General features: G+C 37.5%; 4 protein-coding genes and 1 pseudogene across 7 annotated transcripts; 3 read left to right on the plus strand and 2 right to left on the minus strand.

The window, feature by feature from the left end:
- Positions 1 to 29,315: 29,315 nt before the first annotated feature.
- Positions 29,316 to 29,933, minus strand: LOC115521848 (annotated as a pseudogene).
- Positions 29,934 to 40,812: 10,879 nt separating this feature from the next.
- On the minus strand, positions 40,813 to 183,807 carry ODF2L (outer dense fiber of sperm tails 2 like). Of its 4 annotated transcripts, XM_030327319.1 has the most exons (23): positions 183,743 to 183,807; positions 179,646 to 179,776; positions 132,112 to 132,212; positions 131,243 to 131,446; positions 125,458 to 125,589; positions 122,072 to 122,374; positions 121,248 to 121,308; positions 71,922 to 72,084; positions 69,736 to 69,868; positions 67,220 to 67,279; positions 67,026 to 67,097; positions 66,173 to 66,289; positions 62,408 to 62,593; positions 59,810 to 59,919; positions 58,499 to 58,634; positions 53,293 to 53,403; positions 51,138 to 51,242; positions 48,703 to 48,861; positions 47,206 to 47,291; positions 46,961 to 47,123; positions 44,059 to 44,184; positions 42,919 to 42,937; positions 41,454 to 41,573 (listed from the first exon to the last, which is right to left on the minus strand). In XM_030327319.1, the coding sequence occupies exons 8-23, from the start codon at positions 72,032 to 72,034 to the stop codon at positions 41,530 to 41,532; spliced, it is 1,740 nt and encodes a 579-aa protein (XP_030183179.1). In that variant the 5' UTR covers positions 72,035 to 72,084; positions 121,248 to 121,308; positions 122,072 to 122,374; positions 125,458 to 125,589; positions 131,243 to 131,446; positions 132,112 to 132,212; positions 179,646 to 179,776; positions 183,743 to 183,807; the 3' UTR covers positions 41,454 to 41,529. The 4 variants fall into 4 exon arrangements, with proteins under 4 accessions (XP_030183175.1, XP_030183177.1, XP_032450223.1 ...); XM_030327315.1 differs by lacking the exons at positions 42,919 to 42,937; positions 125,458 to 125,589; positions 131,243 to 131,446 and having other exon boundaries at positions 40,813 to 41,573; XM_030327317.1 differs by lacking the exons at positions 42,919 to 42,937; positions 121,248 to 121,308; positions 122,072 to 122,374; ... (3 more) ...; positions 179,646 to 179,776; positions 183,743 to 183,807 and adding an exon at positions 77,686 to 77,884 and having other exon boundaries at positions 40,813 to 41,573.
- On the plus strand, positions 105,894 to 143,031 carry CLCA2 (chloride channel accessory 2). Its single transcript, XM_030327313.1, has 14 exons — positions 105,894 to 106,079; positions 106,955 to 107,092; positions 110,044 to 110,194; positions 113,446 to 113,554; positions 114,633 to 114,792; positions 116,924 to 117,151; positions 120,130 to 120,360; positions 121,156 to 121,333; positions 122,247 to 122,353; positions 124,350 to 124,574; positions 127,328 to 127,598; positions 130,908 to 131,078; positions 134,649 to 134,882; positions 142,586 to 143,031. The coding sequence occupies exons 1-14, from the start codon at positions 105,894 to 105,896 to the stop codon at positions 143,029 to 143,031; spliced, it is 2,835 nt and encodes a 944-aa protein (XP_030183173.1).
- CLCA1 (chloride channel accessory 1) lies at positions 165,916 to 197,081 on the plus strand. The gene is made up of 14 exons (XM_030327324.1): positions 165,916 to 166,077; positions 170,834 to 170,974; positions 171,140 to 171,287; positions 173,850 to 173,955; positions 179,524 to 179,701; positions 182,791 to 183,009; positions 183,582 to 183,809; positions 186,425 to 186,599; positions 188,448 to 188,554; positions 190,578 to 190,793; positions 191,633 to 191,894; positions 192,925 to 193,095; positions 195,582 to 195,821; positions 196,686 to 197,081. Exons 1-14 carry the CDS (start codon positions 165,916 to 165,918, stop codon positions 197,072 to 197,074), a joined length of 2,742 nt encoding a protein of 913 aa, XP_030183184.1. The 3' UTR covers positions 197,075 to 197,081.
- A 39,093-nt stretch (positions 197,082 to 236,174) lies between these two features.
- Positions 236,175 to 259,390, plus strand: CLCA4 (chloride channel accessory 4; the record flags this gene model as incomplete). Its single annotated transcript, XM_030323651.1, has 14 exons — positions 236,175 to 236,330; positions 240,326 to 240,466; positions 240,607 to 240,754; positions 243,618 to 243,726; positions 245,270 to 245,447; positions 245,780 to 245,998; positions 248,045 to 248,272; positions 250,358 to 250,535; positions 251,851 to 251,957; positions 254,398 to 254,613; positions 255,207 to 255,474; positions 257,295 to 257,465; positions 258,410 to 258,643; positions 258,999 to 259,390. Coding segments are annotated over exons 1-14 (2,745 nt in total), but the record flags the coding sequence as incomplete, so codon positions are not given.
- Positions 259,391 to 288,358: the final 28,968 nt, after the last annotated feature.

Genomic DNA, 288,358 nt, shown 5'->3' on the forward strand with positions numbered 1-288,358 from the left:
AGTACTTCATTGTGACTCAGCATGGTATGCCACCTTCATATGTTTTCGCAGAACTTAAAATTGTCTCTTTGGTATTTAGAACATTTTTCATCTTAGTTTTGCCAGAAGTCTTTCTACATTCTCACCTTCCTTATGAAACAGAAAAGTACTGGCTTCCATTACCTTAATGAATGCTCACCATTATTTAATGCTTCAGAGAGTCAGATTCTAACTAGTTTTCAAAGTTCTTTTCTCTTTCTATTGTATTGGCAGCCACTTTTCACTAGGACTCCATCAAATATGTGTGCACCGCCTCCTCTTTCCAAATGTATTTTTCATAATTTTTCAAGCTTCATTGAAGTGGTGTCTTAAGTAAAACCAAGAGGCTCTGAATGAAGGTTTCTAAGTTCACCCAGAAAGTAAAGAACTTAAGTATCTGAGCAAGCCACACTGCTTCAGCCTTGTCAAAGCCACTCCAGTATGCTTTTCAAAAATGTTCTGGGTATGTATCTATGCACCAGAGACTTGAGGATTACCGAAATCTGACCTCTAAGAGAGTGGCTTCACTATGTTTTTAGATTCAATCTTTTAAAAACAGTTGTATTGAGGTATAATTGACATATAATAAACGACATATATTTAAAGTGCACACTTGCAAGATTCGATGATATACACACCCATGAAACCATTATCACAACAAAGGTGAGGAGTATGTCCATCACCCCCAAAATTCCTTAGTCCCCTGTGTGTGATCCTAAAACTCAGAACCCCAGGAAACCACTGATCTCCTTTATGCCCTTACAGAGTGGTTTGCATTTTCTAGAATTTTAAATGAATGTAATCATGTAATACGTATTCTTTTGGGGGGAAGGGCTATTTCTCCCCATTTTGCATAACTGAGATTCATCCATGCTGTAGCATATATCAATAATTCATTCCTTTTTATTGCCGAGTAGTAGTATACTACATAGCTATACTATAGTTTGTTTATCTATTCATCTGTTCATAAACTTTTGGGTTGTTTGGGTTGTTTTTAAGCTATTACTAATAAAGTTGCTGTGAACTTTTATGTACATACAAGTGTTTGTATAGAGTTAGGGCTAAATTGTGTTCCCCTAAAATTCATATGTTGAAGTCCTAACCCCCATTACCTCAGACTATAGCATCATATTTGGAGACATGAGTTTTTTTTTTTTTGTTTTTTTTGTTTTTTTTTTTCAACGTTTATTTATTTTTGGGACAGAGAAAGACAGAGCATGAATGGGGGAGGGGCAGAGAGAGAGGGAGACACAGAATCGGAAACAGGCTCCAGGCTCTGAGCCATCAGGCCAGAGCCTGACGCGGGGCTCGAACTCACGGACCGCGAGATCGTGACCTGGCTGAAGTCGGACGCTTAACCGACTGCGCCACCCAGGCGCCCCAGAGACATGAGCTTTTATAGAAATGGTTAAGTTAAAAATGGGCCATTAGGGCAGGCCCTAATCCAATGTGGCTCATGTCCCTGTAAGAAAAGGACATTAGGATACAGAGAGACACCAGGGAGGGACATGCACAGAGAAAAGACCATGTGAGGACACAAGAAGGTGGCCAGAGAGGCCTCAGAGAAAACCAAGCATGCTGGTACCTTAATTTTGGATTTCTAGCCTCCAAAATTGTGAGAAAATAGATTTGTTGTTTAAACTACCTAGTCTGTGGTATTTTGTTATGGCAGCCCCAGCAAATTAATACATACAGACATATACTCCCATTTCTCTTGAGTAAATACCTAGGAGTGAAATGATGGGTCATATGGTAAGTATAAGTTTAGTTAGTTTTAAGTGAAAAGTAAAAGTATTTTTAATAAACTGAGAAACTGTTTTTCAAGGTACTTATACCATATTACATGCTCACCAGCAGGACATGGGAATCCCAGTTCCTTCATATTGGTAAGGTCAGTCTTGTTAATATTCGTGATTCTAATAACATGTATTGCTAGCTCATTGTGGTTTAAATTGCATGTTCCTAATGACTAATGATGTGTATCTTTTCATGGACTTATTTTTCATTCATATTATCTTCTTTGGTGAAGTGTCTGACCAACTCTTTTGCCCATTTTTAGTTAGGTCATCTGCTTTCTTATTATTGAGGTTTGAAAGTTCATTATCTATGTCAGCTACAAATTTATCCAAATATATCAGATCTATGATACACCAGATATGATTTGCAAGTATTTTTTCTGTGATTTGCATTTTCTTTCTTTCTTTTAGGAACATAAGTTTTTAAATTTGACAGAGTCCAGTATGTCATTTTTTTTTTCTTTTATAAATCTTGCTCTCTGTGACATATCTTAAGAAATCTTTGTTTAATTCAAGGCAGCAAAGATTTTCTCTCCTGTTTCTTTCTAGAAGTTCTATGGTGCTGGGTTTTTCACGTAGATCTATGACCCATTTTGAGTGATTTTTTTGTAAATGGTGTAAAGTATAGGTGAATTTCTTTTTCCCCCCCTCACCACTTGTTTAAAAGACTATCGTAAACCAGTTGTCCATAAATTTGTGGGTCTACTTCTGGATTCTATTTTGTTCCAGTGATCTATTTCTCTATCTTTACATGAGTGCCATGCTGTCTTGATTACAGTAACATTTTATTAACCTTGAAATCAAGTAATGTTAGTTCTTCAATTCCAATTTTTTCAAAGTTGTCGTGACTACTTTATGTCCTTGGCATTTCAATATGAATTTTAGAGGTTTATCAGTATCAACAAAAGACCTGCTGGGATTATGACTGAGATTGTATTAAATCTTTAGAGTCAGTTTCAACTAATTGATTTGTTTTCCTAGTATGGTTCGTATTTTCCTGCTTCTTTGCATGACTTGTAATTTTTAATGACTAGCAGATATTGTGAATTTTATCTTGTTGGGTGCTGATATTTTTGTGCTCCTGTAAATATTCTAGAGCTGTGTCCTGGGATGCAGTTAAGTCACTTGGGAACAGTTTTATCCTTTCACACATTATTGGACTGGCCCAAAGCAACATTTAGTCTAGAGTTACTTATATTCTACCCACTAAGGCAAGATCCTTCTGTGCACCAAACCCAATGTCCTGTCAATCATGGGATTTTCCAGTCTGGCTGGTAGGAGGGGATACTATTCTCTTCACTGTGTGAGCATTGGGCACTGCTGCTTCTAACATATTTAGGCATTTCTTCAGGTAGTGTCCTCACAGGTAAGTGCTAATCAGTACTCAGCTGATTAAGGAGAACCCTTTGCAGATCTCTGTCCTCTTCTCTCTGTGCAGCTCTTTCCTTTCCAGTACTTTCCTGTGAACTCTAGCCATCTTAGTTTCCTGGATCTCAGCTTCACCTCTTCACCTCACAGAGTCCACTGCTAGCTCGTGTTCCTCCTCCCAGCACTATGGCATGGAAACTCTCCAAGGTGGTAAGCAGGGGGTAATCATAGAGCTCATCTTGTTTCCTGTCTTTCAGAGATCACTATCTTTTGTTGCCTAATGTCCAGTATTTTGAAAACTACTCTTCCCTATATTTTGTCCTTTTTTTTTTTTTTTTTTTGTTTTTGTTTTTGTTTTACTGGCAGGGAGAACAATATGGTTCCTGTTACTCCATCTTGGTCAGAAGTCAAAGTTCCTCACAATCTTTTTTCTTTCTTTCTTTTTTTTTACCATTGTTTTGTAAACTCAAGATAATACAGGTAATGCAATTTTTAGACAATTATGTCATTGATTAAAACTTTTTAATAAAAAGTTAGCTATTCTAATTCACTTATTTTTCTTTTGTTGTGTCATTCAGGAACTACGAACTCTGATTTGTTATGGCCGCCAGACTGTGTTGGCTCATAAATAATAGCCTATTTGCCAGACCTTCATCAATAACTAAAAACGAGTGAAAAGAAAAAGTTTTAAATTAAGAAGCTGTTTCAAATTTTGGTTAGAGTGCTAATATATTCTCCAAGAAGCATAAGGCTTACTGTGTGCCAGACACTGTGCTAAGTGTTTTACATACCTTATCTCACTTCATTCTCTCTCAAACCCTATGAAGTAGATAATATTTTTAATATACAATACTTAGAGGAGGAAACTGGGGCCTAGAAAAGATATATTTGTCTAAAATTAACAGCTAGTAAATAACATAAATGGAATTCTAGGCTAGAGAGTCTAATTCCAAAGCCACCTTCATAATCACAATCAATGTAGTTCTGGCATACATAAAAATGGAAGAGCAGAACAGAGGAGAGCTCAAAAACAAAACAACCACATCTATGGGATTTTACTGTATGATAAAGATGACACAAATTAATTTAATAATTATTGCTGGACACCTGGCTCTGCATTAAGAAAAAAATTACTATAGGGGCGCCTGGGTGGCTCAGTCGGTTAAGCGGCCAACTTCGGCTCAGGTCATGATCTCGCGGTTCGTGAGTTCGAGCCCCGCGTCGGGCTCTGTGCTGACAGCTCAGAGCCTGGAGCCTGTTTCAGATTCTGTGTCTCCCTCTCTCTGACCCTCCCCTGTTCATGCTCTGTCTCTCCCTGTCTCAAAAATAAATAAAACGTTACAAAAAATTAATAAAAAAAAAGAAAAAAATTACTATATCTCACACAAGAAAAAAATGCAATTCACAATTTTTTTTAATTAAGGTAAAAAATAGAAATAGTACTAATGAGGATATAGAGCTTAGGAGTCATAGGTTCCTACGTCAGTCAGAGTGAGCTAAGTGTGCTGCAGTAATACAGACAACTTCAGTGCCTTAGTGCCTTGACACAACAAAGGTTAATTTCTCCATCATTTACATGTTCAACACAGATTAATGGGCACTCTGCTCATCATGGTCACTCAGGGACCCACGCTCCATTTGAACATATGTTTCCATAATCACCACAGCAGGGAGAAGCAGAGGTTTCCAGATGGAAATAATTAGTCTGACCTTGAAGAAGCCACATGACCTATGGCAGCAACCCATTGGCTAAAATGAGCCACATCAAATGTTAATGTCAAAGGGGTTGAGAATAGTGCAATTCAATCAGATACCTGGAAGGAAAAGAAATGAAATATTCTGAACAGCCTTAATAACTGTTCCCTTGTCTTATTCCTCAATTTCATGAGAATGCTGCTACATTTTAGTAGTAGGCATGATTTTTGTTTTTGTAGTTGCTGTTGATTTGTGAAAAATTATTTTTGTTATATCTTAATTTTATCATATTTATGTGATATATTTATGATTTTTTATATGTATATTTTATCATATCTTTAAAAATTCTTTTTAGCAATTTTTCTTTATTATAAGTTTGTCATGAGTTTTTATCAGGAAGCAATGAGAAATTTTATCTTTTCATATCTATAGAAATAAGCACTAAGTTTTTTTCTCCTTCATCCAATTATTATAGTTTACTGTATTTTTCTAACTTTTTTTAAACGTTTATTTATTTTTGAGACAGAGAGAGACAGAGCATGAACAGGGAGGGGCAGAGAGAGAGGGAGGCACAGAATCTGAAACAGACTCCAGGCTCTGAGCTGTCAGCACAGAGCCCGACGCGGGGCTCGAACTCACGAACCGTGAGATCATGACCTGAGCCGAAGTCGGACGCTTAACCGACCAAGCCACCCAGGCGCCCCTAGTTTACTGTATTAATGAATTTCCTACTCTGAATCATTTTTGAGCTGCAGAGGGAAAACCTTACTAAATCACAGTTTATTATTATAAACTAATATTTTGCAAAATTGCTTCTGATTTGATATATTTCAATAGTTTATTTTGAATGTTTTCATTATCATATCTGAAACTGGGTTACACAGTTTGATGTTTTTGATTACCTATATAATTCACCAGTAAAAACTAACTCTGGTGTCTCTAAGAAAGTATATTTTAAAATATTTTAAATTTCTTCTATGGTTGTTGGTTTGTTCATATTTTTTACCTTTTCTTATGTTGATTTTGGTTAGCTTAAACAATTCATTCTATCTAGATTTTTTTTACAGACAAAGTTGTAGATGGTAATTTTAATTACATTTTTAATCTCTATCTATGGTTATATATCCTTCTTGTTCATAATATTTACATTTGTATCTGTTATGGTTTTTTTCTTCATCAGAACATGCCATTTATCTGTTTTACCAACTTTTATAAAATTGGCTCTTGATGTTACTTATTAATTTTTACTTTACTACTGTCTTATTCATTAATTTCTGCTTTTTATTCTCCTATTGTAACTTTGTTCAATTTTTTGGATCTTTTCTAGCTTCTTCACACAAACGCTTAGTATGTTTCATTTCAATTATGATCATTCTATGTTCTGTGTCTACTGTCTCCTTAACTGTCACAACTTCTATCCAACAGCTAAAAGGTTTCTCTCTGGAGTGAGAGTGTGTGTGTGTGTGTGTGTGTGTGTGTGTGTGTGTGTGTGAGTGTGCGTGTGTGTATTTTAAAACCAATAATTTGACAGACATTTGTACAAAAGAAACAACATAAGCTTCATGAGGGTAGGACTATTCACTTCACAAAGCCAAGTGCTGTGCTGTAAAGTATTTGGTGAATAAATACATGTACCTGTTCCTGCCAAACATTTCTCTGGTTCTTGTCTCTGTACCTGGAATGCCCTTTCTCATTTTTGCTAGGTAAATGTGTGTTAATTCTTCAAGATTGGTCTGGGTCAATTTGCCAAAAAATCAACTGCAGAAAGCCCAACTTTCCACCAGGCCAAATTGTGAAATTTTCTTATTCCTTTGAACTCTTTATAAAGCTTACAACAATTCACATTCAATGGGACAGTTTTAACAGCTTTTAAACATTTATGTAAACTTTCAGTTGACCAGTTTTCATTTTGTTTTCATAACAGCATTTTAAGGAATGTTTAATTTGTCTCTACAAAGATTCCTGCTGCTGCAGTTGGAAAAAGCTGGGACAGAGAAAAGGGATTTCTACTGGGGACAGATGAAAAGAAGGGTCAGCACACATTGTTTCTCAATGAGAAGCAAGATGTCAGCACAAGAAAAAGGAAAAATTCATGGAGTATACATTCATAAAGAATATATTCTCAATTGTAATTTTATAAATACATTCTTCTTATAAATTAGAAGATGCATCCAGTTTCCTCCTCTGTTCCCCACACATTTTACCCCATTTGGCCTCACGTGTGTAACCTCCTTCCTTCTGGTAGGGCTGTGCTGTGTGCTGACTGCTTCCTGTCTCTTCCCAAGTAGTCATTCCATCCCTGTTCCTTCTAGTGTGAGCAGCAAGGAGCTAGGGCAGAGACAAACTCAACATTCCTTCAAATGCTGCTATGGAGACAAAATGAAAACTAGCCCATCAAAACTAAATTAGTGAAAAGAAACAAGTAAATTCATAGAAGCGATTATTTGGTGAACTGGACTCATTTCCTCCAGAACCTCACTCACATCACGCCTTCTCTACAAAGCCTTCTCTGACTCTCCTTGGCTGAATTGGTGGGTCCCAATACACCCTGTTCACACTTCCAGCACATCACTTTGAAGTGATTTGAAGATAGAAGCATTCTGTCTTAGTTATCTGATTTCTTAAGTAGCTCAATCTCTATACAGTTTATCCATTCATCATCTACTTAAATAAAAAAGTTTCCTCGCTGAACAGATATTTATGGAGGTGGGCACAAAATGGGTGAAGGGGTCAAAAGCCACAAACTTGCAGTCATAAAAAAAGTAATGGGGATATAATGTACAGCAGTGGCTGTAGTTAATAATACTGTATTTCATATCTGAAAGTTGCTAAGATGGCAAATCTCAAAAGTTCTCACCACAAGAAAAAAAAATTTTTTTGGAATGGTGTATAGTGATAGATGGTAACTAGACTTTTTGTGTTTTGTGGGGATGGATCATTTTTGTTATATATACGAATATCGAATCATTATATTGTACACTTGTAACTAATATGTTATCTGTCAATTATACCTCAATTAAACTTTTTTTTTAACCAAACAAAACACAGACATTTACCATGAGCTGACTATGTGCTAGAGATTATAATAGATACTAAAGACTAAGGTCCAGGTTCCAGTCCAGAGATCATGGTCTGGAGAAGGCAGACCAAATTTCAGATATCCTTATATTCACCCTTCTGCTTTGCATTGTGGTTGGCAGAGTCTGTGCTCAGTAGAAGTGCTAAGCAGATTATAGGCATGTTGCCACTAAAATAACCAGAACTACAAGTTCCAAGTACACTCACAAGTGTTACAGCTAACATTTAAAATAGAAGCAGAAAACATTTCAAGTCCAAGAAAGTTTATGAGGTGGTTCTGAAAGCTACATTTTCCAATTCACCAAAATATTCAACAACGGCAAAAGAAAAAGACAAAGAAAATTGTATAATGAGATACACAGTATTCAGAATGTCCCATGAAGCAAGAAAAGATGGGATAGCCCTGTATTTAAAGTTTGGATACTGGGGCACCTGGGTGGCTCAGATGGTTAAGCATCCAACTTCAGCTCAGGTTATGATCTAACAGTTCATGAGTTTGAGCCCCGTGTTCGTGAGTTTGAGCCCCGTGTTGGGCTCTGTGCTAACAGCTCAGAGCCTGAAGCCTGCTTCAAATTCTTTGTCCCCCTCTCTTTCTGCCCCTCCCCCACTCATATTCTCTCTCTCTCTCTCTCTCTCTCTCTCTTTCTCTCTCTCTCTCTCTCTCTCAAAAACAAATAATAAACATTAAAAAGATAGTTAAAAAAATAAAGTTTGGATTCTGAAACAATCCATTTCATTTAAGCTTCAACAATAATAATCCAGTAACTATGTTTAAAGTCATTTAAAATGTCTTAAATGATCTGTTAGGTGTAAACTCATTAAAAAATATATTAATTCAGCCCTAATCTGATTCAAAACGTAAGCCATCAGTCCCAAGATGTTAAAAATCAAACAGTGTTGAAACATTCCCAGAATCAATGTCTTATAGCTTCCACATGGCTGATCAAAAACATGCAGAAACACATAATAACTTAGGAAGTTCAATAACATATAAAAAAAATGACCACAATAAAATTTAATTCAAGTCTAACCCTCAGGATCTTTGAAAACTATCTAAATTAGTCTGGATACTTAAAAACAGAAATTATCTTGTCAGATATTCCCCCAAACAACTGTCTTAAAATAAACTTCATCAGAAATCTAGGTTTATTGGTAGTCAGAAAGGTCGTTGGAATCTCCATCCTTAGATATTCTGTTCAGGAGTAGTAGGTAGTAAATAGGTTTGAGTCTCAGCACATTTTCAAATGGAGTGCATGTTAGGCTGACTAATGTCACCCCCCCCCCCCCAAATACATAAGTCCTAATCCCTTGGAACCTATGAATGTCACTTTATAGGGTCAAAAAGGACTTTACACATATAATTAAATTAAGGGTTTGAGATAGGAAGATTACCCTGGATTACCTGGGTAGATAACATTTATTGCGGTTATAAATTATAGTTGTATCATAGTTACACTTTGTCAATGTAACTATTTAATTTGGAGGCACAATAGATTAGGATAAATCCTGTAGTCAAACTGATATGAAAGACAAAATTATCAGGATAATTAAAGTCAACATTCTCTGTTCCACCTTTCCTGAATGAACCAGAATTCCCTTATTTCCTATTTAGGCCCAAGGGCCAGACCGTGCCTGTAGGCTATCACAACCAGATACTCACACAATTGCCTCATTGATTCCCATTAAGTAACTCATATGCTCTGAGTTATAACTAGATCTAATTCAGGACCTGTCAGGCTGTCAGGCCAGATTTCCATGATGCAGCCGCTGAACAAAACATCTAAGGCCAGAGATTCCAACAACCTCTTTGATCCTATAAATTTAAAGAATCTTTGGAGTAAGCCCTCTGCCCCATACCACTTCTTGGAGAGCCAGATAAGTTCTGGGAGGTGTAGTTTTGCTTCCTGAATTGCTCTGATGATCTGATCATCCAACAATTTCCAAGGCATCCTCACCATCATTTAATCCATAGCTACACAATTGAGACTATTAATTAAATCTCAGGTAAAAGCTTTAACTTTACATCTTTGTAATTAAGAGATATTTTTATAGACACACACATGCCAAAATCCTTTTTAATTAAAACCTTTTGGTAGAAATACTCTTACTTTCCATTTTGGAGATGGTGAGAAGTATATGAAAAGTCTGATTCTGCTCAGGGCATTCCTGTTTTAAATCAAACTAATTTTTCCATAGAATTTTCAGTGATTTTTCCCCACTCTTAATACACTTCAGCCAGGCATGTTCCCTTTGAAATTAATTCCAGTTTGTGAAATTCAAAAGATGAAGACTAGTAGGAATTTAATTTCATATTGGTGGTTTCTGTGGCTGGGTAAACATTATTAATGTTTTCATAATGGCATAATAAGTGATTTAATTCACTAAGCACAATAGACATATGGTACCATATTTGTATTAGCTCTGCCCAGTACATGAAATCACTGAGTATAATTCATATACCTATTTTTTCCAACTAACCCACTGTATTTGAATATGAATTTGTCACCATTAGTGAAGATCTCCAGTTAATATGAACTATGGCGGGAGAAAATACACCGTTAGATACACAGGTTAATAACCTGAACATATAAAAAATGGATGATTAACAATTTAATTCTGCAAATATTGGGATCTTACTATGTGACAGGTTCCTGTATCCTGAACTGGGGATAAAAGAGTGTTGAGCCAGATCCAGCCCTGCTCCATGGAGTCTAGTGTACAAACGGGGTACAACTCTTGCCAGAGTCACGATGTAGGTAATCGTGGCAGAGAAAGCAGGCTGTCTTTCTCACTATCCATTCCAACCTCCTTGCTGTAAATGAAAATGCGTGGGCCTTTTACAAAAGGCAGGAAAAAAATTTTCCTTCCTTCTGTAGTCTTTCCCACAACTTGTCAGGGTGGATTTTTTTTTCCTTCTTTGTCATTTAATGTCACACTCCCAGAATGGCGGGGGCACTCAGGTTATGAGTGCAGACACTCCTCTCCCGCGCGCAGGGGCCCTGCCCACAATTCTGCACACTGGCTGCTGGGTTTCCTTTCTCTGCTGCAGGACCGAAACCTCCCGGAGTCCAGTCAGGCATCTCTCTTTCCCAAGGCCTGCCACCCCAGTCCAGAGGATGGGCCACCTGTCAGTGCTGTCACTTCCACGGCCAGACGTCCTAAGCACCAGGACAGAGGCAGGTAAGAGACTCGCCCCCCACCGTGTCACCTAAAGCTTGGTGCTGTCATCAGCTTGACAGGAGGACTTCCTAGAACTTCGCGGCCCGCTCTTCCCACAGATGCCCCAGGGCGCATGCGCCTGACCAGAACCAATCTCCGTCTTCTGCGTTCTCACTCCCACGCCCGGGAGGCCAACGTAGCTGGACCATGGAGGCTTGCGGTGCCAGGGGATGAGGTACAGACTGGCCAAGAACTTGTCACAGGGAGGTGGCAGGAGGAAGGAGCTGAGAGGTTCCAAGCTCCCAGTGCCAAATCCACTGTCCTAAACAAAAACACAAATTTGAAGATACAGTAGGAATTTCAAGATGGCAACCTCAGAGTGTTGAAGTCCCAAGAATGGTATCTTTCTCAGCATGGGATCTTGAACAACTGCATAAGTTGCATGCTCATGAAGCAGCTCCTGAGTGGAGAGAAAGGGTGGGAGGCTTTCATCTCATGCCTTTGGTTAGTAGCAAAGGTTTCTCGTCATCAGTTTCCTGAAAAAATGTCAGGAAAAGACTGTGAGGTTCTTAGCCATGCAGAAGCTGTGTGATTTTTGGAAACTAGTAGGAGCTGTTCCTAGAAGCTCAGTATAGAGTCTGTTCTTAGAGCTTTTCCCATAATTCTGTAAAGCATCTAATAGCTGGCAACAATTCCCATAGCCCAACCAGAAGGGTTCAGTTGCAAACAACAGAAAGCACAACGGATACAGTATTATAATTCTGTCTGGAGAGGCATGAAATAGAAACATTCCAGGAATAAATTGACTGTGGTGGGGGCATGTTTAGACACAGAAGAAAGCATTTTATGTTGCAAATGTCATTCAGTGCTAGAAGAAGAACCAGTTATACTAAAGGAGAAACATCACAAAAATGAAACGGCTGTGTCATTCTTCACTGCTCTTTATAGCATGAGTTGGAGAGGTTGTCGAGGCAGAGCAGTGATTAAGTTTGAAAGTGGCAAATAGACACAAATTGTGTCCTTGCTTAGCAAAAAGTAGGAATTGTCCTCATGATGCATGAGCTTTAGATTTAAGTAGATTTACTTGCTGTGTTACCTTGGGTGGTAAATTAATTCTCCAAGTCTCAGGTTCTTCATACTATCCTTCCAGGGTAGTTAGAGATGATTTATAAAAAGAACCTAGAACAATATCTAATACAGAGTAGATACTCAATAATTACTGTTATTATAATAAAATAAAATTTTGTGTGCAGGAACAGGCTTAGGAACATGTGGATTGCTACCATGTTGTTGTCACCCCTATATCTGGGTACATCACTCAAAGCAACACCATGCCAATTCTCTACTGGATTCCTTGGCATCCATCTCCTATCCTCCCATCTATCCATATACTGATCCAGTTAACTCACTTATCCACCCATCTATCCTTTCTCCCTTCTAAAACTGGAACTGTCATAAAAGTTGGAATTCAGTATTCAGAAGCCTCAAGACTGCCTCGTAGCCATCTCTCACAGCAAGCCCTGAATTAGAGGAGGGATTTACTCCAAAATAAAATGAATTTAAAATGCATATACAACTTTATCCTCAAAAAGTCACATCACCTTTATAACAATCACAGGAATACTAAAAATTTCCATATGTTTTGTAGGAGGTGGGTCTTCATGTCAGCTCCATCCTCCATATTAAATATTGATGAGAAATCTTTCCATATTTTTGTATGTACCATTTCCTCAGCTTAGAATTTCTCTCCCTAGTTGATGTGATAAATTTAAGGCCCGTTTCATATTTCTGCTCCTCTTGAATCTTGCAGCTCTCCCAGCAATGATCACCCCCTCCTCACTACCAACGTTGTATCTCGCGCACACCTTTACAAAGCACTTCTATAGTAAATTACAAGAATTTGTTTATATTTGAGATCTTCGTTTATATTTTAAAAATCTAACACCTAGCTCAGTTGCACACCTAGGGGTGCTTGATATATGCTGAATCAATTAAGAGCCTTAACAGCAAGCCCAAGCCCTTCACTCCTGACTCCATCCCATGCCGGCTCAGTTTAGGTTTCCCTCTTCAGTTATGCCCAGCAGCTCCACCCATTCTTCCCTCCTCTTGCCAGAGCTGTGAACCCAGCTCATTGTGTGGGGCAGCAGCATCTCCCCAGATCTCATCCACCCATTTCCATGCCCCTGTTCTGTCCTGTACCCTCTCAGACACATCCTGGAATTTAAAGGTATGAGCACAGGAAGACAAGGAGGCAAAAACAAAACAAAACAAACCACAAAAGGGTTTCAGGAAGAATAGCATGATCGACAATGACAAATGTAGCACAAGGTAAGAGAGAGGTTGAAGTGCCAAATGTATTGAGCCTTACCACGCTCCACTTTCAAGCAAGTTGTAAAGAGTAGACAAACCAACAAGGCAGATGAATCTTTTGTCCTTTTGGACCTTGCATCCTACCATGCTAACACAATAAGCGAACAAATAATGTAATCATAGCTCGGAAGTGTGACAAAGGGGAAGAAGAGGGAGATAACATGAAGATGTTACCTATAATAGTAAACAGTTACTTATAATTAATCTTAAATTACTGCTGCATATCAAGTCTTGTTCTAAATACTACATGTGTATAATATCATTTAATCCTTACAGCAATCCTAGGAGATAGGTGCAGTTATTTCCTCAATTATAGATGAGAAACTGAACCACGGAGGGGTTAAATGGTGTTTCCAAGGTCACAGCCCATGCGTGTTCTGGGGAAAGCCTCTCTGAGAATGGATATCTGAGCCAAGACCTGAGGGATGCTAATGACCCAGCCAGGGAGAGAATCCCAGGCTACGGGGAGAACAAGTGCAAAAGCCTGGAAGTGGGCAAGGGTTTGGGGGACTCGAAGATTGGAGAGGAGGCTGGTGGGGATGGATGATCAGGAGTGTGGGGCAAGTGCAGGAGATGAGGCTGACAGGGAGCAGGAGCTGATCAGTTGGCTGGCACGTTGCATGAGGAGGTGGCTGGTGAATCTGGAGTGACTTGAACAGCTGCAAAATGGAGCTATGGGGGCAGAAGTTAGGCTTAGTGGGTTGAGGAGAGAATGGGAGGTACAGAAGTAGAGACAAACATTCAGAACTGCTTAAAGAAGCCCTGCCTTAGAAAGGGGAGAATGGGTGGTAAAGAGAACCAAGATGTGGGGTTGAGAAACCTTAAATATGTGTAAGTGCTGTAGAAAATGAGAAGTTTAAAACATAGAAGAAAGGAGAGATGATTTTCTGAGCCAGTTCTGAATGTGCACTGAGGGGCTGTGATTTAGGGCACAGTGGAGGATTTAGGGTCAGACAGGGGAGGGTCAGCAATTCCAGTGTGACTGGAGTGATGGAAGGAAGGAGGAGCTGGATGCATATAAACTTATAACGGAAATGGAAAAAAGCTGGAGAGCTAGCATCTCCTTCTTCTATTCTGTCTACTTCACAGCTGTGTCCCACTCATCTGATTGAATACTCATGTCCAAACTTTGCTAGAATTAAGGCTGACTCTTACTCCTCTTGGACCCTGTCCTGGTCTTGTGTGTGCACTCCCAAGTCAGGCTCTTTCTGTAGATTACTGCTCCTGGCTCCTTCCCTGCTGACCAAAATGTGTTCAGTACAACAAAGTGCCTTGTGTCTATTTTCCTGAGACCTTGGAATACCTAAAGTCTTAGAATGGCAGTAATATACACTCAAAAATTAAAAATAACACATGAGAATTTATCTCTTCATCAATGAACTTTGTGACAAATGGCTTACTATGTATGTAAACCTCACACCATGAGATGACACCAAAGAAATTCCATAGCTCCATTATCAAGGAAAACATTTCTGTATTGGGTGGAGTGAAATCCTATGAACAATCCTTTCAGGCAGCATTGATATGGTCAACCTAGACCGAATGGGATTATAGATTCTGACAGAAAATTCCACTGGTGCAAGACATCAGTGCAATGTGTTCTATAAAGCTCTTCTGATGAAATGACATGTTCATTCCAAAACACCTCCCACAGCTTATTCATCTTTTTTGAGAAAACTGTAATGGTTGTGTCTCTCCATTACTAATAAAGAGAATAAGGACAATCCATATAGAAAAGGATGGGTTACTGGCACTACTCAAAATGAGTTTTCCATGACAATTTACTCAGTTTTGAGAAGTAAATTCTTTCTTCCTATGAAAAGGCTGTAATTGTTGACATAACAATTGTTAAAGAAAATTTTCTCAAACTTTCAGGTGTGAGATCAGTAACATCCGAGCATCTAACATATTAAATGGTGATTACAGTTGATAACATTGTATTATATAACTGAAATGTGCTAAGAGAATAGAACTTAAATATTCTCATGCACACAAAAAAGATAAATATGTGAGGTGACAGATGTGTTACCTAGACAGGAGGACTCCTTTCACAATGTATTCGTATATCAAATCATGCAGTACACTTTAAATACCTTAAAATTCTATTTGCTAATTGTAGCTCAATAAAACAAACAAACAAAAAATAGTAGAATGATTTATATGCATCTTTCCTTCTCCCCCATCCCACCCTCAATTTTTTTCCCCTCAAAAAGTAAGCTCTGTTGGGCAGGAAAGAGTATGCACTCTGAATTATTATTTTTTTTTAAAGAGTGTATGTACAGAAAAATTTTAGAGTTAAGTACATTGTACTATACTGTCTAAACATCATATAGGTCAATCATAGTATTTTTCTATCTAAAAACTCACTATTTTAAACTAAATATCCTAGATTTAATCTAAATATTCTGTTTAAATTATTCTTCAGTCACAAGAAATAAGAGACTTTACCATATTAGTAGTCTGAAGTGTGAACAAACAGACTATCTGAGGATTGAGTGGAACACTCACGAAGGAAGAATATGAAAAGTTAAAAAAAAAAAAAAAAAAGGCAGTCAGGAGCTCCAACAAAATGGCACATTTTTCTAACAATGCCATTGTGAGTTTGATCAATGTTTCTCATGATAAGACGTGTAAAGCCCTAAGTTACCTGCCAGTTTTATGTTATCAGACATCAAATTGATTCTGTTTCCAGATTTTTGCGTTACAATTGAATCTAAGAAAAGAAAGCTGGTAACTACTAACTGTTAGGTTTTGTAATGTTTTACTATTAAAGAGAAAGAAATAGGAGTTGTATTTAGTTGTATTGGGTATTGTTAAAACATAAACTGAAGTATATTAAATATTTTAAGAACTTATTTGAGCAAATATTGTTTCTAATTGGGTAGCACCAAACAGGAAGTGAATTGGAGTGTTCCACTGACAGGAGCTACCTGCGAGACTTTTATAGTGAAGAGGTAGAAGAAAGCAAGGAAACTGCCTGACTGGCTATAGGTGAAGCATTTGCTTTATTAGGAAAAGCTTAATTGGTTGGTTGTGATTGGTTGTCTTCAGGTTTTGACTTCTTAACCTGGGAGGCATTTAAAGGCTTTCATTTTACTTTGCGTACACTAGGCTGCTAAGGTATTAGAACCACCTCTAATTGCCGCCTTGTTTAATTAATGTAACATTATATATTTTTAGTTACAACTTACCAGTTAATTTGAGATAAGAATGAAAACTAGGGTATGGAGACATCACCATACATGGCTGATTTAAAAAACCAAAAAAGAAACATCTGACTTAGGGATCCTGTGTAGATTCCCTACTGGATTTAATTCAACTGACTGAACATTACCTTGCTTTCATAAACTTTTGGTTGCCTATGGTTTTTCAAATAAAATGACCAAAAAATGCGTTATTACATCCATGTTTTGGCAATTATTAGTTAGGGCACTAACTTTAGCTGTAAGCACAACAACTGAAAGTGGCTTGACTGATTAAGAGAGCTAACTCTTTTAGGTAATAAAGTGTCTTATGTGAGGCTGTCAAGGACTGCAGCTCCAGATCATTGACAAACCAGGGTCAGTCCTATCTTTCTGCTCCCCCATGCCTGGCATGTGGCTTTTCTCCACATGGTCATGAGATGGCTGCTATACTGCCTCATGCCTCATCTCCCATCAGGGTCAGGGGACCTTAATTTATCCCTTTAAAAGAGCAGTTTCAAAGTTTCATACAATGACTTACATACTACCAGCTAGAATTCGGTCACATGGTCACCTCCAGTGGGTAGTCTCTTAGAAAGTTGAGTATCCTAGCTTTCAAGCCATTATGCAGAAAAAGGCAAGAATGAAAGATTGCTAATGGCTTTTAAGCCACCCTGTCTGCCTCTGTGGTCAAGGGGGATGAGGAAGTTTGTAGAAAATACGAATAGGGCATCCAAATAATTTTCTAAATCACAGAGAACATTTCCTTAAAAAATACTGACGTTTATAAGTATTATTGGTGGGTACTACAAGGCTGATCTTATTGATTTGGGGAGTCAATGTAAAAATCATTTACTTACCAGTGAGATGGTTTCTCAATGTGCTATGCTCCTGTCATGATTTGACCTTGGGCTGACCTCAAATTTTCCAAATGCTTCTGTTTAAACTCTGGCCACTTCTAGACACTCAAGCTTCAGAATAACATAGATCTCAGCCCCATTATTCCTTTTCCAAGCTGTATCAGGAAAAAAAAAAAAAAAAAAAACGGGCACTGCAGGTTTGTATAATTCTCTTAAGTATCAGCTAGTTAGGAAAGCAAGGTGTTAAATGGTCCCACTTACATAATGAGTCTATGTATTAGAATCAGCTAGGATCCTTTAAGAAATTCTGATAAACTGATTTTTAAGAGCTCTGTAGATAATTCTTACATGCAACTAATGCTGAAACTACTGCATTAGAAGAAGGAAAAAGCTAGAAATAGCATGGAAAACCTTGATCAAGTTATTAAGCCTCTTTAAGCTCAGTTTTCTCATCTATTAAATGAGTTAAACCATATAAACAGTTTCATGCATAACACATAGTAAACACTTAATAAATATTAGTTATTGTTTTGATGATGCTAACATATATTTTTTAATATGAAATTTATTGTCAAATTCGTTTCCATACAACACCCGGTGCTCATCCCAACAGGTGCCCTCCTCATTGCCCATCACCCACCTTCTCCTCCCTCCCACCCAATATATTTTTGAAAAAAAAAAACATTCTGTGAGCAAATGGAGTTTTTCCAAGGCAAACAATAAACTATAAGAGCAGAGATCTTGAAGATAGCAAAATTGGGTGTTTAAATCCCAGCTTGGCCACTTACTAGTTAATTTGACATTGAGCAGGTAAACCATGTGATCTGTCTCAGTTTTTTCATCTACTAAATATGAATAACAGCTATTTCTCAGGTTTTGAAGATTAGAAGATATCATGTCTGCTAAAGTGTAATTTTCAAAAAAGTAAAATCACAACTCTTACACAAATATAAAACAGACACGTACCAAAGATTTTACTCAACTCTTCAATTACTGAGGGAACAGATATGACGGCAAGACCTGTTCAATGAGAATTTTACTTACAAAGATCTACAATCTACCAGTCAAAATTCATTTGCATTGATGTGAACAGAATTATTTGCATTGCTATTTGTTTTCACAATCTGACAGCTACCCCTGGAAAAGACAGCAGGAATCTTGCCCATTTCCAAGTCCTAACATGCAGTTGAAGCACACAGCAGAGTGTACCCACCATGTATTAAGTACTGATTAAATGGTGGTTCCAGTTCTTGTTATTGTTGGGCAATATGATCATTTACCTAAAGAAAGCAAAGCAAATCAACTAAATGTATTAAGACAGATTAGTCATTACTATGACACTAAGTATTCATGCTTTACATTCCTCTCACTACTATAAACATACCAATGTTTTTATGTAAAGAAAAGTCATGGTCATATTCAAAAGTAGGGCAATAGATAATCGGTAGCACTAAGCAGGAGCTGAGGCCTCAGGCAGCCCAGAGTTGGACTTCTGTGGAATGACAGAGTCAGGTGTCCTTACTAAAGCTGGAAGCCAGGACAGTGTTACTCTTCGCCAGCTTAATGACTGGATCTCTCTGATATCTCCAATCACCAAGGGACAGAAGCCAGAACCACCGACTAAGATCATGCCTTGGGCTAGAGGTGTAGAGGCAACCAAAAAACTGATAGACTGGGAGGCTTGGAGAAGAGGAAGATGTAAACTCCCACATAAAATAAGTCATAAAACTAAAATTTCAAAGAAAATGAGGAAAATTAACACTAAGAAAGGCAGCAAATAAACTTAATCAGAGTGTTAATAATAGAGAATATAATACGGCCATTAATTGTGGAATATTTAACAACATGGAAAAGCACGTTAAAGGAAGGAAAACATGTCAAGGGGAAGTCAATGTTTGTTTGCTTTTTTTAATGTTTATGTATTCTGCAAGAGAGAGAGAGAAGGGGAGGGGCAGAGAGAGAGAGAAGGGGAGGGGCAGAGAGAGAGAATCCCACGCAGGCTCCTTGCTGTCAGCTCAGAGCCCGATGTGGGTCTCAATCATGGGTCCCTAGTCTCACAAATCATGAGATCATGACCTGAGCCAAAATCGATTCAGATGCTTAACCAACTGAGCCACTCAGGTGCCCGGGAGGTCAACATTTTTAAGACCAGTCTGCTCCTTGGCCACTAGCCCTCAGCTCCGTGTCTATCCTGTTTTTCTTCCATTGCAGGGAACTGGAAGTCTGCATACTCCAGTCTCTTCCATACTCTCTTTCCAGCTGTATCTCAGAGAGAATCGCCGATGGGAGACACTGGCAGAGACTGGGAATGAGGAGGACTTCCTGTTGGAGGTAGCTCCGACAAACACTGCAGGGCACCAGGCAACCTTGAGCCCCTTGACAGGCAACATGGTTTGGACAGCAGGATTCCTGGACTCGTGTAACATCAGTAGGATTCTTTTTTAATTTATTTTAATTGTCGTTTTCTTTCCAGTCAAGCCAAGAACCTTAGAAGAGGTTCTATATTAAGAACATAGCCAAGGAAGTGTAGGATTGTCAATGTGGTTGTTTTAAAGTTAGCCTCTCAGGCATTGTGATTGAAACATAACCCTGATGACTTCCACAGTGTAATAGAATGCTTCACAAAAGGTTGCTGAATTGTGGGATGTAATAAAGTCTGCCTAGCTTCATTTCCAGTGCTGCAGAACTCCCTGCTTCCTGTAAGTCAGCTGCAGTTAGGTTCCAGCAGCGTCAGGAGCACAGTGGCTCCTGAGGTCTAGGCAACAACATCTGCCTTTCTGCTGCTCCTGTCTTGGGCATGGTAGCAGCATCCAGCCTCCAGCCAATCTTTAGGTGAACACGCCTTCCCTTTTTTGGTCCTTCATTTCCTTGGACATACTCGTAACTATTTTTCTGTAGTATGTTCACTCTGGGTGGACACTGACTGATAGAGCTGGCTTCACCAGCGGAAAGCAGGTAACATTCAGCTTTTTTATATATGCTGAAAACTCTGAGGAACAATGATACTTAAGGAACTGTGAATGCCGGTAGGAACTGACTTGTTATGCTAAATAAAGTAAATAACTTACACACTGCAAATGTAGATACGTATCTATAGAAGGAAGGCCAGTTTTCTTTGGTTACTAGAACTGCAGGTGATTTTTATGTGGTGAGAGGACTACAAATGCTGGAACCAGCTTCATTGGGCTCAAATCCCAGGTCTTCTACCTCCTACGTGTGTGGCCTTGGGCAGGATTTTTAACCTCTCTGCCTCAATTTCTCCAAATGCCAAGTGGTTGAAATAATCTCTCAAAAAGTCACTTGAAGAAAAAAAGCCAGTTGGGGCGCCTGGGTGGCTTAGTCGGTTGGGCGTCCGACTTCGGCTCAGGTCATGATCTCACGATCCGTGAGTTCAAGCCCTGCGTCGGGCTCTGTGCTGACAGCTCAGAGCCTGGAGCCTGCTTCAGATTCTGTGTCTCCCTCTCTCTCTGACCCTCCCCCGTTCATGCTCTGTCTCTCTCTATCTCAAAAATAAATAAACATTAAAAAAAAATTAAAGAAAAAAGCCAGTAAATGAAGTTAAAGAACACAGGAAAGAGCCTGGTGTATAGTATTATATAAGTGGTTTTCCCAGAAATCAATTTTGAAAATGATTTAAATTTTCTCATTCTACTAAAGGATATATATTATAATCGACCAGAAAATAGGTCATACAAAAAGAAAGATGTGACATTCCATAAAAAGAAAGTATAAGTCATTTTAGAGATACTGTTAAATTTTTAATTTAATTTTTACAGTGTCACAGGGCTTTAGAAGCCATGTCCTATTAGAAGCCTATCCTAAACCAACGCTCGGAGATTGTGGGAGGGGACTACATGAGGGTGTGAAGGAGATGGGAGTTGTTGTGGACCACCTTGGAGACTGGCTAGCACAATCTGGAATGGGAAGGTCACTGTCATGCTTATTGCCAAACTAATTTTTTCACTGAGCCAGTTAGTAATGCATGCAACTAAGAGTAACAGGAACCCCAGCAAAAAAGTGATTTAAACAAGAAGAGGTTTATTTCATGCCACAAGAAGTCCCAGAGTAGGGAGTCCATACCTAGTATGGTGGTCAAGGATGCCATTGACCTGGGTCAACAACCAGGCTCCTCCTGGCATTGAGCTGTAGCACTCTTAGTGATGACAACAGCTCTAGCAGATTCCCTGGCAGAAAGACACCATGTGGCACCAGTGACCTTCCCTTTACACCTCATTGGTCAGAATCTCAGCATGCAACTTTTAGCTGCAAAGCAAAATGGGGAATTGGGTTTTTAGATAGTCCAGTCTCTAGTGTAGACGAAGGCAAGGAAAAACAAGGAAAACTGTGTTGATTGAGCCCACATTTCCTAAGTTCAGATTTTGAACAGTGCATTTACCTAAGGTAGATCATGAGGCAGTAAATATTGGAGCTACATTATAACATAAAAAAGTATAGGGCTTTACACGAAAGAGGTTCTTATGAACTGTTTCTTGAGTTAATATATTATATAGTATTAGGTATTTAGCATCTCTTATAAGCATTAACCTTGTACAAGCATTTCCTAGAATGACTTTGTATCGTATTTGCATTCATTGAACAAAACAGATTTTCCATTACTAGGAAGCAAAAAGAGTAAAACAATACAATAATTTTATGTAGTTTACTTTCTCTTAATTTCAGGGTTTGCATTACAGGTTTTAATCTGTGCATGAAATGCCAAACCCAGCTCCACTCAGCTCAGTGTTTCTCCTGCCACCCACTGTGCCTCAAACCTTTTCCCCTACCCTATAGATCTGTCCTCACATGTAAGCTCTTTTTCTATCACTGTTCTTTGTTCAGAATTTTCTTCTTTAAATAACATAAAAATAAAAAGCGATAGGGCACATGATTAAACACATTCCCTTTAGAAAAAAAAAAAATCGATGTTCTAAGAAACTTTGTAAAGGAAACAACCCAAAAAACGAACTGCATTCTGAAAACACCATGAAATGCCAACATAGCATTTTTGTACTTCAAAAAAATGTCTTCAACTTTTATGCCAAACTTGACTTGAAAATTGAAGCTGTTAAAAATACACACTTAATTTAGTAGCTTTTAATTCACAGGGCTTTTTCATGGGTGGGGTTGCAAAGTGGTAAGTTGAATTTTGCCACAGAGGAATATACTGCCTCTGTACAAGTCAGACTTTTTACTAAGAATAGACTTGTGGGATGCAGGATAATTAAAAAGTGCTTGGCATAATTGAAGTTCTGGTGAGGAAATGATTAAAGTCATGGCCTTGCATGTTGGGTGTATACAAACTACTTTAAAACTTGGATACTGGAATGTATGGCCTTAAAAGGATTGCATTAAGATGAAAAACATAAAATGCCACTGATAAACCATACTTTCATTTTTAAATAGAACTGAAATCACTAAAATTATATATTGATTTTTACATGAATAGTGAAACTTGCTACACCTATTATAATATAGAAAAAAATGTCTTTTTTTTTAAAGGGTAGTATGCTTTTACTTAAAATAGACAATGGAAAATAAATTACAGAAAAATGTTTACTTGGCCGTTTCAGCATTAACTAACATTTTCAATGTTATTCAGTATCTCTAGCTTTGTGGGTCACTAAAATTTAAAAGTATTTAAAATTAAATCCTGTTATTTATGAAAGAACCAGATACTGTTTCTTTCTTGGACTAAATTACTTAAAGAATCAGGCTTTTTTTTTTTTTTTTTTTTAATGGTTGAGCATTACGAATAGGCAACTATTAGCAGTGGCTACTTTGGGGAGTGGAATCCAGAGTAAGAAGCAGCTGAAGTAATACTTTTTAACATCATATTCCTTAGTACCATTGGAATCTGCTTTTAAATAAACACTATTACCACCATAATTAAGTTATTAATGATAAAATTAAGTTGAAAACCTTGTTGAATCAAAATCACTTAAGAAACTGAAAAATAAGGCATGAAAAAAGAATTGCCTTGACTGAAACTTAAAAAATACCTTCACATATGATATGAACTAGTTTCAAAATAGACTGGACCTAGATCGGGAATTATCATCTTAAGATCATACAGGAAAACTGGGGCGCCTGGGTGGCGCAGTCGGTTGAGCGTCCGACTTCAGCCAGGTCACGATCTCGCGGTCCGTGAGTTCGAGCCCCGCGTCAGGCTCTGGGCTGACAGCTCAGAGCCTGGAGCCTGTTTCGGATTCTGTGTCTCCCTCTCTCTCTGCCCCTCCCCCGTTCATGCTCTGTCTCTCTCTGTCCCAAAAATAAATAAACGTTGAAAAAAAAAAAATTTAAAAAAAAAAAAAAAGATCATACAGGAAAACTAAAATGATAACATTTTGTTTTGTGTTATAGTATTTTTTAAAATCTATCCTAAAAATCAAGAAACCTCATATTCCTTATTAAATATCAGTTGACCCGTTAACGAAAAGAAAGACCATCTTTTTCATAGTAATTTTGAGGTCTCAAAACATGCTTTAATTACCAGTTTCAGGGTTCCCAGGTTAGGTGTGAACCCCATGAAATAAGTTAAAAATAAAAAAATATAAATTTAAATGATTATTTTACATATGGCCACAACATTAGTTTTTATTTTAAAGTAATATTTATAGTGCACTATTATAAGACCAACAAGGGTTTTATTATCAGACTAAATTATCCTATACTAAATTATTAAGGACTGGGAAGGGGAGAGGACAGAAAAAGTAGCAAACTCCTATCTCCATGAAAAGGCATTGAAACAAAAACAGTGAAAGAGGCACAAATTATCAGGCAAATATGAAGAAAAGGTGTGTAAAGGTAGCAATACTTACACTATCCAATTATAATTCAAGACAAAAAGGCATAGAAAATGAAGCCTATTTAAGTAGTATAATTTATAATACATCAGCTTTGTGACTACCCACAAAAGATTAAAAAGTGAATGGCCTAAGACCATCACTCCCTTTAAAAGGAGTAGATAATAATATGCAAATAATAGCATCAAATTTTGTAGAATAAAAATAATACATGTAGGAGGACAGATGATCAGAAACACACATGCAGTGGGGAGACTTTAACGTACATCAGCAATAATATATGACAGATAAAACAGACAAAATAAGGAAAATTTACAAAATTTAGAAAAGTCATAATGAATAAATGCAGAATAACAGAATTAGAAAATCACCATTTTAAGATTCCCTAGTGAAAATAATGGATCTTGGCAATGATTATCAATGGCTTCCTAAAAGCATTTGGTAAAAGTTGACATAATTCTTTTTAATGAATGAAGCAGTCTGATATCACTTGAATCCACAGATCCATTTTAATGGTAATAATGGTAGGAAAACCAGACATTACCTTACTCTTAATGTGATGCAATTGAAAGAGTATACAGTATCCACCTATGACGTATTCTTGCCAAAAAGTTTAAAACTGAATTCAGTCAAGATTTTAGACCTAACTACTGGTTTACAGAAAATACAGAAGATGCAGAAACATATTAAATAATGCCATCAGGATGTAATCAGCCAAATAGACTATAAGAAACTCTGTGGGGCAAATGATCCAATTTATTCTGTAAATACATGTCATGAAAGGGGAACTATTAGATATTCAAGAGACATGTCTACCAAATGCAGTGTGTGAATTCTGTTTGGATCCTGATATGAATAAGTCATTTGTAAAAAGACATTTTAAACACAAATTATACTCAATAAAAGTACAGTGTTAGCCATTAACATTGTTAATTACAATCTTATACTGCCTATTTAAAAATGTTTTTTTTTTCAACGTTTATTTATTTTTGGGACAGAGAGAGACAGAGCATGAACGGGGGAGGGGCAGAGAGAGAGGGAGACACAGAATCGGAAACAGGCTCCAGGCTCTGAGCCATCAGCCCAGAGCCTGACGCGGGGCTCGAACTCACGGATCGCGAGATCGTGACCTGGCTGAAGTCGGACGCTTAACCGACTGCACCACCCAGGCGCCCCTATACTGCCTATTTAAAAAGGCAAGAGTATCGACTGGAATACTAACAGAATTAATTAGTAATATAACTAGAAGATAAAAATGATACTTTTCATATATACTATTAATCACTAATAAGAAGGTAACAATTCTTGATCTATACAAAAAAATCCAAAATTCTTAGAAATAATTTTACAATGAAATATGTGTAAGCAGTTGGAAAACTGTAAAACTTATACTGATAGATACAAATGCCTAAATTAATTGAGAAATGGGGTTATTTATACCTTCTCCCATTGCCTTAATAATCATTAAACATTAAATGTGCTTTAACTCATCCTACAGTATACCTTGGTTCCTTATACTCTTATTAATCTACTAATTAATAATGTATGCCAGTTAACTTTATTATTTGTTTATTTTAGTAAAAATATCTCTTTTTACTTAGGAATCCCCAAATCATGAACAGAAGTATATATAGTTACAGAATGATCTCATTATTAGCAGTTAAACAGAGAATCGTAATTGGATCCTTTGCCTTTAACAATTTGGGGTTTGCTAATTCATTTGTAAACTTTGTAGGACTGGGAAGTTACTGTAGCCCATAAAGTTTCATTATTTTTCTGCTATGTACCATTTATAAGGCTTCTACCACCAGCAGCAACCTGATAACTCTAAACCAGTTTAGGGAATATTGCTATCCTCACCATTCCAGTATTCTTAGTATGTACAGTAATTACATCGTCCATATAATGTAATTGTGGCAGGAATTAATGCCATCACCATAGGCCATTGTTCTCTCTACATATTTACCATACCATAAAAGGACATCACATTGAACCAATCAAACTTTAATGTGGGAATACATTCTAATAAGGCATCATTCCTCAGCTAAGCATCACAGTGAATTCTCAACATATTCCTGGTTCAACTATTTATAAATTAAATAAAACATTTGTTTGTGAAGTAGACCTAAGTTTACATTTTTATAAACCAAAAGATTTTCTAAGAACTGCAGAGGATCTTTATTTATCAACTGTAAAATACTAAGCTATCCAAAGACTTAGAATTTAAAGAGTTAACAAAATAACAAATAAACAAAAACTCAACCATACATGTCATTTTGTTTCAGTCATTTTCCCATTGCAAATAATAACTTTATCTCAGCTATTACACAACCAACTATACTGTACTCCTTACAATGGAAATTCTGTGTTCTTCTGGATGAGGAAAATCTGTAATACAGAGAAAGAACAGAAGAGAAACAGGTGGCAAACAGGCGAATAAGTTGTTAATTTATGTTTCCAATTAAGGGCTATAAGTAGTCTAGATGAGCCATGGAATAGAGACACAGAATGAGGAAGGGTACAGGGATTCTGGCACACCTACATATCATCCCAGATCCAAAAGGCATCTAGAGTTAGTACTAGTTCTCTGACAAGGGGTGTGAGAAAGTATTCACAGAGTCTTTCATAAGAGAAAGACCAGAAAAGATGAATGAATTTATTAAGGCAAAGGGTCTCAACCAGTGCCACACATAGGTTGCAAACTTGTAAAGTGGAGTGATCTGGTCAAGACCTATACTGGCAAGAGCTCTGGGCCAGAAATTTCTAGCTATTAACATCCTCCTCTATTTACTATAGTTTGACGTTTAAAAAATATTATTTTCCATATGTGTCATGGTTTGGAAAAGGTTAGGAAGCTCTGTTGTGTGGGAAGAAAATAGATCTTAATCATCTTTGTATGTTCAGTATTTGGTAGCTATGTTTTGTGAGGGGGCAGTTACCAATGCTGGACACGGCTAGAAACTGGGAGTTCAGCCTTGGCCCCTGGGAGAAGACTGCTTCTGGGGGTCATAGAAAGCAGCAGAGCTTTAGTGGTTTGTGGAAAATGGGGGGCAAAGGGGTCGAGACTGAAGGGTGGCAAATAGACAGCATGTTTCCTCATCAAGCAATTTCTTGAATTCTGAAGACTGTGTGGGGTAACTGGCTAAAATCTTAACCTGGAAACCTGTGAACAGAGCAGAATTACCTGCAGTCATCAGTGCTTAAGAGGAAAAGACCCTCACAGTCTCAGTTCAAATTCCAAAACAGATATGCCACTGGAAAAGGGATGACCAGAGGTGATTACCTGATTGGATTAAAGTAACCAGCCCATCCTCACTTAATCTGCTTAAAGAAAAAAGGTAGACCCTCTCTGGCAAAAAAATTAGTCATCTTTAATGTCTACAGCTCTTTAATAGAAAGAAATTTGGAATAAAACATATTTTATATAGAAGAAAAATCAAAGGAGAGAAAAAGGATAAAACAAGTAGTCCTAAGAGGGAAGTATATAGCAACACAGGCCTACCTTAAGAGGCAAGAAAAATCTCAAATAAACAACCTAACCTTACAACTAAAGAAACTATAAAAAAAAACAACAAATGAAGACTAAAGCCAACACAAGGAAGGATATAGTAAAGATTAGAGCAGAAATAAATGATAAAGAAACTAAAAATAAATCCAAACAATAGACCAGATCAATGAACCAGAAGCTGGCTCTTTAAAAAAAAATAATAAAGTTGATAAACCTCTACCTAAACTCATAAAAACAGAAAGAAAGAAAGAAAGAAAGAAAAAAAAAAAGAAAGAAAGAAAAAAAGAAAGAAAGAAAAAAAGAAAGAAAAAAAGAAAAAGACTCAAATAAAATCCGAAATAAAAGAGAACAGAGAACTGAAACCATAGAAACACAAACAACCAAAACCAAAGAGATAAAATTGTAAGAGAATATGATGAAAAACTATACGTGAACAAATTAGACAACCTGGAAGAAATGGATAAATTCCTAGAAACATATAAACTACCAAAAGTGAAACAGGAAGAAATAGAAAACTCGAACAGACCAATAACCAGCAAAGGAATTGAATAATCAAAAAACTCCCAACAGACAAAAGTCCAGGGCCAGATGGCTTCACAGGTGAATCCTACCAAACATTTAAAGAGTTAATACCTATTCTTTCTTTCTTTCTTTCTTTCTTTATTTATTTATTTATTTATTTATTTATTTTTATTGAGAGAGAGAGAGAGAGCATGCGAGCATGTTGGGGGCGGGGAGGCAGAGAGAGAGAGAGAGAGAGAGAGGGAGAGAGAGAATCCCAAGCAGGCTCCACACTGTCAGTACAGAGCCTGATGTGGGGCTTGATCTCACTAACCATGAGATCATGACATAAGCCAAAGTCAAGGGTCGGATGCTTAACCGACTGAGCCCCCCAGGTGTCCCACCCCATACCAAACTATTCCAAAAACTAGAAGAGGAAGGAGAACTTTCAAACTCATTCTGTGAGGCCAGCATTACCCTGATATGAAAACCAGATAAAAACTCCACTAAAAAAGAGAACTATAGACCAATATCCCTGATAAACATAGATGCAAAAATTCTCAATAAAATACTACCTAACCAAATGCAACAATATATTTTAAAAAATCATTCACCGCAATCAAGTGGGATTTATTCCTGTGTTGCAAATGTGGTTCAATATTCACAAATCAATCAACGTGATATATCACATCAATAAAACAAAGAATAAGAACCATATGATTATCTCAATTGATAATCATTTTCTGTTATGCAGAAAAAGCACTTGACAAAGTACAACATCCAATCATGATAAAAACCCTTAACAAAGTAGGTTTAGAAGGAACTACCTCAGCATAATAAAGGTCACTTTGAAAAACCCACAGCTAATATCATACTCAATGGGGAAAAACTGAGACCTGTTCTTTTATGGTCAGGAACAAGACAGGGATGTCCACTCTCACCACTATTTTTTTGTTTTGTTTTGTTTTCTGTTTTTACTTTTATTTGCACGTATTTTATGCAGAATTTACTCCCGGGCCATCAGTTTTTGTTTCTTCAGTTTCTTCTGGGATATCTTTTTCTTCTGTGCAACCTCCTCTTCTGGTTTAGGAACAATCTGCTCTTTTTCAGTAAAGATCATCTCAATGTGACAGGGAGAACTCATGTATGGGTTAATCTGAACTTGAGCCCTGTAGGTTCTATGCCGCATTTTTGGGGCTTTGTTCACCTGGATGTGCTCAATGACCGGGAATCTACATCTAAACCCTTAAGTTCAGCATTACTCTCTGCATTTTTAAACATGTGCAGTAAATATTCAGCACTTCTTTTTGGGCCACAGACCCTGTGTCCTGCCCCACTGTTTGGCCTGGGCACACCTACCAATTCCACCATTGTAGCATCAGAATGGCACACATTGCTTCTGCGAAGTGACATTTTCAGATACTTGGTGGCTTTTTGGATATGCATACCCTTGATGGCCTGAGCAGTTTCCCATGTGTTCTTAAAGTGAACACAAAAATTTGAACCTCTTGATTTGCATGATTTTGTCGGGTTTTCTGGGTCAAGTGAATAGTGAACCATTTTCAGAGATCACCTCAGGCTGCTGAGGGAAAGAGCTCTCACTACTATTTTTTAACATAGTACTGGAAGTCCTAGCTGCAGCATATCAGAAAACAAAAAGAAATAAAAGGCATCCAAAATGGCAAGGAAAAAATGAGACTTTCACTGTTTTTAGATGACATCACACTCTATACAGAAAATCTGAAAGACTCCATCAAAAAATTGTTTGAACTGATGCATGAATTCAGTAAGTCACAGGATATAAAATCAATGTACAGAAATCTGTTTGCATTTCTACACACCAATAATGAAGCAGCAGAAAGAGAAATTAAGGACTCAATCCCATTTACAATTGTATCAAAAACAATAATATACCTAGGAATAAAACTAACCAGAGGTGAAAGATCTGTATTCTGAAAACTATGATACACTGATGAAAAAAATTAAAAATGACATGAAGAAATGGAGAGACATTCTATGGTCATGGAATGGAAGAACAAACATTGTTAATGTCAAAACTACCCAAAGCAACATACACGTTTTGTTAATTTTTTGTTTTAATTTATTTATTTTGGAGAGAGAGAGAAAGACAGAGTATGAGTCAGGGAGGGGAAGACAGAGAGGGAGACACAGAATCTGAAGCAGGCTCCAGGCTCTGAGCTGTCAGCACAGAGCCCAATGCAGGGCTCAAACTCACAAACTGTGAGATCATGACCTGAGCCAAAGTCAGACGCCCAACCGACTGAACCATCCAGGCACCCCAAGCAACATACACATTTAATGCAACCCCTATCAAAATACCAACAATTTTTTTCACATAGCTATAGCAAATAATCCTCAAATTTGTATGGCACCACAAAAGACACTGAATAGCCAAAGCAATCTTGAAAAAGAAAAGCAAAGCTGAAAGCATCACAATTCCAGACTTCAAGTTATATCACAAAGAAATCTGTAGTGATCAAAACAGTATGGTACTGGCACAAAAATAGACCTATAGGTCAATGGAACAGAATAGAAAACCCAGAAAGGAGCCCACAAGTACATGGTCAATTAATCTTCAACAAAGCAGGAAAAAATGTCCAATTGGAAAAAGATAGTCTCTTCAACAAATAGTACTGGGAAAATTGGACAGCTACGTGAAAAGGAATGAAACTGGACCACTTTCTTACAGAATCCACAAAAATAAACTCAAAATGGATTAAGGACATAAATCTGAGACCTGAAGCCATGAAACTCCTAGAAGTCAGCACAGGCAATAATTTCTCTGACATCAGCTATAACAACATCTCTCTAGATATGTCTTTTGAATCAAGACAAACAAAAGCAAAAATAAACTATTGGGACTACACCAAAATTAAAAGCTTCTGCACAGCAAAGGAAACAGTCAATAAAACTAAAAGATAACCTACTAAATGGGAGAAGATACTTGCAAATGACCTACCCAATAAAGGCTAAGCCCCCAAAATATATAAGTAAGTTCTACAACTCAACACCAAGAAAACCCAAATAATCCAATTAAGAAAGGGCAGAAGACATTAACAGACATTTCTTCAATGAAGAAATATAGATGACCAACAGACACATGAAAGGATGCTCAACATCACTTATCATCAGGGAAATACAAATCAAAACTACAATGAGATATCACCTCACACCTGTCAGAATGGCTAAAATCAACAACACAAGAAACAACAGGTGTTGGCGAAAATGTAGAGAAAGGGGAACCCTCTTGCACCATTGGTGGGAATGCAAACTGGTGCAGCCACTCTGGAAAACAGTATGGAGGTTTCTCAAAAAATTAAAAATAGAATTACTATACGATACAGTAATTCCACTACTGGATTTACCAAAAGAATAGGAAAACACTAGTTCAAAGGGAAACACGCACCCCTATGTTTACAGTAGCATTATTTACAATGGCCAAAATATGGAAGCAGCCCAAGTGTCCATCAGTTGATGAATGGATAAAGAAGATGTGATGTACACATACAATGGAATATTATTCAGCCATAAAAAAGAATGAAATCTGGCCATTTGCAATGACATGGATAGAACTAGAGAGTATAGTGCTAGATGCAGTCAGAGGAAGAATTATATTATACCATATAATTTCACTCATAAATCAAATTTAAGAAACAAAACAAATGAGCAAAGGGGAAAAAAAAAACAGAGAGGGAGGCAAACCAAGAAACAGATTCTTAACTATAGAGAACAAATTCAAGGAAGTGGGTGGGGAATGGTGAAATAGGTGATGGGGATTAAGGAATGCATTTGTTGAGATGAACACTGGGTGTTGTATGGAAGTGTTCAATAACTATTATTGTACAACTGAAACTGTTATTACACTGTATGTTAACTAACTAGAATCTAAATAAAACCTTGAAAAAAGGAGAGAGAAAATGTCATAGAAATATTAGGGAAAAAATGGATCGAATAGAAAAAGAAAAAAGACCATTAAATCTAATTATGTTAAAAATTAAATATAAATAGGCTAAAATATATAAATGAGGATTGTCAAACTGAAAAGGCTGCAAGCAAACAAACAGAATATATTTTGTGGTATACAAAATAAAATATAAAGCTATAGAAAGGTTGGGAATAATAGGATGGAAAAAGATATACAGTTGACCCTTGAATAACATGCAGGTTAGGGGCACTGACCCCCTGCACAGTCCAAAATTCATGTATAATTTTTGACTCCCCCAAATCTTAACTATAGCCTACTGTTGACTGAAAGCCTTACCAATAATGTAAATAGTCAACACATATTTTGTATGTCATATGTATTATGTATAATATAATGTATTTGTACAATAAAATAGACAAAAGAAAATATTAAGAAAATCATAAGGAAGAGAAAATACATTTACAGTACTTTATTTATTGAAAAAAAAATACCTGTGGACCCATGCAGTTCAAGCTTATGTTGTTCAAGGGTCAATTGTCTATGCAAACGCTAACCAATGAAAGCTGGCATACCTATACTAATATCAGACAACATACTTTAAGGCAAGAAGCATTATTAGAGATAAAGACATTTAATAATGATAAAAGGAGTCAACTCATAGGAAAACATCCCAATTCTAAATCTGTATGCAACAAACATAGGTCAAAATAGATACAGGAAACACTGACAGAATTAAAATGAGGAATAGAAAAATATACAATAATGATGGGAGATTTTTATATACCTTTACTCTTCACAAACTTAATATTATTCAGGGAGATAGAGAAAATTGCCTGCCTGCTTTAGGACACTGCCCCCATAACTAAAACTGACAAGAATGTTTTTAAGGAAAAAAAAAAAATAACAGACCAAGCTCTCACATGAACAGAGGTAAAAATCATGAACAAAATATTAGCAAATTAGTTTAATCCAGCAATATACAAAAAAGATAATATAGGAAGAACAAATGGGTTTTTTTTCAGAAGTGCAAAGATGGTTTAATATTTGAAATCAATTAATCTAATTAACACTATTAACCAAAAAGAAGAAATCATATAGTTATTTTGAAAAATATATTAAAATAGCAATTCATAAAATCCAATATTCATTCACATAATTAAAACCCTTAGCAAACTACGAATAGAAAGGCATTTCTTAATCTGATAATCTATCTACAATAACCCACAGAAAACAGCATACTTAATGAATTAGTGAAAGCTATTCCCTAAGATTTCAAAGAAGAAAATAGTATCTGCTGTCATTATCTCTATTTAAAATTGTATAGGAAGTCCTATCCAGTGTACTAAGGAAGAAAGATAAGAGAAAGGCATATGATTAGAAAGGAGAAATATGAGTCTTTATTTGTAAATGATACGATTGTATACAAAAAAAATCCAAAAGAACATATAAACTATTAGAATTAAATTTCATCAATATGAATGAATGAATATAAGGTAAGCATATAAAAATGAACTGTTGCTATGTCACAACATATATATAAAAATAAAATTTAAAAAATAATACTATGGATAGGAAGATCAAAAAATCAAATACCTAGGCCTAAAAAAATATGGGCAAGGCATTTAATTGAAACTATAAAACATTACTGAGAGATTTTTCTAAAAATTCGAAGGGAAAGGATATACAATATTCTCAAATAGTAAAGATGGGGGTGCTGGGTGACTCACTTGGTTAAGGATCCAATTCTTGATTTCAGCTCAGGTCAGGATCTCACGTTTCAGGAGATCAATGCCCCACCTTGGGGTCCATGCTGAGCATGGAGCCTGCTTGGGATTATCTCTCCCTCACTCTCTGCCCCTCCCCGCCTCTCTCTCCCTCTCTCTCAAAATAAATAAACAAACACTACAAAAACTCAGAATGAAGAAAGTAAAAAAATAACTCACTTAGTCAAAAATATTTTATATGTCTATCTCCAACAAAGATTTGAATCCAGAATTCATTGTATACTAACTACAACCTAACTTGACTTTTTTTTAAAAGAATGGGTGACATCTACTCATTTTTTTTAAGTTTATTATTTATTTTGAGAGAGAGACAGAGAGAGAGAGAGAGAGAGAGAGAGAGAGAATGCATGCGTGAGTGTGGGAGGGTCAGAGAGAGAGGGAGAGAAGGAAACCCTGGTTTCACACTGTTAGGGCAGAGCCCCATGCAAGGCTCGATGCCACAAACCATGAGATCACGACCTGAGCCAAAATCAAGAGTTGGATGCTTAACTGACTGAGCCACCCAGATGCCTCCTAACTTGACTTTTAACAAGATAAAAAAAATTTAAAATCGGGCTACCTGGCTGGCTCAGTTGGAAAAGCATGTGACTCTTAATCTCAGAGATGTGAGTTCAAGCCCCACTTGGGTGTAGAGATTATTTAAACTAAAAAAAAAAAATTAATGCAAATGAGTATCAAATAAATAGACATGTAGGAAAATAAACAGCTTCAGGTATTACTTGAACTGGCATCAACTAAATATTAGAAACAAAAGTATAGCACTTCTAAAATTATGAATATTAATATTTACAATTTCAAAACTCCTTGTAATTTTCAGAGCATATTCACATTCCCACTTTACAGTTTTAACTAAAATTGAAAGATGGCTTGACAACATTGCTGTTCATTTGAATGTCGAATGACAATATTTAAGTGTTCTTACTAGGTGCCAGGCATTGGCTAAGCAAGAGAGTGGCATAACAGAAATAGTTCCCTCCAGCATCTAATTATTACCTTAGAATAAATGCCTAAGTTGCAAGTTACTGTAGCAAATGGCATAAACAATTGTGTTTCAAGAACTGGGAAATTTTTCATGGCATTTGATACTATAATTCATATCTAGGCATTTATCCTAAAGTAAGAATTAGATGCATGATGAAATTCACTGCAGAAGAGTTTGTAACAAAGAAAACATGCAGACAACATAACTATCCAACAGTGGAGCAATAATTAATATATTATGGTATCTCCAGAGATAAATGGAACAGTAAGTCCCACGAGTACCATGTGAGAATTCTCATTTTACCCCATCTTTTCAAAACTAGGAATAACCTCTTTAAAATTAATGTAGGGAAAGATGAGATTTGTTTTCATTTACATTTCTTTATGACTAAATCTGAACATCCTGTAAACATATTTGTTGGCCATTGGTATTTCTTATGACTTGTCTGTTTTTATCCTTTGGCCATTTTATCTGATGGACATTTGCATTTTATTAATTTGTAAGACCCGTTTATATGTTGAGCAGGAAAAAGAAAAGTATAGAAATCTTTGTGTCTACTATATTCTCAAGGGTTAGGCTTGAGGTTAGGTTTAATAGGAGTCAACTCATTTAAAATTAAAATTCTTATCTCTTATTTTAACTTGATGAACACTATCAGAAAGGCTAAAATAGAATTCTCAATAAGCCAAGTTCAAAATACTAAAACTCAAGTTAGGCTCTTGGCACGGAAATGAAAATGTATGAAGTTTTAAAGAATTAACTGTGCTCATCTGTAGAAATAAAACAAAATATTTTAAATATAAAAAAGTTTTAGATAGTATTCAGGTGACATTCAAGAAGTTTTAGTTACCATTAATTACACAAATGAAATTATCATTCTAATATGCCTTACCATATTAGATTCAGATGCCCTTTCTATTCTGTTCTTTTAAAAAAATAGATTTTTTTAAGTGATAAAGCTTTAAGTGACTTTAAGCTTAAGTGATAAAGCTTAAAGTGACTTTAAGCTTGCAAAAAGTGGTCACAGTTTGTAATTAAATATTTATTTAAAATAACATATGACAGCAAGAGGCACCTGGGTGGCTCAGTCAGTTGAGCGTCTCACTCTTGGTTTCAGCTCAGGTCATATCCCAGAGTCATGGGATTAACCCCGCTCCAGGCTCCACGTTAAACTTGGGAGTCTGCGTAAGACTCTCTCTCTCTCCCTCTGCCCCTCTCCCTGGCTTGCACACGCTGTCTCTCTAAAATAAAAATAAAACAAAATAAAGTATGACAGCTAATCACAGTTTTAATTTTTCTGGTTTAAAGCTTAGCGCGTTGTCAATATTAACTCTATCTAATAACAAACGATATGGAGCGCTTATAACAGTCCTTCTTCCCTCTAACCCCACCCCAAGCCATGCCAGAGAAAGAAGCAAGATACTTAATTTTTTAATATGCCTGACCTGAACTTTCCAATTTTAAGAAAATCTTAAATTTTAAGGAAAATATTTTTTATTTATTTTTAATATTTTCTTCTCTTGTGGAAGTGTTATTGAAAAGCACCACAACAGTTGTAATGTTAAATAAATCAAAAACAGTAAGTTATATCTAGCACTTAAGCAACTATCCAAATTCAGTAGTATCAGAAGAAAAGAAGACAACATATGGGATTTTTATTAATTTTTATTAAAATAAAAAAAACATTCCTCTTCAAACTACCTGAAGCAACCTATTCCACCTCCCTGACTTACTCCCAACTCCCTCCCATTGGCCACTGTAGCCTATGGGACACATTATAAACAAGGTCTGCATCCTGAGTCTCTTCAGACTCCACCTGCACATGAAAGGAAACCTGCCGCCTCACCCAGGAAACTGCTTCCCCTGCAGACTGCAAGAGAGAATGCTATTCATTCTTCTGGACTCTGTAATTTCCATACCCCTCCTCCTACCTTGAAGTTCAGAAGTAATGGCAGTATCACCATCCCTCCACCTACCTATCCATCCAACAAATATGTACTTAGTGTACAAATATGTACTTAGATTTAACAACCTTTAAAATCCAGTGAGACAAATGCAAAATGGCCAAACAAATAAAAAAATGCCAATTATGAAAGAAAAGAGTAGGAAGCTATATGAGAAAATGAAGGGGATCTAGTCAGGCCAAAGTAGGAGAAAGAGTATTTCAAAAGAAAAAAAAGGAGTGAAGTTGGTCTTCAGGGAAACCAAGTGCAACTGGGCATAGAGGGTGAGGAGGAGAGTGCTGGAGAGGGTGAGGAAGTGGGTAGAGCCTTGAGGCCATGGACATGAGGGCCAGAACATGCAAGACCTTAAGGGTCAGGTTGAGGACTTTGGATTTTATTCTAAATGCAACCAAAACCACCAGGAGAGTCTTAAAACATCCACTCCTTATCACAGTGACCTACTCATCTGCCCACATTTAACCGGGATGCTTGCTCTTCAGCTCTACCCCAATCCCTTCCGCGTTCTAGATGGCTTCAACGTCTATGCCTTCTCAGTTACACAGCATCCTGTGCTCCGGTGACCTCCACTCCACCTCAAGCAAACTTCTCCCTTTTTCCTTGTCCCAAACTATTCCACCTATGAAAATCCAATTCCAGTATTTCATTCTCAGACCAGTCCTACTCTTCAACCTCCTACCAGTCCTACTCTTCCACTCCCTAGCATGCCTGTCCTTCAACCTTCAAAATTTTTTATTTGATTAGCCAAAATTGAAAGTAGTTCAATCTCATTGGAATAGTGAAAACTTATTACTATTTCCTCCATCCCTACCAAGGCATGTAGGCTTCTCTACACCTTCCTCCATGCTCATACCAACATATATGAACTCATTCACAAATAGAGATACTTGATTATGGAAAGTGAATCATACCAAATACATAATTCTGTCAGTCTTAAGGTTAAACATTTTATAAAAATAAAAACTATGAACAAATCTCAAGCCAGCAGATACAGATCGAATTCATTCTTCAAGTTGCCTTACATTAGGTGCACACACCGCCGGTGGTTCCCCTCCAAAGGGAACTTTCGCTTGTTGTCTGGTGCAACTTGCTAAGCCCTGAACACCTTGAAGTGGGCTCTTCTGTGGAGCAAAGTGCTTCCAATGTTGGTAGTTGAGGAGAACTGATGCTCGTGACTGAAAACATCTGGGAGAAGAATGGTTTTTCACAGCCCTTCAGCAGAGAGTAGCAGGTCTCAGGCCATAAGAACTGAAGCCATCCACCTTTCACCACCTGGTTTGCCACTGCCCAAGAAATGCGCATGGTGGCCTGCTGGCAGGTATTGAGGGAACCACCACCATGAGTAGGCGAGGAAAATTAAAACTCACTTATGGGGTTTGGAAAGAAAGATGGCCAGCAGGACAGAAACTTGAGATTCCTTCTGTAATAGAACCAATGGAAGAAACAGATGGGAATTTTAATGAAAATATAATGGAATTACAGCACAAAAAACAAAAAAACAAAACCCAGTACTTTCAGGAACTAAAAAACATGATTTATTAATTAGAAATTCAATATCCAACAGAAAGAGAATGACTGCCCTTGAGAACCACATTAGTGGTCAGAAAAGTCAGGTGGAAATACCTCACAAGAAACCCTGTGACAGACCCCAAGGGAAAAGGCAAGTCGTGCAGAGATCAGATCCAGGAGACAAAACAAGGAGGAGGAAAGGAACATGTGGAGAGGTAATAATCACATAAATAATGGAAAACAACTTTTAGCATTCAAGAAAGTCTTGAGTCCCTGAATATCAAGGATAAAGAGGAAACCCTGCTAGGCTGTCAGCACTGTGGGACAAGGACTTTGTGGGATGGTGGAAAGCTGGAAGTAGAGGTGCTGCTTAGGGACACCAGAGCACTGACTCCAGGCCTCCCTAATGCTGGGTTTGGTTCACACACGAGTAGAGCCCAACGTCTATACTTAATGCATCACATGGAAACATTAAGCACAAAGACTACTAATGTTGTTCTTCTAGGGTCTGGCAAGCTTCCTGTTGTCTTTTGTCACTAGCATCTTAGGACCAGCCTCAGAGACTCCACTGTAGTCATTTCCTTCCACAGTCTATCTGAAACATTGCAAGTGCTATTTTTTTTTTTTTTTTTTTTACTTATTTTTGAGAGAGTGAGAGAGAGAGCGTGCAAGAGCATTAGCGGGGAGGGACAGAAGGGGGAGAAAGAAGATCCCAAGCAGCCTCCGCACTGTCAGCACAGAGCCTGATGCAGGGCTCAAATTCACAAACTCTGAGATCATTACCTGAGTTGAAATCAAGAGTTGGACGTTTACTTGACTGAGCCACCCAGGTGCCCCTGGAGGTACTAATTTTTAAATGTTATATACCCAAACTACTTTGGTAAAAATTAGAAGTATAATAAAAAGAAAATATTCATAGATAAGGTAAATGCATGATTGTTAAAAGAAACCCTTACTTTTATTTATGACACGTATATGAAGGTAGTATGGTCATAGTTAAGAGCAGAAGAGACTCTGGATGCCTGTCACTTACTAGCTCTGTGATCTTGGGCAAGAAACCTTTTTGTGTTTTGGTTTCCTGAAAAATAAATGGAGTCAATAGCACCTACGTGTTAAATGTAAAGATTCAATGAGCTAGTACATGCTCGGCACCGGGAGCTTTGTCTGGCACATAGCAAACACTCGGTGAATAATAGCCGTGCTGCTGCTGCCACCATTGCTTGCGACAGGAAAACAGCACCGTACGTAGAACCTTAACTTCAGAATCAGAAGAGTTGAGCTCAGCTGCCAACTTTAAAAGTTAAGAGTTTTATACCACAGCCACGGTACTTAATCCTTCTATACTTACATTTTTTTCAAATGTAAAACAGGAATATGAATACCTTTCTCTTTCAACATCCATCTGTCTATCCACAAACATCACCTGAGCATTTACTATACACCAGCTATTGTCTAGTGGCTGGAATAAAAATCTGAGTAAGAGCTCACAGTCTAGTGAGCTCGTAGTCTAGTGAACCATACTCAGGAACCTTAGTTTCCTTTCATGTGAGCATTTCTTAAAGCTCCCTTTGCTTTAGGAGGTGAAGAAAGGACCACAAAGGGTAAGTATGCGTTTTAGCAAAAGTACTATGATTTAAAAAAAAAAAAAAAAGGCAACTTTAATGTTGTTAGCAATTGTTGGGCAAAAAATGTGGCCAGGTCCTGAAATTACTGTGTTGTGGTATTTTAAGAAAAATACTATCGAGCAGTCGGGTCATTGGCAAGTAACTCCTGTAGACCATACGGCAGTCTTAGGACTGAGGGAGACCGGAGAAAAGCAGAATTGCATTTCTGGTCAGAGAAGAGGATAAAACATCTCGGGGAGACTCCTCTGTCCAGAGGCTGGACCATGTAGTAGACAATTTGCCTCTCTGAATGATCTTTTGAGACATGAGTGTCCTTTGAATAAACAGCTCTCAAGCCATTGTCTGAGAGGAGCTACTATTACTGGATTCCTTGTTGACTACATCGGTTCCCTTTGAGAGCATCCTGCCTTGGCATATAGAGTGGGGGATTAAAGTGGGAACAAGCTCTTGGTATCTCTTCTATGTCATCACAATAATAAAGACCTTATCCTAAAGCTTCCTGGCATTAAGAGTGCTTATTTTGATCATCCCAAGGGAGCTGTCTATAGGAAGGGGTGGGACAAGTTGTTCCCCTGTAATCTTTTAGTAAACTCAGGGGGCTTTAGAATGTTTACACTGATAACGCCAGACAATCACTAATAAAAAATTAAACACAAAAGAGACTGAATTCACAGGAGAGCCCAAATGCCCATTCTTTATAAAGAAACAGTGCGGGACAACATGTTTTCATCTGTCACCATCAGTTGGCATTTAGTAGCTATAATTTAAAATTCTATATTAAAAGCCTCACAGAAATTAGAATCGCATCATACTTGAAACAGTATTAAGTACATTGAGACATTTGGAATCTTTAGAAAGTGTGTAATTATACCATTATTAAAAATTAATATCCAGAATATTTTCCTTGATTATATATATATAGCGCCACAATGTAAAACAAATTATATGGGTTATTCAAAATCATGTATTTGGCTCATAATCGGCCTAGCTTTATTACAAATTCACTTAAATGGTGGCTATAAACAAGATTCTGGTTTCTTTTGTGTACGTGAAAACCATTCTAAAAACCAGTATCATTTAAATAAGTATTAAATTAAACTAGAGCTAAGTGGAAATTATCTGGCAAAAAGGAATACTGACATCTATATCTTAAAGTTGCAATTGGATAATAAATTATATTTTAAAAATGTACATAAAAACTCTACTACTCCCACCCGTAAATTAAAGTTTATTTATTACCCAATCATGTTTTAGACTTAAAGTAAAATCCTATCGCTTATAGAAAATAAATCCAACAATTTATCCAAACATTGTTACATAAGAAGTTTTAAGAAACTGTAAATAATTCTTAATACTCTCATTTTGATTCTCCGACTTTTCAAGACTATGTTGTATTTCTTTCAAACATACTTCCTGGTGTTGTGCTTTCTAAATAAAAGAAGAAACAAACATAATCAATTATGGCATTCATATCAAAGGATCAATTAATAATGACATTCATATCAAAGGAGAGTCACAATGTAAAATTTATATATACAGTAATTAAATACACAATTTTAATTTTGAAGAGAGAATTCTAACATCTGATATGTTCATTATTTACTTATCTTAGAGCTCACTTTTCTTTAAAATTCAGCATGACTAAAGTACATACATGGTTGATCTTTACTGTGATACTATTTTATTGAAACTATCATAATTAATTTTCACTACCTTTAACATGACCTATCTTAATACTAGTTTTTGCCATTTTCTCTGCCTAAAAATTTCTATTTTATACCATAAGACTTCTGCTGCCTTAAAAATTCCAGTTTTTATAATATGAACATTTTTAGACATCTTTAAAAATAAAAAGAATTCTAAATATTATAGGTGTTCTTTATTTGAGGAAAAAATTCAAAGCCCAATATATTTTTTTTTAATTTTTTTTTTTAACGTTTATTTATTTTTGGGACAGAGAGAGACAGAGCATGAACGGGGGAGGGGCAGAGAGAGAGGGAGACACAGAATCGGAAGCAGGCTCCAGGCTCCGAGCCATCAGCCCAGAGCCTGACGCGGGGCTCGAACTCACGGACCGTGAGATCGTGACCTGAGCTGAAGTCGGATGCTTAACCGACTGAGCCACCCAGGCGCCCCAAAGCCCAATATATTTTTAAAAATATTCAGCTGCACACAAATTCCCAAATCGATCTGTTCACTGAAAATACTTCAGATAGATAAGTTGCAGATACCATCTAGCTTCCAACTAAAATGTACACACCTTCAAAAGAGAAAGAAATCTTTGCATTCCTTCCTATCAGGTATTCAATGATACCTGATACCTTCTGAAACTGAGTAATGCCCCTTGGGAGAGGGAAGTGGCATGGGATGAAACAATGTGTGAGGCTGGGCTACACAAAATCGTAGAATGATTATAGTGAATCTTTGCAGAACATCAGTTTTACTCAACAGTTTGGAGGGAAAAATATTAATATGAACACACTTATATTGTAGGGTAGAATGTGAAATGTTTGTGGATTATAGGATAATGCATTAGACTCCAGAGACATTCAGGCTTCAGGAAGGATGGCCTGGGTTAAGGGGGTGGGGCCATGCCTGGGTCTGCATATCCACTCTGCCCCAGATGAAGCACTTGGGCAGGAAATCTGAAGAAGCCTGCTACCCTGGGCGGGGTGCTGTGGAAGACACCAGGATATAATCAACTATGGGACAGGCTCTCAGGGTGCTTCCAATTCAACTGGAGCTAAGATCTGTATATAAAATAAATACTGACCTGCCCACGGAACTGTCCCCTGAAAGGACAAAATACATAGACTCATTTTTCAGTAATGTCTAAACCAATGTTTAGAATTCTAGATTTTTACTCCTGTAAAAATTATCAGATTTAACAGAACCTCAGATCTTAAACTTCTTTCTTTTGGAAGCTTTAACCAAGTACTGGGAAACTGTAGAGAAACCCAACTTATCTTACTATTTTTTTTAGAACTTTAATCACACATATTTTATAGTATCAAAAATTCTGATGGTGGGAAAAACATTAAAAAATCAATCTATAAATAAAAGAGATTTAGAATAAAGGGAAGGCCCATGCTACATTAAAACTGAGAAACGTTTGTTCTGATTAAATTGCCATGGCACTTTTGATGGTGATAAAATGAAACTAAAATTGCATGCCAAAAATCATTCAACTTTTGAATCTTTCACGTTTTCAACTTTTAGACACTTGGGAATACAAAAATAGTTTTCGTGGTGTCTCCGGCTCCCAGAAAAGATAAAGTATCATCATTTTCTATGTAACCAAGTAGATAGTTTTCAAGTAATTTAGTCACGACTAGTGCTAGCTCTCATAGTGCCTTATGCCAATTGACTACTTTCATGAATATTTAGGAAAAGACATTAGAAGATTAATTAAACACGGCCAATTTGGTATTCTCATTTCATGGCTGAGTGGCTCAAAGCACCCGTCTCATATGCAGATATAACAATACTGAATATTTACTTAACACAAACTCATCACCTTCTAAAATATAATATTCATTACTCAAGACAGATATCAAAATCTAACTCATAATAGTTTAAATTGTGTATCTTAAAAAAATGAAAAATTCATACCAGAAATTCCTAAGTAGATTATATCTGTAACTTTCATTAAACAGTCGTCATGCAAAAGTAATATGCAGGAAAGGGCCTGATGAGACTTGGGGAAATGTAATAGACGCTACCAAGGATGCAGTATAATAATTCTTTGGCATAATCATGACATCTTAAATTTTTATGATTTATATAATTTGTTATTTTTAATATTACCAGTAAAGCAATCCCCTCACTTCATACTTTAACTAAACTATACAGTAAGAATGTTAAATGCTAATTTACTTTTTATGAAAATATATTAAGCCCTACAAATACTTACACTGTTCATTTTGCAAACAAGTTGACTTTGTTCTTCATTTTTCTTTCTAAGCTCAGTTTCCAGATCTAATATTTTAATCTGTAAAGCCCTCTCTCTAGATGACATTTTCTCTATTTCTTCAGAAACCTATAATTTTCATTAAGAGAGTAAAATAACTAAATATGCTTTCTTTAAAGTATGACTTAAAGACTTGACATAGTTATACTCTACCTCTTTTTTCTCAACAGATATTAACTGTATATTAGCTTAATTAGAAAATGTCTAAAGATGTTCTATCTTGAAAAAATACATGTAGCATAAGTATGCTTATTTCCCTTTGCAGTTAAAAATATCTGCAAAATTAGCTTGAGATGGAAGAAGTATACACATTTGCACTCCTCTGTGACTTGAGTAGGTGTTTTTCCCAATACTGTATTTTTTTAACCTACTGAGGCCAACTTGCCAGTTGCCATCCTACTGTATGGATATTCACCGTGGGGTCTAGAGTGCTGACAGAGCATAGAAGGTTCTCATCCAGTGCTACTCACAGATTGGATGGATGAGATTGGGACAGAGCAGGAGATGTATACACGTCACTCACACACAAGAAACTTTTTTCATTCATTCACTTACAAAGTGGTCTGAATTTGAGTTTTCTATTTCTACGATGGTTTATTTTAGCAGAAAGTCTAGCTGAGCTATGTTCATCCAATGATTCAGACATGTGGGAGCCTTTCTGCAAGAATTCTGGGTTGGAGCCAGAAGAGTAAGAGTGGAGGCAGGGCTAGTTCGGGAGTAAGGAGCTAGTGGGAAGGACTGTCCTCTAACTATATTCCTACTGTAAATTTAGTTCTAAGTTATTGTAAAGTAATTTACAAAAATTTCTTTTGCACAAATTCCAAAGGCAATTGTGAGTGAGGGATGCTCGCAGGATGTAAAGCTGTAGGAGAAAGAGCCCTTGACAATGTCCTCAGTGTGGACAATGGTGACAGGGCAGTGCTGGCACCCTCACCTGGCAGGAACTAGAGACAGCCCCATGTTCCAGTGCAGCAGGAGAGAAAGGAGAACGTAGACACATCTCTGGGGAACTCTCAACACTTCTGAGAAGGAATCTAAGAACACCTACCATTTCTGAAGTCTACCTAGGCTGAACCTAGGATAAAGGCATTTATTTTCCTCTCAAAGGTTGATGGGGCTGAGAAATCTGGATTACATTCCTACCATTGGCAATACATTTTGCTACCTGGTTTTCATTCAATGTTGTGCCTTTCAAAGTCAATTTAAATTGGTTTCCCACAATTAAAAAAAATCTAGATAGATAGATAGATGACACTTGCAATATATGAGCCACACTTCAAGGACATCAGATTTTATCTAACTTATGTGGAATTGCCATTCACAAGTTCGTCAAAGACATGGATGGAAAAGAGTTTAGAGGGAAAGATTCAGAATTTGGTAGTGGACATGTTAAGTTTGAGATGTTAAGTAGAGATGTCAAATAAGTAGCAGAAAATCTGAGTCTAGATTTCAGGGGAGAGAGAAACCTGGGGAAGAGACACACATTTGAGAGTCATCATGGTAAAGAGGATCTCTTTTTAGCACCATTTAATCTGATGAGGAAACACATCATCCCCATTTTACTAATTAGGAAACTAAAAGTTTAGAGAAGTGACTCACTCTGGGTCAGGGTGTAATGTCACCCCGAATTCAAACCCAGTCAGAGCCAGAATTCAAACCTAGTGCCTGTTGGAATCCAAAGACCACTTTATGCCCTTTCAAGATTACATTTTCAAATCATTTGATAAATGTATTTTTTCCTTAAGACCGTCCTGAATCATTTCCCAACGCCCCCAGTTAAACTAACGACATCCTCTGGTGTACCTTGCACCCTCCCTCTGTTGTAGCACCTACATGCTGGATGACGTTTGTCTGCTTGCCTATTATCTCCCTATTAGACTATGAGTGTCCTGAGAGCTGGGGCGAGGTCTGTTGGAGATGGTAAAAAAGACATGACCTCCAGGTAACCCATGAGCTGGACCTAGGCAATTGGAGGTTCCCCACCTTCTCCCCTGTCCTTGGGGTATGTGTTTTGCTTTCCTTCCCTGCTCCCAGTAGCTGCTCCAGGTAAATAGCCTTGAGAATGAAATGTGACGTTGAGATTTTCTTGTCTGGGTACATGACTGAACCTAGTTAAAGGGCTTCTTTATAAACTTAAGAGTCTGTCAGGTGGCTGTGGAAATCTACTCATCTTGTGGCTGTCCAAGACAACTCTCAGGTTCCCTTGCTTATTAAACCTGCCATTTTCCAACCAGGAATGGTGCATCTCTTTCTACGGTCTCTCTCTGCCTTCCACATGTGGGTTTCTGATTACACCAGGGAAACTGCCGATGAGCTTGGGAACTAACAAGGTCTTATTCATCTTTGCATCTCGAATACTAGCAGAGTGCCCAACACACAGTAAGATATTTATTAAATGCAAACCAAATGGATTTAACTGGAATTCAATTTTTCTTTAATTCTTGTATGTATTTATGCAATAATATTAGGCAAAAAGAAAAGGGAGTGGAGCTTTACACCTCACCAGATCCTAACCAAAATGTTCGATAATTTGCACAACTGCTTTTTATTCAAAAAAACAAAACAAAAACAAAAAGGAGGGGGGAATTCTTCCCATGTTTTCCATCTCTGCCCTCTACCCTGCCACATCATCATTCACCTAGTGAAGTAATTCTGTACCAGTAATACAGCTGTTTAGCTCCAAAAGGGAAAAGTAGGTAAAAAACAAAAATGTAATTGCTCTCTTCACCCTGTCATCAGGATAAAAACAATAACTGTAGGTTTGGTAAGATGAGATATTGTCTGTTTAAAAAGACGACTCTTCGGTAAACTAATTAAAAAGTTTCTAAATAAAGGCCATCTGTACCTTTTGTCTTCCTTCTTCTAAAGCAGCTTCCAGCTGTCTGGCCAATGCTGTATGTTCTGCAGATTTCTCTTCAAACTTAAGATTGCTGTGCTTAAGACATTCTTCTTGGTTTGCCAGTTTCTTTTCAAGCTCTTTATTTTCTGCATCCATCTGTTCTAATTTTCTTTTTGCAGAAAACATATATTTTAAAATTATAGTGTATAGAGAAAAATGTAACACCAATTTTAAGTCAATTTAATACTTACTGTTTAAGGTTTTCACACTTCAACTGAATAAGATAATTTTCCTCTTCCAAAGAAAGCTTTTTTAGAAGATTATGATTTCCATCAACCTAAAAGAAGGGGGGGAAAAAGTTTTCTTGGTTATTTTCTTTATAAGCAACTCCAAAGAAATCTATGTACTTTAGTGTTAGAATAATCATTAAAGAAACAAGAAGGCCTAAATATTATTACTCCTACACAGAGAGACTCAAGTTCTTAAATTCCTGATTAAGTTTTTTTTTTTAAAAAAAAACTATGCTGTCTCATAAGAAATCATCTACTAGAAGGTTTTTTCTGAAAGATGGCAATTAAAACATTCTGAACAATGCTTTGTTGAAAAAGGATGTTTATTTTATTAAGTAAATTTGAAGACTAAAAATCATTAATCTCCTATTGTTGCATATTTAGAGTTACTCTTACAGTTTCCTGCTTCATCTCAAGATAGTGAATGATAATTGAACATCTATGAAGTTAACTATGAGTGAAAACTGTATTTGTGAGAAGCAAAATAAAATGAACAAATCAACCGAAGACAACTTGTTCATGCCAAGACCAAATACTCTTCCCATTGCTTCAAAAGCTATACTTATTTTAAGAAGCCTTGAAAATAATTTTTTTCTCATAATTTAATTTATAATTTGGGTTATCTATGTAGATTTGGCATTCTCCTACAAAAATCTCTTCTCGGGAATTTAAATTTAGCAAAGTTTTATTTGCATGTTTTTTTTAAAAACAGGATGCATTTCAAAATTAAAATCCCGGTTACATTTGGAAGATAGGGAGTTGTTTTTGCAAATAAACAAAAAGACTTGCTACCTCCTTGCATATACTTCTTTGAAAGAGTAATTAATTAAAAAAATATTTGTAAGAGCTTACTCTGTGCTAGGTATTGAATTAGAAGATGGTATGTGGATTCTGTCTCTCCCTCTCTCTCTTCCCCTGCCCTGCTCATGAGCATAATGTCTCTCAAAATAAATTAATTAAAAAAAAAAAAAAAAAAAAAAGGAGATGGCTATGTGGTGACTAACAGGGCATTGATGATCCCTGTTCTGATGGGAGTAAAAAAAATAATAATAATTGAGAATAATCCAAATGAATTTGATGCACAATTCTAATGAAAATAAATTCTAATTTTTGTATAGTAAATTATGATAATTTGGCTTATCATGATATCAAAAAGATATATGTAAACATAGTATTGCTCCTCTCATGCTATTACTGTGTTCTCAAATGTCTAAATACAGATTTATACAAATAAAATGAGCTATTTTAGTTACCAATTTTCCACGATAAAATACTATAAGAATAGGTTGCAAAATATTACAGCATCTGCAATAAACTGATAAATTGACTTAAATGGGAGTTAAAAAAAACAAAAAAGCAAAACAAATCAACCCCTGACATGAGTGCCCTCAACTGGTGAAATCACTCCAGAGTATTCCTTTAACGTATCTAGAAGACAGCAAAATGACAGCCGGACACCTGGCCCTGAAGCTCCCTAACGGTGTGCACCTTGTCCGCACATCTCTCCCTGTAGTGCTGCACACTCTCCTGACACTCGTGAAGCCTCCGTTCCGCCGCCGTCACCGAATCGCGGATGTGCTCTAACTCCTTCAGATGAGACTCCGTCTGGCCTCTCATCTGAGTTGGAGCATTAGGGAAATAAGTGCAAGGTCACACATTCAGCATTAATGTCTTCACTACCTTACATACTACATATGCTCGTAATACAATGAGTATTCTAGGTATAATGGTTTTAAACAAAATGATTCAACCAAATAAATACGAATAAACATGAACTTGGACTCTGCCAACTAAGAACCTATAACTCAAAAGTGGGCTGCAATTTAGTTTGCAAAAAGTCTGCTGAGTAACTAATATAACACTGTATGTTAATTATACTGGGATTAAAATTTAAAAAGTAGTTGAAAATAAGTTTGTTGAGTAAATGCATATAATATTAGCCTGCAGGGAGAATGTTTAACGTATTGAGGAAAGCAAACTTCCTGAATCCTGTAATTTATACTCAGGCATAGTTATTACTAGTAAAGCTAGTGTGGTAGTTTTCTACTACCCAGCCATCAGTCTAAAGTAATCGTCACTCTCTGTCATTCAGTCTTGTAACTCAGATCTTTTAGTCAGAACAGCCTTGCTGCACTCATCTTTGTTCAGGTTGGTGGGGTTTACTATATATTATTTCTAGTTAGCTAATGTCATCAGTACTCAGTAGACTGTAACTTCATCCTTAGTGTTACTATGAGCAAGTCTCCCTAATTTTATCTACATTCATCCCTTTGGCTAGTGCGGTACCTCACTGTGGCATTTTTGTGGAAATGTGACAAGAAGCAAACCTAAGAAATGCTTACACGGCTAATTAAGAAAAAATAACAAGACATATGGCATTTAGGATGTTTATAGGAAGGAAAAAACAAGAGCCAGACTCTGTCCCTGAGACAGGGAACACCTAGAGCTACCGTGCATCACCTGGCACTCTTGATCACAAAAGGTCAAGCAAGAACAAAGTGTATCTCTGGGTCCCCAAACATCTAAGAGCCCATGAGAAAACCATGAGAGTCAACAGTGGAAAAGGAAAAATCTCATCTTAAAAAATGACTTTTCTAGGGGCACCTGGGTGGCTCAGTCAGTTAGTGTCTGACTCTTGATTTCGGCTCAGGTCATGATCTCACATTTCATGGGTTCAAGCCCCATGTCAGGCTCTGTGCCAACAGTGCACATCCTGCTTGGGATTCTTGCTGTCTCTCTCTCTCTGCCCCTCCCCTCCTTGTGTTCCCTCTCTCTCTCAAAAGTAAATAAACTTAAAAAAAAAAAAAATGAATGGAAATTTCTTAAAAAAAAAAAAAAAAGACTTCTGGTTTAATACCAGTTAGAAGACATTGTGACCTCGTGGTATCTGAAAATTACAGGCTTCTGCCCTTTTGAACAGGTTTTTTTAATAGGCTTTTTATTTACAGTGCTGCTTAGCAAAAGAGACCTTTGCAGTGGTATGTCTCATGAGAAAAAGAGACCAGAACACATGAAATGCTAGACATGCTGCTAAAAATAGGTGAAAAGTAATTCTAAGAAAGTAGTCAGTTGCATGTTAGGTGGGCTATCTTTATCTCTGTTTAACCAGCAGAATGCCCACTCTGGCTGACCTCTTCTTCACACTCATGCCTCACTCAGACATCTCGATCCCAAATGTGGGGGCAACCCAGATATAGTCACCTTATTATACTCAGTTGGAAGTGACTGGTCACATCCCATGATCTCTCCAGCTAGGAGTCAGTGTCCTAGGACTTCCACTGCTTCCTTACCAAAACAACATGACAAGACCCAAAGAGGGATGAGGTTTCATTTAAAAAGTTAAAAATATTCGCAAAAACATCCTAACTTGCCAACACTGGCCTTCCCCTCATTCTGTTGCAATGGGGTGACAACGGGAAATGATGCTGTTTTTTTAATATTATTTTTCCTCCAAATATTCTCTGCATTTACCAGAGAATATTTACTTTGCTTTTTAGACACAAAAGATTTAGTACCAGAAACAAAAAGGTGGGATTAAAAACAAGAGATATTCAAGTTTGCATATTTATGGTTGAGGAAGCTCAGGGATTAAGTGATAACCATTTTTTTTTGAGCTATGTTAAGTCTGCTCTTATATCAGAAAAATTAAACATTTATGCTGTTTTCAAAATATTAAGGAAAAAGTAAAAAAATAAAAAAAAACTCATACAAACATTTCAAGCCTGGAAGAAACATTATCTCTTTAGAAAACAAACTCCTACAGAGATTTAAGACAGATAATTCCTAGGTCTAAACTAGAGAAAACAACCACAATGAAAGAATAGGTATAGTACTCATAAAGTACAAAACGTATAAATAAAATATTATTTTATTGCTTAAAACATCAAACTCACCTTCTCTAACTTTTTATTTTTGTTTTTTGTTATTAGGTTATTTTCATGTAGCAAATTTTCACATCTGCTTTTCACCATTTCAGCTGCTTCTTGCAACTTTTGTATCTGAAAATAGAGTAACATATTTTATTATTAAGACCACAATGTAAGGGCACCTGGGTGGCTCAGTCTGACTCTTTGTTTTCGGATCAGGTCATGATCTCAAGGTTCGTGAGTTTGAGCCCTGCATCAGGCTTTATGTTCATTGCATGGAGCCTACTTTGGATCTTCTGTCTCCCTCTTTCTGGCCCTCCCCTGATCATGATCTGTCTCTCAAAAATAAATAAATGTTAAAAAAAAAAAAAAAAAAAGACTATAATGTAAAATAAAAAGCAAATCATTATTTCCCTATCAATACCCTCAGTATCTTTATCTAATGTTATTCCTGCTTTAATATAAGAATAGATTAGTGCTCTATTCCAAACTACAATCCTTTTATGACTTATCTGTCTTTTCCCATCAATACTTCTAGTCTCTCCCCTTAAGACTGAATATTAGAGAGAGCTATACTTGCAGGTCAATGAACTTTAAGGAGAACTAAAAAAAAATAATAAAAAAAAAATCTGAAGACTAAGGAGTAATTGAAATATGCTGACATGTATGTCCACATGCATATTTATTTGGGAAGAGTCAGATTTATTACAACAAAATAAAATGCGTTTTTGTTTTTTTTTTTTAAAAGAACATTTGATCCAAACTATACCAATTATTTTACCAATTCCATACCAATTATTTTACACTCCAAAATTTAAAAATGCTCAAAAAAAAAAAAAAAAAAAAAGAAAATCTAAGCACTTCATACAAAGCCCAGAGCCTAGAACATGCACAGTATTCTTGCTGAGGGATTAAAGCCAAACACACAGCTGGAGGATACAGATGTCATTCTCCATAATGAGTCCCGCAGTCCACTATGGCCTCCATCTTACCTCTGGTCTGGTAAGCTCCACATGACTGCAATATATATTCTTTAAGTTTATTTTTATTTATTTTGAGAGAGAGAGAGTGCAGGGGAGGGGTAGACAGAGAGGGAGAGGGAGAGAATCCTAAGGAGGCTCCATGCTATCACCGTGCAGCTCAACGCAGGACTTGAACTCATGAACTCTGAGATCATGATTTGAGCTGAAACCAAGAGTCAGAAACTCAACCAACTGAATCACCCAGGAGCCCCATGACTACAATATTCTAACTGGATGTCTCAACTTCATTTTCCCATCTAAACCATCCAGATGTACTTCCTTCCTACCTATCTACACAATGCCCTGCTTAAGCTTTTACCTTTAGTTCATTATTCTTTAATTAAAATGCTCTCTCATCCAGTAAAATCAAGCTCTTTATTGACTAGTCTGTTACCATTGTTCAAGGACCTGCATAAGTCCCATCTTCTCATACATATTTTCTTGAATACTACATTTCCAAAACATAAGGTTTTCTATAAATTGCCACTGAACACATGCTGTATTCCATATATATCTTCATATGTTCTTTTCCAGGTCTTTCATGTGACTAAATCAGAATTTTACATTTTTTATTGGGAAAGAGGGAGTGTTGAGCTTTAATGACCCTAGAAGGGAATCATTATTCTACATCAATACCATGACATATATAAGATGACAAATAAATATAACTAAGTTTAACAAGATTGTACCTAAGGTTTACATTACACCTATGTAATTAATTTTAGATTGACTTTTAATTTTTTTTAATGTTTATTTATTTTTGAGAGAGACAGAGCACGAGCATGGGAGGGGCAGAGAGAGAGAGGGAGACACAGAATCCAAAGCAGGCTCCAGGCTTTGAGCTGTCAGCACAGAGCCTGACACAGGGCTCGAACTCACAAACTATGAGATCATGACCTGAGCCAAAGCCGGGTGCTTAACCGACTGAGCAACCCAGGTGCCCCTAGATCTACTTTTAGGAATACCCAGTATATACACAGTCAATGTATGAATCAGGAATCAGCAGAATCATCTACTTATAAAAATATACGAGGCGTTAAGAAATAGATGGGACATATATTCTATCACAAAATAATAGCTCCACCTTAATTTAGATCATTAAAAATGCAGTGTTTTAAACTGTCTACAAAATTTAACATTAAAATGAATGCAATAGTCACCTGAGTTTTATATACTTCAATAAGGGCTTTCTGTTGTTTTTCTACTTCTTGCAATTCTAAGAGTTCATTTTCAACAGAAACAACCTCATCCTTCAAAGCAGCAAGGGTAGTCTAGCAAAGAATATATAAATAGATTTTATAAATCATTAGAATTCACTTATACTCTGGTGCTACAGGGTTATAAAAACATAACTCATTTATCAACAAAGTTAATAACATAATTATCTTTATTGCATAAAATTACCATTTAAATTTAAGAAGTTTAAAAAGTTAGTAATAATGAATAACTATAATAAGACTTATGTAAGACATATATTTTTAAAACTTTTAAAATTTCCTGACAAAGAAAGACTTGGAAAATAGAAAGACCATGTTCTTTGATGGGAAGACTCAATACTAGTGACATACCAGTTTTTTCAAAACAATAACACTTTAAGTGCAATTTCAACCAAAAATACAACAGTTGGGAGGAGGGGGAATATAACAAAATTAATTTTAAAATTCATATGGAAAAATAAATGGGAAAGACTAATACAATTCTGAAAGAAATACTAAGGTAGAGAATCTCAGTACTTACTAGATATTAGGATGTATAAAGAACTAAAATTTTTTAAGTTTACTGTGTGTGTATGTGTATGTAAATATATACATATATATATAATATATATATATTTAATTTTAGAATTTAAAAGTCAATGGAAAAGACAAAGAAAAATACACCAAAATTATATTTAGTATATGATAAAGGTTGAATTTTTAAGTCAATGAGAAAAATGTGGATCACTAAATAATGGTAATAAGACAACTGTTTAATTATTAGAAAGAAAATAGATTAACTATTTAACTCCACCCAATATTATTTTTTGTATTTATTTTTACAAAATATATTTATATACTTACTTAAAATAAAGCTTTAAAATTTTTCACAGAAGATACAGCTAAAATTTTGATTTTAGGATAGCAAAACCCCTACTAAGCATAGAATCAAAAAAAGATATCAAGCATTCTAAGGGTTTGGGATTTTACCTTCCAAGTTTACAAGTTAGCCTGGAACAGTTTCATGGATGCTAGCAAAGGATGTGAGACTCCTGGATCAGAGACACAAAACTTCATTGCAGCAATAGCAGTAGCCAGATGCCAGATTTGCGGTAGCTTCCTAAGCCCCAGCTCCCACAGGGCAACACTGTGAGGGCCAGATGACACTCACACCTTTCAGGGGAGGCACTACAGAGGCGCAACCCTGAGTTTAGGGAACCCAGATCTCTCATAACAGGCAGTAAGCATGTCTGCCCTTTGGTAAGGAAAACATTGCTATCTCCAAGGATGTCCATTATACAAACATCCTTGAAAAGATAGTCTGGATCTCAAGCAGTCAGTCCTTTTTACTTGTAAGATATGCAGAAATGTGACAGACTCAACAGAAGCCATAAAAGAAAAAAAATATGTATACATACATATGTGTAAATGCATCTCCCCGAACTTCATTGCCCCCTCGAAAAATTTAAGAGGCAAACAAAATGTAAAAGAGAATAACAAATTATGACAAAAGATTAATACCTGAGTTCTTACATGTTAATTAGAAAAAAGGCCTAAAGGGGGCGCCTGGGTGGCGCAGTCGGTTAAGCGTCTGACTTCAGCCAGGTCACGATCTCGCGGTCCGTGAGTTCGAGCCCCGCGTCGGGCTCTGGGCTGATGGCTCAGAGCCTGGAGCCTGTTTCCGACTCTGTGTCTCCCTCTCTCTCTGCCCCTCCCCCGTTCATTCTCTGTCTCTCTCTGTCCCAAAAATAAATAAACGTTGAAAAAAAAAAAATTAAAAAAAAAAAAAAAAAAAAGAAAAAAGGCCTAAAGGATAATGAGTAGGTAATTCATAAAGGCAGAAATGTAAATGACCAATAAATACATGAAAAAACATATTTACTGGTCATTAAAACATACTCTGGGCACTGGATATTCTTCTATTAATGAAGAAAAGAAACAAAAAATCCCTTCCTTCATGGGGCTCGCATACCCCATGTATAGAAAGACAAAAACAAGGGGTAGATGAACGCAAAACCAGAACATGAAGTAAAACACACCCTACATGAACTGTGGATGGGCCAGGGAGGTCTCCAGAAGGGACTTTTGAGCAAACACTGGAAGTGTGGGTCTTTGAGGGGAGGGAATTCCCACAGAGCAAAGCAACGGTGGGAGAAGCCCTGGCCAGTCAGGGAAAAACTGTAAGAAGGTCAATGTGGCAGGAAGGGAGAAACCAAAGGGGATAGTGGAAAGATGAGGCCCGAGAAGTAATGGATAGCCAGGTGGAATAATGCTTTGTAGGTATTTATTAACCAGGTATCACTGGAGGGTTTGGGTGCAGCAGTGACATGGTGCGACTTACATTTTTATGGGAACGACTCTACTGCTGCACTGTAATCTGAGTGCAGGTACAAGGGTGGAAATAAAGAGGCGTTGGGAAGTCACTGTAACTGTGAGACATGCTGGTGGCTTAAACCAGGACAGTAGCAGTGGTGCTGGGGAGAGATGGTCAAATCCTAGATCTATCTGTAGTAGATCTGCTGACAGACCGGAAGCAGATGGGAGAGAAAGGAGTCAAGGATGACACCAGGTAAAAGAAGGGTGATTGCTGTTACCTGAGATGAGGACAACTGTAGGATGAGCTATTTGGGGGAATACAGAAGCTCTATTTTGGTTGTTGTTGTTGTTGTTGTTGATTTTCCAGAGGGGTGGGGGGGATGGGCAGAGAGAGAGGGAAACAGAGGATCTGAAGCAGGTCCTGCACTGAAAGCAGACAGCCCGATGCAGGGCTCAAACTCACGAACTGTGAGATCATGACCTGAGTGGAAGTCTGACACGTAAGGGCTGAGCCACCCAGGTGCCCCTACAGGAAGTCTATTTTAAACATGCTAACTTTGAGACACCTATTAAATACCCAAGTGGAAATTTCAAGTAGGCAGTAGAATACTTGTCTGGAATTCGGGGGCAAGGTCTAGGCTAGAGATATAAATTTGAGAGACCCCAGGATATACCTGGTACTTAAAGCCCCAGCACTAGATGAGATCATCTATCAAATTTGGAGAGATCTGTTTTAAAATTGTCTAGTACTGGAAAAAATATAGGGACCCAATTATGATGGGTAATTTGGAAATATATAACACCAACACTAAAAATGAGCCTTCCTTTTGACCATATAATTACAATTCTATCCTAAATGTATCCTAAGAAAACAGATATGCAAAAAGACTCAAGGAAACTGTCCACATTTTTATTTATAGCAGCAAAACACTGGAAGTGGTCCAAAATCCCCAAAACTATATGCTAAAATAGTAACTTTAGTTTCAGTTATGAGATCACAAGAGATTTTTAAATGTTTCCCTTTATGCGTTTCTGTTTTTCCAACTCTTTATAATGAACAAATAGAACTCATAACCATCCAAATAAACTCTTGCAATTTCAAGAGAAGAGGTCACTGGGTCTTGAAAGCAATATCAGCTCAATTTTTTTTTTCATTTGAAACATTAAAATCTAAAATTATTCTGGTCACTAAAAGTAACAAAATACAACATCTAGGCAATTTTGCATTGCAAATAACATATGCCAAACACATCTAAACTTCTTTCCTTAAACAAAACCCAGAGAATAATCAATTAAAAATACATGTTTGCAAATTATTCATAGGATGTAAGATGTAAATTTTAACCCAATGATTTTTATACCAGGTAAATTTAAAATTAATTCCATTTACCACGTGATTAAAAATTAGATTCATAATGGATGAAATATTGATTATGCTAATCCTTTCTCTCTGAAGGCTATCAAGGAAATTAAGGAAATAAACATAATAAATAAAATTGTTTCCTCTTCCAAGAAAAAACATTTTAAACATTCATTCAATAAATATTGAGACCTCAGTGTATGTCACACCTTCCCTGGGCATTCTGGGCACACAAAGATGGGAGTTGATAAAGAGATTCATCCTAATTGAAAAGACTGTGGGGGAAGTAGCATTTGAGCTGAACTAAGGCAGTTCTGAGATATCACCAGGAAAAATAATTGCAAACTGGAAATACAGTAAAACTATAGGAATAGATAGAGGAAAACATGAATAAAATGCAGAAAATAATGAGTATTCATATTTGGCTAGAGCCCAGGATAACCAGAAGACTATATTCCCCAGTCTCCCTTGCACCTAGTTGGGGCCACGTACCTGAATAAGTAGAAGTTAGAGTGGTATGGAACTTACAGGAATTCTCCCTGAGAGGAAGTGAAACAGGAAATGAAAAAAAAAGGGGGGGGAAATAATTCATCTTTTTCCCCTTGCATCCTTCTGCTCGAAACTTGGCTATAATGACTGGCGCTTCAGCAGTCATTTTGGATCATAAGGGTCATAACCTAGGAATGGCAATGGGGGAGAGCTAAAAAGAGGCTAGGTTCTCTGATGCCATATCAACTTTGAGCTGCCAACTCTGGCCTTCTTTTACATAAAGAGATTCTTTTCTGTGTTCTATTTACTATCCTCCAAAAATTGTATTACAAAACTGAAAAGGATGCCGTCATCTTTAATCAAGTCTCATCTGGTTACATGTATCTCTAATTGAGAACTCAAACATTTTTTTCTCAGAAAGTATAAAAAAACTTCTCCATTTTTCTCTGGTACACATACAAACCAATCACCCCTTGGATTTGATTAAGTTGGAAAATTCTTTCTAGTTATGAAGCAGCCAAGAACATACTTTCTGGTTTCAAACAAACCAGGCCTGAGGTTACATCCTATTGTAACCATGACACCTAGAAAAAAATCTTACACATTAAAGTTAATGTAATTTTGGATGATTCAACAGATAAAATTGGAGAACAAATAGTTTTTTAAAAAGTTGAAACAGTTGTTCAACCTCACAAGTCTTATTTAATATTGCTGAAACAACTTTAACACATATCTGTGTATACAACTATAAACACAAATCTATACACAAGTACGTGTCTACATGTGTATGTACAGATATATAGAATATATATATCTATGATATATATCTATGATATGAATATATAGTTTTATAAGTTGCATATTATAATGATACTCTAATACCCTGACAAACATAAAGGACAAAATGACACAACAGCACTATCCTAAGCATGCTCTTATTTCCAGCTACTTCTACTATGTTGTCATTAGACAATATATACACATACACACAGGAACACATATTACCTTTAATTTTGTATTCTCAAGATTCAGAGTTTCATTTTCATATTCAACTGAGTGAAGTTTTCTAAGAATTTCTTCACATGAATTTTTACCAACGTCTTCTACTTTCTTCAGGTCTTCCAAAAGATTAGTAATTTGCCTTTGTGAGATAAATGATATATTTCATAAAAGTCACAGAAACTTTCATTTAAATAATGCTAAGTGTGCTTATAAAATTATTTTGGTAGGGTGCACTGTTTCAAAAGTTAATACAAGCCATGGACCAAGGTAAACAGGAAGCAGTTATCTATCAGGTTACTACCTGAGTAACACTGATTAGCAATTATTACCCATCGATGAAGCCAATGAGAAATTACACAACGTTCTCTTCACTATTCAATAAAATGTCTAAACTGTCATCCAAAGGTAGTCTGTCTGTCTCTCATTCACACACATGCACATACATATACACAATCTCAGGGACAAAGTTAAATAAAAGGCTCAAGTGAGGCAATACTTCACCTTTAGAAGCAAATGATACATGCTAGTTTACAATGATAAAACTGAAGAGAACATACAGAAGATAAAACATTTAAAAACAGATATTCAGGGTTCATTATTGTTAATCAGTAATAAATTTGCATAAAAGATATGCATTTTGAATCACTGATTTTTCTTTGTTACATAATTCAGGCACTTAAAGGAACAATAACTTTTAGGACTTTGAAACCATTTATGTTTTTATTGTAAACTCCATTATATATTTTTATACATTCTTGCTCAGTAGAGAAATATTACTTCCATTTTAAGACAAAGCAGTGTTAACATTTACTGCAAATAATAGATGACACATACTCAAATACTAAATATTAACCTACAAAGTTCAAAATGTGAACACCAATGCACTTTTTTTTAATGTTTATTTTATTTATTTTTGAGAGACAGAGAGAGAGCGTGCACAAGCGGAAAAGGGGCAGAGAGAGAAGGAGACAGAGAATCCTAAGCAGGCTCTGCACTATCAGTACAGAGCCAGATGTGGAGCTCAAACTCCCAAACCATGAGATCATGACCTGAGCCGAAATCAAGTGTCAGACGCTTAACCGACTGAGCCACCCAGGCCCCCTAGCCAATGCACTTTTTAATGGGTAATCATTTTATTGCATTTTTGTAACAGAATAAGAAAATTTTACAGAATTATAAATAGCAAGAATATCAAATCATACGGACAACCTTTACCACATGTAACCCAGAAGAACCAAAATGCAAACCACTTAAAAGAGGAAAGAACTAAAAACACTTATTAAACACTAAAGAGTTTCTAAATTTTTTTCTTACTTTTTCATTGTTTCAATCTGAACTTCCAATTCAGTTTTTTCTATTACAATTTTCTCATAATGACTTTTCCAGGCATTGGAAGCTGAAATTGTTTCGGACAGCTTGGCTTCCTAAAAAATACATCAAGTACTCATCTTGTAATTAAATAACACTTTGGTTTTGTGCACAGCCCTAAACACAAATACAACATAAACAAGGAAATGCTCATCTTATAAAGGATGGAACTCTTGATACAGAAAATTTTAGAGTACAACTCCGAACATAGGAAGCTTTTAAAGTAAACGTTGATAGCATCTTTAATTAGTATTGCTTTATATGCGCACAGTGGTAGTTCTAACACATTTTAAGGATGTTAATATAACTATTTTCAAACAATGTTTCATAATTAATGAGGATAATTTCTTTCCTATTTCCTGAACTTTCATTTTACATTCTATGTATAGAAGATGTTGACAACCACATAAGCATCAGAGGAGAAAGAAGTCCTCAATGGTAAATACAGAAACTCTCTGCAATTTCACAATTCCACAGCATTTAGTAATGCTTATTATGGATAAATAAATGCCTTATTTCTCATTGCTATGATGATGTCAAGCTGTTTTGTAGAGGTCACTCCCATTGGCCTTCAGATACTGTTACTGTTAGCAAAGAGATGAAAATTATAGTGATGGCTTTATCCATTTTGAATGTGAGCTCCCAGACGTAGATTTTTGTCTGTTTCATTCATTGCTAGGGCCTTGAATAGTGCCTGCCATAAAGAAGACTCTCAATAAATAGCTGTCAAATGGATCTACCCTTTACAAACCCACCTAGTGAGCTACAGTCTTTGTGCCCCCTGCCCACATTCTATAGAACAACAAACTCACTAGGAAGACAACAGCGCCAATAATTATTAATCAGAAGATCCAGAAGAAGCAATGATAGCCACTGATATTTATTGGGGGCTTTTTTCCTTACTTCCATCATTCAACTACTTTTTTGGCTTACACTTTTTTTATAGTAATATCGTTGATACACTGAATAAAGCCTAGTATTCTGCTTTCATATTTTATGTAAAAAGAATTTTAGGTTGCACTATGAAGTTTAAGTTGGACTGTGTGTGTGTGTGTGTGTGTGTGTGTGTGTGTGTGAAGTGTAAGTTGGATAATATACTATAACATAAAGATTCTTAGAAATTGTACCCGTAAAAATAAATGCTATGAAGAAAATTTAAGACATGATACGATAGTTGGGGGACTACTTTAAACAGAGTGGTCAAGGAAGGCCCCTCTGAAGAGATGCCAATCACAAAGATAACTGAATGATTAAAAAAAGAACCAGCTATTGTGAACCCGAGAAGAACATTACAGCCAGAGATAACAGCAAACAACAAATCTCTATGCATTAGAGGAACAGAAAGTAGGCCAATATGGCAAAAAATGCAGGACCGCCAGGCAGTGTGCTTTGACATGTATTTTCTCACTTATTCCTCCCTACGGTGATATGAGATAATAATATTGCCCATCTCCTATTTTATAGTTAAGGAAACTGAAGGTTAGAGAGGTTGGGTGCCTTACCCAAAGTCACAAGGTTCACAAGTGGAAGAGCCCTCCTATACCGTGATCTGGAGCAGGAGCGACATGATGCTATTTAAATAGGAAAACCCCGAGGATGTGAAGGGCTTGATTGGCTTTCACCACTCAATAACACTTCAGGTATTCAACTAAGTCTTATAACTTTCTGGATTTTGAACTTATTCCTCAATTCTTTTTGTCTAGATAAATTCTACTGAATGTAGATCATCTTTAAATGTTAGCACCTGAGCTTATAAAATATTAAGCTGCTTTGTTTACACAGAGTTTATACAAGTCTGCTTTCAATTCTAAAAGATCCTAATGCTATAAGCCTTAACATAAGTTCTTACGAGGTCCAATACCAGTGAGACATTAAAAAGAGTAAATATTTTATTAACTGCTAATTGAAGAAATATAATAATTCATCAAAAACAACAAAGTACTAAGTCCAATTTTCAACTTTGCACTACACCCAAAGATAACTTTCACATGGTGTGTTTACGTCAGCAAATGGTTTTAAGTGCATTACAGAGTTCAAATGAAGTGAACTGCTGAATAAAGTCATATGGTTTAATAACATAAATCAGCATTTCCCAAACTGGTGTTCCTTAGAACCCATTCCAAGAGTTGTTTTGTGGGTAAAACAAGAGTTCTGTGGTTAATAAGTGGTGAGAAACTATGAGTTCAATACTCCTCATTATTGTTTTACTTTACTGAAGGCGTACTCAGGGCCTTTAATATGCTAATGTATACTGTCTGCTTCCAAGGGGGAATATGTATGAAGCATTACCCTTAGTTTGCATTAGATGCTTTGGGACACATTTAATATATCCTTTAATAAAGTTCCCAAGGAAAGACTGATAAATTTCAATATGCAAATGTGACATTTTATATAATCTTTCAAAATAAAGACTAAAGCAACAGAGTAAAGTTTTTCTAGTGTCAGTAGCATTAAGAGAAGAATAAGATTTATATTAAGCATTATGACATTAACTACATAAACTAAGTACATAAGACAGTAAACAAAGAATGTATATATACTTACCCGATCTCCAATTTGGGAAGTAAGGTTTTCCATGTCTCCAGTAAAGTGTTTAAGCCTTTGTTTGTAAATTTTAGATGCCTTTTTTAGAGCTATAGTTTTTTGCCTACTTGATTCTTTCATTGCTACAACTTCATGCTTATTCTTTCTCAGTTCTAAGTTCCATTCAGTTATCTTGGTTTCTAAGCTCTAAAAAAATATATATTAGTAATATTTAAATTATTTTGGAACTCGATCTTTATGTAACGTTATAAACATATATAATCTTCCATGGATTTTATCAAAAGGATTAATCATAGGATTAATAACAAGCATAACAGTAAAGAAAGGTAGTTTTACCATTGTTTATTTGTAACCAGTTGTAGAATGATAATTTAAAATATATAAGCCTACAGAAAACTAATCCTATTCTTATTAAAGGTACTAATATTGGTGATTATGGCACAAGCATTTTCTTAAAACTTTCGTAATTAACTAGAACTTTCAAAAATTTCACATCTAGAATATTATACATAGTACTAGTTATGAAAATCAAAAAATACATAATTGAGCTGGAGACAATTCAACCAAGATACACAAAGCTTAAAGGAATCAGTAGCTCCCTACACACATTAGGACTCTTTAGTTGCAATGATAAAGGCTTAAAGGACATATGATCAAAATCTACAGATCACAAAAGATACAGATGAGATAAACACAGGCTTACTTAGCAAATTTTAATTTACTAGAATTAGGGGGAATGCCTTGACACTTCAAAGAATTACATTAAGGGCAATAAAAGTGTTCCTTTATCTAGTAACTTTGTGGGAATTATTAATCCAAGACTAAAGAGGCTTAGAAAGGTAAATAACTATCAGATCCATAAGAATTAGTAAGAGTAAAAAGACATCTGAGGGGCTGAGGGATGTGTTTCTGTCCACTGACTTTAATGGTGTTAATTGGCATCACAGTTTCCTTACATATCTCTTGGTGGCATAACTAGAGACAGAATATTAGGATGGATGGATGATGGATACGATTTAGTATAACTCTCATGCTTTTATTTCAAATTATCTTAAGACTTTGTATTTAAAGTATTTGAATACTAAATATCTAAGAATTTAGAGGCTTAAGATTTTAATGTTTTTACATTTTTTCAAAGTTGTATAATACTGAAAAAATAGTTAAATTATTACAGAATTTAGGTTTCAGTGTAACATGTTTTGGACAATCATTTTAATGAAAAAAAATCAAAGGAGTCACAGTAAAAGACTGGGTTTTCTATTCAACTCCATGATCAATAAAAACTATGCTTCTTAACTTCCACTAAAATTGAGATTAAGAAGTACAACTTGGGGTGCCTGTGTGGCTCAGTCAGTTAAGCATCTGACTTCGGCTCAGGTCATGATCTCACGGTTTGTGGGTTTGAGCCTCACGTCGGGCTCTGTGCTGCCAGCTCGGAGCCTGGAGCCTGCTTCAGATTCTGTGTGTGTGTGTCTCTCTCTCTGCCCCTCTCCCCCGGCTCACAGTCTGTCTCTCTTTCTCAAAAATAAATTAAAAATTAAAACAAAATAATAATAAATAAATAAATACATCTTAAATAAGATTTAAAGACTTGTTTTCTTTGAAAAGTGAACTAGGTAGATTATGAAAAGTAGCAAAACACTCTTAAATAGTCTTTAGAAATGTATTTAAACTAAAAACAAAAAAAATCCCATAAAATGTTTTCATAAGTAGTTGGAGGAAAACAAGAATAAAAGCAGTCCAAGTCTACTGAAGACTCCACAGGAAATACAGCTGTCTTCCTCTAAGAAACCACAGGGTGTCACCATCACACCACAAATAATTGCTATACTTTCAGCAGTAAACCATTTTCAACACCAAAGGTGAAATAAATTTTTTTTTTTGGAATAAGGTTCTAGCCAGGACATTCTCACTAGACTTATCCTATCTCACATTTGATCACTATTAGGGAGTATACCAAACTACCAAATTGTTTTTATAGTTTCAAAATAAATAACTCCTCACAGTGTTTTGACAAATGAACAGAAACATAAAGTCAACTACTTGTCTTTCCCTATTTCCAAAGTACTATACATGCTGCACATTATAAAGATAATTATTCTGTGTCTTCTAAATTGTGAAAATATTCTATATCTAACTGTTATATAAAGATCCAGAAAGAACTGGGTTCAAAGTATATTTGGGATAGTTCTCACAGAACTAAAATACAATTAAAAAATTTTTAAAGACCTATATAACAACCTGACTCAACTGAGTCAAAACTAAAATACTAAATAACTGAAATTTATGTTACCAAAGTGAGTTCATTATCTTTGAATTTGAAAAAGAACCTTGTGAAACCTAATGGAAGAATTCAACTCTGATCCCCCAATTAATGCCTTAAATTCCAAAACTGTGTTAGAGGAAATGTAGAAAAATCAGTAACCTAATGCAACCTCTTTTAATTATTTCTAAACAGTGGTATTTTTGTAAAGGAATTTAAATTCAAAGTATTGAGAGAATGTCACAGCAAAATCTTAAGATTTTAGTCTTATATTCGCTCTCTAAATTATCATATAAAAATTGCTAAAATTAACTTTAAAAAATCATTTAATATTCCATTTTTAAATTGAAGAAACATATTTTCGAAAACTTCCCCAACTGCTCTTTGAGGACCGAATTAAAACTTGTGAGAAAAAGTGTGATAGATGCTTATCTGAGGTGTCAGACCACATGCATGCTATTGTAAATACCATAACAGAGGAAGGCAATATCAACTGCCGCTCATCTGGGATGCCCTAGAACACCACGCAAAGGACAAAGGGGATCCATGTGGGAAAGTGCTCAAAAGAACATGTAGGAGGACAAAGGACAAAATTCGCATTCCGCATAAGCCTGCTTAATGTCCCTTTACTGGGCAAAAGCTTTTCCTCCTTGAAGAAAAAAAACCCAAAACATCCCAAGTGAAGTCTTGAAAAATGCCACAAGTTGCAAACACCTGCAAAAGCAAACAAATTTAACACAGATGTGCTCACATTCAATAGGGGCTATCTTTGCACACTTTCCTGAAAACGAGAACACTGTGTCTTTTCCTTCAGCAAAAAATAATGACAATAGATTCAGTTAGCTTGTGTCGTATCACAGAACCTCAAATTCTTCTTTCAAAATGCCTGTGAGGTTTCCAAAAGAATATTTAAACCAGAAACTGAGTTTAAACCAAAAAGTTCCCCTTGATTACACTGCTAAAAAAAAAACTGCATAACAAGAATGCTACTCAGTTTTCTAAATACCAAAGCTGGGTCAACTGATTTTAAAGTTGTTACCATTAATGACAAAAACAAAAATAATAAACGTTTACTGACTGCCTACTAATGTGAGAGTATATATTTATGTGTGGATGTAGAAAATAGATAGAATTCTATATACCAAAACATTAACAATGGTTTTGGTATTTTTAAGTTATTTTAATTTTCTCCTTTGTATGTTACAAATTTTCCACAATAAACATAAATTAACTATATAATGGGAAAGATTTTTAAAGATATTCAAGCTCTAGAAATCCTTCCTAGACTGGTACTAAAGAGAGAGAGCATTTTTATATTGGGATTTGGAATCAAATCTTTGGATGAGCCATAAATCTTACGATTTGCCTCAAATATGTATTTCCCATGGCAACACTTAGATTGAATTTTTCCAAAACCACCAAATTCCAGAACTAAGGAAAGGCTTTATAGTTGTTCATTAATTTTATCACTTAAACTATAAAAGTGAATGAATATTTATAACCTTTATATATTCTTTTAATTTATCATTCTCTGCTTCCTTTTTACGAATTTGGAGCTGTAGTCGTTCATGTACTACTTTTACTGATTGTGAAAAACGGTTTGCTTTCAAAGCATTTGCCTATAACAGAGAAAACAAACAAACAAAAATGTGTTACTTCTCAAAAATCTTTAACTTTATCCATACTTAGACATGATCTAAAAAGTTAATAAAAAGCAAAGTACCACTGTAAATTAACCCTGATCTCCCCAATTATAAATATATTTTATATAAACTATGGGGCTATTTAATCCTCCCCCCTTTTATTTAATGGTTCCTGATAATCTCCTTTTGAAAAGTCCTATCTATCCTAAGTAAATTATATCTAAAATGCTTCTACAGGGGCACCTGGGTGGCTCGGTTGGTTAAGCGTCCGACTCTTGATTTCGGCTCAGGTCATGATCTTATAGTTGTGAGATCAAGCCCCATATTGAGATCAAGCTTCACGTTGAGAGTTGAGAGTGGAGCTTCCTTTAGATTCTCTCTCTCTCAAAATAAACATTTAAAACTAAATAAATAAAATGCTCCTACAAACACCAAAATTCCTCAGTTTATACTAAAATTGAAATACAATACAAATTTATGCATAGTTCCTAATATATAGTGATTTATGCCAATTAATCTGACCTAAGTATCATAAAAATCTTTAAAAAAGAAACTGAAAAAAAAAGATATTTCATAAAAATTTGTAAAATATCCAAATAATCTAAAAACATTTCTGGGTCTATTTTTGAGGATATGGGCGCCAGAATGGAAAGAGGGTAAAGAGGGAGTCAATATTAAGAAAAATGATGAATTAAGCTCAGAATTTGCTTACCTGTTCATTCTGAAACAAACAAGAAAGTTCTTGAATATAGGTCTCCTTTTCAAGTAGCTTCTTCTTAAGATTCTTCAGCAAATATAATGTAAGAGTTAGAAATATCACAATTTGGATAATGTTGACTAATTTTATAAATACAAGCAGCACATACATAAAAAATGTGAGTAGACACAAAGTGTAAAAAGACTTACAGTATTTTCATTTTCATTATCAGTTAGCTTCTCTAACATGCTGGATAAACTGTCCCCTACCTATAAAAAAAAAAAAGATATTATAAATCAGTGCTCACAAACATATTTCTCTACATATAAAAGTACAAAGAAGAATAAGCATCACTAAAGAAATTAATATGGGCAACTTTTATGCACAGTTTAGATTTTTTAAAAGGTCATCAGATGGATTTTTGCCTGAGTGTTCCAAATCATTTTGTGTCCACAATTTATGAAATTAATTATATACCTAATTTCTAAATAACACCTCAGACAGTAGAAGCCAATGACATAAAAACCACAAAAATCTGGGGTGCCTGGGTGGTTCAGTCAGTTAAGTCTCCAACTTCAGCTCAGGTTATGATCTCACTGTGGGTTCAAGCCCCGTGTCAGGCTCTGTGTTGACAGCTCAGAGCCTGGAGCCTGCTTCGGATTCTGTGTCTCCCTCTCTCTCTCTGCCCCTCCCCTGCTCACACTCTGTCTCTCTCTCTCAAAGAAATAAACATTTTTTAAAAATCTTATACACAAAGACACTCATGGTGCTGTTTACAAATAGGTTAAAAAATATCAGCAAACTTAATTCTATCAAGAATTTTTTTTAAAGAATTACAGCACATCAGTAAAAGAATTCTAAGTAGCCATTTTAAATGAGAACATAGGAAAATGTTTATTTATTTTAAGGGTCATATTCCTGCTTGAGAAGGTGAAAAAGCTATGAATTTCTTTCACCCAAAGGCATTTATGCCATGTACAAATAATGCAAAATTGTACACATACTTTCAGAGGGCTCATGGACTGCATAGAGCCCACTCTTGGACTCTGTAAAGGTACACAGTGGATTGCCTGGCATACAAATATTTTCATTTCTGTTGGGTATATACCACTTGTAAGTGAATGTTCACAGCAGTTTTATGCATCACAGCCAAAAAGCAGAAGCAACCCAAACGTCCATTAATTGAGAAACAGACAAACAAAAATGGTATAGCCATACAATGAAATATTATTCAGCAATAAAAAGGAAGCGCTGACATGTGCTACAACATGGGTGAACCTTGAAAACTATTATTAAATGAAAGGCAGTTATGACCAACCACATATTATAGGATTCTATTTATGTGAAATGTCCAGAATCAGTAAATTCATAAAAACAGAAAGTAGCTATTAGGGTAAGGAGGGGCTGGTGGGGGTGGGAGATAGACGTGGTGATGAAAACGCTCTCACAGTGTGGTGACTGCTACACAATTCTGTGAATATACTACAAATCACTGAATTGTACACTTTAAAAGGGTGAACTGTATGGTATGTGAATTATCTCTCAGCAAACTGTTACCTTCAAAAAATAAAAGAATATATAAACACAGTGGTACAAAGTAGCTTAAATTCTAAGAAAATTTTACTGTAATCAGCTGAAATGAAATATAACAAGTGAAAAATTTTGAGATAGAAGATACAAGATATTTTCTGTAAAAACATGCTGCTTTCATGTAGAACAATTTGTGAAATACTAAGAGTCAGGGTTAGTTTGATGATTGCCATTTCAAACAAAAATGCAGGAATTCTTTCCATTTCAAATATACCAAATTTGAAGTTTCAAATCCTAAAACAAGTATTTAGGATATAGGCCAATGAAAAGTATGCTCATAATTTAATTTCTACAGTTTCAGAAATAGTAAACCCATCAAGTGAGAAACAAATCTATTAAATTAGTGCTTAGGGTCCTTACTTGTTGGTATTCTGTCTTTCTAAGAAGATGTTCTAAAGCTTGTTTTACATGTTTAAAAGTGTCTAATTCTTTTGTTAATTTTTCCTTCTGTTTAGCAATCTTCAAATTGAATGCAAAAAGATTAGCCTGACAAAATATAAGAACCGCATACACATTTTAAGATACAGTATTAAGACACTCTAAAATACAATGTTGCTATTATCAAATAATAGTTTTTTCTAGTAACAAAATCATTTTTGCACATAGTAAATTTTGCCAAGTTTATTAATAGTAAATAGGATTGTATATCATACATTAAAGTAATGAAATCAAAATAGGGCTTAAGCCCTAAAGTATTTCAGGCATTTATTTTAATAAAACTAATAGAATACAGTCTATTTTTTGTCTCTAATTCAAAATTTAGTACACTGAAATTAGAGAATACAGGTTTCTATTCCCTATAACACTATAGAAAACAGATCTGTTCATCTCTCAGAATATTTTAGTTTACATTCACTCTTGGAAAAGTTGACTCTCTAGTTCAAATTCAGGTAAGTCAAGCACCAAGGTATAAATTTTCTAGCTTAGCTTCTTATCAAAGGCGTGCCTGAATTATCTTTGAAGGAAAGAATTGCAGTTAATGACATAGGAATAAAGAAGAATGATAAACCTGCAATTTTTTATATCAAATACCAGCATATGAGCATAACTACATTAATAAGGGACCACAGGTAATGCATTCTGAGTATTATGCTAGCTTTCCATTTTATAAGATGTTCACAAGTCAAGTACTCACATTTTCAAAACTAATCTCTTCAACGGTATCCTTAAATAATGGCAAAAATAATTCTACAGAACAGGTTGCCAATTCAGGTTCCTTAAATGTTGCTTCCAGTTCAGTCTTTTCATTTAGGATGTCCTGCTTTCCACTAGATGTGTACAAATAAAATTTAAGTTAAATCTGTCACATATTTATGCAAATATAGCACAGCTTGACTAAATATTACAGTTCTACAAACTGCTCTCCAAAATGTAACAGTAAATTGTCACTGAAAACGTATGGAATTTTTCCTATACTCCCCTATTTTGCTATACCTAATATACACAGACAGTTTTTAAAACACTGAGATATGTGAAACACAAAACCACCAACAGCAATGTTTCACTGTGCTACCTGATAATTATTGAACATCTCTTTTCTAGTTTATAAATGACTTGCAAGAATGTGTATGCCTTTTTTACTTCCCTTCCTTCTCCCTACTCTAAACCCAAAAGATTTGCCTTACTCTCAAACTGTTTCTTTTAATTTACTGTTCAAAAAAAAAAAAAAAAAAAAAAAATCCAAAGAATAAATAAGCTAACCAAATGAAACACAAAATAACTGAGCTCTCCAGATCTCAAAAATTCCTTCACACTTGACTTTATAATGAACACCATTCAAAACAAAACTGTTAACATTTGCCTTCTTGATTGCATAGGCATTACTGTGCATCACTGTAAGAAACGTTTCTTTGGTCACATTTTACAGCCTGAAATCAGGATGCTTCTTGTAATCTTTGTTAGTCGAGAGGCAGTCCTGAGCAGTCTTTCCTGCACATGCCCAGAACTTACAGAATAGATGGCCAGTGACGGGATGCCATGCCACAGATGGGATGCACACTTTTTAACCCCTAAGAATGCAGGGGCATAGAGGGATTGAAGGAGCTGGTGAAGCAAGAATGCTTAGCAACATTCCAGAAGCAAGACTCCAATACAGGCTTGTTAGATAGCATAATTAAGAGCCCAACACCAATAAATTTTATTTCAGTTAAAGATGCTCCTAAGAAATGCCATATGACCAATACTCTCAATAGCAAGGAAAACTCTGAGTCAAAAAGTGACTCAGAAGAGTTGGATTTTGAGTATAAAAAAAAATTTAAGAATACCATACATTTCATTTTTATATAAGCACAGAGTTACTTGAAGTAAAAAAAAAAAAAATCTAAGTTTGAAGGAGTTTTTTCAAAATCTATAAATAAAATTCCATGTGATAAGAAAACATTGTGTCTTTCTTTAATAGGCAGCTTTTTTCTTTCTTTACAAAATATAACATAATGGCTCATCAACAACTGACGGCATCTTAGAGGCTACGTCAGAAAGCAGATTGCGTTCTTAAGCACTGGGCCTAAGAGGTTAGTTATAAATGACAATTGTCCATTATTAAAACCCATGGGCAGAAGAAAGTCAAGAATGGTTATATATGACCAAATATCATCGTCATTTAAAACAAGCTAAACTAGAGGTTGGATTATACTAGCAATAGTCACAATAATGGTGTTTTAAGACTGTCATTTTGGTGAGCAATGAATCATACAAATAACAAGTATATTCCCTGCTCTAAAGAAGATAGCAAAATATGACAGGTATTTGTTATATGGCAATGTTCCAAATGACAGTGAATTGATACTCATCAACTACATTTCCAATGTCCCACAGTATTTATACTTTCATTTACCTTAGCTATAATAATTCTCAATAGGTAAGGTTTTCATTTTCATTTGCTTTCATCAAGATTCCAAAAAACCAGCCAAATTCTGCCAAATGAGTACATTTGTGATGAGGTTAAATAAATACCTGAATTGCTAGATTTGAAGAAGATACTCTTGGAAGAACGCTGTATTTGATTCAAATAATTTACCCTACAGACAAAACATGAAACCCTGAAATCAGAAAATTAGATATCCCCTGCTAGCATGGAGAATACCAGCTGAGGGGCACCTGGGTGGCTCAGTCAGTTAAGTGTCCGACTTTGGCTCAGGTCATTATCTCGCGGTCCGTGAGTTCGAGCCCCACGTTGGGCTCTGTGCTGACGGCTCAGGGCCTGGAGCCTGTTCCGATGATTCTGTGTCTCCCTCTCTCTCTCTGCCCCTCCCCTGCTTGTGCTCTGTCTCTCTCAAAAATAAACAAACCTTAAAAAAATTTAAAAGAAAAAAAAAAGAATACCAGCTGAGATGACTTTCACTGGCAGGCTGCAATAAACGTTCATTCTCTGGGGTACTTTTAAAATGAGAACATAGTTTTTCTGAATGACTTCCATCAATTGCAGATTTCTCCATCAATTTGGTAAATGGATTTATAAGTGGTATCCACAACAACTTCTTATAAGCTGAAAGTTATGAAATATTTTAGTCATTAAACTTCTCATTTCAGTAGACTCTTTTTTCTGTCATTACCCTGTAAAATAAAAATCCTAAACAAGTATAAAGAGTAATATTTCACAGACAAAATAGAAATTATAACTGCTACTTATTGTGATACTAATTCAAAAAGTATCAAAATTGCATTGCACAACCATTCAACAATTGCCAGTCCCCACACACATTTTCCAAAAGGCCTGTTATTTTCTACATAACAAGAATGTAGAAATTTTTATTAATCTATTTCTTGAGTATTATAATATTTTAATTCAGTCAAACTAGAAAACAAATATAAAAACTACGGTTAACTCTGGTCCTCAGTTGCATTGTATCTACCCAATAGGAAATGTAGGTCATTTATGCCTAGAATAGCAGAAATGTAATATACTTTTAAAGTATTTGGCAATAATAGCCGCAAGGAAGATTAAGTTATTCTTTTCAAAGTAGATCTTTCAAAATTAAATTTATTCCTATCTCCCAGCTCAATCTAGGATATTCTTTAGTGATAATAGATGACAATACTTCTAAGTTTTACTAAACAACTGTTTTCACTCAAACTTAGAGATGTCATTTTTAAAAAATTTTTAAGTTTATTTATTTATTTTGAGAGAGAGAGAGAACAAGTGGAGGAGGGGCAGGGAGAAAGAGAGGGAGAGACAGAATCCCAAGTAGGCTCTGTGCTGTCAGTGCAGAGCCCAATATGGGGCTCAATCTCATAAACCCTCAGATCATAACCTGAGCCAAAATCAAGAGTTGGACCCTTAACCAACTGAGCCACCCAAGCACCCCAGATGTCATGTTTTTAAATATGAATACTCATGAATATCTTCAGAACTGTTCCATTTTAAGTAATGTTAGTGCTTTAGCAATCATTAAAGCTGTGTTTTCATAACTCCATTATATGATCATGTGTCTCCCTGACTTCATCTGTCTCCCTGATCATGTGACTCCCTGACTTAAATCAAATGTTATATTTAAGATTTTCTGCATGTTTTCAGAAATATGTTACCTCTTTGTAATTTATTTTTATAAATCTGCATTATACAATACATATGTTCAAGAAATTTCAATACTTTGGGTAGATGTGAAGAAATTATAGATTGAAAATTACTCATAATATTTCCAAATTACAGACACTTCTAAAGTGTTTGTAAAAATGTATCTACTTTTGTCTGAAGTTTCTATTTATCACCGAGACAAATATTTAGGATATAGGCCAATGAAAAGCATGCTCCTATTTTTGAAATACCAGCAACTCATGTACGAGTAGAACTGCTAACTAACCTCCCGATAGTCCCAGATGATCTACTTAAATGCTGCAAACATGAAACATCTGTTAGTAGGCATAATGATATTGTGAGCTATCTGAAGTCTAGAAGAATTTAAAAATATACAGATACACAAAATCAAATGAAAAGCCAAACCTAACAGTGAAGAAGACTATGATCTGGATAAGGCACTGCAATCAGTAAGTAGTACTATCATGTACTGAGTTGTTTGGTTCCAATAGCTACCCCACTCACAGAGGAACTGGTCTTTACTTTCAGCCATTCGCTTGTTTAGAATTTGTCTCTCTGCACATTGGCATCTCAAGAAAGAATACCTTATTTATATTTGAATCCTCAGCACCTACAAACCTTATAACAGCAAAGCAATAATTGAAGGAGAGAAGACTCAAGGTTTAGAGCAGTTAATGTGATGAATCAAGACAGTTGCTTTTTAGTTATTCACCTCACTGATCCATCTTTTTAGGGATCATTAAAAGAAAAATGTTTCCTATATTTGGAATAAAAGTTCAAAAATTAATGTAAGAGGATTAGGGGTCTTCAATTTGTAGACATATTTTAAAAGATTCAGTTTGGCGTCAGTATTTTAAATGTAAGTTCTCACTTGGCTTTGTGGGTTATTGGTAGCTACTTATACAATTTTTCTAAAGTTTTATCATAAGATGAAATCATACATTTTTCTGCTTCACCTATTAAAAAAAAGTAAACATGTCTTACCTTAAAGAATAAACAAAGTTAACGCATTGTAAAAAAAGAGATTTTAGAATGACTTTTAGCCCAACATTCAAAAAAAAAAAATGTTACCTTCATTACTGATTCTTCAAAACATAAAGAACTGTGTAAGTCTCAGACATTTCCATAGAAATGATCAACAATGATATTCTTACAACGTAGAAGTATTTTCTAGGATAAAAATTGTTCAAAGGTTCCAAGGCATTCCGCTATTTTTGTGTTGTGACAGTATTATAATAACCAAAACCATATGAGTGCCGAAAAACAATGTAATAATTTTCTTTAGCATAGAAAGTCCCACCTTTATAAAAAGTGCTATCATTTTAGTGGACCAAACGTATTCTTGTATGGAAAAGCAGATGTTTCACAAGAAAATGCTTTCAATTACGTGGAATGTACTGCCAAATGACAAATACATTATACTTCTGTACAACTTGGTGGTGAGACAAAGACATACTCTGCACACATATTTAATAATCAAAGCCCCAAAGATTACCAATTTAAATATATTTTAATGTTTAAAGAATTGAATTTCCTATACAAGGATGACTTTACCAGCCCCCTCTCAAAAGGGCATGTACTTAAAGCTTTTTCCAGGCGTGGTCATGGTTTATGCTGACCCAGCTACACTCACTAAACTATGTTCCATTTTGGCCAACAACCAGCATTTGAGGAATGGCTGTTCAGGGACTGTAATGCTGGCCACGGTCAGAGAAAAGAAAGATCCCAGTTCATGACCTTCCTTAGCATCTAGATTGCTCTAAGTAAGCAAACCAGCTGCAGACAAATACGTATTTAAAACTATCTCTCTGGAGAAAAGCATAAGAATCTCACAGATTTGAATTTGTTTTGCCAAACATTAATTCTTGGAAAACCAGCTCCCATTGGCCTCAAACAAAAGCACACAGCTCCTATTGAAAAATTCACTGAAATAGTCAGCAAAGAACACAAAGTAGATATAGGAATGCTGCTCGTTTCTCTCACTATATCTACACACTAGTCAAAGTTCACTAGAGAAGAAATTGTAGAGTCCCGCAGAACAAATGTGAGTGTGACAAAAAGGAAGAGAAAAGGCATTCTAGGTAGAAGGTGAAGTACAAGCAAGAGGAAGGAATCATGAGGGGACATGATTTGTAAGCACAAGTGACAAAGGATGAGACTGGACACACTGACAGTGGTCACTGTATGCCAAGCTCAAGAGCTTGAATTTTTTCCTAAGCGTTAAGACAGACCATGAAATCATTTTAAGCAGGGTAATAACAGACCAGAAGTACCTCTTTAAAAGGTAAATCCAGTGGTATTTTGGAGAATGGACTAGGTATATGGAGGGGGAGAAACGTAGAAGCAATGAAACTGGTTACTAGGGTCTCAGAGAGATGAAATTCCAACATTCATTTCCTAGAAAAAATTTTGAAGAAATCAAAAGTTGTTTCCACTGGTGATAAGAACATGAAAAACAATGAAGGAATTAGAATAGCAAGAGATCAGCACAGACCAAATATAACACCTCATTTACCCACAACCATCTGAATGGATTGTTCCACATATCCGTTCCAGAAAATGACAGCTTATCCCTTTAAATACCACAATTAACCTACTATTTAAAGAAAATCTTCTGGAAGTATTACTTCTTTTTCAAACAGAGTACAAGTAGCCTAAATGCAAGTTAACCACTCCTTAATGACTCAGAGGCGGCATATTAAAATGAAAGAATACTGGGCCAGACTCACCCGTTCTTAGTCTTGGGAGACACCCAACATGGACACCTCTTAGCCACAGTGAGCATTAGTTTTCTCTTCTACAAAATGAGAATAACCTTTGCCAGCCAAAGCTGTGGGGAAGTTTGAACAGATGAAGTAACACTTACAGGTGGGGGTTTTGTTTGTTTGAATGTTTTTTTTAAATGTAGGGTCCCTTTGGCTCACTATTGTGGCTGCTTTTCCCACCAGGTCTTCTTTTTAAATTTTTTTCATCTTGGGGAGCCTGGGTGGCTCAGTCGGTTAAGCGACCGACTTCAGCTCAGGTCATGAACTCACAGTTCCGTGGGTTCGAGCCCCACATCGGGCTCTGTTCTGACAGCTCAGAGCCTGGAGCCTGTTTCAGATTCTGTGTCTCCCTCTCTCTTTCTGCCCCTACCCTGTTCATGCTCTATCTCTGTCTCAAAAATAAAAAATAAACAGTAAAAAAAAAAATTTTTTTTTAAATAAATTTTTTTCATCTTAAAAAAAATCATCCTGAGTCAATCACCATTCCTTAAATCACTTGTAGGCCTGAGTTATCTGTATAAAACCAACTTTTCAAAACAGAATCATTACAACTCTTCAAGGTAGTCATAATTTGAGTACTACTAAACCAGATCCCAAGGGGGAACAATGGACTTGTAAAAGAACTGAGCCCAGGGGGTAGATGTTATATCAACCTCATTGTTGTGCTCAGTTCCTTGGGTCTCATTCATTTGTACAATATAAACAAAGCCATTTTCTCATACCTTTGGGGTTTTGGTGATACAAAAAGTATATTATTTATACACATAAACTGTGAAAGTAGAAGAAAAAGAGAAGCAGAAAATGGTCCCTAGCTGTTAAAGAATTACAAACATGAACATGACATGCTTATTGTAAGCGTAAGGAAATCAAACTAATTTTAAGACAGGTTTTCTGCGATTTGTTCCTTTAACTAAGTGGTGTTTAAAAGGACTCCAAGAACCTCACTCATTCCAAAACACCTGAAGCCTTACTATGAGTGATAGGGAAACTTTGTCTCCGAAATAGACTTTATCCCAAATACCAGCCCCACTGTGGCTATGGTTTTCTCAATCAACAGCAAGAACTCCTTACTGACTATACTCAAAACCTGGCATTGGTTTAATCTCCTTTATTACAACCACTCCAAAGTGATTATTATTACCCTCATTTTCCAGATAAGGAAACTGAACCTAGGAACGTTAAGTGGTCGGTCCCCAAGGCCACACATTTTAAGGGGTTTCCTAAGGAGTCTGGAAACCTAGAAGGAACCTGGAGGACTTCATTTCCGAGACTTCCTGGAGTATTCTTCACTTAGGTGCCCCAGGGCCTACTACAGTCTGGTATATTATATAGTGGTCGCTTAAAAGCCAGCCAAAAGAGTAAGAGAGCCGGCCGGGTATGGGCTTAGTTCTGGATAAAACCATAGACTAAAACTTGCCCCTCTGTCCCAAGGATCACACCCTCCCTAGGAGTACGAGCCTCGCTGCCTTTTTCCCAGCCCAGGCAGTCAAGCCTTGGGCAAGTGGCAGGTATGGGCAGAAAGGAGCTAAAGTCTAGCGAGAGACTTTCACTTCCGGGACCCACCACAGCCCCGGCCACCAGAACCCCGAAGGGTGCCCGCGGTAACCACAAAGAAGTGGTCCAAGCCCAAGCTTCCCCCTCCCCAAAGCGTGCCTACGCCCCCACCCCTGCGTCAGCACGCCCCCGTGACGTCAGCCCGCCGCCGTTCCGCCATGGAAGGAAGGGGTCCGAAGGAGCTGGCAAGATGAAGCTCAGGGAACGTTAGTGGAAATCACGGCCAGCGTACCTGTGCTCTCCAGCCCTGGGTCGGCTAGGAGAGAGCGGGACGCATGGGGAAGTGCAGTAGGTGAAAGCTAGAAAAGAAGCCAAAGGACGCGAGGTGGCAAGCAGGCGAATTCCTAGAACCGCTTGCGTGGAAGAGTGCCCATCCAGGAGCAACTGGACGAAAACGGAGCTAGTAACCATCAAGCAGCTTCTCTGGCAACGGCTGCCCCGCCCCTTCCGCCGAGCCGCAGCCGGCGCAGCCAATTGGCTGGGCTCGGGAAAGCAAGCGCCGGCGTCTGTTGCTATTGGTGGGAGTGAGGGAGGGGGCTGGGGAGAGGCGCTTTGTCATTCAGTTGCTGCCCTGGGTCAGATTTTCCCGCTCGCCGTCCAAACCTTTTGTTTTACGAAAAGGCAGCACTTGTGTGTAGTTACCAAAAATCTTAACCGAGTTCAACCTAGAAAGGGAAATAAGGCCGACTGGTTCCGAATTTTTCTGACACTCGGCCTGGAAGTGCTCTGCTTTTGCTTTTTTTTTTTAATTTTTTTTTTAACGTTTATTTATTTTTGAGACAGAGAGAGAGAGAGAGAGAGAGAGAGAGAGAGAGCATGAACGGGGGAAGGTCAGAGAGAGAGGGAGACACAGAATCTGAAACAGGCTCCAGGCCCTGAGCTGTCAGCACAGAGCCCGACGCGGGGCTCGAACTCACGGACCGCGAGATCGTGACCTGGCTGAAGTCGGACGCTCAACCGACTGCGCCACCCAGGCGCCCCTGCTTTTGCTTTTTAAAGAGATTTGAAGAAGCCAAAGCTACCGCGACTATAAGAAACTTAGTTTTATTTTTTTTTAATTTTTTTTCAACGTTTTTTATTTATTTTTGGGACAGAGAGAGAAAGAGCATGAACGGGGGAGGGGCAGAGAGAGAGGGAGACACAGAATCGGAAACAGGCTCCAGGCTCCAAGCCATCAGCCCAGAGCCTGACGCGGGGCTCGAACTCACGTAGCGCGAGATCATGACCTGGCTGAAGTCGGACGCTTAACCGACTGCGCCACCCAGGCGCCCCTATAAGAAACTTAGTTTTAAATTAAATATATGGTACTGCCGTTTAGTTGAGATCCTTCCCCAGGGCTCTTTTATTCTCCTGTTAAATGTGGGAGCCGGACCGTGATCTCCAAGGCGCCTTTCAGATCTCCGATCTCTGACCTACAGCCAACTGGTATGATTTATAAACTCCTGAAGAAGCAAGGCGAGATTTAAATTGAAAAGTAAAAACTCTCCACCTCAACTTAATGCTCATGTTAAGAATTACAAGAATTACACACCATCATATGAAGTACACAAATAGAGCAACTATCAACTGAGCAATTTAACCATGACAAGGCATACCGCGTTATTGGTTTTACTGAAGAATCTTTTCCATTGATGATTCCAGCAAAGCTTTTTTTCCCCCAGTGCTGAACGTCCAGCAAAAAGTTAATGATAGTTAAAAGTTCATAACTGTTCCATATGTGCAAATGCTAAAAAGCACTGAGGACTGGATCCATCTCTTACTGATGGGTCATGATCTCTGTCAAGTCATCTACTCTAGTCTGGGCCAGTTTCCCATTCTTTAAAAAAAGGAGGTAGTTGGACATGTGGAATTGGGGCAAGGAACATAATTTTGAGGGTCTTTCCAGCACTTACCTAGGATTCTAGCTAACCTTACTAGCTTGTCATAATAAGAAAAATAATTGTACACAGAAGATAGACTTCTTTTATTAAAAATACTTATTTTAATTAAATTGCATTGGTATTAGACGTGACCACCTTTATTAGCCATTCAAAGGGAGAAACATTCACAATAATCTCGAGATGATTACATTAGACTCAAATTGACTATTTTAACCAAACTGTCCAGGTAAATATGGTATCCTTCATCCTCTAAATCTAATCTGTTCTAATCTAAGTTTGAAATCTGTTGGATAGTGAATTTTGGGGTAGAAAGAGCCCTTATTTTATATAATTTAAATGGAAAAAAAAATTCATTCCAGCGCAACCTAAACTGCCAATCAATTTCCCCAAATATCATTAAATACCGACTACCTATGAAATAATCCATCAAGGATTTCTTCATAATTTAAAGTAGAGGCCAGCATACTTTCTCTGTCAAAGGCCACATAGTAAATATTTTAGGTTTTGTGAATTATACAGTCTCTGTCATACTTTACTCTGCCAATGATGCATAAAAGATGTCATTGGGGATATATAAATACATGGTTTCTCTGTGTTGCAGTAAAACTTTATTTACAAAAATAGATACCAGGATAGATTTGGCCCAAAGGACATTGTGTTCAGACCTCTAATATAAAGCATTTAAAACATCAAGTATGTCATAAACATTAAACTCATTAGTGTGTGCAGGATGCAACAATGCAATATTGGAGAAGTAATTTTGTTTTCCTTCCTCTTGGGAAGAAATATATAACGTAAAAATAGCAAACAGTGAAATATTAAAGACACTTGATAAATACAAATAAAACTTAGCAAAATAAAAAAGCCATTTAAAAACAGTTTGGTTGTGTAATAAATTATTTTCATAGGGTTTATCCTCAACTCTGAATCGCATTCTTTCCAACATGTTTTGGTTTTCTTTTGCTATTTTAATGAACTTAGTGGTTTAAAATAACAACCATGTGGCAACAGCTGGTGTCTCTCATCCAGTTGCAACCAGACTGCTGCTGAGGCTGGAATATCCAAGATTATTTATGTTTGGTGACTTGGTGGGTTCAATTGGGAGGCTAAGGCCTCTTGTACTGTATCCCTGTGGCTCTGCATGTGGCCAACTTGAGCTTTTATTCATGGCAGGTGCATCCCAAGAGTGAGTGTCCTAGGCAACAAAGGAAGAAGCTGCAGATCTAAGGCCACACAAGTTACACAGAACCACTTCTGCTGCAGTTTTCTGTCTAAAATCTATCAGAGAACCAGCCAAAATACAAGGGAAAGAGTAAAAGATTCTGCCTCTTTTAGGACAGTGTCAAAGTCACATCAATGGAAAGAATTTACTACACACGGCATCTAAGGTATGTGCTATTTCCTGATCATCAAGTTCTATCAGCACAGTATCCTAAATGTAGTAGACTAAAGTGATATCCATAAGTTGATGAAATGATCATGGTCCCTGCACACTAAAATAGGACAGAGAACTAGAGAACTAACATAGCCCTTATGTAAGGCAATAAATTCTCTGACATTCTCTCACTTCCATATAAAATCAAACAACTTTCTCTGTTCTGTGCATATTAGGATGAGTAAAAGACATTTGCCAGAGTGATACCTGTATGCTAGGTATTAGAAATTGTGTTTATTCCGGGCACCTAGGTGGCTCGGTCAGTTAAGCATCCAATTTGGCTTAGGTGATGATCTATGGTTCATGAGTTCAAGGCCCGGGTCAAGCTCTGTGCTGACAGCTCAGAGCCTGGAGCCTGCTTCAGATTCTGTGTCTCACTTTCTCTCTCTGCCCCTCCCCTGCTCTCTCTCTCTCTCTCTCTCTCTTAAAAATAAATATTGGGGCACCTGGGTGGCTCAGTCAGTTAAGCATCCAACTTCAGTTCAGGTCATGATCTTACAGTTTGTGGGTTCGAGCCCCACGACCAGCTCTGTGCTGACAGCTCCAAACCTGGAGCCTGCTTCGGACTCTGTGTCTCCCTCTCTCTCTGCTTCTCTCTCTCTCTCTCTCTCTCTCTCTCTCTCTCTCTCAAAAATAAACATTAGAAAAATAATTTAAAAAAATAAAAAATAAACATTAAAAAAATTAAAAAATAAAAAAGAAGTTGTGGTTAGTCACCTGATAAAAAGACTGCATATAGATCCACATTTTAGATGACCCATTCATCTTCTACCCAGACTGAACAGAAGGTTAAATGGGAATGTGGTGAGAATCACCACTCAAGCATCTTTAAAGTCTTTGATGGTGGCAATAATCACTAGAATTCCCCTAGAAATATGGTATGGATTTTGGTTTACTTTCTTGGTAGAAAAGGGCCATTCAAGGGCCTACTAATTGGCCTTCTGATTATAATAGCCATGAATGAAGAAGCAATGCCAAGATGTTGTAAATATGAAGTTCAGGTCTCTTTTCATCAGATCTAGCAATTTTTCATTTCAAGTATAGGGACACCATAATCAATCACCCACTGCTAAAGATCCCTCCTAGTCTAACAACTATGGTTACTGTTCTGGCCCTGCTTCCTATAATGGTAACCATAGCTATCTCATCCCTGATGGTTAAGTGCTGTCACTTGGCGTCTGCCACTTTGAGAGCCTATTATTTCCCTTAGGGAATTAGGGATCCTATTTAATTGCAGCATCTCCTAACTTCATCCCTGGGCTCAGAGGACAGCAATATTTTCTCTCCCTCACAATATTTTCTCAATGCATTAGTGAAGAGAAGGTCCTCCAGGCCTTTTTAGGACACAATTGGCGATAGGTGACTGGGTCACACATGATAAATCCATTCCAATCATTCTGTCTCCTTAAGTCTTCTAACTCAATCTTCTAAAATATATCATGAGATTTCTAGCACCTCAACTGGATTTAATGCAGGCCACCATTGGACCCACGTTTCAACCAACCAAGCAAACCTTTAACCACTCCCAGATGCTTAGGCAAGCATGATGAATCCATGGTCTTTGGTAAGTATATCCACACTGATAATTTCGATCTCTTCAAAAATTAAATTCCTTCATCACTAGTCTAACACTCTCGAGATTCATTATCATATTCCATAGGTTTCTGCCAATCTAAATAAGCAAAATCTTGCACATTTTTTTTTCTATGAAAGACTTCTCCCAGGTCAGACTTTTTACTCGTGCCCTGGAATATATTGAGATCTAACTCTGTAGATCTATAGATCTAATAATACTGGCATCTAGTAGGTAGAGGTCAGGGATGCTGCTAAACATTCTACAATGCACAGAACAGCCCCTACAACAAAAACTTATTCAGTCCAAATGTTAACAGTGCTAACATTAATCAATCCTGCCCCCACATAGAGGCCACTAGCAACTTATGGCTACTGAACATTTAAAATGTGAGTAGTCTTGAGACATGTTATAAGTGTAAAACATGATTTTGCATATGAAAAAAGAATAAAATATCTTCATTTTTATAATAATCATTTGTTGAAATGATAATATTTTGGGTATGTTGAGTTAAATAAGATATATTATTAAAATTTAAATTTTGTTCTTTTTTACAGCTTTTAAGTTTGCTACTAAAAAATTAAAAATTATGTATATGGCTCACATTGTATTTCTACTGGATGGTACTGGTCTAGAGATATAAAGAAGTGATAGCAGTGAATTATGGGGAGAATCAGGTACTCTTCACAAGGTTATTTCCTCAGATGAAGTAATTTCTGAATTTTCAAAGAAGACAAGACCAGCTTTATAAGATAGAGAAGGAAGACTTCTTCAGACAGCAAAGAGTTCTTTAAGGTCTATCAAGATGATAGAATTATCTAAGTACACTCTAACAGGTTATTACAATTCTCAAGATCCAACTTCTCAATCAATGTCTTAATTTTTTACCTAAAAGACCTAGTGAGTCTGTTTATTCAACTTACCTTGGAGTTCAGTCTTTGACAGCATTAATAATTGATTCGGATGTGTCATCCTAGCAACCCATAGAGATATATTTCTAAGGAAATCATAGAAGCTCTCTGGACCTCTGAGCTTGTAACATTTTTAAGCATCTTAGTGCATTATAAACAGCAAAACCACCCCTCAATCTTTGTATTCTTCATTTCTGCCATTCCCATGAAAGACTTCCATCAGTAACTACTTAATTCCTGAAGCCTACAGGCCACTTTTAAATTCATGTATAATTTAAATTCAATAAAGTGTGCAGATATTAAGTGTTCAGAATATGAGTTTTGACAATTATACACACCCATGAAGCCACTACCTAAAACAAAATCTAGAACATTTACATGAACCCAGTAAGTTTATTTGCATTTCTTTCCAGTCCATTAACCAAAACTACCTTCACCCCCATCACACATGCATACTCTAAAACAACCACTTTCTAACTTCTGCCATTAGATGTTAATTTGCTCATTCTTGATTTTCATATACATGCAATCATACAATACATATTCCTTTGCATCTGCCTCCTTTCGCTCAATACATATGTTTTTTTAGATTCATTTATGTTGTTGCCTATTTTGGTAGTTTGTTCCTTTTTATTACGAAGTAGTAGTGTTCAGTTATCTGAATATATCACAATTTGTTTATCAACTCTGTTGACAGATATTTAGTTATTTGCAGTTTGGGATTATCATGAATAAGGCTGCTATGGATATTCTTATGAAAGGTAGTTTATGAATATACACTTTCATTTTCTTATCTAGGAGTAGAATTGCTGGGTCATGGGATATATACACATGTAACTTTACAAAAAAATGCTATATCTATCTCAAAAATCATTGTACCAGCAGTGTATGAGGGGTTCAAATGCTTTAATCCTTGCCAACATTTATTATAGCCACTTTTTTTGGTTAATTTTAGCTGTTCTAGTAGGTGTGAAGTGGCATTCATTATACATTATTTGCATTTCCCTGAAACTAATGATGTTGAGCACCATTTTAATAGTTATGAACCATATGTATATGTTTTATGAAGTGTTATTTTCCCCAATTTTTTATTGGGTTGTCCTTTTATTATTGATTTGTAGGTGTTCTTTATGTTTTCTGAAAAAAATCTTTCGTGAAATATATATAATGAATATTTTCTCCCACTTTGTACCCTGACTATTCATTTTCTTAATGATACCTTTAAGTGAGCAAAAATTTTAAATTTTGATACAATCTAATATATCAACACTTTTCCTTTTATATTTTTGTGCTTTACAACTCTATATTTGTGAATATATTATATTTTTTCTAGACCTTTTATGATTCTAAGCTTTTATATTTAAATGTATGATCCATTCTGCATCACTTTTTTATAAGGAATGAAGCAGGTGTCAAGGTTTACTTGATTTTATACAGATATCCAGTTGTTCTACCATGATTTATTTGAAAGGCTTTCTCTTCCACATTGAATTAACTTCTTGCTTTTCCTGAAAATGATTAGACCATTCATGTGTGGGTCTACTTCTGGACCTTCCATCCTATCCATCCAGTAATGGATAATCAAAACATATGCCAACATCATATTCTCTTGACTACTGTAGTTTTATTTAAGTTTTACAATTAGGTTGATTTCATTTACCGTAAGGTAGGTTGTCCACAGGGTAAGTTAAACAAGGACTGAGCAAAGTCTTGGGGAACAAAAGGCATCACTTTTACTAAAGAGAAAGTGGGTGTCTTAGTTCAGGCAGCTATGACAAAAGAACTACTAACTGGGTGGCTTAAACAACAGAAGGCTATTGCTCATGGTTGTGGAGTCAGAGAAGTCCAAGATCAAGATGCCAGCCAATTCAATTCCTGGTGACCTCCTCCTGGTTTTCAAATGGATACCTTTTTGCTGTATGTTCACATATGAGAGAGGGAGGGAGAAAGCGAGAGAGAGAAAGAGAAAAAGAGTGCTCTCACGTCTCTTCTTGTAAGGGCACTACTCCCAAGAGAAAAGCTCCACCTTCATGACCTTAATTACCTCTCAGAGGCCCCACCTTCAAATATCATCACAATGGGGATACAAATTTGGGGAGAATATAAACATTTAGTCTATAGGAGTGGGCAACATATTACCTGTTGTTGAAAGAGGCCCTTACCAGAAGCCACTGAGACAGGCAACTACTCCAGTTCTGCACTAACTAAGCCATTGTAGTTTGGGCTGGACATAAATGTGGGGTGAGGTTGATATGAGTTGTTATAATAACAGTGGCTACAGCAAGGGCTTTGAAAACAAACCAACCTATATTAATGTTTTCCAGCTACAAGTCTTGGGCAAGTTACTCTACTTCTCTAAGCTGTGTTTTTCTTAAAAAAAAAAAAAAAAAAAAAAAAAAAGAATTGTTCTCCCTGATAGGATTGTTGTGATGATTAAGGTCATATTTGTAGAGCACATAGCCCTGTCTCATTAAATCATAGGTGTCCTATAGGTGGTAGATATTAGTAAACAATGGTTGTTTTAAGGTGTAAAGCACATGATATAAAATCAAGAATTCTATCTCTCTTTTTTTAAGACATTTTTTAAAAAGAAGTTTTAGGTTCATAGCTAAATTGAAAGGAACACTCAAAGATATGATATATATATTCCCTGTCCACACACATACATAACCTCCTCCATTATCAACATCTCTCACCAGATGGAAAATTTTTTACAATTGATGAAGCTAAATTGACACATCATTATCACCCAGAGTATATAGTTTACATTAGGATTCATTCTTGGTGTTGTATATTCTATGAGTTTGGACAAATGCATAATGACATTATAATGCATAACTACAGTATCATAAGAGTATTCTCACTGCCCTAAAAATTTCCTGTGCTCTGCCTTTTCATCTCTCCCTTCCTGCAAATCCTTAGCAACCACTGATCTTACTGTCTCCATAGTTTTGCCTTTTCCAGCATGTCCTATAATTGGAATCATACAGTATGTGTCCTTTTCATATAGGTTTCTTATAGTTTGTAATATGCATTTAAATTTTCTCCATGCTTTTCATGGTTTGACATCTCATTCCATTGCCTGGATGCACCATAGTTTATTTTTCCATTTACCTACTGAAGAACATCCCAGTTGCTTCCAAGTTTTGGCAATTATGAATAAAGCTGCTATAAACATCCACATAGAGGTTTTAATGTAAACATATGTTTTCAATTCCTTTAGGTAAATACCAAGGAGTGAGACTGCTAGATCTGATTATCTCTTTTCATCCAGATATTTTCCACAGAGTTTGAGGCCTCAGACATGAGTCTTTTTAAAAAAACTGTAGTAGCATAAGTGAATCTACTTTTCCTTCTCAACTATAAATGATTCCAGTAATTACCATAATTTGCAAAAATCCAGGATGTTTGACCAGTTAAATAAGGACTTTCAAATTCAGCCCAAGTTGTAGCATATGTTCAATATTTACTATCACTATAACTATTTCATGTATGGAACATTTAATATATCATATAGACAATTTTTAAATCAAAATAACTTGTTTTAATATCATACAGAAAATAACATTGCTTATCCTTATATTGTAAGCTCAGTATTCTATCCTACAGACATTATCATTTCTTTGGCTGACCAAGGGAAAATGATGCATGAGTGTGAAATTTCCTTCTTAAAATATATTATTATTTGGCTCTGATTAGGTTTTAAAAGCTTTAAGAATAAATCTAAGCAATTTAGGTCTCATGGCATAAAGATGTTATGTGGTCATAGAGAGTAGAGACACTATTTTATTATTCTTGTATTGTTTGAAAATCTATGAATATAACTAAAAGTTTATTTAAGAATTAGTTAACTATTTAAAGAACACACATAATTGCATAGCAAAGGAGAGCATCAATAACAGAAAAATGCAGCCTAGTGAATGAGAAAAGATATTTGTAAACGATATAGCCAATAAGGGGTTAGTATTCAAAATATTCAAAAAATTCAAATAATGTACAACTTGACACCAAAAACCAAACAATCTGATTTAAAAATGGGCAAAATAACGGACTAGACATATTTTTAAAGAAGACATACAGATGGCCAATAGACACATGAAGAAATGTTCAACACTACTAATCACCAGGGAAATGCAAATCAAAACCATGATGAGGTATCACCTCACACTAGTCAGAATGTCTGATATCAAAAGATGAGAAATAACAAGTGTTGGAAAGGATGTGGAAAAAAGAGAGCCCTCATACACTTTTGGTGGAAATGTAAATTGGTGCAACCACTGTGTAAAACATTACGGAAGTTTCTCAAAAAATTAAAAATGGAAACACCATATGATCCAGTAATTCTACTACTGGGCATTTACCCAGAGAAAATGAAAACACTAATTCAAAAAGAAACATGCATCCCTATATTTATTGTAGCATTCTTTGCAATTGCCAAGATATGGAAGCAGCCCAAATGTTCATCCATAGATGAAGGTACAAAGAAGGACACACACACACACACACACACACACACACACACACAACGGAATATCACACAGCCATAAAAATAATGAAATCTTGCCATTGGTGACAATATGGATGGACTTAGAGAGTATTATCTTAATGAAATAAGTCAGATAGAGAAAGACAAATACCATATGATTTCACTTATGTGCAAAATCTAAAAAAACAAAACAAATAAACAAAGGCAAAACAGAATAAACTTGTGGTTGCCTGAGAGGTAGTGGGTGGGGGGATCAGTGAAATAGGTAAAGGGGATAAAATGGTTCAAATTTTCAGTTATAAAATAAATAAGCCACAGGGATTAAAAGTACAGCATAGGGAATATAGTCAATAATATTATAATAATGTATGGTGACAGTTACAACACTTAGGAACGTTGAGTAACTTATAGAACTGTCAAATAAATATGTTGTACACCTGAAACTGACATAATATTGTATGTGAGTTATACTTCAACAATAAAACAGGAAAACAAAAACAAAAAAATAAACAACACTCTGAAAATGATGAACTCCTAGGTGTCAAATATGAAGAAAAACATTCATAAGGAAATAAAATGTGGTCCTTTGGAAACAGAAGATTAATAATGCAGGGATACAATATGAAATTGGCATAGTTAGTACATTTGGTCTAGTATACATTTTAAGAAAAACTTAAGAAAGCTGAAGGATTGGTCCTGTTGTTTGCTTTTTTAAAAATAGTTTTCTTTTAGGCCCGTTTACTTTGGATGGGCTTTTGTCAGTAGGTCTTCTTCCCCTAGTTTATTGAAGTTCAGCATGATCCTTTTGTATGGAAGAGAAAATTGCTTGGTCAAAATTCTACCTAGAAGATGAAAATAATATTAATTTTTTATCAAAATATCATATAGTCCACATATTAAACCACTTATGTACATGTTTCCAAACACTGATTGGCACTTTTTAGAAATATCAATGCTATTGTTTTAAGTGCCTTTATCAGTTGTAACAGTTTGGGTTGGAAGTAACAGAATACCTGACTAATGTTGGCTTAAAGAACCGGAGCGTTTGTTACCTCACACAATAAGATGTCTGTAGTTAGGCACTATCCAGATTGGCACAGCTGTCACCAGTGTCATCAGAGACACAGGCTCTTTCTAAAACCTTTCAGCTCTACTACCCTTTACTTTTTGGTTGCCCTCTTCACCTTCCACCTAAGGGCCACAGAGGCTCCCTCAGCTAAGTGCCTTCTTTGGAAAGAAAGGTGGGATTTTCCTAGACATTTTTCATTTATTTCAGGGAAGAAAATATTATCTATAAACGATCTCACCATCACCATCTCCTTCTCCTCCACCTCCCTCCTGCTAGCAGACTAATCCTTAGATTACTGGCTTGAGTCAGGTCACAGAGTTGTGCCCCAATATGAGGGAGGCTTGGAAAAATGAGCCTCAGACATTTTTGACCTCCATCTTGGAAGACAGCTTCTGCCAGCAAGAAAGTGAAGGAGGCAAGCTATTGTCCAGGCAACTAATTGTGCCCATGAAGGTGCCACACACACCAGAGAAAGGCCATAAATTAATATAGTTTAATAGTTTATGATTTAAATAAAAAAATTTAAAAATTTTTTTTTCAACGTTTATTTATTTTTGGGACAGAGAGAGACAGAGCATGAACGGGGGAGGGTCAGAGAGAGAGGGAGACACAGAATCGGAAACAGGCTCCAGGCTCTGAGCCATCAGCCCAGAGCCTGACACAGGGCTCGAACTCACGGACCGCGCGAGATCATGACCTGGCTGAAGTCGGACGCTTAACCGACTGCGCCACCCAGGCGCCCCTAATATTTATTTTCTTAAGTTTATCTGTTTTGATTTTTTTTAAATTTTTTTTCAACGTTTTTTATTTATTTTGGGACAGAGAGAGACAGAGCATGAACGGGGAGGGGCAGAGAGAAAGGGAGACACAGAATCGGAAACAGGCTCCAGGCTCTGAGCCATCAGCCCAGAGCCCGACGCGGGGCTCGAACTCCCGGACCGCGAGATCGTGACCTGGCTGAAGTCGGACGCTTAACCGACTGCGCCACCCAGGCGCCCCTAATATTTATTTTCTTAAGTTTATCTGTTTTGAGAGAGAGAGAGGGAGAGCAAGAGATAGAGTAGAGAAGGGGCAGAGAGAGAGAGGGAGAGAGAGAGAGAGAGAGAGAGAGAGAGAGAGAGAATCCTAAGCAGGCTCTGCACTATCAGCACAGAGCCCCATGCAGGGCTCGATCCCATGAACCATAAGATCATGACCTAAGCCAAAATCAAGAGTAGAGGCTTAACCAAGTGAGCCAACCAGGTGCCCCTGTATTAATATTTATTAAACTTTTATTGTGACCTAAATACAGTTTTAATCACTACATGTACTCTTTTTTTTTAATGTTTATTTATTTTTGAGAGAGAGAGAAACAGAGCACGAGTGGGGGAGGGGCAAGAGAGAGGGAGACACAATATCTGAAGCAGGCTCCAGACTCTCAGCTGTCAGCACAGAGCCTGACATGGGGCTCAAACTCGTGAACTGCAAGATCATAACCTGAGCTGAAATCGGACACTTAACTGACTGAGCCACTCAGGCGCCCCATTCCATGTACTATTTAAATTTTACAACAATTTTACAAATGTGGAAAGTGAGGCATGGCGATATTGAATAACTTACCTAAGGCCACACAGTCAGTAAAAGGCAGAGCTGGAATTTCAATCCAGTTAGTCTAATGTCAAAGCCAAACTCTTAACCATTTAATTGCTGTTTCCACATGATCATTGCAAACAGGATTAAAGGTGAATGCCAATAAAAATTTATGTAATTGAGAACAGAAGTGGCAGACATTTTTAACATATTCTTAGACTCTGGAATTTTACTATTTTACTATTTTGCTTTATCCCCTGCTTAGTAAGTAATTTACAAAGTATGACTCATTGTTATTATCTATATTATAACTCATCCAAGTGGAGATAAAACATGTATATGATATAATGACATTTAGGATAAATTATGACACTAAAAAATTCATTCCTTTATTCTTCGTTGAAAAATACAAAATGCTTCCCAAAAAGTTTCTTTTAAAAATCTGTCATTTGCTCACAACCACTGCTTTTAAAATACCCTCGGGGAGAGGGAGGTAAGACGGCAGAGCAGCCTGGAGACCCTGAGCTTGTCTTGTCCGTGAAACACAGTCAGCAACAAGCCATTTTGCACACCTAGAAAACTGATCTAAGGATAAACACAATAATCTGCATAATTTGAGCCACATAGCTCGGCAGTTACGTGCTGTGGAGAGATGAACTGGGGGAGAGAAAAGCCACAGAGGGTAGGGAGCTGTTTTTGTGGATGGAGGACAGAGGAAGGGGAAGAATGCAACACATCGGGAGAGTGCAAGAAAAACACTCCCCTAAAAGTAGCTGGAGTGAAAACACGCAGGGGACTGAACAAGAAATCTGTTCCCCAAAACCACTGACGGGAAGAAAGGAGAGGGTTTCAATACTACCAGGATTCAATAAACAGTGGAGTGCAGAATCTGAAGCTCTGGAGCTCAGTGCCTGGTGGTGCTCTGGTGAGGAATTAGGATGAATCCCCAGAGCAGGCAGCAGGGTCCGTGTGACACACGGAGAGAAGTGGTTCCCCTGCTTAGAGAGCGTTTGTTAGAGGCCACACGACCTCACCACAGGCAAAGGTCACAGTGGACCTGGAGAGCAGCCACGTTTGCCGGTATTGGGACAAAGACAGCAGAGTGCAGTGAAACCTGGCACTGGCTATGTTGTGATTTGCCATAATCTCTGACCCTCTGCCACTGTGTGATTGCACAAGCGTTTTCTGGGGCAAGCCAGCACCTAGACATTGCTCAGCGAGACCCTCCCCCAGAGACTGAAGGCTGGACCAAGCCACAGGGGTCCCTGAAATGCAGGATTTTGAAACATAACCCCATCTGAAATAAAACTCTGGAGGGAGGTGCTGCCTGGTAGGTGGGACGGCTTACACATGAACAGGGCAGAGGCCAGGGGTGGACAGAGGGCTGAAACAAAGGAGAGGTGCTTGATTGTGGGTCGGTGAGAGCAGAAGCTCCTGTGCCAGAGACTAGGGACCTAAGTGAAGCCATTTCCACCTCTCCCATGCATGTGCATATGTGCCACCTTGATTCACCCCACTAAGCTAAGCAGCGCCCCATAGTGGAGAACGGAGCCATTACACCAAGCCCTACTCAACTGTGCCCTCCAAGCACATTCCACAAGACCAGCACAAGTCCCTCCACCTGCTTAGTGTATGGACTATAGAGGGCTCCATAGTCTCAGTTCTAGGGGAAATGATGTAACTTCATTTGGTTTTTATTTGGTTTGCTGGTTCATTTATTAGTCTGGGGTTTTTTTGGTTTGTTTTTTGGCTTCTGCTTTTGTCTAAGTTGGTTTTTTTTTCCTTTCTTGGATACAGAAAGAAAATTTTTTGTTTTTTTATTTTAATTTTATTTTTATTAATTTTTTACTTTATTTTTAATTTTTTTATTTTTTATTCTATTTAATTTTCTTTATTTCATTTTATTCTATTTTATTATATAATTTTTAAAATTTTTTAACATTTTCTTACCTTTTTTCTTTTCTTTCCCTTTTTTTCTCTATCCTATCAAGCTTCTTGCAACAAGCAGACCAAAACACACCTAGAATCTAGCTTCCTTTATTTGAGTTTTTGTTTTGTTTTTAATTTTTTTCCTCCTAAATGACAAACTGAAACAATTCACCCCAAAAGAAAGAACAGGAAGAAAAGACAGCCAGGGGCTTAATCAATACAGATACAAGCAAGATGTCTGAACTAGAATGTAGAGCCATAATATTAAGAATACTAGCTGGGGTTGAAAAAAGCACAAAATCCTCTTCTGTGGAGATAAAAGTAAAAATCTAGCCAGGACAAAATTAAAAATGCTATAACCAAGATGCAGTTTCAAGTGGATGCCATGACAGCGAGGATGGATAAAGCAGAGCAGACAATTGGCAATATAGAAGATAAAATTATGAAGAACAATAAAGCAGGAAAAAAGAGGGAAACAAGGCAAAAGAGTGCGATACAAGACTTAGAGAACTCAGTGACTTATTAAAAAGGAATAACATCCAAGTCATAGGAGTCCCAGAATATGAAGAAAGAGAAAAAGGTCAGAAGGTTTATGTGAGCAAATTATAGCAGAAAACTTTCCTAATCTGGGAAGGACACAGACATCAAAATCCAAGAAGCAGAGAGAGTTCCCATTAGATTCAACAAAACCAACCATCACCAAGGCATATCACAGTCAAATTCACAAAATACACAGACAAGGAAAGAATTATGAAAGCAACCAGGGGAAAAAAAGGTCCTTAACCTATAAGGATTACATTCGCAGCAGACCTATCCACAGAAACTTTGCAGGCCAGAAAGGAATGGCAGTATATATTCAACGTGCTGAATCAGAAAAATATGCAGCAAGTATTCTTCATCCAGCAAGGCTGTCATTCAAAATAGAAAAAGAGGGCCACCTGCGTGGTTCAGTTGATTAAGCGTCCAACTTAAGCTGAGGTCATGATCTTGTGGTTTGTGAGTTTGCGCCTCATATTGGGCTCTGCCCTGACAGTTCAGAGCTTGGAGGCTGCTTCGTATTCTGTATTTCTGTCTCTTTCTGCTCCTCCCCCACTCATATTGTCTCTCTCTCTCTTTCTCTCTCTCTCTCTCTCAAATAAAAAAAAATTTAAAAATTTAAAAAAATAGAAGGAGAGATAGAGTTTCCCAGACAAACAAAAACTAAAGGAGTTCATGACCACTAAAGCAGCCCTACAAGAAATTCTAAGGGGGACTCTTTGAGTGGAGAAAAGATGAAATAAAACAAAAAAGACCAAAAGCAACAAAGACTAGAAAGGACAAGAGAATATCACCAGAAAAAACTCTACAGGCAACACAGTGGCACTAAATTCATATCTTTCAGTACTGACTCTAAATGTCAATGGACTAAACAGTGCAGTATCAGAATAGATTAGAAAACAAGACCCATCTATATGCTGCTTACAAGAGACCATTTTAGACTAAAGACACCTGCAGATTGAAAGTAAAAGGATGGAGGGGCATGTGGGTGGCTCAGTCAGTTGAGCATCCGACTTCAGCTCAGGTCATGATCTCGCGGTTTGTGAGTTCGAGCCCCGCGTCGGGCTCTGTGCTGACAGCTCAGAGCCTGGAGCCTGCTTCAGATTCTGTGTCTCCCTCTCTCTCTGCCCATCCCCTGCTTGTGCTCTGACTCTCAAAAATAAATAAATAAATGTTAAAAAAACTTAAAAATAAAAAATAAAAAGAAAGTAATGGAATGGAGAACAATCTATCATGCTAATAGTCATCAAAAGAAAGCTGGAGTAGCTGTACTTATATCAGACAAACTATATTTTAAAATAAAGAATGTAACAAGAGATGAAGAGCATTATATCATAATTAAGTGTCTATCCACCAAGAAGCTCTAACAATTATAAATATTTATGCCCCAAACGTGAGAGTATACAATTATATAAATAAGTTCATCACAAACATACAGAAACTCATTGATGATAACACCATAAGAGTAGTGGACTTCAACACTCCACTTACAGAAATGGACAGATCATCTAAGCAGAAAATCAACAAGGAAATAATGGCTTTGAATGACACACTGGACTAGATGGACTAAACAGATATATTCAGAACATTTCATCCTAAAGCACAATACACATTCTTCACAAGTGCACATGGAATATTCTCCAGAATAGATCACATGCTGGGACACAAATCAGCCCTCAACAAGTACAAAAAGATTGAGATCATGCTTTGCATATCTTCACACCACAATGCTATGAAACTCAAAATCAACCACAAGAAAAAATTTGGAAACACCATGAATACTTGGAGATTAAAGAACACCCTATTAAAGAATGAATGGGTTAACCAAGAGATTAAAGAGGAAATTAAAAAGAACATGGAAACCAATGAAAATGAAAACATGACAACCCAAAACCTCTGGGATGAAGCAAAGGCAATCATAAGAGGGAAGTAAATAGCAATCCAGGCTTTCCTAAAGAAGGAAGAAAGGTCTCAAATATACAACCTGATCTTACCCTAAAAGAGCTGGGGAAAATAAAACCTAAAACTAAAACTAAAACTAAAGCCAAAAACTAGCAGAAGAAGGTAAATAATAAGATTAGGACAGAAATCAATGATATCGAAATCGAACAGTAGAACAGATCAATGAAACCAGGAGCTGACTCTTTGAAGAATTAACAAAATTGATAAACCCCTAGCCAGATTGATCAAAAAGAAAAGGACCCAAATAAATAAAATCAAGAATGAAAGAGGAGAGATCACAACCAATACCGCAGAAATACAAAAAATAATAAGAGAATATTATGAGCAATTATATGCCAACAAATTGTGCAATCTGGAATAAATGGTCAAATTCCAAGAAACACATAAGCTACTAAAACTGAAACAGGAAGAAATATGAAATTTGAACAGACCCATAGCCAGTGAAGAAATTGAATCAGTAATCAAAAATCTCCCAACAGGAGTCCAGGGCCAGATGGCTCTCCAGGGGGAATTCTACCAAACATTTAAAGAAGAGTTAACACCTATTCTTTTGAAGATGATCCAAAAAATAGAAGTAGAAGGAAAACTTCCAAACTCATTTTGCAAGGTTAGCATTATCTTGATTCCAAAACCAGGGAAAGACCCTACTAAAAAGAACAACTATAGGGGCGCCTGGGTGGCGCAGTCGGTTAAGCGTCCGACTTCAGCCAGGTCACGATCTTGCGGTCCGTGAGTTCGAGCCCCGCGTCGGGCTCTGGGCTGACGGCTCAGAGCCTGGAGCCTGTTTCCGATTCTGTGTCTCCCTCTCTCTCTGCCCCTCCCCCGTTCATGCTCTGTCTCTCTCTGTCCCAAAAATAAATAAACGTTGAAAAAAAAAATTTTTTAAAAAGAACAACTACAGACCAATTTCACTGATGAACATGGATGCAAAAATTCTCGACAAGATACTAGCAAACCGGACCCAACAATATATTAAAAGAATTGTTCACCATGATCAAGTAGGATTTATTCCTGGGATGCAGGGCTGGTTCAATATCTGCAAATCAATCAATGTGATACATCACATTACTAAAAGAAAGGATAAGAACCACGTGATCCTCTCAGTAGATGCAGAGAAAGCACTTGACAAAACACAGCATCTTTTCTTGTTAAAAATCCTCAAGAAAGTAGGGATCATAAAAGCCATCTTTCATAAAAGATATGATAGAGAAAAGATATGAAAGATCCACCGGTAATATCATCCTCAATGGAAAAAATTGAGAGCTTTCCCCCTAAGGTCAGGAACATGACAAGTATGTCCACTCTCACCACTGTTTTTCAACATAGTGTTGGAAGTCCTAGCCTCAGCAATCAGACAACACAAAGAAATAAAAGGCATCCAAATCAGCCAGGAGGAAGTCAAACTTTCACTCTTCACAGATGACATGATACTCTATGTGGAAAACCCAAAAGGCTCCACCAAAAAAAGTGCTAGAATTGATCCATGAATTCAGCAAAGTCACAGGATATAAAATCAATATACAGAAATCAGTTGCATTTCTATACACCAGTACTGAAGCAGGAGAAAGAGAAATCAAGGAACTGATCCCATTTACAATTGCACCAAAACCCACAAAATACCTAGGAATAAACCTAACTAAAGAGATGAAAAATCTATATACTTGTAAACTATCGGAAGCTTATGAAAGAAACTGAAGAAGACACAAAGAAATGGAAAAATATTCCATGCTCATGGATTGGAAGGATAAATATTGTTAAAATGTCAACACTACCCAAAACAATCTACATATTCAATGCAATCCCTACCAAAATAACACCAGCAGTATTCACAGAGCTAGAACAAATAATCCTAAAATGTGTATGGAATCAGAAAAGACCCTGAATAGTTAAAGCAATCCTGAAAAAGAAAACCAAAGCAGAAGGCATCACAATTCTGGACTTCAAGCTGTATTACAAAGCTGTAATCATCAAGACAGTATGGTACTGGCACACAAACAGACACAGAGATCAGTGGAATGGCATAGAGAATCCAGAAATGGACCCACAAACATATGGCCAACCAATCTTTGACAAAGAAGGAAAGATTATCTAATGGAATAAAGACACTCTCTTCAGTAAATGATGTTGGGAAAACTGGATAGCCACATGCAGAAGAATGAACTTAAACCACTTTCTTACACCGTACATGAAAATAAACTCAAAATGGATGAAAGACCTAAATGTAAGACAGGAAGCCATCAAAATCCTAGAAGAGAAAACAGGCAACAACTTCTTTGACTGTGGCCACAGAAACTTCTTTCTTGACATGTCTCCAGAGGCCAGGGAAACAAAAACAAAAATGAACTATTGGGACCTCATCAAGATAAAAATCTTCTGCACTGCAGAGGAAACTGTCAGCAAAACTAAAAGGCAACCGACGGAATGGGAAAAGATATTTGCAAATGACACATTAGATAAAGGGTTAGCATCCAAAATCTATACAGAATTTATCAAACTTAAGACCCATGAGACAAATCATCCAGTGAAGAAATGGGCAAAAGACACGAACAGACATTTTTCCAAAGAAGACATCCAGATGGCTAACAGACACATGACAAAATGCTCAAAATCACTCATCATCAGGGAAATGCAAATCAAAACCACACTGAGATATCAATCACCTCACACCTGTCAGAATGGCTAAAATTAACAACTCAGGCAACAACAGATGTTGGCGAAGACATGGAGAAAGAGGAACCCTTTTGCACCGCTGGTGGGAGTATAAACTGGTGCAGACACTCTTGAAAACAGTACAGAGTCTCCTCAAAAAATTAAAAACAGAACTACCCTATGACCCAGCAATTGCACTACTAGGTATTTGCCCAAGGGATACAGGTGTGCTGTTTCAAAAGGGCACATGCACCCCAATGTTTATAGCAGCACTATCAACAATAGCCAAAGTATGGAAAGAGCCCAATTTCCATCAACTGATGAATGGATAAAGAAGATGTACATGTATACACACATATACATACAATGGAATATTACTCAGCAATCAAGAAGAATGAAACCTTGCCATTTGCAACAATGTGGATGAAACTAGAGTGTATTATGCTAAGTGAAATAAGACAAATATATGATTTCACTCAGATGTGGAATTTAATATACAAAACAGATGAATATAAGGGAAGGGAACCAAAATAATAAAAAAACAGAGAGGGAGACAAACCATAAGAGACTCTTAAATACAGAGAACACCCTTACTGGAAGGGTATTGGGCTAAATGGGCAAGTGGCATTAAGGAGGACACTTATTAGGATGAGCACTGGGTGTTATATGTAAGTGATGAATCACTAAATTCTTTTCCTGAAATCGTTATTACACTATATTGTAACTAACTTGGATTTAAATTTAAAATAAAACAAAATACTCTTAATATTTTTATATTGTGAACATCTGATCTTAGCTAAAAGATCATCCATTGTACATTTTTAGTTTGTAAGATGACTCTATTTCTAGTAGCCAATTATATTAAATTTATGTTTAATTATATTAAGGAACTGATAGATTTTTCCTTTTTCCTAGTTACGTGCCTCTAAAGAGACCCTACTCAAAAAAATTCCTATTACTTTCTAACGGAGAAAAAAAAATAAAAACAGCTGTGTAGTGAAAGACATACACTGTACTAACCATGTTTTTAAGTTTCTCCCTATTTTTTTTTGTAGGAGAATAGAAAAAGGCAGAAGAGAAAATACTCATATGGGAGACACAAAAAGAATTGATGAGTAGTAACCGAAAAGAAAGGAAATCCAAGATGATCTCAGTTGAAGCAGAGCATTTATTGGAATTTTCAAGCAAGCCACAGTCAAATGTGGAGGTTATTCAAGAAAACTGGGATCAAAGTAAGGGGCTAGGTACTGCAGATAGGGGAAGAACTCGGAGACCATAGCTATGCCCAAGCTAGTCAAATGGAAAATAGCAACTTTAGGGAATAGAAGTGACATATCACAAGAAAAAGAATGTTAGCAGAATAAATACTTTAACATCTAATTTAGAGGAGAAGAAATAGAAATGAGTTGAAGTGGCTTTTGAAGCCATTCAGGAAGATCAGTGACTAAGCCAGAAGAGTCTTTAAAAACCTTCCTTGGCCAGAATCCCTCCTGGGGAGCGCACTTTATAACCTTCTGAGGTTGAAAGGGATCCCTTCTAGCCCTCCCAGGCTGCCTGGTTTCTAAGTGGTGCTAAGGACTCTGAGGGGCAGGGCATTGGCTCTGCATGAGACCAGGCAGGGGTTTTGTGGGTGGTGGTTAGTTAGCTTTTGTTGTTGAAAGTAAGGAAAAGAGAGAAAGGAGGAGAGATTAGATCCCTCGGGATAGAAAGAGATGGAGGCGAATGGGGGGCCAAGGGCACTCCACATTTGTGGAAAATTACTTAAGGAATGCCGATGCCCTCAGTGATTGGGAAGTGTTTTATTTTATTTTTCTGTGACATAAATACCTCTCTAGGTCCACCTATAAACTAATAAAGTCTCAATTTTTCACAACCTATGTACATGTTTCTTTGGAAAACTCAAAACATTATATTTGGAACAAAATAGCAAAGCACAGGGACAGCTCCTGTGGCTCCAGGAAACAGGAATTTTAAGAAGTTGTGGAAATCTAGGGGGGGGACCTGTCTTCCTCAGGTATTGAATTGACATAGATAAAAACCAATTACCCATAAGTCTCTGAGGAACAGGGGACCCCAGCTGACAACAGCAGATAATTAAATTAATAATAACTGTATCTACCACTTACCAAACACCTATGGACAAAGCATCAAGAACCACAGCTTTATGTTATAAACTTGGACTATATTTTTTATTTAATTCGACTACAGATAACCTCACATCATTTTCATGTCATTTCTCCTCATTTTATCTCTTCTGTTGTCAGTCAGCATTATGTGAGGCATTTCTGGGCAAAGTATTCTTTGATTCCTCTCTTAGTAATCCTACAAACTGAACGACTTTTATTTCACCTTAACAGCAAAAAGTATTCCCTGTAGAGAAGAAAGGAAACTCCTAGAAAGCTGAAGGAAGGCTAAAGAACGACAAGCAAGACCATTGTCTGAGGTCCGTCCACTCCATTGCCTCACATGTGGTCAGCGATAAACCCCTCACTGGCCCCTGCTACCACCCTTGGCCTCCTCACAGAACGGAAGTCTGGAAGGCAGATTGTGTCACTGGTCCACATCCATCACTGATGGCCCATTTCACAGGTAAACTCCAGTCTTTCCCATGAGCTGCCAGCCTACGTGGTATGTGCACTGGACCCGGCCTCCGTGTCACAGCCCCTCCAAGCTCAGGGCCCCGTTCATGGCCTCTTGTGCCTGGCTCCACTCCAGGCAGCTTCCGGCCTCAGGGGCTTCCCACTCGCCCTTCTCTTTGCCTGTGCCACTTCTCGCTCAGATATTTGCCTGTTTCCTTCCTCACTCCCGATAATCTTATCTGTGAGGCCTCCTGCTCCACCTGATGCGAAACAGCAGGTTTCAACTTCTACCCTCTCATTTTTTCCTCCCCTTACCTGATTCCTTATTTTCCATAACACTTTCACTAGATATCCCATCACATTTGTGTGTTGTCTCTCTCCCTTTTCCATTAGGACAGAACGTAAACTCTATTTCGTTCACACACATCCAGCAGTTAGAATGGTGCCTGGCACCTAAAACATGATTTTATGTTTTTAGCACCTTTATTGAGGTGTATTTGACACAATTTTGTTTTTGAATGAATAACTGACTGAGGGAGGAGAAATAACAGTGAAGGAAACAGTCCCCTGTTTAAATAAGGTACATCCTTGGCAATTACTTGTTTGAAACTACATTTTGGAGATCGTTGAAACAATCTTATCACGGCTCATATAATGATCAATAAGAAAATAGACTAAATTTGAGGCAGGGGCTCTAATCATAGAAAGGTGATTGTGACTTTCAAGAATCTAAATTCTGTGCTGTTGGTTTATATTTAAACTTTAACTCTGTACTCTATAGCTGTTTCTTTACAAAGAATATTTAAACAATGGTGTCACCATAAAAAATGCATAATTAATGCAATGTTTTTCTCCTGAGGTCTGAAGAAAGCACAGGCTTTTCCCATAAGAAGGTAAAAAATATTTTTAAAGACTACATAGACTGCCTCTTTGCCCTGTAAGAGCTACAATCACAAAGCAAATCCTTGGATAGCCCCCAAGAGCTTTTCTGAGGCCAGCTACTCCAGGTGTGGCCCAAGGACCAGCAGCCTCAGTATCATCTGGGAGGTGGACTCACCTTGCAGAATGTTGGTCTCACCTTGACCTACAGAGTCGGAATTGAATTTGAACAGGTGATTGTTAGGTACATTAAAGTTTGAAAAGTACTACTCTGAATAGCTTTTGGTGTACTCTGGGAGGGAGGTCTGTGCAGGTCGATTCTGTTTGCTGCAAGTTTTGTCTGGAGATTCAGAGCCCCAGGTAGCTGCCCCCTGAGAACAGAAGGGGGAGCCCTACTCCCCCAATTGCCAGATCTTTCAGCTGGTTGGAACTGCTTCTGTTCTTTGCAGGGCTGGTGGGGTGAAGTGGAGTAATAGAAACAGCAAAAGGAGAGGAAGGAAAACGCAAGGATGTGCTGCCCCATGGTGGGATTGGGGGCAGCAGGGGAATCTGGCAGAGCCTTGGAGCTTCACAGATGGACAGAATCAGAGCAGAAAGAAAACAGGACCGGAGGCTCGGGAAGAACTATGTAGTGTTTGTGCTTCTCATTTCATTTATTGTTCTCTGAGTCTCCATGTTTATGTTTCATCTCTTTAAACACTTTCCTTTACATGTCTGCTTTCTCTTTGTGTTCTTCCCTGGAAAATAATGATAATAATGAAGATAATATCTTACATCCACATGATGCCATATGCAATCTGGTACATAATACACATGAGTGTTTTATAGAAGGCGCTTTTATGCCTATTTTGCAAATGAGAAATATTCCATACCCTTTTCTCCATGTTTTTTTTAACTGAGTTATCAGTAAAAGTAGTTGCTGTTTCCCATTCATTTTGGCAAATTTTAGTGGTGGTTTTTTTTCATGCACAAACTCATCTGCGGAGTTCTTGTCACAGTGAGGGTGGGGAGGAGGCTTAATAGCAAAAGTCTGGGGGTGAAAGACCACAAAGGGAGAATGAAAACAACGAGAAGTATAAGAGTCTCATGCTCTGACATGGTGGTAACTCAACAAAACACAAATGACTTCCCAGACCCTATCTGTGCCATCCACTGCACTCCTTTACTTGAAAATGAGTCTAAGTTTGAATCAAATGGGATAAGGGAGGTATGAAACGTGCCATCTGAGTCGCTAGCAAACTATGTTTTGTTCAAAGTCTTACTTCTTTTTTGGTTTATTGCACAAATGTTGCAAAACCAAAGTGGTCCATAAGCTTTGTAGCCCTGCCACATAGTGAACTTTCCTGCTTTAAATGCAATTGCTAAAGAGTTGAAACAAAAGCCTGAGAGGAAATAATCCAAAACTTCCTTGGACTCCTCACGATGCCAGATGTCCTGACTTCTCTGACACCATTTGCATGTTTTAGTCACTTTGACTGTGGGTCTCTACCTGCAGACTCCATGAAAATGGATAGAGAGGCCTTCCGGGGCCAGGAGGAACTGCAAATTCAGACAACAAACAAAGATGTGCTTTAGATTCTTCAGTTACTGAAAGTGAATAACTTATTTTCTTGAAAGCAGATAAAAGCAGAGCAGGTTCTTAGAATTTATTTATAGCTTGAAATAAATGTCTGAACCTTGTATTCCCATTTTTCTTCACTTTAGGTATATTTCATTTTTCAGATATCATAAAATCTATAGACATGAGAAATGAATATTTCTTGGATGCAAGGATAAATTGTGGGTTTTTTTGTTGTTGTTGCTGACAAAGTCACACTTTATCAGAAGTGGACACTCCGCTCAGGAATGACGTTTAAGTCATTTAGACGTTTAAGACGTTCAGAAGACAGTTTTTGAGAGCTTTTTACTTTTGTTTCCTGTGCGGTCAGCCTGGTCAGAGCAGAAGGCGGTCAGAAGAGACCTTTAGTTGGCCTGGCCCCAGGCCTAGTTGCTGACAGCAAAAGGGTGTCGAGAGTACAATGGAACAGAAGTGGGGGAAAGGCTTTCAAGAGTGAATGGGTCAATGACCGGGAATCTTGCAGGGACAGATGACGAAAGTAGATGCCAGTCGAGTGGCCAGACCTGGTAATCAGGTTCCAAAAGCAATGGAGCAAAAAACAGGTAGACAAGAATGGATGTCATATCTAGGCCCTCAACCTAGGAAGAGCAAAGCCTGAGTGTCCTTGTTCAGGTGAATTGGACAAGACCGTTCACATACGGCTGTTCTTTATAAAGCTGCCTGCAGTCACTAGCCAGCATTCCATCTCACATGCTGTGGCAGCTATTGTTATTGTAGCTGTTGTTAAGGACAGACAGAGAGAGAGCCCTCACTGGTCCCCGCAGCCAGAGAACAATTCACACAAGTGTGGACAGTGGCGAGAAGAAACTCTTATCTGATTGTTTGTGGAAAGCTACTCTTAGTATGGCTTACAATTTTAATTTTTGAGCATATTGGGTTTTTTTGTTTTAGTTTTTTTTGTGTGTGTTTGTTTATTTTTAAGAGTGAGAGAGACAGTGTGAGCAGGGGAGGGGCAGAGAGAGAAGGTGACACAGAATCTAAAGCAGGCTCCAGGCTCTGAGCTGTCAGCACAGACTCGGGGCTCGAACTCACAGACCGTGAGATCATGACCTGAGTCAAAGTTGGACGGTTCACCGACTGAGCCACCCAGGTTCCCCGAGCATATTGTTTTACTGATGCCAATAATCTCAGCACAAGAGATTGGCACAAGAAAATAAACTGCCAAGAAAAGTTGAAAATAAATTTCACTGTTTATCGATGAGTCACAGTTACAGGCAAATCCTTAAGAGTCACCACACCTCTGGGCTTCCACTCTGTAACACAGGGAGAGGTGTGGGGGAAAAATCCACAGCTGGGCATTAGCCTGGGAAGACAAGACAGCTAAGCTGACCTCTAGCTGTACAGTGAGCAACTCTGACAGCTGTGTGGTTACCAGAGACATTCCCTTCTCCTACATACCCTGGGGAGCACCAATACCTGAGCCCCTTCTGACAAGAGGGAGCAAGAGGAAAACTGCTTCAGAGAAGAGGTACCTTCTAGAAGCGATACTTCTAGAAGCGATACTTCTAGAAGAGATAAAGTTGCAGGGGGGAGCATTTCCACACTATAATCCAGGGCTCTTTTGCAATCAAGCTTTTATTTTCTTCTCCTGACTCCATTTATTCCTTCATTCAACAAATATTTATCAAGAGTTTACTGAGGTAGATGCTCAGGAGGTAGTGATAATAACAGGGCACGATACCTTCTCTCATATGCCTTTCATGGAAAGCAGACAACTATGCAAATTACACAAAATGAATGTGACACTGTAACTATAATCACACTTCAAAGGAGAGGCATTTGATGCTGTGAAAGCATGAAAGAGGGGATTTGACTTAGGAAGCTCAGCTCAGGCTTCCAGGCCAGGACTGGAAACAAGAGTTTCCAAATAGAGAGCTAGCAGGAGAAAAATTTCCTTTACTCTCCCTCAATGTCACAGCTCTGGTCACTTTATTTCCAGTTCCTTGAGAATGCAAGAAAACATAATATAGTGAAAAACAATGGAATTTGGAGCCAGTCAGTCTCATTCTAGCACTATGACAATGCTTGTACAACCTTGAACAAATTAGATTTTCTGAGCTTTAGTTTTGTCACCCATAAAATAGACATGGTAGGGGCGCCTGAGTGGCTCAGTCAGTTAAGCGTCTGACTTCGGCTCAGGTCATGATCTCACGGTTCGTGGGTTCGAGCCCCACATTGGGCTCTGTGCTGACAGCTCGGAGCCTGGAGCCTGCTTCAGATTCCGTGTCTCCCTCTCTCCCTGCCCCTCCCCTGCTTGCGCTTTATCTCTTTCTCTCTCTCTCAAAAATAAATAAACATTAAGAATTTTTTTTTTTAAATAGGCATCGTAAAACCTATCACACAATAAAAGTTAGTTCCTTCCCCCATTGGCTAATTTTCAATCCTTCTGAGACTCAGTGTCTTCACCAAAAAAAAAAAAAAAAAAAAAAAAGGAAAATAGAAATAAGAATCATGCTTGCATCAGGGAATAGATATTTAAATGGGCTCGTTTGTAAACTCCAAAGCATTATTTGGTAGTTATCAGGTACTATTAATCACTCGCAAAATAGGTATGATGCTTACTATGTGCAGACCCTGTGATAGGTCCTGGAAAAATGGAAGGTTAGACTGAATCACAGCCTTGTCCTCAGGAGAGGGTTGCTGAAGGAAAAATTTATCCTCTTCCCTGGTCCAAAGAGAAAAGGCAGCAAGGGCGGAGGAAAAGGCCTCTGTGGCCCACACAGGCATCCAGGTTCCTGGCACTTGGCCCACCCTGGGGGATATCTGATACCTTCCCCTCAGCCATCAGCTGAGAGATTGCCCAGACGACCTATTCCAAGGGCCCCAGGGACAGGGCTGCAGGATGAATTTCTAAATATTCAAAATAAGCAGACAAGGGAATCTCACAACAATCAAAAAATGACTTGAGTGCAATAGAAAAGTTGTTGTGCTGATGGAAGGGATTGTCAAGGATGAGGAGAGAAAAGTCACTACGGATTTCTGTGTTTCTGCTGAAAGTGGACTGAACAATCCAATTCTCTGATTTTCAGCCCAACCAGGCCTCCCTCTTTCAAGCGCCTTTTGTCCTATTTCCCCTCTTCCTTCTGAGAAGATCTACAGTGAATAAGGAGTAATTTCTTGCCCAACCATGATTCAAAAGGAAGTTCAGCCACAGAACAGGTAAGTGTGGCTTTGCCTAGAGAAAAAAGACATGCAGAGACAGGTCTCAGGGAGATCCACCCAGGTTTTGCAAAAAAGGCACCTCCTTCATTGCAAGTTCTGGGACCTTCCAAGTTCAGGAAGAGACTCTCCGCTTCCCCACTGACAACCTGGTGCAATGAACCCAGGAAGACCAGTGTGAGTAAACTGGACACTTCTCTACAACATGACCCGTCGGGACAATGTGGGTCCTGTTTGCAGCCTGAAGTTTGTGACTCTCCTGGTGGCCCTAATTCCAGAGCTCCTATTCCTGGGAGCTGGAGTGCAGCTTCAAGACAATGGGTATGACGGATTACTCATTGCAATCAATCCTCAGGTATCTGAAGATCAGAACCTTATCCCAAACATTAAGGTGAGTGGCAAGCGTGAAGTCAATACCATTATCCTATTAGAACAGGACTGTAGCCTTCTTTAAAAAGCTAACAACCTTCCCTGATTTGTATTTGAGTAGTAAAGAGACCAGCATTTCTTTTAAGTACCCAAAATTATAATTACGGCCAAACCAGTCTGTTCATCTAATTCTGCACAGTCTCGGCTCACAGTGTTGATCTAGCCCTTCTTGATTTGTTCTTGTTGGTTACTACTAATTTTAGCCTTTTTGTTTTCCTAACATGACTGCTTTTGGGGTAGCAGCTTAAAAAATAACCCATTGTGGTAACAAAGACCAGATGTTTGACTGATGAATAAGCATGATTGTGCTTATTAAAATCAAATTGTTGGATTTCATCCTGAGACGGAGAATTCTCAGACAAAAAGGGAATCTGAGAGCAAAATTCTTTTCACCTGAATGTTCTGTAAAGTAATTGACTATTTTCACCTTAATGTGGTGCAGAAGGATCATAGCTCCATGACTTTAGAGCTTCCGTTGGTATTGCTTAAGAGAAATTGGTATCATCATAAGGTGTGGTCTTGAACATGCCCATAGGAGTGACATGAAAGGGATTTGTCTGGTAAAAGCTTGAAAGCCTTTCACAAAACTGGGAAAAAGTATTTAGGCAAGCCCAGACTCACTATTAGTGTCCTAAAAATCTCTTCCAGTTAACTATTTGAGGTTTATTTATTTTGCTCCCAAGGTTTCCCAAAGTCTAAAGGCTGTCTCTAAAAGAAATGGGCTCCTTTAAAATCTTTTCATTATGCTTTACTATTACTCACTCAAGTATAATCAGGAAACCAAAACATGAAAGATTTACATGTGCCAAGGTAAGCTTTTCTTTTCTTTGGTTATAGGAAATGATAACTGAAGCTTCTTTTTATCTATTCAATGCTACCAAGAGAAGAGTGTTTTTCAGAAATATAAAGATTTTAATACCCACCACATGGAAAGCTAATAATTACAGCAAAGTAAAACAAGAATTATATGAAAAGGTAAGAATTCAGGATTTTCTTAAATGAACTTAACTTGGGAAAAAGCAACCAATATACATGGTGTTCAAATGTTAAAAGTGAGAACTTAAGCAAAAAACAAATAACTGATGTTAATATACAAGTAATATTATTAGGAAGATTGTTGTTCACAAAATACATGGAAGTACAACAAATGAGTGCAAATTATGGAACAAAAAATAAGCAAAATGCCATTGCCCAAGTAGCTTCTCAGAAGGTCTCTGCTTTGTAACTTACAGGTTCCTTTCTGAAATTTCTGCTTAAGGCCCTAAAGCAGGTTTTATCCTCCTGACTATGAGCTGTGCAGGGAACAGTTCCAGTTACGACTACCTTCTTTTCCCATCCTGTCTGGGGCAGTAGACACGCATGTCCAGACAGAAACATAAGCCATAAAAATATCACTGACTTCTCCTGCCCTGGAGAAGGATTGATTGCAGCGAGTAATCCGTCACACCAATTGTCTTGAAGCTGCACTCCAGCTCCCAGGAATAGGAGCTCTGGAAATTCGCAGAATTTCACATGAGCCCAAGTCCAGGACACTTTTTAGGAGTATGGTGATAAGGAGGAAGGAAGAAAGGGGGGAGGAGAGGAGTGGCTACCTTTTCTTTTCCAACCTAAAAGAACTTAACCTTCGAAGGACTCTCACAGACTGTCGATCAGAGTCAGGCATCCATGACTATGTCCGCACGCTGTAAACAAATGTTAAACACGTTTGGCAACTGGCCGAAGTTACTGTGAACAGCAGCCCTGGCAGCCATGAGAAGGGGCAGGAACAGAGACAGTGTGCACTTATTTAGTTCAGGTCTTCAGCAACGGAGTGGATTCCAGATCCACAACCACAGCTCAGACCGAAGGGCTGGGACACGTGGTTGTAGCTTTGCCTTTTCCTCATGTGTGCCATTTGGCATGAAATTTCCTGAGATTATTTTAATTCTCCGTTCTTCTTTGAAGTCACTCAGTAACCAAATGGACTAGCAATCTAGATAGCATGCTGGTGTCCTGAAGAAGTTAAAGAGGCTCTTCAGACACTCGATTTATGGCCAGATGAAAGCTTTTGACAATTTGCTTGGCCATGGAGCTAGGAGAAAGAGAGGAACTGGGATAAACTGGAAAGAAAGCTAGTGTTTTGAAGCTTCAACTAAGCACCAGGCATGCTATGTATATTGTTTTGTCCTCACACAATATAAATATGTCCTAAAATTAGTTGCTATCCCAAATTAGTATCACAAGTTAGGAAACAGACGCTCAAATAAGGGAAGGATTTTATCCCAAGCCAAACAGTAAATTACAAAGCCAGAATTTCAATCCACGTCTATTTGCTTCCCAAACCCGTGCTCTCTGCACCAAGCCATGCTGTCTCCAGCTATCTATACAGATGGCATTAATCAATTTGACTTTCCGTGAAACAAAGAAGCATTGGAGACAACTAACATCAAAACCAGATCATACTCCTGATCCTAATGGAGGGCTGAGAAATAAAGAATTAAAACAAAATGAGAATGATACTGGACCAAAACATTAAAGGAAAGAATAATCATTGAATGCTGTTCATATGTCTATTGGATGCCAATTCCTTTAGCCTCATCATGTCAATTAAGCAAACAGTGAATGATCATCATATACAGGACCATGCTACGCCCTATAGAGGACACAAGGACAAGCAAGGTAGTTCCTGTCCCTGTGAATCCATAGTCTAATATAGATGGGGGGGGTGGTTAGAAAAAGGTAGGTAAGAACTGTATTACTATGGTCTATAGTAGAATGGACCCCCAAACAGCCTCTGAGTATTTCATTCCTAGTGGAGCACCCCTTCCTTTTAGCTTCAGGACAAATTTTGAGACACAGGAATGAGGTTTTGTCCATATGAAAACTATCCAAGGGCATAAGGGCATGACATCTGTGGCCCTTTTTGCAGGTTCTGTCTTATAAAGGCCCTGGCTTTAATTCTTATCTTTCTAAAAATAAATGTTGATTATTATAAAAATAATTCATGCTCGTTGCAAAAAAACTCAAACACTGTAGAAATAATGCAAAATAAAACTGAAAATATTACCTTCTTCTACTCAGTGGCATGCACACACACACATAAAACATTACACATATGGTACACATAGTGACAATGTGATTTATATTTATAGGATCATATTAGATCTATAGTTCTAAAATCAGCTTTAAAAAAAAAGTTAACAACATACTTCTAAGGGAAAGTCTTGGGACAACATGTTATCTTTCTTCCTAAAAATAAAAGAAACAATTTTGTCTGTAAAATTATATTCTCTAGATGGTTATTTGAATAGATATTCACTTTAGTTTTGGACTTAACATACTGTGTTTTAGCAATAATAACTGAAATTGTCAGGGTACAAGATGAAATGCAACCTCATGACAGTGACTGTTTTGCTGATCTAATGGTAATGGGAATGAAAGGGAAAGGTTTAACACAAACACATCTTATTGTCTCCTACTGATGAAGTAACCCACAGAAAGCTGTTCACAAAAGGCTATAACACTTACAGTGCAATTATGAATGACATTTGTTGTTTCTAAACATTTGTGCAACTTTTTGTTACATTTTATAGTGTCTTATAATGTCAGAATTTTACAGTGTTGACTTTTCAGAAAATTTTAATCTGGAAAATGGGAAGGTCAAATGGAAATAATAAAGCTCCATGGGCATTTGCAAACCTTTGAAAATACGGATGTTTTTGAAAGTGCCAAGTAATTTTATTGACATTTAGTTGTGCGTGCATTTTAAAATCCATCTATAAGACATACAATTTTCTAAATCTGTTATCAAATTAGAACACAATTCATACAATAAAATGCACAGATCATAGGAGTGCAGTTCAAAGTGTTTTAACAAATGTATACGTTCATGTCACCAACATCACTGGTAGGATACAGAGTACTATAAAACATTTCTTTTAATATAGGCAAATGTCATCGTGACTGACTGGTATGGGGCACATGGAGATGACCCCTACACACTGCAATACAGAGGGTGTGGAAAAGAGGGAAAATACATTCATTTCACATCTAACTTTCTACTAAATGATGACTTAACAGCTGGCTATGGACCACGAGGTAAGTGCGACCTATCCAGCAACAGACATTGGGCAGTACTGTTTGCAATATTTTGTGCTTGATGCTGAAAAGCAACTCAGAGAACCTGAAACCTTCTAAAGTCTTACCATTTGGATGGGGAGATAGGCAACATACCCATGAAAAGATAAGAGACAAAGTGAGCCAGAAACACTTGGACACCAGATTCGTAGCCCAGACAGTGAGTGCTATGAGAATTCAGTGAAAGGAGAGAATAGTTTGCTCTAAGGGCCCTCAGGAAAGGCCTCACAATGGAGGGGATCTTCAAGGTTAATATCATGTTGATAAATGGAAAGATGGCAGAGAACAGTGCCAAGAGTATGAATAAAACAGTGGCAGCAGAAGAATCTAGAGCATATTTAAGAGATGGGAGCAGTCATGGCCCTGATAGTGCAGAAACCATGGGGAGTGAAGTAGTGGAAGAAAATGCTGAAATGCACATGGGGATAGGTGCCGCGGAGCCTCAAATGCCCAAATTAGCAAGTCACTGCTGAAGGTTTAAGAGCACAGGAGTGAAATCAGTAAAAAAGTGTTTGTATAAGATGAACCTGGCTGTATGGATGATCTGACTCCTTCAAATCAATGAGAGGGAAAGTGAGTATCAGGAGAATAACTAGAAGTCCAGGCAAAAAGCAATAAGACTTGAAAAGAGTGGGGGCAGTGAGATGAGGACACGAAAGAGTATTAAGAATGAAAAAAATATACAGATATATAATAAATAATAAATATGTGATATATATAATGGAATATTACTCAGCGATCAAAAAGAATGAAATCTTGCCATTTGCAACAGCGTGGAATGGAACTAGAATGTGTATCATGATAAGCAAAATAGAGAAAGATAAATATATTATTTCAATCATATAGAATTTAAGAAACACAACAGATGAACATAGGGAAAGTGAAGGAAAAATAGTAATAAAAACAGAGAGGGAGGCAAACCATAAGAGACTCTTAAATACAGAGAACAAACTGAGGGTTGCTGGAGGGGTGTTATGTAGCAGGGGGGCCACTAAATGGGTGTGGGCATTAAGGAAGGCACTTACTGGGATGAGAACTGGGTGTTATATGTAAGTGATGAATCACTAAATTCTACTCCAGAAACCATTATTACACTATATGTTAACTAACTTAGGTTAAAATAAAAAATTAAAAAAAAAAAACAATGAGAATTTTCTATGTGCCGGTGCTGTGCTGTTTGCTTCTCTTGTTATTTAATCCTAACAACTTTAAGTGATGGGAGATATTCCAGGGTGGGGGTGGGGGAGCGGAAAGAAATAGAGGTCTGACTGCTACAGAGTGAAAGGCCAGGGATGGGGGGGGGGTGTATAGCAGCATTAAGGAACACACCAGGTTTATGACAGAAGTAGGAGGGACCTGTTTAAAGGGGAAATTCACAACTCTGGATCTAGGAAAGTTGATTGTGGGGAGCAGTGGACTGTTGTGATAGGCTCAACCTGTGGTGATTGTAGACGGCTGGAGTTTGGGAGAGAAGTCAGTGTCATAGGTTTGGAGACTGGCATTTAGTGGATGAGATCTAAGGGAGAACCTGTACAGAGAACAGATCAGCAAGTCAAGGGCTAACTATCCCATGCTTATTTTTTGTTTTTGATTTTAACATACAGTAGTGCCTTTCAAATTATGTTTTCACTTTACCCCCATTTAAATCTAAATAGATTTTATTATCCTCTGTAAAGCGAACAGGAGCTGGAGCGACACACTGTATAAAATACACTTTGTAAAACAATTTATAAAAATGTCTTTGGGGCACCTGGGTGGCTTGATCAGTTAAGCGTCCGGCTTCAGCTCAGGTCATGATCTCACAGTCCGTGAGTTCGAGCCCCGCGTCGGGCTTTGTGCTGACAGCTCAGAGCCTGGAGCCTGTTTCAGATTCTGTGTCTCCCTCTCTCTCTGCCCTCCTCTGTTCATGCTCTGTCTCTCTCTGTCTCAAAAATAAATAAACATTAAAAAAAAATTTTTTAATAAATAAATAAATAAATAAATAAATAAATAAATGTCTTTTCCCCAGTAACTATGAGGTGCTGATAATCTCTGCACAAATAGATGATGACTTCATCAACACTTCTAAATTCCATGACTAGGCACAAACTTTTCCCTAATACTTTCAGCTTAGATGGTTCCCCTCCCTTCCTTTGTCCCACAGTCCAGAAATTGCACAATATGCTGCAGCCTCAGTGAAGGAAATGCAAGATTTAGAGAAGTGGAGGTTAAGATATAAAGAATTTGATGCTGAGGATGGGGGTTTCGCTGGGCCAAGAGCTGGAGACAAATATAAGCATGGAGGATCAGAGATAAAATAAAAGATAAAGGACCATCCAAGCTGGAGAGGACATTTAGGATCTTTTTTACTCCTTCATCCCTCCCTGGCCCCAGAGTTTCAATCACTGCTCTAGACAGGAGAATTACTTATGAGAAAAAAATAGGCATGCTTGGCTAACCCAGACTAAAGAATAGGAAATCTTTATTTGCTTGTTTGGTATCTTAGTCTGTTTGGGCTGCTCTAACAGAATACCAAAAACTGAGGGCCTTCTACACAACAGAGACTTATTTCTCACAGTTCTGGGGGCTGGGAAGTCCAGAATCAAGGCCCTGGAAGATTTAGCGTCTGGTACCCACTTCCTGATACATAGACAACCATCTCTTCTCTGTGTCCTAACATGGAAGGCAGAGGAGGGAGCTCTCTGGGGTCTCTTTTATAAGGGCACTAATCCCATTCATGAGGGCTCCACCCTTGTGATCTAATCACCTCCCAAAGGCCCCACTTTCTAATACCATCACATGAGGCAGTAGTATTTCAACATATGAATTTTAGGGGGACGTAAACATTCAATCCACTGTACTTACATATGCTTCTTTCCCTTTCCCCTACATCCTGAAACTGTAGGCCTGTATGAAGCTAAATATAAACATGTTAGGCAGCTTCACTTGGGGAAATGAGAGAATGTGGGACTCATCACAAGTATCAAATAGATGTGCACAAAGTAAATCACTGGTTTGCATCTACAAAGACTAAGCATAATTTCAGACTGCCTCTTTTATGACAGGGGTAAAGGAGGAGATGGAAATAGGTGAGGAAGAGAAAAGCGGGAGGCAATTGCACTTCAACCTTTCGTAGTAAGTGTATATGGTCAAGTGATGTTATGTGTTCACTAGTTAGCAAAGCCCACTGCTGAGATTTTAGGAACTTAAAACAAAAGCTCTCTCTTCTACAGGTAGGGTGTTTGTCCACGAATGGGCCCATCTCCGTTGGGGTGTGTTTGATGAATACAACAATGAGAAACCTTTCTATATAAATGGGCAAAATCAAATTAAAGTAACAAGGTTGGTACTTTTTCTCATGTTTAAAATTCATTGTTTATTTTTTTTACTCTAAAATGAAGTTGATGATGGCAGCTAAAACCTAATTGACAAGAAAGAGATCCTTTTATTTTTAAATTTTATTTCAATTTTTAAAAGTTGGTAAATATTTATGTGGTTCAGATATGAGAACAATATAAAAAGTTATACTCTAAGATATCTTGTTACCACCACTGTCTTCACCCTGCTCCCTCTCATCCCCTCCAGTAACCATTTTTATTAGTTTCTGGTTTATTTTTTAGTATTTCTTTAAGCAAATCCAAATAAATATGAATATATATTTCTCTTCATTAATTTTTTAATTAAAAATAAGTGCTTAATGTTCCATTGTATGGATATACTGTATCTTTTCAACCAGTCTCCTAGTGCTGGACAAGTGGGTTGCTCCCAATTTTTTGTTATTACCAACAGTACTGCAGGTCATAATGCCATATATATATATATATATAATTTCTCATGTATGCAGGCAGATCTATATGTCTGTTGAGTAGCTTCCAAGAATTACTGGGTCAAAATGTACCCTCTGCTGTAATTTTGGTAGATATTGACCAATTATCATTTGATCATCAGTTGGAAGATATTTCTCTTTTGAAGGTTGTGCTGTTTTTCATTCCCTTTGGTAGAATTTGAGATTGCTCATTTAGGAAAGAATCCTTTTAAAATATCCTCATTCCATGTTCATTCTCTTCTGCCCTCTTGTCAATGGCAATGAGCTCAAAGACACTGTGATTCAGGATACTATTGGTCATGCTGTCTCCTGGGCCTCTAAAAGTTCACGTCCATTTCCTGGTATCTTTTCCTTTGACCCTGTTTAGTTGGTTAAAGCCTTTGGTGATACAGAATTTCTTATGCAGCTCAAATGCTTTAAAACAAAGTGGAGTGTATTTCTAAATTAATGACCTTTCTTAACAGAATAGTTTTTAAAATGTTTTATGTGTAGCTTGTTGCAGGCTACAAGCTTTGCAACAAATTATTATATGAACCAAATGAAGAAGAAACAGAAGTGTTTCTAAAATAGACCAATTTCTCTTTCTATTTTAAGGTGTTCATCAGACATCACAGGCATTTTTGTGTGTGAAAAAGGCCCTTGCCCCCAAGAAAACTGTATTATTAGTAAACTTTTTAAAGAAGGATGTATGTTTATATACAATAGCACCCAAAATGCAACTGCATCGATAATGTTCATGCAAAGTTTATCTTCTGTAAGTATGGCCTTGGAATGAAAATCTCCTACAGCATTCATCTCTTCCCAAGATGGCCTGAAATGTTTAAAGTGTTTAAACAAAAAGACATTAAGATTCACTATGTTTTAGAGCTTGAGGGCCTTAGAGTTCATCTAGTTTTTATTTCACAGATAAAACAAAAAACACTGAGGCCCCAAAGATGATCGCCAAAAAATATATTCCTTCAGAAAAGTGATTATTTGCTTTCTGGGGAAGGTGATTTAACAAGGGTACTCTGGAAACCTCAAAATAAACTGCTCATATGGTGGTGCTTTCACAGGAAGGTGCATGAGTAAGAGTAATAAAACACACAATTATATTTCTCTCACTTGAAGTAGCAAACGACTCTTATTTTGTTTCCTAGTTCTTTCCCTTGTTTTGCATAGTACAGAAATTAAAAAAGGACTCTCTCGCCCTCTCTCTCTGCCCCTCCTCCACTCATGTGCACTCTCTCTTTCAAAATAAGTAAATAAACATCTAAAAAAAAAAAAGAAATTAAAAAGGAAAACCAGGTATTACCAAGTCAACTAATCCTTAGTTTTGCAGGTTCAGAAACTTACCTTGTCAGTATTCCACACTGATAAGAGCCTAGTGTATGAATCCAGAACACTATTTTTAAATAATAATTTATTATTTATTATTAATAATTTATTATTGATAATTTATTATTATTAAATAATTTATTGTTTAAAAATAGTACTCTGTCATGGGGATGCAATACTTGCATCCTCTAGCCAATTCATTCTCTCTCTAGAGGAAGCAGCATGAAACAGCCAAATTGTCCCCAGAAGCCTCTCTGAGAGAATGGAATCAGAAAGGAGGAAGACTGGTGGTACAGAGGTTTAATGGCATCAGCCTTCATGACTGGATATATCCATCCATCTTCACAAAGACCTGAAACTCACGTCTGTGTGTCATCTCCCTTCCATGGTACTGGGAGCACATGGGCACATGCCCCTGTGAAGTTTTCTGTTTCCACGGCTGACCAGTGTCCCTTAGATGGACACATTCTTTTCTTTAGAAAACTTTTTTTTTTCTTCAGTCTGGTTTTAGTCAAGGCTAGGAGTCCTTCTGTAACTTTAAGGTGATTTTTCACTTTTCTTGTCTGATCCATTATATTTTTAATTTATAGCCTTAATATCTGAACCCAACTTGATTCCATATATTCATCCACATTGTTTGTGACTAGGCATTATCTTTGTGAACCTTTGAAAGACCTAATCATTACTATCCAATCCAAGTTTCATAGTCATGAAATAAACAGAAAGGAGTTAAAAACAAAGAAATTATGACAGCAAAAATGCGTTCTACTCCTGTCTCCCCATGCTACTGAGAATATCTCTTTAAGCAATTATTAACCTTCTGAAGCTTCAGCTTCCTCTTCTATGAAAATAGAGATAGAACGGGAAAGTCTATGAGGCGTTTTCTAGTTCTAAGCTCCCATGTTTCTGTTAGCACGAAGTAGCTACTCTACAGGAATGTAGCCACTGGGAGTAGGTGGTAACACATCATTTTGCAATGTGAAACATACCTTTAAAAGGGGTGACATATGTTCAGTATTATTCAATAGACCATATCTATATTTAAAAATGGGGAGAAAGACCAGGAAGTAAGTTTAAGTTGTTTTTTTTTCCTCATCCTATTGTTACCGAGATCAATATTTGAACTAGATCGATTTATGTTGACTGATCAATAAATAAAGGTGCAGGTGGGTCATTAAATACAATTTCAAGGAATAGGCTGACCAAGACAATATCTTCTGGGGTGTTTTCTTTAACACGTTATCATACTAAAAAAAGGCGGGAGATTGTTTTGTTTTCCTAAGACTGAGATATATATACACGGTCTGCTCTCTGTTATCCAAGTGCAAATAGACGATAATAGAGACTGATTGCAAGTACCACAAGGTGCCAGTGTTTCAAGCAAAGGATGCCAAGGTTTATTTGTAAACTCAAAGTCATTCTTGAAGTAATAAAGGACTGCTATGGCACTTCTAATTTCTCATCTTTCAGCTCACCTTTCCTTTTACCTTTAGTTGCTTGAGAATGAGAAGTATGTCTAATATGGGAAGAGTCCCTTCATTTTCTGATAGGCATTGTTCTATTTCTAGGTGGTTGAATTCTGCAATGCACATACCCACAATCAAGAAGCTCCAAACCTACAGAACCAAATGTGCAGCCTCAGAAGTGCATGGGATGTAATCACAGACTCTGCTGACTTCAATCATAGCTTTCCCATGAATGGGACTGGGCTTCCACCTCCTCCTGTATTTTCCCTTATTCAGGCTGGTGACAAAGTGGTCTGTTTAGTGCTGGATGTGTCCAGTAAAATGGAAGAGGTAACATTTTGGTAATTAATGGCTGTAAACCATTCACCATTTTTTCTATCAGTTTTTAATTCTTTTTATTTCCAGAGGGTAAGGGCAGAGGAGGGGAGGCCAAAGGTTTGGAATCTTCATGCATTTTGTCTTTCCTTAGGGACTAGAAGAACAAATTCACACTGTAGGCCAGATAAATGAAAGCCACAGGTAATTCCTAGCCCTGAGTTTTGCTACTAATTGCAACTTTTTTCCAACCAAGACCTTTTTCTAAAACTCTGACATGTAACAAAATCTCCTTTGGCCACATTTCACTCACTGGTACATAGCCCTAGCGGAGGCAAGAGACTACGGGTTTGCAGAGAGTGTGCATATCCATTGTGTTTATGTTTCCCATGTCACCATGGATGGAAAACCATCCCTCAGTCATGCAGTAATCAAGGAGCCTTGCAGAAATCCTCTTTTGAAAATCTCATAGCTCTCAGATAGTGGTTAAAAGCTTAATCTCTGGAACCAGGCAGATGTGCTTTAATTCCTGGCTTCTTCACTTACTGTCTCTATAGACAAAACCAAAATAACTTTCTTGAACTATTTTATCATCTGGAAAATAGGGATTATAATAGCTACTTTTAGTGTGGTGACAGGAGCAGCTGATACTGGTTTCTTAAAGTCAATAGTTAAATTTTTAGGAAATTTGCAAGCAGTAGTTAAATACAGCCATTATTAAAAATTAAACCATGTAGATTTATAATTAAATAAAATTGTTAACATATAATAAATGCTCAAAAGTCATCACTTCCTAAATATTCTTCTACTATTTTTTACTATTATCTATGCCCAGAGTCAGTAAACAACAGCTCAAGGGCCAAATTTCGCTCACTACCTGTTTTTGCATAGCCCACAAGCTAAAAATGGATTTTACGATTTAAATGGTTTAGAAAAAAGTCAAGAGAGTAATATTTCATGATATGTGAAAATTACATGAAATTCAAATTTCAGTCTCCATAGAGTTTATTGGAACACAGCAACACTCATTTATTTATATCTTGTCTATGGCCACTTTAGTGCTAAAACAGCAGAATCGAGTGCTTGCAACAGAGAATATATGGTCCATCAAGCCTGAAATAACTTAACTTCTAGCCCTTTTCTGAAAATGTCTGCTGACCCCCAATCTGTGCTCTTAAGATTACTTCTGGTCACCTGTATCTGGTCAACATCTCTTCCCAACTCTGCTTTTAGTGACATCACATTGACAACTTGAAATCAACCATGGTGGGAGTAGTTAATCCCACAGAGATATTCAATTGCAACAGATCAGGGTGTCTCTCCCTCTTTTGCCAGAAAGCCAGTTTTTGCAAAACATTTACCAGCATACCACCATCTATTTCATAAAGTTGTTGAGGGGGAATAAGTGAAAAAATGAATATGAAGCTTTTGGTTCAAAAGTGGCAGTATTATTTAATCATAGAACTTGTCCTAAGGAAGGGTTTATCCTCTTATATTCTCTGGATCAGTAATCCTGGAAAATTTGCCTTTTTCAATTTGTCTCTGAAATATTAGGAACACCACTAATACATTCAGCATCTGGATAATTTTGTAATCTTGCCCACCTACAGTTGACTAGGCCATGATCTTCTAAAGATGGGCTCAGGGTAATTTATATTGGCTAGCTACCTCTATTGAGCAAGAATAGGTAGAATGAAAGGGATAGTTGTACTTGAGAGAAGATGTGAAGTTAGTAGAAGGGAAATAAACCTAGAGTAACACACTCACAGCAAAGCAAACTCCCTTCCCTTTTCTTGCCAATACTGTCCTTGAACCATCATAGCCATTCTTTCTTTTTTTTTTTTTAATTTTTTTTCAACTTTTTTTTTTATTTATTTTTGGGACAGAGAGAGAGACAGAGCATGAACGGGGGAGGGGCAGAGAGAGAGGGAGACACAGAATCGGAAACAGGCTCCAGGATCTGAGCCATCAGCCCAGAGCCCGACGCGGGGCTGGAACCCACGGACCGCGAGATCGTGACCTGGCTGAAGTCGGTCGCTTAACCGACTGCGCCACCCAGGTGCATAGCCATTCTTTCATTAGGTGCCTGGACTGTGTTTGCTTGGTGGACACAGAGATGACAGAACATAGTCTCTACTTCACAATGCTCACAATCTAATGATGCTGGGGGAGCAGCAAGCTGAGCTTCAATGACCCCCTGTTCAGTGATGACTGTGGTCTCTTTCTCCCAACTCAGACATCTCCCTTGATATCTGGACCTACATTTCGCATTGCTTCAGAAGCATCATTTCCCATTTGGAAAGGGAGCCAATGAACTCAAAGGGTGTAGAGTTTGAGATACCTGTGGGACGTTAAATTTGCGATGCTTCTGAAGCAATGTGAAATGTAGATCCAGATATTAAGGGAGATGTCTAAGTTGGAGAAAGAGACCACAGTCCTCACTGAACGGGGGGTCATTGAAGCTCAGCTTGCTGCTCCCACAGCCTAGTGAACCTAGTGAACATCGGTAACATCACATGCCCAAACCTGGTCACTAATATTACTTTTCATCTGGTTAACACATAGGTTTATCTCTACTGTCATGTATGTATCTCATACAATCCTATTTTAATAAGTAGGAAAAATATTATGTTTCCTCTTACCCAGACTGGATTTTAAAAGAAGCAGTTACAAATCTAGTTTAAACTGGTTTCATAGATCTCGAATTCTGAGTTGGAGAGGAATAGTGGGAATATGTGTTCTTAGAGAGCGGTAAATATGAACAGCTTGTTGGAGGCAGGGTTCTCAACCCCTCTGTCCTCCTTGAAAAACATTTATTTTTGAGCCTGTAATTAATAAAACAAGATTCCAGCATAGTGTCACTCTATACAACTCAAAAAGTTACAATGTGACACTGCTAAATGATTGGCAGAGATATTTGCCAGGTTGCTGAGTCATATTTTTGTCTACCAACCAAAGGTTGTTATTTTTATTTTTTCCTTTTTGGGACACAGGCTGACAGACTCCTTCGACTGCAACAGGCAGCAGAGTTTTACTTGATGCAGATTATTGAAATTCATACCTTTGTGGGCATTGTCAGTTTCAACAGCAAAGGGGAGATCAGAGCCCAACTACACCAAATTAACAGTGATGATGACCGAAAGCTGTTGGTTTCACATCTGCCTTCGACTGTGTCAGCAGAAGCACAAACCAGCATCTGCTCAGGGCTTAAGAAGGGATTTGAGGTACAGTTGGGTACGCAATGCCCAAATCACCATCACTTTCCTTTCCTTCATTTTATAGCTAAGGTTCCTTCTGATATGGGGCACTCTGTTACAGTGTGGTCATGACACTGATAGGAAAGTAACAATGGGTTATTTTTAAGGTCAGGAACCATGTCTTGTTTACCATTAAACCCCATGTGCCTAGCAAAGTACCTGGCACATATTAGCTGTTCGATAAATGTTAGTTGAAGGAATGAGTAAATAAATAAATACACTGGCCAAGGCTGGGGAACTTCAGCATCATCTGGACAATTTCTAACACTGACCCTCTGCATTCGGTGATTGGCCCAACTGTAGCCATTTTTATGCTTGGGTTTTCCAGTCAAAATCAGTAATGTCTGGCTTTTGCTTATAGTAATTCTAGACCCATCTAACTCTAATGTGTAGCCAAGGTTGAGAACCACTTCTCTAAGGCCTCTTATTGGTCATTCACCAGATGTCAGAGGCAGAGATAACATACAAGAATGTGCCCCATTTCCTCTGTCATGGACCCTCTTCTAAACTAGGGGCATATTGTGATGATTCAAACAGAAAGAGTCTCTCTGTACAAGCAATCCAGCAATGGCATGTACAGTGACAAGTCCTTTGATGAGGTGAGCTGAGGATGGAATGGGGATGGGCTTGGAGTGCAGCAAGCCACAGAGGATCTCAAAGAGGCATATGCCTTACTGATGGGAATTTGGAATGAGTGAATTCTTCCATTCAATGGCAACTTGAATTACATTTCCTTCCAAATGACTGATACTCTACGTTCAGGTGGTTGAAAAACTGAATGGAAAAGCCCATGGCTCTGTGATGATATTAGTGACCAGTGGAGGTGATGAGCACATTGGCAATTGCTTACTTACTGTGCTCAGCAGTGGTTCAACCATTCATTCCATTGCCCTGGGCTCATCTGTGGTCGAAAACCTGGAGGAATTATCACAACATACAGGTAAATATATTTGTAAACACTTATGTTTTAGAGCATTTCCTTTTAAATTGAATATTCAAAGCCTTTTAACTTGAATACTCCCAACCATGAAGCTCATATTATGACAATAGAATGTGTGGCTTAATTGGAAAAAGACAAATAGAAACAGCTATCTTAAGGAAAACAACACAAAAATCATTGCTAAAATCTGCCAAAATTTTGTTGACCTTTAAAGATTTTCCTTAGAAGGTAGAATGAATATATACATATTCATATACATATACATCCAATGTATACATCCTATCATATACATCCAATGAAAATATAATTTTTATAATTTTTTTTGTTAAACTAATCTGAGCATGTATAATCACAGAGCTAAAAATATATTTAAGATTAAACGCACTAACTTTCATGATAAGGACACATACCAAATTGTAAGATCCATATCTTTTTTTTGTTCTAAATGAGGCATGGAATAATTTTATCTTATAGTCCTTATAGCCAATAAAAATGAGTATTGCTGACTTACAAATTAAAAGTTAGGTTTTTATTGAATTATTTTTGAAAACAATGTTTTCAGAATGTAAGCGTAAGTGTAAACATATAGCACTGCAGATAGCAATGAACCTAGAGTGTCTAGGAATCACCTTCATTACAAGACTATTCAAACAATATTCATTGAGTTTCTATCAAGCACCAGACAGAGGTGTAGACCTTGACATTACAGCCGTGAACAGAACACACAAAACTACTCACCTCTGCTGCTCACCATGTGGCTGGCAGGATGCCATGCACTGCCAGCCAAGTGCTACACCTCCTTCCCCAAAACTAAGCCTCTTACATGGGAAAGGTTGTTGGAAAAGACCTCACATATTATTTTTTGTTTTATTTTATACATTTTAATGGTTAACATCCCAATCATGTATTTCAGGAGGTGTAAAGTTCTTTGTTCCAGATAAATCAAACTCCAATAGCATGATTGATGCTTTCAGTAGAATCCCCTCTGGAACCGGAGACATTTTTCAAAAACGTATTCAGGTCAGAATTTCCTCAATGGGGCTGGGGGGCAGGGAGAAGGAAGCAAGGAAAACAAATGAACTGTGTTAACTCACTCATTAACCTTACTGGAATATGTAACAATTCTTGCACAGAAGGCTTTTAAAAGAGCTTCTTGGTGTCACCAGAGCCAGGATTCATTGTTACCTGATGCCTGTTTTTCTCAATCCTAGTAGTAATTTCCTGAAATTGCTACCTCGGCCTTTTAAAGTCTGTAAGCAGAACTTGCTCCTTCCTAGTGGCTCAAAATGGGGATGGGGTGGGGTTGGGGGGTGTAGAGGTAAGACCAAGATGACAAATAAGAAACTGTTTCTTAGGTTTAGTTCTATAATAACTTTCCATCAATCAAAATCCATTTTACTTTTTTTTTTTTGCTTTTTTAAAAACTTCTTTGAAGCTCCTCCCTTGTGTTAAAAGCATCAACTATTTCATTAAATTCTAAACAAATTTAAATATTTCTTCGACTACTGCAATTTGCTTGACTTTGCTCACAAAGGCTTCCTCTAATCAAGCCATTTAAAAGGGCCAAGTTTTTTCTAAGTACTTTAAAGATATTTTGAACATAACTGAGGGTTTGAACAAAATTTCATCTGCTGTTTCCTCACAGATGGTAAGTTAACCTGCCAAGTTAATGACTTGATGTGAGCAATGAAGTCAGTTAAATTATTCTTAGAAAATATTTAACATGAAGATTATATGTACACAGCAAAGACAATAACCACAATTTTATCATTAGAAGTGAAAAAAAGGGGACTCATAAATGAGAACATGTATTTATAAATTAGATTACATTTGGCTCTTCTGAATAATCTTCCTACCCTGTGACTTCTTCTTTAATGCTATGAAATAAAAACAAGCGTTTAAAAATGTTTTCAAAAATTTAACAAAATATTCATATGGCTCAAATTTGCCTTATGTTCTCAAACGTGGCCACCTCTCCCCAGCGTATGTCATTAGCCCCACTAGACTATGGACAGAAACTATATCCCCTTCAGCAGCTCAGGCCCAGGGCACAGAATGTGCCCCAGTAGTCAGCAGTCTACAAATATTTATAAGATGGATTTGAACAAATAATCCACAGTGTCTTTGCTGTCATCCACCAGTGAATTTTTTATGCTTTCTGAGTTTGAGCAATATTGCAGCACATTACTTAGCGTATTTATTTAATAAATAAAAATGTCCAAAGTTATTTTTATGCTTGTGTGTGTTGTGGATACACAGTGATTCAACGTAGGGTCTCTTGGTGTCAGCTGGCCTGGGCTCTATTCCCGTGTCACCTCCTTGTATGTGACACTGCACATGTTACTTCTCTAAGGCTCTGTCTCCTCATCTCTGAAATGTGGCCAACAGCAGTACTCACCTCAAAGGGTTTTCAAAAGGATTAAGTGAGGTAATATATGTAAAGCATTTAGCCCAGTGCCATCACTTGTATGTACTCTGTAAGTGTCGCATGCGTGCACCTACATGCGCGCGCGCACACACACACACGTGTTCACGTGGCTTATTGCAGATGGCTAAATAATTCTTCTAATGTACCCAAGCTCCCTGAAACTCAGCGTTTTATTTCTTATTAAAATATATAAAAGTATCTGGAGAGATAATATATAAATTAAACCACTGAAGCACATTCACAAACAAAAAATTTTTAAAGCCTGTTAATATTGCTGATCTGAAGCTAATGTTGATTTGGATAACAGACAGTCTGGGAACAGCTAAAATCAATTGGTAAAAAATAATGAAGAGACATTTGTATTAACTATGACAATATTTTATATCTTCTGTACTTCTATAATATGCAATATTTTGCACTGGCGAGGTATTTTGTGAAAAGCGATTTATATAAATACAGTACCTGTCAGAATTTAGTAATTTTTATTTTTGCCAATGTATTTTTGTTTGTCCTAGAAGTAAAGAAAAAGATGGGATGTTTACGCCTACCACTAGAAACTTTCATGTATATTTGTATTCTCTTGAACAGCTTGAAAGTACGGGTGAAAATGTTAAACCTCACCATCAACTGAAAAACACCGTGACTGTGGATAACAGTGTGGGCAATGACACTACCTTTCTTGTCACATGGCAGACCAGTGGTCCCCCTGAAATTGCATTAGTTGATCCTAATGGAAGAAAATACTACACAAGTGATTTTATCACTAACCCAGCTCTGCGGACTGCTCGCCTCTGCATTCCTGGAACTGCTGAGGTAGATGCTATGAGCTTTGCTCATAATGACAACATTTGGTCAAGCACATGACTTTCAACTGAATCACATAATTAATTAAATGCATTATGTAAAGAAATGCTATTCTGATACATCACAATTTTACTTTATACAAAGGCATTTTGTGAATGTTAAAAATTTAAGAGAAAAAGGGGTGCCTGGGTGGCTCAGTCGGTTAAGCGTCCAACTTCAGCTCAGGTCATGATCTTATGGTTCATGAGTTTGAGCCCCGCATCGGGCTCTGTGCTGACAGCTCAGAGCCTGGAGCCTATTCTGTGTCTCCCTCTCTCTGCCCCTCCCCTTCTTGCACTCTGTCTCTCTCTCTCTCTCTCAAAAATAAATAAACAAGAAAAATTTTTTTAATTTAAGAGAAAAAAACAAGGTTTGTTCAAAACTTTAAATAATGGAGGGGCGCCTGGGTGGCTCAGTCAATTAAGCGTCCAACTTTGGCTGAGGTCCCTGAGTTCACAGACTCAGGTTTGGCTCAGGTTTGATCTCACTGTCTGTGAGTTTAAGCCCTGCATCGGGCTCAGTGCTGACAGCTCAGAGCCTGGAGCCTGCTTCAGATTCTGTGTCTCCCTCTTTCTCTGCCCCTCCCCCACTCGTGCTCACCCTCTCTCTCTGTCTCTCTCTCTCTCTCCCTTTTTCTCTCTCTCAAAGATGAATAAACATTAAAATTTTTTAAAAATTTAAATAATGGATACCAAAGTCTTCTCTCTTCAACAGTAGATATTAATATGTATGCAGTATAAATAATTTCTTTTTGCTTACTTTCTTCTTTATAAAGTTCACATAGACATAGTTATCTATAGGCTTGGGGAAAAATCTAGCTAGAATTTATAATATGAATATATGCAATACATACATTTTTGAATATCTGCTGTGTGATGGATCTTGTTCTAGGTGCTTTACAATAAAACACCATGATAGGAATAAGAACAGGGTACTCAGAGCATCCAGGAGGGATGCACAGACTTCTGGGGAAGGTAACGGCCTCCTGGAAGTAAAAACATCAAAACGGAAATATGGAGACTAAAGGGGCCAGCGGTGTCAGCGACATTCTGGGCAGAGGAAAGAGCACATAGAAAGGCTCAGAAAAAATAGAATATAACTCTTCATAGAAGAGTAGGTCAACATGGATGAACTACACAGCAGCATGTAGGGTGGAGATTTAGGGGCAGGAAAGAGAGGAAGTGATGAGGCTAAACACATAAACAGAAGCTATGTCAGCAAGGGCTCTGTATGCCAGGAAAGGCAAGAAGAGCCTGAACCCTACAGGTAAAGGGAACCACTAAAGGTTCCAAGTAGGGTGGGGGATTGCTCAGGCCCACTCTTGCACTGCCTGAGTGCAGTCCTTAGAGTCCTTGGCCTTTCCTGCTCCCAGGTCACCGTGGAAACCTGTGCTGTGGCTTCCCTGCCTCTGGGTTTCACCTCTACCCCGGTGATTGTTCTGAAGCATAAATCTGACCAAACCTTGTCTCCTGTTCAAAACTCATTGGTGGTCTCAGGATAAAATCCATGTGGTTACTATTACATATCAGGCCATTGACGTTCTGACTGTTGCCCAAGCTTATTTCTTAACCCTCTTGCCAAACATCCTCGGCTCTGCTCCTCCTTACTTTTCTACCAACTCATCGTGTTCTTTTTACATCATATTCTTTGTACAAGGGCCAAGAACACTTTACCTACTTTTTGCTCCTTTTGCCTGACCTCTTAGTCTGGACCAGGGGCCCTGTAGCAAAACACATATTACACCCAAAGAGAAGTTTTTGATACAGAGATCTGTGCTAAATGTCTATTACTAATGTTATGATTACAAAAAAAAAATTATTGCGAATCATGACTTCACAAGAAAATGGCCACGCACATGAATTCCAGTGAAGAAGGCTGGGTAGGGTGTGGTGATATCTTAACTTTCCACACTGAGTCACAAGTTAACCCCTTGCTTTCTCTCTTTTCCCTCAAGCTCTACTTCATTACTCCTGTTATGTCCAGGGTTTAATAAGATGTAACAGCAAGAATGAGGAAAAAGAAAACATTCATGTATAATCTCATCCAAAGAATAAATTTCTTAGCAATGGTATTTAGAGTGGTATTTAGAATTTCTTAGAATGGTATTTAGCAATATTTCTATAAATTAACACAGACATTGTAGGATCCTGACTTATTAAAAATATTGCTCTTTTTCTTGGTCTCTAATAGTGTATGTGGGTTTTGTTGCTTAAGATTTCTGTATATTGGGGGTGGGGGTTGAGGGACATGGAGGAAAGGAAGGATGCTATCGCTTTTTAAATGATTCACATAAATCATAATTGTTTACTTAATTTGCTGTAATTTTCTCAATTGTAGAAAAGGAATAAAAACATTGAAATTTCTTTTGGGTGAAGGGGCTCAAATTAATATTTGCAAAATACTTCAGGCTGGACACTCATCATTATCTTCTAAAAGTATGAATCAAAATGTGTCCTCCCAACAAATAAGTTCATGGTAAAATTCCCTGAAGAGTTACCTAACGATAAAAGTGGGTTGTGCTGTGAAAGCCATGTAAATGGTGAATTGTTATACCCTCACCGATATCATTTTTCCTACATTTGTTTGTAATTCCTTTAAAAAATGCAACATCAACAAAACAAGGAGTAAAACCCTAGAAGCTTAGGCTCATGCTTTAAAACTGAGGGATGCTTTTTTTTTTCTTTTCTTCACACTTGACAAAACAAAAAAGCTTTGTTTTGCAGCCTGGGCTCTGGACCTACACACTGAACAATACCCACCATTCTCTTCAAGCCTTGAAGGTGACGGTGACCTCTCGCGCCTCCAGCTCAGCCATGCCCCCTGCCACTGTGGAAGTCTTTGTGGAAAGAGACAGCCCCCGGTTTCCCCACCCTGTGATGATTTACGCAAATGTAAGAAAGGGGATTTATCCCATTCTTAATGCCACTGTAACGGCTACAATTGAGCCAGAGACTGCAGATCCTGTTGTGCTGAAACTTTTTGACGATGGAGCAGGTAACAGGCAATGTCTTGTCATTTTTCATGTTCTCAAGAGGTGTTGTGCCAGGGTGCTGCAGTATCGATCTTAAGCTTATCTGTAAAATTCCTTCAATTATTTTTCCCATCCAATCTTTTAAATTTTTTTTAATGTTTATTTACTTTTGAGAGAGAGAGAGGGAGAGAGACAAAGTGTGAGAGAGGGTGAGGGGCAGAGAGAAAGAGACACAGAATCTGAAGCAGGCTGACAGCACAGAGCCCGACATGGGGCTCGAACCCACAAACCACGAGATCATGACCTGAGCCAAAGTTGGACGCTTAACTGACTGAGCCAGCCAGGCGCCCCTCATCCAATCTTTTGAGGGTCTCAAGTCCTCAGAGAATCACTGACATACTGAGTAGCTGCAGGTCACATCTGCACAAGGAAAGAGAATGTGAACTTGGGAAGAGTCCCCTTGAGGGTCCTTGGTGTGGCTGTGGGGTGAGCAAAAGGGTGGGAGGAAGTAGCTTGGCACCTAGGTCTTGGCTTTTGGTTGGCCAGTGACACTGGTAACACAATGAGGTCACACAGAACAGCCTTATATGTCCTTGTGGCAATTCCCGTATTCTTCTAAGATTCACCAGCTATATTATTCACTGAAATAATAGGATCAGAAAATTAAAATAACAAATGAAAACCCAAGAAGTGAGATGCAGTAGTAGTCTCCTCGGACCCAGCTATAAAGAGAAAATTGGAAATTGGAACTTGTGACCCAGGAGATAACCCTAGACTATTCTTTAGCCAAGTAGCAGGGTTGATAGGAGGGCAGAGCCAGTGTGTTTGCATGTGCGATTTGCTCATGAGACCACCAGGCCAGCAAGCGTAGTGGAATCACACCAGAGATTCTCCTACCAACCACTGGGAAAACAAAGTAAAAGAAAGCAAAGCCCGACTTCAAGCACTCATTTTGCACATGGCGTTCAGAGCCTCATCATCATGCATCACAGACAGCACACCATCAGGCCAGGAAAGAGCAGCACCTGGACTCTTTTTGACTTTTAAAAACAAACTCCTTTGTTGTTTTATCTTTCCTGTTCTGTTCTTTCCCTAAAGAATAAGAATTTTCCCCAGAATGAGAATTTACCTCGAAGTCTATGTTGACAGCCCCAAGTGTTTGATCTACTAATAAAACCATACTCCTGCTCTCCAGTGTTTCAAAGATACATTCTTTTTCAAGAATCTTAGGCTTGGCAACACATTAGCATCCTTCCATGGCAATCTTGTATGACATTTATGAAACAAAAGTTCCTTTAAAAGATTTCAATTCAAGTCTATCTCAGAGGGACACCAGAGAAGTCCTCTCATTTTGCCTGTTGGAATGGATCCAAATGAGCTTCTCATGCTCTGATTGCTTATCCATGGCCACACCTTTTAGCTTTTGTATATAGTCCAAAAATGCACTTTGCAGAACACTTCTCCTTTGCTTCAGTCTGCGGGCTGGCCTGGAGAATAGTTCCTGTACTCTTTGGAAAGATCACCTGCGTCAGCTCAACAACTTTTGTATTTATTCCCTGGAACCATTTCATTTATTTGTTGTCTACATTTATGCTCTAATGAAAGAAACAATGGAGAGTATTGCTTAGGCATCAAAGTAAATTTAGGGTTTTTTTTAAAACCCAATACTTATAACACATGTACATTGCTAACACTTATTTTTATAATGGAAGCAGTATTTACCTGCTTCCAAATTAATGAACAATAATAAAAATGTATACTTATGAAATGCTTCATAATTTAAAATGTACTTTCTCATGAATACTCTGAAATACTCAACACAACAGCCCTGTGAGATGAGTTGTCCCTGTTTTACAGATGAGAAAATTGAGGCTCAGAGAGGTTGTTTCACAGCTACTGAGTGGCAGATCCAGACCTCAAAATCAAGTCCCATGACACCTGAGCTAGTGTTCTTTCCCATTTCTTTCTGACTCAGCGATTAAGGGAGGTGGGAGTGGTAACTGTGGCAGAGAGATTTTCCTTTATCATTTCTTAACAAAGGTAGACCTGATTCCTCAGTAAACCACTAAATACCAAGATTTCATTTCTTTCCAATAGACAAAAAAAAAAATTCCAGGATGCCTGAGTGGCTCAGTCAGTTGAATGTCCAACTCCTGATTTTGGCTCAGGTCATGATACCAGGGTCGTTGGATCAAGCCCCACATAGGGCTCCACGCTACACATGGAGACTGCTTTAAGATTCTCTCTCTCTCTCTCTCTTTCTCTCTCTCCATCTGCCCCTCTGCTCCACTTGTGCTCCCTCTCCCTCTCTCTCTAAAATAAAAAGAAAATTTTCTAAACCTACTATGATAATAAGTTGCTTAGCACTTTGTATTTTAATTAAATATACTCCTACTTTTCTCATGCTAAGGAGCAGCCCTGCCTCCACAGTGGGGATTCAGCAACACTGCAGTGGTGATACAGGGCTAGGGTCCAAAGTAGAGTATGTGGTATGAACTGACTCTAGGATAGGACAAGCCATTTGACTAGGGTGGTCATCGGCACGTGTATAATGAATGTGTTTTGCACTTGGGCTGAGCTCTGCCGTCCACTGCTACCCTGGAGTCTCGCTCTCCCAGGCCTCCTGCCTCCCCCATTCAGTCATGGACTTGGTTTGGACATGAACTGCTCTCTAAGGATCAGTGTAAAAGGAAAGAAACCTAGCACTGGCCAAGCTTTCAGAATGCCTCCTAAAGCAAAGCACAGTGGACAGAAACAAAGCCCGTCAACCTCCAAGTCAGCAAGCCCCTTAGAATCTAGAACAACAGTTCCATGTACCTGCTAATGAGAAAATTAAATAATTTCACACGACTTAATCAACTACCAGATTTTTTTTCCCCAATGAGGGCTGCAGGATGTTCATAAACCCCTTGCAATTTTATGAAATGTGTTTATGTGCATCTCTATTTATTTCCTAGGAACAGAATAGCTTTTATCTCAAAAGGGTCTCATAAACAAAAAGAATATTGGTTGGTTTCCATGAAAAACTAGTATCATTTATAACGATAAGGAGAGCTCTAAAGTTGATAATTAAATGTTTTATTAGCACTGAAATAGAGTCCATTCACCTTTAGAGAATAATTTTTCAGAGGTTTAGGAATCACAGGGAGAAATTAAGGAGCCACTGGATTTTAATATTAAAAGTAACTAGAACCACGACAGTATAAGCTAAAATGGGAAGAACCAGGGGAGTAAAGCCTATTTTTTATTTTAAAGCATATTTATTTTAATTAAATATTAGTAATCAACTATGATGACAGTGTTGACATTGAGCTTTTTTTATATATATTCAGGTGCTGATATTATAAAAAATGATGGAATTTACTCGAGGTACTTTTTCTCCTTTGCTGTAAATGGTAGCTACAGCTTGAAAGTGCATGTCAGTTACTCCTCCAGCATAAGTGGCCTAGCCCACTCTGTTCCCGGGAATTGTGCTATATACGTACCAGGTTACATAGCGAATGGTAAGAATCATCAGCACTGGTGTTTGAATAAACCTCGTTTAATGTATACATCTCTGGTGTGTGTGTGTGTGTGTGTGTGTGTGTGTGTGTGTGTGTGTGTATTAGAGAGAGAGAGGGGAATGACGGAAAGAGAGAGTTGGAATTTCAAAATTCTTTATGCTTACATCAATGCATAATTTGTTGACCATCTCTTCACTTCTCAGTGATTCATGATAGTGGATAACAGGAAGGCAATAGATAATTCCTACAGATATTTTTATGTCTTCATTGCAGCCATTAGTTTGGCCTCTTTCTTGTGGCTGTTTCACCAGAATTACTAACAGATAGAGATTTATTGTGTTTTATCTCAGTTACAGCTCCTGTATCTCCTTTATAGAGGTTTCAGGCAAAAAAAAAAAAAAAAAAAAAAGGCAAAAGTTATCAGCAGTTGAAAGAAAAAAACAAATGGCCCAGACGATCCACACCAAAACTGAGTTCCTGAATAAATATGGATTTGGATGTTACAGACAACTGAGTTATTCCTGAAAATGTCCTGTCTTCCTTCAAGATAAAAGCACCAAATAAGTAAAAGATACACATTCTTTCTTAACGCCATTATTATAGTTCCTGAAGGGAAGCAGTGGTTAAAGTATAACAGACAAACAAAAATATGCTATAATCATCTTAAACAATCTCAAAAAACATTTTTAAACATTCTTATTTCCAAAACTGCAGAATCTTTTTGCTTAATTTTAATGTATTTTATCAGCAATAATTAATCATTTGGACACATGATTCTATATTTTTGTTCTTTAAGTAGAAAATAATCAAGGTGCTCCAGTGAATTTGCATCTCCTGATAATTTTAGTGATGTCTAAAATATAATTTACTCTCTCATATATTTATTTTGGGTTACTTTGAAACCAATGTAAATCAAATTGCAAGGTAACATGGTTTTACTTCATAGATATGATTTCATATGTAGCTATAATGCCTTACTTGTAAATAAATATTCCCTCTTTCATTTATACATTAAACATTTTTGAAGACTTACTAGGTGACAGGAACTAGGAACTTGGGAGAACAGGTAGAATAAGGCCGCATTCCTACTGAAGAGCTTGAAGGCTACTTTCTGGTCTGCTATCTTTCTGAAACCTATGAGTTTAAAGGATACACACACATATTAGCATCTAGTGTATAGAGATTAGAAAAGTAATATACAACTGTGCTTTTATCTGTGTATCTTGGAGATGGCCTTAGCAGCATAGAAAGAAAAAGGTAGGTTTCCCTAAGCATTCCTACTAAACATAACATTTATCACCTCACTTTTAGATGATCACCTGGAACACACACCTCATTAAAAAATGGGAGCTGCTCACGCCGCCTGGGTGGCTCAGTTGGTTAAACATCTGACTCTTAATTTCTGCTCAGGTCATGATCTCATGGTTCGTGAGTTCGAGCCCTGCATTGGGCTCCGTGTTGATGCCGTGTGGAGCCTGCTTCTAATTCCCTCTCTCTCCCTCTCTCTCTCTGCCCCTTCAGCCCCCTCTGTCCCTCAAAATAAATAAATAAACTTAAAAAAAGGGAGCTGCTCTATTTTCACACCACTAAATCTCCAGACACAGTAATGTCTGCATCCTTCTTCTCCTCTCCAAAGACCAGTGTCTCTGCTGGCTTCTGCTCTGGATCCCATCTAGCCTGCCCATCCAGAGGCCTTGTGAGCTCACTTTTGCACGGTCCCACTCTTCTGGCCCCTCTGAACCACATTCAAGCATGATTTATTACATCTCCTATTTTAACTGGTCTCCCTTCAGATTCTGTCTACCTCCCTGTCATCTACATCCTTGACATTAGTCTAATCCTGCCATCTGCACTTTCTCACCTTTAATTTACCACTTTCTATTCATCGCAGTCTGACTTCCACCCAAATCACTCCACTGGAAGTGCTCTGACCCTAGCCACCAAGGGCCGCACTGCTGTTAAATCCAACGAACGCATTTCAGTCCTCATTTTATCTGACCTTAGCAGTGTCTGCCACAGCTGATTGATTTCTCCTTCGTCATATACTGGTTTCTATGATCACCTCTTATTCTCTGGAATTTTTTTGTTGGGCTCCTTTCCCAGTTCCTCCTTTTCTACCAAGCCTCTAACTGTTGGCAATTTTCAGAGCTCAGGCCTAACCTTCTTACCCTATCACCTGTAGCCACACTGCCTGGGTTTGGAACCTCGCTCCTCCATTTACTAGCTTTGTGATTTGGGGCAAGTTACTTAGTTTCTGTGTACTTCAGTTTCATCATCTTGAAAAAGAGGGGTAATAATTGTACCCTCCTTGTAGTGGTGACAGGAAAATTCAATAGTCGATCCACACAAGGTACTTAAATAAGTACTTGGCACGTAGTGAGCCAGGCAGTCAATAAATGCTATTTAACACTATAGTTGACATTTTTATTAGGCAACTTCATTAATCCATATGGCTTTAATAATATCTATATGCCTATATCTTCCAAATTCACAAGTTCAAAATTATTAAATCTAGATTAAACCTCTTTTTTGAGCTTAAAATACATATCTAACTGGCTCCTTGTCATCTTTAATTAGATGTTTTAGAGGAATCACAAACCTTGTAACTTACATGTTTAGTCTCCTTCTCTTTAGCCTGCTTTTCTTCCGAAGTTGCATATTTTAGAAACCTGGGAGCTGTTTCTTTTTCTTTTTCTTTTTTCCACCAACTTTCTTTCCTGTACGACTCCATATTCAAATCCAGCACCAGCTTTTATTGATTTATCTCCAAATTACATCTCAAACTGCCTACTTCTGCCCTCCTCCCCACTGCTGTCACCCAGCCCAACCTGCCATCCTCTCCGTCTGGACTATTGTAGTGGCTATCTTAAGGGCCCGCTGATTGTTGCATTAGAACCCATTCTCCAATGAAGGCAGCTAGAGTAACCTGTTAGAGAGTAAATGTGACCATGTCACTGCCTTGCTTCCCCATAGTTAAACTCTAAAATCATTACAGTGGCCTGCCTACGTGAGCTTCTCTCTCCTGTCTTATCTCAAACTATTCTCCTCCTTGCTTTAATTAATTTTTTCTTATTTGCAAAGCTCTTTAGTACCTCAGAGTTTTTACACAACCTGTTCCCTTTGCCTAAGATACTATTACCTCCGCTCTTTGCCTGACTGACTCCTACTCACCCTTTATGATACTTTTAAATGTTACTTCCTTGATAACACTATAAATTATGTACCTGTGTTATTTTTCTTCACAGCACCCTGCCTTTTTTCCTTCCTACATTTATCATAAGTTATAAATATGGTTGTATTAGTATAAATATAAATTCTGTTTTATAGTTTTGAGATACTGTTTTGTCTGTGATTACTGGCAGAGCATATACCCTCAATATACTTATTTAATGAATGGAAGGATGGATGGATGGATGGATGGATGAATGAATTATAGAATAAATAAACTCAGTTATTCTAAAGATGTATTAAAGAAAAAAAGGTTTTAAAATGTCTCTCAATAATCTCTCAAAACCAAGCTATCCAGGAGATTCTAATTTGTTGTTTTGGCCATTCTTTTCATGGTCACAGGTAACATTCAGATGAATGCCCCAAGAAAATCAGTGGGCAGGCATGAGGAGGAGCAAAAGTGGGGCTTTAGCCGAGTAAGTTCAGGGGGCTCCTTTTCCGTGCTAGGAGTTCCGGCTGGCCCCCATCCTGACGTGTTTCCACCATGCAAAATTATTGACCTGGAAGCTGTAAAAGTGGAAGAGGAGGTGACTTTATCATGGACGGCACCTGGAGAAGACTATGATCAGGGCCAGGGTAGGCTTCTTGGTTTCACTATCTGTTTCTCTACGAGGCAGAATTTCTAATAACTATGCCAGGGGTTAGTTGGGTAAAAATGCTTTGGGGGCTTAGAGCTGACAGAACTGCAGAGAGTTGTTATGAAAAGCTCTGAGTTGTTCATAAGGCATTACATGGAACGAGAGTCTAGGGATAAGAGCTTGTCAGCTCCCCCAGAACTGAGAAGGCTCTGGTAAACTAACCGACACTCATCATCTAGAACTCTTGATTGGAAACATAAATACTATATGCAAGAGTAGTCTAGTCAACAGAAATGGCTCCTGCATTACAGAGCATGGACTTCCAAATACTGGAGTTATTTAGTTTTCTGAAGATTAGATAGTGAATAATGAATTCGAAGATTTACAAGTCAAGGTTAGGGGAATAATTCCCATAAGTTATGCAAAACTTGATGCATTTTCTGCCCCCATTTCTGAACCTCACTTTCATCAGGGAAACTAGAACCAGGTCCCTTATTTGGCCTTTCCTAGCCTTGTTTGGATGGACATTGATGAACTTCTTTCTTAACTTTCCTTTTTCTAAGGCCTACGCCAGCCTTCAGGCTTCCATCATCATTCCTTGACCCTCATAGCAACTCAACATAATAACTTTTCTGCAAGAATCACCTTTCTAAACATCTTTGTCATCACCAAAACATGGTTATCATTGATTACACATTAAATGGTTTATTTCCTGTTGCCTCTGATTGAGATTCCTATAGGAACCAACCTTCTCTATTGAAAGGTTTTTGTCATTATTAGTCAATAACAGTAAACACCTTGAGCCTTTGCCAGTCTTGCTTCCAACTTGGGCCATTGTTTTTTGGCTTAAAATTTTCTGTCCATTTACTACATTCACCAGAAAGCATCTCAATTACAAATAATTCTGTGCTACTGAGGAACATCAATATTGTAGCTTTGTCTTCTAATTCTTTTATCAAACTCTGTCTCTTCTTGCCAGAGGAGAAGGAAGTAAAATATATTCTGAATTAAGAATTCATGTAATTTAAAGATTGGAGATATGAAATGATTGAAACTCTGGGATGGATATGTGCCTTGTATAAAGGAAAAAGCTGTAACTCACATCTCAGGAAAAAAATTCTTCCCTCTGTGGCTTTAAGTCTAGCTGTTTGATCTTTGGCAAGTTGCTTAACCTCTATTGGCCTCAGTTTCCTTAAATGGAAAATAGGACTACAAATATTTATTTCATAAGTTATCATAAAGAATAAATGAAGTGACACATAAAAATCAGAAAGGGAAGAGAAAGTATGCCAAGTTTCCTGGGCTCCTCGTTTGCATTGCTGTTGTCTTCTCTAGCCATAAACACTCCCATCTGTATTTAAAGGTAAGAGTGGTGCCTGCCACCTAGTGTTCTCACTCTTTCCTCACTGCCTCAGAAATGCAGTGTGCTACATGAGACAAAAGCTCAAATTCCCATCCCTACTGGGAACTGTTCTTTCGGTGCCCCAGGAGTTTCAACTACACCACTAAATTAAAAGAGTAGAGAGAGGGGTGCCTGGGTGGCTCAGTCGGTTGAGCATCCCACTTTGGCTCAGGTCATGGTCTTGCAGTTCATGAGTTCAAGCCTTGCATTGAGCTCTGTGATATCTCAGAGCCTGAAGTCTGCTTCAGATTCTGTGTGTATCTCTCTCTGCCTGTCCCCTACTTGTGCTCTGTCTGTCTCTCAAAAATAAATTTTAAAAAACATTTTAAAAAATTTTTTTAAAAGAATGGAAAGAAAGTGTGTGGTATTGGTGGTTATTAATGGCTTGGAAAGAAGAAATACAACCATCTGGGATGTTAGAATTGGTATCACAAAGGGCATTAATCAAGGGAATAGAGAGATCTCCACATAACCTCACTGATGAGAGGGATGACTGAAGCAGATCTGGCTCATTATGATGTCAAAACCATAAACCACAAAAGATATGTTGGGAGATGGCTGGATGTGTATTAAGTTGCTGAAATCACTCAGTCGTAACGGATTCGACGGCTCAGCAATTGCAAAATTGACCAGTTAGTACTGAATAGACCAACTAGCAAGTAGATTCCTATTTAATTCATAAACATGTGCTTTTATTGACTCCCCCCCCCCAAAATTATTGTCTGGAAAGGTGTTGTCTTCACGTCTATGACCAGAGTTAGAAATAATGGGGGTATGTCTCTGGTTAACAATGATAAAAAATGTGACTATTCTTTTTTTTTTTTTAATTTTTTTTTCAACGTTTATTTATTTTTGGGACAGAGAGAGACAGAGCATGAACGGGGGAGGGGCAGAGAGAGAGGGTGACACAGAATCGGAAACAGGCTCCAGGCTCTGAGCCATCAGCCCAGAGCCTGACGCGGGGCTCGAACTCACGGACCGCGAGATCGTGACCTGGCTGAAGTCGGACACTTAACCGACTGCGCCACCCAGACGCCCCAAAAATGTGACTATTCTTAAAAACGTTGTTAGCAGTAAAGGAATATCTAATATATGCACAAGCATATCAGTGTATATCCAGGTGCCCATTCTTCACCATACACAATGTCCTAAAAAAGATGACCAATTACATGTTATAAATAAAACATTAGCAGATCACCATTATGTCTGGGAATGTATACAGGCTAGGCATTATGGAAACGGGCTACTTCCTTGGGTTTTCATTATAAGTCTGGGGTAAAATACTTGTTAAAATTCAGCACCAAGCATGTGACGTATCTTTGCTATAAAGTTAATTTCTTTTGTATATCTTTCCAGAAATTGAAGTGAAAATATATTTACTAAGTAACTATTAATACTCAGCACAGTGCTAAACATTATATAAACATAATTTAAGATGGTCATTGCACTCCCAAGAATTTATAATCCTATATTAAGGGGAAAAAATAGTCAAAAACACAGTTTAACACCATGCCATCTGTACGGTTTGGAGAGGCCAGGTTCTTATCCCAGGAGCCTGGGCAGAGCCTTTGGACAACAAAAAAAGCACCAGTCTTGTGCCTACTTCCCTGCACTATATTCCCTACATGCCTAACAGCCTGACCTGCACACTCTTCCTCGGACATCTTTTCATCATGTTCTTGTATAACCATTGTTGAACACATTGTCTTTTAAAATTGTTAAAAATGTGCTGTTTCTGAGGAAGCTGCAGTGACAGCAACTATTCTTCCCATTATCCCCTCCCCTAACCCTCAGTTATGCTTCCGAGCTGGAAGAACACTTAGTAGAAGAAACCTAAAACAATCCTTAGGGGATAGCTTGGATGTCAAATGAAGAGAGGTAGTAGGAATTCTTCTCACTAGTAAAGAGAGAGCTCCCTAAAGATGGGACCAAGTCTTCAACTTCCTCTCTCTGTCCTCAGTCTAAGCCCAGAGCTTTCCATACTAGGAATTTATTGGTAAAGGTGCTAATGAAGATGTAAGCCTTGGTAACTGGAAAAGAACAATTACTGGGAAATAAGAAATAGGAAGGAGTATAGTCTAGTGGGAGGCTGTGTAGCATAGTGTTAAGGTACTGGGTTCTAGAATCAGACAGAGCATGTTTTACCTGTGTAACCTGAGACAAGTTACTTAAGTTCTCTCACTTTCTGATTTTTAATCTGCAAAAGTAGATAGTAAGAATAGCTACCTCAGAGCATTGCTGAGAATTGAATGAGGTAAAACACAAAGAGGGATTAAAATAGTGCCTTGTCCATATTAATTGCTTAGGAAATACCAGCATTTGTAACATTTTGGAGACAGAAGGGACCTTAAAGACAAGCTAATCTGACCTTCTTGTTTGAAATGTAAGGGAATGAACGTGAGAGTTTAAGTGTCTTGCCCAAGGCCATAGAACTACTTTCATTGGCTAAAATATACTGTTAAAGCAGAGTTAGAGATGAAACCCAGAGAGATACATACCTAAGAGGTCAAAGATGCAGAAGTGGCCTGATTTCTCTTTCTCACAGCGACAGGGGCAACACAACTACTGTAAACAGAAGGAGCCTCTCCATGAATGTGTGTGCTGAGTTTGTTTTCAGTCTTTGCAGTTTCACAGCTGTCCTGCATAAAGTTTAGTAGGTGCTCATGGTAGAAAGTGCATGGGATTTGGAGTTAGAAGAAAGAATTTGGTTCCAGCGGTACAACTTTCTAACTGTTGACCATGTCACCACATTTAACCTCCTGACTCCCCATCTTTTTATTTTAAATTTCACAGATGGGGGCTGTACATGTGGACAATCTTTGTAAATGCTAAGGCTTATGAAATATTACTTGTTTCATTATCCAGGAGAAGAGTCTGGGAGAACCTCATGGAGAGCTTTCTCCATAGAGAACCACAGACATAGGAACAATGGATATGTTCCACTGTGAGTGTGGAGTAGATGGTCAGCCTCGCTTCTTATCCATGTCTGTCCACCTGTATTTGAACTGCAGCAGGGAGCAACTCAGCTCCAGTGCTCCAACTCAGCACCCAGAGGGAATTGGCTGATTGATAAATTTGAATATAAAGGCTATTTTCTTTTTACAACCTTCTCTAAGGGTGCTTTCCTTTAATTACTATCCAGGAAATAGAAATAGTCTCATTATTAAAAAGTAGTATAGATTTGGAAACTGTTCAAAACACAGCCATCAGAAAATTTTCATTTTTTAATTAAAACTTGGAATGTCCTATGGTTTTCATTCCTTAGAACAAAATCTTTGTTTGGAGCTGCTTTGTCCATTGTTAAATCTATTTTTAGCCATTTCAGATAAGAATTATGATCTTATTAGAGTGTTAGTACTATAGGTGGTTTCCTTTTTTGCATCTAGTGATTCTTTGTTATTAATTTTATTTTTGAATTGGTAATACATTCACATGGGTTGAAAATCAAAACAGCACAGCAATGTGAATGTAACACGTAAAAATGTACTGACCTGTACACATAAAAAATGGTTAAGATGATAAATTTTATGTTATGTGTATCTTACTCCAATTTGAAAACTCAAAATAATATAAGGAACATCAAAACAATTAAATTTCTGCCCTCAGCTACTCCAAATTTGGCTGTTCTATAACATGCAGTTTTCTTAACTTAGCACAGTTTGCCTTGAATTAATGTTTACCATTTCACATATGATGTGAGAATCTTTCAAAACTATAATTCCGTGTACCCTTCTGTCATCTTTTGCGGTCTTGCTGGCATTTATCGTATGTCTACATTTTTATAAAGCCCACAATGCATTGCTATGGTTTTTGTTTTAAACAATCACTTGTACTTTTAAGAAATTTTAAAGAGAGAAATTGACCCTTTTTAGTCACCCAGATTGTCAGCACTTCTAGTCTTCTTCCTTGCTGTAGGTCTGAATTTTTATCTAGCATCATTTCCCTTGTTGCTCAGGTCTTTGAGTGAAATTCTCTCAGGACTCATTTATATGAAAATGTGTTTATTTCACCTTAATTTTTTAAAGTACATTTTCAGTAGATATAGGATTCTTGGGCAATAGATTTTTCTTTCAGTACTTAAATAGGTCATTTCATTGTCTTGTTTTCAATTTTTTTCTTATGAGAAGGCAACTATCATTCTTACTATTATGTTCCTAAGTGTAAAGTGTCTTTTTTCCCTTTGACTGTTTTAAATTATTTTTATCTTTGGTGTTCAATAGACTGACCATGATGTGTCTCAGTGTGTTTTTCCCATATATATTCTTTTTGGGGATTGCTGAGTTTCTTGGATCTGTGGAATATTCTTTCTGAGCAGATTTAGAATATTTTCAGCTATTATATCTTCAAAAAAATTTTGTTCTATTCTTTTTCTTCTTTCTTTCTTGGATAATATTAACATAACATAACATAACATAACATAACATAACATAAACAATACCGACACTAAATGGATAGGACAGTGGGTCACAAAGATCATTGAGATTATGTTTGGTTTTTCTCTTTTTTTCCTGAGTGCTACAGTTTGATTTCTATGCACTTGTCTTCAAGCTTACTGATTATTTTCTGTTGCGTCCAATCCACTCTTAATCTCCTACTTTTTTAATGTTTATTTCTGAGAGAAATAGACAGAGGGTGAGTGGAGAAGGAGGCAGAGATAGGGAGACACAGAATCTGAAACAGGATCCAGGCTCTGAGCTGTCAGCACAGAGCCTAATGCGGGGCTTGAACTTGGGAATGGCGAAATCGTGATATAGGCCAGTGGGATGCTTAAAACTGAGCCACAGGCACCCCCCCCACACACACACACACACAACCTCTATTCTTAAAGCATGGCTCTTCCAGTGTTTAATGGATATTTAAGGGCTAATAAGCTCCTCTAACTTGGCAACACTCACACTCCAAAATCTATACCTATATATCTATATAAAACTCTGCTCAGTTTTTCAGCCTTCTAGCTATTATTTGTCTCTTGAGTTCTTAATGTTTCACCCATACATGAATAATTGGACGTCTCCCGATGACCTGAAAAAAGTATATAGAGTTGGGGCTGGTCCTTCTCCAGCTCCTTCAATTTTTAGCCCCTCTGGCAATCTCTTCCTCTGTCCTCTGATTTCCAGATCCAGAAGGTAGCTTTCAGTTCCAGCTATCTGTACAGGAGAGGGAAGTGCCTTCAGAGGAAAAGCTGCATAAACATGGATCATTCCTACTATGGTTTCCTTTTTTTTTCTTTTTTACGGATTATAACTCCTCTTGTTTCTGCCTATTTTTATCTGAATCCAGTGCTTCAATGGCTTTGTGTCGTTGTTCTGTTTTTTGCTTTCTTCAGAGTTCATACCCACTATCTGCTGGAGAGTTAGTCTAATAGAAGCCACTTAACCATTACCAGAACTCAGAACTAAACTTTTACCGTTGACTTAAGTAACATATACTTTTGTCACTTAACATTTATGCTTATATTTTTCTTAAGAGGATATTCCCCATGTAGAAGTTTTTCATTTTATGTATTCAAATTTATCAATTTCTTGTTTATGGATACTGAATTTTGAGTTTTAATTAGAAAGGCCTTTCCTACTTCAAGACCATACTGGAATTTACCTATTGTTTCCTACTAAATACTTAATATTTTTATTTTTTACTCCAAACTTTTTGATAATTATGGAGTTTATCCTGAAAAAAAAAGTTTGTGATATGGATCCAATTTTATTTTTTTACAAAATTGTACCCAACTGTCACAACACCATTTATCAAGAAATTTGTATTCCCACCCCCCCCATTAATTTGAATTCTATGTCTATCATATGCTAAATTCCTGGCTGTATTTTGGCCTACTTTTAGATATTAGTTTATTCATGTACCGGAACTGTAGGCTTTAGTTATAGAAATATTATAGTGTTTTTATATCATATAGGTTTAGTCCTTCCACATTGCTATTTTTTAGACTTTATGTGGCCAACCCAGATTATTTATTTTCTGTTCAAGTTTTACAATAAGCTTGTTAAAATGGAAACTAGAAGCACTTTCAATAGAATCATGTAAAATTTACAAAATAACTTAGGGAAAAATAACATCTTTATTATGTTGAATCTTCCTATTCAAAAAACATAATAAGCTTTTCCTCTTGTTTAGGTTTCAATATGAGTTCTTATATAGTGCTTTAAAGTTTTGTTCATATGCAATTTTTTGTTATGTTTATTTCTAGGTATTTTGACTTTTTGTTGCTATTCTCGTTAGTCATTTATAATAAACTAGATAACTTACCCAAGTGACTTAACCTTTCTATTTATATTTTTTAATTCCAGCTAACAGCTATGAAATAAGAATGAGTCAAAGCTTACAGAAAATTCAAGATGACTTTAACAATGCCATTCTAGTGAATATATCAAAGCTACTAAGTCCTCAGCAAGCTGGCACCAAGGAGATATTTACATTCTCACCAAAGCTTTTCACAAATGGACCTGACCATCAACCTGATGGAGAGACACAAGAAAGCCACAGAATTTATGTGGCAATACGAGCAATAGATAAGAACTCCTTAAAGTCTGCTGTGTCTAACATTGCCCAGGTACCTCTGTTTATTCCCCCAAATTCTGCTCCTGTACTTGCCAGAGACCATCTTATATTGAAAGGAGTTTTGACAGCAGTGAGTTCAATAGGAATCATTTGCCTCACTATAGCTGTAACACATTATACTTTAAACAGGAAAAAGAGAGCAGACAAGAAAGAGAATGGAACAAAATTAATATAAACAAATGTATAGAGTGCCTTCCTTCTTAGATATAAGATCCATGGCCTTTGCACTTTATAAAAACATACCAATAAAGTCAAATTGACATCAGAACTATTAAAAATGCTTTGAGTTTTTGTATAATACAGGTCAGATTTTTATATGCTAACCAGACACCAAAAAATATTTTATAACAGTCATTTTTGAAGGAAATTAGGAAACCCTTAAGCTTTGGCTATGGACAAAATAATAAAAATTAGTCGCCAAGCTAATGTCTTTAAAAGCAAAGGCAAGGGCAAAGTTGAATTAAAGAATCAAGAAAAGCTTGTTTTATTGTAGAGGAAAAATAGCCCCAAGTAGAGAAAAGGAATTTGGTATAACTGTCTATATGAAGCAATTGTTCAGTTACTTTGATTAATTTTTCATTCCTTATCTTTTCAGAACAGGTTGCTTATTTATGGCTAAAGATCAAGCTGCATTTTATATATGAAGCCCCTGTTGTAAAGTTCTTCACTTCTTGCCATTTGGTTAACTATACTAAGATCAAATCCCACTGCTAATGCTCAGATATATCTTTGTTCACTGTAAGAGTTAACATTAACATGTGGGTATTATCCTTGTCCCCTGACACAGACTTGATAACAGAGGTCTATTGAATTTATTGCGTATAAGTTTCTATTCTCATCAAAGCAGCTTTCCAAGTTATTGCCTTGGGTGTTATTTAAAAAAAAATGGTTATAGCTCTCATAAGGCTTTAAGTAAAGAAGGAGACATAGTTCTGAGCTTATTTTAACACATACATGGTCTACACAGTTTTATCTGAGTTCAACCAAAGAAGAGGCCATGGGGGGGGGGGGTACAGACTGACCTTTAGAAATGATTAACTGATTCTATCTTTTGTTTAAAGAAGACTCTACGGGGGCACCTGGGTAGCTCACTTGTTTAAGCACCTGACTACAGCTCAAGCCATAATCTCACGGTTTGTGAGTTCGAGCCCCACATCAGCCTCTACACTGAGAGTACAGCCTGCTTCAGATTATCTCTCTCCTTCTCTCTCTGCCCCTCTCTCACTCTCTCTCTTTCTCTCAAAATAAATAAACATTTAAAAATAAATAAATAAAGAAGACTCTAGGAATCCTTTCTCCATCAAAGGTTATTTACCTATGGGGGTCAGGGGTGAATAGAGAGAAACACAGGTCACAAGGAAATAAAAATCTTCTTTCATCTAATTTTAATATCCTTATGGTTTTAAGATTATTGAGCAGTAGAATCATTTGCTTTGTATATTAAAGAACTTTAAAAATTAATGAATAAATACAAACAATAAAGTGGAATAGATCTATTTTATAACCAGGTCCAATTAAGAATGAAAATTAGATTAAGTTCTGGAGAAGGGGGGAGAAAACTGGGTAACTGGGACAAGAAGAAAGAGAAAGAACACATAAAGCCTGAGTCGGAGACTCAAAGCAGTGCTGAGGGGTAAAATGGCCAGAAAATCTCTCACCCAGGCTGCCTCCTTGCAGTTCACACTACATCCCACGTGTGACCTGTTAACATTCTAAATCTCATAGTGCCTAAAGTTTTCCAGATGCAGACTTCAAGTCCCCACTTGGCAGTCAGTCCCTTCTTCCTCTATTGCCATCATGCTTGCTAGTCTGGGATTTTCTTCTCCATAGCTTCCATGAGCTGGCAATATAGAATGCTGAGATGGGGCATGGTGGGTTTTAAGTCTTTAAGTGTTTTCCTCATTTTACAGATAGGAAAATAAAGGGTTAAGAGAGCACTGTGCAGATTAGCAGCAGAGGTATATAGGAGTAGAGCCCCATTCTCATACTACTCCTTTACTCTGTATTTAAGAAGGTGTGGGAAGATCGTGAGGATTATGCCTAGAAATATTTAACTCTTTTAAGAGCAGTTAACAAGAGAACGAGTCTAGTTCTGAGGAATCGGATTTGTTTATTTTTCCATCTTGTGTGTACAGGAGTCAATAAATGGACTTAAATCCCAAAATTAGTGAATTGAAAGAGGCAAAACAAAATAGATTAAAGATGTTAATATGAGAAGCTGAAATACATAGTAGCAGGGTAGAAAGGGTGATCTCATAAAGCAGATAAAGCAAAAATGTTCAGTAGTTATGAGGGAATGAAGCATTAGACAACAAGAAAGATATAATAAATGTGGTAAAATATTGATTTAGAGATCTCAGCAATCATCAATAGAATAGAGCCACTGAAAAGGATGCGACATTGATCTTGACCAAATGGTGGAAAATAAAACAGACAAGAGTTGAGCCAAGGAGTATGAGGAATTGTGGTCACTGGTGAACTACCACATGAATAGTGACATCATTGAAGATTTGATCTGAGATCATAAGAGGAGGAAAAATGTGAGCCAGTCAGTTATCTGGGAGAGGGAAGAGAAGACTAGATAGATATTATTATTATCTTCCAATGCCAGTATGGTTGTTGTTATTCAATAAATAGAAATTTGTTTTGGAAACTGAGAATATCCCCTCTATTTTTTTCTCTACTCTTAAAAGAAGGATAGCAAAAGAAGATTAAATCTGAATGGAAGTAAGAGAGAAGTAGGAGGTAGAAAATTTCTAGGGGATGAGTTAATAGAGTCTATGCCCTGAGCAGATTGCTATTTATGTATGCACTGTTGACTGCCCCCCAAATATAATTTACACATGCATGTTAGTATCAGAAAGCCTTCCAAAAAAAAAGTTATTTTATTTGCTTTAGGATTTGCCCACTTAAAACTTAATGTGACAAATCCAATTGCACTAATGGCAGGGTTGTTCATATGAAATGAATCCTCCTGTTAACAGGTATAATTCTCAATATATATATATATATATATATATATATATATATATATATCACAACTTGTTGAAGGTATGAGACACCAAAAAAGAAAAAAAGAGTAGGTAGAAACTGGTAGAAACCCTTGAAAAAATGGAAGCATTCTAGGTGAGACCCATATTTAACTAGCTTTTCCCTCTGAAGGCATTCCCAGTTTGCTCACAGCATCTGGATAGAGCCCAAGCAGAAAGCGGCAGTCTTACTGGATTGACAAGCTGAGGTAAGAGTTCTGGGTTGCCAAAGCAGTTGGAAATTGAGGGAGAAACTCCCCAAAAGGAAGCAATTACAAGGGGAGGCTCTCAAATCTGTATCCTCACAATCCTTAGGTGAGTCCTAAGCTGCAAAGGAATCTAATAGAAAAAAAGAGCTTGGAGGCTAAAAGAGCTAAACATAGATTTCAGTAACTGCCCAGTACTAGGGAGAAAAAAGTTTACTCAAGTTACAGAGGGTTGGTAAGAACCTTGTGTTTTCATTGAAACTCCAGGAGGACCACATTAGGGATAAGGACCACGTCCCCAGACTAAGAGTTATGCTGTAGAACAAGAGCAAAACTGAAATAGATCTGCTCTCACAAAGCCTCAAACTAAGTCTCCACAGAATCAAGATGATTCACCAATAATTAAACTACTGCTAGAAGAAAACATATACTGATTCTCTACATCATACAGTATATAATAAAAAATTAACAGACATGCCAACAAGCAGGAAATGTGTCCCGTAACTAATAAGAATCAAAATCTGTTAAGAGAAGATCCAAAATTTATCCAGATTAGAAATTAGCATCCAATGAGTTTACAATAACTATTGTAAATATGGTACGTTATAGGTAAAACTAGGAAAAAGTAATGAAAAGAGAAGAAATTTCAGGAAAGATGCCAAAACTCTAAAAAGAAGTAAATGAGAACACTAAAATAGAAAAATACAATGTATGAAAGAAGATTTTTGTAATGGATCAAAAACAGACTGGTACTACAGAAGAAATGATCAGATGAATTGAAGACTGAAAAATGGAAATCATGCAAACTGAGGGAAGCATTTCATTTTTTAAAAATGGAAAAGCCAAAATGATAGGTGGAACATTATCAAAAAGTTTAACACACATAACAATTAGTTCCAGAAGTGGAAGAAGAAAAAAGGGAGCATAAAAATATTCAAAGAAATATTGGTTGAAATTTTTCCAAATTTGACTTAAACTATCAGCCTATAGATCTAAGATCCTCAGTAAACCTAACATAGGATTTATGCAAAAAAAAAAAAAATAGCACCTCAGTATATAATAGAAATAATGACTGATTACTCATCAGAGCCACTTGAGGCCAGAAGACAACAAATGACATCTTTAAGTGCTAGAAGAAAAATCTGTCAATGCAGAACTCTATATTGAGCAAAAATACCTTTCAAAATAAAGGCACATAGATAAAAGCTGCAATCATGTTCATCAGCAAGAAATACCAAAGTAATTTCTTTAAGCTGAAGGAAAATGTCTGGTGAAAATACAGATCTACAGCATTGAATGAAGATCATTGGAAATGATAAATAGGTAAATGTGATATATTGTTGGTTTTCTTTTCTTACTTTCAATTCCTTTAAAAGGCAATTGACTGTTTAAAGTAAAAATAAAAACAATGTGTTATTAATAACATAAAGAAGTAAGATGTATGGCAGTAAGGGCAGAACAGACTTACACTGTCGAAAGTTGTATATTCAAGTAGACTGGGATCAATTAAGAAGGCATATTATAATCCCCTTGCCACCCATTAATAATAGAGAAAGGTATATCTAAAAATCTAATAAATGTGATAAAACGGAACACTAAAACTAACCAATTAACACAAAAGAAAACAGGTAAAGTACAATAAAGGAACAAAAAAACAGAAGGAAATAACAGAAAGCAAATAGCAAGAAGGTAGGCTGAAAGCCAGCTAAATTAATAATTATATTAAATATAAATAGACTACTAAAAAGCAGAGATTTTTCGACTTGATTAAACAAAAAGCAAGATTCAACTATATGGAATTTATAACAGATACATTTTAACTTTAAAGACATAGAAGTCAAAAGTGAGAAGAGGAAATGGTATATCATGCAAACACTAAGCATAAGATAGTTGGTGTTAGTATATTACCATAATACAAAATAAGCCTTGAGAAAGGAGAAAAAAGAGGGTCATTTTATAATGATAAAAAATAAATTTACTGATAACATATAGCAATCCTAAATTTGCATTTACCTATAAACAAAACTTCAAAATACAACAACAAAAATTTCCAGAACTAAAGGGAGAAATAGACAAACCAATAATCAAACTTGGAGGCATAAATATCCCACTGTCAAAAACTGTGGCAACTAGATAGGAAAACTCAATATTATGGAACAGTATTCAACAATGGAACAAGAATTTGAACAACATTATCAACCAATTATGACATTTATAAAACACTACAACCAACTAGTGCAGAGTACAAATTCTTTTTAAGTGTCTAATAATAGTCACCAAGTTAGATCATGTGCTATACCATAAAACATATCCCAGAATATAGAGTCCAGAAATAGACCTGCACACATATGGTCAACAGGTTTTCTACAAAGGCATGGGCAAATCAATGGGGGAAGGCAACGCAATGGATAAAGGAGATTTCTTTTCAATAAATGATGATGGAACAAGTAAACATATGTTTGGGAAAGTGATTTTACTCCTACCTTATAAAAATATGAATTCACAATGAATCATAGGTATAAAAATGAATTAAGGCATATATTTGTAGAAAAAATATAATATCTTCATAAGTATAGTGTAGAAAGATTTCTTATAACAGAGATAACACTAAGCATAAAAGGAAAAAAATAAGCTGGACTGCATCAACACTAAATATTTGTGCTCATCAAAGGGCACTTTTAATAATGAAAAGGCAAGCCACAGAGTGGAAGAAATACAACACATATGTCTGACAAAGAAGTCAGACCTAGAATAGGTAAAAATGTTACAAATCAGTGACAAAAGATAAAGAACCCAATAAAAATGGGGAAAAGATCTTTTTTAATTTTTTAATGTTTATTTATTTTTGAGAGAGAGAGAGTAAGTGAGGGAGGGGCAGAGAGAGAGGGATACACAGAATTCAAAGCAGGCTCCAGGCTCTGAGCCGTCAGCACAGAGCCCGATGCGGGGCTCAAACTCACGAACTGTGAGATCATGACCTGAGCTGAAGTCGGACACTCAACCAACTGAGCCACCCAGGTGCCTCAAAAAATGGGCAAAAGATTTAAGCAGACACTTGACAAAGAGGATATATAGATGGCCAATAAGCACATACACACCAAGGCTATCAACACCATTAGCCCCCAACAAATTAAAATGATAAATATCCCAATATAGTTCTTCATTCCCACCAGCAAAAGTATAAAGATTGACAAGAAAATGTCAACGAGGAGGTGGAACAATGGGAAGTTTCCGATATTGGTGAGTGTGCACGCACTTTGGAATACTGCTTGGCAGCTTCTTAAAAGTTATGCACATATCTAACCTTTTACCTAGCAGTTCCACCTCAAGAGAGATGAAACGATGTCCACCAAAAGACTTCCTCAAGAATTTTGTAGCCACTTTATTCATAATAACCCCAAACTGGAAACAACCAAGTTTTTATTAACAGAATGGATAAAACAAATGTTTCTATTTGTATGACTTCACAAGAGAATACCATTCAGCAACAAAAAGAAACAAACAACTGACACATGCAACAATGTGCATGAATCTAAAAAGCGTTATCTTGAGTTAACTAAGTCAGACTCAAAAGAACACATACTGTATAATTCCACTTATTAAAAAGTTCAAGAATACGAATATTCTCTGGATATGGAAATCATAACAGTGGTTGGTTGTCTCAGAACAGAAGGGTTGGAGGTGACTGGAAGGGGCACAAGGAGGCTTTCTGGAGCAATGAAAATTTATATACATTCATTGGGATGGTGGTTACATGGGTGTACGCATTTGTCAACATTCATTTATCTGTGTACACTTGATCTGTGCATTTTATCAGACATAAACTTTACCTCGAGAGAAACTTAATATGAATGAATTTATTATATCCTTACCTGTTAGCAATCTTTACAGCAATGCTTCTCAAACAGAGGTAACTTTACCCTTCCAGGGGACATTTGGCAATATCTGTGGACATTTTTGATTATCACAGGTAAGGAGTTCTCTAGTGAGTAGAGGCCAGGGATGCCGTTTAAACAACCTACAATGCACAGGAGAGCCCCCACAACAAAGAATTACTCAGCCAAAAATGTCAATAGTTCCAAGGTTGAGAAACCTTGCTTTCCAGACAGAAGTGAAAGGGGTCTTTTGTAGGGATATTCAATACATGAATATAAGAAAAAGTGACTTTAGTGAAGGGGGAAGGGGCAACACAAAACTGTGAGGCAGGGGTGCCTGGGTGGCTCAGTCAGCTAAGTGTCTAACTCTTGATCTCAGCTCAGGTCATGATCTCATGGGTCATAAGACTGAGCCATGAGTTAGGCTTTGTGCTGACAGCATGGAGCCTGCTTGGGATTCTCTCTCTCCCTCAATCTCTCCCACTTCCCTGCTCCCGCACGTGCTCACTCTCTCACTCTCTCTCCCTCAAAACAAATAAACTTAAAAAAACAAACAAACCATGAGTCAGATTTAAATGAGGTTGAGAAGACAAGAATGAAGAGAAAAAATATTTTAAATAAAGATGGTCCATGATAGAGGATACAAATTCAAAAGGTTGATAAAAATCCAATTGATGAAAAAATTATAAGGAGGAATGAATATAAAGTAGGAGTGTGTTTTATTACATATTAAGATATGTGTGGTCATTTATGAATGTAAAATATAGGGAAACAGGGAATAGAAGCAGTGGGGAAGCCAGATGAGAAGTGGGCGCTAAGGAAATGAGAATCTGATTTATTGTGTATCAGAGGAAACACAAAAGGCACAGATCAGGCCCAAAGAAAGAGACAAAATAAGATATGAAAGTTAAGGATACTGATTATAGAGTACATGATGATAGAGAGAGGAGCACTCAAGGGCATAGAAACATATGTTCATACCCATGGAGGTAATTAGAGCCTGATCCCCAAGGCTCAAAAGAATGCCTCCCTCTTGCACTTAGAATCTATCTAACTCTTATCAGCAGGATGGTTTCTGGGTAGGGTGGAGAGTGACCCAGCTGGCGGCCACTTTTATTCCCCACTCCCTCTCATCTACAGGCTGCTGAGTCTTATCAAAAAAAAGCTGTTTCTGAAAACAATTGCCCCAAGGGCACAAGGAGAAGGAAGCTATCCAGTACAGTGGGTAATTACTTTCCCACCTCCTTGGCTCTGTGGAGCAGGAGCGGTATAAATTAACAAACATCCAAGAGGAACTTTTCTAAAATTGACATGACCTCACTTCATGCCAAGATAGGAAACAAGAAGCAAGAGCATGAAAAAGATAAAAGGAAAAGAAAGAGTGGGATAAAAAAAAGAAAAGTAAAGAAAAAAATTAGAAATTTAGAGTAAAGAAGACAGGACTCTTATGTCAATATGTTAAGTATTTCAAAATGATGGTCTTTAATCCAAAATTTTTATTTTTATGTATAAACTTGTTTTAATTACAAAAGTAATACATGCTATTATAAAAAGTACAGATGGTTAAGTAGGATGTGATAAAGTAGACTTGAAATAAATAAGCTTACTTATTTATTCCTTTATTAAAAGAAATTTGAGTATTTGAGTTTCTTGCTATTATAAAGTAGACTTTTAGGGACAGTTTATGTTAACTTTGTGCATATAATCTTATGAGTTTGTCCCTTTTAAGTGTAATCTCATGCACCTGTGTGAGTATATTTGTAGGGTAAATTCCTAGGAGTGGAATTGTTATGTTGAAAGATACACACACTTAAATTTTGATCAACATTTCCCTTCAAAGCAGTTATACCAATTTTACTTGCATCAACAGTATATGAATACCTGTTTCTTGATGGTCTTATTATTACCATTACTAAAAGAGGTAATGAACTAGGAGTTGGAGGCAGGAGTCATATTAGGGTCCTATATGGCAAACACCTTAAAACTGACTCTTAAGTTCCATATCCTTACAATATACTTTGGTCATTCTTACTTGATACAATCTAATTTAACGCTCCAGCTTTCTCTATCCTGTTGGTTTCTCTCCTATATCTCCCCACAAGGCTAAATTTTGGGTAAGTGGAAGAGAAGGTGAAGTGTAAATAGACTGTGTTTATTAAACAAATTTTAAATGCCAGGCATTGTACTAGCTGTGCGAGCTAGTGTTGTATTTATTTTGCTTTTATTTTCAGTATTCAAAATACCAGTATACCATAGCAATGTCATTTAAAAAAAAGTAGATTCGATGCAAGAGATAATATTAGAGAAAATTTAGGTACTACAGAAAAGACATTTTATGATAATGATATAACAACCCTAAACGTATATTCATCAAATAACAGCTTTCAAATATATAAAGCAAAAATTGACTGAACTAAAAAGAAGAAGAAGAAGAAGAAGAAGAAGAAGAAGAAGAGAAAAGAGAAAGAAGAAAATAAATAGACAAATTCACAATCATAATTAGAGATCTTAATACAACTCTATCAATAACTGAAAGAATAGACAAGAAATTGATAAGAATAAAGAAGATCTGAATAATGTGGTTAACCAACTTGGCCTAACATATTTAGAACGCTATACCTAACTACAGAATGCCCATTTTTCTCAAGTGCCCATGGAAGATTTTACCACAATAAACCATAATCTGATTCAAAAAGGAAGTCTCAACCAATTTCAAGTATTTAAATTTTAGAGTATATTTTCTGACTACAGTGAAATTAAGCTAGAAATCAATAATAGCTTAATTAGAGAATTTCCAAAGGTCTGGGAAATTAAGCAACATATTTCTACTTGGCTCATATGTTAAAAAAGAACTTACAAGTTAGAAAATATTTGGAACTGAATGATAATTAAAATACAACACATCAAAATTTCTTACAGGATGAAATGAAAGCAATAGAAGGAAATTTAAGAAAGAAATAATATCCGTTTTAGACAAACTATTCTGGAGAATAGAAAAAAAGAGGAAATTTGTTCCAACTCATTTTTTGAGGCAGATAGCTTTGATACTAATACCTGGCAAGGACATTACAAGAAAGGAAAAGTATAGTATGTCTTGAACATAGATGCAAAAATCCTAAACAAAATATTACCAAATTAAAAGGATACCACATCATGATCAAATAGAATTTATACTACAAATATAAGGTTGGTTTAACATTGAAAAATCATTGTAAGTCACCATGTTACCATAACAAAGAAGAAAAATCAATCACCTCAATAGATGCATAAAAAGCATTTGATAAAATTCAGCATCTATTCATAATTTTAAGAAAGAAAACTCAGGGAACACCTGGGTGGCTCAGTCAGTTGAGCATATGACTCTTGATTTCGGCTCAGGTCATGATCTCACAGTTCGTGAGATTGAGCCCTGCAATGGGCTCTGTGCTGCCAGCATGGAGCCTGCTTAGGATTCTCTCTCTCCCTCTCTCTGCTCTTCCCCTGCTTGTGTGCTCTCTCCCTCTCTCAAAATAAATAAGTAAATGTTAAAAAAGAAGAAAGAAAACTCAGAGCAAACTGGGAATAGGAAACTTTCTTAATCTGATAAAGATATCTATAAAATATCTCTAGATAATGGCATACTTTATGGTGAAATATAGAATGCTTTTCCACCTAGGATTGGGAACAGGAGAAAAGATATCCATTCTCTCCATCTGTATTCAACATTATACTGGAAATCCTAGCAAGTGTAATAGGTGAAGGAAACAAAGTAAAAGACCCAAGTTGAAAAGAAAGAAACAGGTTATTATTCATAGGTAGCATAATTATACATAAAATCCAAAAGAATCTAGAAATTATTAAAAATAAGAATTTAGCAAACTCACTGAATATAAGGTCAATACATAAAAATCTCTTATATTTCTATACACCAGCAATAAACAAGTAGGAAATGAAAATTTATAAAAATACCATTTAGGATAGCTCACCCCCCAAAACAACCTAGGGGTAGATCTAATGAAAGATTAACAAGACCTCCACCCTGAAAACAATAAGATATTGTTGAGATCAATTAAATAAAACTTAAAATGAGATATGCCATGCCCATGGATTGAAAGTCTCAGCATTATAAAGATGTCAATTCTCCTCAAGCTGATGTATAAATTCAATGCAATCCTATCAGACCCAGCAGATTTTTTTCTTTCATGGAATTGAAAAGCTGATGCTAAATTTTGTCTTGCAATGCAAAGGACTTGCAGGAGAAGTTAAGATGGCAGAGTAGTAAGGGGATCCTAGGCTCCTTTCATCCCTCTCACAGGGCTAGATCAGCATCAAATCCTTTTGAACACCTAGGAAATCACTCTGGGTATTAACAGAACAATCTGCATAATTATTTTTTTTTATTTTTTTAACGTTTATTTATTTTTGAGAGAGACAGAGTGTGAGCCAGGGAGGGGCAGAGAGAGAAAGGGAGACACAGAACCCAGAGCAGGCTGCAGGCTCTGAGCTGTCAGCACAGAGCCCCTTGCAGCCCGAAACCAAAAACCGTGGGATCATGACCCGAGCCGAAGTCGGTCGCTTAACCGACTGAGCCACTCAGGCACCCCAATCTGCATAATTTGAAAGAGAGAACATTGCAGCTATGTGGTTTGAAGAGGTGAATTAGGGGACAGAAGAGCCACGGTGTCAAAGAAGAGAAGGAGCAGTTTTTGTGGAGGAGAAAGATGAGAGAGAGAGAGAGAGAGAGAGAGAGAGAGAGCGTGAGAGAGAGCAGCACATTGGGTTTGTATAAGAAAGCACTCCTCCTGAAAGCAGCTAGAGAGAAAGAATGAAAACACCACAGGGGACTGCATAAGAAAACTGTTCCCCATACCATTAATAGGTAAAACGGAGAGGGTTTCACTACCATCAGTTTTTTATAAACAACAGAGTACAGTCTGAAGTTTCAGAGGTCAGCCCCTGGTGGTGCTCTAGTGAGGAAACAGGGTGGAGCCCTGGGAACAGGTATCAGTCCAGTTGGAGGATCCCTTGGGTCTCCCAGGGAGAAGTAGCTCCCCTGCGTGGAGTGCATCTGGTAGAGGTGATACAGCCTCTCCACAGGCAAAAGACCCTGTGGGCAACATCAAGCCTCCACATTCACCCATATAGAAATAAAGATGCCAGCTGAGGGCAGCAAACCCTGGCACCATCTATGTGTTTCAATTTACCATAAACTCTGAGCCACTGCCACTGCATGGTGGGATAGCTGTTTCCTGGGACAAGCTAGCCACAGCGTGGTGAGAACCTCCCCCATAAAATCACTGCAGGTCCAAATCGTGGGGGGTCTCTGAAGTGCGGGATTTTAAAACACAGCCACCCAAGATAAAACTCTGGAGAGAGGCACTGTCTGGTAGGCTGACAGCTCGGACACAGATGGGAAAGGTAGGGAGCTGATGGAACTGGGGGACACAGGAGGGGTGACTGATCACACATCAATAAGGATGTGAATTTCCTCCTCTGGAGACTAAAGATTGGGGTAAAGCCATTTTCACCATAGCCTGCCAACACTGATTGACCCCAGTGTGCTAAGGAGTGCCACCAAGTAGAGATGGAGCTGTTAAACCAAGCCCCTTCAGGCACATCTTCAGTAGGGTTAATGGACCTGAGAATTAGAGCAGCAGCCTCCTTCCCCAGAAAACCAACACAAACCCCTTGAAGGCATTAAGTCTACTGATCATAGAGTACTACAAAGTTGCAGCTCTAGGGGAAACTGGATGTAGCTTCCTTTGGGTTTTTTTGTTTGTTCATTTGATTGTTCAAATTTTTGTTGTTGTTGTTGCTTCTGTTTCTGTTGTTGTTTTCTTTTCTTTTGTTTCTCAGATACAGAAATGGCAAAATTTTTTATTTCTTTAATTTTTAATTTGTTTTTCTTCTTTTCTCTTTTCTCCTTTTTCTATCAAGCTTCTTTTAACAAGCAGACCAAAACACACCTAAGATCTAGCTTCCTTTATTTGATTTTTTTAATTTAAAAATTTTTATTTTATTCTATTATTATTGTTGTTGTTTCCGCCTCCAAAATGACAAGACATAGGAATTCACCTCAAAAGAAAGAACATGAAGGAATGATGGCTAGGGATTTAGTCAAGGCAGATATAAGTAAGACATATGAACTAAAATTTAAAACAAGCATACTAGCTGGGTTTGAAAAAAAGGCATAGAAGACACTAGAGAATCCCTTTTTGCAGAGATTAAAGAACTAAAATCTAGTCAGGACAAAACTAAAAATGCTATAACAAAGATGTAAACCCAAATGGAAGTCATAAAAAAGAAGATGGACAAAGCAGAGCAAATTAGTGATACAGAAGATAAAATTATGAAAAATAATGAAGCTGGAAAGAAGACAGAAACAAAGACCACGAAGGTAGACTTAGAGAACTCAAGGACTTATTAAAATGGACTAACGTTCATATCATAGGAGTCCCAGAAGATAAAGAGAGAGAAAAAGGGGCCAAAGGTTTATGTGAGCATATTAGAGCTTAAAATTTCCCTAATCTGGGGAAGAACACAGACATCAAAATCCAAGAAGCACAGAGACCTTCCATTAAATTTAACAAAAGCCAGCCATCGTGAAGACATATCATAGTCAAATTTCACAAAATACACAGAAAAGGAAAGAATCCTAAAAGCAGCAAGGGAAAAAAGTCCTTAACCTACAAGGGAAGAAAGGTTCATAGAGGCTGTGTCCACAGAAACTTGGCAGGCCAGAAAGGAGTGGCAAGATATATTCAACATGCTTAATGGAAAAAAAATATGCAGTCAAGAATACTCTATCTGACAAAGCTGCTATTCAAAATGGGAGAGACAAAGAATTTCCCAGAAAAAGAAACCAAAGGAGTTTGTGACCATTAAACTACCCCTAAAAGAAATTTTAAGGGGGACTCTTTGAGTGTAGACAAAAAAAAAAAAAAAAAAAGACCAAGGCAACAGAGACTAATAAGGACCAGACAGCATCACCAGAAACACCAACTCTACAGGTAACTCAATGGCACTAAATTTATCTTTCAGTAATCACTCTGAATATAAAGGGACTAAATGCTCCAATCAAAAGACACAGGGTACCAAAGGGATAAAAACAACAACAAGAAGATCCATCTAAATGCTACATATAAGAGACTCATTTTAGACCTAAAGTCACCTACAGACTGAAAGTGAGGGGATGAAGAACCATCTATCATGCTAATGGATGTCAAAAGAAAACTGGAGTAGCCATACTTATATCAGACAAACTAGATTTTAAAACAAAGAGAATCACAAGAGATGAAGAAGGGCATTATTTCATAATTAAGGGAGTCTGTCTATCAAGAAAATTTAACAATTGTAATTATGTGTGCCCCCAACTTGGAAACACCTAAATATATAAACCAATTAATAACAAACATACAGAAACTCATTGATAATAATACAATAGTAATAGGGGACTTTAACCCCTCTTCCCCCTTACATCAATGGACAGATACCCTAAGCAGAAAATCAACAAGGAAACAATGGCTTTGAATGACAGACTGAACGAGATGGACTCAACTGATATAGTCAGAACATTTCATCCTTAAGCTGCAGAATACACATTCTTCTCGCATGCTCATGGAACATTCTCCAGAACACATCACAGGTCACAAATCAACCCTCCACAAGTACAAAAAGATCAAGATCATACCATGCATATTTTCAGATTACAACACTATGAAACTTGAAGTCAACAATAGGAAAAAAATTGGAAAGCTCTCAAATACATGGAGGTTAAAGAATATCCTACTGAAGAATGAATGGTTAACCAAGAAATTAGAGAGAAAAAAATTTTACATACATGGAAGCAAATGAAAATGAAAACACAATAGTCCAAAACATTTGTGATGCAGCAGTCCTAAGAGGGAAGTATATTGCAATTCAAACTTATCTCAAGAAACAATAAAAGTCCCAAATATACAACCTAACCTTACACCTAAAGGAGCTAAAAAAGGAAAATCAAATAAAGCCTAAAGCCAGCAGAAGAAGGGAAATAATAAAGATTAGAGCAGAAATAAAGGATATAGAAAGAACAACAAAAACAGATCAATGAAACTAAAAGCTGGTTCTTTGAAAGAATTAACAAAACTGATAAGCCCCTAGTCAAACTTTACAAAAAGAAAAAAGAAAGGACCTAAGTAGATAAAATCATGAATGAAAGAGGAGAGATCACAACCAGCATCATGGAAATACAAACAGTTATAAGAGAATACTATGAAAAATTATACAGGAACAATCTAGGCAATCTGGAAGAAATGGACAAATTCCTAGAAACTCACAAACTACCAAAACTGAAACAGGAAGAAATAGAAAATTTGAACAGACCCATAATCAGCAAAGAAATTGAATCAATAATCAAAAATCTCCCAACAAACAAGAGTCCTGGGTAAGATGGCTTCCCAGGGGAATCCTACCAGACATTTAAAGAATAGTTTATACTTATTATTCTCAAATTATTTCAAAAATAGAAACAGAATAAAAACTTCCAAACTCATTCTATAAAGCCAGCATTACCTTGATTCCAAAACCAGACAAAGTCTCCACTAAAAAGGAGAATTCGAGCCAATATCCCTGGTTACATAGATGTGAAAACTCCCAAGAAGATATTAGCAAATTGAATTCAACAGCACATTAAAAAACTTATTCACCACGATCAAGTGGGATTTATTTCTGGGCTGCAAGGCTGGTTCAATATTCGCCCATCAATCAACATGATATATACCACATCAATAAAAGAAAGGATAATAACCATATGTGATCTTATCAACAGATGCAGAAAAAGTATTTGACAAAATACAGCATCCATTCTTGATAAAAAACCCTCAACAAAGTAGGAACAGATGGAACATACCTCAACATCATAAAGGCCATATATCAAAAAGACACAGCGAACATCATCCTCAATGGGGAAGAAAGGAGAGCCTTTCCTCTACAGTCAGGAAGAAGACAAGAATGCCCACTCTCACCATTACTATTTAACATAGTACTAGAAGGCTTAACCTCAGCAATCAGACAACAAAAAGAAATAAAATGTATACAAACTGGCAAGGAAGAAGTCAAACACTAGTTGCAGATGACCCAAATAGAAAGATTCCACATATACATGAATACAGCAAAGTCACAGGATGTGAAATCAACTTGAAGAAATCTGTTTAAAAATTTGTTTAACGTTTATTTATTTTTGAGAGACAAAGAGAGACAAAGTGTGAGCGGGGGAGGGGCAGAAAGAAAGGGAGACACAGAATCCGAAGAAAGCTCCAGACTTTGAGCTGTCAGCACAAAGCCCAATGCAGGGCTTGAACCCATGAATGGTGAGATCGTGACCTGAGCCAAAGTCACATGCTCAACCAACTGAGCCACACAGGCACCCCAAAATCTGTTGCATTTCTATACACCAAGAACAAAGCAGCAGAAAAAGAAATCAAGGAATCGATCCCACCTGCAATTGCACCACAAACAAAATATACCTAGGAATAAACCTAACTTCTTGGTGAAAGATCTATACTCTGAAAACTATAGAACACTTACGAAAGAAATCAAAGATGACACAAAGAAATAGAAAAGCATTCCATGCTCATAGATTGGAAGAACAAACATTATTAAAATGACCATGCTACTCAAAGCAATCTACACATTTAATGTAATCCCTCCCAAAATACAACCAGCATTTTTTGCAGAGCTACAACAGACAATTCTAATACTTGTATGGAAACACAAAAGACACCTCATAACCAAAGCAATCCTGAAAAAGAAAAACAAAACAGGAGGCAACATGATTCTGGATTTCAAACTATATTACAAAGCTGTAGTCATCCAGACAGTATGGTACTGGAACAAAAACAGACACATAGATCAATGGAACAGGACAGAAAACCCAGAAATGGACCCACAACTACATGTTCAACCAACCTTTGACAAAGTAGGAAAGAATATCCAATGCAAAAGACAGTATCTTCAACTAATGGTACTGAGAAAACTGAATGGTGACATGCAGAAGAATTGGACCACTTTCTTAAACCGTACACAAAAATAAATTCAAAATGGATCAAAGACCTAAATGTGAGGCAGGAAACCATCAAAACACTACAGGGAATCACACTCATAAATCTCTTTGACTTTGGCTGGAGCAACTTCTTACTAGACACATCACTGAAGTCAAGGGAAACAAAAGCAAAACGAACTATTGGGACTTCATCAAGATTAAAAGCTTGTTCACAGTGAAGGTAACAATCAACAAAGCTAAAAAGCAGATTTCAGAATGGGAGGAGATATTTGCAAAAGACATAAGGATTACTGTCCAAAATCTATAAAGAACTTATCAAACTCAACACCCAAAAAACAAATAACCCAGTTAAGAAAGGGGCAGAAGACAGGAATACTTTTCCAAAGAAGACATCCAGATGGCTAACAGTCACATGAAAAGATGCTTAACATCACTCATCATTGGGGAAATACAAATCAAAACCACAGTGAGATACTACCTTACACCTGTCAGAATAGCTAAAATTAACAACACAAGAAACAACAGGTGTTGGTGACAATGCAGAGAAAGGGGAACCCTCTTGCACTGTGGGTGGGAATACAAACTGGTACAGCCACTCTGGAGAACAGTATAGAGGTTCCTCAAGAAACTAAAAATAGAATTACCTTACAATCCAGCAATTGCACTATTAGGTATTTACCCAAAGGATACAAAAATACAGATTTGAAGAGGTACATGCACCCAATGTTTATAGCAGCATTATCAACAGTAACCAAACTATAGAGAGCACAAATGTCCATTGACTGTTGAGTGGACAAAGAAGATGTGGTGTGTGTGTGTGTATACATATACATATATATACGTTTGGGCTCTCTATAGTGTGTGTGTGTGTGTGTGTGTGTGTGTGTGTGTGTTTGTGTGTGTGTGTGTGTGTGTGTATATACATATTTATATGTAATGGAGTATTACTCAGACATCAAAATAATGAAATTTTGCCATTTGCAATGATGTGGATGGAGCTAGAATGTATTATGCTAAGTGAAATAAGTCAACCAGAGAAAGACAAATACCATATGATCTCACTGATATGTGGAATTTAAGAAACAGCCAGATGAACATATGGAAAGGGGGGTAGGGAAGAGAAGAGAGGGAAATAAACTACAAGAGATTCTTAATGACAGAGAGCAAACTATGTGTTGATGGGGGAGGTGGGTGGGAGATGGGCTAGATCAGTGATAGGTACTAAGGAAGACACTTGTAATAAGTACTGGATGTTGTATGTAAGTGATGAACCACTGAATTCTACTCCTGAAACCAATATTACACTGTATGTTAACTAACTAAAATTTAAATTTAAAAAAGGAAAAGAAAAAAAAAGAAAGAAAGAAATGTAAAGTACTTAAAATAGCCAAAATAATCTTAAAGAAAAACAAATCTGGAATGTTTACATGACCAGGTATCAAGACATACAAAGCAGCAGTAATTAAGACTATATGCTACTGAGGTAAAGATAACTACATAGACCATGAAATGGAAAAGAGAGTCCAGAAACAGACCTGCACATTTGCAGGCACCTCATTCAGAATAAAAGCACAACTACAATTCAATGGGGGAAAGTATCGTCTTTTCCATAAATGATCTGGGCCTCTTGGCTATCCATAAAGGAAAACAAAACAAAACAAGACAAAACTTATGAATCTTACCTTACGCTATTTACAAAAAACACCTTGAGATAGATCACACACCTAAACATGAAAGGTAGAACAATAAAACAGACTACTGTATAATATTTTCATGAACTTGAAAAAGCTGTCTTAAATATGATGCAAAAAACACTACCCATAAAACAAAAGATTAAATTAGAGTCCATTAAAATTAAGACCCTCTGTTCATCAAAGGGCACCATTAAGGCAAGCCACAAACTGGAAAAAGCAATTTACAATACATATATCCAACAAAGGACTCAGGACCTAGAACATGTAAAGAACTACTATAAATCAATAAGACAACCTAATTAAAAATTGGGCAAAAAAATTTGAACAGGCACTTTATAACAGATGACATCCAAATGACCAAAAACATAGGAAAAGGTACTTAAAAACATTAGTCATCAGGGAAAATGCAAATTAAAACCACAGTACAATATCATTACATTCCTCTTAGAGTAGCTAAAATCATAAGGATTGACAGTTCTACATACTGGTAGAAAAGCAGAGCAATCAGTATAACTACTTTGAAAAGTGTTTGGCAGGTCAACTAAAGCTAGACATATGTATACCCTGTGACCTAACAATTCCACTCTTGGAATATACCCATGAAATAGATGCTTACGGAAGTTTTACTTACAATGGTCCCAAACAGGAAATAATCCAAGTGTTCATCAACAGCAGTTGGTAAGTAAATAGTGTTATATTCTTAAAATGCAATACAATGGATAAAGAACATATTACTATTGCATGCAACCTGGCTGAATTTCATGCAGTGAATGTTATGTGACAGTAGCCAGATACAAGAGGATGTACTGTATATTTCTATTATTTGAAGTTCAAAAGTAAGAATAATTTATCTATGTGGCAATAGAGGTCAGAATAGTGATGACCATTTGGGGGTTTCTGACTGAAAAGGAACACAAAAGAGATTTCTGGGTGCTGGAAATACTCTACACCTTTGGCAAAAGTTTGTCTCTCAGGGTGCTAACTCCCTGTACCTCTGGTTTGTGTACCTCTGGCCCACCTGCCCTGCCTCTGACAAAGCCAGATCCCACTTGCCATGGTGCAATGCTTTATCTGAGCCAAAGCCTCTGTGAATCAGTTTAGACCAGACTTGGGCACCAGAGAGAGTGAAGCTGCCACTCCAGCCCAATAGAGGCCATGCTAAACTAGGCCCTCTCCCTGGAGAGGCAGAAAAGACGAGGAGGACATGAGGAGGTGAGGTGGTCATGGCAGCAGCATAGACTCTCAATTGAGCAAGCAGCCAAGGCCCAGTGAGCAGGAAAGGCCAAGCAAATCTGGGGAAGCACCTAAACTGAGTTTCTCACAACTTTGTCATAGATAACTGCAAAAGCCACAATTCAATAAGGGCAGGGCAACTAAAGGCTCACACCCCTCAGGAATGAAGGCTCTGGTTACACCAACAGGCGAACAAACAATACAGATCAGCCAAAATGCTGGCTAAAAGTGAGGGAAATTGGTGATAAAGGAAGGAGATAAATATGCATAATGGCTGTGAAAATTAATATAGGGAAGCCTCACTAAAAATGGAATCAGAAGGGTAGAAGCAGAGGCTGAAAGGGGGAACCATACCACTCAATGTCAATTACAGGAAGAATTGTTAATTACAGTCCCCAGTAGAGAATCATCAACAGGAAAGAATCATCCATTACAGGCCTCAACAGGGAAAGATTTACATGGCATCTCCTATAAGAAATCAACTGTACCTGCAACTCAGCCAATTTCTCCAATGGACTTTCCTTTGAAACAAACCCTCTCAATCTTCATAAAATACTGTTCCCTTCCTTTTTTTTTTCCTTTGACTTGCCTATGGTTTTGCTATAGCTTGCATGCCCCAAATTAAAATTCCCGGTTATGGAGCACCTGGATGGCTCAGTCAGTTAAGCATCCGACTTTGGCTCAGGTCATGATCATCTCATGGTTCATGGGTTCGAGCCCCGCATCAGGCTCTGTGTTGACAGCTTGCTCAGAGCCTGAAGCCTGCTTCAGATTCTGTGTCTCCTTCTCACTCTCTGCCCCTCCCCTGCTCAGGCTCTGTCTCTCTGTCTCTCAAAAATAAATAAATGTTAAAAAAAAAAAAAATAAATAAATAAATAAATAAATAAATAAAATTCTCAGTTACTCCTGAATAAACCCATTTTTGCTAGCAAAATGACTGACTTTTATTTTTAGATTAACATGGTCTTGAGACTAGTCCTAGCAGCAGACACTGGTTTACTCAATAACTCTCTAGCTTTAGGTCTTTTAGGAGATTGCAATTAGCCACCACTTTGTAGGAGATTCTATGAATGATTGGACTTGTACATTCTCTTAAAGAAAAAGCAAAATAGCGTGGGCTCGCACACACACAAAAATGTCACCTCTACATTATAATATTGGAGCTAATATTATGGAATGAGAAGAGTGGATATGAGCAGTTCAAGGGGTAAATTGTGTTGGATTAATCTTACAGAACCCCCTTAAGATTTTCTTGGCCCCATCCATGCACTGGACCCTCAGTTACTCACTCCTTCTCAGTACCTACTTGCTCCTTGAGGGCCCAAGTGGTTCCACTGCCGGAGGTCAACCAGGCACCACTTGGAATATAGCTCCTTATACACCACAAGGCATGGAATCGCTCTTTCTGAGCTACTGCTGAATGGGCTGGACAACAAAGCCAGTAAGTTCAGGGGAGCTGATCACCTATAGGAGATGAGAAGCCAAATACTTCCTCTTCCTCCTTCCCATGGACTGTTCCAAGGCATGGTTTCATTCTATAGCCCATTAGTAGACATCCCAAATGTCAGGGCAAGTCCAACTGCAGGGTGGCCCGCTGGGTCTCTTCATTGTACCACAGTGGCCAGTTTAGTAACATTTCACCTTTTATTGCTTCCCAGCCATCCCTGACTATTTCCCCCTTTCCCTCACTCTCACTGCTCTGCTCTGGGATTAAACTCTCCAATTATTAACACATAAGCTTGCCCTAGACTTTGTTTTTTAGGGAACCCAGGAAAAACATACGTAGTTGGGGGTGTGAGATGTTTTAGAATCAAAAATTTTGATGTATGATAAACGCATACATTTTTTCAATACACATTAAATAAATTATTTTTGCACCAAAGCATATTTAGATCATCTGGACAACCACTTTATAATTAGATATTCCCACTACTTCAATGCTTTACTTTCAATTGCTTAAAGACATGTACTTGAGCAATAAATTCTATTTATTAGCTAAGTACTAACCTAACTTTTATGAGCCAACGTCAAAGAAAGGGGATAAACAAGGTGAAATTGATGCTTATCACAAATGAAGTCTTGGGATGAAGGGATATTTCAAGTAATTTGAATACAGTAAATTGGTAGACCAACTTGAGTTTCCATCTGAGGTTTGACAAATTTAAAAGAGTTTATGAAGTAGGTGGCAGTCCACAATTCTTATTGAGAGAAATTTAGTTTCAATAAAATAATTTAATGTTGTTAATTTGAATTATATTGACCCATGAGCTGTGGAATAGAAAAATAGAGGTCTGATGAGGGAACTGGAGGGAATTTGCTTTGCACAGTGATACGTAAATTTTATCTTTTCTCTCCATTATAAAATATTCAATAACATCTATGTTGCTTTCTAATTTTTTTGTTGTTGTTGCAAGTGGATTGTATAAGAGAGCATCAAGAGGTGATGAGGTTATGTCAAGATCAATGAGGATTTAAAAAAAAAAAAGACCACCATCATAGATAACTGGGTATATGACTTACACTTAATAGTGCTCACTGAATATGCAGAATAGTCAGGCCTCCATGGGGAGGTGAGGGTTGGAGGGTGGTGTTGGGTGGGTCAGTGTCCCTGGATCAGCAAACATTTGTAATAAGTAAACATCTTTTAATGGCCGAGCTGCTTGTCACCTGTGAATTCCTCCAAGGAACAGGATGTGGGCTCCCCACCCTCATTCCCAGCATCTGGCACAGGTGTAGACAAGGCTAATAATCCTTTCAAAATGAAATATTTGAAAGTACACAGAATTTGAGACTAAGCTATATGTATGGTTCCTTATATTGGAGACAAATGCAATGGTGAAAGAATTTTGGGTCAAAGGGTTAAACACTGTGATAAACCACCACTGATAACTTGGAAAAATGTGTGTCTATATATTCATATATATAGAGAGAGAGAGGTAAAGAAAGATACCTCTAAATGCAGCATTCTCCAAAGAGAGAAATCAAAGTGCAATGTGCAGCAATGGGGTCATTTAAATGTTCTGTTTTCATCTTGGTCCTTCATCTCCTGGAAGGCACTGTGAGCAAGTCACTCATTCAGCTGAATAATAATGGTTATGAAGGGATTGTCATTGCAATTGACCCTAATGTGCCAGAAGATGAAACACTCATTCAACAAATAAAGGTAGGTTCAAAATGATAATTATCCATGCTTTAAAAACATTTTTTATCCAATTATTTTTATTTTTATTTTTTGATGTTATTTTTGAGAGAGAGGGAGACAGAGCACGAGTGGGGGAGGGGCAGACAGAGAGGGAGACACAGGACCTGAAGCAACCTCCAGGCTCTGAGTTGTCAGCACAGAGTCCAACACGGGGCCTGAAACCCATGAGCCATGAGATCGCGACCACAGCCGAAATTGGACGCTTAGCTGACTGAGCCACCCAGGCGCCTCTATGCTTTAAAAAAAAATAAGTGTAATATTGTCGTAGAGCAAACATGAGTTCTCTAACTCCAGCTGTGTGACATTGCCACATTATTTTCAGGTCTGAGTATGTTTCTTCAGCTGTAAAATGTAAATAATAACACTAAACTATTAGGATTCTTGTGACAGATGAGATCATAAATGCAGTGCACATAACTCAGAGTTTGATACATCATTGGTGCTTAATAAATGATGTCTACACTGACTGGATTTTACCATTGGTTTATATCAGATTCTCCTTTTATTCTCCTAATTGTAATCCCCTTCTCTGTGATCCTATTTAATACAGGAGCCCAGGATGCAAATCTCTGACTTAAGAACAATCCTGACCCTTCCAATGAGAGGAAACTATGCATTTTACCAGCTCCAATGCAAGGGACCCTCTCAGGGCTGCTGGGCAGGCTCACCTCACTTGTTACTTCTCCCATGGGGGAAGGAAAAACTAGGGAAGCATCTAACTGCTATAAGGTGGAGGGATTAGAGAGGTTGCATACAACAGCAAACTTTAAGAAGGAAATGCATTCTAAAAGGCAAAAGTGTAGGTCTGTAAAATGGGAATAATAGTAAGCACCTTCCTCATAGGACTTTGTCATGATTAAGTTTAACAATGCATGCATATAAGGGAAGCTGAGTTAAGGGTATATGGGAACTCTGTACAATTTTTTGCATGTCTTCTGTAAGTCTAAAATTATCTCAAAAATTTTTTTAAAAACTTCAAAAATGTATGCATAATGCCTGATACATAATAAGAGCTCAGTAAATGTTAGGTGTAGCCATCAATCATCAATCCCACTGTTAATCCTTCTAGATCAAAAGAGTTCCTCCCTCTTAACCAAGCCAAAGGGGCTGAAGCTTGTTTCTAGGCAAAGTTCCTAAGTGTGAGTTCAGAAGTTAATAGTGTAAGGGCCCCAAAGGTCGTCCCCAAAGTTTCTTTGCTCTGAGCAGAAGCAAGGCCAGAAAGATGGAGTTTGGAAAAAGGGCCATCTCTACCACCAAGAGAAGGTTGGGGTTGGAGAAGTGCAGCAGTTGATGGGGGAGGAGAAGCTTACCTGTTTAAGTGAAAGACTATGAGGTCTACCACCATTGGTGAAAGAGAAATTTACATCTTTTGAAATCCCTCAAATCAGAAACCTTGGGTAGGTTTTTGATTACCTCTAAATTTAGGCATGAGCAAAAATGAAGTAGCCACTTAAAGTTAACAGACAAAGTATGGAAGAAAAAATGTGGCTGGCAATGTTTCTGTCTCTTGCTAGATAGTCAGTAGGGCTCAGGAAATACCAGGAGGACACAGATGCCTTATCTTGAATGACAATGGTCATTTGTATTTATATTGTGCTTTAAAGCTTTCAAAGCTCTTTCATCTCACTATCTTAGGGAGATTTTCTTCCTGAGAAATGTACTTCTCACTACAATAATTAAATCTGCTTCCTGGTAGGAGTCCTAAATGAGTTGGGTATTAAGTTGGTTTCTACATCTTCTCTGTAACAGGAACACTTTTAAGGACAATAGTGTACTCTGTGTCGCTGAGTAGTTAATAAAAGTGGGTTCCCCACTATTTGATGTTCTAGATCTGCAGAGTTGAGGGAGCTCACTGTTGGCTTTGCTGCCTTTCCTGGCCATCCCTCACTCTCTGCTTTCTAAGGGGATTCTCTTCCTCAAGCCCTTGTGGGGCAGAAGCTTCTAAGTCAGCTCTTAAATACTGGCTTTAGCAGGACAGTCCCTAACATTTTTTCCATATATAGGACCGGCAGATGGCGCTGCAGCAGTTCTATCCAAGGCACCTACATTCTAGTCCGTTTTAGTTGTAGAAACAACAGAACACACATGACAGTGAGAGAGACTAAGGGAGAAACTCGCTCTCTGCTTGTGTGAGCGCGCGCTCTCTCTCTCTCTCTCTCTCTCTCTCACACACACACACACACACACACACACAGACACACACACACACACACACACACATACACACACACTTATACACACATTAAAGATATTGAATGGGAGCAGTTTGGAGTGTTCTCAATGCGTGGGAGCCCAGGCACGCCCTGACTTGGCACTCCTGGACAGTTTGCCACTCATGAAACCGCTTCGTTCATTCATTCTTTGTTCATCCATCCAACAAATATTCATAGAGCATTTACAAAATGTCAGTACCAGGAATCCACTGGTGAATAGTATACTATCCCTGCCCTTAAGGCATTACCAGCCCATCCTATAAACTGTTACCCTCAACCTTCTCCAAACCTCTTAAGTTTAAATGTCTATTTGGATATGAAGTCGCCTTCTCAAAATCTGGAACAGATGATGAAGCAAAGTTTCCTTATTAATGTTTCTATTAAAACATGGAAGACAAGAAAATTTCATGCTGCTTATTCTTCCTGGAGATAATGAAAATTCACATTTCACAAGTCAAATTGTAATATAATACTCTAATGTAGGAAGTTTTATATCTACTTTTCAACTTTTTGGTGATCTTGACTTAGTGTTTTTATTTTTCATTTTATTTTTTAAAAATTTTTTAATGCTTATTTATTTTTGAGAGAGACAGAGTATGAATGGGGGAGGGAGCATAGAGAGAGAAGAGACACAGAATCTGAAGCAGGCTCCAGGCTCTGAGCTGTCAGCACAGAGCCTGATGTGGGGCTCAAACTTGTGAACCAGGAGATCATGACCTGAGCCGAAGTCAATGCTCAACCAACTGAGCCACCCAGGTGCCCCCAGTGTTTTTATTTTTTTAAATGAGACAATATTATATTATCCTAGTAATTGTTAAAAATCTGGCTTTGGGGGAAGAAGGAAATGCAAATTACAAGAACTTTAATAAAACTGTCCAGGCAGCCATTACTGTCACTATCTGAAGGGAGGGAACCTAAGGCTCATAGAGATAAAATAAATTCCCCAAGTTTATCCTGTTAGGAAGTGGCAGAGTAGGAGTCACTTCTGCATCAACGGGCAAGTACTTCCCCATGTAATGATGACCTGTTTCTGCCCCTAAGGCCATCCCTGCCAGGCACAGGACTCTAGTCATTCTGGTCTGCTCCAGTAAGGACATTCCTCCTGCAATGACCCATTTTTCTCTTAAATTATCAGTTCTTTTCCATTAGTATATACATGTGTTATAATAGTTTCCATTTAAAAAAAAAAAAACTAAACCAAACAAAACTCCCTTGTCCTGACGTCCTCTTTCAGCTAATGTTTCATTTCTCCATTCCTCTTTAATCTACAGAAAAACTTCTTGACCTGTTGTCTGTATTCACCATCTCTGCTTCCTCATCCCCTAGTGTGTTGAACTCACTCATATGGAGCTATCATCTCTGTTCCACTAAAATGGATCACTCAGGTAGCCAAATTCATTGCTCAGTTATTAGTCCTCATCATACTTGATTGCTCAACAGCATTAGACACCGATGAGGAATCTCTCCTTCCTTAAACACTCTCGCCACTTAAACACAGCGCCTTCTGATTTCCTCCCCATGCACCTGCTGCTCCCTCCGGATCTCCTTTGCTGGCTTCTCCTCACCTCACCCCTAAATGCTGGGGGCCTGAGGGCTCAGTCTTCAGCCCTCTTCTCTCTTCTGTCTATACTTGCTTTTGTACCTTTCAGTGGTTTTCAGTCCTAGTAGACCCAATACCACTTTCTATAATAAATTTCTTATAATATCCTCTCTACCATCTTGTCATGAAGCAGCTCAGGGAATGTGCAGAGGCATTTATAATTTAACACTACAGATCTTTTCATTTTAGAGAAATAAAGTTGAAGAGAAATTAATTACACCACTTCCTTATATTGAACACTTAGTACTATACTAAAAATAAATACTCTCATATCATTTAGTTAACCCCAAAATTATTACAGGAGCCAGCAGTGCTACAGTTGCATTCATTTTAATTTGAGTTTCTCTCCCAGTACTACTTGGTGTGGGACTTTGAGACCTATACTCTCGAACTGTCAGTTTCTCCCTTAAAGGTTTATTGATCCTCAAAAGATCAAATGAAATGAAACCAATAACTAACATTTCATAATGTTAACACAACGTTGAAATGTTAACATTTCATGTTGCTAAGTAAACATGGTTCTAAGTGCTTCCTTGACTTTATTTGCTCCTCACAACAAATTTATGAGCTAGTCGCTAGAATATTTTCTACTCTATGCGTGGAGAAACTGAGGTTCAGGGGAGCTTGAGGAAATTGCCTGATGTCCTGCCATAAGTGGTGGAACCACAATTAATGTCTGCCTCTGGAGTCTGCATTGTCAACCATTATACTGAAATACACAGCATGTGGTAAGTACTCAGAAAAGATCAGCTATTATTATTAATAAAAGCGATTTCCACATTTCCCCTTCCCATCTTGATAAGTCTTTGGAAATGTGAAATACGGATATAAATTTGAATGATTGACAGTTTTGCCTATTTTCTGTCATAAATGTGCTGGTTATATGTGTTTTCTTTTTTCCCAGGACATGGTGACCCAGGCATCTCCGTATCTGTTTGAAGCTACAGAAAGAAGATTCTATTTCAAAAAGGTTGCCATTTTGATTCCTGAAAAATGGAAGACAAAACCTGAGTATGTGAGACCAAAACTCGAGACCTACAAAAATGTGAGAATATCAAGTTTTTTTTCACATTCAATTTCCTTCTCTAATTCAGATTTTTTTTCATCAAAATATTCTAGAATCAAATGAAATTGTTTCAAAATACTCTTGCATGAAAAAGGTCAATTCATTTGCGGAATTTTGTAATAATGACTATTTGTTAAATTTCAGGCTGATGTTCTAGTTGCTGAACCAACTGCTCCAGGTAATGATGAACCCTACACGGAGCAGATGGGCAACTGTGGAGAAAAAGGGGAAAGGATTCATTTCACTCCTGACTTCCTAGCGGGAAAAAAGCTTGCTCAATATGGACCACAAGGTAGGGCTAGAGATAAAATAATCTGGTATATTTTTCACAATTTAATGATTTTATTCTCAAAGTAGATCAATAATAGCATTTTCTGAGTAAGCATATACAAGCAAAATAAATTATTATAACTTTTTTCACTTAAAATAGAGATTCAGTGCAAATTGGTGCAGCCACTGTGGAAAACAGTGTGGAGGTTCCTCAAAAAATTAAAAATAGATCTACCCTATGACTCAGCAATAGCACTGTTAGGAATTTACCCAAGGGATACAGGAGTGCTGATGCATAGGGGCACTTGTACCCCAATGTTTAATAGCAGCACTCTCAACAATAGCCAAATTATGGAAAGAGCCTAAATGTCCATCAACTGATGAATGGATAAAGAAATTGTGGCTTATATACACAATGGAGTACTATGTGGCAATGAGAAAGAATGAAATATGGCCCTTTGTAGCAACGTGGATGGAACTGGAAAGTGTGATGCTAAGTGAAATAAGCCATACAGAGAAAGACAGATACCATATGTTTTCACTCTTATGTGGGTCCTGAGAAACTTAACAGAAACCCATGGGGGAGGAGAAGGAAAAAAAAAAAAAAGAGGTTAGAGTGGGAGAGAGCCAAAGCATAAGAGACTCTTAAAAACTGAGAACAAACTGAGGGTTGATGGGGGGTGGAAGGGAGGGGAGGGTGGGTGATGGATATTGAGGAGGGCACCTTTTGGGATGAGCACTGGGTGTTGTATGGAAACCAATTTGACAATAAATTTCATATATTGGAAAAAAAATAGAGATTCAGAATAGTGTATTTCCCAGTTAAAATTTAAATACTTCATGTTTAGCACACGTGTGTAAGTACAGAATTTTTAATTTTTAGAAATTGTTATCAGATAGTATTATAATATACTTTCCAAGTATAATCAAATGCAATAAGTTTTAGATAATTAAGGTAACTAATAACGAGTACTAGGTTTCTTCTCTATCTTGAAAAGATTAGGACCCATTTGATTTTCTTCATTTAAATAGGGAAGGCAGAGAAAACAAACAAAAGAGTACTAGCACCTCAATACCCCACCCCCAAATACACGAATGCACTTATAGACCTTATCAGAAAGAGGTGTCAAACAAATGTACCTCTCTCTTGTTCCTTTACAACATTCCATCCCTACTCCATAACAGGAACAGAAAATTCCCAACCTATGGCTCAATATGTGTTGAACTGATTTACCTAAGTGCCCCATCCCACTCCTGAGCCCACCTCAGCCATCATGGTCACCACATTTATAATCCCTTCTTTCTGTACTGTGCCTCCATGCCTGCTCCCCTACAACCTTCCCTTCCCTTTAAGAGGTCATCAGTTGTTCCTCAGCACTGACAGAATAGTCTAAATCTTTAATGTGAGATTCTAGGTCTTCCTTAGCATACATCCCTTCATATAACTGTCCAAATTCAGCCTACCTAGGAATTTACATTCCAGAAAAACTGAGCTGAGTGTAAGCTCAAATACTCACTGAGTGCCTATTAAGTTCTAGGCACTATTTGCCAAGGCATGGCAATGAAGTCATGGTGTCTATTCTCATGGAGATGTGTCTAGTGTGACAGACTAGCATTAAAGAGTAATGAAAATATAACATGATAAAGTGTCATAATGGGATATAATGAAAGTGCAAAGGAGGGGTATATGGACAGGTTTAGGATGTCAGAGAAGGCTTCTAGATGGAGATAAGCCTGATTTTGAAAGAGGAGTAGGATTTATCCAGAGAGAGGGAAAGAGTATTCTGAGTCAGAGGAAAACTATGTGAAAAGAACAAGAGATGAGCAAGAACATGGTGTGACTCTAGACAGCAAAAGGAGTTTGGGAATTCACTGTGATTTTAGAGTTTTGGTAGTGGATGAAGAACAGCAAGAGATATGGCTTCAGAGAGGAGCAGAGCCTGGATCAGGAATCTTGTGTGCCATGTTGAGATGTTGGACTTAACCTGAGCTCCATAGGGGAGCCATCTAAGACTAGAGATATGGTGGCCAGTTGGGTGGCCATTGCAGTGATTCAGGAGTAGGCAGCAGTAAGATTGGAAAGAGGAGACTAGGTCAAAGCAAAAAGCCAGAGGTGTAGTAGGCAGACCTTGAGGGTTAACCAGATATGAACCATGAGGGAGAAGGACATATTGGGGATGCTGCTCTGGCTGCCCTATGAATGCCTCTGGCTCCCACAACAGCCTGCACTGGCCTCCATCGTTATACTTCAACCACTAGGGATTTTAGTTATCTGATCATTTGTGTCATCTGCTAGACTGTGAGCTGTGTAAGGACAAGGCAGTTGTTTCATCTTTGTATGAATAACTGCCTGGCACCTACTAGTGCCTGATTAACATTTGATGAGGCAAAATAAGTAGTTATATCTTAAAGAAATGTGCAGTTATCATTAGATTCTTTTTTCCCTGAGGAAATCAAACCTTTAACTGAAAAAAATTAACATAGCAATGCATAATGATGTTTAGAAAAATTACCTTCTCCTAGTGTGAGAAGATAATTTTGTCATTCTTATTGTAAATCCGCTGTTTAAAATATTTTCTCACAGGAAGGGTCTTTGTCCATGAATGGGCTCATCTGCGATGGGGGGTATATGATGAATACAATAATAACCAGAAATTCTACTTTTCCAATGGAAAAAGACAAGCAGTAAGGTATGTGTATTTTAATTTAATTTTTCCCAACCTATTTTTAAGCTTATTTATTTATTTTGAGAGACAGAGAGAGCATGTGCACACATGGGCACTTGTGTGTGTGAATGGGGGAGGGGCAGAGAGAGAGGCAAAGAGAGAATCCCAAGTCATTTCCACACTGTCAGTGTAGAGCCCAAGGGGGGCACAGAGAGCTTGATCTCACAAGCCTTGAGATCGTGACCTGAGCTGAAATCAAGAATCAGATGCTCAACTGACTGAGCCACCTTCCCAAACTATTTTAAAATTATAACCATTTTCTTCCATGAATTGACTTCAAAAATATCAGTTTTTTATATTTTTTATCTTTCATTCTCTTAGCGCCCTCTTTTTCAGCTTCCCACAAAACTACTTCTTTTGTTCACTTTGTAAGTGCTTCAATTAGTTGAATTGTCTACTCTGCAGCTACAAATCATTTGCCTCTGTGTGTGTGTGTGTGTGTGTGTGTGTGTGTGTGTGTGTGTGCAACGATAAGAAATCCACAGGTACCATGTTCAGTGTCTCCATCTCCCTATATCAGAATCAGGGACATAAGCCAGCCTAATGGGATTCTTTAGTGCCTTGAGGGCAAAATGGTATCTATGTGGATTTGATCAGTACAAATGGGCTTGGGAGGGACTGTGGAAGTTACATAAATGACAACCCAAATATTAAAACAAAACAAAATTTATCCCAATTTAAATTAAACTTTCTGTACTGTCAATACAAAGCAAACCGAATACTTGAAAAGTACTCTTGGCTGCCATTATTTTATGGGTGAGTTCAATTTCAATGAATATAAACTGCTTTAGCACTAACATAAAAGGCGGGGAATTTCCCAATTTACTTTATTTTATTTTTTTTTTCAACCTTTATTTATTTTTGGGACAGAGAGAGACAGAGCATGAACGGGGGAGGGGCAGAGAGAGAGGGAGACACAGAATCGGAAACAGGCTCCAGGCTCTGAGCCATCAGCCCAGAGCCCGACGCGGGGCTCGAACTCACGGACCGCGAGATCGTGACCTGGCTGAAGTCGGACGCTTAACCGACTGCGCCACCCAGGCGCCCCCAATTTACTTTAAAGAGGTAGCATAATTTAGACACTAAAACCTGACAGATGGCATGAAAAATAATTCTGTAGATACAGTTTTCTAAAAAGATTTTAAATTAATGGGTAGTAAATTATATCTGGTAGAATTAAGGGGATAACAAACATACTAAGGCCAAGTAGGATATCTTCCAGAAATTTGAAAATATTGTGATATTAGGTAACTAGTTAATATGGTATATTGAGTACAGAAGAAAAATAATGATGCCAATAGATTCTCAAAGGAGTTTGATAACCTTGCACACATATGCCCGAGTTTAAAAAACAACAACTCCTTTTTGAAAACTAAAATTTGGTACAACACTCCTCTCCACTTCTGCTTCCAGTTCTGTTTGCCTGATGCTGTTCAAGGACGGGAGCTACGATTGGGTTCAGTTACTATCCTACGTGGTGCAACTGTTTCCAAGGGGAGCTGCACTTGGCTCAGCACTCAATCTTGGCTTCCCATTTCTCCCACAGGAGCATTACTACTCACCATTTCGCCTTTCTTTACAACATTCAAACTCTGTTAGCTAGGTCCACTTCTGTTGTATCTTCCCTCATTGTTACATAACCTCAGGCATAAATAGACACTACGTGCCTCCTAGAACCAGGCACAGTCCACCAGATTCCTTTAGCTTATTCCCTCTGCACCTCACAGACCACACCGAGGGGCCCTTCCCTGATGTGATCATACATTGGACCGACCTCTACAGTCTCAGCCAATGCATGCCATCCCAAACCCAACACCTGCCTTCCGCACTTCTCTTTTCTAAGCTTCTACATAGTTGAATGCTGTATATTCCCTCAAGAGAAAAACTTATTAGTAAGCTTATTAGTCCTTCCTAGAGATATTCTAGACATATTTACATATACGGCATGTTCTTCCACAGATAACATTAGCAAAGCTGACATGATCACCATGTCCTCTTAACAAAAATTTAATTATAGTGTATTAATAACGTTTATTGCTTCTTATCTTCCAAATATTTTTATTGCTTTGAAGGGCTAGGAGCAATTTTAAAAAATGATGGTAGTGACCACAACAGAAAGTTACTTCTTTAATAAGATACAGAACATTCACTGAAAACTGGTAGCCTTTCATATTTAATAGGGAAATGCTAGAGACATTCCTAGGAATAAGGATGACCACTATTAGCACATTCTAACTTTGTTTAGAAAGTTGGAGCCAATGCAATAACACCTTAAACTGAAGAGGTTAAAAACAGTGGGGCAGTAGGGAGCTGCTACTCAAAAGGAAGAGAGAAAATTGCTTTTAAGCAGATGAGACATAGTCCACTCAGAAAACCCAAGGAAATAAATAGAAATTAAAACTGACAAAGGAAGTCAATAAGGGGACCAGATACAAAATGAATATTCAAATTACCTTTCCATAGATTAACAATAACGAGTTCAAAAATATAATGGAAAATTTCTTCTCCACTTAAGATAGCAATTAAAAGTGTAATAAAAGTAGGGCAGGGGTATCACCTCGCAGTGTCAGAATACCTGAACTCAACAACACAAGAAACAACAGGTGTTGGTGAGGATATGGAGAAAAAGGAGCCCTCTTGAACTGTTAGTGGAAATACAAACTGGTACAGCTGCTCTGGAAAACAGCATGGAAGTTCCTCAAAAAGTCAAAAATAGAACTACCCTATGATCCAGCAATAGTACCACTGGGTATTTACTCGAAGAATACAAAAACACTAATTCAAAGGTATACATGCACCCGTATGTTTATCGCAGCATTATGTACTAATTATGGAAGCAATCTAAGTGTCCATCAATAGATGAAGGAATAAAGAATACTGGAACAATGGAATATTGTTCAGCCATAAAAAAGAATGAAATCTTGCCATTTGCAACATCATGAATGGATCAAGACCATATAATGCTAAGTAAAATAGGTCAGAGAAAGACAAATGCCATATGATTTCTGTCATATGTAGAATTTAAGAAACAGAACAAATGAGCAAAGGGGAAGACAGAGAGAGAAGGAAACCAAGAAACAGATTCTTAATTAACTGAACAAACTGATGGCTACTAGAGAGGAGGTGGGTGGAGGGAATGGGTGAAATAGGTGATGAAGATTAAGGAATGAGTGCACACACTTGTTGTGATAAGCACCAGGTAACTAAAATAAAAACTTAAAAACTAAGTAAAATAATTTTTTTTAAAGTAGGGTCAACTCTAAGAAATGTGAAAGTCATATTAGAATAAAACAGTAAGATCCTTCTAAGGAATTCAAAAGAATATCAAGATAAGTTGAGAGACTTTGAATTCATGGAAGATGTAAATTCAACACAAATCAATACATAGATTTTATGAAACTAGTTAAAATACATCTATTTTTACCTCATTTTTAAAATCCTAGAGATTATTCAGTAGATAGTAGCTAAGAAGTGTTTTGAAAAATAATAGTAATAAGTGGTCATTTTACTTATTGAATTTTAAATATACTCTAAGTCTACATTAATTAAAACAATGGGGCTAATAGACACATATATAACAATTTATTATTTAATACAGCCAGAATTACAAATCTATGAGGAAAGGCAGAATTTCTTAAGATATCAGAGCAATTTTTAACTGTGTCTGTGTGGGGAAAAAATTAACAGACCCTCATTCCAATTGGATAGACTCATTAAGTATAATGAGTAAGAAACTAGATAAATATTAATAAATATTGAATTGTTATTTGGTGAAGTTCTTTCTATGCATTCAAGAATCGGAAAAAGATGTAACTAAAGGAATAATAAATTTGGCAACATATGAATTAAAATTTTGGTTGTACACAAATCAAACATAAATTAAAGAAAAAGGTAACAACAGAAAAACATATCTATGAAAATTAAGAAACCAGACTTTTAAGAGCTTAGTATTATAACACACAAAGAACTTTTTAAAACCAAAAACAAAACGGTAACTCCCTAATAGAAAAATAGACACTGGAGAAGAATAAATAACTCACAAATGAAGAAATAAAAATGGCCAATAAACATATAATAAATGTTCAGACTTACTAGTAATCAAAGAGGTACAAATGTGACTAGGATGAGAATCACTTATTACCTAGTAAGTAAAGCTACTTTCAGCGGGATGAGCACTCCCACAGATGGTTGTTAGAGGCATAAACTGGCATAACTTTCCTTAGAAAGCAATTTGATGGCAAATATAAAATCTGTAAAACTTTTCCTATTTTTTGATCCAGTAATTTCGTGCTTAAAAATCCATTTTAAGGGAAATGACAGAATGGGTTGTATCCACAGACTTTAAAATGTTCAAACTTTTACTCTGGGAATCATGTAGCAAACTTGGAAACAGAGCCAAAACTTAATGTGAAATTTTATTTATTCACTGAAGTTTTACTTTTAGTACTGACAAATCAGCACCAAATTTCTACTAATTTGGGGGGGGGGACCAAATTAAATAAATTAGGCTAGATTCATTTTATAGTATCAAAACATACAGCTATTAAAGTCACATTTTAAAAGGATATTATAAATTATAATAATACATTAAAATCTTAAGTATACTAACATACCAAGTTTTTTTAAAGCAGGAAGCAAAGCGATATGTGCAATGCTATGTTGATATATAGAGAAGAAAATGCTTCAATATGTTAACAGTAGCTTATTTCTAATGGTGGGACATGATTTTTTTATATTCTTCTTTATGCTCCTTTGCTATTTTCCAAATTTTCTGTGGTGTTGATACATTATTTATATGTTTAAAAAATAAAATGTAGGGGTGAAGGGTACCAGGGTGGCCCAGTCAGTTAAACATCCGACTTTGCTCAGGTCATGATCTTGCGGTTTGTGAGTTTGAGCCATTCTGCGAGCCCCACTTGGGTTTGAGACCTGTGCTGATGGCACAGAGCCTGAAACCTGCTTCCAGTTCTGTGTCTCCCTCTCTCTCTCTGCCCCTCCCCTGCTCACTCTCTCTCTCTCTCTCTCTCTCAAAAATAAATAATCAAAAAAATTTTAATAAATAAAATTTGGGGGAAAGCAGTCCATTTATAATAGCCACAAACTCATAAGCATATAAAGAAAAATCTAAAATACCTACGAACATATAAGAAATATGCAAAATTGTATAACTAGAAAAACAGGAAAAGTCTGTAAGCCTTTTGAGGGAAACAAAAGAGAGTTCCTGATTTTCTAGCAATGAGGGTCCTAGATTAGGAGGTAGCTAAGGACTTGGAAGCTTATTAATTCTGACAACAGCCATACGCCAGAGTTAGCTTTTCTGCTGCAAAGAAACAAATTCTGATACCGTTTGGGGAACTCTTCAGATACTTTCTGGCAAATAAAAATGACTCTGTTGAGAATTTAATAATTTTGCTATTTAAGGTGATCTATTTGTTTATAAGAGGAAATTGTAGACATCAGAACAACCTGACCACAGGGTCTAATAACCCTTCAAAATGATTACAGCACCTAAACGTATTAATGTATTTTCAGATGTTCGGCAGATATTACTGGCAAAAATGTAATAAAGAAGTGTCAGGGAGGCAGCTGTGTCACCAAATCATGCAAACTCGACAAAGTAACAGGGCTGTATGAAGAAGGATGTGAGTTCATACCTCATGGCCTGCAGACTGTGAAGGCTTCCATAATGTTTGCACAAAGTATTGATTCTGTAAGTATTCTGTTCTTCTTGTATTTTTGTCTTCTTGACACTTATGAATTTAGTGAAGTATCTTATCCCCGATTGCTGCAAGAAAGGATCAAAGTTTAGGAAATCACCAGTGAACAGCTGATTCTCTGTGGGAGAAACTGGGAGTACAAAATCAGTGATAAATTCATTATCTCCCCCCCGCATCCCGCACCCCCTCTTTAGGTCCATTAGTGAGACTCCATCATCTCCCTCCCATGAGCCTGTGGTTTCAGTGCTTCGAATCATCTCAAATATCCTTAAAGGCAGACAAGCACAACAATTTTTGGTTAACTAAGAAATTTACCCAAGAGAATTAGACACTTCTTTTTATTCATTAATAAAAAGTAGCCTTAAATTTAATTTGCAGAGATCTCTTTTCAGTCTGCATATTTGCTTTTGGTTGTTAACTGAAATTTTCAATCCTTTAAGCGTGTTGCTGCCTATAAGGGGTTTGAACATAGTTTTAATAATTTTAAGTAGTTTTTAAATGTGTCCTAATGTTTTTTTTAAATGACCAACTGGTATATAATAAATTTGACAAATTATCCTTATTAGTGTTAAATATATATATCAGCAAATTTGCATAAATTAAAACTAAATGCATCAGTTTATCACTAACTAAAATCAGTGGAGAGACTTTGTGGGGAGACTCTCCTGTCTTTCAGTCTCCTATAAAATTATGTTTTCCTTTTGAAATAGAAGGTGAAGTAACTTGCAAGAGTCTGTCAATAAAAATGTGGTGTAAGTTTTAAAAATGTGATGTACCATGGTCCAAAAGGCCCATCCTTCACTCTGGCTTTGCAGTCTATTTCTAGACTTATTCAGAAACTTTCAAGAGAGGGCCCTCATTATGTTTTAGATTAACCACAAAGTTAAATTTAATGCATGATCAGGTTTAGGAACCTCTGCCTGGAGTTCACATACAAGTTTTTCAGAACCCCTGCTAAAATGTAGCCATAATGATATTATGGAAACACTACCAAAATGACCTGGAGAATGAAAACAGAAAAAAATAAGTGCTTTACACCTAATTATTACTTTCTATATTACTAGAATCCTGGATATTTAGGATTTTTAATTGAATGATAATACTGCGAATAATAGTCTGAGAGGAGGAATGAGGTTACACATTCTTTGCATACTATGCCACCTTTTTTAATCCAACCAAATGCTAGCAATGTAAATACTTAAGAAAGGGGAGGAAACTTTCATTTACTGACTGTGTTAGTATGGACCCTATTCCGTATGTTCTCATATAATTCTTGCATAATAACTATTACCCTTTTGCAGATTAAAAAAAAACCTGACACGCAGATTTTAGAGTTACTCAAAAAACAACAAACTTATATTGAGCTTTTATTATGTATCAGACACTGAACCAAGTTTTGAGGAAGCAAAATTTAATGAGTCAGTTTTTCTGCTATATTGGGTTTATAGCCGAATAAGTGTACTAACGATGTTAAAGGGATCTTACTGAAGCATCCACGGGGTATTGGAAAGCCAAAGGGCTGAGTAGAAATTCTCTGGAGGGAAGGTAGGAAATGAAAAAACAATTTGAAAATGACCTTTTGGCTGAAAATGAAGGTAAAGTTCACAATGCAGAAGACAGAGGAAAAGGAATTCCTTGACAAAGTGGGAACCATGAGCAAAGGCATAGAGATATAAAACAAGGCAAGTTTGAGAATTTATGGATCACAGTGGGGGGAAATTAAAAGACTTGGGATGCACAGGCAGAGTGAGGATGCAGAGTGATGCAAAAATCTAAACACAGAGATTGCTCCTTGTTCTGTGAAATAGTCCAGATTACAGTGTATGAACAATGATTAGCCACCGAAGGGTCTTGAGTACAGAAATAATAAAGAAGATGTTTCTAGAAGCTGCGCAGTGGACCAACTGGAGGGCAAACAAGATGGAAAAGTCAGATAGGAGACCAAAATAGTCTGAGTCACGGACCATGAGGGCTTGAATGAGGGAGATTCCAATGGAGAAGGAGAAAAATGATGAGCTGGAGAGAGAGTGAAATATATGGATCTTGGTTATTTGGTAGAGGGAAGACGATAGGATTTCCTGACTTAGGTGGTTGTGTGGATAGTGGTGACTTAAGTTAGAAAATGCAGGGGCGCCTGGGTGGTTCAGTCGGTTAAGCGGCCGACTTCGGCTCAGGTCACGATCTCGCGGTCCGTGAGTTTGAGCCCCGCGTCGGGCTCTGTGCTGACAGCTCAGAGCCTGGAGCCTGTTTCAGATTCTGTGTCTCCCTCTCTCTGACCCTCCCCTGTTCATGCTCTGTCTCTCCCTGTCTCAAAAATAAATAAACCGTTAAAAAAAATGCTTTTAAAAAGTTAGAAAATGGGGCGCCTGGGTGGCGCAGTCGGTTAAGCGTCCGACTTCAGCCAGGTCACGATCTCGCACTCCGTGAGTTCGAGCCCCGCGTCGGGCTCTGGGCTGATGGCTCAGAGCCTGGAGCCTGTTTCTGATACTGTGACTCCCTCTCTCTCTGCCCCTCCCCCGTTCATGCTCTGTCTCTCTCTGTCCCAAAAATAAATAAACGTTGAAAAAAAAAAATAAAAAAAAAAAATAAAAAAAAAAATAAAAAGTTAGAAAATGCAAGAGGAGGAGAAGCAGAGTTAAAGGAAAGGCCATACGTTCAATTATGAACACACGAAGGTTGAGGAGCCTGTGGGACATCTTAGTGGAAAGAGCTGGGATGTAGGGTGTTGGTAAGTGAGTGGGAAGTAAGAGGATGGAGAGATAGGATGGTACCAACAGAGAAATGTTAAGAAATGGGTGGCTTGTAGATAGTGGTGATAGCTTGAAATGGCAAATTTTAGAAGTAGGAAGGAAGCCAAGAGCAGATCTAGACTGCTGACGAACACTAAGGATCCAATAAGGTTGAAGACATGGTGTGAGATTGGAACTCTGAATTATGACTGTGAATTTCCCCCAGCAGTGTTCTGGAGTGATTGTGGGATTAAGCCAAGTTGATGGGTTAGCCGGGCAGATTAGGAAGGAGGGCAAGGGATTTAAATACCCTTCTCTACTATTTATCTCTATAATTTTATTGACAATTTCAGGTGGTTGAATTCTGTACAGAAAAAAACCACAATAAAGAAGCCCCAAACCTGCAAAACCAAAAATGCAATCTCCGAAGCACATGGGAAGTGATTAGCGATTCTGAGGACTTTAAGAAAACCACTCCTATGACGACACAGCCACCCACGCCCACATTTTCATTGCTGCAGATAGGACAAAGAATTGTGTGCTTAGTCCTTGATAAGTCTGGAAGCATGGCGGTATGTTCACTGGGTCTTACTCTTCTGGACTCTGGTCTCACATTTGCATATGATATGATCTGGACTGCAATTTGTAACAGGTTGGGAATAAACACAACCCTTAGGGTCAGAACAGTTACAACAATAACATGACCATCAGAAACACCCACCTCAACTCTATTCAACAGAAATTTCAGCATCAAGTGTCTCATTTGCCAAATTAAATTAGCTTTCAATTTATGAGCACTGATCTGATAAAGTGCATAGCCTTAACATTTTTTATGTTTCGCTGATAATATGTAGATCTATAGAACTGTTACTAAAGCAGTGATCTAATGATCAAACTAAAGCCAAATCTGGTTTGATCTTTTAGGGCCACTTATACAAAGGCCCTAAAATTCTACCCAAAGATGTTACTAAATATAAAGGAGAAATTTAATACAGAAATCTAATTTAATATAAAGGCCTTGAATAAGCTTGTTGTCATTTACTCTGTGTTGAGGGAGCTATTTCCAAATTTCCTCTAGACTGTTCTGTTATTAGTCCGCTCATCTAAACTCAACTGACTGCCTTTCTTCTACTTCTTCATTCAGAATGGTGACCGTCTTAATCGACTGAACCAAGCCGGCAAACTTTTCCTTCTGCAGACGGTTGAGCAAGGGTCCTGGGTTGGGATGGTGACATTTGACAGTGTTGCCCATGTACAAAGTGAACTCATACAGATAAACAGTGATGTGGAAAGGAATGCACTCACCAGAAGCTTACCAACCGTGGCCGCAGGAGGAACGTCCATCTGCTCTGGGCTTCGATCGGCATTTGCTGTAAGACAAGTTCCCCTATAATCTGTCAATGTTTACAATTTGTTTCCTAAACATCTCTCTGTTTTCAACAAATTAAGTCAAATTTCCTCTAATATTAAGTTCTATCATAATATGGGGCCTACCTACCTTTCTGTGTTTACGTGGCAGGGATTCTCTTCCAGGTGTCCTATGTTTAAGCAAATTGGATCACCTGTCCTTCAGCACTTCCACACCTCTGCTAGGCTCCCCACTTGGAATACTTTCTCCTCCTTCTCCTGTAATTCAAATCACATTCATTCTTCAAAGATCCATCACAGACGCCACCTACTTCTTGACATCTTTCCTGATTCCTTCAGCTGTAGAGAATCTCTCTAAACACTGTGAACTTTAAAAAAAAAAAAATCTCTTACGACTTCTAGGTCTTCTGTCTTACTTTCTAATCATGCACTTCACTCAAGCAAAATTTCTTTAGGAACAGGACTTATCTCTTTACCTCCCAGGCTGCTGGCACAATATCTTTTATACAGAAGGTTCTCAATAAATAAAATTGAACTGAGTTATCTGATGGCACCTGATTCTTAATTGCTCCAAATATATCATCCAATATTGAATATTTCTTTAGAAGATATTTAGCCCCATGAAACAAAGAATAAGAGGCTGAGAGAAGCTGGCTGGCTAAGGTCTCAGAATATCTGTGGCATCTTGGGCAGGTCGGCCTTCTGCCTGCTGTGGAGCACAATACGTCATTGGGGCTGTTCCAGATTCCCAAGCAGCAGCAGGAATAGTTAGTACCCAGCTCACACTGTTGCATGTGGACAACAGACACTGTTGCATGTGGACAATTTCCTCACATTCAGTCTGTCCCTCTAGACCTTTTATTCCACCTTGAAGTTTAGTTCTTTAAAAGCGTTTCCATTGTTTGTACAGTCAGCTGCAGATCCCTTCTCCAGATGCCTGTGTGCATCTGGATTCTCTGGCCTCTACCACTCACCCAAGCTTTGATTAAAGAACCAAATAAAGGAGGGGAACTGACATTGAAATCGCTGATGTGTTAGACTAAACTCCCGCTATGCAAAACCTTAGGGGAGATGACTAATGCCAGATGGCCTGGTGGTGAAGACAGAACTTCTGGTTCTGCATTTTCCTCTCAGATGGGTGAGAGAGAGTGTGAGAGACACAACTGGAATTTACATGCTCTTCTTGCCCAATGGAGTCCAGATGTGGGGTGGGAGGAGCTTATATGTGACTTTACAGTGATGAGGTAAAGGGCCTTGGGTCCTACACTGTCCTTAAATTCCCCATTGTTTCCTGCTGCAGGACCCATGTCAGGTCTGTTCTGGGCTCTTGTGTCTGCTGAAGTGCCCACTGGACTTTGCTCTCCAGGTTTGATCAGGGCCCAGTGATCCTTCCTGGCTGACTCAGCCCCACTCTGGCTCTCACTATTGGAGCAGAGCCCTGAGCACCCCATGTCCTCCATTCAGCCCCTGAGCAGACTGTATACCCCTCAGCCTGTCTGGCAAGATGACCTGTTCTCTTATCTGCCAACTTCTGTCTTCCCTACGGTGTATGTGGGAACTTCTGCATGTTTTCCATGGCATGTAGCAGTGATGGGGAGTAGGACACAAGAATCCAAATGAAGCCCTTTCCCTGGCCTCTCAGGCTCTGCAACTTGGTCAAATCAAGGCCACAGCCATGGCTGAGAGGATGGTGGGCTCTGGACTCCTACATGCAGCAGCAGTCATAGTTCTTCCCTCTTTCCTTGTGTGGCAGCCCTCTCTCAGAGTCCAAACAGAGTGGGGCAGAAGTCCCCTCTGTTCTTAGCTTTCGTTTCAAGCTACTTAAGGTGCCTTCCCTTTCTGACAGTGTGGTCCAAAGAAGATTGCTTAAGCTTGATTGCTTGTCTCCCCTACTTCTGGGTCCCCCTTCTACTCTTCTTGGGGAAGAGTGGACTCTTGCCTTCCTCTTCTGAAATGAACATCACTATTTTTTAATCTAATTTTCCTTCTATCGTAACTTATCCAACATGGGTAAAAGGTTGGTTCTACACAATGTAAAAAGCTTTAATCTGTGTCATAAGGAATGGTTGAAACGTAGATGTCATAAGACAACGAGGAACTGTGGGTTAATAGTAATGAAATTATTTGTTTTTATTAGAGAGAATATTAAAAACTATTAACAACTCACGGGACCCGGGTACTTACCAGTCAGAACCAATGCCAACCATTTTATAAGCTAAAATCTGCCCTGAGTCTCAAATCTCCAAAATATTATTCTCATTCAATGAAGGGAGTTTCTGAGAATATGTGGGAACCTCTGAAAGCCTGTCAAGGAGAGATCATGTGAAAGAAACTAGAAAAACCTCCTTTGCTGCTTCCACAGTGGTGTCCATCCCTAGAACTGTCTTGTATCCCTCTTAACGGAGCCTGCTCCATAGCAGGGTAACCAAGAGAAAACACTACTGTCAAGTTCCATGAAAGTTGTTGATTTAAAATTAATCATTTCAAGATAGAAAGATATGTGACCATTCTCAGGCACTCGTTTATTGCCTCTGGAATTTCTCTTCTCATTCCCTTTAAATGCAGTTTTCCCAACACCTTGGGCACCCTGATAACTCATGCCCTGAATTATGTTCTCAGGTTATTAGGAAGAAATACTCAACAGATGGATCTGAAATCGTGCTACTGACTGATGGGGAGGATAACACGATAAGCTCATGCTTTAACGAGGTGAAACAAAGCGGAGCCATCATCCACACAGTCGCCCTAGGACCCTCAGCAGCAAGAGAACTAGAGGAGCTGTCTAAAATGACAGGTGAAGAGTGGTCTGCTGCATCCCACTGAATTGTCGCTTCTACTGCACTGCAAGCTCCAGTGAACTGAGGAGAAGGAGAAGGATAAGGGTGGGATATATAGAGAGAGGGATAATCTTATTAACCAACTACCTGCCCTTCCTCCCAAATGACCATTAGAACTAACTCTACCCATTTATTTTAAGGCCTTGGTTCTAGGATTAGGGCAGTCTGGAGAAAGATGGGAATCAGCACAGCACTCTAGTTAGGATGCAGGTCTCTCCTCCCAGACACTTTGTGAGGACTGGATAGAATCTAATAGGTTACCCAGGAACCACTCTCTTCCAGTTTTCAGCTGGCTAAGAGACCCAGGGGGGACAGATGACAAGCCACTAACCACATAATACCATGATACAAGTACCATATTAGCAGTAGAAAGCACTTGAATAAAAAGAAAGAATAGAAATCCTTGACTTTATTGAGGGAAGAAGGTTCCAGGAGGATGACTTCCAAGCAGAGACTTTAATAAGGAGTAGCAGAGGTAGAGCAAAGGGTCTACTGAACCACACAGAGAGAAGATCACTCTGAAAATGTAGGAAACAATGCAGTTTCTCCATAAGACATTAATATTTTGTGCTTCTAACTCACATACAGAGACAGATGTTTAACATAGATTCCATATATGCCTAGCTTCTTTAGCAGAGTAAACGGGCACATTTTTTTTAACTTAGGGCCAGGATTATGCATATCAATTATTATGTGAGTTGCCTTCTGAGGCAGGTAAAATGATAGGACTGCTTGCTCCTATCTGCTTAAGACTGCTTACTTCTCTTAAGTTGGGTTTCCTAGAAACAGAGCCTGAGACAGGGAGTTATAGAAGGAGAGCCCTCAGGAGAACAGGAGAATTGAAAATAGGATAGGGCAGGGGAAAGACGTAAGCACAGAAATGGATTTAGAGTCTAGCTGAAGTCTAAGCCTACAGCGGGCTTTCGATCTGGAATTGCATCACACACCTGGTGCAATCTTGAGGTAAAAGCGCTGACCTTTTGTAGCACTGTGTCCATCAGTCAGTGGCTATGAAGAGTCAAGGCAAGTTGGAGGTGAAGGGACATGTTATTTCTCTGGCAAGTATAGCCCCTTTGGGTAAGGCAACTCTCTGGACAAAGGGATAGCTATCTGCCATTAGCAGCTAACACTCAGAGCAGCTGGGGAGAGATTCACTTGTCTAGGTAAGGGTATCTGAGTGAGGCTCCAAGAACATTACCAAAATACTTACCTTAAACTTTGGATGGCATTAATAGTTTAAAAGTACTTTCACATCAACTATCTTAGTTACATATGTTCTAAATAGCCCAAGACTGCAAGACCTGGTTTATAATCTTTTTTTTTTACTACATATTATACTTTTCTATAACTGTTCTTTGTCAGCTGTTATTTCTTGCTGTTGCTACATATACATGTTTTATGATTTAGGGGAAAACTCAAAATTGAAGCTTGTTAGGATTATGTCTAAAATAAGAATAAATCAATAGGCTTGGAATAAGGCTTAATGAATTCTCTTATATGAAAGTGCATGACTTTTAAAACATGAAATTTTATGATATTATTTTTGACCTATCAGAGATCCATGGCTGCTTTACAAATAAGTGACATAGTTGGGCAACTGAGATGTTGCTGAAGCTATTATTTAGTATGATTAAAAAATTAGTAGCAGCTTCTGAGTGCATCTGGATGCCTATTTGATATTGATCAATTAATACCTTAATAATGCAACAAAATATTTCACATATTCTTCTGTCTTAACAATAGCTAAAATGCTGCAAATACTTGCTTTCTAGAAAACAACTTCTGATAATGTAATTGCATTTTAGGAGGTTTACAGACATATGCTTCAGATCAGGCTCAGAACAACGGCCTCATTGATGCTTTTGGAGCCCTTTCATCTGGAAATGGAGCTGACTCCCAGCGCTCTATCCAGGTCAGAATTTTTACTCTTTGGTTTTTCATGTTTATAAATAATCATAGCCAAGATGGAGAGTTTAATGGTTAAAACTCCTAAGTACTATATTCTAGTAGTAGATTAAAATTAAAAATAGAAGTTTCAGCCTGACATTAGACATTATTCCTAAAATGCAACACTACTTATTTAAACAAAGCAATTAGTGTTTACTTGTTTGGAAACAATGCTAACTGACTTCCTCATGGAAACCAGCAACATAAAATATAATAGGTCCAAGAATTCATTTTTAACATCTGCTAACAAGCACCCATAGCAATATAATTGGGTCAGAATTTTCTTCACAGTAGATCATCTTAAAACAAATTTTCTGGAACAAGTAAGTGTTCAGGGATTACTTGCTCTATTTTTCCATTACCTCAAACCCCTTATATTTGCCAAGAGTTTCTTATAATGGGTGGAAAGTGTTTTGTTCTGTGAAAAGCCCATGATGTCAGTCAAGACACCTGGATCCTGGGCCTGGGCCTGCCATTGACTCTATAACTGTGGGTTAAGAACTTCATCTTTCTGGACCTCAGCCAGGTATGAACCAGAAAACATTCTTGGACCCTTCTGGTTCTAAAATTTCAAGAAAACCAAATTTTCTTTCAAAAGTCTTGAGGCTATTTTTTATGAAAAGAACAAATGTATTTTAAATGTTTTCCTTGAATAGTTTCAAAAGCTACTCCTATGAATTTTTAAACCTCAGAGTGAACAATCAGAACTCACATGTGTGTGAATTATGAGTTTTATTGTGATAATTTCATCGTGATTTCACAATTTTATTGTGAAAATTTGGACAAACGTAAAGGAATACTGTAATGTCAAAACCAAATAATGACAAATTTTGAAGCAACAGGCTTTCTGGGCTACCAGTGTAGCATTTATTCAATTAGAGAAGACTATACTCATTTGGGTAATCCTAGCTCAGATTCAAAAAATTAAACTCAGGAGTCCAGTCTGGAAATTGGAGGATGGTGTCTGAAAAAAAAGTAATTAAACTGATGAAAGGACAAGTTCATAATCAGGCAGTTTCTGACCATTATTTTTGTATTTTGGAAACCTAACGGGGAGAGAGATAGAGAAATGAGCAGAACTCATTTACCTACCTGCCATAAAAATCATATCTAAGAGCCCTTCACTTTCTCCACATCCAAGAACAAAACTACCTATGAAATTAGAAAATCTGATCCCATCACAGGTCACCCTGTCTTCTCATAGATATCAGTTTAAGGATGAGAAATAATTATCTAGGAGACAATCCTTGGGGTCACATTCTCTGTAAAAGTCCCGTTAAGTCTTCCCCACCTCAGTTCCTGCTCTACCATTCCTTCATTCTGCTCCAAACAGCAAATCTGCCTTGGCCCTTGACTTACTTCATTTATCTTCACAGGGCCTGCAATAACACTTGACCTAGTAATTGATTATTTGCAACCAAATGATCCATATGTGGATGGAAAAAAAAAGTCCCAGTCAGTCCCCTTAAGAGTTTATAGTCTAGTAAACAAGATGAGGTATAAACACTAGTAGGTATAAAGCAAAACACACTCTGAGAATATCAAAGGACTGATAGAATCAAGATTCTATGGGAACTCACAAGAGGGAGAGATTATTCTCAGCTAGTAAGTCAGATGGACGTTAGAGAAAGTTTCACAGAGAAAGTGACATTTGAACCAAATTTTGGAGGATTGATAAAGCTTGAACAAAAGGAGATTAACATACAGATTTCCAGGAAAAGCAGAGTATAATAAAGTCAGAGTCATGGATTCATGAGTGTCATTTGGGGAAGTAGTCTGGTTTGGGTATAGGAATATACATCTTGGAAGCTAAGATTGGAAGAAAGGTAATTTAAAATTCAATCATGACTAGACCTAAGTACCAAACCAAGAACTCAGGCATCACTGAAAGCTTTTAATGGGGCAACTGAGAGCTGGAAGCAGAGTGGAAGAGACTGTGTGATGCGGGCTCTATTCTCCAGTATGTAAAGAGTTGTTTTTCTTAACAGCTTGAGAGTAAGGGATTAACCCTCCAGAACAATCAGTGGATGAACGGCACAGTGCTTGTGGACAGCACTGTGGGGAAAGACACTTTATTTCTCATCACCTGGACAAAACAGCCTCCCAAAATCCTTCTCTGGGATCCTAGTAAAAAGAAACAGGATGGCTTTGTAGTGGATGCAAACACCAAAATGGCCTACCTCCAAATCCCAGGCACTGCCAAGGTATGGGGCCAGGTTTTATCCCTCTCACATTTGGACAAAATAATCATAGCTTTTTATTTATTTATTTTCTATTTTTATTTTTTGAAATATATTCTCATTTTTATTTATTTATTTTTCAATATATGAAGTTTATTGTCAAATTGGTTTCCATACAACACCCAGTGCTCATCCCAAAAGGTGCCCTCCTCAATACCCATCACCCACCCTCCCCTCCCTCCCACCCCCCATCAACCCTCAGTTTGTTCTCAGTTTTTAAGAGGGGAAGGAAAAAAAAAAAGAGGTTAGAGTGGAAGAGAGCCAAAGCATAAGAGACTCTTAAAAATCATAGCTTTTTAAATGTGCATGGTTGCTAAAAGGAGAGTTAGTATTGAATGAAAGGGAGAACACGGAAAATTCTCCATCTAATTCTCTGTCTCATTAGTATGACAGCAAATCAAGAGAAAGGAAATTGGTGATGTTTTCTCCATGTACTAAAAGGAGAACTTTCAAATTACGTAGGAGTCAAGATGCAAAATGGTCCTTGAAACTATGGGATCATGAAAAACATTTTCTCTACTTCAGGAACCCAATTATTTGATACTTCTTTTTAGAAACCAAGCAATGATAAGGACACAGCTTTCTGACCTCATTTTCCCAAATTACAATTTTCTTGATGATAAGAACCATGTAGTCATTCCAAATGTACCTAAGTTTCCCTTGGCTGACAGAATATCAAAGACCTTCTTCGATATGCTTGTAAAATGCTTGTATCAGATAAGCTTTTCCTATAGGTGGCATTGAAGTCAGGTCTGTGTCACCTATGGTTATTAATTGGAAATGTCTCCATTTGTTTTGGTTAGGTTGGCATTTGGAGTTACAGTCTGCAAGCAAGCTCACAAACCCTGACTCTGACTGTCACTTCCCGTCCATCAAGTGCTACTGTGCCTCCAATTACAGTGACCTCTAAAATTAACAAAAACACAGGAAAATTCCCTAGCGCTATGACAGTTTATGCAAAGATTCATCAAGGAGCCTCACCAATCCTCAGGGCCACTGTCACAGCCATAATAGAATCAGTGAATGGTAAAACAGTTACCCTGGAATTATTGGACAATGGAGCAGGTAACCATTCAAAAAATTGGAAAATACATCTTTCTTTTCCAAAAAGCAACCAAGAAAACAGAAAGAGGGCATGGTCTGATGAAGATAGTTAGAAGCGGGGAGTCCACTACTGGGGGTCTGGTTGGGAGAGCTCTCTGCTTCCCCACAATTCCTATATTTTAAAATGTTGGAAAACATGAAGACAGGCCTACATTTTGCTTCCACAAAGGCCAAGCACATTAGTGGCTTAAGCTCAATAAACTCAGAGACTCTAGGGAGTTGTCAGAGGATATTCCACACTCCCTAAAAGGGAAGGAGGAAAAGTAATAACTATCTTACGTTATCTTTTTTATCTTCATCACACACTTTTGAGATATAAACCATACATTACAGATGAAGAAACTGAGGCTTTAGTATTTAGAAAACAGCAGATATAAATTCAAATGCAGTCATATGTTACTTCTCTGTGTATGTAGACTCTGTATTAGCTTGCCCCCAAAGTGAAATTATTGTCCATTATTTTTTAAAGAATCTAATACAGAGAGTGAGAGAAAGAGAATTCTATATTTCTTGTTAGAAGGAACATGACTATGATGCAAGTAATCTTACTAGAACAAATTCTGTAAATGAATTGCCTACCTAAATCTACCCTAGTGAGAAGTCATGAATTAAAAAAAATAATCATATAACATTTTTTTCTCCCCAGTAATGTACAGCAATTCAATTCAGTTCAAAAGATACTTATTGAATAGTTACCTTGTGCTATGTTGGATGTAGCAGAGACACGCAGCATGATGTCAGATTTCAAAAAGAAAGATAACAATTCAGGAAGACAAAATATACACACATAAAGCTACACACACACACACACACACACACACACGAAAAGAAAAAGTAGATCTCATTCTTAACACAATCAAATCCTAAACTCTCTTGGAGATAGTGTGACATTATCCTTGCTTTGAAAAATTTTAACCTTCTATAAGTTGGAAATATACAAATGCCCAGCTGCCTTTAGGATATTCATTAATTCCTTCATTTCCCTGTCAAGGTGCTGATGCTACTAAGGATGATGGCGTCTATTCAAGGTATTTTACAGCTTACAATGCAAATGGTAGATACAGTGTGAAAGTGTGGGCTCTTGGAGGAATAAACGCAGCCAGTCAGAGGTTGATACCCCAGCAGAATGGAGCCATGTACATACCTGGCTGGATTGAGAATGGTAAGAAGTTTGTAATAACACATCTGACTTGAGTAAAAGGCTTGAGATCAAGAGAAAACCATTAAGCCTGTGAGAAGAATGGTGTAATTTAATTTCAGGGTTTCTCAGTATTAAAACTACTGACATTTTGGGACACATAATTCTTTGTTGTGAGGGCTGTCATTTGCATTGTAGGATGTTTACTAGCATTTCTGCCCTCTACTCACTAGTTATCAGAAGCAACCCCCACAGTCATGACAATCAAAAATGTCTCCAGACATCATCCACTGTCCTCTAAGAGGCAAAATAACCTCCACTTGAAAACCAATAGATTGAAAGTAGCTTTCAACTGCCTGGGTTCATATTATAGCCCTCTAGCAAATAAAGTATTTTAGGTAATTTCTTTGTGCTTCATTTTCCTCACTTGTAAAATAGGAATAATAATGGTAACCACCTCATATGGTGGCTGTGAGGAACAAACAAGGAAATACATCTAATAAGCTGTTGCTGGTAAATAATAATGTTCAATAAATGTTTGCTATTATTTTTAATAAATTTTAAAACATTTGTTTTTAATTTTTTTAACATTTATTTATTAGTAAGAGACAGAGACAGAGCATGAGCATGGGAGGGGCAGAGAGAGGAGGAGACACAGTATCCGAAGCAGGGTCCAGGCTCTGAGCTGTCAGCACAGAGCCTGACGCAGGGCTCAAATTCACAAACCCTGAGATCATGACCTAAGCTGAAGTGGGATGCTCAACCGACTAAGCCACCCAGGCGCCCCATTTTTAAATATTTTGTAATGAAGCTCTTTCCACTGACATTGGCATTTCCATAGAATAAGGAAATTTAGGGCTTATTATATATATCAGTATCGCAAGTCCACTGTCTCCTTTCTCTTGCTCAGACCAGGGAGACTAGTAGATGAATCTAAAACCAACCAGCGCACAGAGCCCATATGCAAGCGTGCAGGGAAATTATGTACCAAGAAACAGACATTCCTATACCATCTTTGGTAATAAACACATCCTCTAGACTAGAGCTGGAACTGGGACCAAGACTAGTCCTCATGGGTTCCAGGACCTGCTTTCCATCAATTTCTACTCTGTCTTGGGCAGAGTGTGTTGGTGCTGGTGTATTATAAGAACAGCTCCTCCAAGTAGCTTCCCACTGTTGTCTTTACTTGGTTGGGTGTGTGCTCAGTAAAAGGAGGATTCTAGGACATGTGGTATCTGATGCAAAGGCGATCACAGAAAATAAAAAAAAAAAAAAAAACACTTTAAAAGACACTATTGCTTCCAAAGCTCTTTTATATATTTCACCTGAGTTTATTTTCATTTATTCGTCTTTCTGAGTTAGGGGAAGAAGGCAAGGGGAGATCGGTGTGGTGGCTATATCTAGCCGCATGCTCAGTGTTTTACTCACATTAGGACATTACTTTCTCCTAATTATCCCATTCTATAGATGGAGAAACAGAGGCTAGAGAGACTATTAGTCTAACTGTGATAGAACTAACTGTGACAGGACCTGGATTGGCATTGGAAAGTCAGTGTTTTTCCCTCTATCCTTTGATGAATCTTAATACCAAGAGAGATAGTCTCTATTGTTAAATTGAATACTAACTCTGAACTTGCTATCGTATCCACTTCATCTTTTCCCAAGACCAGATTGATGGGTATGAAGATCAATCTGTCTCTACAGACAAAAATTTTAAGGGCTAAGGAAGTAGAGTTTATAAGAGAGTAAATTCTGACTAATGCCATGTTAGGGTATTATGGAATATTTTTATTGAAAAGACAGTCTGAGAACCCTAATGACTGAGCAGGCCAGGGTATTTGTTGAATTCCAGGATTACTTTTATATAACCTTTCAACAACAATGTGAGAAAAATTGAGATTGCTTCAGGCACTAAGTTCCCATGCATTCAATGAGAAGATAAGAAGTCTTCCAAAAGCATAACATTTTAGAAGCCCAACATAAAACAGTTCATGAGAATCTGCAATCTAGTAAGGAAAATAAAACATGAACATGGAGAAAAGAAAAATGTATAGAAGAAATAATCAAGGCAATTCTTGATGGTCCAGATGATTACCAAATAAATAGGAAAAATAATAAAACCAACAGTATTACCTAGGTGCAAGAGATTTCTTAAAATCTTAAAACAGAAGTAGGATTTAAACTGACTGAGGAAGAGTAAAATCAGGATAGACAAAGAGATGGGAACAGAAACAATTCCAGGACAAATGTCATGAAAATAAATCATGAGAATTGTTATTCCTGAAAATGTCTGATTCTCTGTTTTTTTTTCGCCAGATACAACCTGATTTGGGATCTTTATACCAAATAGTTAAAATTAGTTTTGTGTATGGGAGGAAACAAGGCAAAGGGGACAGTAGGAAGAGGGCATTCTGATAACCAAAGAGAAGGAAGTATAGTCATACAATGCTTACAATGTAATGTAACATAACGTAACATAATGTAATATAATGTAATGTAATATAATGCAGGTGAAGTAAACTGGAATCCACCCAGACCGGAAATTAATAAGGATGATCCTCAAAGCAAGCAAGTGTGTTTCAGCAGAACATCCTCAGGAGGTTCATTTGTGGCCTCTGGTGTCCCCCAGGCTCCCATACCTGATCTCTTCCCACCTTGCCAAATCACTGACCTTAAGGCAAAAATCCACGGGTACAAATTTATTAATCTGACTTGGACAGCTCCTGGAGACGATTATGATCATGGAAGAGGTAAGCAGAATGTGGTATGCACCCTGTAAAGGAGTTTAGCAGCCACGCAGGGGTGCAAAAGAAGGTGAGGCAGGCGGGTGTGTTGTGATGCATGTGGAAGGCAGAAGGCAAGAGGGCTCTTGAATGTCCTCTGAAATGAAAGGTTAGGATTTTTAAATATGAGAGGTTTGGAACCCGAAAAACTGGCGTACTTTAAGTTTTAAGAGGCTTCAACCAGTAACAGGCAATCCTTAGGGTTTTGTTTTTTGTTTTTTGTTTTGTTTTGTTTTTGAAATATTGCCAAGCTGTCCTTTAATAAACCCCATTTTTAGAAACAACTCCTGGAAAGGATTGGGAGTGGAGCATAGATTACTAAGGAGCAGAACTGGCCTTTGGAAGAAACCTACTAGATTTTTGCTGCACTGTGTAGTCTTTGGATTGCAGCATGGGCATCACATGAATCTTGTTAGAAATGTAGAACCCCAGTCCCCAACCAGACCTACTGAACCATACATAATCTGCATTTTAAGATCCCTGGGTGTTCTGTATGCACATTAAAATTTGAGAACCACCACTACCAAAATCTCCTCTATAAGTAATAAAGCAATAAGCAGTAATTTTAAAACTTCCTTTCTCAGTCAGGTGCATGCAGCATGCACAGAAATACGGACCAAGGCTTTAGGTCATGCCTGATCCAGTTTTATATTTATCACTCTGTCAAGATACACAAACGAGAATGTAAAAAGTATACTAATACTTATAAATATGGACCATCAATTACATTTATTCATTGGAACATAGGGGATGGTGATATAGTTTCTAATAGACTCTTAAACTTCTTTACAACTTGAGAATCATATGCCACAAACTTTTTTTTCTTTTCAGCTCACAAGTATATCATTAGAATAAGTGCAAATATTCTTGATCTGAGAGACAAGTTCAATGATTCTATTCAAGTGAACACATCTGATCTCATCCCGAAGGAGGCCAACTCTGAGGAAGTCTTTGTGTTTACACCAGAAAACATCACTTTTGAAAATGGCACAGATCTCTTCATTGCTGTTCAGGCTGTTGATAAGGCCAACCTGAAGTCAGAAATCTCTAACATTGCAAGAGTGTCTTTGTTTATCCCCCCCGAGATTCCTCCAGAGATACCTAGTCCTTCTCTTCCTTGTCCTGAAATTAATGTCAACAGCACCATTCCTGGCCTTCACATTTTAAAAATTATGTGGAAGTGGCTAGGAGAATTGCAGCTGTCAGTAGCCTTGGGCTGAGTTTTAATGAAATGAATAAATCATCCATCCTTTCTTTGATTATAAAATTTTCCAAAATGTATTTTAAACTTTCCTGTAGAGGGCGACATAATGAAATAAAATGTTAAACAACTGGCTATGCATGAATAAAAACTATCCATTCAAATCCAAAAGTTTTATCATTGCTCAGGCATTTATTAATGAAAGTATGTTTTAGTTCATTTTAAGGAGCTTTTCCAATTAAGAAGAACATGTAATTTCATGTGAAAGATGCCAGAAATGGCCAACTAGGTTAGTACCAACATTACCAGGAATGTGTATTCTTTTCCCTAAATTTTGGCAAGGATGCATTTCAAGAAGAGATTGCATTGTAGAAAGAAATAGTAGAATTATGAAATCTCCACAGGCATATATATGTATGTTATGTGCATGAAATTACAAGTCAGTGATGCTTAAAGCCACAGCGGTGGGACATGAAGTAGGAAGAGTGGGTTCAAGCCTGATATGAAGGGAAAGTGATTGAGAAATGAATTATACTGTGTATGCTTTGTACCAAATGCTCTACTAATGGCTTATATGCATTATCTTATGTAATATAATTCATTCAACAAATGCTCATCAGCTGCCTATTATATTCTAGGCCCATTCTAAGTCCTGAGTACAAACAAATGAGTAAGATATGGCCTCTTTCCTGTAAGCAATAAAAAATATCTGAGGATTTGTTTTTAATGAAGAGGCAGATATCATCAGAGCTATGCTTCAGAAGACGGACTTTGAGGACCATGTGAAGAACTGAATAAAGTCGGGAAAGTTATGACAGATGAAAGGAAAAGGAGAGGAAAAGGAAAAGGAGCCAAATAAACTTAGCAGTATGGCAGCCTCCATACAACTAATCACAAATTCCAGGGCCTTCAAGGGGAAGTATCCTTGTAAAAGGTATTTCAAGTTCTCAGTTCATTAGCATGACGAGTTCAAGATGTGGGTGGCTCTCTGACTGAAGGCCCCAAATTTATTTCTATACAGATCTTCCTTCTTTCAAAATAGGATTTCAGGCACTTCAGAGACACATTCAATACACATATTAGAGAGATTAAGAAAATTTTTAAATGAAGTGAAATAAGTATATAATAAAAACAAATGGAAGGTTCAGTACATCCAACGCCTAATATAACAGTCTATACAATCGATACAATCAGATCACACATTTCATTTTGAACCTCCAAGCAGGCAGAACAAAGGAGCCCTGCAGAGTAACAAAATTAACAGAGTCTACAATGGAAAACACACCAGAGGCTCAGGAGGAGCCATGTGGAGTTTCATCAATGGATGCTTAATAAATTAGGGTACCATGATATTAAGGGCTGCACCCTCAGCAGCATCCATATAATAATTGCAACAAGTTTAATATAGTGTTGGTCACAACATCCTGCACTGTGATCACACTTCACTGTGGTGTTACAATAGAGTGATACCCCAGCATTGTTTAGGAAAGACAACTCTACATTGACCCAAACAACCCAAATCTAGCAAGTAGCTCTTGAGTTTGCTCCAAAGATAAATTTCGGAGACATGGATTGTATGTCCTTTAGGCCATTTTCTATGCCAAATTGTTCTTATATGCAAGTTTGTTATAGTAATTGAATGGCAGAGAGTTCTGAGGCTAGAAGCACACCAATGTCCTAAAGTTCAGTACTGTTGATTAAGGGCACTTTCAGGTACTCTGCCAAGCAAACGGACAGAAGGTCAATTCGAAGGTTTCTTTGAACAGTTATAAAACCAAACTGGGACACGTGCCTGACCAGAGGGCCACTCACCTGCCCCATGTGGGAAAGTGGGTCTGAAGTCTTCAACGCAGCCTCATGGAACATGGCTACCAAGGGTTTAGCTTGGAAAATGTCTAAGTCACTCACTGAGATTTTAATTTCCCATTTGGACAAACTCAATGGAATATACTATGGAATATAGAAGGGAACTTCATAGGGATATATAATGTTACTTAAGAGAAAGGAGGTAAATGCCAGCACGTAAATAAGGCAGAAAGTAGAGAAGAGCAAAAGAAAACATTCGTATGTACTCTGGGAATGTAGGGAAGCTTGTTGCAAAATAGATCTGGAGTCATACGTGGTAAAATGTACCAAAATTTTGCCTTATGCCATCATTACCCCAAAATGACCTTAGTTTTTTTAGTTTCTCCTAGGCCACTTAAGAGAGTGGATAAATCTGGTGAATATATCCAAGACACTGGTAACATAGAACTTTCAAATAAAGGCCTGTGTCCTACATAGATTTTTTTTCATGTAGAACCACAGCTTCATTCTGCTTCCTTTGTGAATGCTTTCTCCACCTTTGTTACTTAACTGAGCCTGAACTCTTCTTGGAAGATTCCCTTTCTTCTGTAAGAGACTTCTCCCAGTACCCAAGAACCAGGGATGGGTGGGGAGAAGTATTCTCTAAGCTCCCTTTGCAACTTCCAAACTAGGCCATTACTCCTCTGGTCTCATGTTTTTGTTTTTGTTTTTTAAAGCCTTCATCCATTTCTGTTCCTTTACTGTCACCTACCAATCCCAAGACAGGTGCCTGGGTAACAATCTTTCTTCTTCTTGCCTCCTAAAATCTCTCTGCCTGATATCATAATCTATGTGAATGAGTCAATCAATATCTTAACCTCAAAATTCCTTGATCTTCACCTGATCTCTACTAAACTTTAACAAATTGTTAGTCTGAATCATTAAAGTGCCTTTTTATAAATTAAAAAATGATAGAATATTGGCAATTCTACGTGGTGTGACCTAATACTTCTAAGGTCCAATCTGGACCTAATAATTGCATAGAACAACCCTACCTATGAAATCTTAAAATACAATAGCCTATTCTGGGACAAGCTCTTAACCCTCTTCCTCACTTCCTATCCTCCTAAACTGTCTCCGCAATTTCATGATGCTCTCTCATTACTTGATTGCCTCTTTTTACCCAGCTCATTATCTCCTTTGCTGTACAGCCCCTATATGGTGTGTCACTTCAAGTCCTTCCTTGACAACCCCTTCAATTCCCTCATCTACTTCTACTTATCTTGTTATCACGCCTGCCTGGAAAATCTCTAGCTTTGCATTAAACATACTGTCTGTGTGCTTGAGGCATTCATTTATCCATTCAGCAAATATTTTTTTAAGTATCTACATTATGTCCCAAGCACTGCATTAAATGCCAAGGATACAACCAGTGAACAAACCAGGTGGGGTTTCTGCTCTCAAGGAGTTTATAGGCAGCTGGCAATAAACAAGCAAGTGGGAAATTAACAATGCACAATATGTAGTTGCTATGGGGGCGGGGGAAGCATCTATTTTAAGAACCCATGATGTGGTAGCCAGTCCACATGTGGTGTGGTATCTGCCAAAGGAAGTGATACTTCTACTTTCATAATGTCTGGCTAGAAGCATAAAATAAGGAGGGAAAACCAAGAGAAAGATAAGCATAATAATCCTAATGAAACTTCCATTTCTCCAAGTATTATTACATCTTTCATGTTGGGCAAACTCTACTGTCACACGCAATCTGGAGTGACACTGGGGATCAAATTCTTTTCATTTACTCAATGAATTACTTGGTGATATCAAGATCAGCAAAAGAATAAGGACAAGAATATAAGCACTATGTTTTTAAAATTATACTTTAAAAAAACTACTTGACGTGTGGCCTCAGTGAATTAATTCTACATGCTCTCAAATAATTCTACAAGGCTTCAGACTTTTGAGCAAATGCCAAAACCTTTCCAAAGAACATGCTGTCCAAGCATTTTCAACATTGAGGGACTGATTAAAACTAAGAAAGAGAAGACAAATCTATAAAACAGTGTTCAAGGAAGCTTACGGTAAAATTTCACCAAAATAGTCAAAGATGAAAATCCAGGTAAGAACCAAATAAGGAGGACAGGAAATTCATTGAATTAGAAAGCCTAAGCAAAACATAGTTATTGTAATTAACAAAATCTATTTAACCCAGTTCTTGGCACTCAGTATGAAAATGGAAAAATGTTAAATCGATCTTCTTAGCCTATTCAATTATTACTAGAGATAAGTTTTTCCTAAATTTCAAAAATAATTTCAAATCCATTAGAAAAAGAAAAAACCAAAACACACGTGAAGAGCTGCAGAATGTATAGCACAATCTATACTGTTAGTGGTCATAGCAAGCTCATGCGTGATTCCAGCGGGCATAGGACTGTAGTTAGTCCTACTCATAGGGCATAGCTATGGGACCCAGAGCAATACTTTGAGAAGCCAGACAATCAGGCTATTTAGAGGAAGGCTTCAGTTAGTATTTGGGGGTTGGAAAGCAGAGTACTAGCATTACCACCATCACCCCCACTGACTTAGGGGGTGAGGAAGAAGCGTTGATGGAGGGAGAGATGACAGGGTTTCAAGGCCTTGGCCAAGAAGAGGAAGGCATTACATTATCACCATCATCATTTGGTATATTACCTAATATTGATAACAACCATAATTTATTAGGATTTTACTAAGTGTCAGGCACTAAGTGCTTTGCATATTCACATCCAGGTCCTGACCTAATATTAAGTACAAACTGATGACCCATCTAAAATATGTCTAAATATGCAAATATTACAAATCGGGCTAACAAGCTAAAAAAAAATGTGTTTATCCCCTATCTTCACAAATATACCGTCAGTACGACTTCAAAACCCAGATTCAGAGTTAACATTCCTGGACCCTCACAATGTCATCCTGGAACATGGCAGCCCAGGAACAGATGGGCCATGAAGCAATCCTTTTTCTTCCTACTCTTCCCAACTCCAGTCCTCACCCTGAGGGACCTCACATTCACGGGTATGGCCTCTTTAAGCCCATGCACAATATCAATAGCTGCTCTTTATCCGTCTCTTTAGCCTGGAAGTGCACACACCTTTGATGCAATCTCTGCCCTAAGGAGAACTGATCCTTGCACCCAAGTCAGTTCTGGGCCATAAAGACCATGAAAGGAGGGCCATTAACTAATCAGAGAATTTCAGGTTTCAGGCATGAGTAGCATGTTTTAGAAGTGGGGAAGGGGGGTCATTCACTGGATGGGTATAATTCCTTGGCCCTCTGGACTCTTTACCCCAGAAAAAGAGGACAGGCCAGTTTCATAATTATGGGGACTCAGTGCAACATGAAAATGCAATACCCCTTGTTCAAGCAGCAGTAAAAAATAATGTTATTAAAGCTACTAAGGGGCACCTGGGTGGCTCAGTCACTTAAGCGCCCAATTTTTTTATTTTGGCTTAGGCCATGATCTCCCAGTTTGTGAGGTCAAGCTCCACATCAGCCCATGCTGTCAGTGTGGAGCCTGCTTGGGATTCTCTCTCTCTTTCTTTCTCTCTGCTCTGTGCATACATGTGAATGCACACGCTCTCTCAAAATAAATAAATAAATTTTTAAAAAGTTCCTAAAATATAAAGCTTTTTCCTTTCTTCCATAGTCTTTCTCAGCTTTCTGTGATATTTTTGTTATTTAAAGTTATTCCAAATAAAGATAAACCACTATTTGAAAGTACATATATGAATTTTACTATTCATTTTCATATTGTACAATGCGAGGTCTAAATGCAAATGTAAGAACACTTAACTTGTATGTGGAACACACAATTTGTATTTTGTAGCCTGTACATGCATGTATATTTCATTCTTGCCAGAACAGTGAAAACACTGAACAAAACTGACTCAAGTCAGTTTTTATTTCACATCTTGTTATATATATGTTCTCCACCTTTCGCTTACCTGTGAGTAAGCAGGACAAAAAGAAAAAGGAACTACGGTTACCCTATTTTTCCCTTTCCTTCTATCTCACCATTTTCAACATAAGTAGTTGGCCAATAAAGGGAAGTAACAAGAATAAGAAAAAAATACAATACAATTTCTTGGTTGTTTATGTTTCTTAGAATATCATTGCCTTCTTTCTGTGTTCAAAGAAAAGTTCTGGGTTGAACTGAAAGTACAGACTCTCAGGACTGTCAGGGCACCACCTACTCAATTGCAGACGCAACATGCTCACCTGGTATTCACTTTGAGTCTCACTGAACTCCAATGCATTGTGGGTCCAGCCAAGTTCTATGCTTACGAGACATCATGAGTGCTTTATGCAAATTGGGTGGCAAGGAATGTTGGATACACATAGTGCATGTATTTCCTCTACTTAAATGCATGAACCATTGTCCCAGCAGATTTCACTTACAAAACATAAGCTCAAAGACAAAATTAATAAGGATTTCAAGACAACTACAGCAAAGCATTAAACCAAGCACAGGACCTTTCTGAGTAGAGGGCCCTGATATGTGACTACACAGACCTTGCCTGTGATGCCAGACCTGAGAGAGACACAGCCATCAAAGAGCCAGAGCAAGGTCCTCTAAAGGGAAGAAATGTCATATCAAAAGGCTATATAGATGGGCAACTAAGGGTCAGAATTAAGTAAGTTTCCTGCAACAACTGATAAGTGACTTAAGTAGTATTTAAGCAGAGTTAGTTGAAATCTAGAGACCAACCTCTTTAATCAGTTTACCATAGTTCCTCATGAAACAGAAGCTTAGTTGTGTGAACTGGATCAACACTGTACAAGCCTCATATTTTCACAGAGTTCTTTTCCCCATAGCCAAGAACTTCCAGGCTGACTTCATTGGCAGGCTGGCTTCATTGGCAGGCTGGCTTCAGCAACATAGTTGCAATTACACTATTGCTAAGCATAAAACATTAGCTTGATGAAGAGAGAGGAAGCAAGTGACTTTCCTTCTAGTAATAATTATAATACACAAAAAAACAAGAATACTTATTATTTATAGTAATAATGAGGACAGCAAACATTTATTTAGCACTTACTATGTGCCAGATACTGCTCTAAGAGCTTCTGCTCTATTATCTCATTTTTCTTCACAGAAACTTTATGAGGTTGGTAATATTATTATCCACATTTTATAAATGAGGAAGCAGAGGCAAAGAGTGGTCCAGCAAATTGAGTAAGTTCACACAGCTAGTTAGTGACAAAGTCACCATTTAGAACTCAGGCAGTTCTACTCCTCTGAATCATCTTTCTCTCTTCATAGATCTGTCCCTATATTATTGAAGACAGGTGGAACTAAAGCAACTGACCCAGACAAGATGAGTAAATATTCCTAGAATAATAGTACAAGGAACTTTAACAGCATTTTAGTTTATCTGACATAACTAAAACCACACATTAACCAGTTTTTCATGCATTTTACTTTTCAGAAAATAATTTTTAAATGTTCCCTTTATAGACCTAACTTTTTGATCCTATAGCCAATGCTCCATAAACAGGAAACATTTTATATTTAATTCAATGTTTTGCGTACCTTCCTTATCTACACTTACAACATATCCAGGAACCAGGAAATAAGGGGAAACCCCTGCAGACTCACAAAACTGTTACAAGAAACTGTTCTCAACATGACTATTAACTTTAAAATTGACTGTCAATCACAGCTCAGAACCTGGAGCCTGCTTCGGATTCTGTGTCCCCCTCTCTCTCCGCCCCACCCCTGCTTGTGCTCTGTCTCTCTGTCTTTCAGAAATGAATAAACATTTAAAAAAACTTAGAATTGACTGCCAACCAAATTTGCTAATAACTTAAAGTACAGAGATCATTGCCTGGCTTGCTTGTTTTGTTTTTCTGTTTTAACACTGGACAGTATGTGGATCAAATTTGCTAATATAACATAACCTAGTTGTCCAGTACTTTGAACTGTTTCTCTGTTTCACTGGATATTTGTAGGAACTCATGTATCAAATGTGCATATCTGATAGTGAACTAGCAGTTCTGAATAATAAGCTGTGACAAAGGTAACCAAGAACAACAAAGATCCTAAGTACTAGGATGGATTGGTTCATTCAATTTCCTCAACTGGGAATAAGGGTATCTTCTAGCCCTAGTTTTCTGTGTGCTATGAGCAATCCCATCGATTGGTAACAACAAAATCCATACTACTACATTAAAAGCATATATGGAGCACTATTTGTACTTTTCAAACTAACAAAGATATCTTTAAATGTTAATGCTTATAAAGTACAATGAGGTGTTTACTCTCATGTACCACCTCATGAACTATAAATGGACACTATCTTTCTAGAAAGCAACTGGCAACGCCAAGGGCCATAAATATCTTCACCCCTTTGAAACATCAGTTTATGTCCAGATATATATCATGAGGAAAGAACTAAAATTGCCAACAAAGATGTTCATAGAAGCATTATCTGAATGATACCCAAACTGGAAACAATTGCAATGTCTAACAATAATAGTAAAGTATGAGGTATTCATGTGGTGGAATTCTACTCAATCATTTCAAGTGGGATTTATGAAAGAATTTACTGACATAAAAAATGCCTTAAAATATATAACCAGTCACTTATGGAACATTGGGCAAGTTACTTATGTCTCTGTACTACAGTTTCTCTATCTGAAATGTAGGAATAATAATCTTATCATAGGATTGATGTGGAGATTAATTGAATGAATACAAGTAGAGTAGTTAGAACAGGGTCTGGCACAGAAGAATCACTAAGTCAGTATTAGTTACTTATCACCTCCATCATCAATTTCATCCTCATTCCAAGAAAGTCTTTTGGTAGAATGCTTATAATATATACAGTTGGGTTTTTTAAATTTTTTTAATGTTTATTTATTTCTGAAGGAGAGAGAGACAGAGCATGAGTGGGGAAGGGGCAGAGAGGGAGACACAGACTCTGAAGCGGGCTCCAGGCTCTGACCTGTCAGCACAGAGCCTGACGCGGGGCTTGAACCCACTAGCTGTGAGATCATGACCTGAGCCGAAGCCGGCTGCTTAACTGACTGAGCCACCCAGGTGCCCCTAATATGCCCAGTTTAAAAATGTTTACAAAACTGAATGCACAGTATAGTCTTAATAGTTCAAGAAAAAAAGTGTATGTATATATAAAATAATAGGTAATTAAAATTTCCTTCTTGAAACCTTGTAATATTTTCCAATTTATATAATAAATATTATTTATAATCACAACAAAGATTTTACACATAAAAAGGAAACAGTCTACATAGTACAAAAGCCAAAGCATGTTGAGAAACAAAAATCAGAAGAGTGATGCCAGAAATTCAAAGTGGCAACAAAGAATGAGCACTGGGAAGACAGAACAGAGCCAGAAATGAGGAAAATGGAGAACTTACAGCTCTGCAGCACAGGCCAACATCTCTGCCTTCAGGGGCCCCTGTTGCATATTAAAGATACACAGGACACCACACACCTCCACAGAGATTAGCAAACTTCCCAGAACATTGTAGTGGTCTCCAGAGGAGACCAAGGTTGATTTGGAACATGATGACCCCAGGTTTGCAGCTGAAGTAATTCTAACATTAAATAGAGGATGCCACAGAGAGGCAAGTCCAAGAAACACTCAGAGAAGATGCCAAGTAAATGAGACTTCTCCACTCTATTGCCCCATCACTGATTACCATATGCATTTATTTGATATTGATCACTAAAGATAATTGAAAATATGGCACTTACCTCTGTGAAAATATGTGTGTGCCTCAATAAAATCTGACTCTTTGGATAAAGACTTAGACTATATGAACCTGGTGTCTACGGGAGGGCATTCATAAAGACTCTTGCCACATGCATTCACTCAGGTCCCATTACATCACCTAAGCTATCATCAGTACATCCTACATAATATATTCTCTTTTAGAAAGATAGGCATGAAAACAGTTAAAATTAAGTTTCAAACTCTATGGATTAGGTTTCAGTTATCTGGAAATTTCAGTGACATTATTTATTCCTGATCGATTACAGACAATCAAGGCTATCATATACTCTACAAATAATTAGTCTTTGGGCTATGAAATAAGAGTAGGTAAGTTTACTATAAAAACAATGGGACAGTAAAGGAAGTTGAAATGTCTATTTCTTTACAAATATGACAAACTATACCAGAAAAAATAGTGAATAATATTTCTCTGAAAATTTGCTTCAAAAGATAATTCCAAAACTTTTCAAAATATTGTATTTTATGTGAAAATACTCAGGATGATCTTGCAGGCATGTCCTTGAAACATCTCCTACAACTTAAAACCAGTGCTAGTATTCCCAACCTCAAAAGAAATAGAGAGCAGTTATTCCCAGTCAATGTGTCCTGTGTTTCTCAAATTTAAGTAATCAGTTAGGGAGCTAGCTAAAATGCAGATTATGGTTCAGTAGATTCAGAGCCCAAGATTCTTCATTTCTAATGATACCAGGAGGACCTCACTTCGAGTGGCAAGGATTGAGAATGCCCCTCTTCTCATATCATTGCTATCTGACCCTGCCCTCCTTGCTGTTGTTGATTTGCCCAGGGTAAGTACTTGTCATAACAAACTTATCAGAACTCTTCTCTAGGGCTTTTTGAACCAGAACTAGGGAAGATGATCAATGTCTCTCTGGCAGCAAAGCTATGTACTGTGAGGCTCAGGACTAGTCTCTGTACATTTTCCCTGCTGAAGGGGGTAAGTTGCTATGGGGTTATGAGGCCAATAGAACAAGAGATGGGCAAAAACCTGGCTACATTCGCATCCCTAGTTTCCCCAGTTCCCACAGAACCTGAACTCTAGGTGACAACCTCACCTTTGCAGCACAATGTGCCTAGTATCCTTCCGTATATAAAAATATATGACTAACTTATTTGAGTTGGTTTTATTTGAGTTGTCACATGCAGCCAAAGAGTATGCCTAACACACTCAAACAATACAATTAATATTTCAGAAAATAATTTATCTCAATCCTCTTTTTTGAATTGAATACACCGTTCATTGTAACCTTTATACACAGAACCTATTTCCTAATTTTTGATTCTCACCTACTGGTCTGAGTCTAGCACCATCTAGCATCTGACATATTTGCTGACTTGAATTCATTTATCCATCCAAGCACAATTTATACCATATGACAGGTACCATGCTGGAAGCTGGGACCGCATGGTCCCTGCTCTTCCAGTGGCTTACAGTTTAGTTAGGGAGGGACACAAAGTAATTTCATGTGATATGATATAATGTCATACAATTATAGGAGCATAAAGGAGAAAGATCACAGAAAAGGTGGCACCTCATATAAGTCTTGAAGGACAAATAGAAGGAGAAAAAGGAAATTCCAGTCGGAAAGAGCCAAATAGGCAAAGACATAAAAATGAGAGACAGAGTGTTCCATTTAGAAATGTAAACGTTTCTGTATGCCCAAAGCAGAAAGAAGAAAGGGCAGGGAGCTGTAAAGTAGGGAGGCAATGAGGAAGTAACTAAGCTACAAATCAAGGAAGGCCTTAAATAAAATGCCAAAGATCTTGAGCTTTTTCTTGTAGGCAACTGGGGAATGATAGTAAAATAGCTACAGCAGGACAAAATCATGTTTTGTTTAGAAAGATTATGCTGTAGAATATATTGAGAGAAGATAGAGACAGGAGTTCTGTTGGGAAAGAGGTTGCAATCTTTGAGCTAGCGAGCTACTATGCAAAATTATAATGAGGCAAAATAAAATCAGGGTCAACTGATTTTGTCTTTTTTGGAATTGTTATAAAATATAACATTATGATTTAAAATGTGGCTCTGTGGACAGCATATTACTACATCTTTTCACAAATCTGAGAGTCCCTGTCTTACTAAAAGTGAATTTAGTGAATTCACATGAGGTTTATTTGTTAAAAATTATTTCTGGCATCTTCTTTCATATTTTCTATCTCATGTATTTCCTTTTTGTTTCTTCTGTTCCCCTTCTTTCCTGACGTCCATTAGGTTGACTGAATTTTACTCTGCTGGTTTGAAAATGATACATTGTGCTTTTAGACTTCTGGTGGTCATCTCTACTGATTAAGACCCATTATTATACTTATTATTCATGTATGTATTCCTATAGTAATAGAATTCAAAAGCTTATCAATATCTATTGTTCCCTCATCTCCTCACTTTCAACAAAAATGCCTTAGCAGCCTCTTATCTCTCTCTGCACTCCAATACCAACCTCCCTTTTGTTGATATTTTCTAGAGTTTAAATTATAAATTGATAGATTTTTGTCGTTGTTGTTCATTGCTTATTTAGACAGGAAATTTTACTAAATTATTTACCAGCATTTAGTTACCAAAACTTATTTTTTTTAATGTTCCAAGTTTTTGTTTAAATTCTAGGTAGTTAACGTACAATGCTATATTAGTTTCAGGTATAGAATTTAGTGACTCATCACTCACATACAGCACCCAGTGTTCATTACAACAAGTGTCCTCCTTAATCCCCACCACCCATATCTTTTTGATTCATCTTTATTTTGCTTGCTGGAGAATTTCCTCCAAAAGTGTTTTTAAAGTGTGTATTAGGTAATCTAATATTTCTGACATTATTTTTATTTCACTCTAATATTTAAGTGTTAATTTAAAATATTAGGTTTATGGACATTTAGGCTCTTTCCATAATTTGGCTATTGTTGAAAGCTATAAACATTGGGGTGCAAGTGCCCCTATGCATCAGTACTCCTGTGTCCCTTGGGTAAATTCCTAGCAGTGCTAATGCTGGGTCATAGGGTAGATCTATTTTTAATTTTTTGAGGAACCTCCACACTGTTTTCCAGAGTGGCTGCACCAGTTTGCATTCCCACCAACAGTGCAAGAGGGTTCCCATTTCTCCACATCCTCGCCAGCATCTATAGTCTCCTGATTTGTTCATTTTGGCCACTCTGACTGGCGTGAGGTGGTATCTCAGTGTGGTTTTGATTTGTATTTCCCTGATGAGGAGCGACGTTGAGCATCTTTTCATGTGCCTGTTGGCCATCCGGATGTCTTCTTTAGAGAAGTGTCTATTCATGCTTTCTGCCCATTTCTTCACTGGATTATTTGTTTTTCAGGTGTGGAGTTTGGTGAGTTCTTTATAGATTTTGGATACTAGCCCTTTGTCCAATATGTCATTTGCAAATATATTTTTCCATTCTGTTGGTTGCCTTTTAGTTTTGTTGATTGTTGTATGGAACCCAATTTGACAATAAATTTCATATTAAAAAATAAATAAATAAAATAATAAAATAAAATATTAGGTTTAATTTTTTCTTTCAATATTGTGAAAATAGTATTCCTTTGCTTCTTGCACTTAGGATTTCTGTTGAGAAGTCTGAGCTAGATGGGTAGGTGGTCATCATAAGAGTACAAAGGATAGTCAAAGCCATGTGTGTGAGTGTGATCACTAGCTGCAACATAGAGAGGGAGAAGAGAAGGGAGCCAAGAATGAACTCTTGAAAAAAGCCAACACTTAAGGGGGAAGAGGGGTAAAGAAAAGGGGCATTGTGAACTAGACTGAGAAGGAAAAGCCAGAGATTTGCAAATATAATCAGGAATGCATCATGTAAACCCAGAAAAGAGGCAGTTTCAAAAAAAAAAGGAATGATCAACAACATCAAATATTACAGAGAAGTCAAGTAATATTAAATACTCCAAATTGTTCACCGCATAAAACAATATATCCAAATTACAAGATTTTCTTTTCTAAGATGAGAAAGGTTTGTATCACTTTTAGATGCTATTGAGAGAGAGTAGAGATCAGTAGGAAGCCAGTAGAGAGGGAGAAAGGGAAAAGAGAGGGGAAAGGATGTTTTGTTAAGTTCTTGAAGGAGACTGGAGGACAAAGAGCACAGGTACATGTATATTAAAAGGTAATTATCAGTGTTTTCTGGGGAATGAGGAAAGAGACAGTCTAAATAAAGGTATATTTGTAGATGTAAAAGCAAGTATTTGGAGGAGTTCTATTTTCATTGTGAAATTTTGCTGATAGATAAGGAGTTAGGTGAATTAGGACCAGTATTTTGGATATCCCTTTAGACCAAAGAACAAAAACATCTTCTAGAGAAAACAATAGGTTATTAAACATGTAGTTGAAACATTATATTTATTTTTCACAACTCTTTTTATTAAAGTTCTTATTTTGATTCCAGTTAGTTAACATACAGTGATATATTAGTCATTAGTTACATAGTGATCCCAAACTTCCATCCAACACCCCGTGCTCATCACAGCAAGTGCACTCCTTAATCCCCATCACCTATTTAACCCAGCCCCCCCATCCGCCTCCCTTCTGATCACCATCAGTTTGTTCTCTATAGTTAAATGTCTGTTTCTTGGTTTGCCTCTTCTTTTTCACAACTCTTAAAGGCAATTAAAGCAATATTTCTTCTTGTAAGGCCATTTTGATTTGTGTTTCTGGTGAGGGAAGTTGTCAAGTGTAAAATTTAGTTCCTGTTCTTGGCTCTGTTTCTTGTCATATAGACAAAGTCGGCCTTCATAGGAAAGAATGGAAGTGACTCTGAGAGAAGTAGCAACAAAGAAAGGAAAGATAATGTTTAAGTCCTTGGTTTTGGTTGCTCATAAAAACTAGCTGCATCTTGACCTTACCATAATTCCTTGTTCAGTCCTTTTTAGGATTCTCCAAGTAAATAACTTCCACTTAATTCCTTAAACCAATTTGAGGTAAATTTCTATTTGTTGGAACAGAGAGTTCATGCTAGTGAATGATTAGTGCAAATGAACCAGACAGAAAGAAGCATTTTAGGAGTTCAAAAGAGAGATTTCTTTGGTCTAGGGAGTCAAGAAAGATTTAATGACTTTACTTGAGGTGTGACAAGGACTAGTTCAAGTATGCAGAGCAAGATAAGCAGCCATCATGACAAATGTAAGAGGTGAGGGGCACCTGGGTGGCTCAGTTGGTTAAGCATCCAACTTCGGCTCAGGTCATGATCTCACAGTTTGTGGGATCCAGCCCCGCATCGGGCTCTGTGCTGACAGCTCAGAGCCTGGAACCTGCTTCAGAATCTGTGTCTCCCTCTCTCTGCCTCTCCCAGCTCACACACACACTCTCTCAAAAATAAATAAACATTAAAAAATTTAAATACTAAAGGTGAATAAACTTAAAATGAACTTGAATTCTACAGGTAAAAGTAAATGTGTAGGACAAAATAATGGCCTCCCAAAGATGTCCATGTCCCACAACTGTGAATGTGTTACCTAACATGGTACAAGGGACTTTGCAGTTATAATTAAATTAAGAATCTTGGGGCGCCTGGGTGGCTCAGTCGGCTAAGCGTCCGACTTTGGCTCAGGTCATGATCTCACGGTTCATGGGTTCGAGCCCCACATTGGGCTCTGGGCTGACAGCTCAGAGCCTGGAGCCTGTTTCAGATTCTGTGTCTCCCTCTCTCTCTGTTCCTCCCCCACTTGCACTCTGTCTCTCTCTGTCTCAAAAATAAATAAACATTAAAAAAATTTTAATTGAGGATCTTAAAACTTGGAGATTATCCTGGATTTCCAGGTGGAGCCAATATAACCACAGGGGTCCTTATAAGGGAAATAGGGTGGGAGAAGAGGCAGAGAAGAGGTGATGATGGGAACAGAGACACAGAGAAACTTGAAGATGCAATACATTTGGCCTTAAAAATGGTATAAGAGGCCATGAGCCAGGAAATGCATGTAATTTCTAGAAACTGGAAAAGGCAATGAAACAGGTTTTCCCCTGCTGCCTTCAGAAGAAACTTACTCTATTGACACTTTATCCCAGTGAGACCCATGTTGGATTTAGGACATCTAGAATCATAAGATAATGGATTTATGTGGCTGTAAGTCACTAAGTTTGTGGTAATTTGTTACAACACAAAGAGAAAACTAAAACAGTGGGACAGGAGTGATTTGATTTTAAAAGATGCCTCCATCCCCATCATATTTAATCCTGATGTTCAGACTTTGCAACCTGGGCCAAGATGCTACACATATCCACCAGCAAGAATTTCACCTATCCAGCTTGAAACACAGAGCCTGTGTTCTATCAAAAGATAGTAATAAATAGATTTGTGGGTAAGTAAATGCTATATTCTAGTCTAATTACTCCCAGATCTCTGTTTCTAGGAACTACCCCCCCCCAAGTACCAACCCATACATACACACACACACACACACACACACACACACACACACACAGAGAGAGAGAGAAAGAGAGATAAATGTGTGTGTGTGTGCGTGTGTGTGTGTGTGTGTGTGTGTGTGAGAGAGAGAGAGAGAGAGAGAGAGAGAGAGAGAGAGAGAGAGAAATTCATTACAAATCTTTTCTATCTAGATATATGCCTTTTTGAATTTGATGCCTCAAACTCAATTTGTCCAAAACTGAATTATTGAATTTGCGTCTGCCTATAACTCTTTAACCTGCTTTTTTCTTGTTTTCTTCCTTGCATGAGTGGGAGGAGAAGGGAGTCCCAGCTCTCCACCAAGACAGCCAAGCCAGAAAACTAGAGTCAGCTGGTTCTCTCTCTCTTCAATCTCAGTCACCAAATTATAAAGAATGTATCCTGTAATTACCTCTCAAATCCATATCCCTCCTCTCTATCCCTGCAGACATCACCGTATCTTGGGCTTTACACTCCTTTACCTGGGTCAGAGCAAAATCTTGTCATGAGCGGCCCTCTGGCACCAGCAGCAGGACACTCCAGCCACTGCCTGGCCCACCCTCTATCTCTCCCAGAGATCTACCTATCAGTAAGTACACTCTAACCAGGTCAAAGCTTTCCTTAAAAGTTTTCAGGGTTCTTCATCAACTCCCTGGTTAACCCCATGAAGCCTAACCCCTTTACATGGCATTTCAGGTCTCTCACATAATCTCCCGGGGGGGGGGGGTACAATAGTGCCATGGTCACTACTTCAACTCTGACACCTGGCATATTATCAGGCATCTAGTAATGATTAAATAATTTTTTAAATATATACTTCTCTATTTTCTCAGCCTCCATTCAGGCCACTCCCCACTTTATCCTTTACGATACAATACCAGACTTCTCATTGTTCCCCAGCTGGTCGATGCTATTTCAGCTGCATGGCTACAATTCCGTTCCCTCTGTCAGGAATGCCTGCTCCCCATTATTACAAGGAAAACACAGTTAACTATCAAAATCCTGTTGAGGCATTGCTTCTTGACGTTTTCTCAAACCACCTACCTCACAGGCCTCAAACTCTCTTCTCTGTACTCGTTCTAAACCTCACTTTTCTCATCACGAAATAAAAACATTTCTTAAGCACTTATCATATATCAAGTAATCTCCTAGGCAGTGGAGATTTAGCAGTGAAGAAAAAAGATAAAATCTCTTCCTTACATTCCACTGCTACTGCTTCCCTAGCCATGATATTGATGCTGGCTAGAGTTAAAACGAATTCATCATGTTCCAGTCTCTATTCTAAGCACTTTGCAATATGAACTCATTTCACCCTCACAATAAGCCAGTGAGGTAGAAACTGTTACTACTCCCATTTTTCAGATGAGGAAACTGAAGCACAGTTTTAGCAACTTATTTAAGATCATCAACTGGTAAAGATGACTAATCCAGCATTCAAATTCAGGCAATCTTATTCTAGAACCTGCACTCTCAACCACAATGTCATATATATTTGTTACATATTGCACTGCACTAAATTGCAATCATTGATTTCCATGTCTATCTACCATGCTCATCTGTGACTTCATTAAAGCCAAGGACTATATTTAATTTGCTTTTGTATTCCTAAAGCCTACCATAGTGCCTGCTTTATAGTTGGTGGGGACTCAAGAAAAGTTTGTTGAAATATTGGAAACTCCAGTTGCTCTCAAATTGCTGAATAAAGGAAAAAACATTGTGCTGAATGCTAAACTTATTAACTTAAGTATGTGACATAAAAGAAAAACGTTAAACTTTTATCCTCCTAAGTTCTTAATTTTTTATCCTGCTAAAATATGCATGACTTAAAAATTTATGATTTTAACCACTTTAGATGTACCATTCTGTTGCATTAAGTACATTCATATTGTTGTGCAACTATCACCCCCATGTACATCTAGCACTTTTCATCTTCCAAAACTCAAACTCCATATCTATTAGACAACTATTCCCCATTCCCCCCTTCCTCCTAGCCCCTGGAAACCACTGTTTTATTTCCTACCTCTATGAATTTGATTACTCTAGGTATATCATATAAGTATACCCATACAGTATTTGTCTTTTATGAATGGCTTATTTCACTTGGCATCATTTTTTTCAAGATTCATCCATGTTGTAGCATGTGTCAGAACTGCTTTATTTTTTAAAGATGAATAATATTATTCCATTGTATGTATACTCTGCGTTTTGTTTGTCCATTCATCCATTGATGGACACTTGGGTTGCTTCCACTTTTGACTATTACGAATAATGCTGCTGTGAATATGAGTGTACCTATATCTGCTCAAGTCTCTACTTTTAACTTTTTGGGGTATATATCCAGGAATGGAATTGCAGGGTCACACGATAATTCTGTGCTTAATTTTTGAGGAGTCACCACAGAGTTTTCTATAGCAGCTGCATCATTTTACAGTTCCACCAGCAATACACAAGGAAGGATTCTAATTTCTCCCTCCCACCAATCGTTATTTTCTGCATGTGTGTGTTTTGATAATAGCATACCTATGGGTGTGAAGTGATATCTCATTGTGAAGTTCCTTGGATTTTTGGACCAACATTTATCTTCCTTGTCACTCTAAGTCCCCTCTAAATCTCACATTACTCTTGAGTCATAAACTGAAAGAAAACTTCCTTGAAATCGTATGACTGAGGGACATTTCCCACAGGATAATATTCTCTTTATTTATTCATGGTGATATAGAGGTGCTGAAATACCTGACATTTTGTCGTCAATACACAAAATTCACAGCCTTTTCCTACTGTGTCAGCCCTAAATTAGTCTTTGTCCTCTGTTTAATCATACAGTTCATTTAGACCCTATTCCTTTTATACCATCATTCTGTTTATCCAGCTTTGCAGGCAGCCCTACCCAAGAGTCCATGGCATGCTAATGAAGACACATATTACTTATCAACTGCATTTTTTTAAATCTAGGAGCAAATTTTAAAACATTCTGTATTATGGTATTGTCATTGTAACTTTATGAAGTTATGGATATATTTGCTGTAATCACTGTCCCAGGGAAATTTACTTTTATTTTATTTTTTTTAAACTTTTATTTTTTTTCAATATATGAAATTTATTGTCAAATTGGTTTCCATACAACACCCAGTGCTCATCCCAAAAGGTGCCCTACTCAATACCCATCACCCACCCTCCCCTCCCTCCCGAGACCCCCCATCAACCCTCAGTTTGTTCTCAGTTTTTAACAGTCTCTTATGCTTTGGCTCTCTCCCACTCTAACCTCTTTTTTTTTTCCTTCCCCTCCCCCATGGGTTTCTGTTAAGTTTCTCAAGATCCACATAAGAGTGAAACCATATGGTATCTGTCTTTCTCTGTATGGCTTATTTCACTTAGCATCACACTCTCCAGTTCCATCCACGTTGCTACAAAAGGCCATATTTCATTCTTTCTCATTGCCACGTAGTATTCCGTTGTGTATATAAACCACAATTTCTTTATCCATTCATCAGTTGATGGACATTTAGGCTCTTTCCATAATTTGGCTATTGTTGAGAGTGCTGCTATAAACATTGGGGTACAAGTGCCCCTATGCATCAGTACTCCTGTATCCCTTGGGTAAATTCCTAGCAGTGCTATTGCTGGGTCTATTTTTATAGGGTAGGTGTATTTTTAATTTTCTGAGGAACCTCCACACTGCTTTCCAGAGCGGCTGGAAATTTACTTTTAAAAAGAAAAGTTAAAATGTCTATATTACCCTGGGGCACCAGGGTGGCACAGTCAGTTAAGCATTCAACTCTTGGTTTTGGCTCAGGTCACAGGTTCAAGCCCATTTCATGCTCCATGCCATTGCCACTGCCAGGGCAGGGCTTGCTTGAGATTCTCTCTCTCCTGTCTCTCTGCACCTCCCCTGTGCTCTCTCTCTCTCTCTGTCTCTCAAATAAATAAACTTTGAAATAATGTCTATACTACCCAAAAAAATCTACACATTTAAACATTCAATGTAATCCCTATCAAAATAATACCAGCATCTTCACAAAGCTAGAAAAAACAATTATAAAATTTGTATGGAACCAGAAAAGACCCTGAATAGCCAAAGTAATGTTGAAAAAGAAAACCAAAACTGGAGTCATCACAATTCCAGACTTCAGGCTGTATTAAAAAACTGTAGTCATCAAGACAGTACAGTACTGACACAAAAACAGACATAGATCAATAAAACAGAATAGAGAACCCAGAAATGGACCCAAAATGTATGGCCAACTGCTCTTTGACAAAGCAGGAAAAAATATCCAACAGAAAAAAAGACAGTCTCACTGGACAGCAACATGCAGAAGAATGACCCTGGACCACTTTCTTATACCATACACAAAAATAAACTCAAAATGGATGAAAGGCCTAAATGTAAGACAGAAAACAATCAAAATCCTACGGAAGAAAACAGGCAGCAACCTCTTTGACCTTGGCTGCAGCAAATTCTTACCAGTCATGTCTCTAGAGGCAAGAGACACAAAAGCAAAAATGAACTACTGGGACCTCATCAAGATAAAAAGCTTCTGCACAGTGAAGGAAACAATCAACAAAACTAAAAGGCAACCAATGGAAATGGAGAAGATACTTGCACATGACATATCTCATAAGGATTAGTATCAAAAATTTATAAAGAACTGATCAAAATCAACACCCCCAAAACAAACAATCCAGTGAAGAACTGGATAGAAGATGTGAATAGACACTTTTCCAAAGAAGAGATCCAGATGGCTGACATATGAAAAGATGTTTAACATCACTTCTACTCAGGGAAATAAAAATTAAAACTACAATGACCTATCTCTATATACCTGCCAGAATGACTAAAATTAACAACTCAGGAAACAACAGATATTGGTGAGGATGTGGAGAAAGGGGAACACTTTTGCACTGTTGGTGGGAATGCAAACTGGTACAGCCACTCTGGAAAACAGTATGGGAATTCTTCAAAAAATTAAAAATAGAACTACCCTACAACCCAGCAATTGTACTACTAGGTATTTATCCAAAGGACACAAAAATGCTGATTTGAAGGGGCACATGCACCCCAATGTTTATAGAAGCACTATTGACAATAGCCAAATTATGGAAAGAGCCCAAGTATCCATCCACTGATGAATGGAGAGAGAGGAAGTGGTATATATACACAATGGAATATGACTCAACGATCAAGAAGAATTAAATCTTGCCATTTTTAACAATGTGGATGGAACTAGAATGTATTATGCTAAGCAAAATAAGTCAGTCAGAGAAAGACAAATATATGATTTCACTCATATGTGGAATTTAAGAATAAAAATAAACAAACATAGGGAAAGGGAAGGAAAAATAAGATAAAAACAGAGAAGGAGGCAAACCATAAGAGACTCTTAAATACAGAGAACAAACTGAGGGTTGCTGAAGGGCCAACAGCTAACTGGGTGGTGGGCATTAAGGGGGGCACTTGTTGGGGTTATCACTGGTTGTTATATATAAGTGATGAAATGTTACATGGTACATTAACTAACTTGAACTTTTTTTAAAAAGAAAGGGAACAGATTTTGTTGACTCATGTGTGAAAGTCACTTTGCCCAAAAGAAAATTAAAATTGATCCGTTTTTTGACAACTTGCCAAATAAAATATCTCAAAGTATATAGGAATAGGTTAAATTTTTTAACTCTATCTAGAGAGGAAACCCAATGCACAAAACAACTCCTATATAAGGAGCTCAATAACTTTGAATGATTACTTTGATGCACATATATGTAGAAAGAAGAAAAACAAGCAGCTCAACCAATAATTAATTGGACAAATATTCAACAAAAGAGAACTCCTCCTCCTCTCTTAACCATCCATACCCTACATGGCAAGGATCAACTAGAAAGAAGAGAAGAATCTAATCAGGTTTTACAAGAATATATAAAAAGTCATAAAAACATCAATGGCACAAGGTGACTCTGTACCAAGAACCAAGGCCATGCCTATTGTGAGAAATAAGCCCACTGACCCAATCAAAGGAGGGACACTGAGACTTGGAGCACAGTGAAGCTGTTATAGCAAATACGCGGTATCCAGGAAGAGACAAGTGACATACACTAGAGGAATCAGAAAAGACTGTTTATTTTGCACTGGTGTCAGCCAGTGGAGTCACCTCCAAAGGCTGGGCCCTGAGCCTGGGGCTGGCCTTCTTTTATGTCTGGCTAGCTTTCCAGGAAACTTTCTATTGGCTACACACGTGGGTGGGATTGCAGGGGCTCAAGGGGAAAAAGGGGAGGGGCACTATCAGTTGCACTACATGGGCATTTGGCTGATGCAAGAGGCAATCAAGATTACAGAAGCCAAAAGCATGTAAGGGAGGTTATCTGGCCAAGGACATCTGGCTGGCCTTTTTTATCTGCTCCTGCCAACTTTCCTTCTCAAAGCAAGGCTTTATAATCAACGTTCTTGAAAAAGCAAGTGTCTGATGGAGAGGCATATTCGGGGCACTTACCGTAGGCAATTTATCTCCTAGTGTGAAGTTCCCTTCCTTGATTCCTCATTGGCTGAGTACTACAGAGGTTACAGCCTTACCTAGAAGTAGCCTATGCCCATGTAAGGCAAAAAGTAATCTGATTGGGACAAATGTATATTCCTTGAGGTGACACAAGAGACTTAAGTTCTTTAGCATATGTTCATTGCAAAGCCCATGAAAATAAGTCCACAAAATGGGGAGGGGGAAGAAGAACCAGGAAGTGAGTGTCTAAGGGTTTGGTACTCCATTGGGAGGCGGGGGGGGGGGGGGGTTGCACGTATTTCCAATTGATTGTAAACCTATTGTTAACTAGACAGCACAACTTTTAGTTGGTATCTCTGAAAATGAATCATCTCACTTCTCACACTACCAAAGAAACGCAAAGTGTAAAGGTCTAGCAAAGAAACTAGGTTAAGCATGAAGGATTATATGGGTGCTAGGAATGCCACCATAAATCTGTTTTCCCTTATCAGAGAGGTGATTAATAATAATGCATTTGCATCAAGGTCAGACCCACAAAGTAAACATGTGCAACTATGGTCAATGTGGTGAACACCAGTTCTCAAAATTTAATGTGCATACATATCACCTGAAAACCATGTTAAAATACAAATTCTGAGTCAGCAGGTCTGGGATAGTGCCTATAATTCTGCATTTCTCACAAGCTCCTAGGTGATACCAATATAGGTGGTCCATAGTCCACAATTTTAATGGCATAATGTATACAATCAGAAGGCCTGAAAAAATAAGTGGAAAGTGAACTTTTGGGGGTTTTGGTAAAACATTTGCTTTTCTGATAAAAAAGCAAACATTGTTGAAGCCACCATATTCCTTTGTTTACAGCACAGATACAGGGCCTGTCTCTGCAGCAGCCACTTGCAATCATGAGTAAAAAGGCACCAATTCAAGGTTGGTAAAGAAGAAATGTAGAAATTGCTTGTCTTTGATGTCATCATTAAGCCACTGTACCAGCCCTGGACTGCCTTGTAAGAAAAATAAATTGGTATTTGGTGAAGCCACTGTAGGGGCCAAGGGCAGACTGCCCCAAATAGGCCACTTTGCCATGAATATTATTTTGCATGAGAAGTAATCAAGGGGTGCCTGGGTGGCTCAGTCAGTTGGGCGACTGACTTCGGCTCAGGTCACAATCTCACGGTTCTGTGAGTTTGAGCCCTGCGTCGGGCTCTGTGCAGACAGCTCGGAGCCTGGAGCCTGCTTTGGATTCTGTGTTTCCCATTCTCTCTGCCCCTCCCCAACTCACATTCTGTCTCTCTCGCTCAAATAAATATTTTTAAATACATGTATTTAAAAAAAAAGAAGTAATCAAAACCCAGCAGATGCAGGAAAAGCTCTCTGCCTCCCCAGCAACTGCCTAAATTTACATTGGAAAGGAGAGCCTGTACCAAGAAGAGAGCTATTAACAGAGACTCCCCTTTACCTAAGAACGTTATCTGTATAATAGGGCAAACTTTTTTTTTTTTTCAAACCATCTCCTTTCACCTTCCTGCTACTGGCCTTCCTCCCCTTGGTATCCTTAGACCCTATCCCTCTCCTTAGTGGTCTCACAGTCTTTGAAATTCCATGTCTGTGTGGATTCCTTGTACATACACCTATTATATTTGTTTTTCTCCTGTTAATCTATCTCATGTCAATTTGGTTCTAAGTCCAGCTAGAAGGACCTCAAAGGGCAGGAAAGTCTTCCTCCCTGACACTACTATTAATTAGGTGAAAACACATACAGGCTATAGATACTAATGTGTGAACCAAGGACAAAACAAAAACAAAACAAAACAAACAAACAAAACAAAATCCAAAACCAGACTAGTAGGAAAGGGAGTATGAAGAGCAAAGGACCTGGGTAATCCACTGCTATAAGCTTCTTTGAATAAGCAAGGATCTTATTTGAGTCCCACGTCAGGGGGCTAGTGAGACTAGTGAGACCAGCTTTTTCAGAAATAATTCACTAAGAACTTCTTTTAATGTCAAAATGATGTGGGAAACAAAGGCAGAAGGCAATGGCAAATAAAATTAAATTTCCTTCTAACCTGCAGCCTATTGGCAAATACTTGAGGCTGGCAGAGCAAAACATTTCTCCAGGAAACTCTCCCTACTGTCTTAATGTTAATGCTCTGCTAGAGGGGAAAACAACCTCAGTTTAACAATAGACAGGCCTCCAGTATCCTGTGAGTCTTCTTTAGCATGTGAAAATCTCATTGGAAACATCCCCAGGACTTTACCTCACCTAATGCCATAGTATATAACCAGTCTCTCCTCATGGCCTCGGGGCAGCTTTTTCTGCCCAGGGGTCCTGTCCCCATGCTTCAATAAAATCACCTTTTTGCACCAAAGATGTCTTCAATAATTCTTTCTTGGCCTTCAGCTCCAGACACTACAAACCCCACTATCACCCCAAAGACTTCATCATTTATTTGGTGCCCAAACACGGGGCTATGGTTCCTTTCATCTGGACTCTGAGCCGGTGCAAACTTGAGGAGTAGTCTTTCCTTCCTTTACTCTCATTTCAGGGGCCTTTTGAGAAGTATGGTCTTATTGGAACACTTTCATGTCAATTGCTCAGGCTGTAATCCTCTCACCTGTGGCTGCTCTATGGGGAGGAGAAAGCCTGCCTTTTGGCTGGAAGTTAGTACCCTGGCCAGAATGGTATTAAGACTCAGAAACTCGATGCCCTCTCTTTATTCCTGTCCTTGTATAAAGTTGTCTGTCTTGGGCATGGGACAGCCACCTAAGTCACCAGGATGGTTGCCAATCTTAAGACTCACGTGTGAGGTTTCCTCCCATTGGTCTAACATGATCCAGCTGCTTCTGGCCAAGGGACCTCCACTGGGAGCCAGCAGAAACCAGTACCCAACTGAATTAAAAACCCAAGCAGGAAACATTTCCTAAGGAAGTTGGGTGTAAAGACTATATGTGTTGGAATGTTGCTTAGATCATGATGGATTTCTGTCTTTACTTTTTTCAGTCAATGTCTTCCAGTAACTAAAACTGCAGAATTGAGTAATTTTGTAAAAATTTTCCAGCGTTTTCCATGGGTTAAAAACGGAGGGTTTTTTGTGGCCTTCTCCAAGAGGCAAGCCATAGTGTGGTGCAACATGGCCACCAACAGCACAGCACAGCAAGCGCCCCACCCCACACTGGTGCTCTGCAACAAGTCAGCAAGGCCAACTAGGTCCATACGCTGGCACCCATTTGTAGTCTAGAATGCACTGGGGAAGCGGGAGGAGAGCCAGCCTCCCTCTTTCAGGAACCCTTAGTGGCTTAGTCAGTGGTCAGAGTGATTTTGTTTCAGGGACGCCTCATATTGCTTTGACACCTCAGGAACATCTGACATATCCTGTGCATGGGACGCCACCCAGGAATGGGGGGGGGGGGAGATTTTCATGGTAATGGAGCTTCTCTCTCTCTAGGAGGAGATTGGGAGCTTCTCTTCGGTCCTCAAGGACTCTCCCTTGGGATGCCTTTTTAACCCACTGAAAACCATTTGGACTGCAAAATTTGGGAAAGGACTGATCTTCTTTAACTCTGCATGGCCTCAATAGGATCTAGCAGTTAGATCTCTTCTGCAGGAAACAGGGCAAATGGGTAGAGGTACCCTTGGTCCAGGCCCTCACGACTCTAAATCAGGACCCAGACCAAAAAGCCTCTTAACAGAATGTGTTAAACTCCCTCCTGATATATTGGATGTCTAAATAGGCCTCCTCCTGATAGAACTCAGTCGCTGGATGAACACAGGCCATCCCTAATGAAGGGGATGCTGACTCTTTTTCTCTGTTCCTCATGGGGGGTTTCTCTCTCACTCATTTCCTGGGTAATGGCTCTAACTGGATCTAACTGTGGCTAGTCTACCCCAGGACAGGGGCTTTAAGAAATATTCCCAAGCAAAGCAGCTGCCAAAACTCCCTTTGTTTGGAGGAGATTCCCTGTCTTCTCTGGCCTGACATGGACTGCATATTTCCACTTGGTGGTGGAAAGGAAAACAAACATGACATCTACTCCTCTGTCCCAGCTGATGAGATTTAGAACTGGGAATCCTCTTTCTCTACCTGCTGGTGGCATCTTGCCTCTTCAGCCTCCTGTTTCTGCACCACCTAGGGCCTGCATAACTGATTCTATACCATCCTCCATTCCTCCACTGGCACCACTGACTCCTCCTCCCATCCTCGGTGTCAAGGAGAGAAGAGCACCCATTTGGACTACCCATTTCTGATTTCCCCACTGGTGTCCCAGGTAAAAATTGACCATGGGGAACAGATTGTTTTTGAAGTGGATGCAAGTGGAACATATTTGGTATTTAAACTAATTTAAGTTTGTTGGTTTAATTAAAATAGACCTATCAGCATTAAATATAAATTTTCTATTCTATCTAGGTTTGCTCAAAGTCAAATAAGCTTGTATTGTCTCTATTACAATTTGTTAGCAAGAAGATGACTTAAAATAATGGTTAATATCTGTCTCAAAATTTTCATGAGTAGCTAAGAGAGTTTTCAATCTTTGAAAGCTTTAAAGTTTTGCTTCCATGATAATTGGGATTGAATCCATTGGACTTCTAGGTCTTTTCCAAGCAGAATGGAATGCTACAGCATTAATTAATTACTAAACATAAGATTTATCTGCTTTTGACTTAATTGCAGAGAAACTAAGGATATTTGGGTTTAATGGTAAACAAGCCTTGTACTTTATAACTTCCTGTGTTCGTTTTTTTTTTTTTTTTTAACAAACTTCCCAGGACTTAAGTTGTAAATAAAGTCTTTTTGACCAATTAGCCTTCTTTGGTATGTTAAGTTACTCTGGAAGCACTGTCAAATATAAGCCTTAGGGTGTATTGCTTGGGTAAATACTATAACTGCTCAAACATGTGTGATTCCTAAAGTTGTAATATTTCCTGGTAAAAGGCCTTCACTTGATATTCTGATTATTTAAGTGTTATGTGCCACAGAAATAACTGAATTTCCTTGTCAATTGCATTATAAGGAACTCTCATCAGATCTTTAATCATGTCCATTTTTGACTCTTCTGTCGTAGTTTTGTGGCTCTTGTTGGAAGTATGGTTGGGTCTCCAATGTTTGCTCTTCCAGATTAAGGGAACTTTCTTAAAATATCTATGACATACAGAAATGTGATAAAGTATTCCTTTGTCAACAAACTAAATCATTTAACTTTTCTACCTAAACCCTCTGAAATTCAAAAACTCAGTGAATATTCTTTCTTCTATGGCAATTGTACTTATTTGCATGAGTTCAAGAAGAATCTGTTCATCTTATAGCAGGACACCATTGGAAATACTGGTTATAAGACCATACAGCTTTAAGGAACTAAGGTTGACTTTATGAAGCATGATGCCAATAAAGTCCCTTGTTAATGTTGGCCTGATACCTTGCTTACAGAGTTCCCAGCAGCCTTATCAGGTGAGTAAAGAATGTCACTTCCCGGCAGGTGCAGGGACCTCATGAAGAAGAATTCGCCCAAATCTACAGGTATTGCAGGCATGTCTGATGTCAAGTATTTGGCTTGGCTTCTGCCTGGAGAGGCTACTAAATGTTCAATCTAGATTACTTATGAAAAGTTCCAGTAAAGCAAACTTTAAGAGATGTATATGATCAATTGCTACTTTTGCTGAGCTTATGTAAATAATCAGGCCAAATTTGTTAAAACTGGACTTGCTTTACAAATGAATTAGTCTTTATTTGGCTATCTCTAGAAATGAGGGTTTTAGAGAGAAAAATTATGTTTCAATAATGCAACTTTGTGGATGTTATATTCTAGTTCTGATACTCTTTAAATGTTGTTTGTCTAAGTTGGACAACTTGAGATGAACTTGAAAAAAAATGTCACAATAGCACAGATATGGACAATCTTCTTGCTTGTTATTCTGTGGGGATAACAGGACCCCATGGGCATATGATTGTTTAAACAACTGGAAAATGGGATAGATTTTCCCAACAATTGTATGAAAAGACTATAGTGCCTTATTAAATTATTCATTTGAGGCCAGGTTAATTCATACATCTCTAAATAAACATACAAGTCATAGCCTTCCTAAAACTTATCCGACAGTTACTAGAAACCTATCCCATATAAACGCAGCAGATACACTCTATTTAAAGGATTGGGAGTCTAATACAGCAGGGGATTTAACTCAAAAATGGAAGGGCCCCTGACAGGTCCTAGTATGTATTCCCACTGCCATAAAATTAGAAGGCCATTCCTCATGGACTGCCATAATCAAGAATTAAACCTGTCCCTTCCTCACAGAAATCCAGCATACAAGCTGACACACCTTCTTATTCCTGTGAACCAGTGGAAGACCTCAATTTTCTCTTCAAACTACAATAAAGGACTGGAGGAGAACTAACAAAGGTTTTTTATTTAGGCTTCTCTTTCTCATAATATTAACCTTTATTTTGTTGTCTTTTCTGGTGTCTCCCTGCCTGGTGCTAAGACTCCTTCATCACCATACCTTCCAGAAGACAGATGATTCTTTCTACTCAAGGAAGCTCATACATGCTGTTTCCCCTGGACTGGTCATCTTTGTCTTTTGCAACTACCCTATACCTTCTCTAACTGACCAATGTTGACCTATAGATAGGGACATCTCTACGCCCCTATCCAGCAGGAAGAAGTTACAGAAAAGAAGACCATCCACCCTCAGCAACCTTAAAGATTTTAAGGGTCAAAACTGTTCAGTGGGGAATGATATGGGAAACAAAGACAGAAGGAAATGGCAGATAAAATTAAATTTCCTTATAACCTGCAGCCCATTGGCAAATACTTGAAGCAGGCAGAACAAACCAGTCTGTCTTCATGGTCCCGGGGCAGCTCTTCCTGCCCATGGGTCCCATCCCTGTGCTTTAATAAAATCACCTTTTGCACAAAAGACGTCACAAGAATTCTTTCTTGGCCATTGGCTCCGGATTCCACGAACCCCCATCATGCCAAAACCTCATCAAAAATAATGTCAGTGATATGCTTTCCTAACTTACATACATAACAATAACTGATAGTTACTGAGCAATTACCATGTGTCAGCCAGTGTTCTAAATGTCCCATATGTATATATGTTTAATTCATTTAAGTCTTAAACCATTCTTTGAGGCAAGTTTAATATTCTCCTCACTCTACTAATAAGGAAATTGAAGCATGGAAAGGTTAAGTAGCTTAACCAAGTTCACTCACTTACTTAATGATAAAGTTGGGGTTTGGGCTCAGGCAGCACAACACCAAAACCTCATATTCTCAGGCACTTTGTCTTATCGCTGCCACATAAGATAAGACCTCTGGTATCTGTGGCTTTAAAAAGGAATACATATATGCATACGGATTTGAACACTCATCTCAATAAACTTTAGTCCCCCAAGGGGCTTTGTCCACAGGTGGGAAATTACTCTCCCAATCCAGTGCTGCTATTAACATCTCTAGGTTGGCATTTCCATATTGGAAACTTTCGAAACTTTAAAACTTCAATTTTAGAATCAGATGTTTAATATAGCTATGAATATAAGCAGCTACTGTTTGGAGGCAAAAATTCTAATTATAAAGTAATTTGGGGTCATCCTAAGACAGCAATGACCCAGCCTACTCTATCAGTCAATCAGAGAAAGAAGCGCCGCTATTTGGACCACAAGAGCAAATACATTAAGATCTAGGTGCTTGTAGGGCACATGGGTGGCTCAATCAGTTGAGCGCCTGACTTCGGCTCAGGTCATGATCTGATGGTTTGTGGGTTCGAGCCCCATGTCAGGCTCTGTGCTGACAGCTCAGAGCCTGGAGCCTGCTTTGGATTCTGTGTCTCCCTCTATCTCTTCCCCTTCCCCACTTGAGCTCTCTCTCTCTCTCTCTGTCTCAAAAATGAATAAACATTAGAAAAAAAGAATAGAATAAGTAAAATTTCAAAATAAAACAAAATAAAAAATTAGAATAGTAAAATAATAAGCTATTGATTTCTTACATGCTAGCCCCCCAACAAGGTCTGGTTGAAAGTCTTGAACACACTGGAACTCCACAAGTACTTTTTTTTTCATCTAAAAACTAGGGCCGTACTATTTTTCTGAACTAATCTCCTAAAAACAAAAAAACTCTAAATACTAAACATATGACTAATTTCATTTTAGAAAGAAAACCAAGTCAATTAATTTGAATTAAACTGAACATTGAGCAAGTTGCTTATTATCTCTTTGCCTCAGTTTCCTCATCTATGATGTGAAGATAATAATAGTACCTAACTTTTGGAGTTGATGTAGAGATTAAATAAACTATTATGCAGTGGTAAAAAAAATATATAAGATAAAATAAAACATTAAAATCCTATCTATTCTGTAAGACTCTGATTGATTTCCTAAATCCATCTTTAGCCCTGACTCAGAATTCCTTGCTCCTTCCTTCATGTTATCACATATTTTTATTATAGCATCTATCACCTTGTATTCGAGATCTTCATAGGTCAGTCTTCTTCAGTAAACTGTAGATTACTTAAGGGCAAGCACTTTTTTATCTTCTGAGCTTATCACAAAACGAATACTCCATAAGTATTCTAGGAACTAGGTTAAAGTATATATGACACGTTATATACAGTAATCACCTATTTACTGTGCTTTATCTCAGTGCACTTCACAGATACATTGCATTTTCTACAAACAGAAGGTCTGTTGCAGCCCTCCATGGATCAACCCTATTGTCACCCTTTTCCAACAGCATTTGCTGACTTCATGTCTCTGTGTCATGTTCTGGTAATTCTTATAATATTTCAAACTTTTCATTATTATATTTGTTCCCATTATCTGTGATCAGTAACCTTTTATGTTAATACTGTCATTGTTTTGGGGCACAGTGAACTGTGCCCATATAACATGGTGAGCTCAAACGTTTTGTGCGCTCTGCTGCCCCATGACTGCCCTAGCCATTCTTGCATCTCTCTCCCTCTCCCCAGGCCTCCCTATTCCCTGAGATACAACAATATTGGGTTAGTCCAATTAAGAACCCTACAAGGCCTCTAAGTGTTCAAGTGAAAAAAATAGTCACATGTCTCTCATTTTAAACCAAAAGCTAGAAATGATTAAGCTTAGTGAGGAAGGCATGTCAAAAGCCAAGACAGACTGAAAGCTAGGTCTCTTGTGCTTAGTAGTTAGCCAAGTTGTGAATACAAAGGAAAAGTTCTTGAAAGAAATTAAAAGTGCTACTCCAGAGGTCACAGAAATGTTAAAAAATAAAATAGACTTATTACTGAAAGGAGAAAGTTTTAGTGGTCTGGATGGAAGATCAAACCAGCCACCATATTCCCTTCAGCCAAAGCCTAATCCAGAGAGCAAGACCCTAACTGTCTTCAATTCTGTGAAGGCTGAGAGAGGTGAGGATGCCACAGGAAAAAAAAAAAAAAAAGTTGGAAGCTAGCAGAGTTTCATAAGGTTTAAGGAAAGAAGCTGTCTCCATAACATAAACGTGCAAGGTGAAGCAGCAAATGCTGATACAGAAGCTGCAGCAAGTTATCCAGAAGATGTAGCTAGAGTAATGAAGGTGGCTACACTAAACAACAAATTGTCAGTGTGATGAAATAGCCTTCTATTGTGAAAAAGACACCATCTAGCACTTTCACCTTTAGACAGATAAAGTCAATCCCTAGCTTCAAAGGACAGGCTGACTCTCTTGCTTAGGAGCTAACACAGATAGTGACTCATTTACCATCAAGTTGAAGCCAATTCTCATTTATCATTCCAAAAATCCTAAAGCCCTTAAGAATTATGCTAAATCTACTCTGCCTGTGCTTTATAAATGGAATAACAGCCTGATCATGGCACATTTGTTTATAACGTGGTTTGTTTTACTGAATGTTTTAAGCCCACTGTTGAGACCTACTGCTCAAAGAAAATGTTCCTTTCAAAATATTACTGCTTACTGACAATGTACCTGGTACCCAATAGCTCTGATGGAGATGTACAATGAGATTAATCTTGTTTTCATACTTGCTAATATAGTATCTGTAGCCAATGGATCAAGAAATCATTTTGACTTTCAAGTCTTATTATTTTAAAAATATATTTCTTAAGGCCATACCTGTCTCTGATGAAGCTGGAAATTGAAAACTTCTGGAAATGATTCACCCATCTAGATTCCATTAAGAATGTTTGTAGCGTACCTGGCTGGCTCAGTTGGTAGAACATGTGACTCTTGATCTTGGGGTCATGAGCTCGAGCTACACATTGGGTATAGACATTGCTGAAAACAAGCAAACAAACAAACAACAACAAAAACCTTTGGGATTCATGAAAAGTGGTCAAAATATCAATATTCACAGGAGTTTGGAAGAAGTTGATTCCAACCTTCACGGATGACTTGGAGGGGTTCATGACTTCAGTAGAGGAAGTAACTACAGATATGGTAGAAACAGTAAGAGAACTAGAATTAGAAGTGGAGCCTAAAAATGTGGCTGAATTGCTTCAGTCTCATGGATAAAGCATTGCTTCTTACAGATGAGCACGCAAAGTGATTTCTTGAAATGGTAACTATTCCTTGTGAACAGGTTGTGAAGACTGTTGAAATGACAACAAAGGATTTAGAATATTACATAAATTTAGTTTATAAAACAGTGGCAGGGTTTGAGAGAACTGACTCCAATCTCCAAAATGTCTCCAATGAAAGACATTTTATTGTTGGTAAAATGCTATCAAACAGCATCACATGCCAGAGAGAACTCGTTTGTAAAAGGAAGACTCAATCAATGAGGCAAAATTCATTGTTGTCTTATTTTAAGAAATTGCCACAATCACCCCAAATCACCACCCGGATCAGTAAGTAGCCATCAACATCAAGGCAAGACCCTCTACCACAAAAAAAATCTTACAACTCACTGAAAGCTCAGATGATGCTTAGCATTTTCTAGCAATATTTTAAATTAAGGTATGTTACATTTTTTAGACATAATGCTACTGCACACTTAAAAGACTATAATATAGTGTACACATAACTTTTATATGCACTGGTAAATCCAAAAATTCATTTGACTCACTTTATTGGGATATTCACTTCATTGCAGTGGTCTGAAACTGAACCTGAAATATCTCCAAGGGATGGCTGTGATATGTTTTGCACAGATAAGATGGCTTATTCTCCCCAGTTACAGAAATCTTGTCTTTTTGATTAGGAAAAGAAAATTTTAATATGTGAGAATTTGGTTTTTGCACTGGAGTTTTCATTTGTTTTTAATAGTCTTCCATAGATGAAGGGTTTGACAGACTACAAATTGGGCTCCTTACCAGGAGAAATGATGTGTCTTTAAGAGCACAGCATAGGGGTTATAAATATGGCTGAGGAATCAGAATAGGACTTTAGCTTGGTTCTGACACCTATTAGCTGTGTGACTTTGAGCAAGGTATTAAGGCTCAACTTTGTCATTTGCAAAATGAGAAATTTTATCTATTCGCAGGGTTGTTGTGAGGATGAAATGAGTGATAGAGTCTAAGAATGTCATATAGTGCTTGGCACATAGTAAATGCTTGATAAATATTATTTGAAAAGTTAAGGTATAACACTCTATTGTAGACTCTGTTCACCAGGAAGATCCTAAGACAAGGATTTGTGTACAAGCAATTTACTAAGGAAATTCGTGAAGAAAAAACAGTAAGAGAGGAGGAGAAGCAGGACAGGAAAAGAAGAAATCAAGCAGATGTGTTGTATACAGGCAAAGTCCAATGGAAGTGGTATCAGGCTGACCCCACAGGGATCTTTAGTGTATATGTTACACCTTGGAATTTGTTTCAATCTGAAGCAAGGCACTGAAATTTCATCTCTGCACCTTTCAGTCATTGGCTAACGACCACCTGGGAGAATATAAGCTACCTCTGGCTGTCTGCATAAATGGACAAAGCAACTCCAGTAGCCTGATGGCCATTCTCCAGGTCATGATCCCAGGTCATGGGATCGAGCCCCACATTGGGCTCTGTGCTGGGCATGGAACCTGCTTAAGATTCTCTCTCTCTCCCTTTGACCCTCTCCCCTACTCATGCGTACTCTCTCAATCTAAAAAATAAGAAATTAAAAAATAAAGAAATCTGTAAGAAGGCTGCCAAATTGCCTGTTTATGAGATGAAATATCCTTGAAAATTAAGGGGTTTAAACCACTCGATTAATATTGTAAAGCAATTAGATGAACAGGGCATTCCTCTAACAATGAGAGAAAATGGAATCATCTCCACCCCTCCATCCCCATGTAGAGAACATGTAGGAAGGTAGACTTCCTTTGATTATGTAAGACCATATAGCTCTTTATAACCATAGATACAACTCCTTAATGGATATGAATATACAAGTTTGAGAGTAAGAGCAAGAAAGAGTACCACTTAAGTACCACTTTGTGGAATAGAGAAAAAGTATTTGGAGTACCAGGAACTTAATAATCCTGAAAGGAAAGAGTGAGAAACAGAGAGTGAGAGAAGGAAAGGGAAAGCTGGGCACTAGGTAGAAAGAAGGGCATGAGATCCCCTTAATGGTGGGATGTCCCAAGAACATAAAAGAACATGTGATTTCATATTGTTCCCTATTTATTTATTTTTTATTTTCTAACATTTATTTATTTTTGAAAGAGAGAGATAGAGTGCAAGCTGGAGAGAGGGAGACACAGAATCCAAAGCAGGCTCCAGGCTCTTAGCTGTCAGCACAGAGCCTGAAGTGGGGCTCGAACTCACGAACTGCAAGATCATGACCTGAGCCAAAGCCACTTAACCAACTGAGCCACCCAGGCACCCTACATTGCTCCAAAACCCACAAAAACAGTAACAAAAAACAGTCATTTCCTTTTCAGGGTTTGGAACTGATTTGGAAATAAACATAGGAGTCAGTTCACCAAAATATCAATGGTGAAGTTGGACTAATAAATATGACTTGACCTAAAGCCACAATTGGGATTTCTAATGCTTCTCTCCAAGTCTAGAACTCAGATACTCCCTCTGCCAGACCCAAACCATAGTCTGCAAAGTTATCTGATTTGGTGTCGAGAGAATCACAACCTCACACAAAATGGACACTAGTAGTAGGGAAAGAGAATGGTTTCCAGATGTGGCTCTAGAAGGTGGGAATGAACCCTGAACCATGTGTACTTAGAAGGGAAAAAAAATCTAGAATAGAATACACACACTGTTGACTGATAGATCCAAAGGAGGAGGAGGAGGAAATATCATTCCATCCAAGAAATCATAAATGAAATCATACACCATATACCTGCCTCAATATAACAATCCAAATCCTCTTTCCATAAGGAAAGAAACTTGCTATTATTCTCTGAGCATGTGCCTGACCCAAAATTTAAAAATTCCTTAACAGGAGACCTCTGTCACCATGGTAATCAGAAGTCTGTCCCTCTCTGGATACTTTAGAATTATTCAGCTAAATTCCCAGAGAAGAGGAGAATCTGGAACGGGATGTTAAAAAGAATGAAAGAACGTAAAATTAGTATCTCATTTTCTTAACTTGACATTCTCCTAGTAAGGAACACAAGGAACTTCTCTTATTGATAAATTTAACATGGGAAGAGACAAATCTGTTTCTTTTATGGCTTTTGGGAAACAGTGTTACTCATTCAAAAGTGAATCACCTTGGTTTATCACAGCCAATAAAATTTCTGTGAGAGATAGAATGAGAGTAGGATAGGAAATTATTAACACAGTAAAGATAAATTCTCCTAAGATCCTAAATGCACAACCAAACTGTTAATACTGCATAATAGAAAATCAGTATTCAAATCTAGAATCAATCATTATTCAAATTTTACCATTTTCTTTTTGGGGTTAAGATCTGAAAACTAAAGTTCACAAAAACTGTATTTAAAAGTTGAAGGTTTTTATATATATGTAATGTTTTATACACACCAAACTGATGATTTCACAGACATTACTGTCATAATGATACCAAGTTTTTTTTCTTTTTTTCAAGTGAAACATGTATTAAGATTTAAACATATGTTTAAAAAAATTTAAACATACGTTTAGTAACATTTAAGCATATATTAAGAAAATTGTAGAATGGGTATATGAACATGACAACAATCCTGAATGTGCATGGATGAGATTAGGAAACCTAGTGTATGGTGGTTATCTCATTCTCTTTATTTTATTGTTATTTATTATTATTATTTTTCACTTGAAAAAAAGAAAAAAAAAACTTGGTATCATTATAACAGTAATATCTGTGAAATCATCAGTTTGGTATGTTGGATAACAACTAAATTTTTTCAAAGTTCCTTGTCTCAGTAATAGATAAGGAAACCCAACACTTAAGAATGCCTTAAGTGAGACTGTTTGCTTGAGCAGGATTTGATTTAGATGAATTTAGCAAATTCCTTTCTGATTTGTGACCAGCCAGCTTCTGCCCAGAATGTCTGTTCCGGTTGGGTTGATGGAGACAGTGGCCCTTGGGGCTGGACCAGCCAACTGAAAAATCTCTAAGAGGCAGACTCGCAATGAACAGAGATGGCTATGGGATACTAGAGCAGCTTTCCACTTTCCTTTTTATGAAGAGTATTATAAATTCAGCAAGGGATATAGTTGGAAAATAAGTCAAGAGTGTACATTTGTCTCTAATTCCATGGGGGTCCTTTTTCAGGATCCCTGAATCACCACTCCTTTCTGTGCCACCAGGAATAAGTAGAGGGTGATTGTTACAAATACTCTTCTATTTTCATGGAGCTGTATGTGCCCAGTGCTTGTAGGGAGATTTTCCTAATTCCTGTGGCAAAGATGAAGCCAACCTAATAAACAGGAGTTTCCTGATTTTATTGATAGAGTAATAGCACCTCCTCAAATATCACACAAATGTTAAAGGGGATCTGAGTGTTTCTGGTTTCTCCAACATTTCAAAGGTTTTGAACAAGCTTCTATTTAAGTATTGTGATATGTCATTATTTGGGGTTAAAATGATAACCATTTACTAATTCAGTCAGTCCATCAGTCAAAAACAATTTTCTGAGCACCAACTCCATGGGATGGGTGCATGCTTGGTTTGTTTGAAGACCCCAAGCTGGAATTCAGGGAGAGGTAGGGGGCAATAGAAGAGAGGTCAGCAAGGGAACCAGGGAAAGACTGCTTCAGATATATCTCTTGATGCTCAACCCCTACCGCCTCCAAGTAATCACATTTCCCTAGAGTTGCCAGTGTAACAGCTCCATCCTGTATCTTGTACAACATATTAATTTCATAAATGTAAAATTACCCCGTAATATTCATGAGGGAATGGAAGGATGGTATAGAATGCTGCCTAAGAGGTCAAAGTCTGGGCACGTGATAAAATGTCTCTCTTAAAGATGCTGTCTTTTGAGAATGCAACATGATTTCCTCCTACAGAAACTCTTCTTTTAAAGATATCTTCAGGGAGCCTGGGTGGCTCAGTCGGTTAAGTGTCCAACTTCGGCTCAGGTCATGATCTTGCAGTTTGTGAGTTTGAGCCCCGCATAGGGCTCTGTGCTGACAGCTTGGAGCCTGGAGCCTGCTTCAGATTCGGTGTCTCCCTCTCTCTCTGCCCCTCCACCACTCATGCTCTGTCTCTCTCCCTCTCAAAAATAAACATAAAAAAATATATATTTTCTGGTCTTCTATTTCTTGTTCTTTTTTGGTTTCTGATGAGTTCTGTTTCCTTTTGCTTTAGAATTAGACATTTTTTATTCATCTTTACAGTTCCAAAACTAACTCCTTTCTCCTTTTTAAAAGAAAAAATTTTATTATATTGTTTGCCTTATAAAATCATATTGCCTTATTGTGAAGTAATTAAATCCATGGGCTTTGGGGTAAGAATACAGTGTTCAGATCCTGACTCTGTCATTTTCTATGTATGTAATCTTGGCAAGTTACTGAAATTGTGTGCCTCAGTTTCCCCATGCATAAAATGAAAATTATATTCATACTTACCTTAGAGAGTTACAGTGAAAATTAAGAGAGAGAATCTCTGCCCTAGTAAGCACTAAATAAATGTTAACTATCAAAATTATTCATTCTGCTTCAATAATAATTAGCACATACCAGACTTTTTTGATATACTTATATAAAAACATTCTATTCATTGTTTACTAAACAGGATTTTTAAATATAATAACTATCAAATCTTCCTTAATTTGTCAAAGTCTTTAAATTTTTAAATTAAGTTTCAAGGCCATCTTACCTAATTTGGTGTTATTTATATTTAATAACTTTACATTCTCTTCAATTATTTACACTTTGGAAATAATCTAAATAATTATTAAGTCTCTCTGTAAAACTGAATAACAATCTTACCATTATTTTTTCTACTCATTTCATTATAAATTTTTTTTAATTTTTACATTGTACTGTACAGAAAATACAAGTTATATGTCTATACGTAGGAAATAAACCAGAATTAGAAAATATAAAAAAAATGTTCCAAGAGGAATATGTGTAATTTTTTATAAAAAGATCAATCTCTTCTATGTTTTAGATCACTTTTATAACAACATACAATAAAATGATTACGTAAACTGACATCAAACATTTTACATATGTAACATTGACCTTTATACAAGCAACGTCCCATTATCAGCTGACATTGATAAGGTTTAGGGCTATATATATGGAGAGAGAAACAAAGTGAAAGAAAAGCCTTTTGAACAAACCAACTTTGGGCCAGGAATGCTTTGACAAGAACAATGGGGTTATTAGATTTTGTCTTCCTCTTAGTGCTATACCTGCTGCAGGGGTCCAATACTTCCCTTGTTCAGCTGAATAACAATGGCTATGAAGGCATTATCATCGCTATAGACCCTCATGTGCCAGAAGATGGAAAAATAATTGAAGAGATAAAGGTAAGAAAAAGAATGGGATTTCTTCTGTTTGAATTGTGGAGAAGAAAAAAGTTAGTAGTTAATTATTGTGGAAACTTCTGAATGCTACAGGAAGTTTAAAAGCAGCATGGTACAGTGAAGACAATACCAGAGTGGCAGAGGAAATGGAAAGTTTTAATAGGGTTCTACCCTGTCTCACCATAAGACCAAACACAGGGCACAGGGCCTCCCTGATCCTCAGTTTCTTCATCTGTAAATGAACAGTTGGACTCATCTGTTCTTTAAACAATTATTTAATGAATACTTATGACATGTCAGGGAGTGACAACAGTGAACAATTCCTTACCCTCGTGCAGTACACATTCTTTTTAGATGATATAGATAATAAAAACATGTAAAAGTATAGCAGGTCAGATGGTAATGGGTTTCCATGAAGTAAAATAAATCAACATATTGGGATAGGCAGTGTTGGAGCTGGGTGGGAGGAGAATGTTCATTACTATTTCATGTAGGGCAGTCAGGAAAGACCTCACTGTTGATGTAGACATCTGAGCGGAGACCTGAGATGAGTGAGGGAAGAACCCATTGAAAACCTCGGGGAGGGAACAGTAGGTACAGCAAACATGCTTGAAGTGACCATCAGGAGGTGATGAACAGGAAGAAGGGTAGGGAGAGCCCAACATGGAGACATAAAGGACCCAGACCACTGGAAAGACTTGGGCTTTTACTTCTGAGTGCCATGGGAATCCACAAAAGGATTCTGAGCAGAGGAGGAGTGTGCTCTCTCATGCATGTTCTGGGATCACTCTGACTGCAGTATTGAAGGAATTCTGTAGAGGGCTTCCACTTGTCACTCATCCTACATAAGTCCCATTGCAGCACAGAGATGTGGTGCAGGTAGGAAGCAGTTGCAGGTGAGAAGTAATGATGATGAAGGACAGGGATATTGTGATAGAGATCATTAAAGTGGTATGAGGAACATATTCTGAGGGTATTATAGACAAATTTGCTGATGGTTTAGATGGGGGTTGGGGGGAGGTGGAGAGGAGGAGGGAAAATAGAAGTCAAAGAAGACTCCAAGACTTTTGGCCTGAACACTTGGAAGGATGGAATTATCATCAGTTGAAAAAGGTAGACTATAAGTGAAAATAATGTGGCAGATGGGAGATCAGGAGTTAGTTTGAGGCATTTTGAATTTGAGATGCTTATTAGATACACACATAGATATACATAAGAATCTGAATTCAAGGGGAAAAACTGGCTGGAGATAAAAATTGGGGACTCATCAGCATGTAGACAAGATTTAAAGTCATGGTAATAAATGAGTTCACTATAAAGTGCAGATGGAGAAGAGAAAGGCTCCAAGCCTAAAAGGAGAAATTTGATTTCTAAAGTTTCTACCAACTATAACATTTCAAGCAATAGAAATTGGTGTTAACAGCCATGCAAATCAGCTCTCCTGGTCTCTGACATCAACATTTACTAATTCCTTACATTCAGTTCCTCTAGTACCGTGTCCTTAGGCTCACTGATTTAGCCTTTTACATGTGTGTTGCTATCCATTAGAGACTGATGGGCTGGACCTGGGTGGTGAGATGGTGATTCTGTGGCTGCCATTTATCATTCACTCTGAATAAACTCTTGCAGAATAGCAGTGTTCATTTGTTGATACCTTTTGAATTCCAGGGGGATATAAAAATTCTTTTACTGAAGAACAGAGGCTTCAATAGCAGTTCATTCTAGATAGGGTTGACCGTGTCTCAGCTAATTCTGCATGATGGCTTCTTAGTGTTCAGGAAGAGTCAGTTTCAAACTTTTCTGACCATCAGAAGTCAGTATTTGGAAAAATTACTTTGCAGTGGCAAAAAAAAAATATTAAAATGTCCTCTATCAAACACCACAAGTAAAAGTTCAACTATTAGTAGATATGCCTAGATTACACAATGTTTCCTGACATTCTCCCAGCCCTCTGAACAGTCCTTGCATTTATATTACCAGGCAACCTTGTAAAATTCTCTCATCCACATTATACAGAAGAAAAAACTGGTATTTGGAGAGTAAATATTTTTTTGAGATCACATTAAATAGCACAATTAGAGCTGAGATCCAACCCATGGGATTTGAAGGCTGACAGATGTGGGTTTGAGTTCTGGCTTGTACAAGATGACAAAAATTACTCTTTTTTTGTAACTAGTGAATCAACTTGTAGATATAACCTTACTCTGGGGATACCATCTGACCGTAATAACATTCATGCTGAATTAACTCACAATTCATAACCTGAGATGTTAACTGTCACCTTTCCTTATTCCTTTTATTCATGTGTCTTTTTGGTTTGAAAGTACTTATTTTTTGAAATATTGATAATATTAATCATCTTTGATCCAACTAGGATAATATAGGAATTCTGAGATGGAATTTAGAAGGAATGTTACAGAAATTTTCCTTGGAAAGCCTATGAGAATCATTATTAGCTACCCTAGTATGCCGTAGGGGATCATAGTCATCTGATATAGGATCTATGAAATCCCTCAATGACCTCAGAACATACCACTACCCAAGGCAGATGCATAGAGCTATGGAAACTACAAAGTAAATGGAATCCCTTGGAGTTGTAGAATGCACAACCTACACAAACGTAGCAACCCTACTTTTCAAATACGCACCACAATTCAAATCACCCTATATATTTTTATCTCATAGAAACATAGATAGTCGTCACTTGAAGCAAAATGTGACAACTGGTGAGATCTGAATATTAAAAAAAAAAAAAGGAGGAAAGCCATCCTTAGAGAAAAGTTGCTTTAGGCCAGTAATTTCCAATCTACTTTAAGAGATCTCTGAAGCCCTTTTACTAACTCCTAGCCAGTTCTTTGGGTCTTCAGTTCTGTGCACTCTGGCTTCTGACTGATCTATGGCTCTAAACCCAATTAGTTTGCTGATCTATTTAATGTATTGAGTAAGCACACTGGACTCTTTAAGAGAACAAGATACAGAGTCCTGGGATTCCTGAAGAAGAAAAATTCTATTGTGGGCTTATGTCAAGTCAGGAAGCATCATGGAGGAAAAGAGCCCACCATGAAGGAAACAACACTGCAGACTGGAATGTTGCCGACAAGATGAAGAGTTTGACATTTTCATCTAGCACCCAATATCCTTCAATTATTCAGTAGTTTTGATTATGCAGAATAGATCTCCATTAAGAAGCATTCATCCATTTCCCCCATTAGACAGTGAGTTCTAGAAAGGGACTATCTCCCTTATTAATCATTATACCTTTGGGTTCAGGATACTGAACAGTATAAAGTGATACTATTTTTATCTTGTTGGCAGAGCATCAAGCTCTGTCTATGATTCACAAAGCTCTGCATCTCTTATGAATTTTGCTATCACTCCACTCCCCAGTTCCCAATCCAACTGTCTCTCCTGGGGGGTGGGAGTATAATAAAAAACCTCTCCCTAAGATCCATTGCTACAGACTGTTCTCCTCAGCTTGCATCAGCTAAGGCTGCTCTGTAATGAGACTTATTAACAGTGATGATATCAGACAGTTTTATGACTGTCTACGTGTACAGCACTTTATAACTCATTTCGTGTTTATGTTAATGCTAAAGAAAGGTTGTAATAGTCCATTTAAGAGATGAAGAAACTGAGCTTCGGAGTGTTAAACTGTCCAACCTCTATTACCCAGAAGGTACTAATGCCAATATTGGAACCCAGTAGATGACTCTGAAGTCTGTGTCTTTGTCATTTTATGTAATTTCTTTTAACACTCAAGAGAAGCAATTGCCCTTTGATGAAGGGTTACAGAAAATTCAAAGCCTGTGATGTGTAAGATTAAGATATAATTTTGGACTGACAGGTGGCAGAACTGGAACTCTGAGGCAGAGACCTGCTCCCTAGTCAGCTGCTTTGTGTGTCCACTCTTAAATTGGGAAATGCCTGTGATGAAACTCTGCCCATTTGGTCCATTGCTACTTGGCCATACTCACATTTTTTTTTTCCTTTAACAATAGGGTATGGTGACTACAGCTTCTACTTACCTGTTTGAAGCCACAGAAAAAAGATTTTTTTTCAAAAATGTATCAATACTAATTCCTAACAGCTGGAAGGAAAACTCACAATACAAGAGGCCAAAACATGAAAGCTACAAACACGTAAGAGTCAAAAAGCTTCTTTTAAAAAATTATATTTTCTGGTGATCCCCAGTTTTTCAGCACATTGATTGTCTTAGAGTGTTTAAGACTGTTATCATTTCTATTTCTGATGTTTTAAAAATATTTTTGAACATTCTCAGGCCGATGTTTTAGTTGCACCACCTACCCTCCCAGGTAGAGATGAACCATATACCAAGCAGTTCACAGCCTGTGAAGAAAAAGGAGAATACATTCATTTCACCCCTGACTTTGTACTTGGAAAAAAACAAAATGAATATGGACCATCAGGTAGGAATTTTTGTTAGAATACATGTGTTGCAAATTATTCTAACAAGCATCTTTGTATCCAGGTTATGGATGTGCCCAAGCCTTGGAGCCAGAGTCTCTAAATTCAAATACTGACTTACCAATTGTGTGTGACCTCGGACAAATGACCTAGTTTCTCTGTTGTTATTTCCTATAATACAGTAAATAAAAGTTTCCTGTCTTGTAGAATTGTTGTGAACACTGAGTTAGATACTCAGTACAACATCAACAGAAATTTGAACACAGGGCAATAATAAAATTTTTAAGGTGTACTTTTTAGATTTAATTTTTTTCAGTTCTCCACAGCTGGATATTAATCAATCATAAGCCGCCTCCATGGAAGACAGATGTATGGCAAGCTGAAACGAGCCAGGATGTCAGTTTCTGGCCAAGAGAAAACATTCATAGGCTGTTAGTTGCTGATATTATTAAGCAACCTATTTGGCTAAACCAGGTGAACATGTCTATAACTGATTATTTTTACCTAGATCAAGGACAATTTCATCTAGTTCTATCTAAAAGTTAAAAATCATTGTTTCAAAGGAACTAAAGTATATTTTTTTGCATTTAAAAAATGCAAATCATTATTAAAGGAAGATCCAACTCACATGCCACTACTAAGTGAAAACCTACCTAAATCCACATACCCCACAATCTCTCTCTCCCACTGCCCTTCCAATGAGTACACATTAAGTCTCTTGTTTCTGTCAAACATTCAGCTAGCCCTGGTCCTCAGTCACCTAGACCTATTCTCCACCCCAACTTGAAAGTTCCATCATCCCATACCATCCCATCCCAACCTAATCTTACCTCTCCCTCAAACTTTAGCCTGACCATGACTGTTCCCTTTGACACCTCTAATCCTTTGCACCTTTCTAAGATATACTCTCTTTCCTAGCTGGCATATCCAGCAAAATTAGTTCTTTCAACTATAAGTATATATACCTCAAATCCCTCACCATTCATATACTATGTTTCATTCAACTTGCCAAATCCTGTGTACTGAGTTTCGAGCCAGTTTTCTTTGGCTTCTGTTAATGTACTTCCAAGACTATTAAAGAAAATTATAAAACTAATGATATCATTATATAAGCAGATTTCCCAAGCTCAGGGAAGCCCTCAAAGTTACTCAACAATACTTGTACTTGTCTCTTCTTGGCTTCCTTTCTCCTTCCCCATAGCAGCTGTTCTAAAACTTCTACCATTTTTCCCAAGATCTCTAACTACCCTTTCAATCACATCAACAGATGCCTTGATTGAGAAAATCGGGCCCTATAGTCAAGCTAATTAACATATCATCTCCTCACATAGTTCCCTACCCTTCCCTTCCCTTTTATTTCATATTTGTGGTGATAGCACCTGAAATCTACTCTCTTAGCAAATTATAGTGGGCATGAGAGGCTTTTTCCTTCTAATGTTTCCATTTGCCTAGAAAACCTTAAGCCAGTGTTTTTATAGTTCAATGCATAGAGTAGTAATTTAAGGATCTTGTTAATATGCAGATTCTGATTCAGTAGATCTAACGTTGGTCTAAGATTCTACATTTCTTGTTAGCTGCCAGGTGATGCTGATGCTTCTGGTCCAATGAACATATTTTGAGTAGTAAGGACTTAAAGAAGAAATGTGACTTTTGCATAATTCTGACACTTCCCCTCTATGTTTAGATCTCCTGAGTTAATTTGAGTTAGAGAAATATACATGGTAGCAGAACAAACGTATTTCTGAATTCCTCTTCTCCATTGCTATTTCCTCTGAAGTTTTTCCTAATATTGCTAAAACTGAAATCTACTTGTTTCTTCTTCCAGAATTTCAAGCTACGGATTTACCTTTATTCTTCCATTTACCCTAAAATCCTTAGCAGAAAAAAAAATTTTTTTAATTACAAATCCCTCTCTTTGAGCTTTTCGTAGTCAAAGACTACATCTTATTCATCTTTGTATGTCCTAGTACCTAGTACTTTGCATATCTAGTGCCTAGAGCCTAATACTTTGTATTATCTAGTAATAACATATGCTAAATATGTATAATTAATAATAATTATCTTCACATAATCAATGCTTTGTGTGTTAAGTACTATAAATTAATCACTTTATTTGGACATCCCCCCAAATTATCTATGGTCTATAGCAGTGTTTTTCAACGCTTTTTTTTTCATTATCCACTCCCTCAAGAGAATTTATAGACTTTTTTTTAAACTTTATTTATTTATTTTGAGAGGGAAGCGTTTTCAACGCTTTTTTTTTCATTATCCACTCCCTCAAGAGAATTTATAGACTTTTTTTTTTAACTTTATTTATTTATTTTGAGAGGGAGGGAGGGGCAGAGAGAAAGGGAAAGAGAAAATCCTAAGCAGGTTCCACGCAGTCAGCACAGACCCGGACCCGGGGCTTGAACTCACGAACTGTGAGATTAGACCAGAGCTGAAATCAAGAGTTGGACACTCAACTGACTGAGCCATTCACATCTTTTAACTAATCACATCCTAGTGAAATATTAATACCAAAGATATGTTATATATCCATTTATGTTTCGGTAAAAGCAAGCTTTGTAGCGCTAAAAACCATTGTAACAACTAAGACTTTTTGCCCCCCAAGCGCCAAAGCTCAGACTATTTTGTTCATAGCATACATATCATAAATGTTTTCTTGATGTAACATGTTGTGTAATAAAAACATAATATACTATATAATGTAATGCAACATGTTTTTTATAAATAAAAATACAAATGTTAGCAGTTATTTAAAACCTAAATATAACTTTTTGACTGAAACAGTTTGTTAAAATATTTGAGGGACAAATTTTGTCACTTGAATTATGATCATATATTTGAAATATTTTCCTACAGATAGACTGCTTGTCCATGAGTGGGCCCATCTCCGCTGGGGAGTGTTTGATGAGTACAATGAAGATGAGCCTTTCTACAGTGCTAAGTCAAAGAAAATTGAAGCAACAAGGTATGAACATTGAAATTTTCTTAATTACTCCAGGCTATATCTTCTTATTTTCCTTAGTTCTATTTCTTTTAAATGCCAATAATTTTTTTTATCCCGATGCAGATAATAGATGCTATATCACAAAACAGTGTGTCTGTTTCTTTGTTTTTGTTTTTGTTTTGTTTTTAGAAGATGTACCTTAAAGTAGCTGATTTTCCATTCAAAATACACATAACTTCAAGAGCATTTGGTAGCGATTTGGCATATTTTTATACCTCTCTACCATAGCTGCCAGAACTCATTTGTGCTGGAGTTGTACTCTGTGTAAAGGGTTGTATAGTATATGGCAAATCAAAATAATTTATACTACACAAGAATGAAAAAAGTGGTTAAAAAATAGTGGTAAATGCAAGCTCAATAAGAAATCAACTTTCAAAGGGCCAATTAAGGATTTCTTGGGTTTTGTAAAATTCATTTAAAAATACCAATCTAACATCACAGTTAATAATAGACAATCCTGTTAGTTCTAAGATCAATACAGCAAAATGGTTGTTGGTAATTGGTTTAAAATTAGATGCCATCAGCTTACTCAATCTTAGATGCCCTGCAAGGTCTGTGGACTTACCAAAAATGCACAAATTGAAAGATACTTGATTTCATTGAAGTCCCTTCCTTTGCCCATTTGCTTCACCAGTTGCAGCACACATGTTTAAGGAGTATTACATTGATTACATTTGTTTACACCATATTCCCCCTAAATGTCTAGTCTCTGCTAAAGAATATTCATCATGGTTGTTAGTGTAGATAACATTATGTTCATGGAGTTCTGGGGAGTAAGAGGCATACACATATTTAGAAGACTCTAAATAACTGAATGAAATCTAGTAATTGCTTCTTAAATTTGAAATGGAAACACATTGAAAAGATGGGATAATATTCACATTCCAGCATATTTATTGTAATCACTGCTACCTGTGGCCAATTCCATGCAATAAAACATACATCTAAAATAACCCCACCAGTAGTGACTACTGTCCTAGGCAGTACCTTAGTCTTTCCTTCAAGCCACATTTTGCTTTAGATAAAAATGCTCCTTGAAAAAACAAAATATTTGTAACTATGCCACATCCCATTCTTTTGGAGATATTTTCTTTGAGAAGAATCTTACAAAGAACTTCAAGCTGAGGTGGCACCAAGAGTAAGTGTTTTCACAAGTTGCCTTGTCCAGATGCCTGCAGTGCATTTATCATCACAAGGCCACCAGAAGAGATATTTGGAAAAGGGGAGTCCCCAGCCATTGGGTTTAACAGGACAGCAGCAACTTTAATCCCAACAGGGAACTCAGCCATTACATATACTAGACATCCCACTTAAAATTTCTTTCTGCAATTTCTTGAAAAACAGGTAACTGCTCTGATAGGAACACTTAAATGTTGCTGCCAAAAACAAGATGTGTGCGGTACATAAATAAGAACAAAGAAAATCTTGATGGAAAGATTACTTAAGATTTTCAAACATTTTGATTGTTAAGTTGCCTCAAAGACTAACTGTTATATATTTTCAGATGTTCCACAGGTATTACTGGTATAAATAGAGTTTATAAGTGTCAAGGGAACAGTTGTACAACTAGAGGATGCAGAATTGATTCTAAGACAAAACTGTATGAAAAAGATTGTCAATTCTTCCCTGATAAAGATCAAACTGAAAAGGCATCCATAATGTTTATGCAAGGTATTAATTCTGTAAGTATGCCAATTGTGAGTTCAGAGCATATATTTATATTCAAAGGATATGTTATCAAGTTTACAAAATACCTGTGCAGGTTTCCTGAGAGATTAGATATATTAATATAGAGTTCTTTAAACATTAACTGGCACATAGTAAGCACTCAACTAGTGTTACCTGTTATTACAATTATTCAAAATTCATATTACTATTATATGATTCCTCAGTGAATCTTCTTTCATTAAATAAACAACATGTTTGCCAAGAACATTTTTAATTTTTCAGATTTGTAGTTGAATTTTTAAATACATTGTATGTAAAGGTTTTTTTCATTTTATTAATCTTTTAGGTTGTTGAATTCTGTAATAAAAAAAACCATAACCAAGAAGCTCCAAGCCTACAAAACAAAATGTGCAATTCCAGAAGTACGTGGGAGGTGATCAGCAATTCTGAGGACTTTAAGAACACAACATCTATGGAGGCACCACCCCCTCCACCTGTCTTCTCATTGCTGAAGATCAGAGAAAGAATTGCATGCTTAGTTCTTGATAAGTCTGGAAGCATGAATGTAAGTCTGTGGGCCGATTTGTTCCTGGATATAGGGACATGAAAGTGATTGAATAGCTAAGAATACTCTAAACACTACCTGCTTGTTCTAAATTGCATGGTGGCATAAATACTGTTACCTCCTATGACCATGATCTCAAGAGGAGCAGTGAATATTGTAATGAAAAAGTGTGGCAATGGAGTTAAAAAGACCTAACTCAATATCCAACCCCAGAAAATGGAGAGTTTATTGAGGAGTACTTTTAGATCCTTTAGTAAAGCCTTAGTTAGAAGATCAGTACTAAAGATTTTTAATATGGGCATGCTTTCTAACCTTGTCTCTGTTATCTACTGGAAATACTTAACAGACATAAGGAGAGAGTAGATTGGGGCCTCTGAACTCCATTTCAAGTCAAGGAACAAGATCAGCCAGGAGAACTGTTAACATGCCTTTACCTTATTTGCATCATCTATATAAATGACCCCTTTATGCTCGAAGCCACAGACCAAAAGTACCACCATAATAAAGATACAGTCAGATTCAGCCATTTATTCCCTCTACTATCATTCAAGGAATGGAAGGCATTGTGCCAGGGTCTAGGAGTACAAACTCACATCCTTGAAGAATTCGCTGCTGAATAGAGAAAATGTTCTCTCCCTTTCCATTACCTGGCTAACTCATACATATTGTTCAAGTTTGGTAGAGGCACCCATTTCGTCCAGGAGGAGATGGGCTGGGCTTCTAGACTGGGCTAACGGGCCTTCTGCTGGTTTCCTGTCATGACCTGTGCAAACCTCTATTACTATATATCATATTGTAATTACACATTTCTCTCCCATTAGACTAGTTCTCTAGGACTTAAAACAGTGTCTTACTCATCTCTGCATCCCTGTTACCTAAAATAGTGTTTATCTCATATAAGCACTCAATAAATAATTGTTGAAATGGACTACAAATGAGCAAACATAATGTGATAAGGCACTCAGAAGGATGTCACATTAGAAGCAGAACAGAGCATGCTGAAGATCAAGGTGAATGTCTCCAACAAACCACTCAGTTGAGTGGTTACTGAAAAGCACAGAAGATGGTGCAGCTGAATGAAATAATCCTCAATAGCAAGTTTCAGAAAGAACATCAGAATGCTAGACACCTATACATAGAAGTGTTCTAGGAAGTGTTGCTGAGGAGAGATAGAGTTCCTTATTAGGAAAAGGTGAGCAGCCTCCTTTGGACAAGATGTGGGCAAAGCTAAGTTTAAAGGTAAAACAAAGTGGTAGAGAGAGAGCCCTCAAAGATGGAAATGTAAGAGAAGTTTTTCACTGTGGGTTGGTTCTAGAGAGTTCAGAGGGAAATTTGGATGTTTGTTGGGGGGAGGTTTCACAGATCAGTTGGTGTTGAGGATCTGGAAAAGACAAACGTACGAAGAGGCTTACATTGAGCATTCACCTAGGAAAGAGGGATGTGAGTTTTAATGAGTTGTCAAAGAACCAATTCCAATTAATCCATTGGTGGGAAAGTGGTGGGGAGAGGTTAGAAGCAGAAGGGGTAAGGGGGGGGGGGGCAGTAGGGACTGGGCCTCTCAAAATATAGCTGCAGCTTGAGTACGTTTCATCTTTTGGGATGTCCCCAAGTGGATAGGGAGACTTCCATTTCTAGATGGAGTCCATGATAAGTCTGGTTTGATACTGTGGGACCTGGGGAGTGGTTTCATCTTGATACAACTGGAACAGAGGATCTCAGGAGTTATTAGGCAGTCTCTAAGCGGTAAGTCATCACCTCACAATTGCAACCCAACCCCCACCCTACCCTCCACCTCTAATTTGGGTGCTTAGCAGCCAAGAATCAGCTCTAGCTAAAGCCTATGTTCCTTACTATACCATATGTGTTCTATAATACAACTATATTTTTCAATTTTATCAATTAAAAGAAAATTGCCTTCTTTAATAATACCAATTACCATTGATAAAAAATCAATGACAAATTTTATTCACTCATTTTGTGTGATCTGCAATTATTTTCCAATTGAAAACCCCTTGGTTGTTTTCTTGATTTTTTTTTTTTATTCAGAGTTTTAATCGCCTAAATCGAATGAACCAAGCAGCAAAACACTTCCTGCTGCAGACCATTGAAAATGGATCCTGGGTGGGGATGGTGCACTTTGATAGTACTGCCAATGTGAAAAGTAATCTAATCCAAATAATAAGCAGCAAAGAAAGAAACAAGCTCTTGGAGAGCTTACCTACAGCAGCTAATGGAGGAACTTCCATCTGTGCCGGAATTAAATCAGCATTTCAGGTGAAAATCATATTGCAAATATAGTTTCTTCTTTTTTAAAAAATTAAAGTATAACTGACATCCAATATCATATTAGTTTCAGAGTGATTTGATATTTTTATGAAATTATGAAATGATCCCCATGACAAGTCTAGTTACTACCTATCATCATACAAAGTTATTACAATATTGGTAGCTATATTCCCTATGCTGTACATTATATCTCCATCACTTATTTACTTTATAACTGCAAGTGAGTACCTTTTAATCCCCCTTACCTAGTTCCTTTCTTTTTTTATGATTAGGACATTTTTATGCCAAATGCTGCCACACATACCCGCTGCCTAATTTTAACATGACTAATCCTAAGAAGTGCAGGATGAACTAAACCCATAGAAAAAAATTCATTTAATGATTTTTAATGAATCAGTAAATCAATGAATAAACAGATGAATAACTGACTATTAAAATGCCACTAGAGTATAATCCCAATGAGGTCAGGGACTTTTTCTGTCTTGTTACACCATGCAGTAGTCAGTGCTCAATAAGTATTAAATAAATACATGTGCTTGGTCAACAAAACTCAATTTTTTTAGACAATGAAGCAAGTTATATGGTATGATTCCATTTTGGGCCAATCTTCATTTCAGTTTCTGTGACACTAAGTTGGGGAAAACTGATGTTTATTAAAGTAGATGTAGCAGGGGCCGTTAGTCATAGGGTCAGGAAGTAACATCAGAGTACTGGCTCTACTACTTACTAAGTGATCTTGGGTAAAGTTTTCAGTCTCTTTGGATTCCCAGTGCCTTATCTATGGAATATAGGAAAACAAGAATGCCTACCTCATAGGACTATAATGAAGGTTAAATGAAATACTACATTTATGTATGTAGAACAATATCTTTTATAGAGAGTAAATATATATATTTCACAAATGCCATAATAATGACAAGGGTCATATACATCTGGATAAAAATAAGATTCACAAATATATTATATATTTCACCCAAACATGCAGGGGGAACGTGATGGGGATGCTGTATAAATGCAATGAATGTATTAAAGAATTTCCTATTTTAGTGTGATTTTAATGTATGTCAAAGCATATTTCACATATATTACAACATATGTTAGCCATCATTTGTCTAAAAACATGCAAAAAATTGAAATGAAGCTGGTCCCTTTGTTCCCTGATGCCAGCTTTATTAGGAGTATCTAAATTCCAAGTCCTCTTCTACAAATCTACACACACCTCCACTCCGAATTCACGAAAGCCACTGATAATCTGTCATTTGTTTCCCTTTGGCATGCACTCAGTTTCTCAAAATGGTGTACCAAGAATCCACTACGAATTAAAGCTGTCAGCGATGAAATATAGTTGCTATCCTGGGATAAATTCTTTTTACCCTCTCTTATAGGCACCTAGATTCAGAACTCTGAGTTTCAAACTGTTTGGCTTTATAATAAATGGGTCCAAACCACAAATAGAACTCAATTTAAATAAATATAATCCATGTATTCTCTAAGCACCACCAATACCCTTAGTCTTGTGCTCTTTACTATTAGAAGTAAAACAAAAGTTATATAACAAGATCCCTAACATTGACCTGCTTAGAACTTTCTATATCTTTTCTTTATATTAAAGGTTCCCTAATTTGGAATCATTAACTTTTTTTAAATGTTGAGGTGGAGTTTTAATGCATCTAGCTGTATATGCAACAGACTTTATACACTAATGGCTTGTTAGAGGGCAGTCCAGTCAGAGAAAACAGAGACATATTTAATGCCACATTCTGCAATTATATTTTTGATGTCTGGTTGACCTGAGTCCTCAGACTGAGATGGCATTATTATTTAATCCAAATAGAATTTTCCACAGCCCTGCACCCACATAACTTCATTTGAGCAAGCATTCCCGAGGCAGATAGACAGAAAATAAAATCATGTTTATGTTCGCCTAAAAATTGTTGATTACAGAATCTGATTTTAAAAGAGAAGCTATCTCTTCTGCACACTTTTGTTTAATTTCTTTGCACATTTTTTCTAATATCTCATAAGTCTTTTGATCTTGGAACACTTATAATTATGCTGTCATTACATTTGCAGGTAGTTAGAGAAATTCACCCCCAAATAGATGGATCTGAAATTGTCCTGCTGACTGATGGGGAGGATAACTCTGCAAAGAATTGTATTGATGAAGTGAAACAAAGTGGAGCTATCATTCATTTGATTGCTTTGGGACCATCTGCTGATCAAGCAGTCATAGAGATGAGCACTTTAACAGGTGAAATATGATCTATATATTATTGTCCTTTGACAGCAATGCATAAGTGTAAAGGCTAACAACTGAACAATTTCTCTCAAGCTCTTGCCCTGTGGGTGCTATGCCAGGACCTTGGAACCAGAGTCAAACCAGACCTGCTCTCTGTTTTCAAGGTGCTCACAGTCCAGCTGGCTGAAGAGACAAATAAAACTTCTAATCAGATAGCATAATCAGATAACATCCCTCCATGACAGGATAAATATATAGAAATAAAGCACAATGTGAGCAGGGGAAGCCATTAATTCTCCCAGGGTTGTACAGAGTCAGAGAAAGAAGGCATGAGAGATGAGATGACTTCTGAGCTGGGCCATGAACAAGGTGTTTACTTCTTCTGAAGAAAGGAGAAAAGATGATCAGGTCATGAGCAAAAAAAAAAAAAAAAAATCATGTTGGAATGACAGTGTAAGGCACATGGAGAGATACTGGGAAATCCATGAAACCGGAGCAGAGGCTTTGGGGTAGGGTTGGGGAGCAGATGGGATTAACAGAGGCTCAGGCTGAATAAATCTAAATAACAACAAAATTTCTAGATGAACTACAGGGAAGATGCTATCTTAGATATAGAGACATATAATGAAAATGGACCAGATGTTTCAGTGCCTTCTTAAATGTAGTAGAATAAACAAAACCTGTAACATTATGAATATCAATTATTGTATTGGGTTGAATTCTAATGCTACCAAATATATACTTGCTTTTTAATGCTTAGTTGTACAAACTCCCATTATTTCAAAGTACTTTCGTGACCATTGTAAAATTTATTTCTGTCCCAAGTATCCCTCTAAAGTAATGCTTTTTTTGAACTTTTCTCTATTGCTTACCATTTTTCTATCTCTCCATTGCCAGTTATTGTAAGGATACATCAATATGACAGCTCTTTAAGCTTTCTAAACTGATTCTGACACACTTTGGTTGAAAAATCTGAAAGCCAAAATTGTTATAACTGTATCTTAAATAAAAGTGAATAATTATGCTAAAGGGCTGTAAGATCTATGAACTTTAATATATGGAACTGTAACATCTTCTTTCATATTCTATGAATATTCCATTCATTCCAGCCAGGAATATTTCTATCAGTGAGGTATAAAGGCAGCTTACATTTTCTAGTTATGACAGTTTTAAATTAATATTTCATTGTTAATCTTTACACATGACTGATTTTGTTCTGTTTTAATAATACATACTGAAAGTATGATTTTGTTTATCCTATTACCTTATTAATGTGGTAAGTATGTGTTTTCTAGAAAGAAACCTATTTAATGTATTTACATTTTAGGAGGAAACCATTTTTTTGCTTCAGATGAAGCCCAGAACAATGGCCTCATTGATGCTTTTGGGGCCCTTGCATCAGGAAACACTGATATTTCCCAACAGCCTCTTCAGGTCAGAGAATCCACCCCTCAGATTTTGGTGTTTACACTTAGCCATAACAAAGAGAAATAATTCAGTTGTTAAAAGTTTTGAGTCCTGTATTTTTCTCAAAGTAAATTTTTAATTGAAATTAAAATCTCAATATGAAATAGAAGTTATTCTTTAGATATGGCCAAATTAAGTAGTGAAGTAGCAGGTATACTTTTTCTTTTTCTTTTCCTATAGAGCTTGGTTAAGGGATAACATCAAAACTGAATACTGTTAACTTTTCTGCCAAAAATAGATTTTGTCCAATAATTTAGCATCCATTTTGCTATAAATGCATTAAAAAATTCCATTCTTCCAAGATTTCCCCCACCCTTCACTGCTGTAAAATAGATTTGAATTAGATGAATTCACTCAAGAATCTGGTTTGGAGATGGAAGCCATGTATCTTGGAAATAATTTATCAGAAAAAAGACAGTGAATAACTATTGCATATCTACAAATTTAGGGCTTATCTTACTTCTTCAACCACTTTTTTCACTGGCTTTTTATTTTATTCATCTGTCTTCTGAATGCCACTTCTTTTCTCATTTGCGTATCAATAACACTACCATTTTCTGTATTTAGATTGAAAAGTTTTTACACCTTTCTTCATTCTTAATTCATGTACCATGTAAAATGTCAGCATAGCCTGTTTCTTTCAAAATATTTTTTACAAAATTCTGTTTCTATCAATATCCATTCCCACCAAGTGCGTATCACTTGTATTCCATCTTACAGTTCATTAAGTCACTGCCCACCATCAACTTGCCATGATCACCTAGACAAACCTAGTTTCCTCTACCCTTCAACAATGAAGAGCAAGAAGGTATAGGATTCAGAGTTAACATAATATGTGCTGATTGGTTTGGAGGTTGGGTTTGCAGCTTTGCCCTGAAAACAGTTTAAAAATTCATCTGAGATCTAGCTTGGTGGTGTATGGAGAATAAAATGATGGAGAATAATGTACATTTCTGAAAGTTTCCATCTGTATGACTGAGAAAATGATGACAAAATTGACACATAAAAAGGGAGAACTGATTTTGAGGATATTATTTTCTGCTGTTTTAACCTTAGATTTTGAGGGGCTGGTGGAACATTAAAGTAGAATGTTCCAAAGGAATTTTAAAATATAAAAGTAGAATGTGGGAAATCATCCAGAAAATAGACGTTTGCATGCAGGATATGCTTAAAGTTTCGAGAATGGCTTTATAAATGATGTGGAAGGGGCAGAAATATCTGCACCCCTCACTCAAAAACTGTATAGTTGAAGTAGAGAAATAAAAAGAAAACACATTTTTGAAAGATTAACCTCAATTTGTCTCGGGAGAGAAGCGTGAGAACAGTTAGAGGTATGTTGCGATAATCTTAGATGAGAACTTGGATTTGGATGGTGGCAGTTAGAATACAGAGAAAAGGCTGCATCTCACTCTTTACTCAGTTATTTTCCCCTAGTACTACTCTGTAGCCAAAGCTTTCTAATTTTCTTAGACTTTCCTGAAAGTCTCTCTCATTCAGATTTAACTTAATAATAATACATGGTCTACTCAAAGCCATGTCCACTTAACACAGAACTGAGATTTTTGTGATTGCAATGATGTTGCAGTGGTAGAATTCATTCCCCTCTATAAGCACTGGTGTGAGAGGATTTTTGGTTTAAAAGACTGGTTTAGAATAGAAATGAGATTTCCCATCATTCCTGAAATGACACATTTTAGAAAGTACTTTCTTGATCCGTGGATAAACTTGGCTTTCCTTGACTGAGAACTATCCACAAAGACTTGAAAAACTTTCTTTGAAGCTTTTCTCAGAGAAAGGTCCTATCTTTCACATCTCTTCTCAGGATTCCAATCTTTGTAAACAGTTTGCCCTCTTTCTACTCCTCTTGGACTGTTTACTGTCCAGTGCTACTCACTCTATCATGTGTGAAAATTATTTCAAGATTTCACATCAGGAAAATAGCCCTGTTTGCTTCTCTCATAGTTTGCTAATCTTGATTTTCTCCGTTGAGGCCCCCTTTTACTGTATCTCTACTCAAATACTCTAGCCACAACCCATAAGTATTTTTTAGGTCATCATGAAGATGGATAAACTTAGGGTGATACACGCACACCCTATAGCTAATTCTTCTCTTCTGTGTCCTCAAAGACAATTGGGAAAAAAATAACAGGGCCATATCTCCAACTATAAAACCCATTCTCCTGCTTTAATGACTTTATTATGCCCTGTCCTTCCCTCAGACTCTATATTTCTACACTTTCTGATGACAACTGTCACATCCCAATCAGCTTTCAGAGATCACAAGCCTAAGGTAGTATGCCCTACATAAGCTTGTTCTCAAGCCAGAAATTAAAAACTACATTAAAAATGAAAACAGAAAAAATTACTCTCTTCTCCAGTAATTAATTTTTAAAATATATTTAAACAGCTTGAAAGTAAAGGATTAACACTCAACAATAATCCCTGGATGAACGGCACTGTAATAATTGATAGCACTGTGGGAAAGGACACATTCTTTCTCATCACATGGGCCAGACAGTCTCCCATTATTTCTCTCTGGGACCCCAGTGGAACACCAATGAGAAATTTCACAGTGGACACAGTTTCCAAAATGGCCTATCTCAGTATTCCAGGAACTGCAAAGGTAAGCAATCAGCTTTTAGACTTCCTTGCAAATTTGTTTTGGTAGCTGAAAATACATTGTTTACTATCACAACAATAGGTGTCAATACTTGTATCATCTTCAAATTTACAATAAAATAAAATGTACTTTCTACGCCTGTGTGGTCCTGAAAATTATGGAGGCAGGAAAAAGAAAGAACATATGCATTAGGAGAAAGAGAAGAGAAAAAATGAGGTAGGCTAAGAATAACTTTGAAGAAGCAATGTAGAGAGAATGTGTGCAATTTGGTGTGTAGATAGTTATTCAGTCATTCCTGATTAGCACGACCAGATCTTAGAATCTGTGGACTCTGAGGTCAAAGAATAAGGCCAAGACCAAAGCAAACTTTCCCAAACTTATTTTTCCTAGCTGACATTTCCCAAAGTTTAGACACCATGCATGACAACGGCCAGGATACCCTATCTAAACTGCCTCAATTCTCATCCTTTTACCTTCAAAATTGTCAAAACTTGTTTACTCTGTAACATATTTATAAAATGTATTTAAGAGTTGGACAATGAAAACACAGAAAAGCTTGATCTTGGATATTTAATATATTTCCATTGAATTTTTAGGTGGGTGTTTGGACCTACAGTCTTCAAGCCAAAGCAAACCCAGAAACACTGACTATGACAGTAAATTCTCAGGCAGCAAATTCTTCTGTGCCTCCAATCACAGTGAATGCTAAAATGAATAAAGACACCAACAGTTTTCCCAGCCCAATGATTGTTTATGCAGAAGTTCTACAAGGGCATGTACCAATTCTTGGAGCCAATGTGACTGCTTTCATTGAATCAAGTAACGGAAATATAGAAGTTTTGGAACTTTTGGATAATGGTGCAGGTAACTCACAGGTTTTTGTGAATAAGCCTGTAGTTTTATAACTCAGGATATGTTATGGGTCCCTATAATATTGTGGGGCAGTGGACAGACTCCAGAAGAACTGATGCAGATTATGGATGAACAGCGGAACCAGCAGGAAATTCTATCCACATAAAACCTACAAAGTACTTAGCAAGTGTCCTGCACATAGTATGCACTCAATAAATGTTATTTACTGTCATTATTATTTGTCATCTGGACAACCAATATCTGTTACTCACCAAGAACGTCTCATTCAGGAGACTGAGAACAGCATCAAGAATTCTGAGCAAGTTTCTTAGTTGCACATCATCAGAAAGTCTAGCCAGAGTGAGTGAAGCACAAGCAGCCAGATGGGATTAAATGATAGAACTTGAGCCCCTGGCAGAGACGGAAGAACAGGCAAGAATAATTCCCAACAGCTGGAAAAAAAAATGCAAGATACAGTCTTGGGAACTAAGGTCCAAGGGCAAGTAGAACAGCCAAAACAGACAAGAGATATCACCAGAGATCAGATGCCAGGTCTGAATGGCAGGAAACAAGATACAGAGTTGGCCATGCCGTGGTCTATATGGGTGAATAGTACCTTTTTCCTAGACTCTGGATTGTCCTGGAAACTGATCCTTCTTTTGAAAGGACCATAAGCAAGGAAATTACCATATCGATAACCTCCTGAGTTGTCAGAATGTTCTAACAGTGTCTTGCAATGTCAGTCAATATATAATCAACCAGGGTTTGCCCTGTAAAAATTTATAAGGTAAAATTGTTCTTTGGTGCACCTCAGTGCCTTCATCTGATATAATAATATTTTCCTCAACTATTTCCTGACTTTTCCTTTTCCTAAACCCTCCCAAGCTACATTAAAAGTTAAAGCATCTTGTTTCATTTCTAAAGGTTTTACCAGATGGCTACTTAGCTAATTTGGAATGCCTTTACCTAAGAAGGTATTGGTGATAAACAATGACTTGGAGCAGGGGTTCTCAAACTTTAGCATGCAAAGGAATCACCTGAGGGGCTTGTTATAACACAGAATGCTAGGCCCTTCCATAGAAGGTCTAAGTAATTGACATTCCTAATATGATCAAGAGACATGCACATGGTGCTCATCCAAGGACCTCAGTTGAAGAACCTTTATCTTAGAGTGTTAAACCCCCTGAGAAATTTGTCTGTAATTTAATGAATAACTCTAGTACTGGTGATATCAAGACATAAACTTATGATACAATATTCCTGATCTCCCCAAATGTTTATTATAATAATAGATGGTGTTTTCCACTATCAGACCAGAGAGTTAATGGATCATAGAACAAGAGGTGAGGATACAACACACACACACACACACACACACACACACACACACACACACACAAAGAGTGGTTGAAGAGAAGTCAAAATAAGTAATTTTTAGGTAAACATACTGAGAATTAAATTGTTATGCCAAGATACGTTTTTTTAGCGTGAATCCTTTTGCTTTTAACAGGAGATGACATAATTATGTGTTTAGGTAAAGTAAGAACTGCAAGAAAACCATTTGGCTAAAACATGGTAAGAAGAGTACTAAAATAATCGGCATAGAAGTTGATAAAGTAAAGGTACTTATTATATATATATATATGATATATCAATTAAAGAAGATACTGGTTTGTAAAGCATAACAGAACTATTCCCCAGTGGGTCAATCACAAAATAGAGAGCCTAATCAAGGGGATATGCTTATAAAGTCCATATGCTTGGCTTAGAAAATGCATACATTTTTCTTTTTTCTTCACAGTAATATTTTATTCCTTCATTTTTATTATAAGGTGCTGATTCTTTCAAGAATGATGGGGTGTACTCCAGATATTTTATAGCTTATTCAGAAAATGGCAGATATAGCTTAAAAGTACGGGCTTATAGAGGAGCAAATGTGACCACACAAAACTTAAGGCATCCACTGAATAGAGCCGCACATATACCAGGATGGGTAGTGGATGGTGAGTAATGATACCTGATATCTGGTTTGAATAATTGTAGTTAACATGATTAAGGCTTCAAACACTTTACAACTCAAGTACAGCTTTTCCCATTTCTGAAATGAAGTTCTCAGTCATACTGTGTTTGCCTCCAAATTATGCTAAGCTTTTTACAGTGTCTGGCATCTAGTAAGCACTCAACAAATGTCAGCCATTATTATATTAGTTTGGAGCACCTTACCTATATTAACAACAATATGTCAAATTTCTAACTCAGATAAAGAAAACATGCTAATATGTTATTTACCTAAGCACAAGCTAGTGGCAGAATTTATTCTTCAGTTCACATAGATACTGGATTCAGTTCACAAAAACACCTAAATGAGTAAACACTTATTTTGATGTTTTGTTAAGTCAAAAGGGAAACTGTGTAGAGTAAGGTGATGATAAGGATTAAGTATGCATTCTTTGTTAGCTTTCCTTCAGTCCATTCCTTACCTTGTGACTTTTAGGGGTTCTCTGTTGGCAACTGGAATATAACTTGAACTATTATTCCTTAGCACTTGTAGCAGAGAGCAGGGGAAAAACCTGCCTCAAGCATTTGAAAGGGAAACAGTAAAAATTTACCCAGGTTCATTCCTAGCTTGGAGATAATTTGAGAAATAAAGCAGTTCTTGTTTTTAAGGGCACATATTGAATTATATAACATTATTCCCATTCAGTGCAGCCTTAATTCCAAGCGATATGTTATATAATTCTATCCTACAATATCGTGGTCAGGAATGCTAAAGAAAAAAATTCTGCCACCAATTGGATGCCTATGACTTTGTCACCAAACTTAGTAAAATGTGATTGTGTATATGTATGAAAAGGGAGCAGGGAGATGTAGGATGAGGAATTCAATTCATTGAGTTCTAAAAATACTAGTAGAGATTTGCCATTAAATATAGCAAATTTTAATGCAGGGAAAATTGAAGGGAATCCACCAAGAGTTGAAATTGATGAAGATACTCACACAACCTTGGAGAGTTTCACCAGAACAGCATCTGGAGGTGCATTTGTAGTTTCAAATATTTCAAAACTTCCCTTGCCTGATCTGTACCCACCAAGTCAAATCACAGATCTTGAGGCCACACTTAATGGAGATGAGATCAATTTAACATGGACAGCACCAGGAGATAATTTTGATGTTGGAAAAGGTAAGGATGAAGTGACATGTAGTGTTGATTAAGTGAAAGGTGCTCTTTGCAAAAGCAAGAGTATAAAGGTGGGTGGGAGGAGAACAATTTTTAATTGACTACTCAGTGAAGTATTAATTTTATAATCTGATATTTTCAAATCAATCAAACATGATGCATTTTAACCTGGTCCCACTTTTCAAACAATGAAGATAGTATTTAGCATATCAGAATTAAGCTCTCATAGAAAAATTAGTACGGTTTTGGCTATACGTATAAGCTTTGCATAACTAAACATTTTGAGGAGAATAGATAAAAAGGAATTTAACATTATATGCTCTAGTTTCTGAACTACATGTAATTTTTTTTTTCTTAGTTCAGTGGTATATTATAAGAATAAGTGGAAGTATTCTGGATCTAAGAGACAATTTTGACAATGCTCTCCAAGTAAACACTACTGATCTGTTACCAAATGAAGCCAACTCCAAAGAAACCTTTGCATTTAAACAGGGAAATATCTCAGAAGAAAATGCAACTCACATCTTTATTGCCATTCAAAGTGTGGATAAAAGCAATTTGACATCAAAACTATCCAACATTGCACAAGTAGCTTTGTTTATTCCTCAAGCAGAACCAGGTCCTGATGAAAGTCCTCCAAATCCTAGTCCTGATGAAAATCAGCCTAATTCCAGGGTTAACATTGTTATTTTGGTGTTGTTAGTGGTTGGATCTGTGGCAATTGTTAGTACTATTATAGGTGCCACCATTTATATATTAAAAAAGAAAAAAAATTCAAGAAGACCTAGAATAGGATTTTAAAAAACATCAACAGCAAAACTTAAGGATATTTCTGAATTTTTAAATTCATTTTGTGTGACTACGAATTCATAAAAATAATTTTAAGAGTTCTAGAAGGGATATCTGGATTAACCATAAACATGCAGGGGTACTTGGAAAATTATAGGTCAATATTAAAGGTTAAACTTTTTATTTACAAATTATTTTTCATAAAAAATGAATAAAGATCCTTTTTCATATTGATACCTAATATTCATATTGATTATTTGATACAAAAGTTTTCTAGAATGATAATTCAAATTCCATCAAGAAGTTAAGATTATGTATTTCAGTAGTCAAAATACAAATATAAGAGCAAATAAACAATATTTGAGAAAAAATGAATTTGGTCTTGGTACTTTTAAGTATAAATTGATGTTATTACTTTCATCTAAAGTCTCCACTTATATATTACTATATACAACATGAACAAGATCGTTGACATGGAAGATAATAGCGAAAAACTCAGTTACCATCTGTCAATCATAGTTTTTCCCAATTTCAGCTCAATATAATTACATTTTATATATACTATATGTCATCTCCCTTTTCACTTAAAAAGTCATGCCTACCTACTGTGTAATTTTCTTTTATTATAGGAAAGAATTACTGAATTGCCCTTGTTTTCAGATACAGAAAGAAAATTAAAAATTTTAAACCATAATGTTTTAATTATTACTCAAAGTTACAGCCTAAAATTCACAACCATAGTAATAAATGAGATCAATTAAATTAAATCAATTAAAGAGAGAATGTAGGTTGAGAAGAGCAGGTTCACATGGTAGGCCATGGCCAGGCCAGCCTGAGACCCTAATGATGCAAACAAAATGGGACATAAAGTATCTATTCTCTTGAATAGAAATTCTTTCAGCACAGTGGTAAGCCATAGTTAACATGCTTTACGGAGAAAATGTAGGAAAGGAGTAAGTATAAGACACCTGGTCTTTTACCAAGAGGGGAATAAAAGCCTGAAATTCTATGTTGGCAACAGAAATAATACATGACAGCCAGACATTCCCTATGTCCTTTCTACCTACCTCACCACTCCTTACAAGGCAAAGCCCACCAACCTGGCTATTACCCTCCCTGATGCACCAGTACAATAGCTATGCTCAAATAGGTCTTGGTAGTGGGCTCTCACCTTCCAGGTCAGACCCTAGTTTAGTTTTATTTCCAGATCTACCTCTGTAGCTAATTGTGAATTAGTAAGAATCAGAAAAATAACTGGATACAATTGTTATGGTCAGTACAGGCTATATAGTTTACAGGGCCTAGTGCAAAAGAGAAAATGAGGGACCCCTGTTCAAAAATTAACAAGAATATCAAGATAGCAATGCCAAAGCATTGAACCAGACCTGTTCTTTGTGCAAATGCACAGATCTCATGCCGGTGAAGCCAACTCTAGCTGTAGTCTAGAATAAACTAGTGATAGCATATACAATATGGGATCTCTGCATAAGCTTTCTATTATGGTCACATGGCATCATTCATAATCTAACAGTTGATCTAGTTAATCACAAAAAAGTATCAGGGTTAGAAAAGGAACCTCAGGACCAACACCTCTGACAGGGAATCCAGGTACAAAAAAATAAACCTAATTTGTCCCAGTAAAGGAAAAGAGGCAGCCCTAGGTGGAGGAGGACAACCCCTGTACCAGCCTTAGAGAATCAAATGACTGCAGGATTTGTCAATAGAAAAAAGCTCACACCAGCAGCCATCCAACTGGCTGCTGCCCCTAGAGGCAGGCAGTGGGCAGTGTCACAAGCTAAATGCCTGCAGGCTAGGTTCTATCCAAGTTGTTATACTGAGTGATGGTATACATTCACAATCATAGCTGCTCAACCAGGACGAAGAGAAGTACCCTCTGATGCTCCTATTCATGCTACTTGTAGTGGCTGGTGTTTCAGGCCAGAGTATTCTAACAGAGCATGTATAAATGTGGGACCCAAACATAGTGCCTGATGAACACGCACTATGACACCAGCATAGCATAAAATGGGTCTAGGAAGAGCACAGCTCAAAGTAACATGGAAATTAACCAAGCCTACTGTAGGCCAAATAGAAAATTATGTAGCTCATCTCCAAAATGATTTATAAAGATCCACAACTATTATTATCATTATCATTATCATTATCATTATCATTATCATTATCATTATCACACCACAACATGGCCTTGTGTAGTCACTTCCTACATTAGATCTTGGCATCTCAATGACTTGCTTTAACTAATAGAATATAGCAGAAATGATTAAAGCTTCTATTTGTTGTCCTTGGGAACGCTGAGCTTCCATATACAAAATTCAGCTATGGTGATGGGGAGACTACTGAAGAGGTTCTGAGAATGTATGGAGAAAGAAAGAGGCCAAAATCTCTACTTCCCAGTCAAACCATAAGGTGATTCCATTGCAGTTACCAGACTCTAAGCATGACCAAGAAATGAAACTCCCATTTAAACCCTGTCAACCAAAAGATATGGAGAAAATAAAATGGCTATTGTTTCAAGCCACTAAGTTTTCAAATGGTTCAGTCCATAGTACTAGATGAGCAAACCTCTAGATGATTCCTCCATAGTCAGTCACCAAACTTCAAGTAAGGCCAGCTGAAGAGCCACCTAGCTTAGCCCAGTCAGCCCAGAGAATCATGAAAATAATAAAATGGTTGTTTCAAGCCACTAAGCTTTGGGATAGTTTGGTCCACAGTAATAGATAACTGAAACAACAACGGTATTAGAGTTCCATCAGGGAAACAGGATCACTATGAATATTCCAGAGCAGGGAATTTATTGAAGGATTTAAGCTGTGTAAGTAAAGAACTGAAGGAGTTGGAGGATCAGAAAAAAAGTTACTACCAAGCCTCCCTGAAGCACTGGAGTTGGTTTTTGGTGTTAGATGTTGGAAGCTTAGCAAGACCAAGAAACAGAATAATACTGTGAAGGGGGCTGATATAGAAGACTTTCAGATTTCAAGCAAATGTCTCTTTTGACCAACTCTAACCCAAAATCCTTCAGTTTCTGGGAAATGTAGCCTAGTTTCTCCAACTTGCCTCAGAAAGGCCACATCAGACATGGAAGAATGCAACAATGACAGCTGTGGAATAGCAAGGAATTTCCTTACATGGAGGTGTGTGAACCTCCCCCAGACTAATAATAAAATAAATAATAAAGTAATAAGTAAATCATTTATAAATAATATATAAATAACTACAAAGTAATTATAAATATATGAATAAATAAAATGAACATTTTAAAATAAATAGTTTTAAAAGACAACAGGCAGGAGGTTATGAGCTTCTGTGACCTGGTTGATTACTCACTCCACATTGGTGGCATTGAATACAGAACATGGAAGCTCAGGGGTAGCCATTAAGCATAACACAAAGTTACAAATGACCTTAATGAGACCAATTATGGTAAAGGAAAAACGGGCTGTAAATAAACAGAGAAAGTATGTAAACACAATCCTTTCAAGAATCTTGACTGTGAAATAGAGCATATAGAAGGAGCAGAAATTGGGAGAAGTAATGTGTGGTTAAGAGAGGTTTGATCTGTGGAACTAGGAACTGCTATGTTTTATGATAAGTACTATAGAAATATTTGATATTTTAAGCTCCATATATACAAACTGATTTAATTTTTTTTTAATTTTTAAGTATTTGGAGACAGACTTTGGTATAGAATTGAACTATGGTTAAGCCTTAGTTTTGTCTTTTTTAAAAATCAGATACTAGTACCCACCTCCAAGTGTTGTGTGAATCCCATTAGAAAATGAGAGGTAATCAGCCCCATTCCTGAACATAGTTAGTGCTCAATTTATGGCAGCTTTTTTTTTTTTTTTTTTAGTTTTTTAACATGTATTTATTTTTTAGAGACAGAGAGAGACAGAGCACAAGCAGGGGAAGGGCAGAGAGAGGGAAACACACAGAATCCAAAGTAGGCTCCAGGCTCTGAGCTGTCAACACAGTCCAAAGTGGGGCTCAAACTCACAAACCATGAGATCATGACCTGAGCCAAAGTTGGTCACTTAACTGGCTGAGCAACCCAGGTGCATGGCAGTTTTTATGTTAAGAAGCTTTGTACTACTGTGTCCCAAACTCAGAGGTCTTAACACTGAGAACCACCTGTCCAACAGTCAGTTAGTCAGTTTATGAAGCTCTTACTAATTGCCATCATTCTGCAGCAAGGTGCTGTGGAAAAGTGGTGAATGAAACATACTCTCTCAGTCCTCATGGAGATTACAGCCTAGCAGGAAAGCCAAACATTAAGCAAATCACAAGATATAAATAACTACATGTTTTCAAAGTGGTCTGAAACATCATTAAGTTACAGAGATTTATCAAGCCCATCACAAATAAAATCCTCACCATTCACACATCTGAACCTCCATTCGTAGTCAGATTTCCCAGGAACACACTGGTTTTGTCCTCATTATGGGACCTTTGCTATTGAAACAGGATAAAATTTCATACTTACCCAGATTCCACTTTTCTGAAATCAATTATAAAGGCCCAAATCTGAGAACGAGAAGTGTTCCAGATTCCAAGAATGGAGTGATCTATGTATCCCAGATTTCTTTTTTAATTTTTTTTAATGTTTATTTATTTCTGAGAGAGAGACAGAGCATGAACAGGGGAGGGTCAGAGAGGGAGACACAGAATCTGAAGCAGGCTCCAGGCTCTGAGCTGTCAGCACAGAGCCCGACATGAACTCACAGACCGTGAGATCATGACCTGAGCCGGAGTCGGAAGCTCAACCAACTGAGCCACCCAGGCACCCCATGTATCCCAGATTTCAAGCTCAGGATATTGCCAGCCATATCTCCTTACAGTAAGGGAGAGGTACTGGGTCAGCCAAGCTATGCTATCACCAACCACAGTACCCTAAACATTCCCCAGTATAAGAAGAGAACTAGGAGAAAGAAAAGGGGGTTGGTCTGTTGGTAGTAAATCTCAGGAAGCCACATAAATTAAGAGATGGTAATTTATACCAACATTGTTGTTGAGCCACTAGATGGGCAGAGTTCTAGATGTTGCAAGACTGAAGAAACAGGCAAGAGAGAGAAGGTGAAAAAGAGAGGTCTGCCAGTGGAATCACCTGCATGCACTAAGGATTTCATGCATGTTTGATGCATTAAAGAATACGGTTTCTTACTAACTGAGGGGAATTCCAGAAGATGACAGTATAATTTAGTTGGATCTCCTATGCCAAGAAATTGTGTAGAGAGAAGAGCCTTACAGGACCCACCTAAGAGAACCTGCTAGAGACCAGCTTTGAACACACGCCACTCTGAGTGACATCTGAAACCACACAACAGCAGGAGAGGCTCAAGACACTGGCATCTCCTATTCCTCCTACCCAAGATTTAAATAGAATATCCCTAGGAAAAGGGAGAGGCAGCTAATTGGGACTGCTACCACTATTTCAAGTCACCAAAGATACCCTCTGCTACCACTATTTCAAGTCACCAAAGATAAATCTGTGTTAGAGGAAGAGAAAGAGGAAAACTTCAACTCAAATAAAAGATACAAGTTTAAAAATGAACAGGATTTGAGTTTTAACCATAAAACCAAAACTGTTTGAATAGCCAAAATTGACAATACTCATGGAGTTGGGCTATGAGAGATAGGGGACCTCAATAGAACACAGCTCATTATAGCTACTGGAAAACATCATTTTTTTCATGCTTATATCCCAGTGAGTTAATACTGCTCAATAAATAGATTTTTTTTTTAATTTTTTTTTTCAACGTTTATTTATTTTTGGGACAGCGAGAGACAGAGCATGAACGGGGGAGGGGCAGAGAGAGAGGGAGACACAGAATCGGAAACAGGCTCCAGGCTCGGAGCCATCAGCCCAGAGCCTGACGCGGGGCTCGAACTCACGGACCGCGAGATTGTGACCTGGCTGAAGTCGGATGCTTAACCGACTGCGCCACCCAGGCGCCCCTCAATAAATAGATTTTATAATGATTGATCACATTCAGCAATATCACTGTACAAATTTATGGTGACGATCCAGCTAATATACAGACCCATTCCCTAGCCACTAAACTCCTAGTGTCTTTCCACTTTTTACCCTCTCATAGAAAACACTTGTGTTTACCTCCTCACCATCCATTCTCCATTCTGCAGGCAAAGGCCCAGTCATTTTCCATGCAGGCCTTCTTGGCAAGTCCTTGTCTTCATCTCCAGTCAGCCCTCCCTCCTACTATCAGCCTTTACTTCTGGTGCCCAGCATGGTTTATGTTTAGTATTGGTCCCATTTCCACTAATTTCTATCCTTTTTCCCCATAGAATCCTAAAAATTATCTAGGACCGCCACATACACAACTCTAAAGGGATCCATTCAAATCATACCTTACATGAATGGCAGGTTCACAAAGTACAGTCTCTACATCCTCATGTGGTAGACCTACCTTTAAAGTCAACATATGAAAAAATAAGTATTCTTTGCAAATAACTTTATATTGCTCCATGAACCAGGGAGTTGTCTTAAAACCTTGGCACCTATAATAACATTTTAATAAAATACCTATTCAAATAATATTTGTTACAAATAAGTTACATGATATACGATCCCACTACCATGCTTTAATAATTTATGTGATGATCAGTACATTAGTTCCTGAAGGGTTGGCCCCACAGGGAATGTAAGCAGAGTACCTCACATTGTGTGTCCTGCTATTTGTTGTCACAAGGTTGCCAAGAAATAAGGGAGTGGCTCTTACATAAAACTGTTTTAGAGGTATGTGAGAAACTGGAAACTAGGAATTCGGTGGTATAAACATAGAGCCATCACTTATTTCATAACTTGAAGGTCTGGCCAAGCTGGGAACTAACAACTGTGAAAATCTTCTGCTTTTCTCCAAGTAGATACAATGTCTCAAATGTATTTAGTACCTTGATCAGCTAGTTTCCTTTACAGAGTAAATCATTGCTTTCCAGATTTGAGAGAGTCTAATGTCAGAGGATAGTACTATTAAGAAAAGTCCTATTGAGTTTCCTGTTCCACCTCCACCCTCTGTGCCATCAACATGAATATCACACACACACACACACACACACACACACACACACACACACACACACACAGTTTTGAGCCAACCTGGAAGATGGGTAGTTTAGAAGTTTAGAGAACAATTTGGATATAAATTTATCAATTTTTGTCAGGAAACAAAATAATTCTATAAAACTGAATTCATTTTCTTCACCCACACCTCCTTCTAAATGCCTTATCTCAATGAGAGAAAAATATCTTACCACTCAGTCATTTAAATCAGAGACCAAAAGGCCAACCCTGACCCTTCAATTTCCACACACTTTTTATCCAATTAGTCAACCAGTCCTGTCAGTGACATCTCCTTAACCTTTCTCTCTCCCTGCTTCACCTTCAGTGAGGCTGCCTCAGTTCAGTGCCCATCACCATCTCCTGGATAAAGATGATCCCTACCTGATCTGTCTGTCTTCAGTCTACCTTCCCCAATACATCTACCACACTACCCCCAAAGGAACTAGAGAAAGACTATACTAGCCCCATACTGCTTTCACAAGAAAGTCTAAATGCCATGAAAGCAAAGACTATGCCTGTTTATATATCACTTTTACCAGGTGCCTAGCACAAAAGCACCAAAATATTTGTCAAATGAATATTAGGACCCAGTCGTTTGGCCCTTAACTCTACTTCCCTCTTATTACACCGTATCCATTGGTCTCACAGCTTCAATCAGTCAGACTTTCAGTTTTCCCAAAAGTCCACACTGTTTTACATCTCTGGGTCTTTGTCAAGAGCACAACACTCCCCTCATCCTTCTCCACTTCTAACTTCAGCATCTTCAGTTTCCCTTGTGTGCCTTCTGACCATATGCCCCTCTTTTAAAATTCTACTCCTACTGACTCTCCTGGCTGCCTTCCCAACTCTCAGGAAGAATGGACCATCCCTTCTTTTGTGTCCTACTCTCTACTCTTCATACAGTATTCTAAATCCCAAATGCATTTACCTGTTTACATATCTGACATAAATCCTCCTTTAGCTCCCTGAGCTCTCTCTGGAGAACAGGACTGTGTCCTGGGGAGAGAGAATAAAAGAAGAGAGAGGGAAGAATAAAGTGATGAATATTCAAATGCACATAAAAATACACAAACTTTCCCATTCCCTTTTCTTACCCTTCACATCCAATCAGTCATCAAATCCTGTCAATTCTGAATACCTCAAAAAGCCTGCCTCTATCCTTAGTTCATGCCCCCAGCACCTCTCACCTGGATTCCTACATAATCCTTTTCCATGATGCCCTGCCCAAAGACATCTAGTCATGTTGATGGTAAGGAGAACAAGGACAAAATACAGTCAAAACTTAGCTCTCAAGATCAAGGTTGAAGGAGCACATTCTTCTAACTCACACAAGTTGTTTTCTACGTCATACAAGATATACATGCTAGCAATGTGGCCCTGTTTCCAACCTGTTTCAGCCTGTGGCCAGAGTCTTTCTAAAGTACAGATCTGATCCTGTCACTCTCCTTTGCACTTGGTGTGAAGTTCAAGCCCCATGATATGACTGAATGTATTTCATGTTCCACCTCCTGCTTACCACTCCCATCTCAAGTCTCATACCTTCTCACATTGTATATACTCGGTTCCATGCACCCTATCTCAATATATGCAGGATCTCTCATTCTTGGCCTGTGAAGTGCTTTTCATTCTCCTGGAAAGTCTCTCTCCACTTCCACATCCTGCAGTCACATGGATAACTCACGCTCATACTTTTAGTCTTGACTTGGTGTCACTCCCCTGGAGGCAGTCCCTAACTTCTCCAGTCCCCCTTCTGATTGGGTTCGGTTCCCTCACATTACCTCATTTTCATCCTCAGGGTAACACTTAAACACCTGTGTTTTTTTTTTAATGTTTGTTTGTTTATTTATTGTGTGTGTGTGTGTGTGTGTGTGTGAGAGAGAGAGAGAGAGAGAGAGAGACAGAGACAGACAGAGACAGAGACAGAGAGGGACAGAGAGAGCAAGACCAGGGAAGAGACAGAGGGAGAGACAAAATCCCAAGCAGGCTCCATGCTCAGGGAGGAGCCCAACACGGGGCTGATCTCACAACTGTGAGATCATGACCTAAGCCAAAATCAAGACTTGGAGACTTAACCAACTGAGCCACCCAGGTGCCCCAACCCTTTGTGTTTTCATTGACAATTTACTTGTCCCTATTTCACTCCAGAAGGTGGGATTCTTGAGGGAAGGAGACAATCTTATCACCATTATATCCCCAGTGACTATTGCCATGTTCAATACATGAAGGCATAGAATTTGTCTTCTCTAGAGTACCAGTTGCAATAAATCAATCCCAGAGCTAACAAAAGGACCACAAAAGGAGACCAGTAACTACCTTACAGAATAGCCTTATGCCACAGAAAGACAATATTATACCTTTAGACAGGAATGTCAAATCACCCAACTAGTGAGGAAAAAGTATCTTGAACTATATCTTCATTGCTACTGAAATAACAAATTTTGGTTTAACATTTCCTCTTAAGTACTCTCCCAACTAGCTTTCAGTCTCTATTTATTTAGGTTGATTCAAATTTTATATGAATTTGCTTCTGCCTAATTCTCTAATCCTAATCCCTTCTGTAACTGTGTTTAGCTTTTTCAGGACTTCAATCCTTCAAATCCATTTTAAAGATATCAAGGCCAGACTCATTCAAAAGCAGCTAAATACTTATTTCACACTTGAGAAAAGCAGTCCTTCCTTACCCTGCTGTGTCAGCCTGTTGCTCTTCCTGTTACTTCTATATACGCAGTAACACTGATCCACCCAGCTGCCTGAATTCAAACCCAGAAGTCATTTTTTTCTTTGAAAATCTCAATTTTTCATTGCTGATTCCTTCTTTTCACTTCTCTGTTTAAATATCTCTTACAATTAGGCCTTCTCTTTCAACTTAGTCTTAAGCAGCAACATAATCACCATCATCTTTCATTATAAAATTCTCTGTATAGCTTTTAACACTGGCTGATATATTTTAATGTTCAATGGAATGTTAGAATGTTTATCGTTAATATTCCCCACTGGGATAAAAGTTCCGTTAGAGCAGTGACCTGTTAGTTTTGTTCACATCATGAACTACAACTGGACCTGGTGCATAATAAATTCTCAAAATTTAACTTCATTGAATGAATGAAGAGATAAGGGGAGAATAACCTGGTTATTGTAGGTATCTTCTCTTGTATGAGGACACAAAATCAGGCCAAGGAGGTTTATTGTAAATATTTATGTTATATAATAACTTGTCTATATCATTTCCTACTCCTTTCTAGAGCATAGTACAAGCAAACCTTGGCTTTTGTTATTTGAAGGATGAATTTTCAGGAGGCGCAGGAAGATGGCGGCGTAGGAGGACGCTGGGCTCACCGCGCGTCCTGCTGATCACTTAGATTCCACCTACACCTGCCTAAATAACCCAGAAAACCGCCAGAGGATTAGCAGAACGGAGTCACCGGACCCAAGTGCAGACGAGAGGCCCACGGAAGAGGGTAGGAAGGGCAGCGAGGCGGTGCGCGCTCCACGGACTGGCGGGAGGGAGCCGGGGCGGAGGGGCGGCTCGCCAGCCAAGCAGAGCCCCCGAGTCCGGCTTGCAAAAGCGGAGGGGCCTGACGGACTGTGTTCCAACAGCAAGCGCGACTTAGCGTCTGGGAGGTCATAAGTTAACAGCTCTGCTCGGAAAGCGGGAAGGCTGGAGGACAAAGGGAGGGTGAGCTGCGGAGCCCCCGGACGACAGAGCTCAGTTTGGCGGGGAACAAAGGCGCTCGCCAGCGCCATCTCCCCCGCCCATCCCCCAGCCAAAATCCCAAAGGGAACCGGTTCCGGCCAGGGAAATTGCTCGCTCCGCGCAAACACCCAACTCTGTGCTTCTGCGGAGCCAAACCTCCGGCAGCGGATCTGACTCCCTCTGGCTGCCACAGGGCCCCTCCTGAAGTGGATCACCTAAGGAGAAGCGAGCTAAGCCTGCCCCCCCCTCCCGCCGTGCACCTTGCCTTCCCACCCCAGCTAATACGACAGATCCCCAGCATCACAAGCCTGGCAGTGTGCAAGTAGCCCAGACGGGCCACGCCACCCCACAGTGACTCCCGCCCCTAGGAGAGGGGAAGAGAAGGCACACACCAGTCTGACTGTGGCCCCAGCGGTGGGCTGGGGGCAGACATCAGGACTGACTGCGGCCCCGCCCACCAACTCCAGTTATACACCACAGCACAGGGGAAGTGCCCTGCAGGTCCTCACCACTCCAGGGACTATCCAAAATGACCAAGCGGAAGAATTCCCCTCAGAAGAATCTCCAGGAAATAACAACAGCTAATGAGCTGATCAAAAAGGATTTAAATAATATAACAGAAAGTGAATTTAGAATAATAGTCATAAAATTAATCGCTGGGCTGGAAAACAGTATACAGGACAGCAGAGAATCTCTTGCTACAGAGATCAAGGGACTAAGGAACAGTCACGAGGAGCTGAAAAACGCTTTAAAGGAAATGCAAAACAAAATGCAAACCACCACAGCTCGGTTGGAAGAGGCAGAGGAGAGAATAGGTGAACTAGAAGATAAAGTTATGGAAAAAGAGGAAGCTGAGAAAAAGAGAGATAAAAAAATCCAGGAGTATGAGGGGAAAATTAGAGAACTAAGTGATACACTAAAAAGAAATAATATACGCATAATTGGTATTCCAGAGGAGGAAGAGAGAGGGAAAGGTGCTGAAGGGGTACTTGAAGAAATAATAGCTGAGAACTTCCCTGAACTGGGGAAGGAAAAAGGCATTGAAATCCAAGAGGCACAGAGAACTCCCTTCAGACGTAACTTGAATCGATCTTCTGCACGACATATCATAGTGAAACTGGCAAAATACAAGGATAAAGAGAAAATTCTGAAAGCAGCAAGGGGTAAACGTGCCCTCACATATAAAGGGAGACCTATAAGACTCGTGACTGATCTCTCTTTTGAAACTTGGCAGGCCAGAAAGAATTGGCACGAGATTTTCAGGGTGCTAGACAGCAAAAATATGCAGCCGAGAATCCTTTATCCAGCAAGTCTGTCATTTAGAATAGAAGGAGAGATAAAGGTCTTCCCAAACAAACAAAAACTGAAGGAATTTGTCACCACTAAACCAGCCCTACAAGAGATCCTAAGGGGGACCCTGTGAGACAAAGTACCAGAGACATCACTACAAGCATAAAACATACAGACATCACAATGACTCTAAACCCGTATCTTTCTATAATAACACTGAATGTAAACGGATTAAATGCGCCAACCAAAAGACATAGGGTATCAGAATGGATAAAAAAACAAGACCCATCTATTTGCTGTCTACAAGAGACTCATTTTAGACCTGAGGACACCTTTAGATTCAGAGTGAGGGGATGGAGAACTATTTACCATGCTACTGGAAGCCAAAAGAAAGCTGGAGTAGCCATACTTATATCAGACAAACTAGACTTTAAATTAAAGGCTGTAACAAGAGATGAAGAAGGACATTATATAATAGTTACAGGGTCTATCCATCAGGAAGAGCTAACAATTATAAATGTCTATGCGCCGAATACCGGAGCCCCCAAGTATATAAAACAATTACTCATAAACAGAAGCAACCTTATTGATAAGAATGTGGTAATTGCTGGGGACTTTAACACCCCACTTACAGAAATGGATAGATCATCTAGACACACAGTCAATAAAGAAACAAGGGCCCTGAATGAGACATTGGATCAGATGGACTTGACAGATATATTTAGAACTCTGCATCCCAAAGCAACAGAATATACTTTCTTCTCGAGTGCACATGGAACATTCTCCAAGATAGATCATATACTGGGTCACAAAACAGCCCTTCATAAGTTTACAAGAATTGAAATTATACCATGCATACTTTCAGACCACAATGCTATGAAGCTTGAAATCAACCACAGGAAAAAGTCTGGAAAACCTCCAAAAGCGTGGAGGTTAAAGAACACCCTACTAACGAATGAGTGGGTCAACCAGGCAATTAGAGAAGAAATCAAAAAATATATGGAAACAAACGAAAATGAAAATACAACAATCCAAACGCTTTGGGACGCAGCGAAGGCAGTCCTGAGAGGAAAATACATTGCAATCCAGGCCTATCTCAAGAAACAAGAAAAATCCCAAATACAAAATCTAACAGCACACCTAAAGGAAATAGAAGCAGAACAGCAAAGGCAGCCTAAACCCAGCAGAAGAAGAGAAATAATAAAGATCAGAGCAGAAATAAACAATATAGAATCTAAAAAAACTGTAGAGCAGATCAACGAAACCAAGAGTTGGTTTTTTGAAAAAATAAACAAAATTGACAAACCTCTAGCCAGGCTTCTCAAAAAGAAAAGGGAGATGACCCAAATAGATAAAATCATGAATGAAAATGGAATTATTACAACCAATCCCTCAGAGATACAAACAATTATCAGGGAATACTATGAAAAATTATATGCCAACAAATTGGACAACCTGGAAGAAATGGACACATTCCTGAACACCCACACTCTTCCAAAACTCAATCAGGAGGAAATAGAAAGCTTGAACAGACCCATAACCAGCGAAGAAATTGAATCGGTTATCAAAAATCTCCCAACAAATAAGAGTCCAGGACCAGATGGCTTCCCAGGGGAGTTCTACCAGACATTTAAAGCAGAGATAATACCTATCCTTCTCAAGCTATTCCAAGAAATAGAAAGGGAAGGAAAACTTCCAGACTCATTCTATGAAGCCAGTATTACTTTGATTCCTAAACCAGACAGAGACCCAGTAAAAAAAGAGAACTACAGGCCAATATCCCTGATGAATATGGATGAAGGATGAATTTTCATAAACATATCCATTAATCAAAATCAGTATCAAGACCATTACCAGATGCCCCCTGTTCCCTACATTATCTCCCCAAAAGGTAAACATTATCTTAACTTCTAACCACATAAATTGTTTTTATCTGTTTACAGTTTTTTTAAAGTGTAGTTGACATATGCACTTTAAGTAAATAGAATATATTTTTTTATTTTTTATTTTTTTTTCAATATATGAAATTTATTGTCAAATTGGTTTCCATACAACACCCAGTGCTCATCCCAAAAGGTGCCCTCCTCAATACCCATCACCCACCCTCCTCTCCCTCCCATCCCCCATCAACCCTCAGTTTGTTCTCAGTTTTTAAGAGTCTCTTATGCTTTGGCTCTCTCCCACTCTAACCTCTTTTTTTTTTTTTCCTTCCCCTCCCCCATGGGTTCCTGTTAAGTTTCTCAGGATCCACATAAGAGTGAAACCGTATGGTATCTGTCTTTCTCTGTATAGCTTATTTCACTTAGCATAACACTCTCCAGTTCCATCCACGTTGCTACAAAAAGCCATATTTCATTCTTTCTCATTGCCACGTAGTACTCCATTGTGTATATAAGCCACAATTTCTTTATCCATTCATCCGTTGATGGACATTTAGGCTCTTTCCATAATTTGGCTATTGTTGAGAGTGCTGCTATAAACATTGGGGTACAAGTGCCCCTATGCATCAGCACTCCTGTATCCCTTGGGTAAATTCCTAGCAGTGCTATTGCTGGGTCATAGGGTAGATCTATTTTTAATCTTTTGAGGAACCTCCACACTGTTTTCCAGAGTGGCTGCACCAGTTTGCATTCCCACCAACAGTGTAAGAGGGTTCCCGTTTCTCCACATCCTCTCCAGCATCTATAGTCTACTGATTTGTTCATGTTGGCCACTCTGACTGGCGTGAGGTGATATCTGAGTGTGGTTTTGATTTGTATTTTTTATGACTGACTTCTTTTATTGAAACATTTGTGTGAGATTCACCCATATTGCTGTGTACAGTTGTGTTTTGCCGATCCCATTGCAATATAATACTAGCTTTTAAAATTCAACACTGTATCATTAACATATTGAATCTTAAATTAATTTTAAATGATCACATATACATATAATAAAATTTATACAAGGAAATCTAGAATCGTTCCTATTTTTCACTCTTTTATTTTTTTTAAGTTTATTTTTAAGAGAGAGAGACAGACAGAGCATGAGCAGGGGCAGAGAGAGACAGTAAGACACAAAATCTGAACTAGGCTCCAGGCTCTGAATGTCAGCACAGAGCCTGATGCGGGGCTCAAACCCACAAACCGTGAGACCATGACCTGAGCCAAAGTCGGATGCTTAACCAACTAAGCCACCCAAGCGCCCCTATTTTTCACTTTTAAAACATTCTCTTTTTTTAACATTTTTTTAAATTTATTTTTGAGAGACAGAGAGAGACAGAGCATGAGCGGGGAAGGGGCAGAGAGAGAGGGAGACACAGAATCCGAAGCAGGCTACAGGCTCCGACCTGTCGGCACAGAGCCCCAAGCCGGGCTCAGACCCACAAACTGAGATCATGACCTAAGCTGAAGTCCGTCGCTCAGCTGACTGAGTCACCCAGGCACCCCTCGAACATTCTTATAACAAAATCTTAATCTTAATTTATATCTTTAACTAGTTTGTTAGGAAGAATTTCTAAAAGAGCATTTTCAGAGACCAGAACTTTTTTCAGGTTTTTAATTGGCACCGGCAATTTATTCACAAGAAAATATTAGCGACCCTTTTTTTTTGTATCAACTATCTATGGCAGTTATTTGCCTTCTAAACACTCACCAAAAATAGATAGACTGTCTTTTTAAGATTTTTGTCAATGTTACAAAAATATGTGTCATTAACTTATTTTTACAAGTGTAGTATCTTTTCCTTGTTTATTAGTTGAACAAAAGTTAATCCTTAGTCTCTTCAAGTTTCTTATGACTGATTCTATTTATCTAGTAAAATTTTCCATTTTATTGAGAGGTTTTAATGGGTTAGTGGAATCTTGTGGTTTTAATTTGCACTCCCTTAATGACTAATTCATTAACATTTTAAAATGGAACAGCAATATTTTCAAATTCTTCTCTGAATCTGACATTAATTCCTGATATTTGTTAAGATCTTATCTATATAATTATAAATGCTTTGTTTGCACATATAAGAAATACATTCTATAACCAAATTTTATCTTTCAAATTTTCATGCAGAAAATGGAAAAACAAATATGTATTAGAGAGCATTCTGGTTTCAAAATGTGTCATTTTCATTGCCCTAAATCAAGCTCATCCAAAGGGCCATGCAAACAAACATTTTGTGGCCATAGTTCCAAAACTGAATTCCATTGAAAAATAAGATCTAATAGAGGACTATGGTAGGAAAAGAAATGAGGTGTCAGTAATGTCAGTAAAGGAAGCTATCTGGTAGGATAAACAAAAAATGAGGAAGGCTTTAGAGTATAGGTCTGGGAAATGGAAGGGTGTGTAGTTTCAGAGATTTAAATCATTAGAATATTTTCTAGGGCCAAGAAAAGAGAAAGAATGTTACAAATAGTATTATTTCTTTTTAAATTAGTCTTGAAAAATCCAGATTTATAGAATAATGAACATAAAGGCAGGATTCTATTCAGCAAAGTAAAGGATAACCTTTAGTGTCTATGATCATTACATTTTACATTTAAAAAAGGAGAGAAAGTGGGTTTCAGTGAGAATATATTTACCAAAAATGAGGCTTGTTAAGTTCTGAAATGTATTACTTTAATATCTTATGAAGAATTTTCTTGGGCTGCAATTGAAAAATTATGTCAGAGGTGACTTAAATGTTATACAAGTTTACGTAGAAGCTGAAGTCACTTCCAAAGCAATCTACATAGTCAATGCAATCCCTGTCCAAGTAACACCAGCATTCTTCACAGAACTAGAACAAATAATCCTAAAATTTGTATGGAACCAGAAAAGACCCCTAATAGCCTAAGCAATCCTGAAAAAGAAAACTAAAGCTGGAGGCATCACAATTCCAGACTTCAACCTGTATTACAAAGCTGTAATCATCAAGACAGTATGGTACTGGCACAAAGCCAGACACATAGATCAATGGAACGGAATACAGAACCCCAAAACGGACTCACAAACGTATGGCCAACTAATCTTCGACGAAGCAGGAAAGAATATCCAATGGAATAGAGACAGTTTCTTCAGCAAATGGTTTGGGGAAAACTGGACAGTGACATGCAGAAAAATGAAACTGGACCACTTTCTTACATGATACAGAAAAATAAATTCAAAATGGATGAAAGACCTAAATGTAAAACAAGAAGCCATCAAAATCCTAGAGGAGAAAACAGACAAAACCTCTTTGACATTGGCCACAGCAACTTCTTATTTAACATATCCCCTGAGGCAAGGGAAACAAAAGCAAAAATGAACTATTGGGACATCATCAAGATTAAAAGCTTCTGCAGAGCAAAAGAAACAATCAGCAAAACTAAAAGGCAACTGATGGAATGGGAGAAGATATTTGCAAATGACATATCAAATAAAGGATTAGTATCCAAAATCTATAAAGAACTTATCAAACTCAATACCCAAAAAACAAATTATCCAGTGAAGAAATGGGCAAAGGACATGAATGGACACATTTCCAAAGAAGACATCCAGGTGGCTAACAGACATGAAAAACTGCTCAACATCACTCATCATCAGGGAAATACAAATCAAAACCACAATAAGATACCAAGTCATACCTGTCAGAATGGCTAAAATTAACAATTCAGGCACAACACATGCTAGCAAGGATGTGGAGAAAGAGGATCTCCTTTGCCCTGCTGCTGGGAATGCAAACTGGTGAAGCCACTCTGGAAAACAGTATGGAGGTTCCTCAAAAAATTAAAAATGAACTACCCTACAACCCAGCAACTGCACTACTAGGTATTTATCCAAAGGATACAGGAGTGCTGTTTTGAAGGGGCACATGCACCCCAATGTTTATAGCAGCACTATCAACAATAGTCAAAATATGGAAAGAGCCCAAATGTCCATCCATGGATGATTGGATAAAGATGTAGTAAATATATACAATGAAATATTACTTGGCAATCAAAAAGAATGAAATCTTACCATTTGCAACAACATGGATGGAACTAGAGGGTATTATGCTAAGTGAAATTATAGAAACACAAATATCATATGACTTCACTCGTGGAATTTAAGATACAAAACAGATGAACACAAGGGAAGGGAAGCAAAAATAATATAAAAACAGGGAGGGAGACAAACCATAAGAGATTCTTAAATACAGAGAAAAAACTGAGGGTTGCTAAGGGGTTTGGGGTGGGGGAATGGGCTAATTGGACAAGGGGCATTAAGGAGGACACTTGTTGGGTGAGCATTGGGTGTTATATATAGGTAATGAATCACTGGATTCTACTCCTGAAATCATTATTGCACTACATGTTAACTAACTTGGATGTAAATTTTTAAAAATTCATAATTAAAAAATGAAAAAAATAAGAAGCTGAAGTCATTTTTAGAAGAGAATTTCATGTACAAATTTTTATTTTTCAAGTGAAAAACAATCTTCAAGTTATTTTTGTTTAGGATAAAACTGACAAAGTCACTTTTCATAAGAGTTTTATGTGCAAGTAAATGCAGTTTCATAAGCACCTTTTTACTTGAAAAAAACTACTGACAAACTGTGGTTTTTTCAGACTTAGATATTTTGCAGATTTTTTTTCAAAAATTTCAATGAGGAGGAAGACAACCAACAGTATTTGTTGCCAATGATAAAATTTGAGTTTTCAAAAATTAGTATTTTGGAAAACTTGCATTATCGCATTCTTGACCGCTTTCTAATACTTAAAGACTTATCTGATAAAGTTGGTGGTGGTATTAATTATTGTGAGTTTTTGATGTTGTATAACAAAATATATCAACATTTGGAAGTTCTACATATCTTAGTGAACCAATATTTTTCAAATTACCAATGCATGATATTAACAAATTGTGCAAGGCTAAAAGATCTATTCAAAATATAAGATACACCAATTGATATTTATCTAGCAGAGAATCAATTTCATTTATTTGATTTGTGATCTGATTTGTAAATCAGTGGATGTTTAAAAATACTTATTTCTAAAATTTCAGCAAAACTGGTATCACTTAAAATTTAATTACCAATTAATAAATATTTTATTTGTACTATCTTTTCATTAAAATACTCAAAAAACTATTAATAAACAGTAAACAGTTTCTAAGAAGCCATACTTGGCTTGAATTTTAACAATTCATACCTTAACAGCCAGGAAACAATTTGTTGTTGTTGTTGTTATATATATGAACATGTTTGTAGATGAAATGAGGAGCAGTTTAAAAAAATTTGAAAGAAGAAAACTAAGGGACGAATATACAGTATTGAACTATTGAATCACTTCTTCATAGTTATTTATCAAGAATCGATATTTGCTACCTCCCTGAAATGAACTCAGTTTGGAAGTTTGAAATGTATACACATATACATGTAAACACATACAGTTTATATATATCATAGGCGTGATGGGTTAGAAAGACAATTTATGGTATAGGAAAATAAGCATCTTGAAAATTAAATATTTTATAAAACATTATGATTAAACTTCTTTTGGAGAAATTTAGTCAAGTGGCAACTTGGGAATATTTTAGAGGGTTTAATAGGCAGCCAGAAGAATAGTGTTTGAAGTCTATATATACTACTAGTTTACTTTGTACAAATTATTTCAACTTGTATAGCCTCTATTTCCTCATTTATAACATCAATTAACATCTGCCTCTAAGAGTTTCCATGGAAATTGAATGAGATCATATAAGTACTATTTGCGTATACAAAATGCCATTGAAATAGGAAGTGTGGTTATTTAGGATAATTGGAGTCCCAAAAATTGTATATACCATAAAATAGGTCTAAGAATCAGGGATAGCTCTTGGTCTGTAAAGAGACCTCACTGTTGAAAAGGTTATGTGGTCTGAGTACTTTTTGAAGTAGTAGTGATACATTTGTGCTGGAAGTAACACATTATCTTTTTTATATCTACTCAAACAATAATTTAATTATACCTGCTTAACAGGTATTTTACCTTAGTTTAAGGCCCAAATTGTCCAGCCATAAAACAAAATGTTCTCTCAGTAAGTCAACTGTTCTATATACAATAAAACTCACAGAAGCAGTCTTTCTTGTGGTGGGCCTTAACCAGTTAAGCTAACTGGCTGGGCTCAAGACCATCAGCCAGTTCCCTTGCCATTTTTTCTCCTCTAGCAGTTTGGAAGCTATATGCTCTATTTATATTTGTTCTAGAAATTGTAACATGCATGTTTGTCTTAACAAGCTCTAAAGTTAATAAAATTATCTTTTGTTCCAATTAAACAAAGACCCTAGAAAACTTGAATTTCAATCACGCTCCCAATTTATGTTATCATTTTCATATATCCTAAGTCCACATATTTAAAACCACAAGACTTTATTTTTGTTTACAAATAATCAGTGTTTGTTTTTATTTACTCACATTCTTGGATAACTTTGCTCTTCATTCCTTTTTATCTCTCAGATATTCTAACTATAGTTATTTCCTTACCCCCAAGTTGTATTCTTAATAATTATCTTTCTCTCAATTCTTACCTCCCAAAATATCCTTTTTACTCATTCTTAAAAATATCTTAAAATCTCTTGGTACATTTAAAAGTGTTCAGCTATATTCTGGTTTCCATTGTTGCTAGTGAGAAGTCATCTGTCACTCTAATTGTTATTTTTGAAAGCATTCTGTCTATTATACCTTCAGTGTTTTGCCACTTTCACTGTGATGTAATTAGGATTTGGCTTCTTTTTATTTATCTTGCCTGGGATTTTTGGAGTTGGATTGTTTAATATTTGGATTGATTCTTTAATCAGTTCTAAAATTTAGCATCTATTATTTTTTTCCCATTTGTTTCTGCTTCATCTCCCTCTACCTTCCTTTTGGAAGGGTTTAATTGTGTATTAGCACTTCTCCCTCTATCTTCCATGATTTGTGAATATTGAACCATCTTTGCATTCTTAGAATAAATCCCACTTGATCATGGTGAATGATATTTTTAAAGTATTTTTGAATTTGCTGCTAAAATTTTGTTAAAGTTTTTACATCTATGTATATCAAGGATATTGACTTATAATTTTTTGGTAGTGTCTTCAACTTGTTTTGGTATCAGCGTTATGTTGGCCTCATGGAATGAATTTGGAAGCACCCATTCCTCTCCTATTTTTTGAAATAGTTTGAGAAGAATAGGTATTAACACTTCTTTAAATGTTAGGTAGAATTCACCTGTGAACCCATCTGGTCCTGCATCTTTGTTGAAAGTGTTTTGATTACTGATTCAATTTCATTACTAGCAATTGGTCTGTTCAAATTTTCTATTTCTTACTGATTCAGTCTTAGAAGACTATACATTTTTAGGAAATTATTTCATCTAGGTTGTCCAATTTTGGGGGATATAATTTTTTGGTATATACTTTTTAATAGTAGTTTCTATAATCTTTTGGATGTCTGTGGTGTTTGCTTACTTCTCTTGCATTTCTGATTTTATTTATTTGGGTTCTCCATTTTTTTTCTTGATCAATTTGGCTAAAAGTTATCTTTTTTAATATTTTCAAAAAATACTTTTTAGATTCATTGATTTTTTTTCTATTTTTGTCTCTATTTCATTTATTTCCAATCTGATTTTTATTATCTTCCTTCCCATACATTGAGTTTAGTGTGTTTTTCTTTTTCTAGTTCCTTTAGGTGTAAGGTAGATTGAGATTTTTCTTGTTTCTTGAGATGGGCATGTACAACTATAAACTTCATTCTTAGAACTGCTTTTTGGGAGTCCCAAAGATTTTGAAACTTTGCATTTCTATTTTCATTTCTCTAAAAGTATTTTCAAATTTCCTCTTTTATTTCTTCATTCACTCATTGGTTGTTTAATAGCATGTTGTTCAACCTCCACCTGCTTGTGGGTTGTTTGTTTTTCAATTTTTTTTCTTGTGGCTGATTTCTAGTTTCACATCATTGTGGTGGAAAGGATGCTTGGTATTCAATCTTCTTAAATTTTGTGGCCAAAACAAATGATATATCCTAGAGAATGTTCCATATGCACTTGAAAACAAGGTGTATTATCTTGCTTTTGAGTTAAATGTTCTGTATATATCTGTTAAGTCCATCCAGTCTAATGTGTCATTCAAAGCCATTGTTTCCTGAAAGTTATATTTTCTGAGACAAGACGGTGGCCTAGGAAGACGCTGGGCTCACCGCGTCTGGCTGATCACTTAGATTCCACCCACACCTGCCTAAACAACCCAGAAAACCACCAGAAGACTAGCAGAATGGACTCTCCAGAGCCAAGTGTAGACAAGAGGCCCACGGAAGAGGGTAGGAAGGGTGGAGAGGCGGTGAGTACTACGCGGACTGCTGGGAGGGAGCCGGGACAGTGGAGGGGCAGCCCGCCCACAAGGCAGAGCCCCCAAGTCTGGCTTGCAAAAGCGGAGGGGCCAGACTGCGTGAGTTCTGACAGCCAGTGGGACTTAACATCTTGAATGTTAAAAAAGGAACAGCTCTGCTGGGAGAACGGGAGGTCGAGAGGACACCAGGAGGGAGAGGTGTTGAGCCCTGGAAGACAGAGCTCAGCTCAGCGGGGAACAAAGGCACTGGCCAGCGCCATCTCCCTTGCCCAACCCCCAGCCGAAACCACAAAGGGAACCAGTTTCTGCAACCGAACTTGCTTGCACCCATGCAAACACCCAACGCTGTGCTTCTGTGGATCCATCCATAAGATGGGTCTGCCTGCCCCCCTCCCAGTGCTGCAGGGCTCCTCCTGCAGGGGACCACCATCGGCAAAGGGAGCTAAGCCTGCCCCTCCCACCCCTGTGCACTTTGCAGATCCACCCCAGCTAATACACCAGATCCCATAGAAGCAGCACCACAAGCCTGGCAGTGTGCAAGTAGCCCAGACAGGGCCCACACCACTCCACAGTGAGTCCTGCCCCTGGGAAAGGGGAAGATAAGGTACACACCAGTCTGAATGTGGCCCCAGCGGTGGTCTGGTGACAGACATCGGGTCTGACTGTGGCCCCGCCCACCAACACATTTTACTCCAGAGAGCACAGCTGAAGTGCCCTGCAGTTCTGCGCCACTCCAGGGACTATCCAAAATGATGAAACGGAAGAATTCTCCTCAAAAGAAACTCCAGGAAGTAGCGACAGCTAACGAATTGATCAAAAACTATTTAAGCAATATAACAGAACATGAATTTAAAATAATAGTCATAAAACTAATCGCTGGGCTTGAAAAAAAGTATAGAGGACAACAGAGAATCTATTGCTACAGAGATCAAGGGACTAAGAAACAGTCAGGAGGAGCTAAAAAATGCTATAAATGAGATACAAAATAAAATAGAGGTGACCACAGCTCGGATTGAAGAAGCAGAGGAGAGAATAGGTGAATTAAAATTATGGAAAAAGAGGAAGCTGAGAAAAAGAGAGAGAAAAAAATCCAGGAGTATGAGGGGAGAATTAGAGAACTAAGTGATGCAATCAAACGGAACAATATCTGTATAATAGGGATTCGAGAGGAGGAAGAGAGAGAAAGGTGCTGAAGATGTACTTGAACAAATCATAGCTGAGAATTTCCCTGATCTGGGGAAGGAAAAAGGCATTGAAATCCAAGAGGCACAGAGAACTCCTTTCAGATGTAACTTGAATTGATCTTCTGCATGATATATCATAGTGAAACTGGCAAAATACAAGGATAAAGAGAAAATTCTGAAAGCAGCTAGGGATAAACACACTCTAACATGTAAAGGGAGACCAATAAGACTAGTGACGGATCTATCTACTGAAACTTGGCAGGCCAGAAAGGAATGGCAGAAAAAATACGCAGCCAAGAATCCTTTATCCAGCAAGTCTGTCATTTAGAATAGGAGAGATAAAGGTCTTCCCAAACAAACAAAAACTGAAGGAATTCATCACACTAAACCAGCCCTAAAAGAGATCCTAAGGGGGATTCTATGAGGGAAATGTTTCAAGCACCACAAAGTACCAGAGACAACACTACAAGCATGAAACCTACAGACATCACAATGACTCTAAACCCATATCTTTCTATAATAACACTGAATGTAAATGGACTAAATGCTCCAACCAAAAGACATAGGGCATCAGAATGGATAAAAAACAAGACCCATCTATTTGCTGTCTACAAGAGACTCATTTTAGACCTGAGGACACCTTCAGATTGAAAGTGAGGGATGGAGAATTATGTATCATGCCACTGGAACTCAAAAGAAAGCTAGAGTAGCCATACTTATAGCAGATAAACTAGACTTTAAATTAAAAGCTGTAACAAGAGATGAAGAAGGACATTATATAATAATTACAGGGTCTATCCATCAGGAAGAGCTAACAATTATAAATGTCTATGCGCCAAACACGGGAGCCCCCAAATATATAAAACAATTAATCACAAACATAAGCAACCTTATTGATAACAATGTGGTAATTGCAGGGGACTTTAATACTCCACTTACAACAATGGATAGATCATCTAGACACAGGATCAATAAAGAAACAAGGGCCCTGAATGATACATTGGATCAGATGGACTTGACAGATATATTTAGAACGCTGCATCCCAAAGCAACAGAATATACTTTTTTCTCGAGTGCACATGGAACATTCTCCAAGATAGATCACATACTGGGTCACAAAACAGCCCTTCATAAGTATACAAGAATTGAAATCATACCATGCATACTTTCAGATCACAATGCTATGAAGCCTGAAATCAACCACAAGAAAAAGTCTGGAAAACCTCCAAAAGCATGGAGGTTAAAGAACACCCTACTAAAGAATGAATAGGTCAACCAGGCAATTAGAGAAGAAATTAAAAAATATATGGAAACAAATGAAAATGAAAATACAACAATCCAAACGCTTTGGGATGCAGCGAAGGCAGTCCTGAGAGGAAAATACATTGCAATCCAGGCCTATCTCCAGAAACAAGAAAAATCCCAAATACAAAATCTAACAGCACACCTAAAGGAAATCGAAGCAGAACAGCAAAGACACCTCAAACCCAGCAGAAAAAGAGAAATCATAAAGATCAGAGCAGAAATAAACAATATAGAATCTAAAGAAACTGTAGAGCAGAACAATGAAACCAAGAGTTGGTTTTTTGAAAAAATAAACAAAATTGATAAACCTCTAGCCAGACTTCTCAAAAAGAAAAGGGAGATGACCCAAATAGATAAAATCATAAATGAAAATGGAATTATTACAACCAATCCCTCAGAAATACAATCAATTACCAGGGAATACTATGAAAAATTATATGCCAACAAACTGGACAACCTGGAAGAAATGGACAAATTCCTAAGCACCCACACACTTCCAAAACTCAAACAAGAAGACCTAGAAAACTTGAACAGACCCATAACCAGCAAAGAAATTGAATTAGTTATCAAAAATCTCCCAACAAATAAGAGTCCAGGACCAGATGGCTTCCCAGAGGAATTCTACCAGACATTTAAAGCAGAAATAATACCTATCCTTCTCAAGCTATTCCAAAAAATAGAAAGGGAAGGAAAACTTCCAGACTCATTCTATGAAGCCAGTATTACTTTGATTCCTAAACCAGACAGAGACCCAGTAAAAAAAGAGAACTACAGGCCAATATCCCTAATGAATATGGAGGCAAAAATTCTCAATAAGATACTAGCAAATCAAATTCAACAGCATATACAAAGAATTATACACCATGATCAAGTGGGATTCATTCCTGGGCTGCAGGGCTGGTTCAACATTCGCAAATCAATCCATGTGATACATCACATTAATAAAAGAAAAGATAAGAACCATATGATCCTGTCAATCGATGCAGAAAAAGCATCTGACAAAATTCAGCATCCTTTCTTAATAAAAACCCTCGAGAAAGTCGGGATAGAAGGAACATACTCAAACATCATAAAAGCCATTTATGAAAAGCCCACAGCTAATCTCATCCTCAATGGGAAAAAACTGAAAGTTTTCCCCCTGAGATCAGGAACACAACAGGGATGTCCACTCTCACCGCTGTTGTTTACAATAGTGTTGGAAGTTCTAGCATAGCAATCAGACAACAAAAGGAAATCAAAGGCATCAAAATTGGCAATGATGCAGTCAAGCTTTCACTTTTTGCAGATGACATGATATTATACATGGAAAACCCGGTAGACTCCACCAAAAGTCTGCTAGAACTGATACATGAATTCAGCAAAGTCGCAGGATACAAAATCAATGTACAGAAATCAGTTGCATTCTTATACACTAACAATGAAGCAACAGAAAGACAAATAAAGAAAATGATCCCATTCACAATTGCACCAAGAAGCATAAAATACCTAGGAATAAATCTAACCAAAGATGTAAAAGATCTGTATGCTGAAAACTATAGAAAGCTTATGAAGGAACTTGAAGAAGATATAAAGAAATGGAAAAACATCCCATGCTCATGGATTGGAAGAATAAATATTGCTAAACTGTCAATACTACCCAAAGCTATCTACACATTCAATGCAATCCCAATCAAAACTGCACCAGCATTCTTCTCGAAGCTAGAACAAGCAATCCTAAAATTTGTATGGAACCACAAAAGACCCCGTATAGCCAAAGTAATTTTGAAGAAGAAGACCAAAGCAGGAGGCATCACAATCCCAGACTTCAGCCTCTACTACAAAGCTGTAATCATCAAGACAGCATGGTATTGGCACAAAAACAGACACATAGACCAATGGAATAGAATAGAAACCCCAGAATTAGACCCACAAAAGTATGTCCAACTAATCTTTGACAAAGCAGGAAAGAATACCCAATGGAAAAAAAGACAGTCTCTTTAACAAATGGTGCTGGGACAACTGGACAGCAACATGCAGAAGGATGAAACTAGACCACTTTCTCACACCATTCACAAAAATAAACTCAAAATGCATAAAGGACCTGAATGTGAGACAGGAAACCATCAAAACCCTAGAGGAGAAAGCAGGAAAAAACCTCTCTGACCTCAGCCGCAGCAAGTTCTTACTTGACACATCTCTAAAGGCAAGGTAATTAAAAGCAAAACTGAACTATTGGGACCTCATGAAGATAAAAAGCTTCTGCACTGCAAAGGAAACAATCAACAAAACTAAAAGGCAATGAACGGAATGGGAAAAGATACTTGCAAATGACATATCAGACAAAGGACTAGTATCCAAAATCTATAAAGAGCTTACCAAACTCCACACCCGAAAAACAAATAATCCAGTGAATTAATGGGCAGAAAACATGAGTAGACACTTCTCTAAAGAAGACATCCGGATGGCCAACAGGCACATGAGAAGATGCTCAACGTCGCTCCTCATCAGGGAAATCACGCCAGTCAGAGTGGCTAAAATGAACAAATCAGTAGACTATAGATGCTGGCGAGGATGTGGAGAAACAGGAACCCTCTTACACTGTTGGTGGGAATGCAAACTGGTGCAGCCACTCTGGAAAACAGTGTGGAGGTTCCTCAAAAGATTAAAAATAGATCTACCCTATGACCCAGCAATAGCACTGCTAGGAATTTACCCAAGGGATACAGGAGTGCTGATGCATAGGGGCACTTGTACCCCAATGTTTATAGCAGCACTCTCAACAATAGCCAAATTATGGAAAGAGCCTAAATGTCCATCAACGGATGAATGGATAAAGAAATTGTGGCTTATATACACAATGGAGTACTACGTGGCAATGAGAAAGAATGAAATATGGCTTTTTGTAGCAACGTGGATGGAACTGGAGAGTGTTATGCTAAGTGAAATAAGCCATACAGAGAGGGACAGATACCATATGTTTTCACTCTTATGTGGATCCTGAGAAACTTAACAAAAGACCATGGGGGAGAGGAAGGAAAAAAAAAAAAAAGAAGTTAGAGAGGGAGGGAGCCAAAACATAAGAGACTCTTAAAAACTGAGAACAAACTGAGGGTTGATGGAGGATGGGAGGGAGGGAAGGGTGGGTGATGGGTACTGAGGAGGGCACCTGTTGTAATGAGCACCGGGTGTTTATGGAAATCAATTTGACAATAAATTTCATATTTAAAAAAATAATAAAAAATAAAAATAAAAAATAAAGTTATATTTTCTTCTGCTTCTGATCCAAAAAGAAAAACAAAAAACAAAAAACAAAGCCATTGTTTCCTTATTGATTTTCTATTTGGATGATCTGTCCATTGCTATTGTATTACTGTCACTTTCTCCCTTTATATCTATTAATATTTGCTTTATATATTTAGATAGTCCCATGTTGGGTGTGTAGATGTTTGCAATTAGTTATATCCTTTTGTTGGATTGATCTCTGAATCATTATATAATGCCCTTTGTCTCTTGTTATGGTCTGTTTTTTTTTTTAATGTCTATTTTTTAGAGAAAGAGAGTGTGCACAAGCAGAGGAGTGGCAGACAGAGACAGAGAATCGCAAGCAGACTCCCCACTGTCAGCACAGAGCCCAACGCGGGGCTTGAATTCATGAATTGTGAGATTATGATCTGAGCTGAAATCAAGAGTTGGATGCTTAACCACCTGAGTCACCCAGGTGCCCCTACAGTCTTTGTTTCAAAGACTATTCAGACATAAGTATTTCTACCCAGCTGTTTTTTTTTTTTTTCATTTCCATTTGCATGGAATATCTTTTTGATATTCCTTTATATTTGGTCTCTGTGTTTTTAGGTCTTAGGTGAGTCTTCTATAGGCAACATATACATGGCTCTTGTTTGTTTGTTTGTTTTTAATCCACTCAATCATCCTATGTCTTTTGATCTGAGCACTTAGTCCATTTACATTTAAGGAAATTATTGATAGGTATGTACTTATTGCCATTTTGTTGATTGTTTTCTGATTGTGTTTGTAGTTCTCTGTTCCTTTCTTCTCGATCTCTTTTGTCATTTGATGATTTGCGTTATGCTTGGATTCCTGTCTCTTTATTT

The sequence above is a fragment of the Lynx canadensis genome, chromosome C1, assembly GCF_007474595.2.
Source record: "Lynx canadensis isolate LIC74 chromosome C1, mLynCan4.pri.v2, whole genome shotgun sequence".
NCBI lineage: Eukaryota > Metazoa > Chordata > Mammalia > Carnivora > Felidae > Lynx > Lynx canadensis.

Coding starts and splice junctions, on each gene's coding strand:
- ODF2L (XM_030327315.1), bottom strand. CDS start 72,034: ATGGAGAAATCTGCAATTGATGGAAGTCATTCAGAAAAACTATGTTCT. Junction 59,920..62,407: donor CTTCCCAAATTGGAGATCGG/GTAAGTATATAT, acceptor TGTATTTTTTAG/GAAGCCAAGCTGTCCGAAAC. Junction 51,243..53,292: donor TTGAAGTATATAAAACTCAG/GTGACTATTGCA, acceptor CTCTATTTTCAG/ATACAAAAGTTGCAAGAAGC.
- CLCA2 (XM_030327313.1), top strand. CDS start 105,894: ATGACCCGTCGGGACAATGTGGGTCCTGTTTGCAGCCTGAAGTTTGTG. Junction 110,195..113,445: donor AGCTGGCTATGGACCACGAG/GTAAGTGCGACC, acceptor TCTCTTCTACAG/GTAGGGTGTTTGTCCACGAA. Junction 114,793..116,923: donor TCATGCAAAGTTTATCTTCT/GTAAGTATGGCC, acceptor TTCTATTTCTAG/GTGGTTGAATTCTGCAATGC.
- CLCA1 (XM_030327324.1), top strand. CDS start 165,916: ATGGGGTCATTTAAATGTTCTGTTTTCATCTTGGTCCTTCATCTCCTG. Junction 166,078..170,833: donor CACTCATTCAACAAATAAAG/GTAGGTTCAAAA, acceptor CTTTTTTCCCAG/GACATGGTGACCCAGGCATC. Junction 183,810..186,424: donor GGCTTCGATCGGCATTTGCT/GTAAGACAAGTT, acceptor TTATGTTCTCAG/GTTATTAGGAAGAAATACTC.